The following is a 288,358-nucleotide window of genomic DNA, read 5'->3' as shown; positions in this document are numbered from 1 at the left end:
GTAAATCAACCCCATTGAGTTGTACTGCCAACAGCGATCTCATCACGCCCTTATAAACACACACACCTTCATACCATACAGCCCTGTCACCATGTGGAGGAGCCTAATGGTGGAGTTGCCCATTTAGCTGGCACAACTATAATATAAGAACGAATATTTAGATTTTATCATTAGCCCAGACGGTTTTCTTTTTAGCAAAAATGCTACTAAAAAAACTGATTCTCAAAAAAAGGCAGTGCTGCTCCTTTAGGAACTCCAGGTTTAACCTGTTCTGGACCGTCCCACGCAGATATACTGCGGCAGGGCGGCCCTCCTGCGTGACATGACGTACCTGTATGTCAGGGCTCAAAATTTCAAGTCATGAGCTACTAGCCAGGCCTTAAGAGTTACTCGCCACTTGTTGCCCCACCCAAACCCTACCCTGCTCCGCCCCTAAACACGCCCTCATAAAATATCTCATAAAATTACACTGTTAGATGTTTTATTCAGAATTAAGTTACAAAAAAATATTAACAACAACAACTTTAGAGTGCCAACAGCGTGCCCCCTTAAATGCAGAGTGACCACAGCATGCCCCCTTTCAATGCAGAGTGCCCACAGCGTGCCCCTTTAAATGCAGAGTGACCACAGCGTGACCCCCTTTCATTGCAGAGCGCTCACAGCGTGACCCCTTCCAATGCAGAGCGCCCACAGCGTGACCCCTTTCAATGCAGAACGCCCACAGCATGACCCCTTTTATTGCAGAGCGCCCACAGCGTGACCCCTTTCAATGCAGAGCGCTCACAGCGTGACCCCTTTCAGTGCAGAGCGCCCACAGTGTGACCCCTTTCAGTGCAGAGCGCCCACAGCGTGACCCCTTTCAGTGCAGAGCGCCCACAGCGTGACCCCTTTCAGCGCAGAGCGCCCACAGCGTGACCCCTTTCAGCGCAGAGCGCCCACAGCGTGACCCCTTTTATTGCAGAGCGCTCACACCGTGACCCCTTTCAGTGCAGAGCGCCCACAGCGTGACCCCTTTCAGTGCAGAGCGCCCACAGCGTGACCCCTTTCAGTGCAGAGCGCCCACAGCGTGACCCTTTTCAGTGCAGAGCGCCCACAGCGTGACCCTTTTCAGTGCAGAGCGCCCACAGCGTGACCCTTTTCAGTGCAGAGCGCCCACAGCATGACCCTTTTCAGTGCAGAGCGCCCACAGCGTGACCCCTTTCAGCGCAGAGCGCCCACAGCGTGACCCCTTTCATTGCAGAGCGCTCACACCGTGACCCCTTTCAGTGCAGAGCGCCCACAGCATGATCCCTTTCAGTGCAGAGCGCCCACAGCGTGACCCCTTTCAATGCAGAGCGCTCACAGCGTGACCCCATTTAATGCAGAGCGCCCACAGCGTGACCCCTTTCATTGCAGAGTGACCACAGCATGCCCCCTTTCAGTGCAGAGCGCCCACAGCGTGACCCCTTTCAGTGCAGAGCGCCCACAGCGTGACCCCTTTCAGTGCAGAGCGCCCACAGCGGGACCCCTTTCAGTGCAGAGCGCCCACAGCGGGACCCCTTTCAATGCAGAGCGCTCACAGCGTGCAGAGACCAGCGTGCACTTGCTTACCTGCAGCGGGCGGTTTCTCATCAATCCTGCGCGTCCTCCGTGTCTCCTGAGTCCTCCTCCTCGGCCAGTTGCAATTGTTCGCCTTTCGGCCAATCAGGAAACACCTGCCTCCTGATTGGCCAGTAGGAGGATCAGGAGGAGGATCCCTGTGACAATAGCGAATTTTCATTCGCTATTGTCACGCAATGGGTGGGCTCAGGGCGCAGTGCTCTGCTCCCTGAGTCCATCCGTTTCTGAAGATGAATGTAATCGCAGGCTGCCTGTGAACGGCGGTGGCGGCAGGCACAGCACAGGCACAGGCTCTACTACTCGTTATCCTCATAATTCCACTCGCAAAATGCCAGGAGGCGAGTGGAATTTTTGAGGGCTGCTGTATGTCATTTCGTGCAGTGGGTCTTGTGACCCAATCCCGCTTTGATTGGACTCAGCGGGAGCCAATCAGCGGGTCCTATGGACCCGATGTTCGCTGGCACCCGGCGATCGTTCCTGAGAGAGGCAGAACTGCGGTTTATCTATGTAAACAAGGCAGACTGCCGTTCTGCAAGAAGGGAAGATGGAGATCTTGTGTTAGAAAGCACTCCCTAGGAGCACATTTAACCCTTTGATCACCCCTGATGTTAACCCCTTCCCTGCCATTGTCATTAGTACAATGACAATGCTTTTTTTTTTTTTTTAGATCTGATCACTGTATTGGTGTCACTTGTCCCCAAAAAGTGTCACTTTGTGTCTGATTAGTCGGCCGCAATGTTACAGTCCTGCTAAAATCGCTGATTGCCACCATTACTAGTAAAAAAAATAAAGAAAAATTCCATAAATCTAACCCATGTATAGATTTGTAGACGCTATAACTTTTGCGCAAACCAATCAATTTACCAAAAATATGTAGCAGAATACATGTTGGCCTAAATTTATAAAGAAATTAGATTTTTTTAATTTTTTTTATTGGATGTGTTTTATAGCAGAAAGTAAAAAAACGGAATTTTTGTAAAATCTTACCTGTAAAATTCCTTTCTCTGAGTCCTCCGACAGTCGCCGCCCCTTCATATTCGTCACAATAGGGTTATTGACCTTTGCTCCGTAGGAGTGGCTAGACAACAGAACATGTTAATATCAAAGCTTTTAGCATACCCCACCCCCAGGGGGTGGTCCCCTCAGTCAATACCCTCCTGCTTCCTGCATTCCTACCTCAGTTTCAGTAGCATAGCAGTAGAGTACATAAACAAAACCCCAAAAGAGGGGCGGGGACTGTCGGAGGACTCCGAGAAAGGAATTTTACAGGTAAGATTTTACAAAAATTCAGTTTTCTCTTACGTCCTCCGACAGTCGCCGCCCCTTCATATTCGACACAATAGGGACGTCCCAAAGCAGTGTAGACATGAGGGGTGGGAAAAAAGCAGCCGCGCCCAAAGCAACGCAATACCCACATCAGAGAAAGGAACCTTACCAAAGGAAAGAAACCAACTGGGCAACATGAAAAAAAAAAAACTTGCTCAACAGGAGCAACAACCCAGGAAAGAACAAGTAACCCAGGGGTAAAAATACCCGAACAGCCAAGGACCCAAACCAGGGACCCTAAGGCACTGCCGCACTAAGAACTTTGCGGCCAAAGGAAGCATCTGCCAATGCCTGAACATCCACCTTGTAGAATTTTGAGAAGGTGTGAACGGACGACCAAGTCACCGCCTTACACACCTGGGCCACAGAAGCCCGATGATGACAGGCCCAAGACGCACTCAGAGATCTTGTAGAGTGCGCCTTCACAGGCATAGGGGGAACTTTCCCCTTCAAAGCATAGGCCTGCTCAATGGTCTGTCTGATCCATTTGGCGATGGTAGAAGCCGACGCCGCCATGCCCTTCCGAGGTCCCTCTGGAAGGACAAATAGAGAATCTGTCTTGCGAAAGGATTCAGTCGATGACAGGTAAACCCTGATCGCCCGAACAACATCCAAGGAATGCAAAGCCACTTCCTTTGGATGTTTAGGCTTTGCGCAATGTCCTCATTGAGGTGAAATTCCGAAATCCTTTTCGGAAGGAAAGACGGGTTAGGACGCAAGACCACCTTATCCAAATGAACCACCAAATACGGAGATCTGCAGGACAAGGCAGCCAGCTCCGACACCCTACGAGCCGAGGTGATCGCCACCAAAAAGGCGACCTTCTTGGACAACATAGACAACGAGATCTCCCTGATTTTTTCAAAGGGAGCATGTTGCAACACGGACAGAACAAGATTCAAGTCCCATGGAGGCAAAGGCTCCCTCCTAGGAGGGACCAGATGCCGCACCCCTTGAACAAAGGTGCCAACTAAAGAATTAGATGCCACAGGGCGCTGAAAGAGAACGGCCAGAGCAGAAATCTGACCCTTAATCGTGGCCAACGCCAAACGCTGGTCCACGCCCATTTGAAGAAAAGACAACACCCTTGATACCGAGTATGTACGAGGGGAATACCCCCTGGACTCACACCAGGCAAAATGGGCCTTCCAAGTACGGTAGTAAACCTTCCCCGAAGAGGACTTTCTAGCCTTAAAGCGGAGTTCCGGGCACAAAATTCAATTTCTAATAATTACTGCATTGTATTCCTTACTCTCCGCTGAGTCAGAATTGGATATTCCCATAGTTTTTTTTTTTTCACTTACCTGTTTACAGAGGTTTGTATACTCACCTTTCAAAGGACTTCCTCCCTCCTGTGCCTCGGCTCTCCTCGTCACTTCCTGCCGCAATGCGTCCTGGGAGCTCTTCCTCGGCCCTCCCATGATGCACTTTGCAGTCACATGGGCGGCCGACCACTGTTCTCATTTCTTGACTCACAGGCCTACGCCCACTGGAATCAGGAAGAAGGGAAGACATTTCCCCACAACGGACTCGGCAATCCACAACAAAGATGGCGCCGCACATCAGAAATTATATAAAGTAAGATTTTATTCTTGCAAACTCATTATTTCACCATTCTAACCAGGATTAGCGGATGTATCGATGTGTAAGGGTGATTGTTAGGGGGAGATTGAAAAAAAAAAAAACGATTCTGTGCCCGGAACTCCGCTTTAATCAAGGTGTGAATGACCTCAGGGGATAGACCCCCTATCCTTCAGGATCTGGGTTTCAACAGCCAGGCCGTCAAAGCCAGCGACTGTAAAGCAGGATGAAATATCGGCCCTTGAGACAGGAGATCGTCTCGAAGAGGCAGACGCCACGGAGCGTCGACCGCCAGATTCACGAGGTCTGCGTACCAAGACCGGCGAGGCCAGTCTGGAGCCACCAGAATCACCGTTTTCGGTTCCGAGGCCAACCTCCGAAGGAACCTGGACAGCAGCTGAATCGGTGGAAAGGCATACATCAGACGATACTGATACCAGGACGTCACCAACGCGTCTGTGGCATCTGCCCGAGGATCGCGCGTTCTTGCCACGAACCTTTCCACCTTGTTGTTCAGACGAGACGCGAACAGGTCCACATCTGGGGACCCCCACTTCTCGCACAACATCAGAAAGACATCCGGGTGAAGGGACCATTCTCCCTGGTCCAGGGTCTGGCGGCTCAGATAATCCGCCTGCCAGTTTTCCACCCCCGGAATGTGAACAGCAGATATCGCCGGGACGTGCGTCTCGGCCCAAGACAGAATGTCGGCCACTTCCCGAGCCGCTCGGGCACTCCTGGTGCCCCCTTGGTGGTTGATGTAGGCCACCGCTGTGGCATTGTCCGTCTGCACCCGAACCGGACGGCCCTGCAGCCTGTCCGACCAACGCCGAAGGCAGAGATTTATTGCTCGCAATTCCAGAATGTTGATCGGAAGGGAGGACTCCTCCTCCGACCAAGTTCCCTGGGCAGACAGAACGCCCAGAACACCACCCCAGCCCGACAGGCTGGCATCCGTGGTGATCACTGTCCATGAGCAAGGGCGAAAGGACTTGCCCCCCGACACCGCCGGGGACTGGAGCCACCACAGAAGGTCCCTTCTGGTGCGATGACTCAACGAAATCTGGAGATCCAGAGATTGCGGTCGTCCGTCCCACCTGGCCAGAATCTCCCTTTGGAGACCCCGCGTGTGAAACTGGGCAAAGGGTATCGCCTCGAAAGCCGAGACCATCAGTCCCAGACACCTCATGCACGTCCGGAGGGACGAGCACTGAACGTCCCTGAGGGACCCGACTTCCTCTTGAAGCTTCTGGAGCTTGTCTTCCGGCAGGAAGACCTTCGCCTGGACAGAGTCCAGGATCATTCCCAGGTAAGGAAGACGAACCGACGGACACAGCGTCGACTTTGGAAAATTTATCGTCCAACCGAACTCTTGCAGTCTGCATCGTGACGGACAGATCGTTCACCAGGCCCTGACTGGTCGCAGACCGAACCAGAATGTCGTCCAGATACCCCAGGATCGAGATGCCCTGGGCTCTCAACAAAGCCAGAACCGGCGCAAGCACCTTGGTGAAAACCCGCGGAGCCGAGGCGAGACCAAAGGGCAACGCCACGAATTGGTAGTGATCCTCCGCAATGGCGAATCGAAGGTACTGCTGGTGACCCTCGAAAATGGGGATGTGAAGGTACGCATCCTTCAAGTCGATGGAGGCCATGAATTCCCCCGGAACCAGAGCAGCCCCCACCGAGCGCAGGGATTCCATGCGGAACTTGCGAACCCGCACAAAGCGGTTCAGAGCTTTCAAGTCCAGAATCGGACGTACCTTGCCCTCCTTTCTGGGCACAGCGAACCGATTTGAATAGAATCCCCGAAATCTGTCCCGATGAGGCACCGGAACCACCACTCCCTGAGCCCGTAGGTCCCGCACCGCCAGGTGCAGATCCCGCAAGCGCTTCGGAGACAGCTGAAGATTTGAGGGAAAAAAATCTGCCCGTCGGCCGAGAGAGAAACTCGATCTTGTATCCAGAGCGAACGATTTCCTGAACCCACCTGTCCCGAACGCGGGCCAGCCAGGGTTGAAGAAAACCGAGCAAACGTCCCCCCACCCCAGAACTGGGTGAGGGCACCCCTTCAGGCCGCATTGTTATGGGCAGCGGACCCGGACTGGCCGGACTTCTGCTTACCTGCCCACGGCTTTTTCTGGGAACCTTGTCCCTTGAAGGGCTTACCCTTATAGTGCGACCAAAAGGCACGAAAGGACCCCTGAGAGGGTCTAAACAAAGCATTCTTCTTACCGCGAACAAACTTAGACTTGTGAGTCTGGGGCAAAAGAGTACTCTTACCCCCAGAAACACCCTTGATCAGAGTATCCAAGGATTCGCCAAAAAGGCGAGAACCCGCGTAGGGCAAATTAGCCAAAGTCTTGCGAGAAGATTGGTCAACAGACCAACATTTCAGCCAGATCAGGCGACGGTTCAACACCGCCACACTCTGCAGACGCGCAGCCAAAGGGACCATATCTAGGTCTGCATCACACAAATACATGACACCCTGATGAATCTGATCCACCATAGCCAACGTTGTTGGGGAAACAGAGTCAGCCACCAGAGTGCGCCTGAGCACCTGCGTCCAATCGGCAATAGCCTGGGCTGCCATAATGGAAACAAAAATAGGCTTCAGCATAGAGCCCGCAACCGTATAAGAGTGAAGGGCCAGAGACTCCAATCTCCTGTCCGTAGGGTCCCGGAACACCGGGGTATCCTCAGCAGGAATCGCAGTGGACTTATTCAAAATCGCCACCGCGTGATCCACCTGAGGCGTCACACACCACCGCTCATCAGTAGCTGGTGTAAAAGGATAACGCAGCTTGAATCTACTCGGCACAGCAAAAGGTTTCTTTATGTTGCGCCATTGCTCCTCAACAGCGCGCTGAAATTCCGTAGAGCAAGGAAAAACCTGCGACATTTTGCGTTTTCTCTGTGTCCCATAAGAGGACATCAAAGCAGGAGGACATGGTTCATCCTCCAAATGCAGCGTTTGTTTGACAGAAGCAACCAACTCATCCATGATTGCAAGCTCTTCAGACGAGCCAGGGGGAGAATCATCAACCCATTCCACCTCAGCCTCCCCTTCAGACCCCGCAAGGTCTAGAGAAGAATGAGACCCTGAGAAGGGCACACCAGCCATAGCATCCCCATCGCCCTCTGAATCAGAGGAAATGGACACCCTGGGCCTTTTTGTGGATCGATCAGCCACCAGCATCTGCACCTGAGCAGCAAGGTTAGCCACAATAGCAGCCAGATCAGCCCCCTCAGGGGAAGCAGCAGCAGCCCCCTACCAAGGAGGGAGGAAACTTGCTTTCCTGAGAATCCATGCCCCAGTAACTCAGAAAAAAAGAAGTATTGCCCCTTTAAGGCCGCGGCGATCGTTCACTGCACCCACAACACACACTGACCCACCGGGCTAGGAATACAAAGGCAAGGAATACAGGAATGGAAGGTAAAAACCTGGAGAGGTCACACAGGCTGCTGCTTCATCGATCGCTGTCCTCAGAGCAAAAGGAAGTGATGCGAGACTGACCGCCCCCATACAGCCTATGTAAGGCTACACAAACATGGCCGCCGGCCGAGACTATAGAGGCAGAAAACACTGACATGTGGCCCGCGCGATCGCCGCCAAAATGGCGGCGTTTGGCGCCAAAAACGGCGCTCTCACCACACAGGATCGGTCACCACAAAACTGTCACAAAAAAATGGCGGACCGCAGCAGGGGCCGCCGCACAGTATGCCCACAACATGTCTCACAAACACGTCCTTCACAGCACACAGCATGTCACACAGCCTGTTACACAGAGCAGAGCATGAGAGCCCCCCCCCTTGCAGCCCACAGAGAGCAGCTATACTGACAGGGAGCTCAGCATTATGCACAGACATGCAGGGTCCCACAATCCCAGACTGACACCCAAGACAGACAGGTCCCCACACAGAAATATACTTACCATCCGGATGGCGTGGGGAGCCTGCACAAGCGATCAAACCGCTGCACTGGGACAGGGAGAGTCGCAGCCAGGACGCAGTGGAATTGCGGTGCGAAACCGCATGGAGTCCAGTAAGGTAGCCACCTCACCGCAGCATCCCTGCAGCGGACAGGGATGGGTCGTTCATATATGCCAGGGAAACCTAGCTGAACGCTCGATGGCAGGCTGGGAAGCCACTGGCCCTGAAACCCCGGATAACCAGGGAGGCCAGCCCGAGACCCAGCACCGCATGATCATCTTCATCAGAAGACCTGACTAGAGCTGAAAAGAAACAGCTAAGTAAAGAAAGAGAAAAAAACTCCAAATAAAATCTAAAAGAGAGAAGAAGCTGAGGCTGAAAAGCCCCAGCACAGGAAACGTCTAACCTACTCCTGAGCTAGACAAATGAAACTGAGGTAGGAATGCAGGAAGCAGGAGGGTATTGACTGAGGGGACCACCCCCTGGGGGTGGGGTATGCTAAAAGCTTTGATATTAACATATTCTGTTGTCTAGCCACTCCTACGGAGCAAAGGTCAATAACCCTATTGTGACGAATATGAAGGGGCGGCGACTGTCGGAGGACGTAAGAGAAATATTGTTTTTTTTTTCCAGAATTGTCGCTCTTTTTTTGTTTATAGCGCAAAAAATAAAAACGCCACAGGTGAACAAATACCACCAAAGAAAGCTCTATTTGTGGTAAAAAAAAGGACATAAATTTTATTTGTGTACAGTGTCGCACAACTGCTAGGGTTGCCACCTCATCCCTTTAAACCAGGACACACATTAATTACACAGGTTCTGAGGCCGATATAGGTGCAAATTAAACTCACTTAGGCCCCTTTCACACAGGAGATCCGATCCGACGGTCAGTTTTCTGGTGGACCTGATCGGATGCTCCATGCCTCCCTATGGGGCAGCAGATGTCAGTGGTGACATGTCCGCTGACACCCGCTGCTCTCCGATCCAATCCTGTCCTTGAAATCCAGGAGGGATGGAAACCCTATTTTCCATCCGTCTGAAGGATCGGATCGGATGAGAACAAACAGGAGGTCCGTTCTCATCAGATCTCCCCATAGATCACATGTGTCAAACACAAGGCCCGCGGGCCGAATGCGGCCCTCCAGGCCATTTCACGTGGCCCTCGCACATCTCCTGCAGCTGCCCCCTCATCTCTGTTCCTACCTTGTCTCAGCAGTCGGCAGCAGAGAGGAGAACAGAACTCCTCATACAGATTCTGCACCTTTCTGTTCAGCTGCAGCACCACCTCATCTCTGCCTCCCCTGGTCTCAGCATTCATCAAACTCCAGCCCTCCTCTAGTTCTCCTCCAGACCCTGCACTTTCTGCTTCCCAGCTCCATTCCCAGCTTCTTCCAGGAAGCAGCACAATGTAAAGAGGGTGCACTGTGATGTAAGGGAGGGTGGGGGACTTTTCACTTCTGATAGTGGGGGGCTGTTGACATCTGATGTAAGGTGGGGTGCTCTGGACATCTAATCTTACAGATACAACCAGCCCTTTGAGGGCAACCATAATACTGATCTGGCCCTCGATGAAATTGGGTTTGACACCCCTGCCATAGATGATAGCGGGGACCTGACCGCTCCATCTCTGCACACAGAGCGGAGACGGAGCTGTCATCCACCTGCTCAGCGGGGATCGACGGATCGATCCCCCGCTGAGCAGAATGGACTCTGTCCCGTGTGAAAGGACCCTTAGGCCTTTCCGAAGAGGTCCGTCTGTCAGTTTTTCAGGCAGACCTGATCGGACGCTCCATGCACCTCTAAGGAGCAGCGGATGTCGGCGGTGACATGTCTGCTGACACCCACTGTTATCCAGTCCGATAAATCCGGACAGATGGAAACCCTATATTCCATCCATCTAGGGGATCGGATAGGATTAGATGAGAACGGACAGGCGGTCTGTTTTCATCCGATCTCCCATAGAGGAGAGTGGGGATCTGACAGGTCTGTCTCTGCAAAATAGGCGGAGACAGAGCTGTCATCTGCCTGCTCAGTGGGGATCGGCAGATCGATCCCCCGCTGGGCAAAATGGAGTCCGTCGGGTGGAAAGCCGTTGTGAAAGGACCCTTAGTGCCTTATGTGCATTATATTAGCCTGTATAATTCATACGTGTCCTGGTTTAAAGAGGAAGTAAAGCTTCCCCTGTAATGTGTACCTATAGGTAGGCCTATGATAAGGCTTACCTATAGGTGGTGTAAATATCTCCTAAACTTGCACCATGTAGGAGATATTTACTTTGCATGCAGACAGTGACATCACTGGCGCATGCGCTCTGAAGGAATGGCTGCCTGTGCCATTCCTTCCATAAACGGCGGGTCCCACACGCATGCGGGGGGAGTGACATCATCGCGGCTCTGGACAATCAGATGGCCGCATGCCGCAAACCCGGAAGGAAGACAGCTGAACATGTCGGCCGTGTCACCAGTGAGCGGGCGGCACTGCGGTGGCTTCATTCTAAGGTAAGTATTTCATAATGAGCCAGTATGCCATGCATTCTAGCTTATTATGCCTTTGTCTTTCAGGTTTTTTTTTTTTTTATGTTTACAACCTAAAGAGATGAGGTGAGAAACGACCGCACAATTGTCAGTTAACTACTTGCCGACCGCCAGCAGTACATATATTGTGGCAGATCGGCTCTGTCCCATGAAACAACATAACTGTACATCGATTCGTGGGAGGGCGTGCCCATTCACCGCAGGAGAAGCTGATCTGCAAGTCGGGTGGCCGCGATTGGCGCTGGGCACCTGCGATCGCTCCTCATGGAGACAGAACGGTGGTCTGTCATCGTAAACACAGCAGTTGTTCTGTCAGCAATGAGCACAGAGCTCCTGTGATCCACCTATTTAGGAACACAAGTCTCTGTGTTCATTCCATAAGCCCATCCCCCACACAGTTAGAAAGCACCCCCTTTGATCGCCCTGGGTTAACCCCTTCCCTGCCAGTGTCATTATTACAGTAAGAGTGCATATTTTTAGCACTGATTACTGTATTAATGTCACTGGTCCCCCCAAAAGTGTCAAATGCCAGTCAGGGGTCCGATCTGTCCACCGCAATGTCGCAGTCCCGCTAATTGGCACCATTACTAGTAAAATAAATAAAAATGACAAATCTTTCCCCTAGTTTGTAGACGCGATAACCATTGCGCAAACCAATCAATTTACACTTATTGGGATTTTTTTTACCAAAAATATATAGCAAAATACAAATTGGCCCTAAAATGATGAAAACATTTTATTTAATTTTTTCGGGAATGTTCTATAGCAGAATGTGAAAAAATATTGTTTTTTTATTTTTTCAGTATTGTCGGTTTTTTTGTTTATCCACTTACCGCAAAGTGACGTAGATCTACATCAGCAGACTTTGCGGGGGTATACCGAGATGATGCCTCTAGCTACAGGCATCATCCCGGTACCGTGGTTTACAGCCAACTGTCGGCTTTCCGTCCGTAACGACCGATGCGGCTCGGGAGCCGCTCGATCGTTACCTGGGTGAGCGGGAGGGGACGTCCCACCCCTCCCGTGACTTTGCTCGGGGCTCCCGTCCCATCGGGAGCCCCGAGCACCCAGCCGCCACGTCCGCCGGCTGGATGGAGTCCCGATCAATGCCGGAAACGGCTTCGATCGGGTCTCCGATGACGTAACACTGAGGCGGTGTCCATGACGTCACTTCCGGGTTACTGTGCTGCAAAAAGCGGCAAATTTAAAAAACGGCTGTATGCAAAAACGCAGTTTTTGGCGTTTTGCATACATGGAAGTGTAGTGGAGGGGTCTAGGGTCTTTTAGACCCCCGATCCCTCCATAAAGAGAACCTGTCACTACATATTGGTGTCACAAGGGATGTTTACATTGCTTGTGACAGCAATAAAAGTGATCAGATTTTTTTTTTTTAAAAAACCTGTAATAAAAGTTAAAAAATAAAATAAAAAGGAAAAAAAAAAAAAAATTTAGCTGCCCCCGTCACCGTTAGCTCGCGCACAAAAAAAAACGTGTACGGAAGTCGAGCCGCGAATGAAATCGCTGTTCAAACCACACATATGAGGTATCGCCGCGATCGCCAGATCGTGGGCAATAATTAAAAAAAAAGAGCTACACTCTAACTCTAAACTGGTAACGGTTAAATAAATTTAAAGCGTCGCCGATTGAGATCTCTATGGACCGTAGTTTGTCGCCATCCCACGGGGGGGGGGGGCGCAATTTTAAACCATAACATGTTGGGTATCTATTTACTCGGCGTGACATCATCTTTCCCAATATACAAAAAAATGGGCTAACTTTACTGTTTAGTATTTTTTAAATGCAGTGAAATGTGATTTTTCAAAATGTTTCCAAAAAAATGGCGTTTTAAAGACCGCTGCGCAAATACCGCGTGACAAAAAATATTGCAATGACCGACATTTTATTCTCCAGTCTTGGCTTAAAAAATATGTATAATGTTTGGGGGTTCTAAGTAGTTTTCTAGGAAAAAATACTGATTTTAACTTGTAAACAAAAAGTGTCCGAAATAGGGCTGGGGCTTAACCACTTAAGCCCCGGAAGATTTTACCCCCATTCCGACCAGGGGGTATTTTGCGATTCGGCACTGCGTGACTTTAACGGACAATTGCGCGGTCGTGCGACGCTGTACCTAAACGAATTTGGCGTCCTTTTTTTCCCACAAACAGAGCTTTCTTTTGGTGGTATTTGATCACCTGTGCGATTTTTTGATCACGCGCTATAAACAAAAAAAGCGTCAATTTTGCAAAAATAGCAATATTTTTCACATTTTTTTATATGAAATTCCCCCCAAAAAAAATATAAAAATCAAAATTTTTTAACATATTCGGCCAATTTGTTTTATGCTACATATGTTTGGTAAAAAAAAAAAAAAAAAAAAAAAAAAAAAAAAAAATCGCAAAAAGCGTATTTTGATTGGTTTGCGCAAAAGTTATCGCGTTTACTAACAAAGGGAAAGGTTTTTGTCATTTTTGTTGTTTTTTTTTTTTAACACGTAATGGCGGCGATCTGCGATTTTTTTTGCGGTACTGCGACATTGCGGCGGACAGATCGGACCCTTGACTGACATTTTTGACACTTTTGGGGTTACCAGTGACATTTCTACAGTAATCAGTGCTATATATATGCACTGTTACTGTAAAAATACACTGGTAGTGAAGGGGTTAACTTTATTTGGGAGGGAGGGGCTGTGTGTCCCTAGGGGCGTGCTTTCTACTGTGATTGACTGTGGCTTGAGCTGTAAGGACACTGATCAACGGATCTACATAGTAGATCCATGTGATCAGTGTCTTTACAGCGAGGAGAATGACAGGTGGCTTGTTTACACAAGCTGCCTGACATTCTCCCTCTCCCCCGCCGATCGCCGAGTGGCCGGCGGACATCGGGTCCGCTGGTCACACGCGCGGGGGGGGTCCGTGACCACGCGGGAGCGCGCCTCCAGGGGCGCGCGCTCGCTCCCTAGATCCTCACAAGCAAGCGACGTAGCCCTACGTTAGTTTGCCTGTGAGGGGCTGACCGCCGACGTAGATAGTCGTACGGCGGTCGGCAAGTGGTTAAAGTGGAGTTCCACCCTAAATTTATACTTACCTCCATCTTCTCGCTCCGGGTCACCTGAAAAACAAATGGATAATCGCAATTTTTTATTTTTACTTACCTCATAGAGAATATATACTTACCTTACTTCCTTCTTCCTCCCCTCGGAGGCCACGGCGATTCGTCACTTCCTGGCTTTTGCAATGATTCCTGGGAGCTGAACGTCATCGCTCCCAGGAATCAATGCGCCTGCACCGGCCCTGACGTTAGTTCCGGGGCGCGCGCGCGTCATTCCCTTCTAAACAGCTTCTGGGCATGCCCAGAAGCTGTGGAGGGATGGCACGCGCACACCGGAAGTGACGGCGGGGCCGGTGCAGTGCATCGTGGGACCGAAGAAGAAGAAGGAAGAGGACGCAGAAGAGGATCACGCTGGCTTCAAGCTGCCCACACCTGAGATGGCAGCGCTGGACAATACTTTTTCAAGGTAAGTATTTCTCCCAAAAGGTAAGTGCAACCCAGGACAGTTCAGAGGCTAGCCATTGTGGAATGCACTAGCTCTGACTGTCCCGGGGGTATTTTTATTAAAAAATGTATAAGGCCTCTTGCACACGATACTCCTGTTTGGGCATCTTGCGGCTTAAAAATGCTCAGTACAGCTTTTTGAGTTAAAATACAGCCCATTAATTGTAATGTGCCTATGCACACTGGCGCGTAAACAAGCGCTGTGTATTCTTCAGTAAGAACAAAATAGAAAAATCTGCATTTTTGGTCAGTAATTTAAGCCTCAATACTCGCGAATACACGCGAATACTCTCAAATACTCGCAAATACATACAAGAAAAAAGGTCTGGAAAAAAGTAGATGCTCAAACAGGAGTATCGTGTGCAAGAGGCCTAACCAGGGTGGAACTCCGATTTAAGTGGTTACAGTGCAAAAAAAAAAAAAAAAAATCGCACAGATGATCAATTACCACCAAAAGAAAGCTCTATTTGTAGGAAAAAAAGGACATCAATTTTATTTGGGCACAGCGCCGCACAACCGCGCAATTGTCAGTTAAAGTAGCGCAGTGCCATACCGCAAAAAATTGCCTTGTCATGAGGGGCGGGGGGTACACCTTCCCGAGCTGAAGTGGTTAGAGGAACTACAGGTCCCAGCACAGCCTCCCCCTCCCACCCAGCTGTGTCCAGTCAGACAATGACGAGAGGAAATAACACAGGTGACCCCAAAGGCCCGCCACACCGCTCAAGGTGCCCCCTGTGTCATAGCAACGTACCCTCCAGCATGTGACCCACCTCAAGCTCCGCCCACCCGCCGCTATTTCCCCCCCTCTGGGCAAAAACGGGCGAAGAACAGAACTCACGCAGAAAAATGAACCTTTTTCAGTACAGATACGTCATCGCCTCCGCCCCCTCAGTAACCCCACCCACCGCGTCCTCCGTCCAACACCATCGTGTGGAGATGTGACTGGGTCATGTGACAAGAAAGAGGGAATGTGGGCGGGGTTTTCCTTGCCTTCTATGGCTGGAGACTTCCTTCATGTTAGTCTGCAATAATAATAATAATACAAAAAAATGGACAAGCTTTATTTAAATGACACGTCCGTTTTTATTGAAGTCCACACTGCTTAGCCACTCCTTCCTTCTCTCATTGCTACTTCCTCTAAGTCAAAACCTTCAGTGCTAGCTGTGACCTTGTATACTCAAAGAGGGACTCACAATACAGACCCATTCAGGCCTACAGGGGCGTGCAGCACCGCACTGAAGATTTCAGTACCCCAACCATATCAATGGCACCCCAACACATCTCCACAACACTCCTGCAATTACACTGCGCTGCTTGGCACCTCATCCCTTTAAACCCAAACACGTAATAATTACACAGGTTCTGTGGCCGATTAACCACTTAAAGCGGAGTTCCAGCCATTTCACTCACCTGTCCAACGGTCCAGCGATGCGGCCGCCCGAAGCCTCAATCCTCTCCCTCGGCGCCGGCATCACTGCTGTGGGCACCCGGCTGTGACAGTTTGCGGCTTCACAGCCGGGTACCCACTGCGCATGCGCGAGTCGCGCTGCGCGTCTTGATTGGCCGGCAATCTTCTGGGACCTTTGACATGTCCCAGAAGATTGCAGGGAGGGAGGGGGAGAGGAGAACTTCCGTTCAGGGCGCCGCGGCGCTCCGAGTGGGAGCGGGTACCTGTCAAAACTAGGTACCCGCTCCCCCCCCAAACAAATGACATGCCAAATGTGGCATATCAGGGGGGTAGAATACCTAAAGCGGAAGTTCCACTTTTGGGTGGAACTCCGATTTAAGCCCCGGAAGGTTTTACCCCCTTCCTGACCAGGGCCTATTTTGCTATTCGGCACTGCGCGACTTTATCGGACAATTGCGCGGTCGTGCGACGCTGTACCTAAACGAATTTCACATCCTTTTTTTCCCACAAACAGAGCTTTCTTTTGGTGGTATTTGATCACCTGTGCGATTTTTTGATCATGCGCTATAAACAAAAAAAGAGCGACAATTTTGCAAAAATAACAATATTTTTCACATTTTTTTATATGAAAAATAAACATAAATAATAAAAAATAAATATGAAATTAACATTTTAGGCCAATTTGTTTTATGCTACATATGTTTAGTAAAAAAAATCGCAAAAAGCGTATTTTGATTGGTTTACGCAAAAGTTATTGCGTTTACTAACAAAGGGAAAGATTTTTGTCATTTTTTTTTTAACGAGTAATAGCGGCGATCTGCGATTTTTTTTGCGGGACTGCGACATTGCGGCGGACAGATCGGACCCTTGACTGACATTTTTGACACTTTTGGGGTTACCAGTGACATTACTACAGTAATCAGTGCTATACATATGCACTGTTACTGTAAAAATGACACTGGCAGGGAAGGAGTTAACTTTATAAGAGAGGGAGGGGTTAAGTGTGTCCCTAGGGGCGTGCTTCTAACTGTGATTGGATGTGGCTTGAGGTGTAAGAACAGAGATCAACGGTCCTACATAGCAGAACCGTGTGATCTCCATTCTTACACAGGGGAGAATGACAGGTGGCTGTGTTTACATTAGCCGCCTGCCTTTCTCCCACTGTAACGGACGATCGCGAGTGCCCGGCGGACATCGGGTCCGCCGGGCACACGCGCGGCGGGGGTCCGTGATCGAGCAGGAGCGCGCCTCCGGCGGCGCACGCTCGCTCCCCAGAGCCTCACAGGCTAGCGACGTAGACCTACGTCACTTTGCCTGTGAGGGGCTGACTGCCGCAGTAAATATACTGACGGCAGTCGGCAAGTGGTTAAGGTGGGTACTACTGGCTAGTACTGCTGTGGGTACTGCTGGCGCCGGCTGGTACTGCTGGTTGTTACTGTGCTGTGGGTACTGCTGGCTTGTACTGCTGTGGGTACTGCTGGCTGGTAGCTCTGGTTGGTACTGCTGGCGGTACATGCTGGCTAGAGACACATGTCACGATGACATCAAGTTCAACAGAGTGAGTGTGAGGACTCAGGAGCGGCACTGCGCTGGAGGAAAATGTTTCCTGTATTTTCCTGCATCTCCTCACAGGTGGAGTGCATTTGATATCACTCCACCTGTGACTCACTCAGACTGTCAGGATGGAGCAGGAACTATACAGGAAGCATCGGCTCCATTCTGACAGCTCAGCTGAGACAGACGCAGACTCAGGAGCACCGCGGCACTTGTGGGTGTCAGGGAGCCGCAGGTCGCATGCGGGCGACTCCCGCACCTCGCAGGAGACTTGGGATGTCTGATATAATCACATAACCCCCATGGGGGATGGTGACAACGCTTACTCACTGTTCTGTATTTATGAAGGAGCAGTGATCCCCCGCAGGTTCGCACGCCAGAACCACTACCGACAAAAGTTCACAAACTGGCTCCCCAACCCATCAAGATACACCCCAAAATTCAGTTTGCTCCCCAACCCATCAGGATACAACCCTCTCATACGTACACCCATTTAGCGCTTAAAGGAAGAGTCTGGCCTTTACGATTAAGCCCTAAACTGGTAAAGAACGTTAGAGGGGTATACCCTGAGGGCAGTGGCGGCCTGCCCATAGGGGGCGCAGGGGCGCCGCCCCCCCCCCACAAAAAAAGAGGAAGTAAAAAAAGATTAAATAAAAAAAAAAGTCTATTTTTCGCCCACTAGGGGCACCGGACTTAGTGCTGGGTATGGGGGGGTTTGACCCCACCCTCCGCTGGCAGAGGCGCCGATTGGCGCTCTTCTGGGGGTCATTGGGGCGCAGAGCAATGCGCCCCGACATACCCCACTTTAATGATGTCCGGGCTGTGATTGGTCCAGAGTCCAGCCTGGACCAATCACAGGAGGACATGGACCTGGTGATGTGACGCCTGGGGGCGGTGCACCGCCCCGGCGTCACGATCACCTTCCGCTCCCGCCCCCCGGCCCGGCGAAGAGAGAGGGAGAGGAGCGACGAGCGAGAGCCGCGTGACCAGAGCCAGCTGCTCGGCGGCGCGCTCGGCTGTGTAAGTTGTCGCTGCTGAGTCCCGGGAGCAGTGCTGTACACCGCGAAGAGGAGACTGAGGAGAGGAGAGGGCTACACCGGACACCTGGCTTCCACCCCCTGACCCCCGGACATGCAGCCGCCCCCGTCCAGGCTGAGGAGCAGCAGGAGGAGGAGATGAGGCTCCAACAATCCGCAGACAGTGTAGTCCCGCCGCCGCCCCGGGCCGACTCGCAGCACGCCACGCAGGTCGCCGTGACTAGTGATGTAAGTGACAGACAGTCACAGTGTTCAAGTGTTCTGACACCATCTGCTTTGAAGGGGGCACGCATGCTGATCTCTGCATTGGGGACATGTACACTGGTCACTGGCTGCATTGGAGGCACGCACGCTGATCTCTGCATTGGGGACATGTACACTGGTCACTGCATTGGAGGCACACACACTGATCTCTGCATTGGGGACATGTACACTGGTCACTGGCTGCATTGGAGGAACGCACACTGATCTCTGCATTGGGGACATGTACACTGGTCACTGGCTGCATTGGAGGCACACACGCTGATCTCTGCATTGGGGACATGTACACTGGTCACTGGCTGCATTGGAGGCACGCACGCTGATCTCTGCATTGGGGACATGTACACTGGTCACTGGCTGCATTGGAGGCACACACGCTGATCTCTGCATTGGGGACATGTACACTGGTCACTGGCTGCATTGGAGGCACGCACGCTGATCTCTGCATTGGGGACATGTACACTGGTCACTGGCTGCATTGGAGGCATGCACGCTGATCTCTGCATTGGAGACATGTACACTGGTCACTGCATTGGAGGCACGCACGCTGATCTCTGCATTGGGGACATGTATACTGGTCACTGCATTGGAGGCACGCACGCTGATCTCTGCATTAGGGACATGTACACTGGTCACTGCATTGGGGACATGTATGCTGGTCACTACATTGAAAGGGGCATGTATACTGGCCACTACATTGAAAAGGGCATGTATACTGGTCACTACATTGAAAGGGGGCATGTATACTGGTCACTGCATTGAAAGGGGGCATGTATACTGGTCAATACATTGAAGGGGGCATGTATACTGGTCACTACATTGAAAGGGAGCATGTACGCTGGTCACTACATTGAAAGGGGGCATGTACTGTGGGGTTTGTGCTAGGGGGCCTGTACTGTGGGATTAGTGCTAGGGGGTCTGTACTGTGGGGTTTGTGCTAGGGGGCCTGTACTGTGGGAATTAGTGCTATGGGGTCTGTACTGTGGGGTTTGCGCTAGGGGGCCTGTACTGTGGGATTAGTGCTAGGGGGCCTGTACTGTGGGGTTTGTGGTAGGAGGTCTGTACTGTGGGGTTTGTGCTAGGGGGCCTGTACTGTGGGGTTTGTGCTAGGGGGCCTGTACTGTGGGGCTTGTGCTAGGGGGTCTGTACTGTGGGATTAGTGCTAGGGGGCCTGTACTGTGGGGTTTGTGGTAGGAGGTCTGTACTGTGGGGTTTGTGCTAGGGGGTCTGTACTGTGGGATTAGTGCTAAGGGGCCTGTACTGTGGGGTTTGTGCTGGGGGCCTGTACTGTGGGGTTTGTGCTAGGGGGCCTGTACTGTGGGGTTTGTGCTAGGGGGCCTGTACTGTGGGGTTTGTGCTAGGGGGTCTGTACTGTGGGGTTTGTGCTAGGGGGCTTGTACTGTGGGGTTTGTGCTAGGGGGCCTGTACTGTGGGGTTTGTGCTAGGGGGTCTGTAATGTGGGGTTTGTGCTAGGGGGCCTGTACTGTGGGGTTTGTGCTAGGGGGCTTGTACTGTGGGGTTTGTGCTAGGGGGTCTGTACTGTGTGGTTTGTGCTAGGGGGTCTGTACTGTGGGATTAGTGCTAAGGGGCCTGTACTGTGTGGTTTATGCTAGGGGGCCTGTACTGTGGGGTTTGTGCTAGGGGGCCTGTACTGTGGGGTTTGTGCTAGGGGGTCTGTACTGTGGGGTTTATGCTAGGGGGCCTGTCCTGTGGGGTTTGTGCTAGGAGGTCTGTACTGTGGGATTAGTGCTAGGGGACCTGTACTGTGGGGTTTGTGCTTGAGGGGTTTGTGCGGGGTTTGTGCTAGGGGGCCTGTATTGTGGGGTTTGTGCTAGGGGGCCTGTACTGTGGGGTTTGTGCTTGAGTTGTTTGTGCGGGGTTTGTGCTTGAGGGGTTTGTGCTGGGGGGGTCTGTACTGTGGGGTTTGTGCCACTCTCAGTCAGTGTATCCCATGATAGAGTGTCTCTCACAGTATATCCCATAATAGGGCCCCTGTTCCCTATTATGGGATATACTAGTACTGATGGACCCCTTAATATGTGATATATTGGGAGAATTTGTTCACGCAAGCAAAATACAGGGGACAAAATGGATGGAGTCTATAAAGGGTGGGGCTGCTGGGAAATGGGAGGGGTCAAAATGGAAGGGCGGGGTCTTGCGCCCCACCATCTTAAAACTTCACCAGCCGCCACTGCCTGAGGGGTTGGGGAGCCAGCTGAAGCCGGTTTGTGAATTCTTGTTGGTAGTGGTTCATGTTGATGGCCCTCCTTCAAAGATACAGAACAGTGAGTAAGCATAGTCACCCTAGGACAGGAAGTTGTTATGGCAAGGTCAGCAGGTGAAAAGAAAAATAAAAAAAAGCCTGAAAAACAAAACTAATGCAGCTACCAAAGCTAACACCTGGTAAGCTGCAATATATAAACAGGTTGTGTTTGGGTTTAGGTATACTTTAACTACGGGCTTTTACATTTTTTGGATATGTGGGTGGAATTACCCATTATACAGTATATAGGCAGGGGTTGTAAAACTCTTTACGAAGACCTAAATAAAAAATTGTTACTATATTGAAACCCAAGAGTCTTGCGCTCCACTTCCACCACTGCTCACCCATGTATCCCTCTTCTATAACCGCTTACCACTGTACCCCTCTTCCATGACAGCTTATCCACGTACCCTTCTTCCATGACTGCTTATCTCTGTACCCCTCTTCCATGACTGCTCATCTATGTACCCCTCTTCCATGACTGCTCACCTCTGTACCCCTTTTCCATTAATGCTCATCTATGTACCCCTCTTCCATGACTGTTCGTATATGTACCCCTCTTCCATGACTGCTAGTCTCTGTACCCCTCTTCCATGACTGCTAGTCTCTGTACCCCTGAAATTCTTTTCCACCACAGCTCACCTCTGCACCCCTCCTCCACCACTGGTCATCTCTGTACCCCTCTTCCATGACTGCTCACCTCTGTACCACTCTTCCATGACTGCTCACCTCTGTACCCCTCTTCCATTAATGCTCATCTATGTACCCCTCTTCGATGACTGCTCACCTCTGTACCACTCTTCCATGACTGCTCACCTCTGTACCCCTTTTCCATTAATGCTCATCTATGTACCCCTCTTCCATGACTGCTCACCTCTGTACCCCTCTTCCATGACTGCTCACCTCTGTACCCCTCTTCCATTAATGCTCATCTATGTACCCCTCTTCCATGACTGCTCACCTCTGTACCACTCTTCCATGACTGCTCACCTCTGTACCCCTTTTCCATTAATGCTCATCTATGTACCCCTCTTCCATGACTGCTCGTATATGTACCCCTCTTCCATGACTGCTCGTATATGTACCCCTCTTCCATGACTGCTAGTCTCTGTACCCCTCTTCCATGACTGCTAGTCTCTGTACCCCTGGAATTCTTTTCCACCACAGCTCACCTCTGCACCCCTCCTCCACCACTGGTCATCTCTGTACCCCTCTTCCATGACTACTCCTCTCTGTACCCCTCTTCTATGACTACTCATCTCTGTACCCCTCTTCCATGACTGCTGGTCTCTGTACCCCTCTTCCATGACTGCTCATCTCTGTACCCCTCTTCCATGACTGCTTGTCTCTGGAACCCTCTTCCATGACTGCTGATCTCAGTATCCCTCTTCCATGACTGCTGATCTCTGTACCCCTATTCCATGACTGATCATCTATTTTCCCCTGGCATCCTTTTCCACCACAGCTCACCTCTGCACCCCTCCTCCACCACTGCTCAGTTCTGTACCCCTCTTTCACCACTGCTCACCTCTGTACCCCTCCTCCACCATTGCTCAGTTCTGTACCCCTCTTTCACCACTGCTCACCTCTGTACCCCTCCTCCACCATTGCTCACTTCTGTGCCCCTATTCCACCACTGCTCCTCTCTTCGTTCCTTATTCACCACTGCACACCTCCTTACCCCTCATCCAATACTTCTCATCTCTGTACCCCTGGCACCCCTTTTCCACCACTACTTAAAGAGGTTGTACACCCAAATTTTTTTTTTTCAACCTGAAAGAGAAACACATAATGAGCTAGTATGCATCGCATACTAGCTCATTATGAAAAACTTACCTTAGAACGAGCCCCCGCCGTGCTGCCCGCTTACCTCTATGACGGGGATCGCGGAATCCGGCCATCTGATCGGCCGGAGCCGCTGTGACATGACTCCCACGAACGCGAGTGGGAGCCGACGGATCACGGCACAGGGCTCTGAAGGAACGGCACCAGCGGCCGTTCCTTCAGAGCGCATGCGCCAGTGACGTCACTGGCTGCATGTAAGGTAAATATCTCCAAAACGGTACATGTTTAGGAGATATTTACAGTACCTATAGGTAAGCCTTATTCTAAGCTTACCTATAGGTAAAAGTTGCAGAGGAGGGTTTACTTCCTCTTTAACTCTGTACCCCTGGCACCCGTTTTCCACCACTACTCACCTCTGTACCCCTGGCACCCCTCTTCCACCACTACTCACCTCTGTACCCCTCTTCCACCACTACTCACCTCTGTACCCCTGGCACATTGCTTAGCTTTTTACCTCTTTTCTCCCACTGCTCACACCTGTATTCCTGGCACCTCTTCACCCCTTATCCAGCACTGCTAACCTCTGTACCCCTGCACCCCTCTTGCACATTGCTCAACTTTACACCCATCTTCCAACCCTGCTCACCTTTGTACCCCTGCTTCCCCCTTCCACTGCTTAGCTCTGTACCCCTGGCAGGCACCCCTCTTCCACCACTGCTCACCTCTGTATCCCTGCACCACTCTTCCACCACTGCTCACCTCTGTACCCCTGCACCACTCTTCCACCACTGCTCACCTCTGTACCCCTGCACCACTCTTCCACCACTGCTCCCCTCTGTACCCCTGCACCCCTCTTCCACCACTGCTCACCTCTGTACCCCTGCACCCTCTTCCACCACTGCTCACCTCTTTACCCCTGCACCACTCTTCCACCACTGCTCACCTCTTTACTCCTGCACCACTCTTCCACTACTGCTCACCTCTTTACCCCTGCACCACTCTTCCACTACTGCTCACCTCTGTACCCCTGCACCACTCTTCCACTACTGCTCACCTCTGTACCCCTGCACCACTCTTCCACCACCGCTCCCCTCTGTACCCCTGCACCCCTCTTCCTCCACTGCTCACCTCTGTACCCCTGCACCACTCTTCCACCACTGCTCACCTCTGTACCCCTGCAACCGTCTTCCACCACTACTCACCTCTTCACAACTCTTCCTCCACTTCTTACCTCTGTACCTCTGTCAACCTTCCTCACCACTGCTCACCTCTGTACTCCTGCACCCCTATTTAATTTTGCTCAACTTTGCACTGCTCCTCCACCACTGCTCAACTCTTCATCCAATCTCCTGATCTCCACAGCATAACGCATAGGCCGAATATCGAGAGATATTTGCTGTTTAAAAAAAATAAATAAAAAAACGGCCAGACGCGTCATGTGACAGCCGTGCGTATGTTGGTCTTTCAACTTCTGTCAATGTGCATGCTAGAAAATCTGCAGCCGACTGACTCCCGATCAATGGCAGAGAGCACTGATTGGAGTGTTCTGGCGGGGGGGTAAGAACACAATTGCTTAGCGGGGGAGATCGTATACTAACTTTGCATAGTTTTTTTTTTTTTTTTTTATCTGGAAAAAATGAAAACTTGTTCTGTAGTGTAAGACAAGAACTAGATAAAATCCTTGAGATAACACAGGAAGCATGTACAGTACAGCTCTGGATTTATGCACAATATATAGGGTAATTTATGCACTTAAAGATTTAAACCCTAACAATGAACTTTTCTAATTATTTGCGCTAATTTGGCCTGTTTAAGTTATCATTCAAAGTGTTTTGTTATATCTGTTTGATAGGAGATAAAAAAAAAAAAAAGGTTGATCTAATTAAAACCTATTCCATATCCTCTTCACACTTCCTTATTTTCTCAAAGAGTTCTTATCTTGGACTGCAGAATGATTAGCATTAACCACTTAAGCCCCGGAGGATTTGGCTGCTCAAAGACCAGGGCCTATTTTGCGATTCGGCACTGCGTGACTTTAACAGACAATTGCGCGGTCGTGCGATGATGTACCTAAATTAAATTGATGTCCTTTTTTTCCTACTAACAGAGCTTTCTTTTGGTGGTATTTGATCACCTGTGCGATTTTTACTTTTTGCGCTATAAACAAAAAAATGAGCGACAATTTTGAAAAAATAATAATATTTTTTTTATATGAAATTCCCCCCCAAAAAATGTAAAAATCAAAATGTTTTAACATTTTAGGCCAATTTGTTTTTTGCTACATATTTTTGGTTAAAAAAAATCACAATAAGCGTATTTTGATTGGTTTGCGCAAAAGTTATTGCGTTTACTAACTAAGGAAAAGATTTATGTCATTTTTATTGTTTTTTTTTTAACTAGTAATGGCGGCGATCTGCGATTTTTTTGCGGGACTGCGACATTGCGGTGGACAGATCGGACCCCTGACTAACATTTTTGACACTTTTGGGGGTACCAGTGACATTACTACAGTAATCAGTGCTATACATATGCACTGTTACTGTAAAAATAACACTGGCAGGGAAGGGGTTAACTTTATTAGTGATCAAGGGGTTAAGTGTGTCCCTAGGGGCATGGTTATTACTGTCAAGGGGCGTGGCTTGTGATGTAACCACAGAGACATACGATCCTACATAGCAGGATCGTATAGTCTCTGCAGTTACACCAGGGAGAATGACAGATGGCTGTGTTTACATCAGCCGCCTGCCTTTCTCCCTCTCCAGCGGGAGATCGCGAGTGACCGGCGGACATCGGAGCTGCTGGTCACTCGCACGGGGATGTCAGGGAACGAGGGGGGGGAGCGCGCCTCCGGCGGCGCGTTTGCCCCCCAAGACACTCGTGGGCGAGCGACGTACCGGTACGTCGCTTTGCCCAGGAGGGGCTGACTGCTGCCGTATATAGTCGTGCGGCGGTCGGCAAGTGGTTAAAGTAGAATTCCATAGTTAAACCTAAATAGTATTAAAAATGCTCTCTCCCCCTCTTCTAACACCTATGCTGACGTAAGTTGGCCATACATAATACAATTTTCTTATTCAATTTCCTTTAGGTTCACCAACAATTATGTAGTGCAAGGGTCTGCCTGATTGCATACACATTGACAGTGTTTAGGTTTGACCTCCTATTATTTGGTGTTTGTAAATCTAAAGAAAAATTGTACATGAAAAGTGTATAATGTATGTCCAGCCTATCATAGATAATGAGATATTCTTTTCTGCAACCACAGAGCTGTCCCAGCCAGGGAAAAACAGTGATTATTGTTAACAGCTATAGCCACTGGAATAATCGCATGCAAAAAATTTGACATGCTGGTTGTACCCATGTCAATCGATTAATCAACCTAGGTACAATCAGCCTGTGCATACAGTGGGTACGGAAAGTATTCAGACCCCCTTAAATTTTTCACTCTGTTATATTGCAGCCATTTGCTAAAATCATTTAGGTTCATTCTTCTTCCTCATGAATGTACACATAGCACCCCATACTGACAGAAAAACACAGAATTGTTGACATTGTTGCAGATTTATTAAAAAAGAAAAACTGAAATATCACATGGTCCTAAGTATTCAGACCCTTTGCTCAGTATTTAGTAGAAGCCCCCTTTTGATCTAATACAGCCAGGAGTCTTTTTGGGAAAGATGCAACAAGTCTTTCACACCTGGATTTGGGGATCCTCTGCCATTCCTCCTTGCAGATCCTCTCCAGTTCTGTCAGGTTGGATGGTAAATGTTGGTGGACAGCCATTTTTAGGTCTCTCCAGAGATGCTCAATTGGGTTTAAGTCAGGGCTCTGGCTGGGCCATTCAAGAACAGTCACGGAGTTGTTGTGAAGCCACTCCTTCGTTATTTTAGCTGTGTGCTTAGGGTCATTGTCTTGTTGGAAGGTAAACCTTCGGCCCAGTCTGAGGTCCAGAGCACTCTGGAGAAGGTTTTTGTCCAGGATATCCCTGTACTTGGCCGCATTCATCTTTCCCTCGATTGCAACCAGTCGTCCTGTCCCTGCAGCTGAAAAACACCCCCACAGCATGATGCTGCCACCACCATGCTTCACTGTTTGGACTGTATTGGACAGGTGATGAGCAGTGCCTGGTTTTCTCCACACATACCGCTTAGAATTAAGGCCAAAAAGTTCTATTTTGGTCTCATCAGACCAGAGAATCTTATTTCTCACCATCTTGGAGTCCTTCAGGTGTTTTTTTAGCAAACTCCATGCGGGCTTTCATGTGTCTTACACTGAGGAGAGGCTTCCGTCGGGCCACTCTGCCGGACGGCCAGCTCTAGGAAGGGTTCTGGTTGTCCCAAACGTCTTCCATTTGAGGATTATGGAGGCCACTGTACTCTTAGGAACCTTAAGTGCAGCAGAAATCTTTTTGTAACCTTGGCCAGATCTGTGCCTTGCCACAATTCTGTCTCTGAGCTCTTCAGGCAGTTCCTTTGACCTCATGATTCTCATTTGCTCTGACATGCATTGTGATCTGGAAGGTCTTATATAGACAGGTGTGTGGCTTTCCTAATCAAGTCCAATCAGTATAATCAAACACAGCTGGACTCAAATGAAGGTGTAGAACCATCTCAAGGATGATCAGAAGAAATGGAAAGCACCTGAGTGTCACAGCAAAGGGTCTGAATACTTAGGACCATGTGATATTTCAGTTTTTCTTTTTTAATAAATCTGCAACAATGTCAACAATTCTGTGTTTTTCTGTCAGTATGGGGTGCTATGTGTACATTCATGAGGAAGAAGAATGAACTTAAATGATTTTAGCAAATGGCTGCAATATAACAAAGAGTGAAAAATTTAAGGGGGTCTGAATACTTTCCGTACCCACTGTAGATGGTTCAAATCCTACAATCTAATCCATGGTCAGCTTTATCTGAATAAGAAAAATGTACTGTATATACTTACCTATTTTTAGTCTGCTCCAGTCCATTTACGTGATCTCCCCTCCATCACCCAGCGTAAGCTGCAGGGGAGAGGAGAGAGCGCTCTGCAACATCAATTGTCAGTGTTCCCTTCTCTCTTCTGCAGCTGCCGCAGGGGAACCAGATCACGTGACTAGACACTAACTATATTGTCAAAAGTATTGGGACACCTGCCTTTACACGCACATGAACTTTAATGGCATCCCAGTCTTATGCCTCGTACACACGCAACGATTATCGGCCGACCGATCGTCCGACTTTTGTCCAGAGTTGTGTTTTGTTGGTTGGAATGTGCCTGCACACAAATTTTCTCGGCCAACAAAAATCAACTTCAGAAGTGATGTCATGTGCTGGTTTACTTTCCGTGTGTTTTTTCTTCTCTGAGCATGCCCAGTCTTGCTCATCAGATTTTTGTCTGCCGAAATCTGTACTGACTGATGGAAAATCGGCCGTTGTGTTGACTGCCAACAAAAATTTTATAGCATGCACACCAGATTTTATTCGGCCGAAAAGTCGGAGTCGGTTGTCGAAAGCATCATACTAACAAGCCGAAAATTGGCCGATCGGACGTTGGCCGAAAATTCCCGGCCAATAATCGATGCGTGTGTACGAGGCATAAGTCTGTAGGGTTCAATATTGAGTTGGCCCACCCTTTGCAGCTATAACAGCTTCATCTCTTCTGGGAAGGCTGTCCACAAGGTTTAGGAGTGTGTCTATGGGAATGTTTGACTATTCTTCCAGAAGGGCATTTGTGAGGTCAGGCACTGATGTTGAACTAGAAGGCCTGGCTCGCGGTCTCCACTCTAATTCATCCCAAATGTTCTATCGGGTTAAGGTCAGGACTCTGTGCAGGTCAGTCAAGTTCCTCCACCCTAAACTCACTCATCCATGTCTTTATGGACCTTGCTTTGTGCACTGGTGTGCAGTCATGTTGAAACAGAAAGGGGCCATCCCCAAACTGTTCCCACAAAGTTTGGAGCATGAAATTGTCCAAAATGACTTGGTGTGCTGACGCCTTAAGAGTTCCCTTCACTGCAACTAATGGGCCAAGCCCAACCCCTGAAAAACAACCCCACACCATAATCACCCTTCCACCAAATGATTTGGACAAAAGCAGGGTCCATAAAGAAATGGATAAGGGAGTTTGGGGTGGAGTCCTGACCTCAACCCGATAGAACACCTTTGGGAGGAATTAGAGCGCAGACTGCGAGCCAGGCCTTCTCTTCCACATCAGTGCCTGACCTCACAATGCGATTCTGGAAGAATGGTCAAACATTCCCATAGACACACTCCTAAACCTTGTGGACAGCCTTCCCAGAAGAGTTGAAGCTGTTATAGCTGCAAAGGGTGGGCCAACTCCATATTGAACCCTACAGACAAATACTGGGATGCCAATAAAGTTTATGTGCGTGTAAAGGCAGACGTCCCAATACTTTTGGTAATATAGTGTAGGACTGCATATACAGAGGGGCTCTGATGAGACAGTGTGGCAGTTGCATATCTTTGCAAAGGTTGTGCAACTTAAACTTCTGTTTTCAATGCAAATTGTTTGTTGGTGGTGTTTGCTTTCTGCATTCTATGTTAATGCACTTACCCCTCCTGAAAACGTGTCCCCTAATTGCAAGCAATTTGGAACAACACAAGAATCCTTTGTATATACCTATTCCAAAGAAAGACTTGAAAGGTAAGATTGTTTTTCAATTATTTGTAGGTATGCTGTTCGAATGGGAACCCATAACAATCATAATGTAAGAGTTTCTAACGGCAAAAAAAAAAAAAAAAATGCTGCTTTATGCCTGGTATAAACAATGAGATTATCGGACGAATGATTGTCAGTTTTTTGTTTTTGTATGCTAATCTCATATAGAAAATAAAGAGTTTACTAAAGTGACGGAAATTCTCGTACGATAGAATAAAAATTCGGAAGTTAGGTAATGTGTTGTAGTGTATTTTCGGAGGACAACTGTACCTGTACTGATTGAACAAAAATTGTACAAAATTTTTTTTCGTGCTTACCCGAACGGATAATATCGGATGAACTGTCGTGATCGGCTCTCCAAAGCTCTGTACTAATGATCCAGTTATTGTACGATCGCTGTGAAAGCAGTATTTTTCATTCGATCGCCTGATCGTGTGTATGGGCCTTTAGGACTCATGGGCACAAAGGGCTCCACTGCGTTAAAAACGTTCGTATCTCTATGCAGTGGTGTATTCTGGTTTTGTGCTGCCCTAGGCAAGACTAAAATTGGGCGCCCCCCCCCCCCCCCTTCCGACACTCCTATGTAAATTTGCTCCACTCCTTCCTTTTTAACGGATGTGACTCCCTCCAAAATTGAAGGACTCCAAGTCCCAGCATGAACCCCTGAGATCTAACGAGAGGGGGGGGGGGGTAAGAGAAGGTGGGATAGAGAGAGAGGGGGTGGGTGAGGGAGGGAGAGAGAGGGGGGAATGAGAGAGAGAGAGAGGGGGGGGGTGAGGGAGGGAGAAAGAGGGGGGATGAGAGAGGGGGGAGAGAGAGTATGAGAGAGAGAGAGAAAGAGAGGGGGTGAGGAGGGGATGAGAGAGGGGGGTGTGAGAGACAGAGGGGGGGGGGGTGAGAGAGAGAGAGGGGGTGCGAGAGAGAGAGGGGGGTGTGAGAGAGAGAGGGGGTGTGAGAGAGGTGAGAGAAAGGAGGGTTGAGAGAGAAAGGAGGGGATAGAGAGAGAGAGAGAGAGAGAGAGGAGGGGGGTGAGAGAGAGGTGAGAGAGGTGGCTCTAGCAACCAGTGGCCAAAAGTGTCTCAGGTGGAGGGGGTGGCTTTTTTGCTGCCCCCCCTGTAAAGTGCCGCCCTAGGCCTGGGCCTTGTTGGCCTAGGCCAAAATACAGCACTGTGTCTATGCCTGGGAGTCACTGTTGTTGCATACAGCTGCCTGTACAAAGCAATTATGGGATGTGGCTGTAGGCAGGTAAATGCAGACCTGAGCATATACATGCTTATAAGAACAGATGTAAGCACCCCTTGGATGTAGGGTTGCCACCTCATCCCTTTAAACCAGGATACACATTAATTACACAGGCTCTGTGAATGACTAACCACTTCTGGACCAGAAGATTTTCCTTCCTAATGACCAGGCTATTTTTTACGATTCGGCACTGTGTTACTTTAATGGACAATTGCGCGGTTCGTGCAACGCTGTACTCTAATAACGTTGATGTTCTTTTTTCTCCTACAAATAGAGCTTTCTTTTGGTGGTATTTGATCACCTCTGCGATTTTTATTTTTTGCACTATAAACAAGAAAAAAGCGACAATTTTTTTAAAAAAAAAACGATATTTCTCTAGCGCTCATCGACAGACGTAGTCCTCGGTGATACACCACCTTCGGGTTATGTTACCTCCGCAGGAGCAGGACTAGACAGGAAATTAAAAAGCTCTGGCCACACCCTAGGGGCAGTCCCAGAGGGTATATCCTCTCTCTCTCTGCCTCAGCAAATCAGTTATTTTCTGTCTAGTTAGGAGTAAGGACCTAGATACCTTGCTGGGATCTTAGGTCCTGGCAAGAATTTTTTTCTAAAAGGATTTTTAGACAGCTTTTTTTCTCCAGTGTTCCTGTGAGATCTTCAAGCAAGAAAGCTGAACTGGGCGACGGGCTGGATGTTGAGATCCGGTGGTCACCCCAGTTCAGCCTACGAGCGCGTGCAGGCCATAGCTCCGCGCTGGGTCGGCCGCGACAAAGTCCCATTAAAAGGACTGAACCCGCGAGTTAAACGTCTCGCTGAAACGCCAAAGACCATGAGTCACGGCGTCCGTATCGGTCGACAGCCCTCCCGCCCCGGTGGAGAGGGGTACTGTCAGGAGTTGGTGCCCGCCTGGTTCCGGTATGGTGAGTAGTATGTTCCCCCTTTTTCCCTGACGGGTTTTGTGGTGAACACGGGCCCCTCTCTGTATGGTAAGAAAGAGTTCTTTCTATCCTATAACATGTCACAAATCCTCCTACTTTGAGTGTGATTTTATGTGTGCAAAAAGCCAGGAGGCTTGGTTTGGGAGCTAACAATCTATTGTATACATGTTTTAAAGATGTAATCTGTGGCATTCTGGGAATCTTATGGGTTAAGTATAAGCTACCTACCAGTCAGAAGCCACGGACATGTAGACTGCCTTCCAAATCAGATCTCCAGCTATTAGCAGGCCTCCCGAACGGCCATGCGGTCCGCCAGGGCCGGTACCGCCAACCACGCCATATCCCCATGCAGAGAGAGTGTTGTGTGCCCTGCAGCACACCGCTAGTCAGCACAGGCCGCCGCCATTTTTTTTGCTGGATCGCACGAGCCGCCATTTTGGCGTAGCCTCGTGTCTCCAGCATGGGGGCGGCCATGTTTGAGGTGATCCTACACCTCGTGGAGCTTGGGGGAGGCGCCGGAAGGCGTGCAGAGGGGCGGAGCCGCCTCCCTTCTTCCTGGGCAGCCAGCCAAAAGACTTCCTGTTTGTCAAGACAGCGCTGTAAGCTGTTGCAGTTTAACTCTGAGCATCAAGTGGTGAGCCTGGGGGTCTATCTCTCTCTCTCTCGATCGATAGGGATCCCTAGCAGGTAACACTAAGGGGCTTTTTGTGGCGCTGGGGGTCAGAAAAAAAAAAAAAAAAAAAAGTTTTTTTCTTTTGAATTATATTATCCAGGAAGTAACTGGAGTTATCATGGACCCTGCCACACATATTCCCCCACCTGTTTCCCTCGAGGGGGCCTCGGGACCCGCCGGTGCACAGAGTATAGAATCATTTACAGCAATTTTGGAGTCTATGGTGGCTCGGGTGGAGGCGGCCTGTCAGGGACGGGGGTCAAGGAAGCGACCCCCGCCTACCCCTATACCATCTGACACCTCTGACTCAGATTCAGAGATGGTCACGGCAGTTGCAGGTTCCTCTGCATGGGCTGTTATCCCAGGTAAAGCCCCCTCAGACAGTGAGGAGGACGCTTCTTCTCCTGCTATAATTCAGGAAGAAGCATTGGTGGACGCACTAGTTGTGGCAGTGCAAGAAACCTTAAAACTTGAGGCTTTACCGGCAGAGGCAACTGAAACAGAGAGGCCTTTCGGTACTAATAAGCCCATCAAGATGGCGAAGGCTTTTCCGGTACCTAAATGTTTTGGTAATCAGATTAAAGGAGAATGGGAGCATTCTAAACGTACCTTTACTATTTCCAAGCGTATTGCTAGACGCTATCCGTTTGAGGAATCCATCATTAAGAAATGGACGGTACCACCAGTCGTGGATCCGCCTATTTCCAGGCTGAATAAAGCCACGGTTATTCCAGTGGAGGACACTTCGTCCTTTAAGGATCCGGTGGATCGAAAGATAGAAGCAGAGTCCCGCACTATCTTTTCTCTGATAGGGTCAGCATTTAGACCAGTAATTGTTATTGGTCTAGTTTCCCAGACACTTACGGAATGGGCGAAAATGGTACGCCAAGATCTTAGGGGAAAAGATATTCCCCAGGAGACATCTGATTTGATGGAACAGATCATACAAGGGCTACGGTTTATCTGTGACGCAGCCTTGGACACAACTCCCTTATTAGGGCATGCATCTAAGTTAGCAGTGATCCTCAGACGTGTGCTGTGGTTAAAATGCTGGTCAGCTGACCTAGGTTCCAAAAAGACCTTGACCAATCTCCCCTTTCAGGGGAATCGTCTATTTGGGGCCAACCTAGATGAAATCATTAAGGATGCCACTGGGGGCAAGAGCACTTTCTTGCCACAGGCTGCAAAAGCTAAGGGACCTCGCAACAAGCGAGGACCTTTCTTTACAGCCCATAAAGGGCGCCCGGCTGGTACTAGCGGGAAAGGCAAGACTCCTCCAGGAGGATTCAAGAAGGGCTGGTCGGACAAGCAGAGGACCAACCCAGCCAGACCCGAAGCAAAGGAGTACACAGCCTGAAGGTGCGCCCCCACCCGGTTTCAGGGTGGGGGGACGTTTTCACCGGTATTCAGGACATCAGATCGAGCATCAACCACCACTACCGGTGCGATTCTTCCCTTCCAACATTTAAGTACCACAGGAAGCGGTAGTTACCGTTCCCTGAATAGATCTTTTCCTTTACCCTTTCCTAAGATTAGTCCCGATACCTCACAGGAATCGGATCTGGTTGACCAGATAGGCCAAGCAGCCTCTAGTCGGGTGACTTCGGTCCCTGAGGTTCAACCAGAAAAGATCACCCTTCCTGATAACTATCAGGTATCTGATAAATGTGTGGAAACAGAAAACGACCAGACTTTCTCGGATGGCCGGGGCCAGATAGCTCTAGGGACGCCTGGTTCAGATCCAATCAGCGCCAGTGGTCCTAGAAATTCTAGGCTGGCCGACTTGGACATGCTAGTCGCAGACGTTCCGTGGGAACTTCGTCTCAGGGAGTGTCTGTGGTCTCTAGGACCAAGTTACCTTCGTGCTTTACAGTCGCTGGTTTTAATGGCCTGGCCATTGAGACCCAAGTACTGAAGGACAGAGGTTTGTCTACTTCTGTCATTCCTACCCTTATTAAAGCAAGGAAAGCGACTTCCAGCAAAGTCTATTATCACACATGGAAGACTTATATTGCGTGGTGCGAATCTTTAGGATTTCCTCCACGTACCTATTCGGTGTCTCGAATATTGGCCTTTTTGCAACAAGGGGTTGAGCAGAAGCTAGCCTTGAGCACCATCAAGGGTCAAGTTTCAGCATTAGCAATCTTCTTTCAGAAGCCGTTAGCTACCAAATCCTTGGTGCGGAATTTCATCCAGGGGGTGCGGCACCTGGCTCCTCCAGTCCGCGCGCCCTTACCGCCCTGGGATCTTAATTTGGTTTTGTCGGTTCTACAGAAACCTCCTTTTGAAAACATCAGGGAGATTCCCTTGCTTACTTTATCCCAGAAGGTGGCCTTCTTGGTGGCTATTACTTCTGCTCGCAGGGTGTCAGAACTGGCTGCATTATCATGCCAGTCCCCATACCTAGTGATTCATAGGGATAAGGTAGTGCTTCATCCTAAGCCATCTTTTCTTCCTAAGGTGGTTTCAGATTTTCATCTGAATGAAGATATTGTACTACCTTCCTTGTGTCCTCAGCCCAAGCATCATCGGGAACATGCGTTGCATTCCTTAGATGTGGTTCGGGCAATCAGGGTATACCTGAAAGCTACGGAATCATTCCGTAAGACGGATTCACTTTTTGTGATCACGGATGGCCCCAGAAAGGGTTTGCCTGCATCTGCCGCAACCATTGCCAAATGGATTAGACAGACGGTGGTACAGGCTTATTCTATTAAGGGTCAGAGTCCTCCGTTCCCTGTTAGGGCGCACTCCACTCGAGCGCTCAGTACTTCCTGGGCCTTTCGCCATCAGGCGTCAGTGGTCCAGGTATGTAAGGCGGCCACTTGGTCGTCGGTACATACCTTTACAAAATTCTATAAAATTGATGTGACGGCATCGGCGGATGCCTCATTTGGCCGCAAGGTTTTGCAGGCCGCAATTTGAGGAGACCGGTGGTCTACCTCGAGGGTTTTTTTCTGTTTGAAAATTTTTTTGTTGAGTCTCATCATTAAGGATGAGCATTGTAAACTTCTAGTTGGCACCGGTTGGGCCTTCTAGATTGGGATTTGATTTCCATTTTCCCACCCCTCAGTTGTGATACTGCTCTGGGACGTCCCGAAGGTGGTGTATCACCGAGGACTACGTCTGTCGATGAGCGCTAGAGAAAAATGGATTTTTGTAAAATCTTACCGTAAAATCCTTTTCTCTTAGCTCATCGACAGACGTAGTCCCCGCCCCTCTGTTTTGGAGTTGGGTTGGGTTAAATTCTCTAAGCACTGCTTTTTCACATAACTGATTTGCTGAGGCAGAGAGAGAGAGGATATACCCTCTGGGACTGCCCCTAGGGTGTGGCCAGAGCTTTTTAATTTCCTGTCTAGTCCTGCTCCTGCGGAGGTAACATAACCCGAAGGTGGTGTATCACCGAGGACTACGTCTGTCGATGAGCTAAGAGAAAAGGATTTTACGGTAAGATTTTACAAAAATCCATTTTTCTTACTTTCTGCTATATAACATTCCCAATAAAAAAAAAAAATAAAAATAAACATTTTTCATAATTTTAGGGCCAATTTGTATTCTGCCACATATTTTTTGTAAAAAAAATCCCAATAAGCGTATATTGATTGGCACAAAAGTTATCACGTCTACAAACTAGTGGAAAGATTTATGTCATTTTTATTTATTTATTTTTACTAGCAATGGGGGCGATCTGCGATTTTTAGTGGGACTGCGACATTGCGGCGGACAGATCGGACCCCTAACTGACATTTTTGACACTTGTGGGGGGACCGGTGACATTACTACAGTAATCCGTGCTACAAATATGCACTGTTACTGTAGTAATGACACTGGCAGGGAAGGGGTCAGCCCAGGGGTGATGAAAGGGTTAAAGCGGAGTTCCGGGCACAAAATCGATCTTTTTTTTTTTGTGCCCGTCCGCTTGTTCACCTTCACCTGAAACAGAATTGGATAGTTAGGTTTTTTTTTTTTTTTTTGTACTCACCTTGTAATTGTAGATCGAATATACTCACCTTTTCTTCACTTCCTCCCTCTGCGCCGCGGCTCCGCCGTCACTTCCGGGCTTGCAATGATTCCTGGGAGCTGAATGTCATCGCTCCCAGGAATCAATGCGACGGCACCGGACCCGCTCGTCACTTCCGGGGCGACGCCGCATTCCCTGCTAAACAGCTTCTGGGCATGCCCAGAAGCTGTGGAGGAATGCGGCGCCGCACCAGAAGTGACGAGAGGGGCCGGTGCAGGCGCATTCTGGGAGAAGAGGACGCGGAAGAAGACGCGGAAGAGGATCGCGCCCGGCTTCAGCTGCCCACAAGAGAGATGGCAACACTGTGGAAGAAATTTTATAAGTAAGTATTTCTTCTTGCAGGTAAGTGCGAACCGGTACAGATCAGAGGCTAGCCATTGTGGAATGTGCTAGCCCTGACCCGGGGGTATGTTTATTGAAAAATGGTTTCTGTGCCCGGAACTCTGCTTTAAATATGAGCCTAGGTGGTGATTTCTAACTGTGAGGGGGTGGGCTTGTAGAATCAACCCAGGGACCTGTGTTTCTAAATAGGAGAAACACAGGAGCTCTGTGATGATTCCAGAGAGAACAACGGTCTGCTGTGTTTACATCGGCAGACCTCCGTTCTCTCACCACAGAGAGTGATCCCGGGTGCCCGGCAGCAATCGCGGCTGCCGGCCCAGTGCATCAGCTTCCCCTGTGGCGAATAGGGGTGGGCATGTACCTCGGGTGGCGCTTGCATGCACCCAGGAACGCTCCCGCCGTACAGGTACGGCGATTTGTGGGAACCTGCCGCCGTATTTTGACGGCGGCTGGTTGGCAAGTGGTTAAGGTTTGTAATTAATCTCCCTTGGTGTGCCCTATGTGCATTATATCTGCCTCAGAAACTCAGAACCTGTGTAATTAATATGTGTCCTGGATGAGGTGGCAACCCTACTTGGATGTAGACTGTCTGTATCTAGGGTACACATCCATAGCTGTATGTATATGCTTGGATTTGCATTTACAGCATATAGTCCCATCCTATCATTGCTCTGTACAAGCAGCTGTACACAACCCCTATGATTCCTAAGCACTGACATATGGCTGTTTGGTTATATAGTAATTCCCTCTGCTCCTGTGTGAATGGGCCCTTAAAGTGACTTTGTCACCTTTACAGGGTAAATTCAACTTTCAACAAAAAAATGAAAAAGTGAACCAACTCCAAATATCCTGGCCACCACTCCAAATCCCACTGCACATAGTGGCCATGCTCACCCGTGCTGCGGGGGCTTATGTAGTGGTCTGTACACCATACACTGGAGTAGGTATCCACCATAATGCTCATAAGGGCAAGAGCTTATTGGTCAGCAAAGCCATGTGACCACCCTGACCAACAAGAAGCACATCTAAGGCGTCTGCTTCCATTAAGGTTTTCCAGAAGTAGGAATCACTTCTAATTGGTCAGCGCAGTCATGTTGACAAAATGAAGGCTTCCCTCTGTGAACATTAGGATCCATTCACATTAGCACGTCTCCAAAGTCGCACAATTTCCAAAGTCGCACGATTTTGGAGCACAACTTTGATCCGATTTTACATTCTCCGGACCAAAGTCGCACCAAAGCAGGCATTTCAAAGTCGCTGCGACTTTAAGTTGGGGTGCCATTGAAAAGAAAATGGGCGGCGACTTGTCATGTGACTTTGATGTGTAAATAGAGCCTTACGGTGGATACTTACCCTGGGGCTGTGTTTTGTGTATAGACTGCTACGCCAACAGCACGGAGCATCACAGCTGCTATGTACAGAGGGGTCCAGAGGGACAGCCAGAATGTTGAGAGTTGGCTCACGTTTCCATTTTTTGAGACGACTTACCTAAAAAAAAAAAACTTTGCTCTCTTGCGGAGCAACCATTGACAGAATTTTCACATTGGACAGTTCTGGTGTTTGCTGCTAGCTCACCCCAGTGTTAATTTTGGCAGCAAATTTCAATTTAGTTTTAGTCTTAGGACTAAAATGGCATTTTAGTTTTAGTCCCATTTTAGTCTTCTGCAAGTGTTTTAGTTTTAGTCGTATTTAGTCGACTAAAACTCCAGTACATTTTAGTCGACTAAAACGTCCTACATTTTAGTCATCTATAATCGAATGGGTGTAGTTCAATTGTAATTTGTAATGCATTATTTAGGCATTTCTCTACAATTTCCAAACTCATTATATACTACTGCTGGTCCTGGAGTGAAAAATCTAATATGATATTATTAATGGTATTAAGCTTTGAGCATGCACCAGTGTTCATTTTGGCAGCAAATTTCGATTTAGTTTTAGTTATAGTCTTTTGACTAAAATGGCATTTTAGTTTTAGTCGTATTTTAGCCTTAAGACTAAAATGCCATTTTAGTTTTAGTCGTATTTTAGTCATCTGAATTGTTTTAGTTTTAGTCTTATTTTAGTCGACTAAAATTGTGTTAATTTAGTCAACGAAAAGGTTTTAGTCGGTTTTAGTCGACTAAATTAACACTGGCTCACCCTAAAAGCCAAGAAGTCGCCCTGTTTTCTGCCCCTCTCATCCTGCTTGAAGAAAAAATCCACAAATCTCCTTGGATTCCTGTCATCCAGCAGAGATCTGACTTGCCCTCTCTCCATTTTAGTTGCCTGCTTCTCCATATTTTTCAAGAGTCCTGAGAAATTCTGATGCATGAAATAAAGCAAGGTCTCTTTCACAGGGACCCAGCTGGTGATTTGCGATGGATTGTGTTGTCAGCAGTGTCTGGCCTACGGTTAGTGGGTGATTTGGAGGCTATATGTGGGTGTATATACATTTTACTTCTATGCGGCATGGGGGAAGGCATTGATTGCCCACTGAATATGACATCCCTATTTTTTCTTTCTACGTGGGCAAAACAATTAGACCCTTTGCCCGACGGGTTCATGACCATCTATATCAGTGATGGCGAACCTTGGCACCCCAGATGTTTTGGAACTACATTTCCCATGATGCTCCACTACACTGCAGAGAGCATGATCATCATAGGAAATGTAGTTCCAAAACATCTGGGGTGCCAAGGTTCGCCATCACTGATCTATATTATATAGATCCTGGTCTCATGTATACGCCTATATGTAAACATGTGGGTCTATGTCATAATTTTGACCCACATACAATACAATTCATAGTCTTGGAGGCAGTTAAACAGAATCCACGGGGGGGGGGGGGGTAATTTTGACAATGCCATTCTCAAAGCTGAAGTCAAATGGATTTATAAATTACAGGCTACTAAGCCCCCAGGATTAAATACAGCATTATCCTTTAAACCATTCTTGGAATAATACCATCATTTAGGACACCTTTCATATTATTCTGTTATTATTTAAACTGTATTTTTGTCCCCTTCTTTCCTTTCCGATTCCCCTCCTTTTCTTTTCTTTCTTTTTGTTGTTGTCATGTATTATCCTCATATTTTATTATTTTGGTAATTGTATATATATTGCTGTATTGTCTTTTCATTACCGATGAACTTACCTTCAACTTAGGCCCTTCGGAACATATGGCATACTCATAGGCTATTTGAAATTAACTAGAACACAAGTGTTGACATTTGTTAATATACACTGCCTGTATTTCAAAAATCATTCATTGACTATGACTATAATATTGTCAAATACTGAATCTTTTTCTTTATTATTTTCACAGTGGCGCGGTTATGATGTGTGCTTGAATCACTAGGCTAAATTATGATCCTCCATCAGTGACAGATGCTCGGGCGCCAAGCCGGGGTTGGTGAGTTGAGGCCGTTTCCATCCATACTGCCTCCTCCCATGTTGGTCCCCGAGTCCGCCCCCCTTTGGGTGGATGTATGGCGATCCTGTCCCGTCACCCCGCCTCTTCCCCTGGCGGGTGCGCGGGACGGGGTTGTAAAATGGCGCCCGCACCGGAAGTGATCGTTCGAGGTCAGTTAGGACCGCATCACTTCCGGTGGGACTGGATATTTAATGCGGGGCGTGGGACGGTACCAGCAGGTCACGACTACGGTGGCGTTGCCTGCTGGACCGCAACTACATATGCTTTGACACTGCGACATGTAAGTATTATTATTGGAAGCTTGCCACTGCAGCGGACATTTTGGATACTATCTCCTTCACCTGCTGTGGATTGCACTCAATGATTGGTACTATTCATTTCCGGGCATGCTGGTCTCTGTATTTTCATTCTTGAAACTATCTTACCACCCTGGAAACACTCAAATGGAGGTCTTTTTTCCTCTATACTCATGCACTTTAATCCTGCGATACTTGCACAATTCTATGTAGTCACAATGTTAATTCCTCTTCACATGTTGGTTTTTCCTTGCCATCCTTGCCGGGTAGTAACCTTAATGATATTCTCAAAGCACTTCTTATCCTACTATTTAGTGTTCCAATCTATGCCCGCTTCACTGTTTAGCAATTGTTACAAATACTTTTGGCCTGATGGATGGTGGCATATACCTCTTTGCCACCCCAAACTATATATAGTCACATATTACGTGCCAATTTGTTTTCTTTTCTTTTGATTTCAAGGAGGCAGCGATTTGGATTGCCCTTATTGCTGGCCATATTATCAAACTACCGCTGTCCGGCAATTTTCGGTCCAGCTTCTGCCACATTAGGAGGACATATTTAGCTGGATTAGTCCAGGAGTGTGAGCACTCCCTAGATGAACGCATACATCATGCCACTGTTTGTTGATTTACCTATCATGCCCTGGATTTTATAGTTGGTGAGTGTCTGGTTAGACATCTCTAAATTTATGACTATTGTCTAATAATCTTTTCTACATTGTATAAACAAATTCTTAATTGAATATATACATGAAATTTATAATATGTCATTTACATTTAGAACCTATTCGGAGGTCACCAGTTTCTATGGTCCCTGAGGAAGCCCACAAAATGGCGGCGAAACATGTCGGACCTGTGTGACCCTGCGACTATAGGATATGGTTCTCAAATCCATGTTTTTATCATATTAACTTGCATATCTGTATTGATGCTCTGCATCTTATTTGGATGAAAAATCCTTTTGTGTCATTTATGTATCAATAAAATTACTGTATTTTATTATTTATTGTCTTGTGTTATCACTATTTATCTTTTGCCAAGTGAACCTTACCTTGAAAGTCCCACTTTTGGTGTATCCTAAGCATATATACGGACATTATGGGGCAAATATAGAGTCCGCTATATTGGGAACACCTGTCTTTTCTATCCCTATTTTTTTTTTTACCAAGGAGCTCGCCGATGGCCATTACCTGGTTTTGAAAAGATAAAAAAACACGCCTCACCTTTCTGTGTTTGCCACCTGTCAGCGCCCATGTAAAAGGGGCCTTAGGGCTTGTACAAATATGCTATACGGTACACATGAGCAGTTTGACTGTCCTGCTTAAGCTGCAACTTTATTTTTTTTTTTTTGTCCCGTGGTGTAGTGAAAAACACTCGAAAACGTAACACCCAGTGCAAAAAAAAAAAGTGTGCAGACAAAAGTGAGTACACAGGGTGTACACATGGTCTCCCTTCGAAGAGCCGTGATCCCCTGGGGGGCAAGGCTCCTGACAGAGACTGGGGTACTCACTGACCCACCTTGCCAAAACCAGCCAAATTCCATTCTCTGGGAGGTCTGCCAAAACAGACCAACCAAGTACTAGGTGGGGCTTCCCCAAATGAGGACCCCATGGGAGGGGGAGAACCTGGCCAGAAAGTACAGTGACAAACACATATATAAGAATAGATAAGCGGAAGTGGACAAGTAATTGTGTTATAGTGAAATACAATGGCAGGCCCTTTGGCCAGAAGAAAAAAATTCCTCTGGTCCTAGCCAAAACGCCCAGCCCTAGAGGCAGGTGTAAAAAATGTGTGTACATGGTGCAGTGGCCATAGAGACAAAAATCCAAGGTGAGCTCCCCCACCGTGAGAATTAGGGCACCCAAATACTGCCACCCCAGGCCACATACACCTTGGGCTTCTTTCACAGCCCGGCCCTCAGCCAAACCAGTGCAGCTCCATCCCTACCAGGAAGGCATCAGAACTTAGAGAACTTAAGGCCCGTACACACTTGATGGAAATCGGACGAAATATCCTTCCGATTTTTCTCTCTCTTGCTCAGCGTTCGTAACCGTTTTTAGTTGACAGTGCATAAATGTTCACGAAATTTCTCATCCGATTTTTTTTTTTTGGGACATTTGTTCCTAGACTTCCGGGTTGTCAGCAACTTCAGATCACGCGCGTTCTTTCGTATCCGATTTTTCATGGACGTACTGCATACACATTAAACGAAAATTGGCCGTCTGGGGACGGACGAAAAAAATTTTTTGGTGTTTGTCCCTCCGTTTTTTTTTTCGTTGAAAATGGCGGCATCGGCTGCTGAAAGTTGTGTACACACTAGCCGAAAATCGTACGATTTTACCTCGGGCGGGAATTTTCGGCAGATTTTCTACTAGTGTGTACCCCACTTTAGGGAGAGCCTTGCCTACAACCAGGGACAAGCCTGGTACACCAGGCCAGAAAAGACTCTCCCACTGTCCCCACCGTTCCCAACTAAATACATCAGGAAAATACTAACTAACTCCCCAATTGGCAAAAGGGAGTCAGGGTTCTATCCTTAACAACTGGATAAGAACAGATACTGCACTTGATCTTAGCCAAAACTGCGGCCAGACAAGGTATTACACATGCCAAAATGTTGCTTCTGTTGGGCAGCACCCCCACCAAACACAACCCATTCAAGTAAGGGGCTGTACTGCAACTGTGCTGACAACATTTGTGTATGGGCATTACACGCAGTACAATGTTCTTTGTTAGAAACACACGATATTGGGCATCTTTTACAACACCTGTGTTGGTCCATGCAGTCCTAACGCATGGACAAATCAAAAAAGGTCTCGTCTTCACGTGTGTTGGTTAACCACTTTACCACCAGAGGATTTTGCTGTCTTACGTCTGGGCCACTTTTTGCGATTCGGCACTGACAATTGCGCGGTCATGCGACGCCCTACCCAAACGAAATTTACGTTCTTTTTTTTCCCACAAACAGAGCTTTCTTTTGGTGGTATTTGATCACCTGTGCGATTTTTACTTTTTGCGCTATAAACAAAAAAAGAGCGTAAATTTTGAAAAAATAACAATATTTTTCACATTTTTTTTATATGAAATTCCCCCCCCAAAAAAATGTAAAAATCGATTTTTTTTTAAATTTTTGGCCAACTTGTTTTCTGCTACCTATGTTTGGTAAAAAAAATCACAATAAGCGTATTTTGATTGGTTTGCGCAAAAGTTATCGCGTTTACTAACTAAGGGAAAGATTTCTGTCATTTTTGGTGTTTTTTTTTTTAACGAGTAATAGCGGCGATCTGCGTTTTTTTTTTGCGGGACTGCGACATTGCGGCGCACAGATTGGACCCTTGACTGACATTTTTGACACTTTTGGGGGGTACCAGTGTCATTACTGCAGTAATCAGTGCTATACATATGCACTGTTACTGTAAAAATTACACTGGCAGGGAAGGGGTTAATTTTATTGAAGAGGGAGGGGTTAATGTATGCCTGGTGCTTACTAACGTGTGTGGGGGGAGATGACTGAGTGACACAGGGACAGATCGCATGTTCAGCTATGCTGAACCCTGCAATCTGTCACTGCCTCCTTTGTGTAGACAAGTGGGCGGATCTCCACACTCGATTCCCCGACGATCGGGGAAGAGCAGCGGCGATCGCCGCCGCTCCTCCCCTGACCCGACTCCCGCTGTGAATGAATACAGCGGGAGCGAGCCTCCGGCGCCGCGCGCGCGCCGCCGAGAAAAGGAAATGTCTGGTGACGTAGTACTACGTCGCCAGACGTTATCGACCCACTTTGCCGCAGTAGTGCTCTAGTAAGCAGATGGCAAGTGGTTAAGACCATGGTTTACTGTAAACAAAAAAAAAAAAGACTGGTTGCATTTTTACATGGTGCTGCAGTAAATGCATTGAAGCTTTTTTTTTTTTTTTTTTTAAGAAAAAGGGAAAAACATGCACTGCAAAGCAAATCAAAACAGCTATGTAAAATTATGTCAAAGGGGTTGCATTACATGCAAGCTATGGTCTGAATGAGGCCCAATTCTCTGATTTCTTTATCAGTAGCAGCGTACTGCTTTTTAAGCCACACTGAACTTTTGCAGCGAAGAGCCATTTTCTTCTCACCCTATAATTTAATTCTTCCAGGTTGACATCTCTGGGTGTATCTGGGGCCCCCTGTTTTGCACTGTGGTTTTACCCACCTGACTATGGCTTCCTATAGTGGCTGGCGGGAGGAATCACATTGCACAGCAAGGGACATAGGTTTACCAAACGCATAGAAGTATGTCCAATGTGAAGGTTTTCTGAGAGAAGATTCCAGAATCGGTGGTGTGACAGGTAACTTTTAGGTCTTGCGCACACGGGTGCAGTAGAGGTGTACTATGTAATATTCTGGCTTTTTTTCTGAGCCCAGGTGTTGTGTACACCCACAGTGCTGTATCTTGGCCTAGGCCAACAAGGCCCAGGCCTAGGGCAGCACTTTGCAGGGGGGCAGCAAAAAAGCTGATGGGGCTGCACTGATATGCTGCCCTGATGGGCACTGATATGTTGCACTGATGGGCACTAATAGACTGCACTGATGGACACTAATATACTGCACTGATGGCCACTGATGAGGCAGGAATGATAAGCTGCACTGATAACGCAGCACTGATGGGCAATGATATGATGCACTGATAGGCTGCACTAATGGGCACTGAGAGGCTGCACTGGTGGCCACTGATGGGGCTGTACTGATGGTCACTGATGAGGATGCACTGATATGCTGCACTGATGGGCAGTAATGAGGTTGCATTGATGAGCACTGATGGGCACTGAGGAAGCTGAACTCATGGGAACTGCTGAGGCTGCACTGATGGGCACTGATAGACTGTGGTTGTGGTCTGTGGTTTACAGATTACAGGGCGGGTCATAAACAGGAAAGGTTGTGGCCTTTACAGGAAGGGGTGGGTCATATTTAAATTAGGGATGCCCAAGTTTAGTAAGTAGTTATCTCCTATCTCCGTAGACGACTTCTTGGCAGGAAACGCGTCAGAAAGGAGTGCCGCAACGTCATCACACATCGCCGCGGACCGCACTGCAGGCGGCCGCGGCTTCGTTCTCTCCATTACCGCACTACTTGCCCCGAATACAAGCCGTTTATGTAAGTGTAACCTTATTTAATATTAAAACAGTCTGTGAGGTATTACACCATTGTGAGGTTTTGTTATTTCTGGGGCACTGTGAGATAAGTCCGGACCTTGGAGGAGCCATATCCAGACCTAGGGATCATAGAAGGGACACCCACCACCCCTGTGAAGTGTATGTTTATGCCTACACCCAAGAATCATTCTGGTAAGAGGCACATCCTCTCATTTAGCGTGGTCTCGGTGATCCACTGTGGTTTTTCTATACCTGGATTTGTGCTATATTACGCCCTTACTTATTCATATTTCCGGTAAGGAGCCAATCCAGAGTTGGTGATGGGAACACCTGCACTTTGATTTGCTGTGGAGTTTTCACCAAGGAGTTTATTTTAATCACTATACCACTTGGACTATTTGGATTGGACTTTATATATTCTTTGCCAACCTTTTCTATAATTCTTTCTGCACTATTATATTGAAGAGTGTTTTATTCACTTTGATGTTCATTTGATATATTAGAGCACATGTAATATTTGTTGGTATAGTACTTACTTTGAATATCTTTTTATACCACTATATTTGTTAATCACATTTGTGATTTGTTTCCCTAATTCAGGGAACACTTTATATGAGTTTAGCGCACCTTATCTTTACAAATTTACCAAGTTTAGTAAGGCCTAGGGCAGCACAAAACCTAAATACACCACTGTACACCCACCTTTAGATATGAATGGCTCTGGCACTTACAGCCGGTAAAAAAGTATTGAACACGTCACCATTTTTCTAGGTGAATATAGTTTCTCACAAAAGTGAGTACACCCCTCACATTTTTGTAAATATTTTATTATGTCTTTTCATGTGACAACACTGAAGAAATGACACTTTGCTTCAATGTAAAGTAGTGAGTGTACAGCTTGTATAACAGTGTAAATTTGCTGTAACCTCAAAATAACTCAACACACAGCCATTAATGTCTAAACTGCTGGCAAGAAAAGTGAGAAAGTACACCCCTAAGTGAAAATGTCCAATTTGGGCCCAGAGTGTCAATATTTTGTGTGCCCACCATTATTTCCCAGCACTGCCTTAACCCTCCTGGGCATGGAGTTCACCAGAGCTTCACAGGTTACCACTGGAGTCCTCTTCCACTCCTCCATAATGACATCACGGAGCTGGTGGGTGATGGTGACCTTGCGCTCTTCCACCTTCCGTTTGAGGATGCCCCACAGATACTCAATAGAGTTTAGGTCTGAAGACATGCTTGGCCAGTCAATGATCTTTACCCTCGGCTTCTGTAGCAAGGTAGTGGTCATCTTGGAGGTGTGTTTGGGGTCATTATCATGTTGGAATACTGCCCTGCGGCCCAGTCTCCGAAGGCAGGCGATCATGCTCTGCTTCAGTATGTCACAGTACATGTTGGCATTCATGGTTCCCTCAATGAACTGTAGCTCCCCAGTGCCGGCAGCACACATGCAGCCCCAGACCATGACACTCCCACCACCATGCTTGACTGTAGGCAAGACACACTCGTCTTTGTACTCCTCACCTGGTTGTCGCCACACACGCTTGACACCATCTGAACCAAATAAGTTTATTTTGGTCTCATCAGACCACAGGACGTGGTTCCAGTAATCCATGTCCTTAGTCTGTTTGTCTTCAGCAAACTGTTTGGGGGCTTTCTTGTGCATTATCTTTAGAAGAGGCTTCCTTCTGGGACGACAGCCATGCAGACCAATTTGATGCAGTGAGCGGCGTATGGTCTGAGCACTGACAGCCTGATCCCCCTACCCTTTCAAACTCTGCAGCAATGCTGGCAGCACTCATATGTCTATTTTCCAAAGACAACCTCTGGATATGACGCTGAACATATGCACTCAACGTCTTTGGTCGACCATGGCGAGGCCTGTTCTGAGTGGAACCCTTCCTGTTAAACTACTGTATGGTCTTGGCCACCGTGCTTCAGCTTAATTTCAGGGTCTTGGCAATCATCTTATAGCCTAGGCCATCTTTATGTAGAGCAACAATTCTTTTTTTCAGATCCTCAGAGGGTTCTTTGCCATGAGATGCCATGTTGAACTTCCAGTGACCAGTATGAGAGAGTGAGAGCGAAAACACCGAATCTAACACCCCTGCTCCCCATTCACACCTGAGACCTTGTAACACTACCGAGTCACATGACATTGGGGAGGGAAAATGGCTAATTGGGCCCAATTTGGACATTTTCACTTAGGGGGTACTCACTTTTGTTGCCAGCTATTTTAACATTAATGGCTGTGTGTTGAGTTATTTTGAGGGGACAGCAAATTTACACTGTTATACAAGCTGTATACTTACTAATTAACATTGTAACGGGAAGTGTCATTTTTTCAGTGTTGTCACATGAAAAGATATAATAAAATATTTTCAAAATGTGGGGTTGTACTCACTTTTGTGAGATACTGTATATTTCTAAAGGTGCTATTGACATGAAATGTCCACCACATGTAGGTAACAACCCTTGCAATAATTCATACAAAGAAACTATAACTTTAAAAAGATGTCGCTTTACATAGGTGTCACACAGAAACATCTCATGAAGAGCTCTATCAAGACCTTTACAACCTTATTGTTGCAAAATGAACTGATGGCATTGGTAACAGAAGAATTTCCCAGTAAGCACTGTTGGGGCCATAATCTGGAAGTAGAAAGAACATAATTTCACCATAAACCAGCCACAACCTGGTGCTCCTCGCAAGATTTCTGACAGAGGAGTGAAAAGAATTATCAGAAGAGTTGTCCAAGAGCCAAGGACCACTTGTGGAGCGCTTCAGAAACACCTGGAATTAGCAGGTTGTTAAAGCGGAGTTCCGGGCACAAAATCTATGTTTTTTTTTTGTGCCCGTCCGCTAGTTCTGGATAACCTGAAAAGGAATTGGATAGTTAGGTTTTTTTTTTTTAAAACTCACCTTGTAATTGTAGATCGTAAATACTCACCTCAGGGTACTTCCTCCCTCGGAGCCGCGGCTCACCCCGTCACTTCCTGCCTCGCGATGATTCCTGGGAGCTGAACGTCATCGCTCCCAGGAATCAATGCGACGGCACCGGCCCGCACGTCATTTCGGGGCGACGCCGCATTCCCCTGCTAAACAGCTTCTGGGCATGCCCAGAAGCTGTTTAGGAATGCGGCGCCGCACCGGAAGTGACGAGAGGGGCCGGTGCGACGCATTCTGGGAGAAGAAGACGCGGAAGAAGACGCAGAAGAGGACCGCGCCGGCTTCAGCTGCCCACAAGAGAGATGGAAACGCTGTGGAAGAAATTTTATAAGTAAGTATTTCTTCTAAAAGGTAAGTGCGAACCGGGACAGATCAAAAGCTAGCCATTGTGGAATGTGCTAGCCCTGACTGTCCCGGGGGTATGCTTATTGAAAAATCACATCTGTGCCCGGAACTCCGCTTTAAAAAAAAAAACAATGAGTAATGCTCTCAACCGCCATGGTCTGTATGCACGCACACGACGCAAGACTCCATCGCTGAAGAAAAAGCATTTTGAAGCTTCTTTAACCACTTCAATACCGGGCACTTTCACTCTCTTCCTGCCCAGGCCAATTTTCAGCTTTTAGCGCTGTTGCATTTTGAATAACAATTGTGCGGTCATGCAACACTGTACCTAAACCAAATTTATGTCATTATATTTCCCACAAATAGAGTTTTCTTATGGTGGTATTTGATCACTGCAAGGTTTTTTCTTTTTTGCTACACAAATAAAAAAATACCGAAAAGTTTGAAAAAAAGAAAAAGTTTTTTTTGTTTATGTTATAACATTTTGAAAAATAGATCATTTTTTTTCCTGCACTGATGAGACTGCACTGATAGGCACTGATGAGGAGGCATTGATGGGGTGGCACTAATATGCAGCACTTATGGACACTTATAGGCAGCACTGATATGCAGCACTGATGGGCACTGATATGTGGCACTGATAGGTAGCACTGATATGCAGCATTGGTGGGCACTGATAGGCGGCACTGATGGGCAATAATGGGCACTGGTGGGCAGCACTGATAGATTGCAATGATGGGCACTGGTGGGTGGCACTGATAGATGGCACTCTCTGATGGGGAGGGCACTGAAAGGGTCCCTGAGCCCTGATTGCCATCCCTGGTGGCCATGGGTGGGCATCCCTGGTGGTCATGGGTGGGCATCCCTGGTGGCCATAGGTGGGCAGTTCCTAGTGGCTCTAGTGCCCCCCCAAGGGTCTGCACTGGCAATCAATGCTCTGATTACCAGCACAGAACCCCCCATCAGCAGAGCCGCCGATCGGCTCTCCTCTACTAGTGCCTGTCAGACACGAACTGAGGAAAGCCGATCAATGGCACTTCCTATTTACTATGTGACCAGCTGTGATTGGACACAGCTGGTCACATGGTAAAGAGCCTATGCCAAGATTGCCGTCTGACACCACACGATCGCTCCCCGCTGAGAGAGAAGGACGTCGGCTGTTGTAAACACAGCCGACCGTTCTTCTCCCTCAAATGATCACAGAGCTCCTGTATGGGGCAGTAGGCAGGACTGTTCCCCTTAAAACTTACTAACTATAAGAAAAGAGACCACCCATTTGTATAATTTTGGAATGAAAGAGGCCGCGGCCGTTTATTATTTAAATAATCATAAAATCAGAAACACTTTAAACTTTAATAACATCGTAAAAACCACAAAAAACAACCCGGTCAGCACGACCCAGGTTGTCATATCAGAATTCAATATTGAAATAAATCATCCAAACTCATAAACATAAACGTCCCCCTTCAGAAGAAGGGGACCCTAAAATAACAAACTGACCGCGACAATACCATGGGAGGGGGGGGGGGGAAGTTGAGAAGTCTTCTTTTCTTCTTCTGTAGGTGAAGTGTGAAGATCTGTTCCTGAGGAGATTCCTTAAATGACCTGGCTGGAGACCCACGGCCAATCGAAATCCTGGCCTCCCGGCGGGAAAAACCGGTTTAGGCAAGTAAAGGAGTTATTCTCCCCAGATACAGTGACCTATAATGTTATGATAACAGCCAATCATTTTAAATTCATCTTTATTATTGAAACTGCCTGACAACAAGCTCCAGCTAGGAGCCATGACTGTTTTAACACTACGCCTGCCACAGCCCCATAAACAAAATGGGCTATTGAGCCCATTTTATTTTTATGGGGCAGTAGGCAGGACTGTTCCCCTTAAAACTTACTAACTATAAGAAAAGAGACCACCCATTTGTATAATTTTGGAATGAAAGAGGCCGCGGCCGTTTATTATTTAAATAATCATAAAATCAGAAACACTTTAAACTTTAATAACATCGTAAAAACCACAAAAAACAACCCGGTCAGCACGACCCAGGTTGTCATATCAGAATTCAATATTGAAATAAATCATCCAAAAGGCAGGCGGCTCACGCCCGCCTGGCACAACCCCAACGCGCGGCCTCTTCCACACAGGTCCCCAGATTAACATTGAAAATGTCCAGACCAATGTCGGACAAATGGGTGTCATCAAAACGGTACAAACCGCTGGTACCACCTTCCAATTCTCTATGCCGAAAAGAGAGAACACCCGCCGATCGCAAGAGTTTCGCCAGAGCCCTGTTAACTCGTTTACGGATTCTTTCCAACGGTTTTAAAAAACAGTGCTTGAACCAGGCAAGCCTGGGAATTATTTCCGAAAAAAACACTATCATATTTGGATAGGATAACTTCAACAGCTGCAAATCGTCCCTAATCGCGAAAATGAGGTCGAGCGTTTTCGCCCTGCCCACATCGTTCCCCCCGAGATGGACGACTAGTACATCTGGGGGGGGAAGAAACTGCAACAACCTAAATACCTCTGGTCTGAACTCGGACCAGAGCATCCCTCTTTTGCTGAACCACTGGACACTAAAATGAGCAGGATTCAGGCCAACATGTTCACCATAAGGTCTTCTCCTGGCGCGTGCACGAGCCCAGTGCACGAAGGAATGCCCGATGATCCAAGTGTCCAGTTTTCGCCCTAAAAACATCAACAAACAAAATGAGGACGAATATAGGACTGGAAAGCCCCTGACTTCCACCTACCAATTCTTTTGAGCACCTGGTCATTCAATCCCAACCTCGCCGCTTCAGTAGCGGCGCCGATCCGAAATGAATGAGACGTAAACTTTTCATCAGCAAGGCCCAAACTAGACAGGCACTTTTTAAACACAGCAGTAAACTGATAGCCAGTCAATGGCCTACCATCGGTGTGAACAAACAAAAAATCGGAGCCAGCTGAGCGAATGGACAAGAAATCGTTCAACAGGCGAACTGGACAAACCGCCGAGCTCCGGAACCTGCATAAACGAAGACGCTTCCCTGCGCCCAACTGGTCCGTTTTAGAAAAACGAATCAGCACACTGCAGCTCTCAGCCGATAAAACGACGTCCGAAAAAAGTAAACCCGATGTCGACGATCTACTCGAGGGAACTAACTCGGAAATGCGCAACGCCGCAAAAAACATTAGCGAAAAAGCTGCTTGAAAAAGAACGGACTCGTAAACCGAAAAACAAACGGAAACTGTAATAGCACATAACCTGGTCAAAAGAGAAATCGTAATTGGTTTCCTTGAATCAGTGCGGAAGGTGGATTTTCGGTAGCCCTTCAAGGCTTGGCGTACCGCAAAAAATGACAGGCAGGAAGGGAAATTCTTTAATTTGACGAAAAAGGACACACCCGCCAGAATCTTATTTACGTGCGTCCAAGCATACCTCCTTTGAAATAAATAATTCAAAAAAGACAATACCAAATCTTCGGAAAAATTATCTGCAGGTTCGTTCAAAAATCGCAAGTGTGCTAACCAAAGCGACCATGCCGATTGGTATCCTGCCATGGTCGAAGGAGCTAAAGAATTAACGATATTTCTCGCGACTAAGTCTAAGCAATGGTCCACAGATGGGCCGGATACGGCCAGCTCGACTCGTCTGCCTCCGGGAACAACGCGAAAAAGCGCTCCATCTGCAAGCGAGACAAAGCATCGGCCAATACATTATCTCTGCCAAGGACGAAAGACGCCTTTATCCAAATGTTCAGTGACAAACACTTAGACACTAAGTATCTCAGCAAAGCGATAACAGGGGGGGACTTTGACGACAGACAATTTATCGCAAAAAGCACCCCTTTGTTATCCGTTCTAACCATTAAACGCTTGTTCCGGAAGCAGTCCCCCCAGATCTCCAGAGCCAGAACTACGGGAAACAGTTCCAGCAACACGCTATTGCGCGTGTAGCCCAACTCCACCCAACGCTGGCACCAACGATCAGCACACCAATGTGTGCGCCAGATAGCTGCGAAGCCGACTGAACCAGCCGAATCCGTAAAAAGACAGAAATCCTTGTCCAGGATGAACTCCTCCTGCCAAATACTTTTCCCATTGAAATCAAGTAAGAATTGGTACCACACCAACATATCCTCCCTGATTTCGGCATTCAAACGGACATGGGAAGAGGGAGACTTAAGGCCTGAAATCGCTGCATACAGTTTCCTGGAAAATAACTTTCCCAGAGGTATGACCCTGGAAGCAAATGCCAGCAAACCCAGCAGCGATTGCATCTCCCGCAAGGTAACCTTACGTTTACGGATCAAGTTCAGAAGACATACCTTGAGCTTGACAATCTTCTCCAAGGGGAGCCTGAACTCCATTGCTGCAGAGTCAATCGTGATACCTAAAAATTGGACGCAAGTTGACGGAAAAACCGTCTTTTCTTGAGCTAAAGGGATACCAAACTCTTTGCACATCGTGAGAAAACTTTCCAAAAGGCGCAAACAGTTTGGAGAATTGGCCGTCCCTAGGAATAAAAAGTCGTCCAAATAATGGACAACGTCATGAGAGGCACAAAAATCGGAGATGACCCATTCTAAAAAAGTGGCAAAGCACTCAAAATAAAAACATGACAGAGAGCAGCCCATAGGGAGGCATCTGTCAAAGTAAAACTTACCTGCGAATACAAACCCGAGGGAATTGAAGGCGTCCGGATGCACTGGCAACAAACGGAAAGCAGATTTAATGTCCGTCTTGGCCATCAGGGCTCCTCTCCCGAGCTTCCGCAACTTACCCAAAGCATCATCGAACGACGAATACTGTACGGTGGCCAAATCGTGACTTATATCGTCATTCAGCGACTCCCCAAAAGGGAATGACAAATGATGGATGAGTCTATAAGTATTAGGCTCCCTCTTTTGGACAATGCCCAAAGGAGAGATCCTAAAATCCCAAAAAGGTGGAAAATCAAAAGGGCCTGCAAACCTTCCCAATTCCAACTCCTTACTTACCTTATCCGCCCCAACCGATTCAAGGCCAGAAACCGATTTCAAATTATCAACCAATGTGCAACCCTGGCCGCCAAATCTAGGCAAGGGGAAGCCATCCCGAAAACCCTCAATTAGGAGGGTGGCCTTCCCCCTGTCTGGATAACGCTGGAGCCACGGGAGCATGGCGGTGAGCTTCACTGGGGTTACCGCTTTTTGGCACAGTACCCGCGGGCAAGTTCCCATGCCTTTTGAAGCATTTTGCAATGGGGTGAAACCCAGAGCAAAAGGCGCATTCGTGCCTGTACTTGCACGATCCAGGCCACCTACACACGGATTCGTTGTAGTTGAAACAGACGCCTTTGCGCAGTTGGAGGCCTGTGGCGGATGACTGTTGGGTCTGCTGATTTGTAAAGGGCTGTTTGGAGAATATCGACCTTTGAGGAAGAAAAAGATCCAACCAAAGGCCGACATCCTTTACTCCCCATTTTAACGCTGGCTGAACCGCCAGTTTCTGGCGGAAGGCCACGTCATATTGAAACCAAGCAGATCCCCCAAAGTTCTTATAAGCCTCCAGAATCATATCTGCATGTCTAAAAAGCCCGATGCTTCTCTCAGGGAATTTCTCACACAGCACAGAAGCAAAAATAAAGAATCCCTGAAGCCAATTGTTAATTGATCTGGAGATGGGGCGTTTCCTCTCATCCTCATCCTTTTTGTCTGACTTAGCCATAAAGTCTCTGGCAGATGGCAATAGCGACAATAGGTCAACAAAGTTGCCCTGCCAGATCATCTCCTTGACGGACTCAGACAAATGAAACCCCAAAGGGGAGACTTCACAAGCAATCGCCTCCCGCAGAGAAGTTTCAGGCAGATTCTGCGACTTCGCCAGCAGGTATGCATTGGACCCCTCAGAATGCAAGCTCTGAGGTCTAGTGGGGTTCTGAATTTCCAGAACATCTACAGAGGGGGCCCACACATCCCTTGGGGAAGGAGAAAGATGGATAGGAGTAGTGGGAACATCAGGAGGAGGAGCAGGCTGAGAGGAAACAGCATGTCTATCAAACAAGGATTTAAACTCATGAATGAAGCCATGGAGCAATCCAGCTAATGGCTGGAGTGCAGCCTCAGCGACAGCTGTAGCTAACATAGGGGGCTCAGTGGGTTGGGCAGTAAACAAAACATCCCCCCTTCGGGAGCTCCCAGCTGGCTGCCCACCCTCCAAATTTAAATCCCTGGCAAGAGGGGGGGCTCCCAGGGAGGGTACAGAGGGCTGAAGGACAATTGAAGGGGCCGGGACAGGGTGACATACATCTCTCTCACCTGTCCCCTGGTCCCTCTGGTCCAGGATCCTTCGGTCACTCCGCTCGGTCGCCGCCTGCGACCCGGATACTGCTGCAGATGCCGGCCTCCTGGCCGCACGATGTGTTGCGGGGGGAACCTGAGCACCCCCGGTGCGCCCGGTGTCAACCGGCGGGGAGTATCGATGGCGCGGAGTGCGCCTCCTCTTCGCCGGTCTCGCGTCCGTACCAGCTCTTCCGGGTATGGCGCGCGTGCGCACACCCCGTCCGCTGACGTTCTCCGGTCCCGCAGCCGATGACGTACTTCCTGCTGCAGCCGTTGCGTCACCCGATCCGCGTCCTCCGCTTCCGCCGGCTTCTTCGTACGAAGAGATCCCGGTCCGGTCTCCGCCCGACGATCCTCCGTCCTCTGCGGCGAGCGGCAGCTCGAGGCACCTCCGGAGCCACTCATCGCTTCCCGCTTCCCCGGCGCGCTCGATCAATCTCCTGAGGAGGCTCATCTTCGCAGGTAAGGACTGCAGTCTTCCCAAGAACTCCGAGGCTTGACCGATGCCGCAGATCCCCTGACTCCAGTTGCCGGACCGATGACCCGATTCCAAAGGAGGCTTGACCGACACCGCTGACCCGACTGTGGGGACTAGATGGCTTGACCGACACCGCTGAACAGGATGGCTTGACCGATATCGTAGCAGCTGCAGATCGGGGTCCCTCAGTCTTGACCGCACCGACGTCCTCTCTGGGGAAAGTTGAGAAGTCTTCTTTTCTTCTTCTGTAGGTGAAGTGTGAAGATCTGTTCCTGAGGAGATTCCTTAAATGACCTGGCTGGAGACCCACGGCCAATCGAAATCCTGGCCTCCCGGCGGGAAAAACCGGTTTAGGCAAGTAAAGGAGTTATTCTCCCCAGATACAGTGACCTATAATGTTATGATAACAGCCAATCATTTTAAATTCATCTTTATTATTGAAACTGCCTGACAACAAGCTCCAGCTAGGAGCCATGACTGTTTTAACACTACGCCTGCCACAGCCCCATAAACAAAATGGGCTATTGAGCCCATTTTATTTTTATTCCTTCTATATAGGATCACATGTCTCTATGGTCATTTCACAAGCCACACCCCTCCACAGTTAGAATCACTCCCCTAGGCTCACATTTAACCCATTGATCACCCATAGGGTTAACCCCTTCCCTGCCAGTGTCATTTTTAAAAGTAACAGTGCATATTTTTAGCACTGATTACTGTAGTAATGTCATTGGTACCCCCAAAAGTGTCAAAAATGTCAATTAGGGGTCCGATCGGTCTACCACAATGTTGCAGTCCCGCAAAAAAAATCACAGATCGCCGCCATTACTAGTAAAAAAAATAAATAAAAAAAAAAACCAATAAAAATGACATAAATCTTTCCCGTAGTTAGTAGATGCGATAATGTTTGCGCAAACCAATCAAAATACACTTATTGCGATTTTTTTTTTTTTTTTTACCAAAAATATGTAGCAGAAAACAAATTGGTCTAAAATGTTAAAAATTTTTGATTTTTAATTTTTTTTTTTTTGGGGAATGTCATATAGCAGAATGTGAAAACTATATATTTTTTTTTTTCCAAATTGTTGCTCTTTTTTTGTTTATAGTGCAAAAAATAAAAAGGTGATCAAATACCACCAAAAAGCTCTATTTGTGGGAAAAAAAGGACATAAATTTTATTTGGGTACAGCGTTGCACGACCACGCAATTTTCCGTTAAAGTAACGCAGTGCCGAATCGCAAAATTGGGCCGGGTCATTAAGGTGGCAAATCCTTCCAGTCTTAAAGTGGTTAATTTCTGAATTTATTTGTTTTGGTTTCTTTCTATGTATGGATTGCACGGGTTTTTACTGATGTGGTGAAAATTTAATGTCAATAGCATCTTTAGAGTCGGTTCACACTATGGCGACACAACTCTGTACTACTTCGGGGGCGACTTGTGAAGTCCAGTGCACCGTGACTTCGGCGCGACTTGCATGGACTTCATATAATGAATGTCTATGCAAGTCGCTCCGAGGTCGCCCCGAAGTAGTACAGGACCCTTTTTCTAAGTCGGAGCGACTTGTGTCGCTCTTATTAGAACGGGTCCTGTAGCGGTCAATGGACCACGACTTGTCAGGCTGACAAGTCGCCTGACAAGTCGCGGCAGTGTGAATCGAGTCTTAGAAATATATTTACCTAGAAAATGGTGATGTGTTCAATACTTATTTTACCCGCTGTATGTACACGTGCGTATTGTATACATATGCATTCCCTGAATGGCGACTTCCTGCATTTGGAGAATACAGCTGTGTGCTATAAGCAGGCGCATGACTCCGGCGTATATATGAGGACAGCCATTCATCTCTATGGCATACTTGCCAACTGTCCCTTTTTTCCAGGGACAGTCCCTGCAAATAGGAGCTTGTCCCAGGTAATTTATATTGTCCCTGGAAGCGCCTGTTAATCAGGCTGCCCATAGATGTTATGCAGAAGTAGTGCAGCTGAATGGGAGAATTATTCCAACTCTGCTACTGTGGCCTTAACTTTGAAATTCCCTTTTTAACCACTTTACCACCGGAGGATTTTGCTGTCTTACGTCCAGGCCACTTTTTGCGATTCGGCACTGTGCATATTTAACTGACAATTGCGCGGTCATGCAACGCCGTACCCAAACAAAATTTACGTCCTTTTTTTCCCAAAAACAGAGCTTTCTTTTGGTGGTATTTGATCATCTCTGCAATTTTTATTTTTTGCGATATTAATAAAAAAATGCAACAATTTTGAAAAAATAACAATATTTTTCTACTTTGACAGTTAAAAAATATCCAATATATTCAATTTTTGTCATATATTTAGGCCAAAATGTATTTAGCTACATGTCTTTGACAAAAAAATTCTCAATGAGCGTATTTTTAACCGCTTTAAGATCGGAAGATTTTACCCCATCCTTGACCAGGCCATATTTTGCGATTCGGCACTACGTTAATTTAACGGACAATTGCGCGGTCGTGCAACGCTGTACCCAAATTAAATTGACGTCCTTTTTTTCCCCACAAATAGAGCTTTCTTTTGGTGGTATTTGATCACCTGTGCGATTTTTACTTTTTGCGCTATAAACAAAAAAAGAGCGACAATTTTGAAAAAATAACAATATTTTTCCCATTTTTTTTATATGAAATTCCCCCCCAAAAAATATGTAAAAATCAACATTTTTTAACATTTTAGGCCAATTTGTTTTCTGCTACATATTTTTGGTAAAAAAAAATCGCAATAAGCGTATTTTGATTGGTTTTCGCAAAAGTTATTGCGTTTACTAACTAAGGGAAAGATTTCTGTCATTTTTGGTGGGTTATTTTTTAACGAGAAATGGCGGCGATCTGCGTTTTTTTTTTTGCGGGACTGCGACATTGCGGCGGACAGATCGGACCCTTGACTGACATTTTTTACACTTTTGGGGGTACCAGTGACATTTCTACAGTAATCAGTGCTATATATATGCACTGTTACTGTAAAAATTACACTGGCAGTGAAGGGGTTAATTTTTATTGGAGAGGGAGGGGTTAATGTATGCCTGGTGCTTGCTGACTTGTGTGGGGGGAGGTGACTGACTGAATCCTGCAATCTGACCCTGCCTGTCACTTAGGAGATCCGCCCGCTTTGTTTACAAACTAGATCCCCAACGATCGGGGAAGAGCAGCGGTGATCACCGCCGCTCCTCCCCTGGCCCGACTCCCGCTGTAACTGAATACAGTGGGAGCGAGCCTCCTGCGGCGCGCGCGCGCCGCTGAGAGAGGGGAATGTCTGGTGACGTAGGTCTAGGTCGCCAGACGATAACGAGCCACTCTGCCGCAGTAGCAGCACAGTGAGCCGACGTAAAGTGGTTAATTCCCTGTAATTCTCTCTTTATTGAGTAGACTCTATAATCTAATAAGTAGGTGGAGATTAATTATGCAGAGTGGGCGGAGTTTCAGGGAAGTGGGTGTGGTAAGTAATTGATAGCTGTGCTGCAAAGTGTCCCTTGAAATTTTTTTTAAATATGGCAACTATGCTATGGACGGTTATACAGAGCACCCAAAGAATGTCTCAGAAACAGAAAAGCCAGCTTTTTACATTGTACACCACCAATATGCCTGTGAGGCCAGCGTTTTCTTTTACAGCTTTTTGTTTTAAATGAAGTGACAATTTAGGAAACACATTTTCCTCAAATATCTTTTAATGTTTGTTTGGAAACACGATATAGCAACACTCTGCTTCCCTCAAAGACAAAAGAAAGGCTACAAACTCCATTTCATATCGCATGTTTGTACTGACTCTTTCATTATCAATAAAGTTTCCTGAAGCGCATCCCTTTTTCAAAATGGCGGCGCAAAGCTCCAGCACGGAAGGTATTCTTTCTATGTGGCACGTCGCACGTCAAGATGGAGGCCGCCCCGTCCATTGACGCTAGCGGGCGCCCGTTTTCAAAAGGGCGGCCGCGAAGTCTCGCGAGAAGGGCGGCCGCTGGTGAAAAAAGGTAAATTCCCGGCAGCCCACGCGCCGACGCTGGCATCTAAGGTTGCGCGCTGAGGTCGGGGGATGTTCGAGCAGCACGTCACGCAGGCCGGATGGAAGATGGCGGCTCCGGGGGAATATTTCAGTGTCGGTTCCCAGGTCTCATGCCGGACCTGCCAGGAAACTCGGCTACAAGGAGAGGTGGTGGCCTTCGACTACCAGAGCAAGATGCTGGCGCTTAGTATCCTTCTATGGAGTGAGAGGGAAGGGGAGAGGGGGTGGCTGGAGGCGAGGCCTGGGGCTGCTGGTTGGGCATGGGGGGTTAGGTGTGCCGGGGGCCTGGCAGGGAGGCTCTGTGTGCGGACCGGGCACGGCTGGGACATTCATCCGGGACCTCTATGGGGAGGGGACACTATGGCGACTGGCTAGAGGAGGGGATCGGATGCTACACTCAGCCTAGCACACATCTACTTCTATACACTCAGCCTAGCACACACATCTACTCCTATATACAGATCCTAGCACACACATCTACTTCAATACATCCCTATACACCCAGCCTAGCATACATCTACTCCTATATACAGATCCTAGCAGACACCTCTACTTCTATACATCTCTATACACATCCTAGCACACACATACATCCCTATACACAGATCCCAGCAGACACCTCTACTCCTATACATCCCTATATACAGATCATAGCAGACACATCTACTTCAATACATCCCTATACACTCAGCCTAGCATACATCTACTCCTATATACATATCCTAGCAGACATATGCACCTCTATACATCCCTATATACAAATCCTATCAGACACCTCTACTTCTATACATCTCTATACACACACCCAGCAGATATATACACCTCTCTACATCCCTATATACAGATCCTATCAGACACATCTACTCCTATACCCAGATCATAGCTGACACATCTACTTCTATACATCCCTATACACAGATCCTAGCAGACACATACACCCCTATACATCCCTATACACAGATCCTAGCAGACATATACACCTCTATACACAGATCCTAGCACACACATCTACTTCTATACATCCCTATACACAGATCCTATCAGACACATACACCTCTATACATCTCTATACACAGATCCTAGCAGACACATCTACTCCTATACTTAGATCATAGCAGACACATCTACTTCTATACATCCCTATACACAGATCCTATCAGACACATACACCCTATACATCCCTATACACACATCCTAGCAGACACATACACACCTATGCACCCCTCTATACAGATCCTAGCAGACACATACACCCTATAGACAGATCCTAGCAGACACATACACCCTATAGACAGATCCTAGCAGACACATACACCACTAAACATCAATATATACAGTTCTAGCAGACATACACCCCTAAACATCCCTGTATACAGTTTTAGCAGACATACACACCTCTACTCCTATACATCCTTATACACACATCCTAGCAGACACATCTACTTCAATACATCCCTATACACAGATCCTAGCAGATATATACACCACTATACACAGATCAGTGCATGCCCATACACCCCTACACACAGATCCTAGCAGACACATACACCCCTAAACATCCCTATATACAGATCCTAGCAGACACCTCTACTCCTATACATCTCTGTATACAGTTCTAGCAGACATACACACGTTTACATCCCTATATACAAATCCTATCAGACATTCTCCCCTATATACAGATCCTAGCACACATGCACCCCCTATACAGCTCTACAGATTCTATCAGGCACATGCACCCCCTAAACATTCCTATACATCCCTATATATAGATCCTAGCAGATACATGTACTCCGCTAAGCCCCAATTGCACAGATACATACACACCTATACAGGGATCATAGCATACACGCCTATACATCCTTATATACAGATCCTAGCAGACACATGCACTCCTATACAACCCTATACACCGATGCTAGCACACATACACTTCTATACATTCCTATATGCTGATTCTAGCAGACCCATACACCCCTATAAACATATCCTAGTATGCCTATACACGGATCCTAGCAGGCACACTCCTGTACAGGGATCCTAGCATGCACATACACCTCCTAGACAGGGATCCTATCAGACACATTTACCTCCTATATCCCTATACACTGTTCCTAGCTGACATACACCCCTATACATCCCTTTATACAAATCCTATCAGACATTCTCCCCTATATACAGATCCTAGCAGACACATGCACCCCTATACAGCTCTACAGATTCTTGCACACATGCACCCCTAAGCATTCCTATACATCCCTATACATTATTTGGAGCTGTGTGGTCCTTAGTGACCATAACAGATGGCACTGTGCAAAATCAGGGTCTTAAGGAGAAAGTCACCAGCACTCCAAAGAATAGGTTTTCACTTTCAACAATTTATTTCAAAACTATAAAATCTCATGGTTCAACATTCCAGGTGTATTGACCTGTATGACATGATGGCTTTGCAGTAAATTATTGAATGCTTGGCTTGTTGGGTGATGTTGCCTGATCTAGGGACGCTCAACGACTAAGCCCAAGCGGGGTGAAATGTCAGTTGGGGGGGCCCAAAATGTGTGGTCTGTAGTCTCTGTTGGTATACCAGCAGATGTGCTTTTGTTATCGTGATTGTTTCATGGAGTGATACTTGTTCTTGGCGGGGCTGGCACCAACTGTGGGAGGAGATCTGATGGGATGCGTTTTGAGTGGCTCTGTTTTTTACATGTTGCCTGACCTAAGATTATAATGGCTTCTGGTGATGGTTTGTTGGAGCTGTGATGGCTTTTTGGTGGTGGCTTTATGGTGTCTGGTCTGGTCATGGTTTCTGGTGTGATGGTGGGGCGATGGCACCTTACCCAGAGTGCTTATTGCTGCTGATGGATGGGGTGATGGTGCTTCACTTGGAACTAGCATTGCTTTTTTGTGTTGGGTGATTGTAGCCCTTAGTGCTTTATAGGAGCTCTACGGTCGTCCGTTTAGAATAATCCTGTAGACCAGCACCTTGGCACCCCAAATGTTCTGGAACTACTTTTCCCATGATGCGTAACTACACTGCAGAGTGCATAAGAATCATGGGAATTGTAGTTACAAAAACATCTGGGGTGCCAAGGTTCGCCATCACTGCTGTAGACCAAAACGCCACCTTTCAGCAGACAATGGAAGGTTTGTTCTATGGGACTATTGGGACTATGGGACTATGTATGAACTGTTACACTGGCTGAACATGCAGACTAAGGCTACGTTCACATGTGGGCATAGCAGATCACGGGCAGAATCGCTGCAAATCGCGGGACGCCTGTGCGATGCCCGGTGTTTTGCAATGGCACCCCAAACGCTGTGCGATGTTGCCGCGATTTCCGACTGCCGAATCGTGGTAACATCGCTCAAATAGAATTGCAGGATGCATGATGCACAAAAGAAGCTCTTGTACCTTTCTTGGGCGTCATCCGTCCCGCGATTCTGTTTGCACGATGTTACCGCAATTCGGCAGGCGGAAATCGCGACAACATCGCACAGCTTTGGGGTGCCATTGCAAAACACCGGGCATTCCACAGGCGTCCCGCGATTTGCAATGATTTGCGGATCGCGGGCAGAATCGCAGTGATTCTGCTGGTGATCTGCTGCGCCCACATGTGAACGTAGCCTTAGATTTTCTCAGAGGTGCACTTACAAAACTTCCCAGGAGATGATTTGTTTGGCCGGGGGGTGGTAACCCAGGTTGGCAGACTAAACACCTAATTTTTACATCAAATGAATATTGAACAGATTAGGCAATGATTATCGGAAGTCTGTGGACATCTTCCAATTCTATCAGCTTTTGAAGTGGTGATCTGGCCAGGCTGATATCCGAGCACCACGGACAGGTCAAGGCCAGGTGTAAAGGGGTGAGACGGTGACAACACGTACCGGCGTTATCCTGCCTGCAGCCTTTTATCTCTTCTCTTGGAAAATCATGGGAAAGAAGTCCTGCTGAGCTGGAAATGCTTGGAGAGCAGAAATAGATGGGGCTGTGCTAGAGCCAGATACATAGAAACTGAAGCTTGTCTCCTTTTGAGCCGATTGTATTTTTAGTGGATGTTCAATGACTGGCTTCTTATGACTCCCAATTTGTTACTGACTGGTTACTGAATTTGATACAAATGGATAGAGAATTGCTGTTGCTCGTGTATGCCTACCCCCAGAAGAATGGGGAATATTTGCTTTTTATTTATTTATTTTTTATTTTGTATTGTTGCATTGTGGTAACACCCAAATTGCTTTTGCGTTCCTTGTAACTTGTGAGTTGGCAAGGTATTTTCCTATGTTGAATGTCATGTAGATTAGAAGATGTCGTCTACAATTATTTGGATAAAGCAAAAGCTTTAGGCATTTGATAGGCTGTGTTTAGGCATTTGATAGGCTGTGTTTAGGCATTTGATAGGCTGTGTTTAGGCATTTGTAGTAGTGCCATATCTGGCTACTCCCCAGGTGTGGCAGACCCATACTTAAAGCTGAAGTTTATCTATGGTGCTTTTTGCATAGTTATGTTGGTCCAGCTTGGAGCAACGAAAGTGTGTATGGTGCCATACACATAGGAGCCTGGTGGAAGCTAGAAATCTCTGTAGTATGCACTGCTGCTCCAGTGTTCTCCATGAGCTTCCTGGGTCCTGCCCTGAGTGGCTGCCCTTCTGGTTTAACACAGGAGGTTGTCTGTATGGCACAGGCACCATTCAGAGAACATTTTGCAAATTCTCAATGATTGGTTGAGGTGGAGATGACTTCACCTCTCTATTTCTTTTTTTTTTTTTTTTTTTTTTTTTTTAGTAATTTTTATTGGAATTTTAAGTTAACAATTTCAACAATAACATTTACAATTATTTGTTACTTCTGACTCATTGCTTGGTACATGGAACAACAGTTAAGAATTTTCTTCACCTCTCTATTTCATCCAGTCAGAGATCCCTCTGCGTTCGTTGATAAAAATGCAAAATGAGCTCTGACTGGTCTGTGTGCCTTCCTGCATATGTTTCCGATGCAGGAAGGCAATTGCTTGGCACAAGACCCCAGGGATCACTGTAGGTAGTGGTGCATACAGCAATGATTTCCATCTTCTACAAGGATCCCACAGGCCATTCATAAATTTCAGTTTTAAAGGATATACGTTTCCGTTTTTTTTGCAGGTAAGGAGAGGTGCATTTTTATTTTTTGAAGCCTGTAAAGCATTGCACCAACGATTAGCAGATCACTGGTGATCTATCAATGTATCCGTGGCCCGTACACATCGCGTACAGGCAGGTGCAATCTGACGGGGAGAGTCCATGGACTACCTTGGTGCTCCACACCGCCTTGGTAGTTCATTGTGAACTACAAGCCGTCAGCCGCAAGGATGTGGGGACTTGTAGTCCATTCATACACACAGCTGTGTGAGCGATGTGGTCGTGGAGCCACACATGACCACGCTGATTTTAAAGTGACAGCTAGTACAGGGAACTTCTCCCTGTACTGCTCTCACATGGAGGTGGGGGGGGGGGGATCATCGCACTGCAGCATTGGGAACATGTTACGACCTAAAAACAGATGGAACATGTTCCCAAAGGTTAACTTATCCTTTAACCACTTGCCCACCGCTCACATTGAGCGTACTGCGGCAAAGTGTCTCGTTCCCGTCCAGCGACATAGACCTACGTCGCTGGACTCCTCCCCCTGTAGGCGGCGCTCGCGCGCCGCTGGAGGCGCGCTCCCGCTGTTTTCATTCACAGCGGGAGTCGGGCCAGGGGAGGAGCGGCGGCGATCGCTGCTGCTCTGCCCCGATCGCCGGGGAATCGAGTGAGGAGATCCGCCCGCCTGTGTAAACAGAGCGGGCGGATCTCCTAAGTGACAGGGACTGACACTGACACATCCGATCTGTCCTTCTGTCACTCAGTCACCCCCCCCACACATCAGTAAGCACCAGGCATACATCACCAGGTGAAAAAAATCACGATAAGCGTAAGCTAAAATTCAGCTTTAAAGGATATGTTCACCTTTTTTGTAGGGTGGAACATGTAGCCTGTTCCAATTCTACAGCAACTGCCGGATGCCTACCACAGCAATAGAGTGCCGTGGTAGATAAATGATCCTGTCAGATGGTATCTGCTTGCCCATATGGGATGTACAGGCACAGATATTGACAGATCTGCCGGAGACTTGCATGGCACCGGTGATCTGTTGATTTCTGGTGCAATGCTTTACAGGCTCCAAAAAATAAAAAAATGCACAAAAAATGTGAACTCATCCCTTAACTATGTTATCTTTGCTCTTGGACTGGTTTAATGGGTTAGTTCTGTATGGATCTGCTCACTCTCGATCTGAACATTAATACAGAATTGATCAGAAGCCTTATGGATAGGTAATCGGGCATGGGGATAATCCTTTTCATACTGATATCTCAACAGCCGTATTTGTAATAAGTGCAGGTTGGAAAGGCTTTTGGCGCTGCTGGATATTGTGACCCCCCCCCCCCCATGATGTGCTTCTCTTACTTGGCTGATGGTAGAGATAGACAAACTACAGCAGTCATGTGCCTGAAGATGATCATTCTGATACTGCCTTCCCCCTGGTTTGTAACTACTGCATTCAGTGTGTAGGGATGGTTGTAGTGGGGGATAAGGTGTATATATCTCCACATACAGACTGTATTTCTTGGTTGAGTTACAGGGCGTTTTTACTGTTGCTTTTAGCAGTGTCAGGCGTTTTTTTCTTTTTTTTTTTTTTGAACGCCTCTCCATGTTTTATGTCCATGCATACATAGACTAACCGTTTAGTGACCTAAGTGTTTAGAAGCTGTAAAATAAACCCAGGGCCGGTGCATTCCATTACCTAAGAACGTGCCCCCGCCGTGCCGCCCCCTCACCTGTATGACGGGCGACATGTCCAGTCGCCCGTCTTCCGGAATCGCGGCATCCGGCCATCTGATTGGCCGAAGCCGCAGTGACGTCACTCCCGCGCACGCGAGCCGACGGTCACGGCACGGGGCTCTGAAGAAACGGCACCAGCGGCCGTTCCTTCAGAGCGCATGCCCCAGTGATGTCACTGGCTGCATGTAAGGTAAATATCTCCTAAACGGTACATGTTTAGGAGATATTTACAGTACCTATAGGTAAGCCTATATTAAGGCTTACCTATAGGTAAAAGTGTCAGAGGAGGGTTTACTTTTTAAAGCTGGTAACCAGCGTTTAGCAAAGTTTATTTAATTCCTTTTGATGCGGAGGCCGCTAGCGTGATTAGCTGGTTAAGGTGAGGCCAGGAAGCCGTCCGCCATTTCCCTCAACTGATGAGTCCTCAGCTGTCAGCTGAGCCTGAAAGTAAAAAAAAAAAAAAACGTTGCCTGCAATACAATGTGTGAAAAAGAGTTTTCGGGGGGGGGGGGTCCCACCATCCATTCCAGGCCCTTTGGGTCTGGAATGGATTTTGGGGGAATCCCACACTAAAACCAGGGCTTGACAAATGTGCTTGAAATCTACAAGCTAGCTAAAAGTTAAGAGCCATTTTTTTCTTTTTTTGTGCATGCCGAATGGCCGGCTTCTGTCAGACTGGCAGCCATAGGAATCGGCCCAATGGCGGCCGGTTTTTAATGAATTGCTGTTGCCTGGCATATGACCCGTGTGCACTTCTTTTATTTCTTCTGAGAGATGTTAAAGGAACAATCTAGCTACCATGACCACTGATTTGAAGTAGTCATGGTGGTAGGAGTCAGAAACACTGCACATGCTGGGATGTATACAATTATGTGCTGGGGGCAAGTTGCACCCCTAGCACATGTGACTTACTGCTGGCAGAGTGTGAGGAGTGGCGCTGGAGGAAGCGTGCAGAGCTGATGCTTTCGGTATCTCTTCTCACAGGTAAAGTGCGTTTGATATCACTTGGCCTGTGACAGGACGGAGCCCCCCCCCCCAAAAAAAAAAATCCATACCAGACCCTTAACTGAGTGTGCAGCCTGGCAGGCCAGTAAAAGGGGTGTGGTGTAACATGTTCCCAAAGGTGAACTTATCCTTTAAAGCTGAATATTAGGTACAGCCATTTTTACAGCTTGGACCAATGCTAGTATATGTTCCATACCGGTTAGGTCCATGTGGAAGCTGGAAATCTCTGTGGTGGCAGTGATGTGAAGGAGGAAACTTTTTATTATTTTTTTTTTTTTCTCCATCACTTATCTCGGTCTGAATTTCTCCCTTGCCACCATTTCTGGTGAAATCTGTCACTAGGAGAGGAAGTGAGGGGAAATCTCAGCACAGGCACTTAAAGGGATTGCTTGAGCTAAGTCTAAAATCCTCCACTCAGAGCAAAATGAATACATTTTTATTAAAGCGGAGTTCCACCCAAAAGTGGAACTTCCGTTTTAGGTAGTAATAACCCCCTGACATGCCACATTTGGGGGGGGGGGGGAGCGGGTACCTAGTTTTGACAGGTACCCGGTCCCACTTCCGCTCAGACGGCCACGGTGCCCTGAACAGAAGTTCTCCTCTCCCCCTGCAATCTTCTGGGACATGTCATTCGAATTTACCATTCAGTATGAGTCCTTTCAGACGAACGATCCGATCAGATCCGCCTGTCAGTTTTTTCAGACGGCCCTGATCAGATGCTCCATGCATCCCTATGAGGCAGCGGATGTCAGCGGAGACATCTCCGCTGACATCCACTGCAATCCGCGAAATCCGGATGGGTGGAAACCCTATTTTCCATCCGTCCAGCGGATGGGATCAGATGAGAACACAGGCGGTCCGTTCTCATCCAATCTCCCCATAGAGGACAGAGGGGGTCTGACAGCCTCAGTCTCCGCACACAGAGTGGAGACGGAGCTGTCATCCCCCTGCTCATCGGCGATGTGCAGATCGATCCCCCGCTGAGCAGAACGGACTCATTCGGCGGATGCGGGCCATGTGAAAGGACCCTATGGCTCACTCTTTTGTAACCATTCATTCCAGGTTTTTTCAGCTCATGGCAGCATTTATGGCTGACTGCTCATCTCATTGCTGTGCAGAGTATCGCTTTTCTTCTATATGGTTAAGCTTGGAGCTTCAGACGGATGACTAAAACATACTATTTTTATTGTAAGAATGTGGTTATATAGAAATTGACGTTTCAGAGTTCACATTTTAGGGTTATTGCAACTTCACTTCCACAAAACCTACCATTACCAAAAAAAACAAAAATACCAGGGACATTACTTCAATGTGATGTGTTCCTTGTGCTGTCTTCTAGTTCAGTAGTGATCTTCCTTCACTGATGTCCCACCCCTGCCGCCGCAATCTTCCCATGTGACCTTACACTTTTTCCAGTAACTAGCAGAAAATATTACCCTAGCATTGGAAATTGTCACACCGACTCTGGGGATGTGTGCTGGGGTCATTTTAAGGAGGGAGTCAGTGCAGTAATTCCCTTTGTTCCAACCTGGCTTGATCATATGTATTTGCTAAAAGGAGCTCTCCTTCAATCAAACCTGTCCATAGATGGAGCGATTTTTACTTTGCAGGAAAGAAAATCTCTAGATTTCCCATCAACAGAGATGGTGGAATCCCTCCTGCGGAGCCATTGGTTTTATTGGAGCTGGAGAATGCAAAATCAGGTTCACTTCTGCATAGAAACCAATCAGCTTCTAACCTCAGCTTGTTCAATTAAGCTTTTTGACAAAAAAAAAAAACTGGAAGCGGATTGGTTTTCATGCAGAAATGAGCCTGAGTTTGCACACTTCAGGTTCAGTAAACCCCGTTTTGTTCTCGCGGGGGAGGGGGGGGTGGTTTGTAGGGAGCTTTCTTTGCTGGGAGAACACAGTAATTACTGCTAGCGCCTACAATAGCTGCTAGCAATATTCGCATGTAAAAATCAACAGGCTGGCTGCACCCTATCAACTTGGGGTACGTTCAGCCTGCCCATAAATGGTTTGAATCTCAGCCAGTCTCTGCTGAACCAGCTGGGATTCTATGGCTGGCTTAAGGTTTGGGTTTTTACACCTTTTGTGGGGTCCCCCTGGTAACTCAATGGAGTCTTTGGAGCACATTTCCCCACCTGATCCCCTCTTAGGCTGTGGGTCCCTATGGGTCCCAACCATCCAGCCATGCATTGACGGCGGTCCTGGTGTCCTTGGTGGAGGTGGCTTTCAGGCGACAGGCTAGCAAAAAGCGCCCCCCCCCCCGCCTTTCCCTGCGTCATCGGTCTCATCAGATTTTGATCTGGCCGCAGCGGATGTCGGTCACCCTGCTGGGTCTACAACCATGCGCCCGGAATCCTCTGATAGTGAGGATGATTCCTCCACATCTGCAACCGCATATGAAAAGGGGCTGGTGGATGCACTGATTATATCTGTGCGTGAAACTTTGAAGATGGGGGACGCAGTTTCCCTTTTGCATTTCACAAGCCATTCAGAGCAGCAAAGGTGTTTCTTCCCCCCCCCCCCCCTTTTTTGACAAAATTGTTGGGTGTTGAGTGGGGACTACCAAAGTGTTACCTTGGGGACCCTAAGAGATACAGGTTTAATGGAGGAAGAGTACCTTTCTTCCGCAGGCTACTAAGAACAAGGCTCATAGGAAGTGTTTGCGTCCCTCAGGGTCGACTGACAAGGGCTCAAAGCCTTTTATGGCTTCCCCCTGGAGGATCCAAATGAACCTGGTCTGCCACGCTGAGAGCGGGCTCCTTCAGCATGAAGGTGCGCCCTCACCTGTATCGGGTCCGGCTACAGGGTCGAGTTTCGCTCTTGTCCCCTGGCAGGGTTCTTTCCTTCCAACTTGGGCTTACAGGGTCTATTTGGGGCGGTACAAGACCTTTTACTTCAATGGGTGATTGTCCAGTTTCTTACTTCGGAATGTTTTCAGGGTTTGTACTCAAATCTGTTTAGATTTCCGACAAAGGAAGGCAAGGTGCCTCCAATCTTGGACCTCAAGGTGCTGCAATGCTTTGTGTGGGTGCAGAAGTTCAGAATGGAGTCTATTCACACGGTGGTGACATCCCTGCTTCAGGGGGATTTTCTTGCCTCTATTGACATCAAGGATGCTTGCCTTCACATTCTGATATATGCCGGTCACCAGCGCTTCCTCTGCTTTGCCATGGGAGAGGAGCATTATCAGGTTGTGGTGTTACCCTTTGATCTTGCCTGTGCTCATGAGGTCTTCACAAAAGTGTTAGCACCGGTGCTAGCTTTGTTACGCCAATGGGGATCGCTGTACTGGGCTACTTGGATGACCACCTGCGAGCAGTGTCTCCTACAGCTCTGATGGAAAACCTGGGGATCACCATACGAACTCTGCGGGAGTTCAGGTGGATTCTGAATTTTTAGAAATCTGGTTCCATCCACAAAGCTGGACTATATTTTGGTTCTGACTCTGCATTAGCCTGAGTGCTCCTTCCTCTGGACAAACTCCAGAAATTGCAGGCTGCAATTTGTCTCCTGCTGTCCAGCAGATGGTCATCCCTCCGGACTTGCATGCAGTTGCTGGGCCTGATGTCTACCTTTTTGAAGCAGTTCCGTTTGCACAGTTCCATATGAAGTCCATGCAAAGGGAGATTTTAGCCAAATTGGACAAGACTCCGCAGTCCCCGGACAATCGGATCCGGCTGAGTCTGGGAATGTAGGAGTCCCTGATGTGGTGGCTTCGTTCTCCAGCGCTTTGTCTGGGGAAAATCCTCCCCTTGTATTGGACAGTGGTCAACATGGATGCCAGCCTGTCTGGATGGGGAGGCGTCCTTGGCAAACATTCTGCTCAGGGGATCTGGACACTGGAGGGGTCCAGACTACCAATCAATGTCTTGGAACTCCGAGTGATCAGACTGTCTGAACCATTGTATGGGTTGTCTTCAGGGTTGTCCAGTGCGCATTCAATCGACAATGCAATGGCCATGGCTTATGTCACTCACCAGGAGGGCACAAGAAGTGTCCTGGTGGCTCTGGAGGTAGCCAGCATTCTAAGGTGGACAGAACAGTTTGTTCCAGCCGTACACATTCCTGGGGTGGAAAACTGGCAGGCGGGTAACCTCAGTCGGCAGGTGTTGGACCGAGGGGAGTGGTCCCTTCATCCAGAGGTTTCATCAGCTGTGTCTCTGATGGGGCATCCCCAAGGTGGCTCTCTTGGCGTCTCGGCTCAACCGAAGGGTGCAGAGGTTCGTGGCTTGGTCACGTGATCCTCTGGCGGATGCCGCAGACGCACTGGTGGCCCCGTGGGGTCAGTATCGTCGGATTGATGTCTTCCTTCTCAAGCTTCTGCCAAGACTTCTATGCAGGATCGAGGAAGTAGAGATTCCGGTCATCTTGGTGTCTCCGGACTGGCCTCGCCGGGCTTGGTACGCCGGTCTGGTGCGGCTAGTCCCTGACGTTCCTTGGAAGCTTCCTCTCAGGGAGGATCTGCTGTCCCAAGGACCGATCTTCCATCCTGCTTTAGTTGCTGGCTTTGATGGCTTGGCTGTTGAATGCCAGGTGCTGAAGGAGAGGTTTAGGAGAGGTTTATCGGAGTCAGTGATTCCTACCTTGTTAAAAGCTAGGAAATCTACTTTTAAAGAAGATGTATTATTGTACGTGGAAGACTTGTATTGCATGGTGTGCGTCTCTTGAGGTTCATCCTCGCTCTTGACCTTCCTTCAGCTGTTCCTTGAACAGAAATTGGCCTGAGTACCATCAAGGGCCAGGTGTCGGCTTTGGCTTTCTTCTTCCAATGAACCTTGGCCACACTCCCTGGTGCGTACCTTTCTTCAAGCTGTCCGACATTTGGTTCCTCCTGTGCTGTCTCTGTTGCCGCCTTGGGACCTCAATTTGGTGCTTTTCGATCCTCCAGAAGCCTCCCTTTGAGAATCTTTGGGAGGTTCCCTTGCTTACAGTCTCAGAAGGTGGCGCTTTTTGGTGGATATTATCTCTGCATGCAGGGGGTTGAAACCGCCTGCCGTTCACCTTACTTGGTGGTTCAGAGAAGGTGATACTTTGCCCCTGTCTGTCTTTCCTCCCAAAGGTTGTCTCTGATTTTCATTTAAATGAAGACATTGTGTTGCTTCCCTGTGTCCCAGGCCTAAACATCCAAAGAAAATTGCCTTGCATGCTTGGATGTGGTCCGGGCAATTAGGGTGTACCTGGCAGCTAGGGAGTCTTTCAGGAAGTCAGGCTCGCTACTTATTTGTGCTCACTCATGGGCATCGGAAAGGGTTGTCCGCTTCCCCTGCGACCATTTCCAGATGTGTCTGAGAGACGGTGATTCAGGCCTATTCCATCAACGGTCCGTTTCCTCCTTTCCCTGTCAGGGAGCACTCTACTCAGGCGCTTAGTGCAGATTTGCAAGGCGACCACCTGGTCGTTGTTGTTGGCATCTACGGATGCCGCTTTTGGCCGCAAGGTTTTGCAGACTGCTGTTTTTGGAGGACCTTATCCTCTTCGAGGGTGTATTTTTTTTTTTTCAGGTAGACTAAGACTGGGGTGTCCATAGAATTCCTGTGTAAAGGCAGGCTTCCCAAAACTTTTGGTAATAGTGTATATAAAACTAAACCTAAAATTGTATAATTGGAGATGTGGGATATGTTTATTGTAAATGATACCTAAACCTTTATTTTTTTTTTTTCCCCTGGTTTGAACAATTTTCCAATAGATAGTTGATACACGGGTACTAGCTTTGTTTTTTGCAGCCCATAGTAAAGAAGACTGCCATGTATGAGCTGGAGCAAGAGTAGAGCCTGTACCCATAGCAGCCAGAGGGGTTTATGATTTTGAGAAAAGGAACGTGGCTGACATTGGGTACAGCTGCTTTTGGCTTTGTCTTTGTCTAGGGTAGACCTTTTCTCCTTTTTTTTTTTTTTTAAAAAATGTAGTTTGAAGTTCTGAAAGAGCCTGCTCTTGGAGTGGAGGTTTGTCGGAGAGCGGTGTCGGTAGTAGGAGGTTGATTTCTGTTTTTGCTGATTATATCATTGTGATGTGAGGAGTAATGGGTGATTCTACGTAGTCATCTTTCCTCTGAAGTACGTTTAGTGTGACCTGAGTCACTTCCATGCTTTTGTTTTCAGTGCCTGATTTATCTCTGCTAAAAACGCGCCCCCCCCCCCCCCCCAAAAAAAAAATCGGAAGCCTTTTAGGGCAAAGTTGATGATTGAATGCCTCCCTTGAACAATCCTCCAGGGTCATCAGAGACTGATGTTCATTCTTGTACACCATTTTTGTCTGATGCATCTTTTTATATTGCTGTCATGTTGGTACAGGTATCGAAAATGTATTTGGTGTTAATAGTAATTTGTTAATGAAGGATTACATCTTGTGTATGCAGTTCTTTCCTTAACCACCTGATATACAGAATGTCCCTCAACTAGTGGAAAACCCAACCACGCTGACATCCTCCTGCTTAACCTGCAGTATGTATCAGATGTAGAAGTGCTGAATGATCGCACACAGACTCCTCCCCCTCTAGCCTCTCTCAACATTGGCAAGGTAGGTGGATTTTCATGTTGTATCTGTTATAAGAATTAGAGTGGGGGGGGGGGGGTCTCCACGCTTTCTAAAACAAGGGCAAGCTTGCTGTTTAGGCTTTGGGGGGGGGGGGGGGGGGGGGTTTCCACGCTTTCTAGACCAAGGGCAATCTTGCTGTTTAGGCTTTGGGGGGGGGGGGGGGGTCGGACTACGGCCAGTGGGAGTAGAACGTGCCTTATCATTGTTTTACCCTGAGGGATGGTGCCCCATTATTAGTGAGAATTGTACCCCATTTGATGTCAGTAAGTGGAATTCTCCAAGAGCCAGATAAAAAGGCAAGCAAAGGGCCACACCCGGTCCCCAGTTTGGAGACAACTGATAAGAGTATGGTTCTCCACAGCTTGGCATTTTCTAACATAAGGTGGGTCATTGCAGTTGTTAAAAGCACAATTAAACTAAAGGTTTTACCCTAGTCACAATCTGAAAAAATGCTGAACTGCGTGCAGGGACAATCCTATGTGCTCAGTTTTCCCTACTATGCCGGAGAGTTATCTAAACCCACCTTCTGGAGCCCAATGGAACTTTTAGTTTAAAATGACTGAATACATTCCACATCCATCAATGCAAAAGTTTTTTAAAAGCTTAGTTTTAGAAACCAGCCAAAGTAGAAAAAAAAAGCATGTCCGCATGCTGCAGAGAGGGATGCAAGAAGCAGCCCCTCTGCACAAGTTTGACGCCCCTTGCTAAGTCAGATTGATGATAGCTGGCCTAACAGGAAATCTTGGGACTTGTTGCTAAGTGGAGAAATTTGGCTTTGACTCAGCAGGGGTCATGTTGGGTCTCTGCACTGCAGAGTGATGACTGCTTCCTTACAGAGGGCCGTGGTCCTTCTCTGCAGCATGCTGACAGGCTTACTAAAGAAAATGGATCGTTTCACTCACCTACTGCTTACATGAGCCTGGAATGTAATTATTGGACTAGCAGAGAAGAGTAATTATGGCACAGTGTTCAGGAAGTGCACTCTTAGTGACACTGTGATGTGCTGTTTGAATTCCTATTGGGGGATTACTAAACACAGATTCAAGTAATTGAGTTAACACTTTGATTTAAAGTGACCCTGTTGCTGTTCAGCAGGTGTTAGTCTCAAGCCCACCTTAAGGAGGTACACTTGTCTGTCAGGGGGAGGTGTTGCATTTTTGCTCTTTTGCAGATGTACGGCTGCCACTACAGTCTGCATGTATTAAATAGTGTGTCCCCCACTATGGTTCCTAAACCGACCTTCACTACAGTGTGATTTAGTGGTCCACAGGAGGAACCCTAGTATAGGATGCGCCATTCAACACACCCAGAATTATCGGGTAGCAGCAACACTCTTAACACTGCCCACTGGAAAGCCTATTATTCCAATTTATTTATGAAATGTGCTTGGTCCTTCTGCCAGCTAGTGACGAGGCAGCTTAAAGCACTTTGACAAAGTTTGCTAGATGGTGTTACTGGCTTACTGATTGGTCTTGTTACCTGGTATTCTTTTGAATACACAGATCACTTTAGATTTTTACTTAAGACGGTAACCAAATTCCATTCACTACAATTCCCAGCACAGAATTATTACAACTGTTAGAAATTTCCCTTTCGTTCACCGATGGACGCAGCACTTCATAAATCATTACTTGGTTATATTGCCTCCTCCCAGGAGTAGGACAAGGCAGAAATATAAACACCTGGGTATGCCCATGGGCCATCCCCAGCTTGGTATATAACCCCCCTCTCTGCTGTAGGTAATCAGTTTTAATCTGTCTAGTCAGGAGTAAGGACCTAGGCTCCCAGCTGGGATCCCTGGTCCTAGCAATTTTTTTTTTTTTTTCTTTCATCATTTTTTTTTTTTTGGAGATCTACAGTCAACTGCTGGGCGACGGACTGGATAATCTAGATCCAGTGGTCCCCTCGCAGCCCAGCCAGCGCGTGCAGACTGCAGCTACGCGCTAGGTCGGCTGTGACATAGCCTCACTGACCGAGGCTGGCCCGTGAGTTAAACGTCTCGCATGGTCACACACGACCGGGCTTGGGTCTGAGTTGCAGCAGTCCCTTGGCCGACAGCTCCCCTACTTCGGTGGTGAGGATTCGGTCTGGAGAGTTACCCGCACCATGAAAGTTTAAGTACCCCCCTCCCCTTTTGGCTGTTTTTTGATGTTGACACAGGTAACCTTCAGGGGCAATCGGACTTGCCTGCAGGTTCCCTCCTCCCATGGTCCCTTGCAGAGGGTGCAGCGTTGTGGAGGGTGCAGAGAAGATCATGGCTGCATGCTTCAGTGTTTGTAGCTTATGGTGGCTATTTTTCCCTTAGTCTTGCTGGTCTCCGGTTGGCGGCCATGTTTGTGTAGCCCGATGTCATGGGGGCCATTTTCCCTTAGTCCGGGAGACGCTGGAGATGACGCCTTGTGGGCATGCTGAAGCTCCCCCCCGGGATGGTCCCAATGATGAAGCTGGGTTTCGAATTCTCAGCGCTTCTCTGGTAGGTAGGGGGAGTCCTTGGGGGGTCCCTGATATAGATGTATCTATCCCCCTCTCTCCCCCGATTGGTGCCTTGAGGGGGATCCTTTAGTGGTGCCAAAAGATCGTTACTGCAAGGTCTTTTCGTTATGGAGCCTCAGGGTCACATCTCCCCAACTGACCCACTCATGAAGGTGGCAGGTCCCTCAGAACTCCAGCTTCCTATGGTTGTACTGATGGCGATCCTGCAGTCCTTAGTGTCCTGGGTGGAAGTGGCATGTGGACAAAGGCCCAGGAGGAAGTGTCCCCCGCCTTCCGCCGCTCAGTCTTTCATCTGATTCTGAGCCTGATGCCACCCTGGACACGGCCCTTCCAGGGGGACTTGATATCACACCCCCAGATTCATCCGATAGTGAGGATTCTTCCATGGTCACAGCAGTACCCCAAAGGTGTTTCCTTAAGTGCCTTATTTTGACAGGTTTTTCTGTAAAGAATGGGAACAACCAAAATTACCTTTTGTGGTCCCCATGCATTTTGCTGTACGTTACCCTTTTGAGGAGTCGCGTTTAAAAAAAGTGGACTAGTTCACCGGTGGTGGACCCTCCTGTTTTAAGGTTGAATGAAGCAACCATGATCCGAGTAGAAGAATCACCATCCTTTAAGGACCCGGCTGACAGGAAAGCGAAGGCTGTGGCATACAGCATGTTTGCTATGGCTGGTTCGACATTGAAGCCAGTCTTTGCCTCAGCCCTGGTGTGTCAGACCCTAACTGAATGGGCCAAGCGTTTGGGCCAGGGCCTGGGGGGTGAACAGGTCCCCATTCCTTGTGTTGATTTAGCAGACCAGTTGGTCCATGAGCTGCAGTTTATTTGATGCAGCTTTGGATACAGCTCCTGTGCTTTCCAAACTGTTTCAGCGGTGGTGATTAGATGCGTGCTGTGGCTTAAGAACTGGTCCTAAGACCAAGCCTTCCTGCCACAATCCAGGAAGAGAAGGAGCCTCGTTGCAGATGGGGGCTCTCCTCCTCAGCCCATAGAAAATGTGTGAAATAGATCTTTCAAATCTTTCCCGGGAGGTTCCAAGCAACCTTGGTCTAAGTCTAAAGCTAGCTTCTCCAGACCCGCAGACAAGACCCCTTCAGCATGATGGTCTGCCCTGATGGTGGGGGGACATCTTTGCTGTTTTTGGGCCCTGTGGACTTTTTTTGTGAACGTCAAGCAGTTCCACAAAATGTTTCTTTTGGGGGGTACCGAGAAAGGGAGGTAAAGTTTATTTATTTATTTTCTTCCCCTGGGTTTTTTTAGGTCCCGAGTGTCCTTGTGAGGATTTTATTCCTGCAAAGGTTGTTAATGTCTGAAATACCTAAGGTTCCCCCCTATCCCTGTCCAGGGAATTGAATTACCTAGGTCTGGTTTTAATTCTGACCAGGGTGGTCCTTCCTCTGTACAAATTTCAGGAACCACAGGCCGTGATTCACCAGCTCCTGTCAGTTCCCTCTCCCTAGTAGCATACAGGTTCTGAGCCTGGTGCTATCCACCTTCAAGACAGTTCTGTTTGCACAAGCCTACATGCAGCTCCTTTTAGCAGGTTCGGCTCCCCAGGAGGATATTGAAGTTTGTGATCATGGGTTTCTGACAAATGGATGGCACAGGCGTCCAAGGGCCACGGTAAGGCCAGTATCATCCTCGGCTCAGGCTGCTTCCGCAGTTCCTGTGAGGAATAAAGAGCCAGAATCTTTCAATCATTCTGGTGGCCGTAAACGTCCCTTTGGGGCCTTCTCTCAGAGAAGACCAGTTGTCCCAAAGGCTAATCTACCATCCTGCTTTAGTCACTGGTTTTAATGGCTTGGCTTTTGAAAGCCAGGTACTGAGGTATGGGGTTTGTCTGGATTAGTGATCCCTACTATGGTGAAGGCGATGGTCGTCCTCCAGCAAGATGCCCTATCATACGTGGAAAGCATGCATTTCTTGGTGTGAGTCAATTAGCGCTCATCCTCAATCCTTTTCTGTGGCGCCGATCTTAACCTTTCTTCAATGAGGCATTGTTTAGAAGTTGGCTTTGAGTACCATCAAGGGCCTGGTGTCTGCCTTGGTAAACTTCTTTCAGCGACCCCTAACCATGTACTCCAGTTCGCACCTTCATTCAGGGTGTTCGACATGTGGCTCTTCCTGTACGGTCTCTTTTGCCGCCATGGGATTTCAATTTAGTGTTTTCGGTTCTCCAGAAACCTCCAGAATATTTGGGAGGTTCCCTTGCCTACGTTATCTCAGGTGACATTCTTGGTGGCTATTACCTCGGCCCCGCAGGGTATCTGACTTGGCAGCATTATCCTGTCGTACTGCCTATTTGGTGGTCCATATCGATAGTTTTTCTTCGTCCCTGTCCATCATTCCTGCCCAAAGTTGTCTTGGACTTCCATTTGAATGAGGACATTGTTTTCTTCCTTGTGTCCCAAGCCGGCTCATCCCAAGGAATTTGCTTTACATATCTGGCATATCTGGCAGCTACTTAGTCCTTTCGAAGGTCAGACTCTCTTTTTGTGGTTATGGACGGACTAAGGATAGGGATAACCGCATTCTTCGGCTAACATCTCCAGATGGATCAGACAGATGGTGTCTCGGGCCTATTCCATTAAAGGTCAGGTTCCACCTTTCCCTGTCATGGCACATTCTAATTGGACGCTGAGTGCTTCTTGGGCCTTCTGTCAGGCATCAATATGGCAAGTTTGCAAGGCAGCCACTTGGTGGTCGGGGCATACCTTCACAAAATTCTAGGTAGGTAGATACTTTGGCATCTGCGGATGCTTCTTTTGGCCGCAAAGTTGTGCATGCTGCTGTTTAGGAGGGGCTGTTACCTCTTGAGGGTTTTATTTCTTTTTCTTTACTTTAATTTTCAGACAGGGCTCCTGTGTCCTGGTTAAGGTACTCAAGTTTATCCTTGGGTTATTTTCCCCACCCCTCATTTTCCTTTTGGCACTGCTTTTGGACGTCCCAGTAGTTATGATTTATGGAGCGCTGTCTGTTGAACGAAAGAAAATGAGATTTTAGTACGTACCGAAAAATCCATTTCTCAGAGTTCGACAGACACTGCACCCACCCGTCTATGGAGTGCTGATACTGCTTGCTACTAAACTGATTACCTAGAGCAGAGAGGGGGTTATATAGCAAGCTTGAGGACAGCCCATGGGTCTAGCTAGGTGTTTTTTGTTCTGCTTAGTCCTACTCCTGGAGGAGGCAATATAACCCAGTAGTTATGATTTATGGAGCGTGGTGTCCACGTGGATTAACTCAAGAGAAATGGATTTTACGGTAAGTACAAAAATCCAATTTTTATTTTTAGAACGTCTGTCTTGTATATGAACCTGGTTCCATATGAGCTTTTAGGGCAGTACAGCAGGTGGTATCAAAGTGACCGTGCAGAGGTATGGACAGTCTACAAAGCTACTAGTCTAGGAGCAGTGTGGAAGGGTCAGGCTAGGCAAGAATACTGCAGAACAAAGGGGTCCACAAGAGAACATGAAGAGGTGGGATGTGATCAGCGCAAAAATACTCCCTGCTATGGCTGAGTTTGTTGGTGTAGGTCAAACATGCTGGTGAGGTGTAGAGCATTTTCCTTAAAAATGGTGATTTCTAAATTACAGCACATAAGTTCAGTACTATGATTACCTGTTTTGTCTGTCATGTTGTATAATGCTGGATTACTGATTTTGCCTTCTATAAATTGTTTGTTTTGTGGCAGTTGGCAAGCAGAGCTCGATTGGAGAAGGAAGAGAAAATGAGCCAGGCTTATGCCATCAGTGCTGGGGTTTCTGTGGATGGACAGCAGTTATTCCAGACCATTCATAAGACGTGAGTGCTACCATGTTTTACTATTTTTAGCACAAGAAGGTCATGATGGCTTTTGGTGTGGTTGCCAATATATCTCCATGCAGTTTTCTTACAAAAAAGACCAAAAGAACAATATAATATCAGAAGTCTAATAACGTTATTGACTGAAGAGTGGTATTCCCTGTAACTAGTTTTTAACTGCACAACCATGAGTTTGACAGCCAGCTTTTTCCATGGAATAGAATATCCAACTAATTTCCAAGTCCTGGTCAATGGAAAAAGCAGACGATCAAGAAACTCGGGTTACATGGTTAAAAATTAGTTACTGTGAGTACCACTCGTCTAATGTCATTCCACGGATTTCTTGATCTTTTGGTTGTAAAATTGTTTAAGACTTTTAAGTGGATTTTATGGATATGTAATAGTGTGTTCCACTTGGAACTTTTAAGATATAGAGGGCTGCTGCAGACACACACATTAGGGAAGTGTTTTGATATTTGTGCAGATACCACTTCACACCTTCCCTTTTGCAGCAATGCCACTAGGAAGATTGAGAGTGTATGAAACTGAATCTATACATGCCGTAGATTGTATGTGGACCTGTAGTTGTGGTTAGATCTATTTTTGGAACTGTGATTGCTAGCTAAGAACCCATAAGTACACGGCTAAGGCTATAGAACACAGGAGAAAGGGATGATAAAAGCAACTGACCCTTAGCCCTCGTTCACACAGAACACTGCTCTGAAATCGTGTGAGTTCAGGTTAAGTCTCACGATTTCATAGCAATGTTCAGTGTGAACGAGGGCTGAGGGTCAGTCTTTTTTTTTTTTTTAAAGCTGCATTCAAGTCTGGCACAGGGGGCAATTTGAAAGATCTGTGCGGGTTCACACACAGATGTCTATTGAAGCGCCCCCCCCCCCGATCTCCTCCCAAGCGCTTTGGTTTCCGCCCCCCCCCCCTTCAAAAAAAAAAAATCACCAAAAGTAGTGCAGGAACTACTTTTGGAAAGCGGTGCGGCATCTTGGATTGGGACGCTGCAATTTAACATGCTGTTTGACCTGTCAAATCGCGCTGGTGTGAACGAGGGCCTGATGTGTTAAATGTACAGAGAAAAAGGTCAGCCCAAAGTATTCTTGTCTTGGGAAATACACTTTACAGAAAAAATATGTGGATCCGAACCTTGGCAGCAGTTTGGAAAGGCCATTTTGTCTCTGTGCACAAAGCCGGCTCTTTAAAGACATTTAGTGTGTGGGGGGGAATGGCCTGGAGTGGTATGCGGTAGGGCGCTGGTGACCTGTCCTCCGCCAACACGTCCTCCGCCAACACGTCCTCCGTTCTACTAGATCCTGTGAGTCCGTGGCTTCTCTGATACCTCTTTCTGCTCCCCTGACTGTCGGGCACCACCCTGCGATGTCTCCCCTTAAAAAGGCTTTGGAAACGGCTGCAAAACATTATAAATTTCAGAACATCGTTTAGTGTGAAAAAAATGAGTGACCGAGCCCTGGCTTCCATCCTACTGTACTTTTTTGGGGTGAAATGAAATGCCAATTGTGAGCCAGGTCTTCTCAAACAGCATCAGTACCTGACCAAACAGATGCTCTTTTGGTTGAATTGGATGCAGATTTTCACACTCCAAGATCTTGTGGATAACCTCCAAAGTAGAGTGACGGGTCTTCAGGAAAGGGTAGAGGAGCAACTCCTTATTTATGTTCATGGCTTTGCAATGAGATGTCCAAGGAGCTTGTATAGGTTTGGTCAGATGTCACACTTTTGGTTAGATGACTTGACGGGCTTCCTTCTGAAATGTTCGCCTTGCTGTTTCTGCCTTCAGTACTTCTGAGTTGCTCACCTTCAACAAGCATACAGCCAAATTGGTTGGAGAAATATCAGAATTGTTTTATTGCTATACTTCTAGGTCAGTGACTTAAACCATCAGTTACTGCATCAGTGTGACAGCCAGGCAACTAGTATTTGTATAAGGAAAAGTCTGAAATGGCATGTTTCCTTAATGTAAGTCACTTCAAAGTGTTAGTGCTTCATAACTACTTTAAGTTACTGTAGGGGGCAGGGGTTATAGTTTGAGTTTAAAAGTACAGTAAAACCTTGTATTGCAAGCATAATTTGTTCCAGAAATGTGCTTGTAATCCAAAGTGTGTGTGTGTGTATATGATCTCTCAAAGTGAATTTCCCCATATGAATGGAAACTCAGATGATTTGTTCCTCAACCATTTATTCACAAGTCCTTCAGTCTAGTCCATATAAAAGATTATAGCAATGTGACTTAAGGGAATGCCTGGTTAATCTTTCTGTATTGTTGGATCCAACTTGCATCAATCAAAATGAGGATCATACTTGGGGCTCGAACACTGCAGCTCAAAGCTGCCTTTATTTCAGCTTGAAGCTTGTGCTTTTTTTGTGCTCTTTTGCATGTTTTTATTGAGCTTCAAGCTCCTTTGAGCCAAGTGTGTGCGTGTTGTTTTTTTTTTTTCCCAAAAAAATCGCATACAAGTCTCCTTAGGCCCCTTTCACACTTGTGGACCATTCAAATCTGCCTGTCCGTTTTTCAAGCGGATCTGAACTGCTGCCCCATGCATCTCTATGGGGCATTGGATGTCAGCGGAGACATGTCCGCTGACATCCGATTTGATCCTGTCCGTCCAATCCGACGGATGGAAACCCTATTTTCCATCCGTCTGGCGGAAAAGGCGGTCCGTTCTCATCCGATTCCCCCATAGAGGAGACCGGGGATCTGACACCTCGTCTCCGCACACAGAGCGGAGACTTGGCTGTCATCCGCCTGCTCAGCGGGGGATCTGCGAATCGATTCCCCGCCGAGCAGCACGGCTCCGTCGACGGAACGGAGCCGTGTGAAAGGGGCCTTAAAGTAGTAAGGAAACTTTTCTAAAGTCAAAACGACTTTAGTAGTGCTAATTAAGACCTCTCTCATTGACTAACATGAGACGTGACCCTACTAGTATTGCAAGACTTCAATTGTTTATATAAAGTTAAAATTTATAAAAAAAAATTTGCTAGCCTTGTAAAACCCTTGCAAAGTTACTCGCAATCTAAGGTTTCCGTACTTGATTTAAAATGTTAATTTGAAGTTTAACAGCCCAGCCTTTCCACTTTATTGCTTAGCAGCAATAAAGATGCCTATCAGGGGCACCCCCCCCCCCCCCCCAGGTGTTTTGTCTAAGAATTTGTATATTAAGTTAGGTTTGCAATCTGGAAGCCCCTGCTTTTCACGGTGACAGAATATCTTGAACAGCCTTTACGTATGCTACTGGTACTCAGTGTACATGTTTATTCTAATGTTTACTAATATAAGCACAATGGCTTTTTGTCTGCTTTCTCTACAGGATAAAGGACTGTAAATGGCAAGAAAAAAATATAATAGTTATGGAGGAGGTAGTTATCTCTCCCCCGTACCAGGTGGAAAATTGCAAAGGAAAAGAGGGTAGCGCGCTAAGTCATGTTCGCAAAATAGTAAGTACATGCTTTATACCTAATCTTTGGGTTTCTTTGCTTTGAAATGTACATGGTAGGTTACTGCTGCTAGGATGAATAATGTTCAATTGTGCTTGTAGTGTTTCTCTTCAGTTAGGACCAGGCCTCCTGAAAGGTTAGCAGTACTGGCGCACTGCTAAAATCTTGAATGATTAACTGCTAAGACTGCCAGTCAGTCTCCTAACAAAAATGTCTGTGTTCGTTGTAAGTACCATGTAGTAGTAGGAATTTTGCACCCAGTTGGGGAAATGGGCAATTAATAGATTACATACAAGTGGTTAACTGTTGTATACACCTAGTGAAGTGACTGGCCCCAGGTGATAGAGAGGAAACAAATCATCCTACAGAAGTTGTACCTGTTTTTTTTTTTTTTTTTTTCTGCAATCCTCCTATGTGAAATTGGCTAGATTGGCAAGGGAGGCAAAGGGGACGTTCATGTTACTGCATAGCAAGAGCTCAGAGGTATAAAAAAACAGTATAAAGTTTATTAGCTACAGTTTAAAATACAAAATTCCCCTAGTTAGAGACAAATGAGACAAACGGAACAGAAAGCAACACTAAACACAGAGCAGTATTTGAGGTTGTCCAAAAAACTATTTGTGCGTATGTAATACAAAACTACAAATTTAGATGCATAATTAAAGCCCTGATGCCAAGCTACTCCTCTGGCAGTCCAAAGATCACCCCTGGATGTATCTGGTGACATATGCCAGTAGAACCCAACATGTTTCACCATAAGAACTGCTGCTTCAGGGGTTGAAAGAGGGTTTATATGTAGAGTTCTGTAAATAAGCAGTCAGATATCAGACCATAAATATACATACAAACGTGTATATATACAATACCAAACATTTAAAGTTGCATTCATATGTCAAATCAAAAATACAATTACCATGTATAATAGTTGCTTATGTAGTAAGGATACTGATTGGCCCAAGGCATCCAAGGTGAGGTTCCCCCCAAAAAGGAAGCCACAGGGGCGGTAGATGGAATGCCTCACTGGCGTGTGTGGCACATCATAAGGTTAAACCAATGCACAACAGTGTAGGTGTGCATATGTATGTAAGGCCTAATGATTAAAAGTATAATAGAACTATGATGCATAGATATCTTTGCAAAGTGTATATATAACTAGTAGTCCAGCAACCCAAGATGTATGTATTCATTCAAACAAGAGCACGCACTGGTATCAAACCCTAACAGAGCATTCCAATTGGGAAAAAGCCTAAAATGGATTAATACAAATACATCTGAAATACTGCGTAATACTAAGATTTGCTAGAGTAGTATAAAAAGAAAAGCTAGACAGAGGCTGGGCATACTGTATGTATGTCATATAAAATCGACCAGTGTAGGAAGGCGGGGTAAGCCACTTAGATTATAAGTGGCTCTTCTCTACATCCTTTCAAAGTGCTAAATATTTAAAGCTTGTCTGACAGTTTAGAAAAGAGGGCAGAGCTGAAGTCGCTCTACAAAGCTGAGGGAAGAGACACCCCCCCCCCCCCTTGCACACAGGGAACAGAGCTGAGGCTGTCAATCATCTGGAGGCCCCTCCCCTGTCACCTTTTGTCTTGGTGTCAGGAAAACTCATGCTGATAGCAGAGGATCGAAGCTGCAGACAGAAATGACATTTAGTGCTCTTAATTGATTATTCATTATCAAGGGTTATGCTTTGTTCCTATTTCATGTGGGGTTTACAACCACTTTAAATTCATTATCTTAAATGTACAGGACAAGATCATGGAGTGGATTTGCCACTACCTTCAGGCGATTGGACACTTGCAATTACTTTTTACCACAACGAAAAACACCCTGAGCCTTTTACTAAAGCATCTCAAGTGAGTAACACCCCTCACATTTTTGTAAATATTTTATTATCTTTTCATGTGACAACACAAAGATGACACTTTGCTACAATGTAAAGTAGTGAGTGTACAGCTTGTATAACAGTGTACATTTGCTGCCCCCCTCAAAATAACACACAGCCATTAATGTTCAAACTGCTTGCAACAAAAGTGAGTACACCCATAAGTGAAAATGTCCAAATTGGGCCCAATTCACCATTTTCCCTCCCCCTGTGTTTCATGACCCGTTGACAAGTATTCAGGTGTGAATGAGGAGCAGGTGTGTGACATCTGGTGTTATCGCTCTCACTGTTACTGGTCACTGGAAGTTCAGTCTGAAAAAAAAAAAATTGTTGCTCTACATTAAGATGGCCTAGGCTATAAGAAGATTGCAAAGACCCTGAAACTGAGCTGCAGCACTGTGGCCAAGACCCTACAGCAGTTTAACGGGACTCAAAGGCCTCGCTATGGTAGACCAAAGAAGTTAAGTGCATGTGCTCAGCATCATATCCAGAGGTTTATTTATATATATATATATATATATATATATATATATATATATATATATATATATATATATATATATATATATATATATATATATATATATATATGTATATATGTATATGTATGTATGCGCTGCACTCTTCATCAAACTGGTCTGCATGGCTCAAAAAGCCTCCTCTAAAGATGATGCCCAAAGCCCACAAACAGTTTGCTGAAGACAAGCAGACGAAGGACATGGGTTACTGGAATCATGTCCTGTTGTCTGATGAGACAAACTTCTGGTTCAGATGTGTGTGGCAGCAACCAGGTGAGGAGTACAAAGACAAGTGTCTTGCCTACAGTCAAGCATGGTGGTGGGAGTGTCATGGTCTCGGGCTGCATGAGTGCTGCCGGTACTGGGGAGCTACAGTTCATTGATGGAACCATAAATGCCAACATGTACTGTGACATACTGAAGCAGAGCATGATCCCCTCCCTTGGGTGAATGGGCCGCAGGGCAGTATTCCAACATAACGACCCCAAACACATCTCCAAGACGACCACTGCCTTGCTAAAAAAGCTGAGGATAAAGGTGATGGACTGGCCAAGCATGTCTCCAGACCTAAACCCTAATGAGCATCTGTGGGGCAGCCTTAAATGGAAGGTGGAGGAGAGCAAGGTCTTTAACATCATCAGCTCTGTGATGTCGTCATTGAGGAGTGAAAGAGGACTCCAGTGGCAACCTGTGAAGCTCTGGTGAACTCCATGCGCAAGAGGGTTAAGGCAGTGCTGGTAAATGGTGGGCACACAAAATGACACTTTGGGCCCAATTTGGACATTTTCACTTAAGGGTGTACTCACTTTTGTTGCCAGTGGTTTAGACATTAATGGTTGTGAGATTTTTAGGGGACAGCAGATTTACACTGTTATACAAGATGTACACTCCCTACTTTTATTGTAGCAAAGTATAATTTCTTCAGTGTTGTCACATGTAAATATAATAAAATGTATACAAAAATGTGAGGGATATACTCTTGTGAGATACTGTATATCCTCTTCCTAATGGAAGGGGTCCTTTCACTCCCATCTAGGCTCGTTCTGCAAGTCAAATGTGGGCCCATTCTTTTCTCGCAAGCCTTAGACCCCAGAACCTTCGGTACCCATCTAGAAGTTGTCCTCTCAATGAAGTGAGGCCCTTACTCTCTGGAGTGGGGATGCATATTTTGGCAATCTGGCTCAGAAACATCCCGAACCTCTGGGTCCAGTCTGTCATTTCCAGGGTCTACAGAACTTCTTTCCCTGGCCCCTACCCAATTCCTACCCTTTAATTTGTCAGCTTCACCTTTTAGACGGACAGATTTGTGGGTCGCCCTGAGTGAAGTTCAGGTGTAAGGAGTAATAATTCCAGTTCCTGCAGAGATGTTCACGGGGTCTTGTGTTCCTGTATATGCAGTCTCAAAACTGAATGGAGGAATTTGCCCCTTTTTGGACCTAAAATCACTAAGCGTGTGTGTCCAAATGTGGTATGGAGTCCTAAGAGATCGTTTATCGCCTCTCTAAGATGAAGGGAATTTCTAGATGCCTAAGATGCTGACCTTTACATTCCTATCGATCCTCCACACTAACACTTTCTATCTTTTCTGTCGGAGACCAACCCTTTCAGTTTGTCCCCCTTCCATCCGAGCAGTGTTAATTTTGGCAGCAGATTTCGTTTTAGTCATAGGCTTTTGGCTAAAATGCCATTTTAGTTGTCTGAATTTTGTTTCAGTCAGATTTTAGTCGACTAAAATCTCATACATTTTTAGTCAACTACAAATTTGGGTTTAGGTAAATTGTAATGCATTATTTAAACATTTTATCTAGAATTTCCAAACTAATTATATACACCTGGAGTAAAAATCAAATGTTTATGGTATTAAGGTTTGAACATGCACTACAATCAGATGTATAGCCTTTGTGATATATAACGTCCTTTATAAGTAAAAACGTTTCATAAACAAAAATATTGTTTTTTGACAAACAGAAGTGCAACTTTAAAATACACAAAAAAAACTAAACTCTATTGGCTGTGATGTCATTGCACATATCAATATATAATACCAACATAAAATAAGAAATGCCTTTTTGCTTTCATTTTCAGCAGCTTAGTAGATGCCCCTTAACAAGGCTTATGCGGTGGTGCAATACATGTTTAAACTTTAATGTGCTGTTACAGGGTCTGGATGGAATTGTGTTGCTGATTTAGAAATGGCCAGCAGAGTATGGTTAATTTTTATGTCCATTCATTTTTTAGTTTTAGTCAGTCAGTCTTTTGTCTAAAATGTCATAGTTTTAGTTGTATTTTTAGTCATCTGATTGGTTTGTCTTATTTTAGTAGACAAAATATTAGTCGACAAATTAACACTTCACCCAAGCTCCCCTTTGCAGCCTTCTCAAAAGTTCTTGCGCTGCTTCTGTCCCTGCTCAGATCTTGTGTCCAGGTCATTTGATACATGGATGGCCTTTTGCTGAAGTATTCTTCAGCCACAGTCCTGTCTCCCTTCAGTGATCCAGTTCCTTCAAACTTTAATATATTTGATGCGCTTTCTGCCACCTGTAATACTTGGAGCTGATCTTGGACACAGTCCAGGCAAAAAATTGTCCTTCCAGGAAAATATTGCGGTCACACTCTCTGGTCAACCAATCATCCCTCAACTCACTTCTGTATGAGTTCTGTGCCTCATTGTAGCTTCCTCCTTGAGGCAGGTCCCTTTGCTCAGCTCCCCTTAAGATTCTTGCAGAAAAACCTAGGACAAGTGGATGCTGTCTCTGAATTTCCTATTGCGGTCCCCCTGGGAAAAAATCTCCTTAGCATGGGGTATATCCATCTCGGCCCCAGAACCCAGGGTATTTTACTACCCCTGGAAGGTAGTAACGACTGACGCAAGCCTGGTGAGCCGGGGCAAGATCTAAAATTTCCCTGATTGTACAAGGAACCTGGTCCCCACAGAAGTCGATGCTCCCCATCAGCATTCTGAAAACCAGAGACATAAGACTGACACTTCTGCAGTAGTGGACCCCTCTGCTACACCTTCACCCAGCCAAGTGTAGTCAAGCAACGTCAAGGCTGTGGCTTGCAGAACACGTTTATAGGGGTGCCAGAAGTTGGGACATCATGGCCTCTAAATTCATCAAAAAGATGGGCATGTTTGTGGCCACGACCAGGGGATCCTCTGGCCTTCACAGTGGATGCCCAAGTGATTCCTTGGTCCCTGTTCAGTGTTTTTTTTGCATTCCCTCTAGTGGTTTTTTTTTTTCTCTGCTAGTGTGTTCCTTGAGTTTTTTTTTTTTTTTTTGTCTTTTGCCTTTAACGTGGCATGGCTTGGTCCCCAGTCCTAAAGGATAGGGGTACTGCTTGATGGTCATTCCCAACTTGCTCAAGGTGGAAATCTACCATTGCACATTAAGGGCCTACCTTGGCTTATTTAAAAGCAAGTATCTCAACCCCTGTGGTTATTCTAATCCTGGATTAGACCATTTGGCTCTTAGTAGCTCTTTAAAAAATGTTTTATTTTTATAATTTCCATTTACCTTTTTTGGCTTGACTCTCTTGTCGAGACCTTTTTTTTGCACAAGGACTTGCTCATGTTAAATTCCAACTCAGCTCCTGTCTCCTTGAGATCTAAATCTGGTGCTTTTTGGTTCTTCGTAAACCTCCCTTTGACCTTATTTTTACTATTCCATTGGCAGATCTCACTGGTAAGGTGGCCTTTTTGGTGGTCCTTAACTCAGTCAGGAGTGTCCAAGCTGGCAGCTCTTTCTTGCAAGAGTTTTGCATAGTGACAAGGTGGTCCTGAGACCTTCCTTGCCAAGGTAGTCTTTTCGATCACTTCAATGAGGGTATGGTTTTTTTCCCTCCCCCCTACAAGGTCCCAAAGAGACCTCCTGCCGCCTTTTCTGGCTGCTCAATTCTAGGGCTTGCACGATGAAGGAACAAACTCTTTTCATATATATATATATATATATATATATATATATATATATATATATATATATATATATATATATATATATATATATATATATATATATATATATATATATATATATATATATATATATATATATATATATATATATCAGAAAAAAGGACTGAGCACCAAGAAAACCTGAACACTCAATCACCCAGCGCTTAGTATAAAAGACTAAAAGAGCAGCCACCTAAATAAATACACAAATGGAAAAAAAGGTGCATATAAATACGCACAAGCGGCGCTTAATGAGTTATCCACATAGGATGCAAAAGTGATCATAAGCAAATAAATTGCTACAAATGTATGAATTAAATATAAGTCCACAGTAATTAATGTAATAAAAATAGAAATAGAATAAAGTCCGTGCTGATAGAGAAGTCCAACACCACTTGGCCTCAGTGCGGGTATAACGCTCCACCTTGCCGTTAGTCAGTGTGCACCTCCACCTCACCACTCATGGGATATATGCATATATACGCTTACCAGAAGGCTCAAGCATACACGCCCAATAATGAAAACCAGTCTGGACTCTCTCCGCAAACGGATCCTTGGAACACCGGGTCATACACAGTAGAAAATCTCCCAAATGGTTGCGGTGCATAAGGAAGGAGCAAAGATACACATAGGGCAATATTGCTTAAAACACCATGTACCTTTATTGACAACTCCCCCCTTCACCCATTACACTCACATAAAAAGGAATAGAACAAGCATGTATAGATCGGTGTGGCAGTACGGTCACTGTCGGCCGCTTACCGGACTCCCGCTTGCTTCACAGCGTCCCGGAAGCTCCGGATTCCGAGGTCGTACAGCGTCCTGTTGCCGAGGTGACCGCGCAAGTCACCGCCCTAACGCGTTTCGTCATCAGACTTCAACGGAGAGCGTGCTTGCGCGGTCACGTCACTCCAATTTATTTCATACCTCTCCCGGACATTAACCCCATCTGCAGCCTATCAGCCGCGGCGGAGCGCCGGAGTCATTGGTATTCATTAATGACGGAGCCCATATTCAGAAGAACACCATCAACATACATATAGATAATGTGGTCATCTTGTATATATTGTTCATTATCGCACAACATGATATCAATGCTGACTGCGGCCACAATCTATATGTCATACTTATAACATTAGTCGGGCATATATGATACAATTACTTTGGTCCAAACACGCATAGTTTGGTATAGCCCTGTCAACCTAGGCTCCATTGTACATACGTTATCAAATTTCACAGACCCGAAGCATACATATCTAATATATGCTAATAAATGTTAATATTAAAAATAGAAATATTAGGTACATGTTATAAATATAAGAATTATTCTCTAAAGTCCTCATATAAAATATAAAATAGTAAAAGAATATTAAAAGAATATATATGAAAAAATATTAAAAAATATTTGAACGATTACATTCACATACCTAATACCAAAATATCCTGCATGGGTGTGCAGGTATTCAGCAAAACACTAAGCTCACTGGTTCCAGATATAGTTATAGGACCTGGCTATTGTGTTAGTCTGTTAGTGCCAGTCATGTTACCGATCCAATGGTAAAGCGCGCCTTGTACTAAAAAAAATTTTTCTAAAAAGACGGTTAAAGTGAAAACTACATGACTGTATTTCAACCCTTAGATTGGAGCTGGAGTGATCTTCCCCCATCAGTAATCACTGATGAAGCAATTCACATCCAGCTCTACATTAAGACCCCTAGGATGGAGTACATCCGTAAGGTATATCCAGTACGTCTCACGACGTGATAATTCCCTGACCATGTTTGATCCCCTCCAATTGGGGTGTATTCTGTCAATTCCCCAAAATTTTAAACCTGAGGGGTCTTGGTTGTGTTTTAGTTTAAAATGTAAGGATACGCTATGGTCTTTGTATCCCTTGATGATGTTTGTTATATGCTCGGATACACGTTTGGATAGAGTCCTTTTTGTGCGTCCAATGTACATTTTGCCACAAGGGCATTGCAGACAGTACACGACATGGGTGGTATGGCAGGAAATACACTCTTTAATATCGAATTGTCTCCCATTGGCACTAGAAGTAAAGGAACTCATACCTCTTGGATGTTCTCTTACTTGTCGACAGGAGATGCATCTCCGGCAGGCAAAGAAACCGGGTCTATCCCAGAACATTTTGGGTTTGTTAGGGGGGTCTATGATTTTTTTGACCACCTTGTCCCCAAAAGAAGGGCCTTTTCTGTAAATAAATACAGGAGCCTCTGGGATGACCTCTCCCAAGAACTTATCCATACAGAGGATTCCCCAATGTTGTTTAAAAATATTCTCGATTTCCTTGTATTGCTCGTTGAAATTAGTAATGAAGCCCCACTCATGTCTTTTGTTTTCCTCTTTCGTTTTGTCTTCAAGGCAGTTGTTCTGTGAAAGCTTTCCAACTTCTTGTATAATACTATCCAATCTCGAGGGACAATATCCTTTTTCGACAAAACGTTCTTTCAAAAGGCCAGATTGTGCCAGATAATCCGTGTCACTGGTACAATTCCTCCTAATGCGGAGGAACTGGCCCTTTGGGATGTTTTTCAGCCAGTTTGGATGGTGCCCACTGAACATGGGAAGATACCCATTCCTGTCAGTGGGCTTAAAGTAGGCCTTAGTGCCAACTTTACCATCTCGCTCTGGAAAGACGACAAAATGTAATTATTCGCCCAGCAGATAAAGGCGGAGGAGTGGTTATTATGAAGAAGGAATATTATCATAACCAGGTAACTGAAATGTTGGCAGATTCGGATACATATCAAATTTTGGATGGAGATCCAACGAAATTGTCACGCAACGAATTAAGTGAATTGGTTACTTATGGTTACGATATCAGGGTACTGACAAAAAAGGAGAAGAGGTACTTAGTTCCTAGCTTCAGCAGGGTGCCGACGATTTATACGCTCCCAAAAATCCATAAGGATGCAAATAACCCTCCTCCAAGACCGATAGTTAATAGCATCAATTCAGTCACATCAAGGGCTGGTGAATACCTTGACCATTTTTTACAAAACAGCGTGGTGAAGACCAAATCATACTTGAAGGATACAAAAGACTTCCTAAAATCTCTGGTATGTTTGGAAGGTTTAGATACAGGCGACGTGTTTTTGGTGACGGCCGATGTGGCGTCACTATACACGATAATCCAACATGACGATGCCCTACTAGCCCTCAATTGGGCTTTTAGTCAAAGGGAGGATATCCCTGACATCCAAAAAAGATTTCTGGCTCACCTGCTTATCTATTGTCTCTCCCACAATTATTTTTGGTTTGGGGGTAGTTTTTATACCCAAAAAAGAGGCGTGGCGATGGGGGCGAAGTATGCCCCCAGCCTAGCCAATCTTTTTATGGGAGAGTGGGAAGACAGATTCATCTATTGTTATCAGAAACCAGAACTGCTCCTTTACAAAAGATACATAGATGATATGTTCTTCATTTGGAGGGGAACTGAAGAGTCCTTATTGTTATTTATGCAACATCTAAATAACAACCAGAACAACATTCGCTTGGACTTCAGTTGGAGCAAAACCAACATCCATTACCTCGATGTGGAGGTCTTCCTGCGAGATGGTAAAGTTGGCACTAAGGCCTACTTTAAGCCCACTGACAGGAATGGGTATCTTCCCATGTTCAGTGGGCACCATCCAAACTGGCTGAAAAACATCCCAAAGGGCCAGTTCCTCCGCATTAGGAGGAATTGTACCAGTGACACGGATTATCTGGCACAATCTGGCCTTTTGAAAGAACGTTTTGTCGAAAAAGGATATTGTCCCTCGAGATTGGATAGTATTATACAAGAAGTTGGAAAGCTTTCACAGAACAACTGCCTTGAAGACAAAACGAAAGAGGAAAACAAAAGACATGAGTGGGGCTTCATTACTAATTTCAACGAGCAATACAAGGAAATCGAGAATATTTTTAAACAACATTGGGGAATCCTCTGTATGGATAAGTTCTTGGGAGAGGTCATCCCAGAGGCTCCTGTATTTATTTACAGAAAAGGCCCTTCTTTTGGGGACAAGGTGGTCAAAAAAATCATAGACCCCCCTAACAAACCCAAAATGTTCTGGGATAGACCCGGTTTCTTTGCCTGCCGGAGATGCATCTCCTGTCGACAAGTAAGAGAACATCCAAGAGGTATGAGTTCCTTTACTTCTAGTGCCAATGGGAGACAATTCGATATTAAAGAGTGTATTTCCTGCCATACCACCCATGTCGTGTACTGTCTGCAATGCCCTTGTGGCAAAATGTACATTGGACGCACAAAAAGGACTCTATCCAAACGTGTATCCGAGCATATAACCAACATCATCAAGGGATACAAAGACCATAGCGTATCCTTACATTTTAAACTAAAACACAACCAAGACCCCTCAGGTTTAAAATTTTGGGGAATTGACAGAATACACCCCAATTGGAGGGGATCAAACATGGTCAGGGAATTATCACGTCGTGAGACGTACTGGATATACCTTACGGATGTACTCCATCCTAGGGGTCTTAATGTAGAGCTGGATGTGAATTGCTTCATCAGTGATTACTGATGGGGGAAGATCACTCCAGCTCCAATCTAAGGGTTGAAATACAGTCATGTAGTTTTCACTTTAACCGTCTTTTTAGAAAAAATTTTTTTAGTACAAGGCGCGCTTTACCATTGGATCGGTAACATGACTGGCACTAACAGACTAACACAATAGCCAGGTCCTATAACTATATCTGGAACCAGTGAGCTTAGTGTTTTGCTGAATACCTGCACACCCATGCAGGATATTTTGGTATTAGGTATGTGAATGTAATCGTTCAAATATTTTTTAATATTTTTTCATATATATTCTTTTAATATTCTTTTACTATTTTATATTTTATATGAGGACTTTAGAGAATAATTCTTATATTTATAACATGTACCTAATATTTCTATTTTTAATATTAACATTTATTAGCATATATTAGATATGTATGCTTCGGGTCTGTGAAATTTGATAACGTATGTACAATGGAGCCTAGGTTGACAGGGCTATACCAAACTATGCGTGTTTGGACCAAAGTAATTGTATCATATATGCCCGACTAATGTTATAAGTATGACATATAGATTGTGGCCGCAGTCAGCATTGATATCATGTTGTGCGATAATGAACAATATATACAAGATGACCACATTATCTATATGTATGTTGATGGTGTTCTTCTGAATATGGGCTCCGTCATTAATGAATACCAATGACTCCGGCGCTCCGCCGCGGCTGATAGGCTGCAGATGGGGTTAATGTCCGGCAGAGGTATGAAATAAATTGGAGTGACGTGACCGCGCAAGCACGCTCTCCGTTGAAGTCTGATGACGAAACGCGTTAGGGCGGTGACTTGCGCGGTCACCTCGGCAACAGGACGCTGTACGACCTCGGAATCCGGAGCTTCCGGGACGCTGTGAAGCAAGCGGGAGTCCGGTAAGCGGCCGACAGTGACCGTACTGCCACACCGATCTATACATGCTTGTTCTATTCCTTTTTATGTGAGTGTAATGGGTGAAGGGGGGAGTTGTCAATAAAGGTACATGGTGTTTTAAGCAATATTGCCCTATGTGTATCTTTGCTCCTTCCTTATGCACCGCAACCATTTGGGAGATTTTCTACTGTGTATGACCCGGTGTTCCAAGGATCCGTTTGCGGAGAGAGTCCAGACTGGTTTTCATTATTGGGCGTGTATGCTTGAGCCTTCTGGTAAGCGTATATATGCATATATCCCACGAGTGGTGAGGTGGAGGTGCACACTGACTAACGGCAAGGTGGAGCGTTATACCCGCACTGAGGCCAAGTGGTGTTGGACTTCTCTATCAGCACGGACTTTATTCTATTTCTATTTTTATTACATTAATTACTGTGGACTTATATTTAATTCATACATTTGTAGCAATTTATTTGCTTATGATCACTTTTGCATCCTATGTGGATAACTCATTAAGCGCCGCTTGTGCGTATTTATATGCACCTTTTTTTCCATATATATATATATATATATATATATATATATATATATATATATATATATATATATATATATATATATATATATATATATATATATATATATATATATATATATATATATATATATATATATATATATATATATATATAATAAATCTCTCAATTCACCAAATCTGTGTTTCTTGGGCTGTTCCGCGTCGGATGTCTGTTTGGTAGCTTTGCAGGTCTGCCACCTAGTCTTTTTCAAAGTTTTGCTAGGTGGATGTTCAGGCCTCTATTGATGTGCGCTTCAGTTCACAAGGTACTTCAAGTTGTCTTTAGTGTTTAGCGTCTATTAGGGCTGCAACTAATGATTAATTTGTCTGTCGACTAATCTATCGATTATTTTTACGATTAGTCGACTAATCGAACGATTTTATTTTGCTTAATTGAGTTTTTTTGATTAGCTAATTAATCCTGTAATTAATACAGACCCCTCAGTAAGCCCCCCTCCCAGTACAGACCCCTCAGTAAGCCCTCCCACCTAGTACAGACCACTTAGTAAGCCCCCCTCCCAGTGCAGACCCCTCAGTAAGCCCTCCCACCTAGTACAGACCACTTAGTAAGCCCCCCCTCCCAGTGCAGACCCCTCAGTAAGCCCTCCCACCTAGTACAGTATGTACTAGGTGGGAGGGCTTACTGAGGGGTCTGTACTGGGAGGGGGGCTTACTAAGTGGTATGTACTAGGTGGGAGGGCTTACTGAGGGGTCTGTACTGGAAGGGGGGCTTACTAAGTGGTCTGTACTGTACAGACCACTTAGTAAGCCCCCCTCCCAGTACACTAGTACAGACCACTCAGTAAGCCCTCCAACCTAGTACAAACCCCTTAGTAAGCCCCCCCCTCCCAGTGCAGACCCCTCAGTAAGCCCTCCCACCTAGTACAGGCCATTACAAGCCGCCACAGTACAGTACAAGCCGGTGTAGTGCCGCACATGTGACATCTCTTAAGTAGCTGGGTGATCGGGGAGGATGGCGTTGCAGCAGAAGCTGTGGCGGAGTACAGGGGTGCTGGAGACGGTCAGCGCTCACCTCTTGTCTCCGGCATCAGTGTGGACGGTCTTGTCTCCGGCATCGGTGTGGACGGAGCCCGGCGGGGGAATTTCAAGCAGCGCGGCGGCCAGCCAGGGGGCGTGTGACGTCACGCGTCGATGCTTTTCACGCACGTCGACGATTTTTGTAGTCGACTACGTCGACGCGTCGTGACAGCCCTAGCGTCTATTCAACCTATTTGTGGGCCTGTGTACTGTGCTCTTGCCTACCACTCAGTTTATTTACTGGGGGTATTCCCACAGTCTGACTTCCTGTACTGCACTCAAAGATGGAGTTTATTGGTCAAAATTTCAGCTTTCTTTCTTTTTTTACCAGAACTCTGTAATGAGGGCCTACCAAAACCATTCATTCCGTCTTTAGTTTGGTTAATCCTCATGCTAGATCGTTGATCTAAAGAAGATTTTAGAATTGGGTAGAAATTTGCATGGCTAATTAGGATTTGGCAGATTACTTTGTACCCCAAGAGGTAATTTTGGCTTGCTAGTGTGGGTCCAAAATCCTTTTTCCACACACATCTTTGAACTTTGCCTTTTTCTAGAATAGGCTAATCTCATGGTGTTTAGATACTGATTGGGTTGGGATTTATCATGCAACAGGTAAATGGTAGGTTGGATGGTGTCTGAATACATTTTCCTTAGAGCATTCCCTTGTGGGCATCCAGTAGCTTTTGTCAGAACAGTCCTCTGTCCTAATGACTGTTTAACGAGACCACATATTCAGCCTTCAGTTTTTAATTAAAACCTTTTGCAGCAGTAGGTTTTAGTGGTTTATCTGCTTTTTACACATTTGAGACATTCTGGGGGAAGGTTTTGCAGAAATTTGACACTGACAGCAGGTGGCTGTAGTGGAGTTGGAGGTTGCACACAGAAATGAGAAGGTGCTAACTGAACTTCGTGTCCAAGAAATAAGAAGCTGCATGTCTAAAAGAAAACTAGAGGTGCCCTTTATGCACAGAACAGACCAGCTCTCCTTTTCATGGTACTCCTAAATTGCAAGGAGCTGGTGTAGTGACTGCAGTGCTACTGCTCTGGTATATGGGCTGCTCAAAATAGCTGTGTTTGGGGTAGCAATGTTTCTATTTGAGTGGAGACAGATTTGCATGCACATTCGCAGGGGCTCCGGGCAGCAGTTGAACCTCAGTGTGACAGGGATACTCCACAGGATGTCACCAGAGACGAGGATTTAGTTGGGGACAACCGGTTAACCGGGGGTAGCTAATAGATGGATCGTGACCCCCAGCTCTGCCTCCGCTGCTCTCGTGATAGTGCCCAGTGATTAATAGTGGTGATGGGCCCTCTCAGGGATTGGGCTGCTGTCTTTTCTACAGGTCGTTTTTAGACTTGGTTCAAAAAAGGAGCATCTAGAGAAATGTGACTTCCAAAATATGGTCCATGGACCCTTATTAAAAATTGGCAACATGTACATCAAGGCAATGGGTTTCGGGGGAACAGACTCCACACCCCCCTTCAGGGCTGTTGCTGCGTACTTTTTGGTGGGAACGATTATCACCAGTAGTTGTTCAAGGTTTCTGAATGGCAGAATGCCAACTTGTTGTATAGGCAGCAATCACTATTGCTGCCTGTTGAACCAAAGCTGGCATCCTGCCATTCAGAAACTTTGCTCCATATAGTGTGCAGCAACAGCCCTGAAGAAGGGGTAGTCTATTTCTCTGAAACACCTTGGCTTGATGTACATGTTTCTCTTACGTCCTCCGACAGTCGCCGCCCACTCGTACAGTCTTCACCAATGGGGTATTGACCTCTTATCCATAGGAGCAAGCTAGGCATAAGACTTTAACAAAGCATTTACATAGACACACCTATGGGGGCTGTCCCACTGGTCCAATACCCCCTGCTATCAGCCATCCCAACTCAGTTTGTCTTCTGACTAGTTAGGAGTGAGAGGCTCTCCCTGTGCTGGGGCTACAGTCTCAGCCTTCTTTTTTTTTTTTTTTTTTTTTTTTTTTTTTTCTTTAGGATTTTATTTCAGGGAATGTGTTTTCTTAACATTACTAGCTGTTTTTCTCAGCTTTTAGTTAGTCACTTCTTCAAGATGATGACGGTGTGCGGAGCTGGGAGTCGGACTGGTTGTCCTGGTTTTCCAGGACAGAGGGCCTTATGGAACCCCAGCCCGCCATCGAGCGTTAAGCAGGCTATGTTTTCGCCCTGGCCTCGCAAACGACCCATCCCTGTCCTCAGGGATGCAAGCCTGCGAGGTGGCTACCTCGCCTGGACGTCTCCCCGCGGTTCTCCGTGCACTGTTAGCATCCTGCGTTTTGTTGACGGTACCCCTGCCATCTGAGGGTGGGCGGTTTCCCGTCGTCGAGAGGCACCCCACGCCATCGAGTACAGGTAAGTACATTCTGTGTGGAGCCTCTGTCTGGGGCTGGCAGTCCTGTGTGTCTGTTATCCCCTCATGTCTGTGCGTTTTTAGGCTCCCTGATCCCGGTCCCTGCAGGGGTTTTTCTCACAGCCTGTGCGCTGTGGGTTTGTGGGGGTCCCTCTCCTGTGTCGCTTTAGGGTGCTTTGGGAGGTACAGGCACGTGTGGCGACCGCTGCAGGGTTAAAAACCGCCGTTCTGCCATTTTTGGTGTGGGCAGCATGTCTGGCTTCACTGTGGGCGCTTATACAGCATTGTATGTGGTGTTTTGGCGCCTTGCGAAGCCATCTTGTGTGTGGCAAAACGTTCGTTCCGAGCACATGTCGGCAGCCATTTTCCCGAAGCCTCCCATTACTTTCTATAGGCAACCATTTTTCCTTGGCCTGAAGTCTCTGTTCAGCCTCTTGCAGTGACATCACTTCCTCCTTCTGTTCAGAAGAGATCGGCTGCGGTGGTAACACTTTGTGGGGGTCTGTCTGCTGTCCTTTTTTTGTGCAAATACTTCTGGCTATCAGTTTATTCCTGCTTAGGGGTCTGTTTGTCACAGTCTTGTAGTGGTGTGCCGCGGGGGTCTGCGGCGCGCTTAAAGGGCCAGTACCACAAAAAAAACTTTGCTATGGAATCGCAGGACAGCAAATTTCCCCCAGCCTTAGTGGGGGATTCAGGGTCTTCTGAATCTTCTGCTCTGACTTTGTCTGCTGCAGTGGCGACTTTGGTGTCCAAAGTGCATATTCTGATGACTGAACGAGCTAATAGAAAAAGGCCTAGGGTTTCTTTTTCTTCTGAATCTGACATGGTTGCCGTAGGTAGCTTGCCCCTTGCAGGGTCTCACTCTTCTCAGTCTGAGGGGGAGGCGGAGGTTGCAGGGGTGGATGATTCTCCCCCTGGGACGGCCGAAGACTGCGCAGCTATGGATGCGCTTATTCTTGCCATTAAGGAAACACGACATTTAGAGGATGAGCCCAATCCTCCGGGAATTGTCCTCTTTTGGTACACACTGGACCCGCAAGGCGGCGCAGGTGTTCCCTTGCCCCGCTGAGTTTCACGCTACTGTGAATGATCAATGGCGTCATTTAAAACGCACCTTTTGTGGTGCCAAAAAAGTTTCAACTCTTTTATCCCTTTGCTTCTCCTACGGATTCACGCTGGTGTGTGGCTCCTCAGGTGGATCACTGTGGCCAGATTGAACAAGGCCACTCTGGTACCCACCGAGATTCTCCGGTGTTTAGGGATCCTACGGATAGGAGGATGGAATCCCTTGCCCGCCATTCCTACATGGTGGCGGGTTCCATGCTGAAACCTATTTTCGCCTGTCATGGTGGCTCAGGCTGTGGCGGATTGGACCAAGGTGATAAGACGCACCCTCGTGGCTGATTCTGCCTCCCCTACTACCGTGGAGATGGTGGACCAGATTTATCAAGGGGTCATGTATTTGTGCGATGCAGCCTTAAATGAGGCCCCAGTGTCGCATTGATTTAACCATCGCCTGATATGGTTAAAAAGCTGGTCGGCTGACCAGACTTCCAGGAAAACAGTGGCTGACATCCCCTATGCGGGTTCTCGCCTTTTTGGGGAATCCCTGGATGAATTGGTTAAAGGGGTCACTGGGGGCAAGAGCACGCTGCTGCCCCAGAATCCTAAGGGCGTTTTTCCGTAGTAAGCGGGGGCCCCTCCTTTAAACCAAATCAGGGGTCCTTTCGTGCCTTTAAGGCACAGAACAAGGGAAAACCCTTCAAGGGCCAGGGTGGCCAGAGAAAGCCCTGGGCGGGCAAACAAAAAACTGCCCAGGCTGATGCGGCGGCCCAGTCCTACTCTGCCTGAAGGGGGGGCCCTCACCCGTTTCAGGGGTAGGGGGGACGTTTGCACGGTTTTCTCCAACCTTGGCTGCTCCAAATTCCGGACAGGTGGGTTCAGGAAATCATTCGATCAGGATACAAGATCGAATTCCTTTCGCAGCCGGCGGACAGATTCTTTCCCTCAAATCTTCATTTGACACCAGGGCGGTTACAGGACCTTCATCAGGAGGCAGTTCAGGATCTCCTCGCCCAGGGGGTGATCGTCCCGGTGCCTCATCGGGACAGGTTTCGGGGGTTTTACTCAAATCTGTTCACTGTGCCAAGAAAGGAGGGTAAGGTGCGTCCGATTCTGGACTTACAAGCTCTGAACTGCTTTGTACGCGTTCGGAAGTTCCGCATGGAATCGCTCCGCTCGGTGGTAGCCTCCCTGAGTCCAGGCGAATTCCTGGCCTCTTATCGACCTGAAGCATGCGTATCTACACATCCCCATTTTCAAGGGTCATCAGAGGTACCTCCGATTCGATATCGCGGAGGAACATTATCAGTTTGTGGCGTTACCTTTCTGTCTCGCTTCGGCTCCAAGGGTGTTTACCAAAGTGCTGGCTCCCATTCTGGGCCTGATACGGGCACAGGGCATTGCGGTCTTGGGATATCTGGATGATCCCCTGTTAAGACCGAGTGCCAGTCAGAGCCTGCTGCGCGATCTGTCCACTACGGTTCAGACTGGTGCAGACGGACAATGCCACTGCGGTGGCTTACATCAATCACCAAGGGGGCACCAGGAGGGCCCGGGCGGCCCAGGAAGTGACCAGTATTCTGTCTTGGGCCAAGACTCGTGTCCCGGCGATATCGGCAGTTCACATTCCGGGTGTAGAGAATTGGCAGGCTGATTATCTGAGCCGCCAGACCCTGGACCAGGGGGAATGGTCCCTGCACCCGGAGGTATTTCAAATGCTGTGTGCGAAATGGGGATCCCCAGATGGGGATCTGTTCGCGTCTCGGCTAAACCACAAGGTGGAAAGGTTCGTGGCAAGAACGTGCGATCCTCTGGCAGACGCCTCTGATGCGCTGGTGGTGCCTTGGCATCAGTATCATCTGATCTATGCCTTTCCTCCGATTCAGTTGTCCAGGTTCCTTCGCAGGTTGGCCTCGGAACCAACATTGGTGATTCTGGTGGCGCCGGACTGGCCACGCCGGTCCTGGTACGCGGACATCGTTCACCTGGCCGTCGAGCCTCCATGGCGGCTGCCAATGCGAGAAGATCTACTGTCTCAGGGACCGATCTTCCATCCTGCTTTGCAGTCGTTGGCTTTAACGGCCTGGCTGTTGAAAGCCAGGTCCTGAGAGATGGGTCTCTCCTCAGAGGTCATTCCTACCTTAAGGCTAGAAAAGCCTCGTCTGGTAAGATTTATTACTGTACATGGAAAGCTTATTTTGCCTGGTGAGTCCAGGGGCTTCTATCCTCGTTCATACTTGGTGGCGAGAGTGTTGGCTTTCCTTCAGTCTGGTGTAGACCAGCGCCTTGCGTTGGCCACGATTAAGGGCCAGGTATCTGCACTGGCTGTCCTTTTCCAGCGCCCCTTGGCGTCTGATTCTTTGATTCGCACCTTCATTCAAGGTGTGCGTCACTTGGCCCCTCCTCGAAGGGCGTCCTTACCTCCATGGGACTTAAACTTGGTTCTGTCCATGTTAAAACGTTCCCCATTTGAAAACCTCAGGGAAATCTCGTTTAACTCTGCTGTCTAAAAAGGTTGCCTTTCTTGTGGCGATCACTTCTGTTCGGTGTGTCGGGAGTTAGCTGCCTTGTCTTGCCGCTCCCCTTACCTGGTGGTTCATAGGGATAAGGTGGTCTTGCGACCTAACCAGTCCTTTCTTCCAAAGTGGTCTCTGATTTTCACCTTAATGAGGACATTGTTTTGCCTTCGCTCTGTGCGAATCCTAAGGAGGTTGCTTTGCATTCCTTGGATGTTGTCAGGGCGATCAGGGTTTACCTGTCAACTGAATCCTTTCAGAAATCGGATTCTTTTTGTCCTTCCTGAGGGACCTCGAAGGGCATGGCTGCGTCTGCGGCGACCATTTCAAAATGGATCAGACAGACGATTGTACAGACCTATTCGTTGAAGGAACGGGTACCGCCCTTCCCTGTCAAGGCACACTCTACCACTCTTTTTGTTGTTCTTGGACTCTTAGCTTGCTACCAAACTGAGTTGGGATGGCTGATAGCAGGGGGGTATTGGACCAGTGGGACAGCCCCCATAGGTGTGTATGTAAATGCTTTGTTTTTAACAAGTCTTATGCCTAGCTTGCTCCTATAGATAAGAGGTCAATAACACTATGTGTGGGTGGCGACTGTCGGAGGACTCGGAGAAAGGATTTATGGTAAGATTTTACAAAAATTCAGTTTTTTTAATGAAGTCCATGAACCATGTTTTAGAAGTCACATTTTTCTGGACTCCGGGCGCTGTTTCTTTTTTCTATGCCAATTGTACAGCTCTCTGGAAACATTACACTAAGCATCCTGTTGCCCTGGCATCCAGCCACCCGGCTGGAGCTGCAAGTGAAAGTGAAGCCAATGTTGGGGATGAGGGTTGAAATCTAAATCTGCTGCAACAGCAATGGAACCCCAAGAGACCTCTTGCACAACTTTGAATGAAGAGAAAAAAAAAATTGTGTATGTTTAATGTGTACATCTGCTATACAACTTAACCTGTTTTTTTTCTTTTCTAGGTTGATAAACACTTTAGAGATTTGGAAAGTCAGAAGGGTGTTCAACGAAACCCAATCCAGCTGTCACAGAAAGAGACCAGTACGTCCTCCTGAGCCCTCAACTGCATCAGCCTTGCTGCCCCCGAGCTGCCTGCTCTTCACCCTGCTGTGTTCGGGGGGCCCTTGAGAAGAGCTGAAGATTGGAAGGGGTTGATAACATGGGGAGGGGGCAAGCAGGGGGCTGGCTTGGGGTGGGAATGGGTAGCTTTTATTTTTCGGACTAGTCTCTCTCAATCCTTTCTTACAGCAGCCATCGTGTGTAAATGGTTATGTATGGAATGGGTTGAGGGGATCCTGAGCGATAGAAGATTCCTTGGGTTCCAATGAATTTTTTTTTTTTTTTTTGCCTGTCCGGCTCCAATTCCAGATTTTTCCTGGCATTGCATTTCTTCCTCCAACAGAATTTTTCTCCCCTTTCCTTCCTTTCTTTGTCTTTATTTTTTTTTTTTTTTTTATTTGTGTAAGTTTTTTCTCTTCTCTCCTGTTGTTGGAGGAAATTGCCAACCCTTTCTCAGGCAGTGGGACAGGGTGGTGCGTGGCATGTCACCCTCTGACTGGGAATAGGTTATAAAATTGCCTGTAAAAAGGAACAAAAACAAACTTGAAAAGAAAAAAACAAAAAAACAAAAAAAAAAAAACCTAAAAAAAAAAACAAAACAAAAAAAATAAAACCGAAAAACAAAAGTAAATGTTTCTGTAAGGTCTCATTTTATTTTGAGTGTGATATGGACCTGTAATACTACGTTTTTTTTCTAATTTTACCATTTGACATGTGAAAGGGTATACAAAAGCAGTTTGATGCAACTTGGGAAACTAACCGCAAGTCAGATGCACCTGTGAAGAAATTCCAATGACAGTCCAAAGCATTTCAAACTGACCTCAAATGCTAGCTAAATGCCTCAAAGCACGCTGCATTACCACATCTATTCAAGAGCTAATCCTTGAGCTTTGCAGCTGACTCTCAAAGATTCCTCGATCCCTGTCTGCAGTACACATTGCTACAAGACCAATATTGGGCTGGGACCCTGACAAAGTTTACTACCTGTGGGATTGAGGCACATGTGCCAATTCCCCCATCCCCTTTTGCCAGGCCCTGGATGCTGCCTTATGGAAGCAGCATACAAAGACCTTTGCAAATACCGACTTTTAGGAAGATATTTGCTTTGGTTTTTCAGGGCCCTACAGTGGTGGAACAAAGCAATGAGGCAACATGCTAAAGGTAAGAATAGAGAAGTAGTCCTAATTTATCCACATCAACGTAACTTCAGAGGCAGGTGGCAAAATTTTATACATCAAATGCTTCCTGGTTTAAACTGCTACATTGGTCTTTCTCCACCAGGGTTCCTCCAGAGGTGTCTGGGGGGGGGTTCCTTGATCAGTAAAAAGTGTCAAATAACCTCCTGACTGCATTAGTTCTGGGACCAATGTCTCTTAGCAAGGCCATCAGAGTGGAACCAGTTTAATTTCCCCTGTCAACCATTCTTAAGTAATTTCTTACAGAATATCTTTGACCTTTCCACAGGATCGGATGCTAGGCAAACAAGAATTAGGCCAGCCCAGAATAACCCCTCTGCATCGTGTCCCATAATCTTTCTTTTTTTGGCATCCTACTAGGATGGGGATCTGCTCTTAGATGCAAAACAGTTTCTTATACAGTACAGGATATGAACGTGTATTCAAAGACCCTAGGTTTTATGCAGTCTACCCTCGGGTGGTTAGACATTAAACTCTGCTAGGGATGCCCCTGTTGTGTGCTCCTATAACCCCCACCCACTGCAGGAGACTGCCTAGCATATAGTTGGCTGCAGGGTGCTATACAGGTCCAGAGATTGTGGTCAATCTCTAAGGTTCCTAAACCCTAAATGTCCCTTCAGTGGAATGCCCACTGACAGAGGAAGCCTGGACTGCTCATGGCTCCAGTGATATTGAATAAGGGAATTGCAGGTTTCCCCATAATTTGGATTGTTCTGGCTATTCACAACTCGCAGTGCTTGTCATAGTAATAGGGAATTTTGTTACTCCTGATTATACTTGTCTCACACTCTGGCACAATAGGTACTTTAAAGTGGTTCTAAAGGCTCAGGTTTTTTTTTTTTTTTTTTCCAAGTCACAAACTAGATTTCGGCGCCCACCAATTGGTAATGGTAAAAAGTACAGTGCCTAACTGTTCCCAAGCTGCTGTGGAAAAAAAACTCCTTGAGGAGACATCAGAACAAATCCACACAGGGTTGAGAACATGCGCTGACAGGAGCAGGCTAACAAATGCAGGCTTCCACTAGAGGATCCTGACCAAAAAGCACTAGGAGAACCTTCTAAAAAAAAATAGCCAAGTTTATTGTGAATAAAAAACGAAAATGAAACAATACCAAGTCAGTTCAGATTGCAAGTTGCAATGATGCAGTATGCAGGGGGTTGAATACCTTTAGGAAAGAAGCCTCACTCTGTCCTCCGCGATGGAATCTGCACTGGGGCCATAGTGTGTGATTGAAGCAGGCAGGGGGAAGAGCTCTCTCCGATGGAGGGGGTCCACTTTCCCACTGAGTGAATGTTTACTCACCATACTGGGAACACAGGCGGGTGCCATCTCATGACAGGGCCCTACACCACCAGAGTAGGGCTGTCGGCCAAATGGGAACGCTGCGACATCAGCCTAGACCCTGTCATGTGCGTCCTGGCCGAGATGTTTAACTCACGGGGCCAGTCCCTGTCCAGTGTGACTGTCGCAGCCAACCCAGCGTGGAGCTAAGGCCTGCGCGCGCTCGATGGCCAGACTGGGGTGACCACTGGATATGGGGGTCCAGTCTGTCGCACAGCCCGCATAATTGCTAGAAGATCTAACAGGAAAAATGATCCGAAGAAAAAATGACTAGCTAAAAAAAAATCTACATTAAAAAATTACTTGTATTCCAGCACCAAAGATCCCAGCAAGGAACTAGGTCCTTACTCTGGACTAGGCAGAGTAAAACTAGCATCCTATGCAGGAAGAGAGGGTGTACCCTCAGACTGCCCATAGGCGTAGCCAGACCTTTTCTGCCTAGTGTCCTACTCCTGTAGGGGGCAGTATTACCCTACTGATATGAATCGGAGAACTGCGTCCGTCAATGAACGTAAGAAGTATTTTACGGTAAGTCAAAAATCCAGTTTTCTTGCGTCCTGACAGTTGCCGCCCACTCATACAATCTGCACGTCTGGGTATTGGCCTTCTCCACGGGAGTAAGCTAGGCAGAAGATTTTGTTAGAATATTTGTATAGACACACCTACAGGGGGCTGTCCCTATGGTCAATACCCCCAGCTAGCTTAATTTCCAATTCGGTTTGCTGCTGCCTAGGCTGGATTTTCCCTGGCTGGGGCTGCGGTCTCAGCCTTTTTCTTCTTTTTTTTTTTTTTCTCTAGAAAAGTATTTTTTTCTTTTAAAAGATAGCTTTTTATTTGTTCCTGCGCATAGTTGGACTTCGGAAGACTACAGTGTTTGGGGAGCTGGGAATAGCACTGTTTATTCTAGAGCAGGCATGTCCAACCTGCAGCCTGGAACCACAGGCAATGCTGCCCACTGCCCCCTGACAATTTTTTTTTTTTTCGCTGGGGAGGAAGGAAGGCGGGTTGGGGGCACGGCCACAGCGGCTTCCAGCTAACTGTAGGCAGAGGCTGCCTCGGAAGGGATCATCCTCTAGTTGTGTTAAATTAGTGCTGGGGGGGGGGGGGGGGCGCGGCAGTGAGGGAAGGGCGCGGCAGAGTTTTTATTACTTAAATACCTTAACTATAGTATATATTTTATATTTGGCCCGAGAAAATTTCTCTACACTCAATGTGGCCCAGAGAAGCCATAAGGTTGGACACCCATGTTCTAGATCTAGAGCCTTATGGAATCCCAGCCTGCCATCGAGCGTTAGCAGGTTATTGTATGCCCAGGCCTCGCAGCCCTGACTCCAGTGTTTCCTGGCCTGCATTCCTGCTGGCATTAATTTTTTTGCAGTTTCCTGTAGCACAGGACTTGCTCTCCATTTGCGGTGGGGACCGCGGGAATTGCCGATTTAAAGGGCCAGCGTCATTTAAATTGAGATTGCTATTATGAAGTCCCAGGATAGCAAATTCCCCCCAAATCTGGTGGAGGGTTCAGGTACTCCTGAATTCTCTGCTATAGTCTCACTGATGCTGCGTTTGCGACTTTAGCATCCAAAGTGGATTTGTTGATGTCTGACCGGGCTTCTAAGAAAAGGCCTATGCCCTCTGTCTTCTTATTCAGAGCCAGATTTGGTTGCCACATACAGCGTACCCCCTGAGGGGTCTCTGTCCTCAGTCGGATGTGGAGGAGGAGGCTTCCCCCTCCGGATCAGCACGGGACCGTGCTGCGGTGTCCGCGCTTATTAGCTCTGTTAAAGACACTTTAAATTTGGATGATGAGCCCCACCTTTCGGGTAAGCGGTCTTTCTTTGGGACCCGCAAAGCCCAACAATCGGGTCAGGTTTTTCCTTGTCCTGAATAATGGCGTCATTTTAAAAAGTAATTTTGTGGTGCCGGATTTCAGTACCGTTATCCCTTTGCGGATCCGGTGGATTCTCGCTGGACTGCGGCTCCCAAGGTGGACCACACTGTGTCCAGGTTAAATAAGGCCACTCTAATGCCTGCGGATAGGTGGGTGGAAACTCTTTCCTGCCACATCTATCTGGTAGCGGGTTCCTTGCTGAAACCCGTGTTTGCTTCGGTAATGGTCTCTCCGGCTGTTGTGGAGTGGGCCAACGCGCTTAAGCGCACTCTGATTGCTGACGCTGCCTCCCTGTGGCTCTGGAGATGGTGGATCAAATGGGTCAGGCTGTTTTATACCTGTGTGACGCGGCCTTAAATGAGGCCCCTTTAGTCGCACGACTTTCAGCAGTTGCGATTCGTCGCATCGTTTGATTAAAAAGCTGGTCGGCCGACCAATCTTCCAAGAAGACAGTGTATGACATCCCTTATGCAGGGAGTCGTCTTTTTGGGGACTCTCTGGATGAACTGGTCAAGGGGATCACGGGGGTCAAGAGCACTCGGTTGCCCCAGGTGTCCAGGGGAAAACCATTCCGCGGCAAGCGGGGTCCCTCCTTTAAGCCTAACCAGGGGTCCTTTCGTGCCTTCAAGGGTAAGTCCTTCAAGGCCTCTAGTGGCCAGAAGAAGCCTTGGGCGGGTAAGTCAAAAGCCGCCCATGCTGGCACAGCGGCACAGACTGCCTGGACCTGAAGGGGCGCCCTCACCCGTTTCAGTGGTGGGGGGACGTCTGCGTTATTTTTCCGAACCTTGGCTGGCCAAGATTCAGGACAGGTGGGTTCAAAAACTCATTCGGTCAGGGTACAAGATCGAGTTTCGATCGCGCCCAGCAGACAGATTCTTTCCCTCAAATTTTCATTTAACCCCCGATCGTTTCCGAGATCTCCATCAGGTGGTTCAGGATCTCCTCGCCCAAGGGGTGGTTGTCCCGGTTCCACAGCGGGACAGGTTTCGGGGTTTTTACTTGAATCTGTTCAGTGCCCAGAAAGGAGGGCAAGGTGCGTCTAATTCTGAATTTAAAGTTTCTAAACCGCTTTGTGCGGGTTCAGAAGTTCCGAATGGAGTCCCTCCGGTCGGTGGTGGCATCCCTGAGTCCAGGAGATTTCCTGGCGTCCATCGACCTCAAGGATGCGTATCTACACGTCCCTATTTACGAGGGTCAACAGAGGTACCTCCGATTCGCAATAGCAGAGGAGCTCTATCAGTTTGTGGCGTTTCCTTTCGGACTCGCTTCGGCTCCAAAGGTTTTTACCCAGGTTTTGGCTCCGGTTCTAGCCTTGTTGCGGGTACAGGGGATTGTCATCCTCGGTTACATGGACGATCTCCTATTAAGGTCATTCTCCAGTGCCACTCTGTTGCACGATCGGTCGATCACGGTTCAGGTGGACCATCAAATTTTCAGAAGTCGACTTTGTCCCCTTCTGTTCGCCTCCCTTACCTGGTAATGATTCTCCGAAGGTCTTTCTTCTGGGGGACAACCCCTGGATCCTGCAGGACAAGGTCAGGTCGCTCAGGGACAACGAGTTCTCCTCGCTTCGGACTTGCATGCGGTTCCTGGGTTTGATGGTGTTGGCTTTTGAGGTGATCCCATTTGCACAGTTTCACACGAGATCTCTTCAAGCTGAGATTCTGGTCCGGTGGGACAGACATCCTCAGTCTTTGGAAAGGAGGATTTCTTTGAGCCCCCAAGTCAGATCGGATCTCCTGTGTTGGCTCCAGTCTCCGGCTCTGAAGGAAGGCAAGTCCTTTCGTCCGTTGCTATGGACTGTGGTCACCACGGACGCCAGCCTGTCGGCTGGGGTGGAGTTCTGGGCAAGTTGTCTGCCCAGGGCACTTGGTCGGAGGGGGAATCCTCCCTGCCAATAAATGTCTTGGAACTGCGGACAATCAGGCTCTGTTTGCTGCGTTGGTCGGATCGTCTTCGGGGCTGCCCGGTACGTGTGCAGAAGGACCAGGCAACTGCAGTGGCTTACATCAATCACCAAGGGGGCACCAGGAGTGCCTGGGCGGCCAAGGAAGTGGCTGAGATTCTGTCCTGGGCCGAGATGCAGGTCCTTGCGATTTCGGCAGTTCACATTCCAGGTGTGGAGAACTGGCAGGCGGAGTGTCGCCAGACCCTGGACCAAGAGGAATGATCCCTCCACCCGGAGGGGTTTCAAATGCTGTGTGCGCAGTGGGGATCCCCGGACATGGATCTGTTGACGTCTCGTCTCAAAAACAAGGTGGGAAGGTTTGTGGCACGAACGCGCGACCCTCTGGCGGACACGTTGGTGGTGCCTTGGCATCGGTATTGGGCTGATTTATGCCTTTCCCCCGATTCAGTTGTCCAGATTCCTTCATAGGTTGGTCTCAGAACCGAGGTTGGTGATTCTGGTGACCCCAGACTGGCTGCGCCGGTCTTGGTACGCGGACATCATGCAACTGGTCGTTGAGCCTCCCTGGTGGCTCCTGCTAAGACTATCTTCTGTCTCAAGGGCCGATCTTCCATCCTGCTTTAGTCGCTGGCTTTGACGGCGGGGCTGTTGAAAGCCAGGTCTTGAGAGACGGGTCTCGTCGGCGGTCATTCCTACCTTGCTCAAGGCCAGGAAGGCCTCCTCAGGTAAGATTTATTATCGTACCTGTAAGGCTTATTTCGCATGGTGCGAGTCGCAGGGGGTTCTATCCACTCTCCTTTTTGGTGGAAAATGTTGACTTTCCTGCAAACTGGTGTGGAGCAGCATCTTGCGCTGACCACTATTAAGGGCCAGTTGTCTGCACTGGCCATTCTTTTTCAGCGCCCTTTGGCGTCTAATTCCTCGATCTGCACCTTCATTCAAGGGGTGCGTCATCTGGCTCCCCCCTAGGAGGGCACCCTAGCCTCCTTGGGACCTGAATTTGGTTCTGTCCCTTTTGCAACGTCCTCCCTTTGAGAACATCCGGGAGATTCCTCTGCCGATGCTGTCACGGAAAGTTGCTTTTCTGGTGGCGATCACATCTGTGCTCGCAGAGTGTCGGGAGTTGGCGGCCCTGTCTTGCCGCTCCCCCTATCTGGTTCATAAGGACAAGGTGGTCTTGCAACCTCATCAGTCCTTTCTTCCGAAGGTGGTTTAGGACTTCTATCTCAACGAGGACATTGTCTTGCCTTCGCTGTGTGCAATGCCTAAGCATCCTAAGGAGTTTGCCTTGCATTCGTTGGATGTGGTATGGGCAATCAGGGTTTTACCGGTCTACTGAATCCTTCAGAAAGTCGGATTGTCTTTTTGTCCTTCCCGAGGGACCTCGGAATGGTATGGCTGCGTCTGCGGCAACCATTTCAAAATGGATCAGACAGACGATTGTGCAGGCCTATTCAATTAGGGATCAGGTTCCACCTTTCCCTGTCACAGCGCACTCTACCAGAGCGATTAGTGCGTCTTGGGCCTTCCGCCATCAGGCGTGGGTGACTCAGGTGTGCAAAGCGGCTACTTCATCCGTCGTCCGTGCATACCTTTACAAGATTTTACAAACTTGATGTCTTGGCATCAGCGGATGCCTCTCTTGGCCGCAAAGTTTTGAGTGCGGCAGTGCCTTGGAGGAGACAGGATAGTTTTTTGGCCTCCTTCTGTTTGGGTTTTTCCCCTTTTTTACTTTATTTTCCTGGGTTTTCGCTGATGTTGAGCTTTCTTGTTGCCCAGTGTTTGCCTTTCTGGTTCAGAAAATTTATTTTCTCTGACCTGGGTGCTGTGTTGCCTTTCTTGACGGTTATGTTTTCCCACCCCTCACATCTACACTGCTTTTGGGACGTCCCAGACGTGCAGATTGTATGAGTGGGCGGCGACTGTCAGAGGACGTAAGAAAATAGAATTTTTGTAAGAACTTACCGTAAATTTCTTTTGAGTCCTCTGATAGTTGCCGCCCCCCCACCCCTCTTTTGGGGTTCGTGGATCTCTATACTACTTGCTACCAAACTGAATTGGGAATGAAGCTAGCTTAGGGTATTGACCATAGGGACAGCCCCCTGTAGGTGTTTCTATACAAAGTTTTGTGAATATTCTAACAATCTTCTGCCTAGTTTACTCCTATGGAAAAGGCCAATACCCAGATGTGCAGATTGTATGAGTGGGCGGCGACTGTTGGGACTCTATTCTATTTTTCCTAGCTGCACTTTCTCTGGATAGTTACAGCCCCTGTCCTGGCTGATGCACTTAGCCTGCGATATCGGCTGAAAACATGCACATCACTTTTGATGCACTTCTCGTTGACTTCTGCTACAAAAACACAGCTGGGAATGTTTTCAGCACTGGGGTTATAGTGGCTCCTACATTGTAGACATACAAAACCCCATTTTTCTTTTGTTCATTGACGGACAGTTTCAGAATTTTCTTAACCATTGGGTTATGATGCCCCCTACAGGAGTAGGACACTAAGCAGGAAAAAGCCTTACCCACGCCTATGGGGCAGTCCCAGGGGATATACTCTCACAATCTGCTATAGGTGTTTTTTTTCTTTTTTTCTTTTTGCTGCATAGTCAGGAGTAAGGACCCAGTTCTTTGCTGGGATCTCTGGTCCTAGCATTTTTTCCTTTTTTATATAGAATTTGCTTAATCCCATTTTTTTTTTTTTTGTTCCTGTAAGAACTACAGTCTAGACTGGATATTCTAGATCCTTAAGGTCGTCCTAGTCCGGCCAGCGCGCAGGCCTCAGCTTTGCGCTAGGGCGGCCACGACATGGCCCTCCTGGACGGAAGCTGGCCTGCGAGTTAAACGTCTTGCAAGGGCGCATACAACCTGATCCCTACCTGAGCTGCCGCATGCCTCTTAGCCTGCAGCACCCCCCATACCGATCCTGGTGGTTGGTGACCAGGGCAGGGATGTACTCGGGGCTCCCTGTGGCAGTTGTTGGGCTGGGGGAGTGGATGTTTTACCATTCGCAGGTCAGATCCAACCTAAAATTTGAAGGATAGCTGAAGCCACTGCCTCCTGTTTGTGCATCCGCCTTCCCCCTGCGCTGCCTTGGGTGGCCTGATCGGCTTGGGCTCACTTCCTGGCGGCGGGGCGCCCTCAAAATTAAGGCTGCGGCCTACAAGGCCATGCAGCCGAGTTGGGCACCGCCGTTGGAGGCCTCAGTCTGTTTAGCTGAAGCCCCCGACTTCCCTTGGGCATCTACTGGACCGAGGATCCGTGCGATTTGCAGCTGGACCCCTCTAAAATTTAGGCCGTGGCCTGCTGGGCCATATGGTCAGCTTGGCAACTCCCTTGAACTGGGTGGTGCTGTGGGGGCACTTCATTTTTAGTGGCAGTCTTGCTGCCATTGTGTGAGTGGGGGTACCCTGCCTGTGCACAGATGAGTCACGGCAGGTGGCCCATCTTTAGGGAAGGCTATGTTCTAGTATGTCTAGGGCGGGCTCTTAAGGTGACCCCGTTGTCTTTTGTGGGGTCTCATAGGTGGTCCATTTGTGGACCCTTGGCCGGGGTTCCCCCTATGGGATTGCAGTCGTAAGTCTCCTGATGTTTCGGGTGAGCTTAGTATGTAGCAACCCTAATGGGTCTGCATCCACGCATTTCAAGTTCTGTTAGTGAGGATGATTGCACTTCTATTGCAGCTGACACGGCGCTGGTGGATGCACGGAGTGTATTGGTGCGGGCAACTTTTAAAACTGGAGGATGCTGCTGCGTCGGAGGCGCCGGTCCCCTTTGGTACTCTCAGCCCCCCAAAAGCGGCAAAGGTATTCCCCTTTCCTGCCTATTTGACAAAATTGTCGCAAGTCAGTGACCTAAACGCAATAAATCAGTGCCAAGCGTTTCACTACACAGTATCCCTTTTGAAGAGTCTCTATTTACATAAAAAGGGACAGTCTCACCTGTGGTGCATTCTCAGGTTCCAGGCTGAAAAAATCCACTTGAATCCAGTGGAGGAGTCTCTGGCTTTTAAAGACCCCTTTGACAGGAGAGCTGAGACTTTGGTCTGCCACATGTTTACCATGGCCAGTTCATTCCTTAGGCTGATCACCAGAGCATTGGTGTCCCAAACAGAATGGGCAAGCTTTTGTGCCAGGATCTGGAGGAGGGGGGAACAGCTCCCTCCTGCCCTTGCGGAACTGGTGGACCAGTTGGTCCAGGGGTTGCAGTTTGTCTGTGATGCCTCTCTGGATAGGGCTCCCTTAGTTTCTAGGCTGTCCGTGACACGAGTGGTCATTCAGGACATATGCCTGATAGGATTATGGGTCTTACAGGGGGGAAGAGTACTCTTCTTCCACAGGCCTCCAGGGACAAGGAGTCTGGTCAGACATGGGCCCTTTTTTTTTTTTTCTCCCTCAGCTCATATGCAGCCTATTCGTCTCTCAGGATCTCAAGAGACAGGATCTAAGTCCTCCGGAGGTTCCAAGAGGGACCTGGTCTGGTAGCTGAGAGCGGGTTCTTCCAGACCTGCAGACAAGCCCCCTTCTGCCTGAAGTGGCGCCCTCACCTGTGTCTGAGGTGGGGCGATGTCTTCTTTCTGGACCCTTGGACCTCCCTGATTCAAGACGTGTCCACAAGCTGGTGCGGTCCGGCTACAAGATCGAGTTTCGGTCTTATCCTCCACTGAGGTTCTGTCCTTCCAATTGGTTTGTCCCCAGACCACCTGCGGGATCTCTTTGGGGTGGTGCAAGACTCTCTGCTACAAGGGGTGATTGTTGGGTTCCAAAATTGGAAGGTTTACAGTTCCCAGGAAGGAAGGCAAGGTACGTCCAATCCTGGACCAATATATCTTGGGCATCAGCGTTTCCTCAGCTTGCCGTGGGGGAGGAGCATTATCAATTCTTGGTATTCTCCTTCGGTCTCACCCTTAGCTCCTTGGGTATTTGCAAAAGTGTTGGCATTGTAGCAGTGTGGGGGGGTGGTATTGTATTGCGGTACTGGGTACCTGGACGTTCAGTCTCTGACTGCTCTAAAGGACAGCCTGAAAATTACTGTACAGACTCTGCAGGAGTTCCAGTTGGAAATTGAACTTCCAAAAATCTGCTCTGGTTCCCTCCAAGTTTGACTATCTGGGTCTGACTCTGGACTCTGCCTCAGCCTGGGGGTTTCTTCCAGGAGAAAACTTCAAAAGCTGCAGGAAGCAATTTGGCTCCTGTTGTCCAGCAGTTGGTCATTTTTCAGGACTTGCATGCGGAAGCTGTGGTGTCTACCTTCGAGGCAGTTCTGTTTGCACAGCCGCTTGACACCCCTGCAAAGAGATTCTTGCTGGGTGGGACAAGAATCCAGTCTCTAGACAATTTGATTCTGTTGAGCCAGTATATGAGAGGGTCCCTGATATGGTGGCTTCGCTCTCCGGTGCTTTGATAGGGCAAATCCTTCCTTCCCCTGTACTGGACGGTGGTCTCCATAGTTGCCAGCCTGTCTGGGTCAGGAGGTGTTTTGGGCATGGATGTTCTCAAAGGGTCTGGACTCTGGAGGAGTCAAGACTACCGATCAATATACTAGAACTTTGGGCAATAAGATTTGTCTGGCTCATTGGACAAATTGTCTTTAGGGGTGCTTGATAGGGTTTCAATGGGACAATGCCATGGCTGCGATGTATGTCAATCTCCAAGGGGGCACAAGTGTCCTGGCGGCTCAGGAGGTAGCTGGCATTCTAAGGTTCAGCTGTGTCTCTGGTGGAGCACTTCTGCGGTGGACCTGTTGGCCACTCGTCTCAACCGGAAGGTACATAGAATTGAGGAAAGGTCTCGGATCCTCTGGCCGATGCCACAGACTCACTGATGGCTCCTTGGGGCCAGTATCATCTGATATACGCCTTTCCCCCACTAAACCTCGGGCTGAGTCTTCTGCGAAGGATCAAGGCAGAAGAGATCTAGTCATCCTAGTGGCTCCATATTGGCCTCGCTGTTCTTGGTATGCCGATCTGATACAGCGGATACCCCTTGGAGGCTTCCTCTAAGAGAATATCGCAGGCTTTAATGGCTTGGCTGTTGAAAGCCATATGCTGAAGGATAAGGGGTCGTCTGAATCGATGATTCCCACGCTGTTAAAGGCTTGAAAATCTATCTCTAGGAAGATTTACCATTGCGCCTGGAAGATGTACATTGCATGGTATGAGTCTTGAGGATTATCCCTGTTCCCTTTCGGTGGCTTGGCTTTTGCCGTTCCTCCAGTGAGGTGTTGCGCAGCGCCTGGTCTTGGGTACCGTCAAGGGCCAGGTTTTTGGCCTTGGCCGTCTTTTACGTTTTTTGGCTACGCATTCTGTGGCTCGCACCTTTATTCAGGGGAGCCACTTGGCTCCCCCAGTTCGGTCTCTGTTGCCTCTGTGGGATCTCAGTTTGGTGCTGTTGGTTCTCCAGTAACAGCCTTTCAAAAATATTTGTGAGCTTCCTTTCCTTTACATTGTCCCAGACGGTAGCCTTCTTGGTGCACGCAGGGTGTCGGAGCTGGCAGCATTGTCTTGTTCACCTTACCTGGTGGCTCACAGAAATAAAGTGGTGCTTTTCCCTTTTCAGTCTTTCCTTCCTAAGGCTGTTTCTGGTTTCCATCTGAATGAAGACATTGTTGCTTTCCCTGTCTTCTAATGCCCCATACACATGTGCAGATTATCTGCAGACTTACCTTTTTCTATGTAGTGCAAGGGCCTGCCGGATTGCATACAAATTGAAAGTGTTTAGGTTTGACCTCATATTATATGGTTTTGGTAAGTCTGCAGATAATCTGCACGTGTGTATGGGGCATAAGTCTAAACATCCTAGGGCATGGGTGTCCAACCTTTTTGGCTTCTCTGGGCCACATTGGCCGCATATAAAACATATACTATAGTTAAGGTATATAAGTAAAAAAAATGCAGCCGCGCCTGTCCCACGCCACCGCGGCCCCCGCACTAATTTAACACAACTAGAGGATGATCAAATGGAATCAGTATACAGAGGTTTACTTCTTCTGAGCGATAATAAAGGAACACTCTAACCACCACCATGACCACCTCAGTGATTTGAAGTGGTCATGGTGGTAGGAGTCAGAAACACTGCACATGCTCCTCCCCCCCCCCCCCCCCCCCTCTGAGGCAGCCTCTGCCTACTGTTAGTTGGAAGCTGCTGTGGCCGTGCCCCCGACCTGACTTTCTTCCTCCCCAGCAAAAATTGTCAGGGGGCAGTGGGCCGCATTGCCTGAGGTTCTGGGCCGCAGGTTGGATATGCCTGTCCTAGGGGGATTGCCTTGCACTCTCTGGATGTGGGTCGGACGCTTAGGGTGTACCTTGCGGCAACCGAGTCGTTTAGGAAATCAGCCTTACTGTTTTTCCTTAGGGATGAACCGTGCAAGGGGTTGGTTGCTTCTGCTGCAACCATTTGCAGAAGGACAAGATGGCCTATTCCATCAAGGGTCAGGTTCCTCAGTTCCCTGTTAAAGAGCTTTCTATGAGGGTGTATAATGCCTCTTGGCTTTCCGCTATTAGGCAGCAGTGGTACAGGTTTGCAGGGTGGCCACCTGGTCGTCTGTGCACACTTTCACAAAATATTATAAAGTGGATGTACTGGCATCTGCGGATGCTGCTTTTGGCCACTAGGTTTTGCAGGGTGCTGTTTTGAAGGACCTGGTCCTCTGAGGGTGTATTGTTTTCAGGTGAGCTCCATGTTACCTGGTTGGCTAGGTTTAGCCTTTTGGGGCTTTTTGTCTGCTGCTGTTTGTTTTTTTTTTTTTTTTTTTACCCACCCCTCATGTTTCACACTGCTTTGTGATGTCCCAATGGTTAAGATTCTGGAGCTGTGTCCCTCAATGAATGAAAGAGAAAATAGTTTTTTTGTCTTACCGTAAAACCTTTTATCTCTGATGTTCATTGACAGACCCAGCACCCATCCCTCTATTGTGTTGGGTTATTTTTCTTCTGACACTGCTTGCAACAAAACTGAATGCCTATAGCAGAGTGTAAGAGTATATCTCCCTAGGATTGCCCCATAGGCGTAAACAAAGCTTTTTCCTGCCTAGTGTCTTACTCCTATAGGGGGCAACATAACCCAATGGTTAAGATTTTGGAGCTGTGTCCGTCAATGAACATCAGAGGATTTTACGGTAAGACAAAAATCCAATTTTTTTTCTTTCTGTTCATCAACGGACGCAGCCTCTTTATCCATAACGGGGTTTTATAGACCCACCTACAGGAGTAGTACACTAGGCAGAGACTCTGCACCACCTATGGGCAGTCCTCTCTGGGCATAAACCCCCTCCGGTTGATTGTGCAGGCATATGCTTGCAGAAGCGGGAATCTCCCTGCCCTTTTGCGGCACAATTCACCTGGGTGGTTAGCGTTTCCTGGGCATACCGATATCAACTGTTTGTGCGCAAACTGTGCCCTGGTTGTCTGTGCACTGTGCATACGATTACAAAATCCTATTAAGTTGTTGTTTGGTATCCTAGGATGCTAGTTTTGGCTGTTTTTTTTTTTTTTTCTTTCTTTAGGACTTTCAGGCAGCCCCTGGGGTGGTTTGGAGTCTTGGCATATTGCCCTGGGTTATTTCTCCATTAGTTGGTTTGCCATACCCATCTTTGTGGCACTGCTTGGGGACATCTCTGTTTTGATGGACAAAGCCTCTTTATGCATAACCAAACAAAAGAACAGGATTTTGTTACTGTAAAATACCTTTCTCTGAGTTCATTGGTGGACACAGCACCCACCCTTCCTATGGAGTTTTCTCCTTTTTGGATGCAGCTTGTGAGGCCTATAGCAGAGAGGGGGTTTATGTCCAGAGGGACTAACCATAGGAGGTGCTGAGTCTTTTTTGGTTCTGCCTACTGCCCTACTCCTTGTATTGAGGTTTATAAAACCATGTTTTTGGTTATTGTTAAAAAGGCTGTGTATGTCAATGAACTCAGAAGGGATTTTACAGTGAGTAACAAAATAATGCAGTTTTTTTTTCTTCCGCATCTGTTGGGAATGATGGATCAGTTTCCTTGTCTTAGAGCAATGTTCCTCCCCCTCCTCTGACTCCAGCTCCCTCTTCAGTGCATACTCTGTAGCCCTTCCTGACAAATACAGACTCTTCTGTCACCTATATCTGAATTCTTTGGAAAACTTTTGGTACTTCTTGAACCACTGCACTTCCTCTTTCTGACTGCAAGGGGAACCTTAGATGTAACCTTCAGACTTCTTTGCAGATGAAATGGAAAGTGATAAAGATACAAATACTGTAGAGGATGCTGCAGAAGATTTTTCAACCCCTGCATTTTTTGAACCACAAGCGGCATCTGATTCTCGACAGCCGAAACATACCCCTATGGGCACAAAGGCTGGCGAAATCAAAAAGCCTTTTTTATTTCGTTCATTGTTGGACACAGCCCCACATCTTCTTTGACCCTTGGGTTATGCTGCTCTCCATACCAGTAGGACACTTAAGGGGGGAAAAAAAAAAAAAATTATTTTCTAAACTACAATCAAATCTGTTCCAGTGAGAATTGCTGGACTGTGCGACACACTGGATATTCTAGATCCTAATGGTCTTCCCAGTCCTGCCAGCGAGTGCTACCTGACTGCAGCGTTGCGCTAGGTCGGCTGCTACCTCCAATATGTGACGGACGTGGGTATCAGATCCCTGCCCTTCTCACTAACTCCTGACAAAGGACCAGCCAATCTCACACCCTACCGTCACTTATGTAACAATGCCACTCTCAGCTGTAAAAAAAAAAACAAAGACTTCCAGTCACAACTTACCAACCAGCCAGCGACCAACCGAATTGAACTGTCTAACAGTATGCGTTAACAGAATTGAACTGTCGGTGACCACTTTTTGCACTCTCAGCTGCACCCTGCACAAAGATTTTCCAGCTTACGGGACCACAATCTAGGTGCCAGCAGGCTGAGAGCGATTGTCACCGGGATAATTGAGCAGTTAACTCTTTCAATGCTACCACCTCCGTTGTTTCCAGAGAGGGAGAAAGCTCTTAATATTAGAAATACCAATTATGATTTTTAGAATATTTGTCTGTAACACACAGTCACCACAGACAGGTATGCTTATAGGATTTATTCTATACAGTAGCACTCTTCAAGAGACATGTTTTGTTGGCTTGCATTAAGAGCTTGGAGACAAGGTTAACACTTTTCAAAATAAAGTTTTAATAATAAGGTCAAAGTTGGTGCAAAATAAAATATTTACAGAAGAAAGGTGGTTCAAAGAAATAGAGACACAATTCAACAATTTAAAAATATAAGGTAGAATTGAGAAGGAAGAATACTTGCATTCAATGTCCTGCGTGTTATCAGAGTTCAATCGATGAGCCAGGTGTGATTGGTTCTCAAACTTGATAATGTTCCTTCTTGATTTTACCATGAGAACTCTCACTGGTTAGGAGTCTGCCTTTTTTCTCTGGGGTAAAAGGGGTGTTGACAGATGCCCCTGACCAATTTAAACGGAGTTGCAATGGGCTGTCCTGGGGTTGTGACAATATCCGGACCTTCCTATTTGGACAGTTTTATGTCACTATTCAAATCTCGAAATACGTATTGGTTACATTCTTTAAATTGATAGTATATCATTCAGCATGTCATTTTGAATCCAGGGATACCAAACTCAGAATATGTCAGATAAACTTGTCGCCCAGGGACTATCTGACCGCTATCTTCTATTCTATATGTGATAGGGTGGTCATGCATGGTCTTAATCGATCAGTATGACATTTCTCATCCAAATATATACTTGTTAATGTGTCATGTTCCTGTCTGCATTCATGAATCGTGTGTGTATTTATGTTTTTAATGAACAGCTGGTTATCCTTAATGGATTTGTTCAAAGTTTTTTACGACAGGCCTGCCAGCGATCAATTAGTGGTTTTATGTCTCTTGAGTTGAGAACAGTTCTTTTGAAGAGTAAAACCTATGCATCCCGTGAGCTAATGGAGGGGAGGAGAATATCACTGGTGTAGAACTGTTCTGCCTGTCATGGCTGACTTGTAATCACTGAACAACATTGCTGCTTGCGGCAGCTTTTCGTATATCCAGTGTGGGATATGATTACACCTAGCCCCACTGGATGGGGGCTGGCTGGTGAGTTGAACGTCTTGCGAGGAAGTATAACTCTGGTTAGGACCTGAGTCGCGGCATACCTCTGTCCTGCCGCACCCCCTATTCAAAGATGGAGAGGTGGTCTGTCCAGAGTGGTGCCCACCTGGTTCCACGGTGTGCTGAGTAGTGTCCCCCCTTCCCTCTGGTGAATGCTTGGGTTGGTAGGCCCCCCATGTGTCCATCCTTCCAAAACTTCTTTCCTCTTCACTATTGGGGTCCCCCCCCCCCGCAGTGGCCATACCATTTACATGTATTGGGGTGTTCAGCGGTGATAGGGGGGGAGCGACACCTGCTGACCAGTCTGCAAAAAATCTGGTGTGATGGTCCTAGTGGGGGGGTCCCTGCCAGGGCCCCCCTTGCTGGCTGCATGTACCTGTTGGTGCTGTGGGGGTCTCGTGGGCGCTGCCATTTTGCCGTGGATGGTTCCTAATGGGTGGCCATTTTTCTTGTAGACTGTGGTGCGGTGATTTGGCAGTGGGCCTCTAATGGCAGTGCCTGCTCTTCCTTATCTTCTCTGATCGCCGCACGCCTTGCAGTTTGGCACTCTGTGTCCCTCCTGAGTCGGTGTTTGTGAGTCACTGTAGGTGTGCAATGCTCCCTCTTTCTCCTATAGCAGTGTTTTTGGTGTGCTGGGACCTGTGGTGGCACTGGTACAGCAGTTGGGGGTGATTTTCACAGCGATTTTTCCAGATTTTGTTGGCGGTCCCCAGATTAACTATGGAGTCCCTGGAACATGGGGGCGGAGTTCCGAATGCAATCCATTCGCACGGTGGTGGCGTCCCTACATCAGGGGGATTTTCTCGCCTCTGTCGACCTCAAGGACGCCTACCTTTACATCCCCATATGTGTCGCCCATCAGCATTTCCTCTGCTTTGCCATGGGTGAGGAGCATTATCAATATGTGGCGTTACCCTTTTGGTCTTCTGCTCTTCAGGTCTTCACAAAAATGTTGGGCCTGGCTCTAGCATTACTGCATTAGCAGGGAATCTCGATACTGGGGTCCCTGGACTATCTGCTTTTGCAAGCAGAGTCTTCAACTGCTCTGTTGACCAACCTGGAGGTTACTCTGCAAATGCTGAGGGAGTTTGGTTGGACTCCGAATCTTCAGAAGTCTGCTGTGGTCCCATCCACGAGCCTGGACTATCTAGGTATGACTCTGGACTCGGCCTCGGCCAGAGTGTTCCTTCCTCTGGAAAAACTTCACAAGTTGCATGTGGCAATTCGGCTTCTGCTGTCCAGCAGACGGTCATCTCTGCAGGCTTGAATGCAGGTGCTGGGCCTGATGGTGTCTACCTTCAAGGCGGTCCCATTTTCACAGTTCCATACGAGATCTCTGCAAAAGGAGATTCTGGTGAAGTGGAACAAGGATCCTTAGTCTCTGGACGATCTGGTCTTGTTGAGCTGGAACACGAGGGGGTCCCTGCTTTGGTGGCTTTGTTCTCCGGCACTTCTTCTGGGAAAGTCATTTCTTTCCCTGTACTGGATGGTTGTTACCACGGATGCCAGCTTATCAGGGTTGGCCGGTGTCCTCGGCACAGTGTGCTCAGGGGGTCTGGACTCTGATCAGTAGCCTGGACTTTTCCAATGCGCTGGAGCTCCGAGCGATCAGACTTTGTCTGGATCATTAGACAAGTCGTCTCCAGGGGTGTCTGATATGGATGCAATCAGACAATGCCATGGCTGTGGCCTATTTCAATCACCAAGGGGGTACAAGAAGTGTTCTGGTGGCTCGGGAAGTAGCCGACAATCAAAGGTGGGCAGAACAGTTTGTTCCAACCCTCTCTCCTGTGCAAATACCAGGAGTGGAAAATTGGCAGGCGGACTATCTCAGTCGACAGGCATTAGACTAAGGAGAGAATGGTCACTTCATCCAGAGGTGTTCCATCAGTTATGTCTCCGGTGGGGGACTCCTGAGGAGTACAGAGGTTTGTGGCACGGTCTCTGGATCCTCTAGCCGACGCCACAGACGCCTTAGTGGCTTCCTGGAGTCAGTCTCGTCTGATATACGTCTTTCCTCCTCTCAAGCTTCGGCCGAAACTCCTGCACAGGATCGAGGCGGAAGGGATTCCGGTTATCCAAGTGGCTTCAGACACCTTGCCGGTCTTGATACGCCTGTCTGGTCCCTGATGTTCCTTGGAGACTTCCTCTCAGGGAAGATCTGCTGTCCCAAGGACTGATCTTCTATCCTGCTTTAGTTATTGACTTTGACGGCTTGGCTGTTGAAATCCAGGTGCTGAAGGATAGAGGGTTGTCTGAATCGGTGATTCCTACACTTTTAAAAACTAGAAAATCTACTTTTAAGGAAGATTTACTATCCTACTTGAAAGACATACATTGCGTTGTGTGAATCCCTGCGGGTTCACCCTCGCTCCTTTTTCTGTGACTCGGATCTTGGCCTTCCTCCATTGAGGGGTTGAGCAGCATCTAGCCTTGAGTACCATCAAAGGCCAGGTTTTGGCCTTGGCAATTTTCTTTCCTCATCCATTGGCCACACACTCCTTTGTACCTTTCTCCAGCGAGTCAGACACTTGATTCCCCCGGTGCGGTCTCCATTGCCACTGTGGGACCTCAATTTGGTGTTGCCAGTTCTCCAGAAACCTACCTTTGAAAATATTACTGCTTACGTTGTCCCAGAAGGTGGCCTTTTTGGTGGCTATTACTTCTGTGCGCAGGGTGTCTGAGCTGGCAGTGCTGTCTTGTCGTTCACCTTACCTAGTGGTTCACAGGGATAAGGTGGTTCTTTGGCCATGTCCATTGTTCCTTCCAAAGGTCTTCTCCAATTTTCATCTGCATGAAGACATTGCGTTGCCCTCCCTGTGTCCCAAGCCTAAGCATCCTAAGAAAGTTGTCTTGCATTCCCTGGATGTGTTTCGGGCAATTAGGGTGTACCTACCAGCTACGGAGTTGTTTCGGAAGTCCCGACTCACTATTTGGCTTTACGGCTGGATCTCACAAGGGGCTGGCTGCTTGTGCTGTGACCATTTCCAGATGGATCAGACAGACTGTGGTTCGGGCTTATTCAGGTTCCTCCTTTTCACGGGGCACTCTAATCGGGCGCTTAGTGCCTCCTGGGCCTTCCGTCATCAGGCGTCAGTGACGCATGTTTGCAAGGTGGCCACCTGGTCGTCTGTACGCACATTCACAAAGTTTTATAAAGTGGATGTGTTGGCATCTGCGGATGCTATTAAAGGTTTTTCAGGTGAACTCCAAGTTACCTTGTTGGCTATGTTTAGCCATGGGGAAGTTTTTCTGCTGTTCCCACCCCTCATGTTTGACACTGCTTTGGGACATCCATACTGTCATGAAGATGAAGGGCTGTGTCCTTCAATGAACAAAAGAGAAAATTAGATTTTTGACTTACTGTAAAATTCATTTTTCTGACGTTCATTGATGGACACAGCACCCACCCCTCTTTTGGAAGTTGGATTTTTTCTTCTGACGTTGCTATTTACAAAACTGAATATCTGTAGCAGCAAGTGGTAGTATACCCCCAGAGACTGCCCTATAGGCATGCTCAAGCTTTTTTCTCTGCCTAGTGCCCTACTCCTTTAGAGGGCAGTATAACCCTACTGTCATGAAGAGGAAGAGCTGTGTCTGTCAATGAACATCAGAGAAATGGATTTTCCGGAAAGTCAAAAATCCCTTTTTTTTTTTTTTTTAAATCCATATACCTTGCTTGCAGTCCTTAAATAAGTATGGGAATCTTTATTTTTTCTTTTTATTTAACCACGGCGGTCAGCCCCGTACAGGCAAAGTACTACGCCGCTAGCTTTAGAGCTTCTAGGGGGAGAGCCCCCCCCCCCCCCCCCGGCTTGTTCCCTGACATGTCCGCGTGTGTGACCGGCGGACCCGATGTCCGCCGGTACCTCGCGATCTCCCGGTGGAGAGGGAGAAAGGCAGGCGGCTGATGTAAACAAAGCCGCCTGTTATTCTCCCTGATCTAACTGCAGAGATCATACGATCCTGCTATGTAGGATTGTATGTCTCTGTGGTTACATTGCTAGCCACACCCCTTTACAATTAAAAGCATGCCCCTAGGGACACATTTAACCCCTGCATCTCTAATAAAGTTAACCCCTTCCCTGCCAGTGTCATTTTTACAGTAACAGTGCATATGTATAGCCCTGACTACTGTAGCAATGTCACTGGTACTCCCAAAAGTGTCAAAAATCTCAGTCAAGGGTCTGATCTGTCCGCTGCAATGTCGCAGTCTCGCAAAAAAAAAAATTGCAGATCGCCGCCATTACTCGTTAAAAAAAAAAAAAAAAAAACAATAAAAATGACAAAAATCTTTCCCTTAGTAAACGCAATAACTTTTGCGCAAACCAAAATACGCTTATTGCGATTTTTTTTTTTACCAAACATATGTGGCAGAAAACAAATTTGCCTAAAATGTTAAAAAAAATTAGATTTTTATTTTTTTTTTTGGGGGGGGGGTTCATATAAAAAAAAAATGTGAAAAATTTTATTTTCTCAAAATTGTCGCTCTTTTTTTGTTTATAGTGCAAAAAGTAAAAATCTCACAGGTGATCAAATACCACCAAAAGAAAGCTCTGTTTGTGACGTCAATTTCATTTGGGTACAGCGCCGCACGACCGTGCAATTGTCCGTTAAAGTCACGCAGTGTCGAATCGCAAAATAGGGCCTGGTCAGGAAGGGGGTGCTTAAGTGGTTAATCATACGTACCTAGGTGAATGCAGCATCGGTCCCCCGCCGACTCTAACACTGAGAACCGATCAAACACCGCAGATCGTTCGGTTCTCAAGGCTCCCTGAGCAGGTGACTGTCAGTCAGCAGCTCTCTTCTTTGCGCCCCCCTGCCACACTCACTCGAGCACTAGGCTGTGGAGAGGGTGGCAGTGGCCGGTCCAGGCTCTCAGTGGTCCGCTGAGAAGCTGAGCCGGGTGCTGGTCCAGGCATGTGGGCGGACCCCGACCATAAGGTCCTGAGCTGGGACAGACTCTGTGATGCTTCAGCCCGCTGTTGGCTGAAAATGGATCACAGGAGTGTAGAACAAACTGCACTCCTGTGATCCATTTGGCTGTACTCCTTTAATTACTTTAAGATCGGAGGATTTTCCTGCTTAATGACCAGGCCACTTTTTTCAACTTGGCACTGCGTGATTTTAACTGACAATTGTGCGGTTGTGCGACGCTGTAGCCAAATTACATTTACATCCTTTTTTTTTCCCCCACAAATAGAGCTTTCTTTTGGTGGTATTTGAGACCAGTGACATTACTACAGTAACCAGTGCTAAAAATATGCACTGTTACTGTAATGACACTGGCAGGGAAGGGGTTAACACTGTTGGTGATCAAGGGGTTAAATGTGTGCCTCATGCTTACTGACGTGTGTGTGTGTGTGTTGTGTGACACAGATCGCAGGTTCAGCTATGCTGAATCCTGTGATCTGTCCCTGTCTGTCACAGAGAAGATCTGCCTGTTTTGTTCACACAAGCGGGCAGATTTTCTCACTCTTTCCATGACGATTGGGCAAGAGAGACAGTGATCGTCTTCTCTCTTCCTCCAGCCTGACTCCTGCTGTCTCTAAACACAGCGGGAGCGAGCCTGCGCTGCCGAGGCTTGGAGGAGTCCAGCGATGTAGGTCTGTGTCGCTAGACCCATGGCTGCCACCTTGCTGCAGTAGCAGCAACGTGAGGAGTCCTAAAGTGGTTAAGCATTACTTCTTCAGAGGGTTTCTCATGTAAATCCCCTAATTTAACATTCCGTATCACGTTGTGGATCTGTACCTAGTGTGCTCTGTGCTTCAGAGACCCCTCTTTCAGCTCATTTATAGAAATCAATTTGGGAGACCTCACATGTAGGTAGGGATGGGAAAAAAGCAGTTATAGGTGTAGCACCCTACAGGTAAATGATTGCTTTTTGGTTAGACTGTCGTGGCTTCCAGGTGTGCCTACTGAGAGGGGAGTCTCCCCACTGGCTCTGTGAGAGGCTTCTCATAGAGCAGTGGAGGAAACCCAATCAGGGACACATTCAGGCTTGTAACTACCCCAGAAGGCAGATTCTGCTGCAAAGGATTCTGGGAGTGGGTAGAAGTCTGATGGGCGTGCGTGACTTGTGGTCTTTGGCGGGAAGCAGAGTCCCAGGAGCGAGAGGATGGCTGTCTCTCCAGTCAGAGGAAGCAGATGTCTCGGGATGCTGCCTGAGAATCCAGAGAGTGCTGAGTTGAGCTGAAGGGGATCCGGTGTGCCGAGAACCAGCGGAGAGCAAGAGGGGTCCAGTCCCAGGAAAGCCTACACAGGTTGTGAGTACTGATTGCCCCTGGGGGTCTGCCTAGTGTTAGAGGGGACCACTCCAGAGAAGGTTCTAAGATCCAAGTATCAGCTAGCTGTAAAGGGGGTGCCTGGTCAGAGGATCCTGAACTGATACAGGGGGTACCCAGGTTGAGGACCCTGAAGTGATAAAGGGGGCTACCTGTAGTTCGGCCCTGAAGAGTCAGTGCACAGTGTGTAGTGCATCAGTTAGGAGTTGCAGCCACACAGGAATCCACAGCAAGCTACCTCAAGCCAGTGCAAGGCTGGAGGGAGTAGTCAGTGACTTTGCAGTGCAAGCAGTGTCAGATGTTCAATGTTCTACAGTCCTGGATCTTTTGGACTTAAGTCTGAGTTCCAGCACAGCTTTCAGAGATACTGGCGCTTTGAACACACTGTAAGTGTTGGCTAGCGTCGGCTGGCGTCAAGACAGCACCAACAGGCATTTTTGCTATAAAGTCCTGGAATTGTAAGTAGTCGAGCCAAAGGAGTATCCCACTCTTTCCTTTCTCCCATCCCCTAAAAATACAATAAAACAACTAAACAAAAATGCCGGTGTTGTCAATGTCTCAGTTCTCACACCCAGGGTCGCAGCTCACATGGGCTGGAGAGGTAACCGGTAACAATGGCAGACCCACAGGCCTGGAAATATTGCTACATAAGTAAACGGCATTACTTTTGTAAGTAATGAGTAATCAAATGAATTACTGTTTGCCCCTTAGTAACGCCCTTATCCTTACTGACAATAAAATGCGGCATTACTATAATTGATTGGTGGGCAAGCAGGGGGCGATCACAATGAGAGGGAGTTTGGAGTGTGTGGAGCTGTGAGCTGTCAAACTGATGTCGGGGTGGGCAGAGCGGATATGTAGGGCTTCGCCCCTTTGTCCCGTTTACTAGTAGCAAGCCAATGATTTTCCTCCTGGCCGGCATTAGATGTGCAGCCCTTCCTGCCCTCCCCTCCACTCCTCTCAACACCCTGTCCAACTACATGTGCAGCTCCGCGCGCTGCTACTTTCGGGTTTCCTCGGGGGAGCAGGGGCCGGAGGTGAGGGAGCTGCTGGCAGCTGTGCTGCGGGATTTGGCTGCCCTGGAGGGACACCCAAGGCCAAAGAACAGGAGGATGAGTCGTGACCCGTGAGGAGGCGGTAGGTGAGCTGTGCGAGGCAATCATGCATCTGCTGGGGGGAAGTTGAGGCTGGTGCATGTGCTGTGTATTACTGTATATGTTACTGGTCAGTGTGGACACTGCTCCTCCACCTGACACACTGCTCCCCCCTCTGACACACTGCTCCCCCCTCTGACACACTGCTCCCCCCTCTGACACACTGCTCCCCCCTCTGACACACTGCCCCCCCCCTCTGACACACTGCTCCTCCCCCTCTGACACACTGCTCCTCCCCCTCTGACACACTGCTCCCCCCCCTCTGACACACTGCCCCCCCCCCTCTGACACACTGCTCCCCCTCCCTGACACACTGCTCCCCTCATGTAACCAGTCCATTACCGGCTTGAACAAGCATCTGATCAAACCAATCCTGGTTTGATTGGATGCTTTGGAGGACAGAGGAGAGACATGGGGTCTAATAGAGCCCAGATCTCTCCATAAAGAGGACCTGTCATGGTCCATGCTATTGCAAGGGATGTTGTTCATCCCTTCTGATAGCAATAAAATAGTTAAAAAAGAAATGTAAAGCTACAGTGTGAAAAAAAAAAAATGTTTAATAAAATGTAAAGCTTAAAAAAAAAAAGCTTCCGTTCCCCCGTGCTCATGCGCAATTGCCAGAGGCAGAGTAGTGCAACAATAAAATAGTGTAGATTAGTGTACAATGTGTTTAAAAAAAATATTTTAAGTAACGCAATAGTTACTTTCCCTGGTAATTGGTTACTTTTTTACTGATTTAACTCAGTTACTAACTAATTACTTTTTTTAACCGCTTGCCGACTGCGCACAGTATATTTACTGCGGCAGTCGGCCCCGGCCAGGCAGAGTGACGTAGGTCTACGTCGCTCGCCTGTCACTCCTTCCAGAGCCAATAGCGGGCGGGCGCGCGCCCGCTGAGGCGCGCGCCCGCCTCGGCTCGTTCACGGAGGAGTGCGGGAGTGTGACTGGCGGACCCGATGTCCGCCGGTCACACTACGATCGCCGGTACAGCGGGAGAAAGACAGAGCGGCTTATGTAAACAAGCCGCCTGTCAGTTCTCCCTGTGTAAAAGTGAAGATCAAACAGTTCTACTATGTAGAACTGTTGATCTTTGTTTTTACACTAGTAGACCTGTCCCTGCACAGTTAGAAACACGCCCCTAGGACACACTTAACCCCTCCCTGTCCAATACTGTTAACCCCTTCCCTGCCAGTGTCATTTTTGCAGTAACAGTGCATATATATAGCACTGATTACTGCAGTAATGTCACTGGTACCCCCAAAAGTGTCAAAAATGTCAGTCAAGGGTCCGATCTGTCCGCCGCAATGTCGCAGTACCGCAAAAAAAATCGCAGATCGCCGCCATTACTCGTTAAAAAAAAAAACACCAAAAATGACAAAAATCTTTCCCTTTGTTAGTAAACGCGATAACTTTTGCGCAAACCAATCAAAATACGCTTTTTGCGATTTTTTTTACCAAACATAGGTAGCGTAAAACAAATTGGCCGAAAATTTTAAAAAATTTTGATTTTTACATTTTTTTTGGGGGGAATTTCATATAAAAAAAAGTGAAAAATATTGTTGTTTTTGCAAAAATTACGCTCTTTTTTTGTTTATAGCGCGTGATCAAAAAATCGCACAGGTGATCAAATACCACCAAAAGAAAGCTCTGTTTGTGGGAAAAAAAGGACGTGAAATTCGTTTAGGTACAGCGTCGCACGACCGCGCGATTGTCCGTTAAAGTCACGCAGTAAAAAATCGCAAAAAAACCCCTGGTCTTTTAGCAGGAAAATCCTCCGGTGGTAAAGTGGTTAAGTAACATGCCCAACACTGCATGTAGGGTTGCCTTCCTAGTGGCCAGTTATGTCTGTTAGGTGTGTTTCTGAGTTGTTGGCCCTTTTTTGTTAGGAGCTATTTCTTGTAGTGCACAGGAACAATGTGGGTTTGAGACCAAGACCTTTTCTATCTAAGGTTGTTTTCTTTCTACTTAAGTGAGTATAGTGTCCCACTCTAAAACATAGCAGGAAGATTTGAAAAACGGAGTCCCTTTTTGTTTTTCCTTATATGCTCTCGTAGAAAACATTCTGCTTCCAGCTCCACCATTGCCAAGGGAGTTAGACAACTTTTATTCCAGGGCTTACATACTTAGGAGCAGAGTTCCTCCTTAACATCTCAAAGCTCATTTCACCAGATCTGCTGGGGTTTTTTTTTCTGGGCTTTTTAGCATCAAGCATACGTATCACAGGATTGTGAGGCTGCCACCTGGACCTCTGTTCTCCAGATTTTATCAGGCGGCTGTTCAGGCCTCAGCTGCAAGGTGCTTCAAGCTCTCTGAGCATTTTTCTTTTCTTTTAACCTTTTTTATTGCACAGAACTATCCCATGTTTATTATTGTAGCATAAATATAATATACTATATTACCAAAATTGTTGTGACGCCTGCCTTTACAATCATATGAACTTTAATGGCATCCCAGTCTTAGTCCGTAGTGTTCAATATTGAGTTTACCCATCCTTTGCAGCTATAACAGCTTAAACTTTTTTGGGAAGGCTGTCCACAAGGTTTAGGAGTGCGTCTATGGGAATGTTTGACCATTCTTCCAGAAGTGCATTTGTGAGGTCAGGTACTGATGTGGAAGAGAAGGCCTGGCCCGCAGTCTCTGCTCAAATTCATCCCAAAGGTGTTCTATCGAGTTAAGGTGCAGGCCACTCAAGTTCCTCCACCCCAAGGTCGCTCATCTATATCTTTACGAACCTTGTTTTGTGCACTGGTGTATAAAGTCAGGCTTACTAATACTTTTGGTAATATAGTGTATGTGTGTATATATGAGTATGTATGTATGTGTATATATATATATATATATATATATATATATACACTGCTCAACAAAAGAACACTTTTTATCAGAGTACAGCATCAAGTCAATTAAACTCCTGGGATATTGATCTGGTCAGTTAAGTAGCAGAGGGGGTTGTTAATCAGTTTCAGCTGCTTTGGTGTTAATGAAATGAGCAGGTACACTAGATGGGCAACAATGGGACTAACTCCAAAACAGGAATGGTTTTACAGGTGGAGGCCATTGACCTTATAGTTCCCTACTCAGCTTTTCTGACTTTTTTTTTCGCTAGTTTTGCATTTGGCTAGGGTCAGTGTCACTACTGGTGGCATGAGGCGATACCTGGACCCTATAGAGGGTGTCGGGCTCCAGAGAGGGGACACAACAGGGAACGGCTCCAGACACCGGACACACTACGGGCTTGCAGGGTGAGGGGAGGAGCCAAGTAAAGAGGGGTGAAGCCCTGTCCAAAATACTGCATGTGGCTCTTCTGATTGATCCTCCGCTGTGGCCAATTGGGAGGGAATAGGAGTGGACAGAAAGCTTGTGCGAGCTGCTCTCTCTTCTCCCGCACTGCCGACATTAGAAGGGGGGGGGGGCGGCGAGCGAGGGAAACACTGACAGCCTGCAGCTCGCCTCTCCCTTGTGTCACAGCACCACTGCCTGAGATCTCTGATGGATCGAGCAAGGGAAAAGAGCCCACGGTACTGTCACCGCTTCACTCACGTGGGGTGGACGCCCCTGACTGATGTGCGCTCTAGGCCGGCGCCTACCTTGCCTATAGGTAGCGATGGCCCTGCCTCTAGGACATTATGTTGTGGTCCATCCAACGTCCCCAGGTTGCACCTCAGTCTGTTCAGGAGCTCAGTGATGCCCTGGTCCAGATCTGGGAGGAAAAACCCCAGGACACCACCCGTCATCTCATTAGGAGCATGCCCTGACATTGTCAGGCATGCGTACAAACACCTGGGGACCATAAAAACTATGGAGTAGCATTTTGAGTTGCTGCAATTAAATAAAATTTAATTTGGACTAGCCTGCTGTATCATTTTTCACTTTGATTTTCGGGGTGTCTTTGAATTCAGCCCTCTGTAGGGTGATAATTTTCATTTCCATCAAACGATGTGACATTCTTTCTTTCCTAAAACTTTACCCAAACCATATCAGTATTTTGTTTCCCCCCACAATTAAGCTCCGGGGAGTGGAGTGAAACGTGTTGGAGCCCGGGCTGAGGCTGTCGTACACCTCACAGGGTTTTACTGTAATGTGTGACTTATATGCCTTCCTCTCCCTACTGTATGTTTTGAGCTTGGACAAGTCATGTCCTTGTCGGCACGACATGCAAAAGGGCCCGGTGGAGCCTTGAGTGGCACCTGAAATTTTTGTTGTGGGTCCCACTACATTTTGTGTACTGAATCACATATACAATGTAAATGTGCTTTGAATACAAACTGGCTCCATCTTGCTCCTTCATACTTGCAACAAACAAACCTTAAAGTGGGTACTTGCTGATATGAGTTCTTATGTGTTACAGCTGACATCACAATCTCCACCTCATCCAATCAGAGAACACCTTTCATTCATTAAAAAAAATAAAAGGTGTTCTGTAAATGGCCCCTGTGCCAAACGAGTGCCCCTCTTTGGTCACTATGCAGCAGGGCAGCGTGGTCAATGTAGTAGCATTGACTACTACTGTGATTTCCAGATTCCACAGGTATGGCATATGCCTATTTTACATTGGTCCAAGCTGGTTCATTACAAGTCTTGTCCCTCCTCTAACCTATGACTGGACATTAAAAGGTTGATGAGTTCACCTCTCTGTTGTCTCCTCCTATAGCATACCTCTTGTTAGAAAATCAACGCTTCATTACACTTGATTGGCTGCTTGCGCTGATTCTTCCGCTTCCTGTCTGAGCTCTGCTATTCATGGCCTGATACCAAGCCAAATGCAGGTGCTTACACTGGTTGAATTATAAAATAAAAGGCCAGACCCCAGAATTGGGGAATTAACATGTGTTGCACTGCAAGAGTTAAATGCTTGTAGAGGGTAGACGCAGTAATGGCGAACCTTTGCACCCCAGATGTTTTGGAACTACATTTCCCATGATGCTCAACTACACTGCAGGGTGCATCAGCATCATGGGAAATGTAGTTTCAAAACATCTGGGGTGCCAAGGTTCACCATCACTGGTAGAGGATGAAGCTGTCCTACTTCCCCTATTCCCCACTCCAGCAGGCTCTTGCAGTCTCTGCTTCTCTCTATCTCATGTTGGCAGGAACCTCTGCGTCATCATGCATGCTGCAGGGCTATTCGTCCTTGATGTGACTGCCTGCTGCACCAACATACAGAAGAGTCTTTGGGGGTACCAGTTGCAAAGATGGGAGGGAGCCTGCCAGAGGGAGGAATAAGGTATTGCTCCTTATCCCATCCAACTCTAGACTTAACATGTGTTTGCAGCATTTGGGTCAAGACTTATAAAGATGAAGATAGGACCAATTTAAAAGGAACTTATACCCTTTTCTATACATTTTTTCTTTTTACAAAAATAATATATAGCAAACAGACAATTTATTTAAATTTAATCACTTTTCAAAAGAAATAAAGCATTGTTTCAATGAACCGTAAAGGTACCAATAAATTTGTCCATGACAATACACCAGAAATCGGGATTCACATGTATATTCTAACTAAATAAATACATTTGTAAATAAATGCCCCTGTACATGGCTCCATACTCCAGAAGGCACACCCCATCTGTCTTCAATGGGTTCACAGCTATAAAAATGAAACAAGTGCGCCATCTTGTGGTTAAATTGTTCATTGCTGTCCAAAAAAGCAGAAATAATCTTAGCTTGCTACACAAGCTATTCTAAGTAATATTTTTAAATGTTCACATCTGACAGAAGGTACAGTTTGTTGACAGTCTACAGCAGGGTTTCTCAACCAAGCTTTCATGGAACCCTATGGTTCCTCCAGAGGTTGCAACAGGTTCCTTAGGTTATGAGCCATTTTGGCTCTCAGATAAGTTCCCACTGACACCATTGGCCTTTTTTGCTATCTGTAAGGGGGTAATTCTTCCCAATGACCACAAGTGTAAGGAGCATTCTTTCCACTGACACACTAATGAATCATGAGTTATAGGTATGGTCATTTTAAGCAGGGGTTCCCTGGGACTAGAAAGTTATTTCAAGGGTTCCTCTGTGTTGAAAAGGGTTGTAAAGCCTAAACATATACAGTATATACTGGAAATGATGTGTGTGATACCTAAGTTTATTTTTGTATTAGCATGGTTATGCACCATCTGAACTTTTTAAAAAATTATGTTTTAGAAATAGAGAAAACAGTCAATTTGCCTGGAAGGAAAACACTTGTGATGGAAGCTTTATATGGCAAGGGTGCTAAATAGGAAGCCTTAAAAGAGAAGTACAGCCAAGGGGGTAGCAGAGCAGACAGCAGTGACTGACAGTCACCAGGTTTCTGCTCAAGGAGCCGAGCGATCGGTGGGGTTTGATCGCTCAGGTCTCAGTCTTAGAGCCAGTGGGGACAGATGCAGCATTGGACTGATCCTGCAACCACCTAGGTAAGTATGATTCCAAAATAAAAATGATTCCCGTACTTCTCTTTTAAAGTAGAACAAAAAGCCAAACTTTTTTTTTTTTTTTGGTTAGACTAAGGAAGGGTTATGCCCCTGTCAAGGTTTTTTATTTTTTTAACTTCTGCGTCTTATTGAGGAGCTTTCCCTTCAGGTCCTGTCCCATAGTCACAACAGTAAGTGAGAAGAAAGCCCTCCAAAGTGATGACGATCTTACAGTTCTTTGTGTCCATGCTGGGAAAATTTGCTATATTTTCTAGTGAGCCCGACAGACAGTAAGTCAGGAAACCTAAATTTTAGAGCTGCCATGAGAACAAAAGGTGAGTGGAAATATTTGAGAGGGTGAATGTTCTGGTGACCTCTTTCTAAGATGGAAATCCCCCTCACTTTTCCTTTCACTTATTGTTGCATCTCCAAGATAGAAAGTGAAGAGAAAACTTCCTAACCAGACACAGAATACAAAATATAATCTGATAGACATCTATAACACTTCCCTATTAAAGTTTGGCTATACATACACTTTAAAGACAAGTTCTACTTTTATTTCTGGATTTTAATTTGATATTAAAGTACAACTATAGGCAAAACTTGCTGCTGGAGTCTCATATTAAAATCCTGCAATTGAAAGTTTCTCGCTATAAATATCACTTTTTGGGCATTTAGGCCAAGACCAGAGCTCTCTGATACGAATTTCCCATTGAATGGACTTACTTGGTGGCTCATCATATCTCCCAAACACTGTAACAAAATGTTCCCTTCCTAAGTTCCCAACTCTTTTGTTTTTAGTTTTCTCGCTCCGTGAGGACGTTGAATGACGAAATGCGTAGGGTAGGGCAATGACTCTGACCTCATTGTGCATACCTGCATCAATCTCGCGGTCTGAGGGATACAGTTGGAGGCGACAGGCTAAACATTATACATCTGTACAGAAAAGCTTCTATCATTCTGCAATCTGTTTATATGCTAGTTACGGGTTAGTTGGCAACATTCACATACATACAGGGGCATGTCCATAGATCGCACCAGAATTACTCCAAACAACTACCTTTATATAAACATTATACAAGCGTTTTCTCCCTAGTGTCAGAGGACACATATTACATGTGAGTGGTTCTTTTAAGTTTTTAATAAAAGTTCAGTTTTAAACGGTGTAACGCAATGGAAGTCCTCCTGCCTTTACTTCTCCATATGTTGTTGAGATGAGCCTGAGTGGATTCTTATGCAGGAGATCTGGCTAAGCACATGTGGATCAACCCCTGTGCATCTATTGTGGAGAGCATCATTTGCCAATCTATAATTTGATCAGACATTTTTTCTGGTGAGTCGGTTTGGTGTGGATAGTAAAGGATACACACTAGGTGTTATTATTAGCGAGTTGCACAATCATTTTTAAAGAAGATTGACAAGTGGTTATTCTTTTGTTCTCCGGATCACAAATGGACTATGTTATTCAATAGTGGACATTTTTTCTTTGCACTTTTGCGCATATTTTCAGCACTTTATATTCTTTGCACATATTTTGCATTCACACTTTTTTTTTTGCACACTGATGAAAAGTATTGATATAATGATATAGTATATTTATGGTTATGTATATAAATTATTATATTTTGCGTACTATTGCACATATTCACTAGGTATCATTATTTTGTTTATGTATGCATATTTTTTGTTTATCACTGGTACTACCCAGACTGGTTAGCTTTAGGGATCAGAGACCAGCGCTGCACAAATTTTATTTTTTTAGCACTTGTTTTTTGGTAGATTACCAAAATTTGAGTGGCAGTGGTCTGTGATACCCACATCCCCTCTCCCTTTCCCCATCAATATCCTAGGCGCTATACATTTCCTTTTCCCTAGTTCTCCTGATACCTTGTCCATGATACATGAAAAGTAGGAAATGAGGGAATAAGGCCCACTTCTAGTGTCTGTGGTAAGTAGTTGGGGCTGGAAGTGTAGATACAGACGGTCCTTCCACAAATGGATGTCTGTTGGACCACTGGAGGACAGATTATTTATTCGAGAGAAAGTAAAAGCAATTTAAAGTGGAAATTTATGCATAAAAACTTGATAAAAGATAATGTTATTTAGCAAAAAACATACCTTCCACATTAATAATTATGCTACCTAAATTAGTGCATTCTGTAAATTGCCTCCAGCATTGTTCCTGTTTCTTCTTGCCAAAGGCTGTCTTTTTGCTGAAGCCCAGAGTCTAGAAGCCCCTGAACAGCAGTAAATCGTTAGGCTGTCAGCAGATCGGTCTCTACAAATTCGGCACAGTGCCTAAAAATAGAGGGCAACTGAGCATGTGCAGAGCGAGTTAGTGTATTACTGGATTTTAAACAATATAGACACTTATCTTTAATGTTTTACATAGCTATACCTGCAAAAGGGGCCAGCATGAAGTGATCTAGCAGGACTTCATTTTCTAAATAAAGTTCCACTTTAAAAAAAAAAAAAAAAATTACCAAGATGTTTATTGTTCGAGAAAATTGTTACTAAACCTGGAGCCAAAAATATACTTAATATGTCTCCAACAGTTGGTCCTGAAGAAGAGACACTGCAGATTACTAATAACAATAATGTCTGCTGTGGAACTTCTACTCTGAAATCTTCCACTGGGTTTTAAAACAAAAGTAAACTTTTTTTTTTTTTTTTTTTTTTGTAACGCATCCTTAAATTCCTAGTTGAAAAACACATTTTACATTGAAATGAGTGCAAGCAGTTCACTTGAAAGGAAACCTTTACTGGTAGAAATATAAAGGCTGCAATTGCTGAACCCCTTCTTGAAATGCTGGTTACTTGACTTTCTTTGGTTTTTAGACACGCTGATTTGGAACAAGCATGAGGGATGTGAAAGTCAGTAACTTCAGAGCTCCTGATTTCCATTTTTGTTTCAGGTCTATGACTCTGAAAGTACTGGTAACTGTATGATAGAAAACTAATATTTCCAGCAGGCCCGGACTTGCCATAGAGCACACCGGGCATTTTCCCGGTGGGCCAGGGCCACCGGGCTGCATGTCCTAACAAGAGCTGGATAATGCCGGATTCCCCAACCCACGGGCTGTGGACTGGTACCAGTCTGTGGCCTGTTGATGACCAGGCTGAACAGCGGGAGGTTAGTGGCAACTGCAGTCCAGACCCAGACTCCAGTCTCCTTTCACCTCCTACTATGCAGCCATGCCTGTGTTTTCTCTCTCTGCTGATAGGATGACATTGTTGGTGGGGTGGGAGACCTTGAAGAGGACACACAGGCTGATTCCTGCCTCTGCCCTCCTGAATGTTAGACTGTGCAGGGGAGGCAGAGAGTAAAAGAGGGAACTGTGATTAGAGAGAAAGTGGAGGGAGGAGTTGACTGCAAGGGGCACTGTGATGGGGGCTGTGATTGCTAGGGGCACTGTAATCATTACAGTGCCCCTTTACAGTGCAGTCCCCTTTATTTCACAGTGCCCACATTACAATATGGAGGACTAACTGAATTTCCCGTCACCAACTTCCCCTGCGAACACCCGCAAACCCCCCTTACCCTCCAGGCTGCTCACTCTAAAATGCCTGGGCCTATTTTTTGTCCCAGTTCGGGACTGATTTCCAGAAAGGGAGATCGGCAATAGTAGCCTCCACATGTCTTCAGTACAGGTTGCCCCTTTTTCTACTTGTCTCACTTGTCCTGTGTTTCAAATGGACCATCTGAGTCATTCCAGTTCTTATCTTGGTTTTTCTTGCGGTTCCTCTCAGCCATCACAATGGCAGCAATCACTGTTACCAGGACAGTGATGGTAATGACCAATACAGTGGCAGTCTCTGCTACACATAGTTGGTTGTCCACCGAGACCAGCGCTGCTCCAGAGAGCTGTGGTGGTCCCTCACAAGTCAGGTTATCATAGTCATCTATGTGAAGGTGCCTAACACTGTTTATCTTTCCAAACACTCTCTGCAAGTCACAGTCACACACCCAGGGGTTTCCAGAAACTTGAATGTGTGTACTAGGGGTCTGGAGGTTTAGGAAAGTCTTGAACTTAAGATGACTTAGTTGGTTTTCTGAAAGAGACAGCAGTCGTAATGAGTGCAAAGAAGTGAAGGACTCAACTGCTATGCTGCTGATATTATTATCCGAAAGGTCCAGAAGTTCTAGGTTCTGGAGCATAAAGAAATAGCCACCTCTTACCGAATCAAGAAGGTTGGATTGGAGGTGAAGGTGGCGAAGTCTTGAAAGACCACGAAAGGCCCCTTGCTCTATGGTACCCAGGTAGTTCCTGCTCAGATCCAACTTCTCCAAGCTCTCCAAATGTCTGAGACTCTCATAATTAAGGGCAGTCAATTTGTTAGAAGGGACTTTCAGTTCTCGTAAAGAACCCAGACCTCTAGAGAAGTCAAGAGGTAGGCTGTTGATAAGGTTACTTGAAAGATCTAATCGTTCCAGGAAGCCAAGAGAGCGGAAGGATCTTGGAGACACAACCTCAATGCAATTGTCAGACAACAGAAGGATGCGGAGTGACCACAAAGCTTGGAATGAGGCGGGATCAAGGTGGCTGAGGTTGTTGTGACGGAGGTCCAACATCCAGGTGCTGTGAGGAAGGTGGTGAGGAACCACGAGAAGTTCCAGTCCTCTGCACTCTACAAGGTTCGAAGAATCATAGCAGAGGCAAGACAGGGGGCATGTTTGGGGTGGATTCGAATGTAAAGAACAAGCCAGGTGAAATAGGGACAGCAGAGCTGCCATACTGAAGAACATGTTTGAGACTTCCTTTAGTAGTTACCTTCTCATACTTTGCAGACTTGTAGATGGTGATTCTCACTTGGATACCCTTTCACCCTAAAGAAATGAATTAAATAGAAATGCCATTTAAAAAAATAACTTTTCCTAACACTTATAATGACTTTTCTCTTCTATTAAAATTTAGATTATGTCCAATATTGGCTCCATCAGTGCACAGATTTCCGTGTTACATGTCAACATCATTATTGAGAAAAAAATAGATATTGCTACATGTCTACTTTAACCAAAAAAGTGTGATTGCATATTCTGAGCCTGTGAGGTTTTTTTTTTCAGCATTCCTAATCACAACTTTTGACTTATGCCTGAACTCTTGAGTGCTACCTTAACATAATGACTACCTTTCTAGAACCTTAAATGTGAGACCTTGAATATATGAAATTTAGTTAGGCCTGCCAGGACATAATTAGCAGGATATCTGTCAGAGGTTTACACTGCAGTATACCATAGTAAACAATTACCATTCATTAGTCTGCCCACTTTTAAAATCTGAATTTTGATGCATTCCCATGGGTTCATGCACTTTTAAAACTGTCTAGTCCTAGTAGGTTTTGGGCTTTGTCTCTTTGCCTGGAACCTCAACTTTTGAGGCCTACTTGAACAGGTTTATGCAGGTTATGAAACGCAATGGAGTTAATTTACTAAAGGCAAACTGTGCACTCTGCAAATGCAATTGCTCCAAAGCTTAGTAAATGAGCAGACTTCCATTATCCAATCACGTGCAAGCAAAAATGCAGTTTTTTTTAAATTTTCCTTGCATGTGATTGGTTATTCTTTGCAAAGTGAAGCTTTACCTCATTCACTAAGCTCTGGAGCAACTGCACTTGCAAAGTGCACAGTCTATTTGCCTTTAGAAATGTATCCCCTATGTGTTATTCCCAGGGCAGCCATCAGGGGGGGACAGCCCATACACATGTAGGGGGCCCAGGTGTTCTGAGAGGCCTGGCCACCCAGGCCAAAACCAACGAGACTGAGTTGTTGCTGCTGAAGTAACTAGCAATTGCTAAAGCAGGGTGGCTGCAGAGTAAGTTGATGCAGCTGAAGGGATGTGTCTTTGTTGGATTGCACTGTCTCTTTGCTGAAAATATGAGGCTGTCTCTTTACTGGATCGGGATGTGTCTTTGCTGAATATATAAGGCCGTCTCTTTACTGGATCGGGATGTGTCTTTGCTAAATATATAAGGCTGTCCCTTTGCTGGCTTGGATTAATTTTCATATACTAAGTTGTAAGAATGTTAAAATAGAAGTGGGTGCACTAAAGGACTCGGTGGGATGGCCAGTGGGCAGATTCGGTGGGACAGCGAGAGGGCCAGCCCTGTGAAATGTTGGTGGTCAGGCCAGGTGGGGCCCAGGCCTAAACCTGTGTAAGGGGCCCCAAAACTTCTGATGGCTGCCCTGGTTATTCCTACCTCAGATAGCAGATCCTAGGGGAAAAAAAGTAGGAAGTGAGGTGACAACTCCCATTATATACTTGTTTTGGTTCAGTGACATGAAAAAAGCATTGAGGATGGTCTCCTATACAGTAAACCCCCGCTCCATCGCGGTTCAGTTTTTGCGGTCCCTGTATAGTGCGGGTTTTTTTGTAATGTTATTTTACTATATAAATCATTAACAATGAAATATTTTTGTGTTTTCCATAGCTCTTGCTATGTCTCTCAGTATCTTTTATGTGTTTAAATGAGTTTCTATTGTTTTAAAAGTGTGTTTAAAGACCTTAAAATGCTTTTACACGTACAGTGACAGTAAAAAAAAAACATGTCTACAATGCATTTTAATAGGGTTTTTCTATTTCGTGGATTTTCACTTTTCGCGGCTGGGTCCGGAACGTAACCCCCGCAATGGGGAGGGGGGTTTACTGTATTTCCCTAATGACAGACTTCCTTTACATTGATGCCCAACTTTGCCTAAAACCAGTCTGCTTCCTCCTGTAACATAACATAGAGGGTAAGGTTGGACCTGTGGACCCTGGAGCTGCTACTGCAACTGCTTACCTCGTAGTTACTCTACTGCATTTCTCCTGAATATCTGTATATTCTCTAGTCTGTGCCTCTGCTTCTATCAGTATTACTGAATAAAGCCTGTATGTATATGATGTGTCTGTATGTATATATGTGCGCCTCCTCCTGCTGTCATGACATTTGAGTCGTGTCACATACCCGTGATGTCTGCTCCAGGAGTCCACCTTTATCTTGCAGATGTGGGTCAGATATGCGCCTTGTGACATAAGCTGTGCATGGAAATCAAATCCCTCGGAAGGATTAATAGGGCTGGATTATGACCATTTTATCCCTTTGGCATCAGGAATCGTACTGCATATCCTTTCCTCAATGCCTTTCCATGTGCAGAAGCAGTCTGGTCAACCAACTGCAGGCGAACTATAAACCTCAACATGCACAGGCAAGGCATGCTTGGGCTTGAAGTTCACCAATAGCCTTGGAGCTGCCTCTAACATACAGGTGATCAGTATTAGTAACATTACAAACATTTTCTGCCATTTCTAGGTGTAACAATAATATTAATTCAGGTGGCAGGTGCACTCAGCAGAACCTGTAAAATTTCAGCCAAATGTTTGTGAATCCGGGGAAATTGCTGACAACCCATGATAGCAGTGAACCCAAGTAAGTGCCCCAGGCAGAGCCAGGACAAGGTCAACCAGTAGGACTTGCCGCAGGAGGAATTTTAAGTGCCGTTTTATGCATGTTTCTGTTTCAGCAGGGTGCAGCCCACCTTTCTCAAGACTCACCAAAATGTCATTAAAAAAAATTAGCACTCCAGTCAATGCCGGGACAAGGTCGACCAGTGGAGCTTGCAACACGAGGAATGGTCAATATGTTTTTTTTTTATTGACGGCGTTTGGCGAGGCATCTTGAGAAAAGTGGGCTGCACTCCACTGAAGCATTAACGTGATTAAAACCATGCTGGAAACTCCTCCCGTTGCAAGTCCCACTGGTTGACCTTGTCCTGGCACTGCCTTGGGCACTTATTTGGATTCACTACTACTATGGGTTGGCAGCAAATTCTCCGGATTCTCAGAATTAAGGCCAAAAATGTTACAGGTCATGCTGTGTTGTGTGCACCTGCTGCCTGCTTCAAATTTGACATACTTTCCTCATGGATTGCATCCAGGCCAATATGTGTGGTGACCCACTTCTAAACTACCAATGTAGGCAAAAGGGACAGGTGCCTAGGGGACAAAGAAGAGAGGGAATAATGGCAGCAGAAGCAACATTCCTATACAAAAATAAGTATAGTAGCTCCATAAAAAATTCTTCAAAGACCATTGCCTGCCGCCAGGTCTTGACGATAGCCTTGTACTCACTTGATTTAGCGTCCTCATTACTGGCCCTCTTTTCCCACCTGGGCCCCGAGGTGGGTTCGAGGCTCTCTCCGGGCACCTGCCTATAGCCCCCCCCCCATGACCCTCTCCTACTTACCCTGATCTCCTCCCAGCCCCCCCCCCCCCCCACCTGGCCCCCGGCATAACTACTCTAGATATGTATCTTTGTTTCAGCTGAGACCCCTTCTTCAGGTCTGTTTGGGGGTCCATCCATGCATTGTGACCTAGGCCACACCTACATTTAGTGCGTACCCTCGATGCTTCTCAGACGGGGCGCCGGGATGACCCCCTATACATATCACATTGTTACCTGTTACTTGATTGTTATATGCTGCAGTACTGTATTTCAATGTGACTTGTTCTATCAAGGCATGTACCTAATCTTTCAACCGCATGTTACTGTACCGTATTTCTTTTGCCTTTAATAAAAACCGTTTAAAAATAAAAAAAAAATAACAATTCTTCAAAGTACAGTCCCCATTGGGTGGAATACCATAAATGTGACGGGTTCAATGAAAAGCTACCATGTCTTTGACCTGTTTGGCATCTTCACCCTAAGCACTGGTTGACCTTGTCTCTGCACTGCCTGGGATGCCTGCATGGGTTCACTACTACCATGGGTTGGTGGTGAATCCCCTGGATTCATAAACTTTAGGCTAAAATTGTTATAGGTTAAGGAAGAACCTATAAGCCAGTGGAAAGCCATTGCCCCTTGTCAGCTGAGTCACAAGAAGGAATGGTTCCCTAAATAGTGGGCTCACAGCAGCCATATTGTCAATGTTAGAACTGCTGGGAAGAGATGACAATTATGTGTAAGGAAAGAGAGGTTTTTTTTTTTTTTTTTAAGCATTGGCACGTGTCCCCCATGGCCATGCCAGGCTTCCAATTCCTTTTGTTTGACAATAGCTTGCTTACCAGAATTGCTGTTCAGAATTAAATAACAAGATCCCCCCACCCTCCTAACATTAATATGATTCACCATCAAGAGCGTGAACTTCAGCAAGATTCTTGACCTGAACCCAGGCAGAAGTGTTCATCCCTAGTGGCCAGCATTAGTTCTACTCAATATACACTGTTAGGAAGGACACTCAATTATGAATATTTAAGCATGGATCAGATTAATAAATTATAAGAATGCCTTGGTTGGCTTATATTCAAATGCACAAAAAAAAAACTTTTTATACCGACTGAGCACTTTCTAGGCAACCTTAAAGGATAAGTGCACTTTATAGTGAAGTACATTTTTCCTTTTTGCCCCCCCCCCCCTTACCCTGACCTAACTGGCCCACCCTCCTCCTCCACAGATGCATACTTACCTTATCCAACGGCAGCCCTTCCAGCACTGGCCTGGCTGTGCCGGCACATCACGGCCCCAGAGAGAACATCTCTGATTACCTCTGGCCTCGAGACAGAGACCCATAGAAGTCTATAGAGCACTAATGCACAAACCAGGCTGGGACAGCCAAGACTTGTGGTGGCACCGGATGTAAACAAACAACATAGCTGCGGCTGTCCGATAAAGGTAAGTATGCATCTATGGGTTAGGTTATGGGTTATACAGTGCCTTGCGAAAGTATTCGTCCCCTTTGAACTTTGCCACCTTTTGCCACATTTCAGGCTTCAAACATAAAGATATAAAACTGTAATTTTTTTGAAGAATCAACATCAAGTGGGACACAATCATGAAGTGGAACGAAATTTATTGGATATTTCAAACTTTTTTAACAAATAAAAAACTGAAAAATTGGGCGTGCAAAATTATTCAGCCCCCTTAAGTTAATACTTTGTAGCGCCACCTTTTGCTGCGATTACAGCTGTAAGTCGCTTGGGGTATGTCTCTATCAGTTTTGCACATCGAGAGACTGAAATTTTTGCCCATTCCTCCTTGCAAAACAGCTCGAGCTTAGTGAGGTTGGATGGAGAGCGTTTGTGAACAGCAGTTTTCAGTTCTTTCCACAGATTCTTGATTGGATTCAGGTCTGGACTTTGACTTGGTCATTCTAACACCTGGATATGTTTATTTGTGAACCATTCCATTGTAGATTTTGCTTTATGTTTTGGATCATTGTCTTGTTGGAAGACAAATCTCCGTCCCAGTCTCAGGTCTTTTGCAGACTCCCATCAGGTTTTCTTCCAGAATGGTCCTGTATTTGGCTCCATCCATCTTCCCATCAATTTTAACCATCTTCCCTGTCCCTGCTGAAGAAAAGCAGGCCCAAACCATGATGCTGCCACCACCATGTTTGACAGTGGGGATGGTGTGTTCAGGGTGATGAGCTGTGTTGCTTTTACGCCAAACATAACGTTTGTTGCCAAAAAGTTCGATTTTGATTTCATTTGACCAGAGCACCTTCTTCCACATGTTTGGTGTGTCTCCCAGGTGGCTTGTGGCAAACTTTAAACAACACTTTTTATGGATATCTTTAAGAAATTGCTTTCTTCTTGCCACTCTTCCATAAAGGCCAGATGTGTGCAGTATACGACTGATTGTTGTCCTATGGACAGAGTCTCCCACCTCAGCTGTAGATCTCTGCAGTTCATCCAGAGTGATCATGGGCCTCTTGGCTGCATCTCTGATCAGTCTTCTCCTTGTATGAGCTGAAAGTTTAGAGGGATGGCCAGGTCTTCGTAGATTTGCAGTGGTCTGATACTCCTTCCATTTCAATATTATCGCTTGCACAGTGCTCCATGGGATGTTTAAAGCTTGGGAAATCTTTTTGTATCCAAATCCGGCTTTAAACTTCTCCACAACAGTATCTCGGACCTGCCTGGTGTGTTCCTTGTTCTTCATGATGCTCTCTGCGCTTCAAGCGGACCTCAGTTTTCAGACCTCAGTTTTTTATTTGTTAACAAAGTTTGAAATATCCAATAAATTTCGTTCCACTTCATGATTGTGTCCCACTTGTTGTTTATTCTTCACAAAAAATTACAGTTTTATATCTTTATGTTTAAAGCCTGAAATGTGGCAAAAGGTTGCAAAGTTCAAGGGGGCCGAATACTTTCGCAAGGCACTGTATATGCACTATGTTTTATAAAGCACACATCCATTAGGGGTTGTTCATACCAGTCCGCATGCTAAAACGGGTGCAAACTTGTGCCCATTGGGTATGGTTGGTAAGGGGTGGTACTTTGCATTGTAACAACCTAAGACACGGTTTACATTTCTTTTTAACTTTATTGAAATTCCACAAAATTACATTTAATTAATTAATTAATTAATTATTATTTTTTTTTTTTTACTTTAGTGAAATGCCACAAAACAACATTTCGTTAACTTTGTGTTTTTTGAAATCTTTATTGAAATGTCACAAAATGACATTATCATCCACCTTTTTGCACCCCAAGTTTGGAGATGTGCAGGACAAGAGATGAGATGTAGTATGAAAAAATGCAGCATATCTGCCTTTTTTATTATTTTACGCAAAGCACTACAATTCCACCTCAAAGCTGCATTATGGGGCTAACAAGGCACATAAAAAACAACTATTTTCTATGCGCCCTGGCATTGAGCCTGCATTGTTTTGTGCAGTTGATGTGGTGTAAAATGAGCCCTAAAAGTGTATCTAAAGCCAAGACTGCCCAACAATCCAGAGCCTGTACATCGGTTATCTGCAGGGCTTTTTTTCAGCAGGAACGCAGTTCCAGCACTACTAGCAGTGAATGTATGTAGTGACCGGGATTGCTGGGGTATGTTGGAAGGGTCTATTGATGCTGGCTGCTGGGGGATCTATTTTAACCAGTGGGGATCTGTTTTTGTGTGGGGGGTCTATGGTTAATAGGTAAATCTATTGTTGCTGGTGGTGAGTCTTACTATATGTTTCTGGGAGGGATCTACTGTTGAGGGAGAGGTCTTATGTTGCTGGCTGCTGGAGGGTCTATTGATGCTGGCTGCTGGAGGGTCTATTGATGCTGGCTGCTGGAGGGTCTATTGATGCTGGCTGCTGGAGGGTCTATTGATGCTGGCTACTGGAGGGTCTATTAATGCTGGCTACTGGAGGGTCTATTGATGCTGGCTGCTGAGAGATCTGTTGTTGCTGCTGGGAGTCTATTGTTGCTGGGGTGTCATTTTGTTGTGGGGGGTCCATTGTTGCTGGGGGGGGAAGTCTATTGTTGTGTGAGGGATCTATTGCTGCTGGAGGGGGGTCTATTGTTGCTCACTTTTTTTTACTGTATTTCTTGTTATTAACACATTCCTCACAAATTACTAAGTAGCACAAAATTATATTTGGTTCTGTATTCTCTAAAAGGGGTGGTACTGGGAGGTGGAACCAAGGGATGGTGCTCAGAGGTAGGTAGGGGGCAGAGATAAGGGGTGACTCAGAAGGGGGGAGTTCCTGCACCTATTCTTTGAGAAAAAAAAGCCCTGGTTATCTGCATGGGTGGAGCTGTCAAGAGGCTTTTGACTCTTCTTGGCAAGGATCCTATCTCAGATGGCACTTTTTATTAAATAAGGCAATTATTTGCTGTATATATATATATATATATTTTTTTTACTGTATATAATTATTATATTAAACCCCTTCACACTGACGCAACTCAAATATGCGGCCTTGGCTTCTAGGGGTTGTACCGGGGTGATGCCTGCAGCTGCAGGTATTACCCCGGTACTGTTTTTTAGAGCCGACTGTCAGCTTTCTTGTAATGACAACTGATGCGGCTAAGCAGCAGCTCGGTTGATATTTCAAGGAGCGAGAGGGGGACGTCCTCTCCCTCCTGCCACCTTCCGCCACTTGCCCAGGTCTCCCGTCCCACCGGGAGACCTGAGCAACCAGCAGACACGTCGGCTGGCTGGCCGAAGTCCCGAAAAAGCCGGATTCAGCTTTGATTGGATCTCCGATGTCATGACATCACTTCCGGTTACTGGAGCCTTAAAGGTGCCAGATCTGAAAAGATTACAGTACTCAAAACAGCCAAACTTGGCGTTTGAGCAATTTTAGGTGCAGAGGAGGGGTTTGGGGTCTTTTAGACCCCAGATCCTTTCATAAAGAGTACCTGTCACTGCTTATTACTGTCACAAGGGATGTTTACATTCCTTGTGACAGCAATAAAAATGATCACATTTTTTTTTTTTTTACAGGACAGTGTAAAAAAAAAAATAACATAAACAACATGAACAAGAAAATTTTTAAAGCGCTCCGTCCTCCATGTTAGCGCGCTGAAGCAAAGGCATACGCAAGTCACGCCCGCATATGTAAACGGTGTTCAAAACCACACATGTAAGGTATCGTTCGAGCGAGAGCAATAATTCTAGCACAAGCCCTTCTCTGTAACTCTAAACAGGTAACTGTTAACATTTTTTAAAGAGTGGCCTATGAAGATTTTTAAGTACCGTAGTTTGTCGCCATTCCACAAGTATGCGCAATTTTGAAGCATGACATGTTAGGTATCTATTTACTCGGCGTAACATCATCTTTCATGGTATGCAAGAAAAATTGGGCTAACTTTACTTCTTTTTTTTTTTTTTCTTTTTTTTTTTTAATTCATGAAAGTGTAATTCTTTAAAAAAAAATTGCATTTGAAAGATCGCTGCGCAAAAATACCGTGAGACATAAAATATTGCAACAACCGCCATTTTATTCTCTAGGGTCTCTGATAAATAAATATATATATATATATATATATATATATATATATATATATAATGCTTGGGGGTTCTAAGTAATTTTCTAGCAAAAATACTGATTTTAATTGTAAGTAACCTATCTCAGAAAAAGGCTAAGGCATGAAGGGATTATTATAATATTTTATGTAATATATATATAAAACTATTTACATGAATATTATAATTAAAACAATTATTTCTCAACAGTTCTGGTCATGGCAAACCAAAATCTCATTGGTAGCTGTTGATTGCTGACTTGATATCATTATTGCTCTTGGAACGGCCTTATTGAACGCTATTAATGTTAAACGGCCCCTTTGTTTTGGCTTTGTTTGAGACAGATGTGGCTTTTGCAGGGGGAGAGAAAAGTCTTGCGTCATAGGAGAGATCTGCCTATCTTTGTAGCCGCTTTCCCCTTCAGGTAGACGCAGCCCTGCCCTATACACATAACCAATAAATAAAGCTGCAGATTGAACTCACACATACCTGTTACAGAGCTCAGCAAAGTTCACCGCCTCCCGTTCACTTCTGCTGGATCCCAGTAATGGTCTTGGTTGGTGGTAAGTAGGGGGAGACCTGTAACTTCTCCTGAGTCTTCCAGCCCCACAACACCGACTAGGCCATGAAATATGCATGGCGGCCATATATTATTAATACTTGTGTTCTTTCAGGCAGCCCAGGCTCTTTGCTCTACAGAGGTAGTGTAATCATTGATACATCTGACACGTAAGTTGACCTGTTCATTACCATGAGTTTCCTTAGCAGTGGCTCTTTTAAAATACGGACTTGAATTTTTCATCTTGCAAGAGAAAGTGCGTCCTCCCGAAGTTAAAAAATGCCACACTGTGCGTCATCTCTGCGTAGATGTTCGCTGTCCTACAATACACGTGTATTGTTTTTATAAAACATAGGCACAGTGTAGGATATCGTCAAAGGAGTTTTAACGTAAACTGAATTTGAGGGTCCCTGTTATCTCTCTCTCTGCTGATAGGTACCTTGAGCCTTGTGGGGATCCTTTAGTGGTGCCAAAAGATCGTTTTTGTACTGAAAAGGTCTTCCTTTCCTTATGGAGCCTCAGGGTCACATCTCCCCCACTGACCCCCTCGTGGAGGTGTCAGGTCCCTCGGAACCCCAGCTTCCCATGGTTGCACTGACGGTGGCCCTGCAGTCCTTAGTGTCCTGGGTGGAAGTGGTGTGTGGGCAAAGGCCCAGGAGGAAGCGTCCCCCGCCTTTCCCTGCTCAGTCTGTCTCATCTGATTCTGATCCTGATGCTGCCATCGACAGGACTCATCCAGGGGGGCTTAATATCATACCCCCAGATCCATCCGATAGTGAGGATGATTCCTCCATGGTCACAGCAGCGAATTAAAAAAACGCTGGTAGACGCACTTATCACTGCAATGCGTGAGACTTTAAAAATGGAGGATGCGGCTGATGTAGCCACTGACGTGGCTGTGTTGTTTGATATGCATAAGTCACCACGTGTTTCCTTATGTGCCTTATTTTGACAGGTTTTCCTGTAAGGAATGGGAACAACCAAAATTATTCTTTGTGGTCCCCAAACGTTTTGCTGTACGTTACCCTTTTGAGGAGTAATTTTTTAAAAAGTGGACAAATCCACCAGTGGTGGACCCTCCTGTTTCCAGGTTGAACAAAGCTACCATGATCCCAGTAGAGGAATCCCTGACCTTTAAGGACCCAGCTGGCAGGAAAGCGGAGGCTGTGGCACGCAGAATGTTTACTATTGCATGGTGTCTCAGACCCTAACTGAATGGGCAAAGCTTTTGCGCAAGGGCCTGGGGGATGAGCAGGTCCCTGCTGCCTATGTTTATTTAGCGGACCAGTTGGTCCATGGGCTGCAGTTTATTTGTGATGCAGCTTTGGATGCAGCTCTTGTGCTGTCCAAACCTTCTGTATCAGTGGTAGTGATTAGGAGCATGCTGTGGCTTAAGAATATATACGCAGACCAAGCCTCTAAGAAAATTCTCATTGGTCTGCCCTTTCAAGGCGATCGCCTGTTTGGGCAACCCTGGATGACATCATTAAGGGTATCACGAGGGGGAAGAGTACCTTCCTGCCATAGTCTAGGAAAGGGAAGGAGCCTCGTCACAGATGGGGGGGCCCTCCTTCTCAGAGAATAAGGGAACTAGACCTTCCAAATCTTCCCAGGGAGGTTCCAAGCATCCTTGGTACAGTAAGCCTAGAGCTAGCTTTCCTGGACCCGCAGACAAAACCCCTTCAGCACAAAGGTCTGCCCTCACCTATTATTGGGGTGGGGGGACATGTTCGCTGGTTTCCCACCTCGTGGACCTCCTTCATAAGCGTCAAGGGGATCCGCAAAATTGTTATTTTGGGGGTACCCAGAAAGGGGGACAAAGCTTGTCCTTTTCAGGTTTTTTAGGTCCTGAGTCTCCTTGTGCAGATTTAATTCCTACAAAAGTTCAGGTAATGTCCGAACTACCTAAGGTCCCCTATCCCTGCCCAGGGAATTGATTTACCTAGGTCTGATTCTAATTTTGACAAACTTCAGGAACCACAGGCTGTGATTCACCGGCTGCTGTCACAGATATTTCTCTCTCCCATTTTGCATACAGGTTCTGAGTCTGGTGGTATCCACCTTCAAGACAGTTCTGCTTGCACAGTCCTACATGCAGCTTCTTTAGCAGGTTTGAACTCCACAGGAGGATGAGGAGGAGGATACGGAGGAGGAGGATACGAAGGAGGAGGAGGATTCGAAGGAGGAGGAGGATACGGAGGAGGAGGAGGATACGGAGGAGGAAACGGAGGAGGAGGATACAGAGGAGGGTACAGAGGAGGAGGAGGGTACAGAGGAGGAGGAGGATACGGAGAAGGAGGAGGATACGGAGGAGGGTACAGAGGAGGAGGAGGATACGGAGAAGGAGGAGGATACGGAGGAGGAGGAGGATACGGAGGAGGGTACAGAGGAGGAGGAGGATACGGAGGAGGAAGATACAGAGGAGGAGGAGTCCTGGGCCCCTCTAGGCCTGACAGCCAACGTAAACCCCTTCCCTGCCAGTGTCATTAGTAGAGGAAACAGTGCATTTTCTTTTAGCACTGATCACTGTATTGGTGTCACTGGTCCCCAAAAAGTGTCACCTAGTGTCAGATTTGTCCGCAGCAATGTCTCAATCCCACTAAAAATCACTGATTGCTGCCATGACCAACAAAAAAAATATTCAGTAATTCTATCCCATAGTTTGTAAATGGTATAACTTTTGCGCAAAAAAATCAATATACGCTTATTGGGATTTTTTTTCCAAATATTTGTGGTAGAATACATATTGGCCTAAATTTATGAAGAAATTTGATTTTTTACATTTATTTTTTATTGGATATGTTTTATAGCAGAAAGTAAAAAAAAATTTTTTCTAGGGCAAAATATAAAAACCACCGAGGTGATCAAATATCACCAAAAAGAAAGCTCTATTTGTGGTGGAAAAAAAGGACATCAATTTTATTTGGGTACAGCGCCGCATGACTGCGCAATTGTCCGTTAAAGCGGAGTTCCGTCTCCTCCTCCAAAAGTTAAAAGTCAGCAGCTACACACGCTGTACACATACTGTAGCTGCTGACTTTTATTATTAGGACACTTACTTGTCCTGGAGTCCAGCGATGTCGGCACCGCAGCCGACGTATCCATTGGCTGTCAGGTGCTGCCGCCGCCATTCCCAGTAAGGGAACCCGGCAGTGAAGCCTTGTGGCTTCACGGGTGGGTCCCTACTGCGCATGCGCAAAGTGCGCTGTGCAATCCTAATGGGTCGGTGGCTGAACTTCCGAGGGACGGCACCGCGGCACCGTATCCCGGAAGTGGGGAAGGGTACCTGTCAAAAACAGGTACCCATTCCCCCCTCCCCCCTGAAAGGTGCCAAATGTGGCACAAGAGGAGGGGGAGGAAACAACTTTTGTGTGGAACTCTGCTTTAAAGTAACGCAGTGCCGTATTGCAAAAAATGGCCTGGTCGTGAAGGGGGATGAGCCTTCTGGGGCTGAAGAGGTTAAGCTGGTCATACGGTAATCAAATTTCATTTGGTTTCTGAAGAATTGGTTGCTTTCTGATGGTCCTTTTTGCCATCCTCTAAGGACCTGGACAGATAATACTTGGCTGAACGGCAATTTCAACCAACCAGCTACACTCACTGTTTGGCAGTGCCAACTACACAATGCCGGCTGTAAGAGTATAACAGCCCCAGCGGAAGATCCATCCATACCGTTTAGCGTGGATGGAGGAATCTGTTGGTTTTTGTATTTAGTAACCTTCCTGAGTTGTCTAGAACTCTGAAGACCGTGCTGCTGTCCCTTTGTTACACAGGGACCTTCCACCACCTGACAATGTTAGGATGTGCTGCCTGGGTGACACTGCAGAGTGGGTGTAAGGGGAGATGATCACATGCCCACCATACCTGGATGTACCCGTACCAGTGCTGGAAAGGTAGCAAAGAAGATAGGCTATAGTATACTTTTTCCTAAATGGGTGAAGTGACATGTTCACTTTACAACATTTTCATTATGAGTGTAATAAACCAGAAAAGGCTGTCCCTGCCTTCCCAGAAGCACCTATTAATATGGCTGTGCAGCAGGTGCTGCATTGCAAGGATCCACATGCTGCGCTGCTGCTTTATGACTAACCGTAATTACCAGCTCGCCTCTGGTTACTATTGTGTTGGTGCCTTTGATCTTCAACGAGACGTATGTGCACATGAAATATATATGTATGTTTCTGGAACAGATCCTGTTAATATTAAATTATTCTGAATACATACCCTGTGCATCCTGTGAACTCATAGCTATGAGGGTCAACTGGGAACCCAGATGTGGTTCTTTGTTTCTCTACCAGCAGCCCATGTGGCCTGCGCTTGTAAGACCTGCCCAAAATGATTTTGGAAGATGATCTCTGCTCACCATCATCTGTAATGGGGATGTGGACATGTGGTGCTGAATAACATTTTCCATCCCTGCTTTCATATTGTGATTTTTTTTTACTATTCCTCATAGGTTTTATTTTGATTATGACCGTATACATCTATCTAAGGCAAAATGTTTGCCATCCATTCAGTAGGTCGGATTTCGGCCGGATACAGCCGGTCCGTTTTCATCCGATCTCCCCATAGAGGAGAGCGGGACTCAGGCCATCTTACCGAATGGGCATGCTGGGCAGTTGCCCGGGGGCCCCACTTGCCCGAGGGGCCCCCTCTGCCCAGCGACCCAGCCCCAGCCAAGCATTAGTCCCAATTCTCGTGTGCAGCATCCCGCCGCCGAACTTAGCAGGTGGCAAGCGCCTGTCTGCCATGCGCTGCTGTCAGGCCACTTGGGCCGTGGAGGGGGAGCCCATAACTGCAGGAATGCCTGTCTGGGAACAGGCACACACAGGGCAGTCGATTCTGACTCCCGTCTGTGTGTGTGATCACCGGACCCAGCCGCTGAACTAGGAAACTGTCATTAGCCTGGCCCTGCTGTACCAATAAATATCGCCTTATTGATAATTTGTATTTTTATTCTCGTGGGTGATTGTGTAGGCGGGGCCCCAGTTCACTGCATTGCCCGGGGCCCTATAATGCTCTTAAGATGGCACTGGCGGGACTCTGACGGGTCTGTCTCTGCATAGTGAGAGAAGACCGACCTGTCATCCGCCTGCTGATCTGAGCAAGCAGAGCTGGTCAAAACTGATCCGCCCCGTGTGAAAGGTGCCTTAGGTGTAAGCATAAGCAAATATCTAAATATTTAGGCTCCGTTCACATCTAGGCGTTTTGGGGCGTTTTTGGGGAGTTTTTCTGCTCTAGGATCAGCTCTCAAAACGCCCAACAAGACAAATCCTATTCATTTCAATGGCCCCTGTTCACATCTGAGCGTTTTGACGCTGTAAGCAAAACGCCCTATGCTCAAAAAAGTACATGAGCTTCTTTTTGGGCAGATTACAGGCGTTTTCCATTGGTTTCTATTCAATCTAAAAACGCCTGCACAAAAAACACCTGTAAAAACGCCTGTAAATCGCGGTAAAAAACGCGCGAAAACGCTACGCTCAGGTGTGAATGTAGCCTTAACTTTAATGGCATCCCAGTCTTAGTCCATAGGGTTCAAAATTGAGTTGGCCCACCCTTTGCAGCTATAACAGCTTCAACTCTTCTGGGAAGGCTCTCCACAAGGTTTAGGAGTGTGTCTGTGGGAATGTTTGACCATTCTTCCAGAAGTGCATTTGTGAGGTCAGGCACTGATGTTGGACAAGAAAGCCTGGCTCGCAGTCTCCGCTGTAAATCATCCCAAAGGTGTTCTATTGGGTTGAGGTCAGGACTCTGTGCAGGCCAGTCATGTTCCTCCACCCCAAACTCACCTATCCATGTCTTTATAGACTTTGCTTTGTGCACTCGTGTGCAGTCATGTTGGAACAGGAAGGGACCATCCCCAAACTGTTCCCACAAAGTTGGGAGCATGAAATTGTCTAAAATGTCTTGGTATGCTGACACCTTAAGAGTTCCCTTCACTGGAACTAAGGGGCCAAGCCCAACCCCTGAAAAACAACCCCACACCATAATCGCCCTTCCACCAAATGATTTGGACCAGTGCACACAGCAAGGTCCATAGAGACATGGATGAGCGAGCTTGGGGTGAAGGAACTTGACTGGCCTGCACAGAGTCCTGTCCTCAACCTGATAGAACACCTTTGGGATGAATTAGAGCGAAGACTGCGAGCCAGACCTTCTTATCCAACATCAGTACCTGACCTCACAAATGTGCTTCTGGAAGAATGGTCAAACATTCCCATAGACACACTCCTAAACCTTGTGGACAGCATTCCCAGAAGAGTTGAAGCTGTTATAGCTGCAAAGGGTGGGCCAACTCAATATTGAACCCTACGAACTAAAGTTCACGTGCGTGTAAAGGCAGGCGTCCCAATACTTTTGACAAAATAGCGTAACTACTAAAAAAAAAAAAAAAAACCTTTAATTCTGCTTGGCAAGTTTTCTAGTCCAGACATCCCAGCCACACTACACAGCCAGGTCCCGATGATTTATTTTTCTCTGCAATACAGTTTTGTCAATAATATATGGAAAAGGATGGCGCAACGATGAATGAAATCTTATCATGTAGTGGCCAAAATCACGACACATAATTAACGTTCTAAAAAGTCCAACTGTGGCCAACGGGAATACTTTAGGCTGCTGTTCCTCTCAACCAAAGGAACTTGGGTAGTCCTGTAAATGTCCATGAGAAAAGAAAGAAAGAAAGAAGGGGCCACCTTCTAAGTGTAGGTTATTGGTAACTGAATAAAAGCACAAATATTATGCACTCACTTAAAGCCTTTGTTACCTGCAACACTTCGTATTCCCGATCTGTGCCTGCTGTACCATGTACTTATATGAGAAAGTATCCTGTTCTTTGTATTGCTTCCTTTGTGAAAAATCCATGGTCTTCCTGACACTTCCTTTTTTTTTCCTAATAAAAACTGACCACACTAAGCAGGAGAGCATAACCATGGTCAGTTCCCTGGTTATGCTGGGAACTCAGCCTGCTTTCCTCCAATGATCACGCGTATTCTGATACACCCCCTCTGCACAGCCATTCACTGGGCAGCTCAGTGTTCTGCTGCTTCTCCTCCCCCAGCTCTTAGGCAGCTGAGAACAGAGGGAATTTGATCACTTATGTAGCACCCTCCTAGATAGGTGCTAGGAGAGTAGTTTTGGCTCTGCCTGTCTATCAGGAGAGCAGCAGGCAAATACAGCTGCACTCTGCTTATCAGGGGAGCATGATAACTAGTTAGGCCTGTTCAGTATGTCTGATGTGTGATTTATCTGGGCTGTGTCCACTGTGTCCAATGGGGAGGCCTATTGGACAGTGGAGGAAACCCAGCCAGTGACACACAGACTTTTGTAGCTGTCTCAGTCTGTTGGCATAGACAAGTGGTGCATCCTGGGATAGGCTATAAAAGCCAAGGACACATGTGGCAGGGTGTCTTTGGGCCGGAAGCCAAGTCCCGGAAGGAGGGTGACGGCTGTCTCCTCTTCTGAAGCTGTGGAAGGTGGTCACAGGTAGTCGGCCTAGTAAACCAGAAAGTGTGGCTGAACCCAGAGATCCAGTGGAAGCTGACTAGTGGAGTTGGAGGCAATGGTTGGTGGTTAGAGTTGGTGGTTCTGGAAAAACAGTGTCCGTGAGTACAGAACAACTTGTCCAGGGGTCTGCCAGGAAGGGGACCACTCCCGAGGCTAGATTCAGCGGACGGGTCTCAGCACACCGGCATTGAGAATAAAGGGGATGCCAAGATAGAACCCTGAAGAGAATAACCAAGCAGGAACCTTTAAAGTATCTTCACTTCAGTGGCAAGGTGAAGCAGCGGCCTTGCCGCATTCTACAGGTAGCTGTCCTCAAGACTGTGAATGGTTAATAGTTGGAGTATCCCACTCATCCCTTCTCCTATCCAAGTTCCAAATAAAAACACAAATACAAAATCCCCTGGATTGATTATTGACTGAGCCAAGGGGTTTCATTGCTGTTTATCTGCTATCAGTTGCTTCGGGTAACCCAAGAGAATCCAGAAAGTGTAATTCTCAGCAGTCCTCTAGGGGGCAGTGCTACACTTATAGAAAAGGGAAAACATTTTTTTTTTTTATATAGCTATACAAAATTGTTTTGCCTTTTATTTCTATTTCAAGCCGAATGGGTTGTTTTACAAGATGATCATTTACAATCACTCTAATGATGGTAGATACTGGCATGTAGTCAGGCATCAGGCTGTGAATCCAATAACTGGAGCCTGATGATTGGAGGAGAGTTGAGCTCCTGCTTCTTCGTGATCCAATCATAGACTGGATGAAACTGTCCAAAAGAAAGAGAGAGGGCGCCACCTTCTAAGTGTAGTTTATTAGTAACTGAGTAAAAGCACAAAGATAATGAACTCACTTAATGATGGTAAATACTGGCATGTAGCAAAGATCTGGTCTGATCAGTCCACTCTGATCATCTTCTGGGGAAGGGGAAACCAATGGCTAACTGCAGAGATCAGCATTAAGGCAGCCAAATCAAGCAGAGTCTCAGCGGCTTCCATGCTACACTCTGGTTGGCATGGCCACCTTCCTGCTGAAATGTGCAGTTAAAGAAAACAACAAGAGAAGGGCGCACCGACCTTGTGCATTACCACTTAAAAGTTTATTAAAATCAAAGAAGGGTAGCGTACAATATACTCACAAACGTATCATATGAACAAGCATATAGGAAATGGGCACCGCTCGCTTCCAGGACACTTTTCTACTGCTGGATAGCATGGTGGCGTCCTCAAAACCTGATGTGTCTTACGCGTTTCGAGGGAGGACCCTCTTCCTCAGAGCCAAAATCGCCACTATTATCATTAAAGCGGAACTGCCCCATCCATCCATCCATGTCTCCAGGCTTTATTTTGTTGACAAATCACTTTGAAAAAACACCCCTTTCATTTCTGGCTGCAGCCATCTTGAGTAAGGGCAGAGGATTCATTTAGCAATTACCTCCTGGAATCCATCTGCCCTTAGCTCAGGCATGCAGAGAGGAGGGCTTGCTTAGCTGGGAAAACCCCTAGAAATGGAAACCAGAAAGTGACTAAAGAAATGTTAAAGAAATAGGAAATTATATTTACTTGTATATCTATTTACTAATGCTAGCAGAATAAGAATTAAAAATAGTCAATGTTAATTGAAAGAGTGATGTTCCACTTTTGGTTGAGTGCAATTATATTTGTCCTTTTTTTTTTATCAGTTACTGATACACTTAGAAGGTGGCGCCCTCTCTCTCTTGTGGACAGGTTCATCTGTGATTGGACCATGAAGAAGTAGGAGCTCTCCTCCAATCATAAAGCTCCATTTATTAGATTCACAGCCTGATCCCCGACTAGCTTACAGTAGTGCCCTTTCCTGTCTGGGGCTCTATTACACTTTATAAGTTTCAGGTGACCTCTTGACAAGTTCCATCATCCAACGAAGTCAGCCAATGAAAAGTTAAACCTGTCCAGGAAACAAATAATATTAATATGTGTCATCAAAGCAATGCCGACTCCTGGTGACCGTATGGATAGCGTTTCTTCAGAATGATCTGACTCGTGTTTGGGTCTTAGATCTTTGCAACATGTTCACAATTTCTTTGACTGTACCCATCCATGTTATTAAAGAAAAAGAATAAGCTAACGTGGCAAATCTATGTTATTGCTGCTAATCCTCATACTTTTTTCCTTCAATTTTTCAAGGTCGAATTGTTTTTTTTTTTTTTTTTTTCAGTTCTACTCGTATATTTCCAAAATAGGACAACTTCAGCCTCATTATCTGGCCAACAGTACAACTATGGGAAAGGTCCACTGGATACACCTTTATCTAGAAGTCCATTATGTCAGAATTCCTAATGGGCTTCCTTCATGGTTCATATCTGCCGGTCGGGAGGGTTAGGTGTTGCCAACCACTTGAATGACTATGCTGGAAGCTGAGAGGTGGACAGTGGCTGGACAGTAAATGTAACAGTTATAGTGAATAGGGATGAAATGGGAGAAGAGGTGGAACAATGAATGGTGTCCAGACAGTGATGGGACAAGGTCACCTAGAGCCCAGAGCCAGGGCAGTCTTTAACGCAGGGCAAAAGGGGCAACTGCCCCAGGCCCAGTCATTGTTGTGGGGCCTAAAGTAGCTGTCTCTTGAGCACACATTGCCTGCAGATAGTTGATAAGTGGATTTTAAGGGCACAAGAAAATATTTGCCCAGGGTCTAATTACTATTAAAGATTACCCTGCCCAGGGCAAACACCCCCCCCCCCACAATATGTATGAGCATTATGTGTCAGCAAAAATTCCCCCCCCCCCAAAGAAATTGGGCACTAATCTGCCTGATTACCCCCTAAGCATAAATTCCTCCTCCCAGTGCAAATGGCCCCCCTACTGAAATCCCTCCTACCAGTACAAATCTTTGCCCCCTCCATCCCCCATACCCCCCCCCCCCCAAATAATCACCTCTCCTAACACAAATCCTTCACCCTTCAAATTCCCCCTCCAAGTACACATTCTTCCCTCCCCCCTCAATCTCCTTGCAGTACCCCCCCCCCCACACCTCACATAATACCGCAGTGCCCAGAACAGCCACCCCTCCTGCAAACCCCTTGTCCCAGGCCTGTGTCCGGGTAAGAAAAGAGAGTTTTGGTTGATGACCTCACCAACATGATGATGCAGCCTGCCACACTCCACTAACTCAAGAGTTCACAGTGGGCAAAGTTGGGTGTATTCAGATTAAACATTTCTGAATTCTCAATGGGCTTCCTTTATGGTTCAAATCTACAAACCATTACACACTTGCATAGTTCAGAATCCGATGTTCCAATATTAACAGGGTACTTGAACAAGGGTGGGCTTGGCGGTGGGGTTGGCAAGTTGCATGGAGGCTGTGTTCTCTGTATGAATTCCAAACTATCACTTTGAGCTTTGATATCAGAATACCTTTCAAAACCTACAGACCCCTGGTGGGGTGTTCTCTCTTTTAGATCCAGTGACACCTCTCCCTCTGATGGGGTCACATTGGCTATATACCTCTTTTAAAAAATAAAGTATCCTTGGGAACTTATTGCATTCTTGTTGCTGGAACTTAGTCCAACAGGTTGTTCTTTGCTAGGAGGTAAAGGGAAGTAGGGACACCTCTGTGGCAGTAGGGCCAGTGCTGTATCTTGGCCTAGGCCAACAAGGCCCAGGTCTAGGGCAGCACTTTGCTGGGGGGCAGCAAAAAAGCTGATGGGGCTGCACTGATATGCTGCCCTGATGGGCACTAATAGACTGCACTGACGAGGCAGGACTGATAAGCTGCACTGATAGGGCTGCACTGAAAAGGCAGCACTGATATGATGCACTGGTGGCCACTGATAGGGCTGTACTGATGGCCACTAATGAGGCTGCACTGATATGCTGCACTGATGAGACTGCATTGATGAGCAGTAATGAGGCTGCGCTGATGAGCACTGATGAGGCTGCACTGATGGGCACTGATGTAGCTGAACTGATGAGGCTTCACTGATGGCATTGATAGACTGTGGTTGTGGTCTGTGGTTTACAGATGACAGGGTAGGTCATAAACAGGAAAGGGTGTGGCCTTTACAGGACGGGGTGGGTCATATTTAAATTAGGGGTGCCCAAGTTTAGTCCGGCCTAGGGCAGCACAAAACCTAAATACACCACTGAGTAGGGCCCCTAAACAAAGACAAATACATGTTTTGAAAGCCCTTGAAATGCCCTTGGATGGGCATAGGCAACTGAACTATACACTTTAAGAAGACACCATTGGAAAACACAAGTTCCAAACCTTCATGTAGCCAGGAATATTTTGTAGCAGTACATTCATCCACACATCACAAGTTTTACAAGACGCGACACTATTAGTTTGATCAGAGTCTGTTTAATGCCAAACTTTTCTTGGATTAATAATCCCCCAGAATGCTTTGCTTTTCATCGACCAGTTCTGTATCACTTTAAAAGGTCCTATTTACATCCATCCATTCTTTTTTTTTTTTTTTAATGTTCCCATAACATACCAATAAATAGACAGATAGTAATTTGGCACAGTATCATTCAACCTCCTTCTAATAATACCCATACACACCCCCTAGTGGCAGTCCCTCTCCCCCCCCCCCCCCATGCATCCCTTTGTTCAAAATATACAAATAAACCCCGCCCTCTTCTCTTAAAGGACAGTGCCAGATGTCTTGGTGTTACGTGACCACAGAAGCCTCTTCCTTCTGTCCTTCCTCTCGTTCTGTCACAAGAAGGGGTTGCCAGAAATTGACACGGCTGCCGGCAGCTTCCTTGCCAGAACCAGTGGCATTGTCATTGTTGTTAGGTGTACATCCACATTGCATGTGTTGCTTTAGATGCAAATGTTTCTAAAACGTTAGAAGTTGATTCACGGTTCGAAGCTATATACAGCGGGGATGAGGAAAGTTTGTTCTGTACATACATGTATTGAGCGTATTCAGTAACCCACACCACTTCAATTTCACTTAGGCCTACAGGTACAGGGGAGATTAGTAGCTCAATCAAGCTATCAAAATGACTAAGAACTCATTTCTAGGAGTAATGGTCGATCATGAAACAGATTAAAGAGATGGGTTCTTATGGTGTAAACAAGCACCGCATAGGAGTAGTAAAAAGTCTTTCATGCTCAAACAATGATCCACTCATGTGTGGTTGGCTCGCTACCAGATGCTACTGCATGCTGTAGCTGACGCCATTGAGAGCCATGTGTTCCATCAACTGCTCATCCTTGCAAATAATCTCTAATGATTTTGGTAGCATGGACTCCAAACCATACACTATATTACCAAAAGTATTGGAACGCCAGCCTTTACACGCACATGAACTTTAATGGCATCCCTTAGTTCATAGGGTTCCATATTGAGTTGGCCCACCCTTTGCAGCTATAACAGCTTCAACTCTTCTGGGAAGGCTGTCCACAAGGTTTAGGAGTGTGTCTATGGGAATGTTTGACCATTCTTCCAGAAGCACATTTGTGAGGTTACGCACTTATATTGAAGAGAAGGTCTGGCTCGTAATCTGCGCTCTTATTTATCCCAAAGGTGTTCTATCGGGTTGAGGTCAGGACTCTGTGCAGGCCAGTCAAGTTCCTCCACCTCAAACTTGCTCATCCATGTCTTTATGGACCTTGCTTTGTGCACTGGTCCAAATCATTTGGTGGAGGGGAGATTGTGGTGTGGGGTTGTTTTTCAGGGGTTGGGCTTGGCTGTTAGTTTCAGTAAAGGGAACTCCTAAGGCTTTAGCGTACCGAGACATTTTGGACAATTTCATGCTTCCAACTTTGTGGGAACAGTTTGGGAATGGCCCTTCTTGTTCCAACATGACTGTGCGCCAGTGCACAAAGCAAGGTCCATGACATGGGCTAGTGCATAGAGCAAGGTCTATAAAGACATGGGCTAGTGCATAGAGCAAGGTCTATAAAGACATGGATGAGGGAGTTTGGAGTGGAGGAACTTGGCTGGCCTGCACAAAATCCTGACCTCATCTTGATGAGAACACCTTTGGGATGAATTAGAGCGCAGACTGTGAGCCAGGCCTTCTCTCCAACATCAGTGCCTAACCTTACAAATTTGCTTCTGGAAGAATGGTCAAACATTCCCATAGACACACTCCTAAACCTTGTGGACAGCCTTCCCAAGAAGAGTTGAAGCTGTTATAGCTGCAAAGGGTGGGCCAACTCAATACTAAACCCTATGGACTAAGACTGGGATGCCATTAAAGTTCATGTGCGTGTAAAGGCAGGCGTCCCAATACTTTTGGTAATATAGTGTACTCAAAGAGGCACTGGGAACTTTTTAGACTTGCAAATGGAGTCAGATGAAGGAAAAATTCCAACAAGCTCAACAGTTATGAGTAGGAGGCAGGGCTTCCCTCAATGGGCACCCAGCAGTAGCTCAAACCATAGAAATACAGAAAGGAGCACCAGACCAAAACCAAATAAGAGTCCAAGATCATTTTAGTTGTTGGAAAAAAAGTCATATAAAAAATGTCCAATGTGTTTCAGGGGCAACACTGCTCCCCCTTCACAGGGCTCAACCCTGTCAAGTTGTTGCTCCATGTGGAGAGTTCAATGTTAATCTTAATACCTGTAGCTCTGTTAAGTCACTGTTTTCTCTGAGTCCTTTCAAGTTTTATAATGTATTGAGTCCTGACAAAGGGGAGTAAAAAAAAAAACAAAAAAGAGAATAGCGCAAGAAAATGGAATAGACAATAAAGGTTTAAAATGTCCTTAGTATAATCTAAATAAACTTTTATCATTGCATTAGCTTGTAAGATCCCCTTAAGATAAATGCTCTATGTTTAGAATACAATTCCCGGCCCCACCTCCGATCTACTCTCGAAATGATGGACATCAGTCACAGCCTATCAGGTCTGAAGAGGAAGTGGATGCTTTGAAACGCGTCACCTGACTATTCCAAGTTCTCCCATTGGACAATGCCTCCGGCTTGGCCCGCTGTGCATTCCGCGCTGGTTACTGGCGTGTTGGCTGACAGTTACAATCCGCACGGATGCTTGACAGCATTGTACCATCTGCCCTTTATTTCAGGGATGCTTCCATTTAGCTCAGACAACTTATCTAACTATATGTTACAGCACCACTTTTGTGAGAAGCTAGTACATACATCTTTTAAATTAAATTTGTGTTTTTAGGCTGCTACACCCAGGCTGGTGCTCCCCGTTTGTCCCCTCTGATAAAGGGGGGGCTGCCCTGAAACACGTTGGATGATTTTATATTACTTTTTTTTTCTACAAACACATAAAATGATCTTGGACTCTTTTATTTGGTTTTGGTCTTGTACTCCTTTCTGTATTTTTATCCTTTTAGTAGCATGACTGAGCAAATAAAACTCTCCTGTCTAGCTCTAACCTAAATGAGGTCAGATCAGTGAAAGAGGGATTGTTAAAGGCTTGCTGTACTTTTTTTTTTTTTTACTGAAGAAGCTTATTCTTTTGGATGTATGTCTATGATACATTTGAGTACACGCACACTCTCACACATACAAAAGCCACACTTTTCATTGTCACTGCGATGTACAATGTACAATCTGATCGTGCACACATGAATGGTGGCATTAGCATTTGTAAAAGTCTAGATGCAAGGACCACTTGGCCCACAGGACAGTACTGGGCCTGGATTGCAGCAAAACCCCACCTCAGTAGGGGCTTGAGGACCACAAACTGCTATAGAACTGCTAGGAAATATTTCTGATCTCTAAGTGGAAGGGCATTTTATTAAGGGACAGGAAAGGGCAATTGACGCAGGTCCACAGAGAGATGTGGAGGTAATGAAGGCTTACTTCCAGTGTTCTAAAAAAATACTTAACCACCACCTGTAGACCTAAAAAGAAAAGACTTAACAAACAAAAGCACTCTACCTCCCACATCCATATTCCACATATCAGCAGGGGATGCCAGTGCTAGCTCGGACTCCTGTTAGCCTCATAATCATCAAATAAAAAGAAAGTCGACATTCAGTTTCTGATCTTCTATATATCATTTATTTCATCCTTCGCTTAAAATCAAAGCATCCTCGACTTACAATGAAGGCATTAGTGCCTCTGTCATGCTTTGTAAACTGAGGATGAAATAAAAGACATAGAAGATCAGAAACCGAGTGCCGACTCTTTCGTTAAGAATATAAGACACCTCATCTGAAATAGGACAGCATTCCTGTGCTCAATGATAATGGCAAGACGTTGTTCAGTATTGTAAAAGCTCTCAAGCTTTACTGGACTTTGATTTTTTATTTTTTTTCCAAATCCAAGATCATTGCTACTTTATGTCAGAATATGCTTGACATCTTCTGCTATACAAAAATATAAAGGTGGACCTTGGTGTCTATGATCAGCCCTGGTGAGTGGTGTTTATCAGAAGCCTCTATGTTCAACATATTACAAATAATGGCTATCTTGTGCGGTGTATAGTGATTATGCCATCACTTGCAGTTTTTTTTTTAACCTCCCAATGCCCAGACAGTACCTGAGATTACATCCCAATTCCTGGCCCTATGTTCATTTGTTCTAATTAAGCTTTAGTTAGACATGCTCAAATGTGTCCCACCTTCAGGTAGAGCCCCACCTCAGTGGAATTCACTAATATCTCCGCCGATAAGCATGCAATTATTTTCAAGCCCTACAGACCTGTATGTGTAAGACTAAATATATTTTAAACTTAAGTCCGAGAATGTTGTACCATCCAACCGTCCTTTCCCCAGATGAACCCAAACCTTAGATTGTAAGCTCCTTGAGGGCAGGGACTGATGTGAATGTGCAATGTATATGTAAAGCGCTGCGTAAATTGACAGCGCTATATAAGTACCTGAAATAAAATAAATAAATAAACTCTACTGAAAAACAGCAAAGCCACTTTGATTATAAGACTAGGCCAGGCCTAATTTTGGGATCAGAAAAAAAGTAATAAAAAGTGTGGTTTAGTCTGTGATGGCCAGATTTAGTTGGATCCTAGCAGTTCCTAGATGTTGGGTTCCCCCAGATGAACCTAAACTATACTGAACAACAGCAAAAGCCACTTTGATTATAAGACTAGGCCAGGCCTCATTTTGGGAGCTCAACATAGGAAAGGGTAATAAAAAGCATGGCTTAGTCTATGAAGGCCAGATTTGGTTGGATCCTAGCAGTTCCTAGAAGTTGGGTTCCCCAAATGAATCAAAAATATGCTGAAAAACAGCAAAGCCACTTTGATTATAAGACTAGGCAAGGTCTAATTTTGGGAGCACAACATAGGAAAGGGTAATAAAAAGTGCGGTTTAGTATGTAATAGCCAGATTTGGTTGGATCCTAGCAGTTTCTATATGTTGAGTTCCCCAGTTGAACCCAAACTCTACTGAAAAACAGCAAAGCCACTTTGATTATTGGACAAGTGAGGCCTATTTTTGGCAGCGCAACATGGCCAGATTTGGTTGGATCCTAGCAGTTCCTAGATGTTTAGTAGGTCCTAGTAGGTGAACTTGGCTAATGCAGTCATTCATACAATCAGATTCATACACGTTACCTGTCAATTTCTCAGTTACTCAGCTATCCACTATGTATTTCAATACAGTGTACTTAGTACTTGTACACTTTGGAGGCAGCCATCTTATGGGCTGCAGCAGAATATTTGAAAATTCATGAGATGTTAGAATAACAGGTTAGTCCATCAAAAACTGCCATTTGCAGTAGATTACTTGGTAGATTCTTCTTTTTTTTATCTTGGGGTTTTATTACAAAGATCTTTACAGCCCAGTTACCAGGTCTGCTTTTACAGCCCAGTTACCAGGTCTGCTTACCTTTGATTCCTGCAATGGGATCCATGGGTAAAAAGGGTGGTATAAGAGCATACTCCAGAAGGTAGATACAGCCAATGGAATACCGAGTCACCAGCAGCATCCACTTGTAACGTAAAAGCCAAGTGTGGCTGGCCTTATTCACACCAAAGAGGACCTAATTTATCAAGGCATCTAATATAAAATATTTGTGGTATTCAGAACTACCAAATCCATCCAGCCTTTAGGGTTGCCCCTTGAAATTGAAAATAAGGAAAAGGCTGACTGGTTGCCACAGACAGCACAAGTAATTTGTATTCCGAACACCTTGATAAATGAGGTCCAGTGATGAATTTAGTTCCTAAAAAATAAAAAAAAAAAGGTTGATAACCAACAAGATGGCAGCTCCATCACAACCTTGATTCTGCTGTATGCAACCAGAAAGGGAAGGGAGTCACTACTGTTAAAAGAAAGCTTGGAACAGAGGAAGAGTGAATGGTACATACTTTCCTTGAGATGCCAAGGGCAGGTATTAGACAGAGACCACCAGCACAAACACAGCACAGGTACACGCAAAATCCAGGAGAAGAGGCCACAGTCATTGTCTAGGCCACCAGGGGGGCAAAGGATCCCAGTCATTTCAAACTCCTTATAAGATATAGCCAGTGGGGTCACTGAATACAATATCTTGCCATGTGGCACATTCCAAGGTCCACCAGGAATACATGAGCCTAAGGCCCACACAAATACATAGACACAGGCTACAGAGCTGCAGTCACGACACAACCAGCTGGAATCCCACCGTTGTCCGGTTAGATGTTAACAGAGAACCACAATCACACGTCCAGATGCGAGTAAGACTTCACCCCCGTTGAATCACTGGAGTATTAAGTAAGATAGGGGGGGAGGCAGACCTCACTGGTGACACAGATCCTGTACTGGTGGGCAACCAGAAGCCACCATGGGCCCAACATTCCCTATTTTCTGTAATATATACTCTAAGGAGGAGTAGGGCACTGAAGGGTCACAAGTTTCTTCTCTAATTCAGTGACCTGTGATAAGGACAGAAAAAAATAGAAACCAGTATTAGGAATGGTTAATTGAGATGCACTAAGAATGCTACCTGAATTGCCCCCATTACATTAGTCTCTGATTATCAGATTTAGTGTAGCCTATGCTATAGGAAACTGCAGGTTTTAGATTTTTGAGTTTAATGGCTACTTGTAGCAAGTGGCACTACTAAAAGCCGCCATAGGCTGACTCAGTCTAAGGTTATACACTAATAGCTCATAGCAGCCAGTCCAGTCTAATACTATCTAAGCTTAAACCTGCTCCCACCCCCATTCTAAGCCCTATACCAGGGATCCTCAAACTACGGCCCTCCAGCTATTGCAGAACTACACATCCCATGAGGCATTATAAAACAATGACATTCACAGACATGACTAGGCATGATGAGAAGTGTAGTTCCTGAACAACTGGAGGGCCATAGTTTGCAGACCCCTTTTTGTTGAAAATGTATACTTTATTTGCATAAGAATATACAAAAAACAATACTTTGTCGGGGTACATTCTACCCTGCACTGCGACGCAGCGCATAAATACACTACATGACAATACATTTCTAATCATACAAATAAATACATTCATTCTGCGGTATGATGCCTAATGTGTTGTGCGGAGTAAGGATACCCCGAGCCATCGCATCATGCATAACGCCACATTACCCCGAAAGCATATAACTAGAAGACAATTATTATGCGATTACTTGGCATGCTTCATTCAGACAAAAATGCAGTTCAATAAGCGACAGGTGTGATGGGGGGATGGGAGAGAGGGGTTGGGGGAGGGGAATGAGATCACAACCCCAAAGCTTTATTGAATGGACAAAGACACACAAGGGAGAGGGGGGAAGGAGAAATCTTCAGACCTCCTCTTCCTCCATGAGATCCATCGAGTTATAGTCTCTGAGCAGACTGTGGACCAGTCTGTGACAGTCCTCAATGGACATCCTCTCCCGCTGGAGGATAAGGCACTTTATGTCGCACCATCAAGCGACCTTAAAGCAACACAACACCCACCAGGTGTTGTCAATGTCCTCCTGGGAAAAAGTTCCGCAAAATAGTCCAGGTTCAGGTTCCAAGGCCCTCAACAGGCTCTGTGCAAAGGGGCACTCCCAGAAAACGTGCAGAGCAGTTTCCTTATGGATGATGCAAAATGGGCAGTGCCTGTATCTGCACAGGTTTCTGGCATGCATAAATGTCCTCAGCGGCAATCCCCCTTTGATTGCCATCCATGCCAGATCTTTGTGCCTGTTGGTGGGTCCCTTTGAAGAGATATTCCTCCAGACCACTTTGCAAGTGGCTGCCCTATACTAACTAGCCTGTAGAGTAGGGGTGGGGAACCTCCCTCCCGCGGGCCGCATGCGGCTCGCACGATCGTTCTGTCTGCCCCCCCCCCCGTGCCGCTGTGTCAGAAGGAGCCGATGGCTCCGTTCTGACACTGTGAATCTCCGAAAAGGGTGGACCCGAGGCGCAGAGCAGTGCGCCTTGAGCCCGCCCATTTGTGTGACAATAGCGAATGAAAATTCGCTACTGTCTCATGGATCCTCCTCCTACTCCTCCTTGGCCAATGCCATTGGCCGAGGAGGAGGCGGGACGCAGGAGGACTCGAAGAGACGCGGGGAATGAAGAGAGGAATCCGCCGCTACAACAGGTAAGTCAAGTGCACTGGGGCTTGGCACACTGTTCACTCTGGTCAATGAGTCTGCATTGAAATTGGGCACGCTGTGGTCACTCCGCATTGAAATTGGGCACGCTGTGGTCACTCCGCATTGAAAGGGGGCACGCTGTGGTCACTCCGCATTGAAAGGGGGCACGCTGTGGTCACTTCGCATCGAAAGGGGGCACGCTGTGGTCACTCCGCATTGAAAGGGGGCACGCTGTGGTCACTCTGCATTAAAAGGGGGCACACTATACCTTGATTACTGAAGGCCCCTTTCACACTTTTGTGACCTCAAAGTCACGCAATTTTTTTACAGCGTTTTTTGCCGCAAAGCAATGCCTATTACATTTATGCATACATTTTGTACGGCCCCCGAATGATGTTAAAAAAATCCAAATGGCCCTTGGCAGAAAAAAGGTTCCCCACCCCTGCTGTAGAGGAAAGATGTCTTACTTATTCCCTGGACGCTCTGGTCCACTCACATGATCGGCTCCTAGCGCCGGCTTTAGGGTAGAGGAAGGACAGCCGATGCCCCATAGTAAGTATGAGTGATGTGCAACCCTTGTTGGCAATCTCTCCTCTTCATTAAAGTTGGCTGCTTGGGAGATCATGTGTCTGGACCAGAGTCTCCAGGGAATAGGTAAGTATAAGCATGTGGTTTTTGGGAGTTATGCAAATATCAACATGCCTTGATGGGTGGATGTCAGTCTGGAGAAGTGGGCATTCCAGACAGGATGTATTTGCATGCAGACCACCTTAGGAAACACCCACGTGTGATGCTAAACCTCTATGAAAGAAAGAACTGAAATCCAATCAGAGATGGGGTGGGGCTAGGGACTGCTAGTGAGAAAAAAGCTAGATGATGCCGAATGTCCTCCAGCCAAGAAAATGAGACGAGCTCTACCTGACTAGCTAGGTGTGCAGTGAAATCAGAATAAGCAATTTTAGTACAGGAGAAGAACCTATACAACTGTGAAAGACGGAAGGGAAGGCTTTAGCTCAGCTTTTTGTTTACTTACAGCTCATTTCTCATGGGTCGGTCTAGAGTAATGCATTTTTCATCATTAACCACTTAAGGACCGCCCGCCGCAGTTATACTGTGGCAGGCAGCCCCTCCTGCGCGAACTGACGTAGGTATACATCGGTCGCGCACCTGCAGCTAGGGGGCGAGCACGCGCCGCCGACGGGGTGCTCCTGCCTCCACCCGGCAGCGGGGACTCGGATCCACGGGGCAGGCAGCTCTGATTGCCTCCTGACACCCGCGATCGCTCCCCACTAAGAGAGAAGAATGGTTAGCTGTTGTAAACACAGCTGACCGTTCTTCTCTCTAGAATGATCACAGAGTGCCTGTGATCCTTCTATGTAGGATCACAGGTCTCTGTGATCATTTCACAAGCCCCGCCCCCATACAGTTAGAATCACTCCCCTAGGCTCACATTTAACCCCTTGATAATCCACAGTTTTGGTCCCCCCAAAAGTGTCAAAAATGTCAGCTAGGCGTCCGATCTGCCCGCCACAATGTTGCAGTACAGCTAAAAATCGCAGATCGCTGCCATTACTAGTAAAAAAAAAAAATAAAAATGACATCAATCTTTCCCGCAGTTAGTAGACGCGATAACTTTTGTGCAAACCAATCAAAATACGCTTATTGCGATTTTTTTTTTTTTACCAAAAATATGTAGCAGAAAACAAATTGGCCTAAAATGTTAAAAATGTCGATTTTTACATTTTTTTGGGGGGAATGTTATATAGCAGAAAGTGAAACTATTGGTTTTTTTTTTTTCAGAATTGTTGCTTTTTTTTTTGTTTATAGTGCAAAAAATAAAAATCGCACAAGTAGTCAAATACCACCAAAAGAAACCTCTATTTGTGGGGAAAAAAAAGAAATTCAATTGTATTTGGGTACAGCATAGCACGACCGCGCAATTTTCCGTTAAAATAATGCAGTGCCAAATCGCAAAAAATGGCCTGGTCATTAAGGGGGCAAATCCTTCCGGTTCAGAAGTGGTTAAAGTGCTTGTAAAGGTCTTTTTTTTTTTTTTAAATGAACAACCATCTCTATATATATCTTCTCTGCTTAATGTAATTGTACAGAGCGGCCTCCTCTTCTCAGAGCCGCCGCTTCTGGCTCCTCCTCTATGACCAGTGCCCCCACAGGAAAACGCTTCCCATAGGGGCACTTATGCGTGCTCACTCCCGACACAGGCAGCGGGACTCAGCCTGCCCCTCCGGCTCCCTCGTCACTGGCTTTGATTCACAGCAGCAGGAGCCAATGACTTTAAGTGCCTCAGCAAAGCCAGTGATACCCGGACGTGCACAGCGCTGGATCGAATGAAGGGCTTAGGTAAGTAATAGGTGGGTGAGGGGGGATACTGATTCCAAAACATTTTTTTACCTTAATGCGAGGATTCGGAATGCTTTAAGGTAAAAAAAAATGTAGGCTTTAGAACCACTTTAATGTATTCAGTGTATTCAATGTATCAAGCACTACTACAATCACTAGTACAGGCAAATGAGTGGCATGTCAGCTACTACAATGACATAGGCTACACGAGCTGTACTGTATTTAATGATACCTTTTCCTGAAGTCTCTGGATCTCCGCAGCGTGTGAAGTCTCTATCTCTTCCAGTGCCTGCTTTTGTATTTCTTCTTTCTTCATAAAGTCCAGCTCCCTGCAAACAAGAGGGTCATTGATTAAATTGATTGATTCAATTATTATTCTGTTTCTGTATAGCAGCAATAGAACCCGTCAACAGGATCTTAAAATCCAAAAGCTTTTTTTCTTCAGATTTATCCAATTTCTCATTTAACCTCATATTCTGAGGCCTGACTAAACTCGTGCACCCCCTAATTTAAACCCACCCCTTCCTGCCAATTAATTACCACTAATTTATGACCCACCCCTTCCTGCTAAGGCCACACCCCTTCCTGTTTAAGACCCCTTTGTCATCTGCACACCGCACCCCTTCCTCTTTAGGCTTCACTAACGCAAAGGCTGGTGTGAATAGACCCCAAGCTGTGTTGAGAGGCTTCTGCTTGCTTCAAGTAGGTTTTCCATACCTATGCAAGTCTATTGGAATGCAAAATCTGCATTAAGCACAGGTAAATGCAGGCCAGAAGGAGGTCAAGTGCACCTGTCAATGAATTCTGAACAAAGGCCAGTGCTAAGTGATAACAAAAGCACTTCCAGTGGTAGAAGGGCTCATAGTCACCTGCTAAAATACCCCTAAATGACATCACATTGGGCCAGCTAGGATTGGGCTAAATCCTTATTTGTGGATTATTGGACATACAATGCTGATCTGACCACACAGGTACCGTTCTTGGCTGTCAGTGCCACTTATCCCGGGAGGAACACTGGGGATGGGGACCTGCCCAACTACAGTTCCATTTGAAGGTGGTCATGTGACATTCACAAACCAGTTTATTAGTCAAAAATGACCCCAAAATATGTCAACACACGGACTGAAAGATCTTTTACTTGTATGTTTAATTACAATACATTTTGCTAAATAAAACAGGATTAGCTGGCATTAAGATGTTCCTACAGAGAAAAACCTGAGAAAAATCGGCAGGTTGCAAAAACCATGAGAAATATATGTTCCAGCTTTACTTCTCATCCAGTAGACTACAAAAGCCAGGTATACCACAGAGGAGGGTTGGCGGAGCATTAGGCTGCTAAGACCTGCTGCCAGTGCCACACTTACTAGTATTGGCGGCTGCCAGTTGTATTAAATGCGGCCGCCGGTCTGTCCAAACGTCAGGCCAGTCATCGGCAGCCAGCCAGTATTATCATATTGGCAGGAGTCCAGCTGCTTTATGGGGGCGCCAGATTGTGTTTCCTCCTAGGCCCTGCCACCCGGCTCAGTCAGGCCCATAAGACTGGCGCTACACTAACAGTGTAGCGCAAGCGGTGGGGGCTCTTTGTGGAGGAGCCGGGAGGAGGCTGTTTTTTTCATGCGGGGGCGGCTTTTTTGTCGCCCCCCCCCCCCTGCAAAGTGCTGCCCTAGTCCTGGGCCTTGTTGGCCTAGGTCAAGATACAGCTATGTAAATCTGAAGGTAGAAAATGCTATGTTGTCCAAAGCAAAAAAAGCAGCAATTAGTAGGTACTCACTAATGGGTTGTACCTTTTCTGAATTGGAGTTGGGTGGTCTTGTACCCCTATGGAAAGCAACACCTTTTTTTATTTCTTGATCTAGCTGTGTACTGTCTTGAGGTTGAGGCACTGTGTTGAATTTTTGTAATTTTTTTAATCTGCCGAGGCCAACTGCAGCATCAAATTTATCATTAAATATATATACACTATATTACCAAAAGTATTGGGATGCCTGCCTTTACACACTCATGAACTTTAATGTCATCCCAGTCTTGATCCGCAGGGTTCAATATTGAGTTGGCCCACCCTTTGCAGCTTTAACAGCTTCAACTCTTCTGGGAAGGCTGTCCACAAGTTTTAGGAGTGTGTCTATGGGAATGTTTGACCATTCTTCCAGAAGCCCATTTGTGAGGTCAGGCACTGATGTTGGAGAGAAGGGCTGGCTCAGAGTCTCCGCTCTGTTTCATCCCAAAGGTGTTCTATCGGGTTGAGGTGCAAGTTCCTACACCCTAAACTTGCTCATCCATGTCTTTAAGGACCTTGCTTTGTGCACTGTGCACAGTCATGTTGGAACAGGAAGGGGCCATCCCCAAACTGTTCCCACAAAGTTGGGAGCATGAAATTGTCCAAAATGTCTTGGTATGCTGACACCTTAAGAATTCCCTTCACTGGAACTAAGGGGCCAAGCTCAACCCCTGAAAAACAACCCCACACCATAATCCCCCCTCCACCAAATGATTCGGACCAGTGCACCAAGCAAGGTCCATAAAAGCATGGATGAGTGAGTTTGGGGTGGAGGAACTTGACTGTCCTGCACAATGTCCTGACCTCAACCTGATAGAAACCTTTGGGATGGATTAGAGCAGAGACTGTGAGCCAGGCATTCTCGTCTACATCGGTGCCTGACCTCACAAATGCACTTCTGGAAGAAGGGTCAGACATTCCCATATACACACTCCTAAACAAGGGAGGACTGGGCCAGGGGGCAGGGGGGCAATTCCCCCCCCCCCCGGGGCGCTTCGATGCCCCGTAAAAAGGCTGCAACCCTTCTGCCACAGACACGCCTAAAGAATTTCTGGTGAAGAGAAGTAAAAAGTCCCCACTGCTGATCTAGTCCCGACCGCTGAGTGCTGGTTGAAAACAAGGACAGAGTGCAGGCCCCTCAACATGGATGGTGTGAACTGTGTCTGAGCAGAGGCCGGTTCCATGTCCCACCGGAAACCCTCCTCCCCGGTCCAGCCCCGACTAAGCTGTCCCAGTTCCCCACAACTGCCCCCTGCTGGCCATGTCGGGAATTGGCAGGTGAGTAGAGAGTACCTGGAGCCGAGCTTCAGCCTGGAATGGGGGTCAGGAGGAGGCAAGAAGAGGGAGAGTGGGAAGGGGGCCGAGTCGCTGCACCATGGGCCTCTGGTTTGTACTTGCCCCCTGGGCCGAAAGTTGCCAGTCCGCCCCTGCTCCTAAACCTTGTGGACAGCTTTCCCAGAAGAGTTGAAGCTGTTATAATCTTCTATGGGGTCACGGCTAGGATTTATACCGTGATATAAATATATCCCCAACAGGGACACAGACAGCATTAACCTCCCTGGCGGTATGATTATGTTAGGAATTACATACCAAAAGCGGTACAATTGTTTTCATGGAAATTTGGCGTTATGTATTATAGGCCTACAATTCTTAGTAATTACTGACTTAAACCTGACCAAAACAAGACTCTAGTAGACATCCCAGATGTGATAAATTTGAAACACAAACACGTGAATTATAATCGAATCAATAATATTATTTTATTATTTAATATATAATATATATAATAAAATTATATTATTGATTAGATTATAATTCATGCATTATATATCATAGATATATGTGTGTATATATATATATATATATATATATATATATATATATATATATATATATATATATATATATAATATATAACGCATGAATTATAATTGAATCAATAATATAATTATATATATATATATGTGTGTGTGTGCATATATATATATATATATATATATATATATATGCATATATATATATATATATATATATATATATATATACATATATATATATATATATATGCATGTATATATATATATATATATATATATACATATATGTATATGCATATATATGTATATATATATATATATATATGCATATATATGCATATATATATGCATATATATATATATATAATACAAAATGTGTTTTGTGTTTTGTGCAACGTTTTTTTTTTTTTTTTTTGAATTTCCTTCCCTAGTTCCGCTCCCATGCAGCATTGCTGCTGCAGGGAACGGAACTAGGAAGTGATCAGACCGACGGAGGGACGGAGGAGCGGCGGGACTCTCGGCTGGCGATCACAGCAATGAGAGATCATCGCTGGATCGCCAGGATAAGGTAAGAGAACACCGCTGCGCTCTCTGCAATCCACCCCGAGCGTGACTCGGGGTTACCGCTCCTGATATGAAAAACCAACCCCAAGTCACGCTCGGGATTACCGCCTAGGAGGTTGAAGTTCAGGCAAAACCTCACACTAAACCTGCTCTCTGCCACATTCTAAATCTAATCTATTTAACCCTGTAAAACAAAAATCGCTATACAGACTTATTTTGCAGCCCGTCTGGTCTGGTCCCAGCATCAGCTGTCAGCGGCAGCTTCAGTGCATATAGGTGGGCAGGAGAGGCAGCTGACAACAGAAGCCCCATAGTAACTCTATGGGTGACGTCACTTCCCAGCCTTTTCATAGCCGTTGTTGGTCCTCTCCTGCACAGAGCTTCCGCCTGCCGGAGACTGGACCGGACCGGGTGCAAAATAGGTAAGTGCAGTGATTTTTGCTTTATAGGGTTAGATAGATTAGGTTTAAAATGTGGCAAAATCCTGGAATGCTACTTTAACAATGCAATACAAGGTGTAACTCATCCCCACTCTATCCTAAATTAAAGTTGTGCTTCAATAATCATATATTAGCAACATGCTCAATTTCCTTGGTTAAAAAATAAATAGTTATCATTAATAAAGGAAAAGCAATGTTTTTTTTTTCTCAAGAGACCAGCTCACTTACTTTTGCTGGTACTCCTTAATGAGCCTCTTGGCCTTGCTGTACTTGCGCTCCAGTCCCTGGTGCTGGGCTTGGGTCTCCTTGAGATGCTCATCCACTGCCTGGCAAAGGCTTTGAGCTTCCATCCAGTAGCCCTGCAGCTTCTCCACACGCTCCCTGTTCTCCTGAACACTCTGCTGCAGCTGCACCTTCTCCACTCTCCAGCGAGATCGCTCTTGCTCCAGGCCAGCCAGCTACAGAGACAGAGAAGACATTGAGATAAAAGGGAATCTAGCATCTTTCATCTGAATGTAATCATTCTTTTAGTATAAGTGTTTAAAGCGGAACTACATTGCATCTGAGCACCACAAATGCTATTTAATTTTTTTTTAATATTCAAAGCAAACTTCCCCATCCAGCCACGTCTCCATACTTTATTTTGCTAAGAAATGACTATGAAAAACACCCCCTAGTATTTCTGATTGCCGCCATCTTGAGTAAGGGCAGATGCTTAATGTAGCATTTACTTCCTGGAATCCATCTGCCCTTAGTTCAGGCATGCAGGCAGGAAGGTATGCTTAGCTGAGAAACCCCTTTCTCCCCTCCTGAAGACTCCTGGGATGTATGGCATCATTTGCCTAGGCCTGGAAACCAGAAAGTAACTGAATAAATGTAAAAAAAAAAAAAGTTTAAAACAAGCAGGGCGTTTTTTCAGCTGGAACTTGGTGGAACTTAGTTTCATTACCTCTGGCTCAGGTCCCTCTTCTCCATGCTCACCAGTATCACTTGTAAACACAGAAGTCCATCTTCTGTACAGTATTTACAAGTGACAGCTTGTCTCCCAACAGCTCCCACGGGTCTGATCTCCTGAGTGGCTTCCACTGAGTTCAGGATGGGGACAACGGAGATGCAGGAGCCCAGGGTAGAAGGCCAACACCCCTGATGGATGAACTCCCTGCAAGTGAGAGAGAGGCACAGCCACCTACAGTGTGCATGGAGGTACTAGAGCCAACTCGGTGCTTCAGCTTAATACAGCAAAAAAAGTAAGACATGGAAAATGATAAAGCTTTTAAAGAGGGGGGGGGGCAATGAAGGGGAGGTTGCATGCAGAGGTCAGACCTGAAGAGAGGGGAAAGTGAGATGTGGATGGGGGATGCAGAAGTAGGCAGCTGTGGAAAAAGGCTGAAGGTGTGCAGGGCATCCCGAAACTCTGCACTCTGTGTGCAGGGCATCCCGAAACTCTGCACTCTGTGTGCAGGGCATCCCAAAACTCTGCACTCTGTGTGCAGGGCATCCCAAAACTCTGCACTCTGTGTGCAGGGCATCCCGAAACTCTGCACTCTGTGTGCAGGGCAATGAAGGGGAGGTTGCATGCAGAGGTCAGACCTGAAGAGAGGGGAAAGTGAGATGTGGATGGGGGATGCAGAAGTAGGCAGCTGTGGAAAAAGGCTGAAGGTGTGCAGGGCATCCCGAAACTCTGCACTCTGTGTGCAGGGCATCCCAAAACTCTGCACTCTGTGTGCAGGGCATCCCGAAACTCTGCACTCTGTGTGCAGGGCATCCCGAAACTCTGCACTCTGTGTGCAGGGCATCCCAAAACTCTGCACTCTGTGTGCAGGGCATCCCGAAACTCTGCACTCTGTGTGCAGGGCATCCCAAAACTCGGCACTCTGTGTGCAGGGCATCCCGAAACTCTGCACTCTGTGCGCAGGGCATCCCGAAACTCTGCACTCTGTGCGCAGGGCATCCCAAAACTCTGCACTCTGTGCGCAGGGCATCCCGAAACTCTGCACTCTGTGTGCAGGGCATCCCAAAACTCTGCACTCTGTGTGCAGGGCATCAGAAACTCTGCACTCTGTGTGCAGGGCATCCCAAAACTCTGCACTCTGTGTGTAATGCATTCCTGCCATTTAATGCCCCTTTAGGACCCACTCGCCGTTAGTGATATTTAACCACACCCACTATTTGGTGCAGTTTGGAGGGCGTGTGTGTGTTGAAGGGGAAAATGTTCAGGTTCAGAAGTGGTTAAATAGACAGATTTGTAGAGTAGCCACTAGAGGGAGCTTTGTACTTAGTTTAGCCTAATTCAACCTGCCTGCTTAACATTGTGTTGAAATAAGATGTAAGCCATCTAGTCCAGGTGCTTTATCCACATTTATAGTGTCTAAATATTGTATATAACTACAAGGTACAACGTAAACTAAAGAAGGTTTTAAAAAGCATTCTCACAGGCTCCATGCACAACAGACGGTCAAAAAACGCAAAAAAAAAAAAAACGCTGGATAAAAAATGCTAATATTTAGAGGGTTTTTTTTGTAGCATTTTAGCAGTGTTTAGGACCGTTTACATGTGTTTAGGAATAGTAGCGTACAATTTTGTTAAGGAGCAGGCCAGGAAGCCGGCCACTACGTCCTTAACAACAGATGAACCCCATTGACAGCTGAATGTAAACTCAACCATTGCCGGCAATAAGAATTTTTTTAAATGGCTTGGGGTCCCCCTTCCAAAATCCATACCCAATGCCTATCCTAGCATGCAGCCTGGCAGGCCAGGAACGGGGGGGGGGGGGCGAGCGAGCACCCCCACCTCCTCCAGAACCATACCAAGCCACACGCCCTCAACATGGGCAGATCCTGCCCCCCCTATGTGAATGAGTAGGGGGTACAGTTTTTGACAATTCCTTTATTAAAAAATCAAAAGCAATGTCCCCGGGTGTAGATCCATCTTCAATAACGATGTTCGCCACCACCACTGACCCAGGAAAAAGAAAACAAAAAAAAAGGTCCACTCACTTTGAAGGCTCCCAGTTCTCGAATAGCTAAGGGGCGGTGCCACCCAGCAACCTCACCTGGAAGAAGGGTCAGACATGGGTGCATGCTGGGTCAGTGACATTGCTCGGTCACCCCCCCCCCCCCCCTCACACACATTTTTCTGGCCTACCAGGCTGCATTCTTGGATAAGGGTCTGGTATGGAAAAAAATGTAAAAATACAGCGTTCCCCCCCCCCCCCCCAATCCATACCAGGTCCTTTCTGGTCTGTAATGATTTTTTAAGCTAGAGGCAGCCAGAGGTACAGTATCACCCTGGTACAGTTATTTAGAGCCGATGGTCGGCTTTCTTGTAATAACAACTGATGCGGCTAAGCAGCCGATCAGCTGTTATTACAAGCAGTGGGAGGGGACGTTCCACCCCTCCCACCTCAATCTGCGGCTCGCCCGGGTTTTCTGTCACACCAGGAGTCCCGAGCAACCAGCTGCCACTTATGCCGGCTGGCCGAAAACCCGAACAAAGCCGGAATCACCTTTGATCGGTTTTCGGGTTCCAGTAACCCGGAAGCAATGTCATGACATCACTTACGGTTACTGGAGTCTTAAACATGCCAGATTTTTAAAAAATGACAGTATTCAAAACAGCCAAACTTGGCGTTTTGATTTTGAATACTTTTAAGTGCAGTGGAGGGGTTTGGGGTCTTTTAGACCCCAGATTACTCCATAAAGAGTACCCGTCACTGCCTATTACTGTCACAAGGGATGTTTACATTCCATGTTAAAGCAATAAAAGTGATAAAAAATGTTTTTTCAAAAGGGACAGTGTAAAAATAAGGAAAAAAAAAATTAAAGCACCCTGTCCCTCCATGCTCACGTGCAGAATCGAACACACACGTAAGTCACACCCGCATATGTAAATGGTTCAAACCACACATGTGAGGTATTTCCGTGATCGTTAGAGTAAGACCAATAATTCTAGCACAAGACCTCCTCTGTAACTACAAACCGTCAAAATTTTCTAAAGTGTTGCCAATGGAGATTTTTAAGTACCGAAGTTTGTCACCATTCCGCAAGTGTGTGCAATTTTAAAGCATGACATGTAAGGTATCTATTTACTCGGTGTAACAATATCTTTCACATTATACAAAAAAAAAAAAAAAAAATGGGCTATCTTTTTTCCATTCATGGAAGTGTCTTTCTTCCAAAAAATTTGCCTTTGAAGGAGCGCTGCGAAATACCGTGTGACATAAAATTTTGCAACGATTTTGTTCTCTAGGGTCTCTGCTAAAATAAATGTATATCTATTTATAAATATATATATATATAATGTTTGGGGGTGTCAAGTAATTTTCTAGCAAAACATACTGATTTTTACTTGTAAGCAACAAATGTCAGAAAAAGGCTTAGGCATAAAAGGGTTAAAACGCTAGTGTGCATGGAGCCTTAACCACTTAAGCCCCAGGCCTATTTCGGACACTTTTTGTTCACAAGTAAAAATCAGTATTTTTTCCTAGAAAACTACTTAAAACCCCCAAACATTATATATATATTTTTTTAAGCAAAGACTCTGGAGAATAAAATGTCGGTCATTGCAATATTTTTTATCACGCGGTATTTGCGCAGCGGTCTTTAAAACGCCATTTTTTTGGAAACATTTTGAAAAATCACATTTCACTGCATTTAAAAAATACTAAACAGTAAAGTTAGCCCATTTTTTTTGTATATTGTGAAATATGATGTCACGCCGATTAAATAGATACCCAACATGTTACGGTTTAAAATTGCGCCCCCCCCCCCCCGTGGGATGGCGACAAACTACGGTCAATAGAGATCTCAATAGGCGACGCTTTAAATTTATTTAACGGTTACCAGTTTAGAGTTAGAGTGTAGCTCTTTTTTTTAAATTATCTAGCGATCGCGGCGATACCTCACATGTGTGGTTTGAACAGCGATTTCATTTGTGGCTCGACTTCCATATACCTTTTTTTTCTGTGCGCGAGCTAACGGTGACGGGGGTGGCTAAAATTTTTTTTTTTTCCTATTTTTTTTTTTTACTTTATTATAGTTTTTAAAAAAAAAAATAAATCTGATCACTTTTATTGCTTTCAGAAGCAATGTAAACATCCCTTGTGACAGCAATATGTAGTGACAGGTACACTTTATGGAGGGATCGAGGGTCTAAAAGACCCTAGACCCCTCCACTACACTTCCATGTATGCAAAACACCGAAAACTGCGTTTTTGCATACAGCCGTTTTTTAAATTTGCCGCTTTTTGCAGCACAGTAACCCAGAAGTGACGTCATGGACGCCGCCTCCGTGTTACGTCATCGGAGACCCGATCGAAGCCGTTTCCGGCATTGATCGGGACTCCATCCAGCCGGCGGACGGTGGGACGGGAGCCCCGAGCAAAGTCACGGAAGGCGGTGGGAGGGGGGGGGGGGACGTCCCCTCCCGCTCACCCGGGTAACGATCGAGCGGCTCCTGAGCCGCATCGGTCATCACCGACGGAAAGCCGACCGTTGGCTGTTAACCACGGTACCGGGATGATGCCTCTAGCTAGAGGCATCATCCCGGTATACCCCCGCAAAGTCTGCCGACGTAAATATACATCGATATGCGGTAAGTGGTTAAGATGATTTAAATCAAAATTTTTATGCGGAAAACCTAGAAAAAACGATCTATTCCCTTTATTAAGATGCGGCATTAGGGCAGCCATATTTGCTTATTATATATAAAAAATGTTATATTATAATATATATATATATATATATATACACTGTATATATATATATATATATATATATATATATTTAAATATATAATTTATATTTAAGTGTTAATAAAATACATTACTGAATTAGTAGAAAATAGTAGGTGCTTTCCGAAACGACTGCTCAATTTCCTCTTTCAGTGTTACATCATACACCAAGAGATTGAAAGGAAAATAACATATTTTAGAGCAGAAAAACAATATCAGACATTACTACCCCCAGGCAGATTGACATTTGAGGCCAGCAGTCTCATGTTCTAATAAATATGCCTTCTACAAATCTGAATATTATATAATTTCATGGAAATACTTTCAAGATAAACTGGTGGGTAGAAAATATCTGTAAGACCACGGGAGTGACAATGCAGCTCCTCCAGAGTTACAGTACAGTAAGTGAGCGTTGTCACCTTAGGACAGAAAGTGTGTTACTATTAGGGTCACCAAAATAAAGGAAAAAAAGCCTGAAGAAAGTAAGCGAATGCAGCCACGGCATCTAAAGACTGGTTAGCTGCAATACAATATATTTTTGTTTATAGGTTTAGATATGCTTTAAAGCTGTATGTGTAGCGTAGTTTCTCCTCACCTTCCTTTTCAGTTGTTGGATTTCTGCCTCGGTCACGGCATGCTTTATCTGAAGCTGCATGAGAAGACAACAGTGAGATCCATCATACCGGTAGTATAAACAGATGTTAATAGCAGTAGTACATTCCCACTGAACCACAGAAGGAACAGTGGGACATGGGGATTTGTATGTGCCAAAGCAATGGCGAAGGAAAAAATGACTAAAATACAATTTTATTATCACAATAAAATCAACACACTGTAAAAACCATATATTATTAGCTACCATTCAATGAAAGGGGTATATATATATATATTTATATATATATATATATATATATATATATATATATATATATATAAAAACTTAATTTGTGGAAAAAGACAGGTGGATTGACGCGTTTCGCTTGAAAAGACGTGGTTTTGTTGACCATCTACTGTAACGTGACTGCAGTCTCTGACCATTTCTTCTAACATAGTCTATAAACATTACATGTTGCAAGAGATTTCTGTAGGATTACATTTACTGAATATTATGTGTTGCTCTTTGGTGATATCAGGGGCTGCAACCGGGGTCCACTATATCAAGTGGGTTGACTACCACTTTACTAGAGACCTATCTGTAGATATCCTAAAGTCTAAGCTAGATTATTCTTACCAGTAGACTACTGTTCCCCTATAATAACACAGCCAATAGAAAAGGTTTCTGCTTTGTACAGGGCTATAAAATGGAACACAAGGGGACGCCAGAGTACATGTAGCAGGTTTGAGAAAGAAGCTGATGCTTGGAAACATGTCACCTCCCCACCTGCGGCATCTCTGGGTTCCCGCTGATGTCACTTCTGGCCTGGCTCCTTTTGTGGCTCCTTCCATGATCCATGCTGGCTACTGCTGCTCCCAGCTGGGAATACTCGGTCCTATCACAGGCACGCAAGGCTCAGGAGCCTTGAGCCTTTTGAGACCACTTCCAGATGACCTTGGGACACCTCTATACATCTGCCACAGATATAACGATATGCCTATTGCTTAATACCCATGTAAGTTGACAATTGGCTTTTCAAAAAACCCATTTGTTTTTAACCTGCTACACTTAATCTGGCGCCCCTTGTCTTCAATTTTCTTTTCTACAGAGTTATTGCTTCACTCTATGGGGAGCTGTCGCTGATGTTGTTTAGTTTTTATACATAGTAACTATACATATGGTATAGACTTACCATATATGGACTCCTATTCACTGACTTTTAGTTAGCCATTAGGGTATATTCACCTTTCCAGTGCCATTCAATTTACTGTTTTAGTACAGGGCTATGTCCTCCATACAACAAAAGCATGCATGTCAATATGCGCTTGTTGTTCAGGTTAGACAATTTGGGGATCAGATAACTTCTCAAAATAAAAATGTATTGTATCATTTAACATTTTAATGTAACCCTTACCTCCTTAAACTTGTGCACGAGTTTTTCGGGGTCCATCTCCACAGGGGACAAGGAATCTTCTCCTTCAGGTAATTCAAATACTTCAATAGCCAGTTCTCCGCCTGGAAACATGGGGCTCATCTCTTCGTCCTCCTCATCTGTGGCATACTCCCCTGTCTGTGACACCAAACACAACTTTGGTTATACAGCTTATAGCAGAATCAATAGAATATCCGAGCTCAGTAATTAGGTAGAATATAAGATAAGATAAGAGATAGATAGACAGACAGATAGATAGATACAATAGATAGATATATACAATAGATAGATAGATACAATAGATAGATAGATACATACAATAGATAGATAGATACAATAGATAGATAGATAGATACAATAGATACAATAGATAGATAGATAGATACGATAGATAGATAGATACGATAGATAGATACGATAGATAGATACGATAGATAGATACGATAGATAGATACGATAGATAGATACGATAGATAGATACGATAGATAGATACGATAGATAGATTAGATAGATAGATAGATAGATAGATACGATAGATAGATACGATAGATAGATACGATAGATAGATACGATAGATAGATACGATAGATAGATACGATAGATAGATAGATAGATAGATAGATAGATACTACAGACTCACTTCCTCATCATCCTCATTACACTGGTTGTAGCGCTGTTCCATGTTCTCCCGCTGCCATCTTTCTTGCTCCAGTGTCTGTTGGATCAGCTGGGCCACCTCACTCTGCTCTCCAGGCTTCTCTCGCCCAATCAGGAACCTTACACACAAAACCCAATAGCATCACGCACATATCTTATTGCGTCAACACACCTAAATCCCTAAATGGTAAAATAACTGGTGAGCTAGGGGGTAGTACTGTAGATACCAGAGTCACTCCACCCCAAAGTGACAGTTCACTTACAGATGAAGTATGGCGGGCAATGCCTTCCCCTTGTTTCTTATAATTTAGGGGAACTCCTGCTCCTTGCTGTTTTTTTTTTTTTTAATATTTCTTTATTATTTTCCAAATTTATAATTTAACATCTTCATCTACCAAAATTACGCAAAAGGGAATAATCAATCTTAAAAAAACATAACATAACATAATAAATGCAAACAATCTTCCTAATCCCTTTATCTATTCTTCCTCCCATCCCCCATCGCTCCTTGCACCGCAACCCCCCCACTTCCCTCATCCCTCTATACCCCTAATTTCCCTCCTCTTCTCTCCCAGTATTGTATTCCCTTGTTTTTTTTTTTAAACTCACTCCAACTTTCCCAGGTATCTACCCGCGTTCCTATCTCGTCCTCCCCACTACACCTTAATTATTCCAGATTTCTCATTGTTTCTACCCTCTTAATCCATTCACCTCTTGACGGGGCGTCTTCTTTTTGCCAATTTAAAGTGATTAAACCCTTTTAAATTGGCCTGTGCCTTTAAGGCTTGGATCGAACCATCGGTGTTGCCAGGTATTGGGGAACCGTAGTGGGATGCGGGCGGCTCCTCTTGATTTCCTCTTCCTTCTTTGCCCTCCTTGCTCCTTCCTATACCCCTCTTTTGACGTGCCACTGACGCCATAAGGCAATTCCCCTTTTTTGCCCATTTGTTCTTTTTAGGCGCCTCTCAGCAGGAGGCCTAGATTTTAACACTGCCTTCCGCATTACACACCACCTTCTAATGCAACGCTGACTACGGCGATGTCTCTACCAATGTTGTTCTTTGTTTATCCTTTCTTTTGATTATGTTGATACATGTTGCCGTTTGTTACGCTATGATGCCATCGGGATCCACTGGACCTGGAAAAATACCTTTTATATAGGCACTTATTGTTACTGCTTGTTGTATGCATTTACTCCTAATGGGCACTATGTGTCCTGCTTGAAAAAAAATTTTCTCTCTGTATGTTTCTTACTACCCCGCTTTTACCCAAACTTTGTAGAATCCTTTTTCTTTCAATAAAATAAGATTGAACTAAATTGGCCTGCTGGAGGTCATTTTGTGGGGCTCTGGCAGTGCTCATCCTGTCCCTCCTTGCACAAAGGAGCAGATACCGGTCCTGCTGATGAGTTAAAGCGGAGTTCCGGGCACAGAAACATTTTTTTAATAAACATACCCCCGGGACAGTCAGGGCTAGCACATTCCACAATGGCTAGCCTCTGATCTGTCCCAGTTCGCACTTACCTGCAAGAAGAAATACTCACTTATAAAATTTCTTCTCCAGCGTTGCCATCTCTCTTGTGGGCAGCTGAAGCCGGCGCGATCCTCTTCGGCGTCCTCTTCCGTGTCTTCTTCTCCCAGAATGCGCCTGCACCGGCCCCTCTCGACACTTCCGGTGCGGCGCCGCATTCCTCCACAGCTTCTGGGCATGCCCAGAAGCTGTTTAGCAGGGACTGCGGCGTCGCCCCGGAAGTGACGAGAGGGGCCGGTGCCGTCGCATGGATTCCTGGGAGCGATGACGTTCAGCTCCCAGGAATCATCGCAAGACAGGAAGTGACGGCGGAGCCGCGGCGCAGAGGGAGGAAGTGAAGAATAGGTGAGTATATTCTACATTCTTACATATATCTAAAATTACAAGGTGAGTGTAAAAAAAAAAAAACCTAACTATCCAATTCCTTTTTAGGTTAAGAAGACCAAGCGGACGGGCACAAAAAAAAAAGGTCGTTTTTGTGCCCGGAACTTCGCTTTAAGGACCTTCTACGGCCCTGTCCAGCTCTCCTCGAGTAACTGCCTTTCTCCTGGAATCTCCTCCATGCTCTTGAGACTGTGCTGGGAGACACAGCAAACCTTCTGTCAATGGCACATATTGATGTGCCATCCTGGAGGAGTTGGACTGCCTGTGTAACCTCTATAGGGTTCAGGTATCGCCTCATGCTACCAGTAGTGACACTGACCCTAGCCAAATGCAAAACGAGTGAAGAACAGTCAGAAAATATGATCCTGTTTTGGAGGCTGTCTCATTGTTGCCCATCTAGTGCACCTGTTGTTAATTTCATTACCACCAAAGCAGCTGAAACTGATTAACAACCCCCTCTGCTACTTAACTGACAGATCAATATCCCAGGAGTGTACTTGACTAGATGCTATACTCTGATTGAAAAGTGTTCCTTTTTTTTTTTTGAGCAGTGTATATATAAATATATAGAAAAAGAAGCATTTGATGGTATAGGGATCAGGTCAGAGAAAAATATACAGTGCTGAAATGTATCTCACCTTACGCGTCCCTTTGTATTCCTCAGAACAGAAGCGGCGAAGGACTGTGTGACACCAACCAGGCTGGTTCCATCAACTTCTACCAGCAGATCGTTCACCTGAATCCTGAATAATATATCAATTATTGTCAGGGTATGTCTGTGTATGAGAAAGTTATGTAATCCATTCCACAAAACTCATGAAATCTAATCTAAATTTAGAAAAAACCTCTAGGGCCTAGGGCTTATCATAAACTGGTGCAACATCTTATTTCAAAGGATTAAGTGAAGAACCCAAACACTTTTGCATTAAACAGACTTTAAAGGCATCCATACACTCATATATAAAACCAGCTCTTTTTATTGATGTGCGCATTCAAACCATTTTTCATGCTAAAGTCAGGAACATATATTCTAATATTACATGTAGGCAGGTGCAGTTTGTTTCCTTCACTGCAGGTGGAGCTAAACCACAGCCAGCTGCAGTCAGGAGTAACCTGGTTCCTCTATGGTTTCCTGGGTCACTGGGGAAGCAATCCGGTTGGATGCTGTTGCCCCATGTGACTTTGGCAGCCATCTTAGGTCAGGCAGAGCCTGTTTTAGGCACTGACTCTTAGGATTGGAGTGCTTTGTGCATAGATACCCCATCTGTTAGGGACAGTACTAGTGGTAGGGAGAGGTTTCTATAAAGGAGGGAAAGCATAGGGTCACATCTCTTCTGAAAATCTTCCTAAATGGACATGAAACGACCAGGCTGCATTCTGCCCCTCTCTACAGACATAGTCATTCTGGCTGGCACCTGCTCTGTTTACATTGCTGTAACTGTAAGTGAACTTGGTTGGTTAGTCTTCCCACCTGGAATTGTTGTGAACCATTGCTGCATTGCTTCAGTACAAGTTTATTACAGTATATACAGATAGATCAACCTCATCCTGAAAGGTTATGTCGCACCCCCAGCTTTTGCATAGAAAATATATACATATAATTATAATAATAATCAGCTCGTATGAAATTACAAATAAGATGTTTTATTCAACACATATTGGCTGGGGGTGGGACTAACCCAAATACAGTATCAATATTTTGCCAAGAACAAATTCTGCTTCTTTACCATCTATAAAGCATCAATACTTAAAATAAGGGTTGGCTGTCTTAATCTAAATGCAGATATCCTACTGCAAAGCTTATAGTATGCCAATAAAGGTATTGTAAATTGATCCACTTGGTCAGATAACTATTCATCCACAGAGAAATCACCTCTGAGACCCTTTAAATAAGGTCACCTATCTCTGTACCTATAGGCAAATACAGTACTCTAACCAACACCAGTAATGGGGCACTATTCCTCCCACTGACACCAACGATAGGGCACTATTCCTCCCACTAATAGGCAAATACAGTATTCTAAGTGCCAATGAGAATATTTAAAATGTATCCACTCCACCGTGTCACTGTGCACCCACTAAGGCAGTGGTGCCCAAACTGCGGCCTGAGGGCCGAATGTGGCCCTTTGCTTGCCTTTTTCCGACCCTCCCACTGACACCAACAATAAGGCAATATTTCATGCACTGACACCAAATATAGGCCACTATTCCTCCCACTGACACCAACGATGGGGCACTATTACTGACACCAACGATAGGGCACTTTTCCTCCCACTGACACCAAAGATGGGGTGCTATTTCTCCCAATGACACCAATAATGGGGCATTATTCCTGCCAATGACACCAACGATGGGGCACTATTACTCCCACTGACACCAACGATAGGGCACTATTACTCCCACTGACACCAACGATAGGGCACTATTACTCCCACTGACACCAACGATAGGGCACTTTTCCTCCCACTGACACCAAAGATGGGGTGCTATTTCTCCCAATGACACCAATAATGGGGCATTATTCCTGCCAATGACACCAATGATAGGGTGCTATATCTCCCAACAACACAAATGATGGGACACTATTTTTTCCACTGACACCAATGATGGGGCACTATTCCACCCACTGAAAGTAAGGATGGGGCACTAATAATTTCCTTAATACCAAAGATAGGACATTGTTTATTCCCACTAATGCCAGGATATTCCCTACTCCTACTGGCCATGGTCCAGCCTCCCTAAATAGTGAAGGACAGTAAATTGTTTAGAAAGTTTGCAGACTCCTGCCCTAAGGGATTACTTCCATATAGCATGCACTGATGACTGCCTCCTATGCCTTCTACATTAGTAGTAACAGTAGAATGTCACAACTAATAGCATTTTCTTCCATATAAGAGGAAACTTCAAAACCAAATGTTTATGGACATCTGACTGTCACATCTATGAGTTTGTTGGGAATTCACTCCAAAACCATGGAATTGAATATGGAATTGGCTCCCCTTTGCTCTGGGAAAGCATTCCACAAGATTTTGAAGTGGGTTTGTAAGAACTTTTTCCTATTTGTGAGGTTAGGTGATGTAAGAAGACCTGGCATCGCATGTAGCATTCCAATTTATCACATCCCAATAGTGTTCAGTAGGGCTGAGGTCAGGGTTCTGTGCAGGTGACTAGAGGTCCATCAAATCAAACTGTGAGGTCAGGTAATGATGTTCTATAAGAGCCGGTTCACATAGAGGCGACACGACTCCTTACTACTTCGGGGGCGACTTGTGCATTACCGTGCACCACGACTTCGGAGCAACTTGCAGGGACTTCACATAATGGAAGTCTATGCAAGTCGCTCCGAGGTCACCCGAAGTAGTACAGGACCCTTTTTCTAAGTCGGAGTAACTTGTGTCGCTCCTATTAGAACGGGTCCTGTAGCGGTCAATGGACCGCGAGGGAGGGCGACTTGTCAGGCTGACAAGTCGCCTGACACGTCGCGCTAGTGGGAATGGGCTCTAAGAAGACCTGGCTCACATGTAGCATTCCAATTCATCCCAACGGTGTTCAGTAGAGTTGAAGTCATGGCTCTGTGCAGACCACTTGAGTTCCTACACATCAAATTCATCAAATCACGTCTTTATGGAGCTGGCTTTGTACACAGGGCACAGTCATATTGGAACAGAAAGGGACCTTCCTCAAAATTATGCTAAAGGGTTACAAGCACACAATAATCTAAAATCTTCGTATGCTGCAGCATTAATCATACTCTAAACTGGAAATGCATGGGCTCAATATTTTGGAAGGGTATTTACATATTTATGGCCATATACAGTGGCCTGTAATCGCAATGCTCAAATCTGGGACTAAATTAAAAAAGCTGAAACAACGAACACTGGATAGTTAGTCATAATAACCAGTCAGATTTTTGGTTTCTTTCGAAAGATGATACCTCATTTATTGCTATAGGCAGCTGTTCTGGTTACTGTAAACCACCCCAGGGTAATATATTGGATCAGCTGTGGAATGTCGCTGTCATTGGGTTTCAAGCACAGAGTGTTCTAGAGCTGCTGATTGGTCTATGAAAAGCACAGTTAATTGCTGACAGAAGGTGAACAGACCATATCAGCCTACTCCTTTCCCATTGACAAATGCCCATATTGACGGATTGCCAGTCCAGGACTGATGGATGCAAACTCATGGTCTGCTGCTTAAATCACATTTGGAGGTCTTTATTAGAATACAATATAATTCGATAAAATAGAGAAATTCTATCAAAATCTGAATAATAAACTGAAGTTATTTTTTGTGGTAAGCATATCTAGCAAATTTCCATGTTACCCGCCCATAGACTCTTTACAATATGGCAGCCCCTTTTACTACTGGGTGTCATACGAAGGATTCCCCCAGTACTACCTCCACAATCCAAAACAAGTACCTTAACGGGCTTTCTTACAGATCTGGTCTATGGTTGGGACATTGCATAATAATTTTTTGGGCAGGCTCAATTTAGGACTCTCTTCATGTTGTAAGTGGTGATATGATCCTTACAACTTCAGGATTATTAATATTTTTGGGCAGCTACTCAGGGCTAAGAGGGTACTTCACCACTGACCACCAATGTATAGGGGTACTTCACTACTGAACACCAATACAAAGGGTCAGTCTACAGCTGGCTACCAATGTAGGGGTTACTGCACCACTGACCAGCAATGTAAGGGGGGAACTTCAACATTGACCATCAATGTAAGGGGGTACCCCACCACTGACCACCCTTGTAAGAAGGCACTCCATAACTGGCTACCATTGGAGGGGTCACTTCACTACTGACGACCAATGTAAGGAAACTCTTCGCTGACTACCAATGTAGGAGGGCACTTCAACACTGACCATCAATGTAAGGGGGTACTTCACCACTGACCACCACTACAAGGGGGCACGCGATAACTGGCTATCAATGTAGAGGTAATTTCACTGCTGACTACAATGTATGGGGTCTCTTTGCTGACCATCAATATAAAAGGGCATTTCAACCCCTACCACTATTGTAAGAAGGCCCTCCACAACAGCTACCAATGTAGGGGTCACTTCACTACTGACTAGTCTACCAATGTAAGGGGTCTCTTCACTGACTACCAACGTAAGAGGGCACTTCAGCACTGACCATCAATGTAAAGGGGGTACTTCTCCACTGACCACCACTACAAGGGGGCACGCGATAACTGGCTATCAATGAAGAGGTCACTTCACTGCTGACTACAATGTATGGGGTCTCTTCGCTGACCATCAATATAAGAGGGCATTTCATCACTGACCACTATTGTAAGAAGGCACTCCACAACTAGCTACCAATGTAGGGGTCACTTCACTACTGACTAGTCTACCAATGTAAGGGGTCTCTTCACTGACTACCAACGTAAGAGGGCACTTCAGCACTGACCATCAATGTAAGGGGTACTTCACCACTGACCACCAATACAAGGGGGCACATGACAAGTGGCTACACATGTAGGGGTCACTTCACTACTGACTACCATTGTATGAGGTCTCTTCACTGACCACCAATATATGAGGGCATTACAACACTGACCACCAATGTAAGGAGGCACTTCACTAATGACTATCCATCTAAGGGGGGCACTTCATCACTGACCAACCATTTAAGTGGGCACTTCACCAATGGCCAACACCCTTGTAAGGAGGCACTTCACCAAAAACCACCAATGTAAGAAGGCACTTCACCAAAAACCACCAATGTAAGAAGGCACTTCACTGCCGACCACCAATGTAAGGGTGCACTCACCATGGACTACCAATGTAAGGAGACACTTCAACACTGTAAAGGGCTACCTATCCTTTAATTACCAATACAAGGGGCAATGAACCACTGACCACCAATGTAAGAAGGAATTTTTCAGCTGACCACCAATGTAAGGGGACACTTTCCCCACTAACCATCAGTGTAAGAGGACTATTTGATTAATAGTTATAGGGCACGTCACCAGTGGTCACCAGCTGACAATCAGTTCATACATTAGAAGCCCCAATAATTTTGTAATGTGAAGATCTGCCTGATTGGAAAAAAAATGTAATTATTTTTTAAGGGAGACCCCCATACTACATAGATTTTGGTAAGTCTAAAGGAGATTGTATGGAGACTGTCCTACTATGTAATGCACAATCCCCTTTGGATTGTGATTGGAATGTTTTTATGAATTACAAATAATAATCAAGGCCTCAAATCGGTAGAGTATTTACTATAGGACGGTATATGAAAAACTGGTTGACATTACCTTCCATCTCGGTGGGCTGCTCCCCCTTCAGTCACAGTCTTAACAAAGATTCCCAGTTTCTCCAGGCCCATGTCGGCACCAGCTCCCATCCCAATAATACTGATTCCAAGACCTTCAGAGTCTGCAAGAAAAAAAATAAAACATATGGTATCATAATGAGCAGTTGAGGGCTTGTGTATGTGGGTGGTTGTTACACACATTTAAAGGATCTGGAATGCACCTCAGTTTGCATCATATGGAGCAGTTCTATAATTTATTGGTGTTTGATAAGTGGTAGTACTTCTGCATATATTCCTCTATACAAGTTATGAATATATAATATGTAGTAAGTGAATGGTTGCATTGAAAACACATCCTAAAGGAAATATACAGCCAAAGCTTGTTTGGCTGTACTTCCCCTGTGGACCACAGGAGTGCAGTTCATTCTGCACTCCTGTGACCAGTTTTCAGCTGACAATGGGCTAAAGCCCACTGTTGGCTGACATCACAGAGCTGCTGAGAGCCTGAGACAGCGTCTCCCGCCCCTCCACAGCCCAGCGCTCCAGTGAGTGCTGGAGGGGAGAGCAGAGAGCCAATGAATGATAGTCACCAGCTCTTTGCCTACAGAGCACTGAGAACCAAGGGATCAGCAGTGTTTGATTGCTCAGTTCTCAGTCTTAGAGCCGGCGGAGGACAGATGCAGCATCAGATCAATGCTGCATTCACCTAGGTAAGTATGTTTTTTTTTTTTTTAAGAAATATCTAGTCGCAACTGTAAATCGCCTTCTGTACAACCATTCTCCCCATACATGGATCAAAATTTGTCCAAATTTTGACCAAATTTTGATCCATATATGACTGGCTTTATTTAAAGGAGCAATCCAAACCAAAACAGTCTTTTCAATTTTTTGGCAGATGCTGGAGAGTTAAACCACCTGACAGTCTCTTTTATCTCTTGAGGACTCTATTGGTGAAATCTATGAGTTCCTGGATCTTCACACCCACTGTGACCATTATGAGGGGTTCCCACCATCCCAGCTGGATTCTCTCTTTTTTTTTTTATAACATGAAGAATGGAAGTGGAGGAACTGGAACACACAAAGGTAGGCAGGAATGTCCAAAACTCCCAGTTGGGAATTATGGAAATGATATCACTTTTGGGTGGATTAACCCTTTAGCAGGGCATTGGAATGAGCAATCAAACCTAGTAATCTCTATCAAGCTTTCCTTCTGTTAGCCTACAACAGAAGAGAACCACTGATGGCTGTTTAAAAAAAAAGTCCATATGGTTTTTTTGCCTTATAAAATACAATCCTAAAGTATTGGGGAATAAACAAACAGGCAAATGAACAAGCTAATCTCTTTTTGATAAAAAGTGAACAGTTGCAGGCATGCAAACCGCGCAGCTTTTCAGGTCCCGGCATGGCACCTTTCCCTTGTCTGCGGTGGTAGATGACCTCTATGGTTGCCGGGCAACAGCCTTGAGCATCGTGACGGCATCCAGCAGTAGTGGGAGGCTTGACGCAGCCAGGCCTTTAAAAGGTCAATCCTGAACCTCCTTACAGGCTTTTGCAGCATGTACATGGTGGTCTCCTGCAGCTGCTTATAGTACAATCTGAGGGGGGGGGGGAGCCTAGTGGCCCTCTTGGGGGCTTCCTAGGTGTACTATGGCAGTCTTTGACTGCCACATGTACTCTTTGCTCCAGATGATCTTTAACAAATTGTACTGAGACATTCCTGACTCCCCTATGAAACCTGGCTTCCAATGTCTTCAGTACTTTCGTACCCACTAACCCCACACAAAAAGTGAGAATGATCTACATGCTTTTCCGGGTCTTTGGCTTAGAAAGCACTGACATTTTTGATTCAGCGTAACAACCAGGCCATTTGCAGGGAGAGAAATCAGAGATGGCAACCTACATATATCCTATAGATCAGGGGCCTTCAAACTATGGCCCTCCAATTGTTCTGGAACTACAATTCCCATCATGCCTAGTCATGTCTGTGAATATCAGAGTTTTACAATGCTTCATGGGATGTGTCGTTCTGCAACAGATGGAGGGCCCTAGTTTGAGGATTCCTGCTATAGACCTTGGATTTCCAGTTTCCCCCACTTCTCACATTATAGGTATCATCCTACAGGACTTAAGGTGGACATATATGGATCGAAATTCAGCCAGTTCAGCAGGGACCAGACATATTTTGATCAATGTATGGTTGTGTGTTTCCCAAAAGATCAGTGCCGCTGGCTAAAGTTGGCTCTGAAGGTAGGAAAGGCTCCTCGCCATCAGAACACAATAGCACAGCAGGAGTGATTCTCTCATCTTCCTCAAAAGTGTGGATGGAGGAGTCGGATCATTTTTTGTTTGAAGGAGCGTGTTGAAAAAAAAAAAAAGATTTATGTATGGCCAGCTTTACAGTGTACAGTAAGCATGGTCTTCCTTCCTCCAAGACATCTTACTGCAGGTGAGAGGTAAAGGAGCCAGGTGAAATATTATTTTTACATAGACTTATCTAAAGCCTATGGCAGTATACACAAGTACCAAAATCCAGTTACTATGTGATGCATAAGCCTCAAAAAGAAAACAACAAATGTATTTTCCTTCCCAGACTGAGCCCTGTCTTCCTCCACTTATATCTTATGCACTTCCCCTCCATGACCCTGATGACGTCAGTTATGCGCTGACGAAACACGTAGGGACGTTGGATCGCAATCACGCTACCATGCCACTTCCGGCTCCTGGTGGAACGCAGGTGGAACGTGGAAGCGGCGTTCTTACCCGGAATCCATGGTTTTACATTTCTTATGCCAGATTGAAGCAGCCTTTATGTAGGTGCACCTGATTTATTTATTAAACAACTTCCTATACGTACTTCACCATGAGAGTCCTGATTGTTTTTCCACATCACGGCATTGGAGAGATCTATTCCCTGTGATTAAGGATACTTATAGGTGGATGCTTGAAGGTGTATTGGAGCTGTATATTGAAAACTGAACATACTGGTCGTTACTGACAAAGTACCCTGTCTTTTACCACTTGTGAATCTCTAATCAAACTGACCCCCTGTAATAAGGGGTCTGTTTAATCTGGTAAGCATTTTTGTGCACACCGGGTGATCTTGTGTTTGGTGGAGGTGCTGGAGCTCACTAATAAGAAGTGCTGCATTTGTTACTACTGGAGACTATTAATCCCCTATATTATTGGACTATATATATTGGATTGTCAGTATACATTGGACTTTCACCAATTTGTTCCTTGATCACATGTTTGCATATTATATCCATTGCATTTTGAAATTTGGTTCTGACTTATAATTGTTTTTGTATTTTGCATTTGCACTTTATAATTTATATTATTTATATTTTGGTCGAGCGCGACTTTTTATATAGCATTATATAAGTTTACTCACTTCCCCTCCAGACACTGCAGCTCACTCTTGGGGAGGGGGGGTTCTGGATTGGAGATAGTGTTTTCACAGGGGCTGACTGACAATCATAAACCTGTCATAACAGAAATATAGAGGGCTACCAATACTAGTCTCTCTACCAAAAAAATGTTGACTGAAATAAGTGCTATTAAAAGGTGTGATACGGACCTTCACCAGCAGGTGATGCAGCAGAGAATTTTTAATTGCAGCTTTAGATCCAGGTAGGTGTCCACCTACTTATGGCGCTTTTCCACTGCATGGAACCGAACGGTGGTACGGCTCTCTAAAACAGTACCACCTCGATAGTGGTTCCAACGGTTCGGCTCGCTTTTGTGCTTTTCCACTGCTACGGTGTAGGAACGGTTCGGTACGGTACGGTACGGCGACGCTTTTCCACTGCATAGAACCGAACGGTACTGCTCTCTAAAACAGTACCACCTCGATTGTGGAGGTATCATACCGGTACCATATCCCACAATCACACAATCCTTTGCATGCAGTCACTACTAGCCACTGATTGGTCAGAGAATCGTTGTTATCTCACCCACTTAACTTTAGTACTACTTTAGTGGAAAAGCAAACCATACCAAACCGTACCGAACCGTTCCAACACTGTACCATGCGGTACCAGCTGTGGAAAAGCAAACCGGGCCAAGCAGGGCTGAGTAGAGCCGAGCCGGTACTTGCAGTGAAAAAGTGCCAATGAGGGGTCAAAAATTGTAAAATAGTGTTTTTTTTTTTTTTTCTATAGACATGCCCTTTAATAAATGGCCTTTACTGTGCAGCTTTTTTCATGCACAGTTATGTCTACAGAGAAGCTTTTTGCTATACCCAAGGGCAACAAAAACAGTACTCCTTGAACTGAATGCAGACAAATAAACAAAGGCATTTCATGAAATTCACTTAAGGGCATGTACAAACCAATAAATTCATGTTGTGGAAACTCCTTCGAAGATCCTTTGTTGGGCTTAAAAGCTTCTCTTTAAATATGCGGTAAAACACTTTAGAGGGAATAATAGATGTATGCTATCTGTTTATGATGACTATGATAAAAGAGTGCTGGGAGATGTGTCCTTAGAAAGAGTTTTAATGGGATTGAATACATCTTTTCATGTGAAACAGAAAGTGTTGGAAGTCTCCAAAATGCAAGGTTCTTGTGGTATTCTAAAGATACTGCAGTGTAAATGGTAGGATGATATCACTTGAAGAGCCAACACCTTCAAAACTTATAAAGAGTTGGGTAGATTCTGGCATATTAATAACCTACCAGGATCTTTTATTTCCTGGGGATACTGGATCCTGGAAGATTCCCAGCCAGGATAGTTCAGGATGTGCCTATAATTAAGGTGTCTATCACAGATCTTAAAGTGTCACTAAACCCACATCATAAAAAAACTATCAATAAATGGTGTATTACATGCTGTGCATACACACTCAGTCACTATGAGATTCATTTTCTGTATTCTGCAGAATACCTGGCTGATCTTGCTGTTCTCTATCTCCAACTTCTGTCCATGTCCCCAATTTAGCTAGGGATTTTTGCAGAGCTGTGTTGGCAGCTCTACACACGCTCAGTTTTCAGTGAGTTTCTATGCCAAGCATTTCCTCCCCATCACATCCGAGCAGCCCATGTGACTAAAGAGTCACACATGTTGGCATATACACAGTGGTAAATGATAGCTCACTCTCTTCTCTCCTCCTCCATGTCCACGAATCAGCTAAACACAATGGGGATGGGATATTAAATGTAGATTGATGGAGGCTTCACCTCCCTCTTATTCGTAGGTCGGCCATACACGGAGCAAATTTATTTCCTACATTCACGGGTTTCAGGAAAGAAATTTGCGTGATTCCCCCATTAGCACAGACAGTGTTGATGCAGAAATCCCTCCTGCCGGGTCGTTGACATCTGCTCCCATCAGGGGCGGCTTCCTCCGGCCTTTCCCGCCCCCTGCCAGGAGAAGACAGTGCTTATTGCTAATGTTTCTGATCATGCGTAGTCCTTTGTTTCTGATTTTTCTCGTACGAAAACAGTACACCGTACAAGAAAAATGGTGGAGCTTGTCCGTTCGGAAATGTTCATTCAGAAGGGACAATGACACAAATATTAGATTTCACAAAGTGAAAACAAGAATGTTATGAAGAGTAATAAGATGGATTGCAATTAATTGCAAAGTCTCACGTTGCCATGAAAATGAACTTAATCCCATGAAAAGCCTTTCCACTGCATTTGTGAAGAAGGCTTTAGGACGCCCAAGAAAGTCCAGCAAGCGCCAGGACCGTCTCCTACAGTTCATTCAGCTGCGGGATTTAGGCACCACCAGTGCAGAGCCTCCTCAGGAATGGCAGCAGGCAGGTATGAGTGCATGGTGAAGACTATTGGAGGATGGCCTGGTGTCAAGAAAGGCAGCAAAGAAGCCACTTCTCTCCAGGAAAAACATCAGAGACAGACTTAAAGCGGAGTTCCACCCTAAAATTAAACTTACCTCCATCTTCTCGCTCCGGGTCACCTGAAAAACAAATGGATAATCGCAATTTTTTTTTTTTTTACTTACCTCGTTTAGAAGAAAATATACTTACCTTACTTCCTCTTCCTCCCTCTGCGGCCACGGCGATTCATCACTTCCGCTTTGCAATGATTCCTGGGAGCTGAACGTCATCGCTCCCAGGAATCAATGCCCCGGCCCGGACGTCAGTTCCGGTGCAGGCGCCGTCATACCTTGCTAAACAGCTTCTGGGCATGCCCAGAAGCTGTGCAGGGAAGACGCTGCCGCACCGGAAGTGACGGCGGGGCCAGTGCAGTGCATCGTGGGACCGAAGAAGACAGAAGAGGACACAGAAGAGGATTGCGCTGGCTTCAAGCTGCCCACACCTGAGATGGCAGCGCTGGACAATACATTTTCAAGGTAAGTATTTCTTCTTGCAGGTAAGTGCAACCCGGGACAGATCAGAGGCTAGCCATTGTGGAATGCACTAGCCCTGACTGTCCCGGGGGTATTTTTATTTTAAAAAAAATGTCCCAGGGTGGAACTCCGCTTTAAATTCTGCAAAAGGTACAGGGATTGGACTGCTGAAGACTGGGGTAAAGTAATTTACTCTGATGAATCCTCTTTCCGATTGTTTGGGGAATCCAGAAAAAACCTTGTCCGGAGAAGAAAAGGTGAGCACTACCATCATTCCTGTGTCATGCCAACAGTAGAGCATCCTGAGACCATTCATGTGTGGGGTTGCTTCTCCCCCAAGGGAGTGGGCTCACTCACAATTTTGCCTAAGAACACAGCCATGAATAAAGAATGTTACAAAACCATCCTCCAAAAGCAACTTCTCCCAACCATCCAAGAACAGTTTGGTGACGAACAATGCCTTTACCAGCATGATGGAGCATCTTGCCATAAGGCAAAGTGATAAAGAAGTGGCTTGGGCAACAAAACATTGGAAGTTTGGGTCCATGGCCAGGAAACTCCCCAAACCTTAATCCCATTGAGAACTTGTAGTCAATCCTCAAAAGCAGGTGAACAAAAAAACCCCACAAATTCTGACAAACTCCAAGCATTGATTATGCAAGAATGGGCTGCCATCCGTCAGGATGTGGCCCAGAAGTTGATTGACAGCATGCCAGGGTAAATTGCAGAGGTCTTGAAAAAGAAGGGTCAACTGCAAATATTGACTAATTTAATTGTCAAGGGAGGGGGGACTTCCTCTCTGGGTGCTTGAAACAGCAATCAAGCGGCTATTTAGCTACAAGGGACCCAACTGCTGGCTCTAAAATATGGTACCAGGATGATGCCTGTCATCCTGGTACAACCATTTGAAGTCAAGCGACGTACTAGCGGCAAACGGATATTTGGCCTGTGTGTATGGTTCTTTACAGAGAGATGAGTTAAAATTAGGGTCAGTCTCAATGAGCTTTTGTTCCCTTCAAGCAGGTTTTGCAATCCTATACAAGTCTATTGGATCTCAGATACACTATATGTTAAAGTATTGGGACGCCTGCCTTTACATGAGCATGAACTTTGATCATTCTTCCAGAAGCGCATTTGTAAGGTCAGGCACTGATGTTGGACATTGGCCTGGCTCGCAGTCTCCGCTCTAATTCATCCCAAAGGTGTTCTATTAGGCCAGTCATGTTCCCCCACCCCAAACTTGTTCATCCATGTCTTTATGGACCTTGCTTTTGTGCACTGATCCAAATCATTTGGTGGAGGGGATTATGATGTGGGGTTGTTTTTCAGGGGTTAGACTTGGCCACTTATTTCCAGTGAAGACAACACTTAAGGCGTCAGCATACCAAGACATTTTGGACAATTTCATGCTACCAGCTTTGTGGGAACAGTTTGGGGATGGCCCCTTCCTGTTTCAACATGAATGTGCACCACTGCACAAAGCAAGGTCCATAAAGACATGGATGAGTGAGTTTGGGGTGGAGGAACTTGACTGGCCTGCACAGAGTCCTGTCCTTAGTCCTGACCTCAACCTGATATAACACCTTTAGGATGAATTAGACTGCGTGACAGGCCTTCTCGTCCAACAACAGTGCCTGACCTCACAAATGCGCTTCTGGAAGAACAGTCAAACATTCCCATAGACACACTCCTAAACCTTGTGGACAGCCTTCCCAGAAGAGATGAAGCTGATATAGCTGCAAAAGTGTGGGCCAACTCAATATTGACTAAGACTGGGATGCCATTAAAGTTCATGTGCGTGTAAAGGCAGGTGTCCCAATACTTTTGACAATATCGTGTATGTCTCAAGCTGATATAAATCTGACTCCACTGACGCTAGCACAAAGCCCATTGAGTCTCCTGCTCTTCCTTTTGCTGTCCTGTACTAGGATGGAGGAGGGACAGGACTTGTAAATGTTAATTAGAAACTAAACTTCCAAATATACTCACCCCCACCTTCCAGTGATGTGGCGGTTATATCCCTTTACCAACTGCTGTCATCCTCTCCCCAGGTGCCGGGTTTTAAGCCTCTTGATAGACCAGTGGGGGATGACGTCATCCTGCGCATGCGCACAGGAGGCCTTCATTCCAGCACAGCTGGAGCATACAAGGAATACGCGCTGAGCTATGCATGCACGACTTAGTGTACATTCAATAGAAAACTGTGAGCAGGCATAGGCGTGCGTACAGGGTGTGCCAAGTGTGCCTGGGCACACCCTAATCACCTAGGGCACATTAGCATTATTGCTCTGTTTGCCAGTGAGGAGATGGGAAAGATCTCTCTCTGACTTGCTCTGCCATAAGAGAAGTGCCTATGCACTTCTATTTCACTGTGCCAGCAGGAAGAGTAATGTACCGGGGCCTTATACATGTAGGCACACTCATGCATGTGTATTTAAACTTTGGGGTGCACACCCTAATGCAATAGGATGTGCACAACCATGTGAGCAGGTAGAGATGTAGCATGTGTCTTCTACAATAATGAACTGTTTTTGACTAGCTAGGATTAGTTCAACTTTAACTGCAACATAGAAAAATCAGGTCTCCTGCCATTCCAGACAGGTATGCACTGCGTAGCAGAGCTGTGTACATCTCAGGACTGGATGGACAGAAATACAAATCCTTTGGCAGGAAAAACGTCTCTCCTATATGTTATTTATCTTTAAATTTAGCTGTTCAGCTTTAACATGTACACAAGGAACACAGGAGCAGATCTGCAATTCAGCAAGACTAAGTCACAATGTCTGTGAGTGCCATTTGTTTTGGATAATGGATTGCAGTGAGAGATGAGGGGGCTGGAGCTGGAGCACACAGCGCTTCTCTGAAATAAGCTGATTTCTTTCTCTTTTCTTGTTGGAGTCCAAGTCAAGGAAGATAACGTTTGCAGATTGGAGGGGGCATGACATCAAACGCATTATCATTTCGCCTCAAACCCTAGATTGGGTTCCTCAGGGGAAAACGCTAATTCGTTTTTTTCCTGAAGGCAAATTATACCCTATATAGTGTAATTGCTGACAGATACGGAATCTAGTAGCAGTAGGGAAAAGAAAGGCTTCGTCAAAATGGGCGGGGCTTGGTTATGAATGGGTGGAGCTGCAGAGTTGAATAGTTTCAAGGTCGATCTGGTGAGGCCTAGTTTGCACATCTGGGTGGTGGTAAAAACAGGCAGCTGAGCTTCGGTTTTGATGCCCATCCCCAGCCGCCAACCCAAATTCTAACATTATAGCCACAACAGCTGTACGCATGCCGCGTCTGTAGAAGTTTTTATTTTAGGCTGCAAAGTTTGACAGTTGGCACTGAGTCAACCTTGCCCATAGAGATCAATGGGGCCGCAAATGCTTGGCTTGCAGTAACGGCGGGGTCCTGCAATGTAAAATTTCTGTTTGCCAATAAAATATATATTTTTTAAATTAAAAAATTGTAAAAAAACTTAAACAAAAAAAAAGGTTAAAAAACTGGCATCAGGAGATCTCAGTCTTGCCTACTGAACGCCCATCAGATGCTAATTTACTGCCTTCTGAAAAACGATCCACCGTGAATTGCATTTCAGAGATCGGTAAGCATTACCCCAAGTATGAAAGAACTCTAAGGGAGATATGGGAGCTGCCAACACAGGGCCCCTTTGCAAATGCTAGTTGCCTATCTATCATGCTAATCCCCTGGGATCAATATTACCTGAGTCACCAGTATGCTGGTAAGAGAAGTCCCTATGGGTGGCCCTCAATAATTTAATATATTTTTTTCTTTTTTTTTTTAGCATCGCATAGAAAAAAAACTTTTCTTATTGCTGTCCGTGAACCCACTTTCTGTCCCTGTGACAACAGGATAAGAAATAAAAGAAGTGGTTGTCACTGGGACAGATAGACACAAACCCTAATAATAACCAGTCCCAGATGAGATCTCTTCAATCGGGGTCACAGACTTCAAAATCTGCTTGAGATTTTTTATCCCTTCTTCCACACTAAAAACACAAAAAATGGTTTAGATGGGGCTAGGTATTAGTTCAGGGAATGCTGGAAAATAAATAATACCATTAACATATTTAAAACAAAACCCCATACCAAAAAAAAAAAAAAACAACCACTCCACTACTCCATATTCATCAATATTTACCTGTTTTTTTTTTAATGTATTTATTTAATGTTCTAAAAGCCAAAAATACCCCCTTAACCACTTAAGCCCCGGAAGATTTTACCCCCTTCCTGACCAGGGCCTATTTTGCGATTCGGCACTGCGTGACTTTAACGGACAATTGCGTGGTCATGCGACGCTGTACCTAAACGGATTTCATGTCCTTTTTTTCCCCACAAACAGAGCTTTCTTTTGGTGGTATTTGATCACCTGTGCGATTTTTTGATCATGCGCTATAAACAAAAAAAGAGCGTCAATTTTGCAAAAATAATATTTTTCACATTTTCACATTTTTTATATGAAATTCTCCAAAAAAATGTAAAAATCAACATTTTTTAACATTTTAGGCCAATTTGTTTTATGCTACATATGTTTGGTAAAAAAAATCGCAAAAAGCGTATTTTGATTGGTTTGCGAAAAAGGTATTGCGTTTACTAGGGGAAAGATTTTTGTCATTTTTGTTGTTTCTTTTTTTAACGAGTAATGGCGGCGATCTGCGATTTTTTTTGTGGGACTGCGACATTGCGGCGGACAGATCGGACCCTTGACTGACATTTTTGACACTTTTGGGGTTACCAGTGACATTACTGCAGTAATCAGTGCTATAAATATGCACTGTTACTGTAAAAATGACACTGGCAGTGAAGGAGTTAACTTTATTGGAGAGGGAGGGGTTAAGTGTGTCCCTAGGGGCGTGTTTCTAACTGTGATTGGCTGTGGCTACTAGTGTAAGAACAGAGGTCAACGGTCCTACATAGCAGAACCGTTTGATCTCCATTCTTACACAGGGAAGAATGACAGGCGGCTTTGTTTACATTAGCCGCCTGCCTTTCTTCCGGTGTAACGGAAGATCGCGAGTGCCTGGCGGACATCGGGTCCGCCGGGCACAAGCGCGGGGGGTCCCTGACCCCGCGGGAGCAGGAGCGCGCCTCCAGCGGCGCGCGCTCGCTCCCTAGACCCTCACAGGCTAGCGACGTAGCCCTACATCGCTTTGCCTGTGAGGGGCTGACTGCCGACGTAAATCGCCGTGCGGCGGTCGGTAAGCGGTTAATAAGCCGTCCCATGATCTTCCCCAGTTCCTGCTGTGCAATCAGCCTGCTGAAGCCACTCTATGCCCCGCCTTGTCACCGCCCCTCTCGTGCCTGTCCTGTAACTAGGATTGGACGTAGGCACTGGTAGAAGTACCCACCCACATCCCACCCCTGAAGAGCAGAAGACAGACACTGACTGGTGCTGAACCATGAGTGTTAGAATATTTATTTTTAATGTCCAGCTAGATGCGAATTAGAATTTGGCTGGGGAAGGGAAGGGGACAGGGGTGGTCAGTATGTTTTATGGCTGGAATATTGCTTTTTGCTATTTTTTGTTTTTTTTATCTGCCAGGCTGGGTGCGTCAGACAGTGTTGGCAACCAGTGAGTTCTTGGCAGCTATTGTGTAGGTCTCTAGAAATCCAGTCCTTTAGCATTCTATGGTTGTCAGGTACTGCAAAATAAACCCTTGTGCTTATTCCAACCACCCCTCTGTTTGAAATAATGGGAGCAGTTACCATGCTGTTTCTGGAAGGTTTTTAAGGGTTTAAAAAGTGCTTCACTACAATCACCTTATTATTTCCTGCTTTTTGAGCATTTTCCCAGCATTTGGGAAAAAGGAAAGGAAAACACAATAAATGTTTAATAAGGGTATACACAGAAAAAAAAATGGTTTATATATATATACTGTATATATATATATATATATATATATATATGTGTGTATATATATATTTGTATATATATATATATATATATATATATATATATATATATATATATATATATACATACACACACAGTATCTCACAAAAGTGAGTACACCCCTCATATTTTTGTAAATATTTTATTATATCTTTTCACGTGACAACACTGAAGAAATGACACTTTGCTACAATGTAAAGTAGTGAGTGTACAGCTTGTATAACAGTGTAAATTTGCTGTCCCCTCAAAATAACTCAACACACAGCTATTAATGTCTAAACTGCTGGCAACAAAAGTGTGTACACCCCTAAGTGAAAATGTCCAAATTGGGCCCAATTAGCCATTTTCCCTCCCCGGTGTCATGTGACTTGTTAGTGTTACAAGGCCTCAGGTGTGAATGGGGAGCAGGTGTGTTAAATTTGGTGTTATCACTCTCACTCTCTCATACTGGTCACTGGAAGTTCAACATGGCACCTCATGGCAAAGAACTCTCTGAGGATCTGAAAAAAAGAATTGTTTCTCTACATAAAGATGGCCTAGGCTATAAGAAGTTTGCCAAAACCCTGAAACTGAGCTGCAGCACGGTGGCCAAGACCATACAGTGGTTTACCAGGACAGGTTCCACTCAGAACAGACCTCACCATGGTCGACCAAAAAAGTTGAATGTACAGTACGTGCTCAGCGTCATAGCCAGAGGTTGTCTTTGGTAAATAGACGTATGAGAGTTGCCAGCATTGCTGCAGAGGTTGAAGGGGTGGGGGGGTCAGCCTGTCAGTGCTCAGACCATACGCCGCACACTGCATCAAATTGGTCTGCATGGCTGTCGTCCCAGAAGGAAGCCTCTTCTAAAGATGGTGCACAAGAAAGCCAGCAAACAGTATGCTGAAGTCAAGAAGACTAAGGACATTGATTTCTGGAACCATGTCCTGTGGTCTGATGAGACAAAGATAAATGTATTTGGTTCAAATGGTGTTGTGTATGTGGCGGCAACCAGCTGAGGAGTACAAAGACAAGTGTGTCTTGCCAACAATCAAGCATGGTGGTGGGAATGTAATGGTCGGGGGCTGTATGAGTGCTGCGGGCACTGGGGAGCTACATTTCACTGAGGGAACCATGAATGCCAACATGTACGGTGTTATACTGAAGCAGAGCATGATCCTCTCTCTTCGGAGACTGGGCCGCAGGGCAGTATTCCAACATGATAAAATGACCCCAAACACACCTCCAAGACGACCACTGACTTGCTAAAGAAGCTGAGGGTAAAGGTGATGGACTGGCCAAGCATGTCTCCAGACCAAAACCCTATTCAGCATCTGTGGGGCATCCTCAAATGGAAGGTGTAGGAGCGCAAGGTCTCTAACATCCACCAGCTCCATGATGTCGTCATGGAGGAGGGGAAGAGGACTCCAGTGCCAACCTGTGAAGCTCTAGTGAACTCCATGCCCAAGAGAGTTAAGGCAGTGCTGGAAAATAATGGTTGCCACACAAAATATTGACACTTTGGGCCCAATTTGTACATTTTCACTTAGGGGTGTACTCACTTTTGTTGCCAGAGGTTTAGACATTAATGCCTGTGTGTTGAGATATTTTGAAGGGACAGCAAATTTACACTGTTATACAAGCTGTACACTCACTACTTTACATTGTAGCAAAGTGTCATTTCTTCAGTGTTGGCACATGAAAAGATATAATAAAATATTTTCAAATATGTGAGGGGTGTACTCACTTTTGTGAGATACTGTGTGTATGTATATATATATATATATATATTGTAACAGGAAGTCAGCTAAATCTGGGAATGTAGTCACAGGAAGGAGATACATTTCTACCTGATTTAGAAAGTCCATTAATTAATTTAGGGTGTTGGCTACAGAGCTAGCCAGCAGGAAGTTGAAAGCCCTTCACCTGTTCAGAATGAGGGAGTTAAGGCTCTATAATTTGTTCAGAGAAAGTCCTATTCCTTGCTGCCTCCAGAAGCTGTGTCCTGAAGCCATGTGGGCTGGGAGCAGGAGGACAGTCAGCGTGTGCCTCCCGACAGGATGTGTGGGCCTGGGAGAAGACCCCCCGGAGTGATGTGTGCCCGGGACGGTAACCAAGGGTGAATACGTCTCAAAGGTGAGAAGACGAACTGTTGATGTGAAAGAAACAAAGGACTGTGTTGCCCTGTGAAGCTATTATAAAAGGACTATTGAGTGTCCGCTGTAGGACAAGGAAGTCTGCCCGACGGTAGGTTGGAGACAGACACTTAGGCAGGTTCCAGTTGTGAGAAGGTAGCCGCCCACAGAGGCAAGGATTTATTTTCTGTTTTATTTTATTTTGGATGTTTTGCTGCATACAGCCTGGTGAAGAAAACACCATTTAATAAACCACACTGTTTGTTTGCAAGCACTTGTCGGCTACCTCTCTGGGAAAACGCACCCCCCAAGGGGTCATCCACACCCGCCACCGAGCTAATCCCTCACATATGGTGGAGGTATGCAGTGGGCATAAGCAGAGATCCCTGCAAGGAAGTGCAAATGTTTGATGAACTTTATCTGGTGCATGAGATTGCACAATCTATGTGTGCAGGAGAGAAGATCCTGACAGAAAAAAAAAAAAGTGTTTTAAAGAGACAGCGGTCTCAAAATTATTTGATGAACTTTGTTGTGTCTGGTGCAAGTGACTGCACAAACTGTGTGTGCAGGAAAAGAGATCCTGCAAGAGAGAGAAAAACTACATGTGTTGAAGAGACAGTGGTCTGAAAATTGTTTGCTGGACTGTGAAAAATTTGTTTGTGGAGTTATTGAAGATGGGGCGGTCCAAACGCCTGAAAAATGCAAAGATAGATGAAATGAGAGACCGGATTCTATGGATGGAGGGGATGTTGCCGTCTGAACCAGCCCCATCCATGCCTAAAGAGAGTCTACTAAAGAGGAAGGTTGTTGTCCCTAGCAACACTGATGAAACCGCTATGGAGACGCAGTGTGCTCAGATGAAAAGTAAACTCAAAATGGAGGAGATGTTGAAACATCTGATTATATCAAATGCAGCTCAACAGCAAGCAAATGCAGCTCAACAGCAGGCAAATGCGGATTTTCAGCAGAGCTTTGCAGCTCAACAAAAGGCTCATCAAGAGAGCATGGCAGGCTGGAAACAGAGACGCCAGCAGCCAATGGAGGCCATCGGTTTGGAGGAAACCGAGTATGTGTGCAGGGCTGAGTTGGATGCCTTGCAACGGAAAATGGAAGAAAAGGAACAAGCCTTGGAATTGCTTAAAATGGAGCATAGAAACTTGCAGGAAATGAATGAACTACTCAAGTCTCATGTGTTACAGTGGGAAGAATCCACTGCTCTTCTTTTGGTCGAGTTGCAAAAACGCAGAGAGACTATAATGGAGAAAGATACCATCCTCATGGAAAAGGAAAGTGAAATTCAGACTTTGCAGAAGCAAAGCATGTGTGAAATGTTGGAGTTGCGTAATCAGCTGGAAAAAAGTCTTCAGTGTTTGGAAGTTACAAAAATAGACCTGCAGGAGTCGCAGGAACAGAATGTTGCTCTGAAAGCGACATTGTCTCTCAGCGACAAAGAGAAAAGTGAAAGAGAGGCTAAATTACTGAGTACTGTGTATGAGCTCACTACTTTGAGCAATGTGGTAGATGAATGGCGTGCGGACTGTGAAAGTTGGAAAGGGGAAGCCCAACGTGTCCAGCAGCAGTTAAAGGAGAAAGAAGCCTGTGTGGCAGAATTACAATCTCATTCCCAGAAACTAGCCAATGAGGTGAAGGCTCTTATGCAGGGAAAAGGAGATTGTGAACATAAGAGGGAAAAAGTAGAGGCACAGCTTCTGGAATCGCAAGTCAAGGTGTCAGAAGGTGACCGAGTGTGTGCTAAGCTGTCAGAGAAGGCAACCCGATTGCAGGTTGAGTTGGACAATGTTACAAATCAGCTTTCTCAAGCAGACAGCAAATCTAGAGAAATTGCGGAAGATTTTTCTATCTTGGAATCGCAGCTGCAAGACACGCAGGAACTCTTACAGGAAGAGAGGTGTCAAAGGCTGAGTTTTAGCACAAAGCTCAAACAAATGGAAGATGAGAAAAATGGCTTCCTGGAACAATTAAAAGAGGAGGCGGAAGCAAAGAAAAACCTATCAGAGCAAGTCGCAACATTGCAAGCTCAGATAGCGGATATGAAAAAACGCATGGAAGAAAGCGTTGGTTCATTACAGTGTGTTGAAGATGTGAAAAAGAAGTTTGATCAGATGCTTGGTGAAGAGAAGACTGTGTCTGCAAAATATGCAGAAGAACGCGCACGTGCAGAAACGGAGGTGCGTGATAACGAGAGCAAAGCCCTGTTCTTGGCTCGCTCTTTGGAGGAAGCTCTAGAGTGTAAGGCTGAACTAGAAAGTGTTAAACAGCTGCGTACAGAAATGGAAGAATTGGTCAGCTCCAAGGATGATGTTGTGAAAAGCGTTCAGGAGCTAGAAAAGTCTAAGCGAGCCTTAGAACAGCAAGTAGAAGAGATGAAGATTCCGTTGCAGGAACTGGAAGAGGAATTCCAGGCAACAGAGGATCTGTCCCAAAGAGGGGATAGTGTGCCTGATGCAGTTTTTAAAAGGATCAGTGTTTTGGGGTCTGTCCTGAGTGAGCCTCAGAAATGTGACGACATGTGGCTTGAATCACCCCTTTGGAATAAACCGTTCCTTCAAAAACTTCAAGCATTGGAAAATGTATCATTAGAACTTCAGCAAACAAAGGAGCTGAGTAAGAAATGTGGTGATTTCTCAGTTCAGGCTGAAAACCTAGTGGAGAAAATTAAGGCTGTTGGTGAAAACGTGAAGCAAATGAATAAGTGCCTTTCAGGGAGTGTTTCCAAAATGGAACTGGTGAAAGACGGGTGGCAGAAGTTTGATCGTGATCTTGAGATGCATTCCATGTGGAATTCAGATAGAGAAAAAGAACTAGGTGACCTTGAGCGGTCAAATAGTTCAGCAGAAAGTGCATTGAAGAAACCTGTAAAAGAATGTGTTGCAGTTCCATGCTTCTTCACTGATGCAGAGAGGAGGTCTATAATGGATACCACCCAGATCGCTGGGTTCAACTGTGTTGTTGCCTTTGACCCCTATGTTGGTGGAAGGAAAGTTGATGATGTTCTGGTTGGCTACTTCTGTGAAGAGTTTGGCAAGAAATATAAACTGAATATCAAATCAAATAGTAGGCCTTTACTGCGACTCGCTCAGGAGGGCGAAAAGTTTAAGAAGTTGATGAGTGCAAATGCTTCAGATCTGCCTATGAATATGAAATGTTTGAATGATATTGATATCTCTGGGAAAAGGAACAGGGGTCACTTTGAAGAAATGTGTGACAGCCTGTTGTCTCAATTGGAAAATCCTCTGCACAGCATCTTAGAGCAAGCAAAGCTCAAGAAGGAAGATCATTCCCTTTTACAACAAAAAGTCAATGATTGTGTACAGCTGTATGGAGAGGCAACTCAAGTCACAGAGGGATGTCAAGAGTCCCTACTTGGAACAAAGCTTAGTGAAGCAAAGGTTCTCAAAGTTTTGTGGAAAACATTTATGGATTGCAGAGAGAGGCGTCTTAAGAATGTTGAAGACATTAAGACTAGCCCAATTGAGTTGCCTATGGATCACGGTCCTCCATGGTGGATTGGACAGACGGTTATGAGGGACAAGCTGTCTGACATTTATGAGAAAGCTGTCAATGAAGATGACAGAAATGAGAAGGAGCGAAATGATGCCAAAAATGCAGTTGAAGAATGTGTATATGAGATGAGAGACAAACTGTGTGGCATTTATGAGAAATCCGTCAATGAAGATGACAAAACAGTTTCATCCGGAAGCTTGAGGATAATAGGAGGCTTATCAGTGAGTCAGCAGTGCTTGACACATGCGTGCCTGGAAATCTGTGTCCCAACCCTAGGGTTGAAACAAGAGGGGGGGGTATGTAACAGGAAGTCAGCTAAATCTGGGAATGTAGTCACAGGAAGGAGATACATTTCTACCTGATTTAGAAAGTCCATTAATTAATTTAGGGTGTTGGCTACAGAGCTAGCCAGCAGGAAGTTGAAAGCCCTTCACCTGTTCAGAATGAGGGAGTTAAGGCTCTATAATTTGTTCAGAGAAAGTCCTATTCCTTGCTGCCTCCAGAAGCTGTGTCCTGAAGCCATGTGGGCTGGGAGCAGGAGGACAGTCAGCGTGTGCCTCCCGACAGGATGTGTGGGCCTGGGAGAAGACCCCCCGGAGTGATGTGTGCCCGGGACGGTAACCAAGGGTGAATACGTCTCAAAGGTGAGAAGACGAACTGTTGATGTGAAAGAAACAAAGGACTGTGTTGCCCTGTGAAGCTATTATAAAAGGACTATTGAGTGTCCGCTGTAGGACAAGGAAGTCTGCCCGACGGTAGGTTGGAGACAGACACTTAGGCAGGTTCCAGTTGTGAGAAGGTAGCCGCCCACAGAGGCAAGGATTTATTTTCTGTTTTATTTTATTTTGGATGTTTTGCTGCATACAGCCTGGTGAAGAAAACACCATTTAATAAACCACACTGTTTGTTTGCAAGCACTTGTCGGCTACCTCTCTGGGAAAACGCACCCCCCAAGGGGTCATCCACACCCGCCACCGAGCTAATCCCTCACAATATATATATATAAAAAAAAAATATATATATATATATATATATATATATATATACACTCCTCACCGGCCACTTTATTAGACCTCGCTAATTCCAGGCCTGACCCGCTTTTGCCTTCAGAACTGTCTTAATTCTTAGTGGCATAGATTCAACAAGGTGTTGGAAACATTCCTCAGAGATTTTGGTCCATTGACATCACGCAGTTGCTGCAGGTTTGTCCGATGCACATCCATGATGTGAGTCTCCCATTCCACCACATCCCAAAGGTGCTCTATTGGATTGAGATCTGGTGGCTGTGGGGGCCATTTTAGTACAGTGACCTCCTTGTCATGTTCAAGAAGAGATGATTTGAGCTTTGTGACATGGTGCATTATCCTGCTGGAAAGAACTATCAGAAGATGGATACACTGTTGTCATAAAGGGATGGACATGGTCGGTCAGGAACAATACTCAGGTAGGCCGTGGCACTTAAACGATGCTCAATTGGTACTAAGGGGCCCAAAGTGTTGCCAAGAAAATACCCCCTACACCATTACACCACCAGCCTGAAATATTGATACAGGGCAGGATGGATCCATGCTTTCATGTTGTTTATGCCAAATTCTGACCCTCTAATTTGAATGTTGCAGCTGAAATCAAGACTCATCAGTCCAGGCAACGTTTTTCCAGTCTTTTGTTGTCCAATTTTGTTGAGCCTGTGCGAGTTGTAGCCTCAGTTTCCTGTTCTTAGCTGGCAGGAGTGGCACCTGTCGTCAGGGGTGGACTGACCATTCGGGGATTAGGGCACTGCCCGAGGGCCCACGGTCAGTAGGGGGCCCCATGAGAGGCTACACACTACAGAAAGAAGCCAGGAACTTCCATGCAGGCTATGCTGTGGTAGATATTTTAAATGCCCACTCTATGTGGCTGAGCTGCAATTTGTAGGTGGGGCTTTGTGTGGCTTGAGTGTGGACACAGGGGGCCCCATGATCTCTGATTGCCCGGGGGCCCCATGAGTTGTCAGTCCACCCCTGCCTGTCGTGGTCTTTTGCTGTTGTAGCCCATCTGCTTTAAGATTTGATGTGTTGTTCATTCAGAGATGGTATTCTGCAAACCTTGGTTGTAACGAGTGGTTATTTGAGTTACTGTTGCCTTTTTATAATCTCAAACCAGTTTGCACATTCTCCTTTGACCTCTGACATCAACAATGCATTTTTGTCCACACAACTGCCGCTCACTGGATATTTACTCTTTTTGGACCATTCTCTGTAAACCCTAGAGGTGCGTGAAAATTCCACGTTCAAAGTGACTTCAATGCTCTTTCTTCCCCATTCTGATGCTCAGTTTGAACTTCAGCAAGTTGTCTTCATCATGTCTAGATGCCTAAATATATTGAGTTTCTGCCATGTGATTGGCTGATTAGCAATTTGTGTTACCAAGCAATTGAACAGGTTTACCTAATAAAGTGGCCGGTGAGTGTATACAGTATATACCCTGTATTATAAATGTATACAGGTGCATCTCATAAAATTAGAATATCATCAAAAAGGTCATTTATTTCAGTAATTCAATTCGAAAAGTGAAACTCATATATTTTTTATAGATGCATTACATACAGAGTGAAATATTTAAAGCATTTCTTTCTTTTGATGATGATGTTAAAGGCTTACTGCTAGTGAAAACCCAAGATTCAGTATTTTAGAAAATTTGAATATTACATAAGACCAATAAAAAAAAGGATTTTTAATACAGAAATGTTGGGCAAACATACAGATTATAAAATAAGGCAAACAGACTCAAATAGATGTACAAATTCCATCATTCATAATATAATATATGATATTCAGGTGACAAAATTAGAATACATCACATATTAAAAAAAATTCATGAGATGGCTGTAAAGGAAAATATACAACCGTCTCTGAAATCCGTTTATACAGTGTTGATGAACAGACGATGAGTTAATCCGAGTTGCCCTACATGTTTCGCTTATCACTGTAAGCTTCCTCTGGAGCAAGTGGTATATGAAACATCTGTGTAATAACATAAAGGAATAAGTATACCAATGCACACATATATGTACAGGTCTAAACATTTCTCCATATATATCACAGTGTATTCAAACCATAGGTATGACAGTAAACACACAGAAAATAATACATAATCATATGAGGCTAAATGGGTGCCCTTCTCCGAGCAGGGGGACCCCTTTAGCCTCATATGATTATGTATTATTTTCTGTGTGTTTACTGTCATACCTATGGTTTGAATACACTGTGATATATATGGAGAAATGTTTAGACCTGTACATATATGTGTGCATTGGTATACTTATTCCTTTATGTTATTACACAGATGTTTCATATACCACTTGCTCCAGAGGAAGCTTACAGTGATAAGCGAAACATGTAGGGCAACTCGGATTAACTCATCGTCTTTTCATCAACACTGTATAAACGGATTTCAGAGACGGTTGTATATTTTCCTTTACAGCCATCTCATGAATTTATTTAATATGTGATGTATTCTAATTTTGTCACCTGAATATCATATACTGTATTATATTATGAATGATGGAATTTGTACATCTATTTGAGGCTGTTTGCCTTATTTTATAATCTGTATGTTTGTCTTTTTTCTTTGATTTTTTGTCCAACTATTTTATACTATCTTTCAATAAAAATATATAATTTTTAATACTGGTGCCAGTAAAGTCCAATTTTTCTTCTTCTATTTCTATTCCTATTCTGAGGGATGTGGCACCAATACTAATTTTGCACCTAGGCTTCCTGCGGCTTGGCAGCGCATTATACAAATCATTTGAAATACAGAAATGTTGGCTTACTGAAAAGTATATCCATGTACAGTATAGTATGCACTCAATACTTGGTTGGGGCTCCTTTTGCATGAATTACTGCATCAATGTGGCGTGGCATTGGGGCGATCAGCCTCCTGGCAAAGCTGAGGTGTTATGGAAGCCCAGGTTTCTTTGATAACGGCCTTCAGCTCATCTGCATTGTTGGGTCTGGTGTTTCTCATCTTCCTCTTGACAATACCCCACAGATTCTCTATGGGGTTTAGGGCAGTCGAGTTTGCCAATCAAGCACTATGCTCAATAAACCAGGTATTGGTCGTTTTGGCAGTGTGGGCAGGTGCCACGTCCTGCTGAGAAAATTAAATCAGCATCTCCATAAAGCTGATCGGAAGAGGGAAGCATGAAGTGCTCTAGAATTTCCTGGTAGAGGGCTGCGCTGACTTTGGACTTGATAAAAACACAGTGGACCAACACCGGCAGATGACATGGGTCCCCAAATCATCACTGACTGTGGGAAATTCTGCATTTCATTTGGATATCAAGGTTCCAGAGTCTGGAGGAAGAGTGGAGAGGCACAGAATCCAAGTTGCATGAGGTTCAGTGTGAAGTTTCCCCAGTCAGTGATGATTTGGGGGAGCCATGTCATCTGCTGGTGTTGATCCACTGCGTTTTATAAAAGTCCAAAGTCAGAACAGCCCTCTACCAGGAAATTCTAGAGCACTTCATGCTTCCCTCTGCAGTGCTGACCAACTTTATGGAGATGCTGATCTCATTTTCCAGCAGGACACAGTAGCTGCCCACACTGCCAAAACTACCAATACCTGGTTTAATGATCATGGTTTCAACGTGCTTAATTGCCCAGTAAACTCACCTGACCTAAACCCCATAGAGAATCTGTGGGGTATTGTCAAGAGGAAGATGAGAGACACCAGACCCAACAATGCAGACAAGCTGAAGGGTGCTATCAAAGCAACCTGAGGTTCCATAACACCTCAGCAGTGCCACAGGCTGATCGCATTAATGCAGTAATTCATGCAAAAGGAGCTCTGACCAAGTATAGAGTGCATGCTATACTGTACATGGACATACTTTTCAGTAAGCCAACATTTCTGTAATAAAAATCCTTTTTTTTTTGGTCTTATGTAATATTCTAATTTTCTGAGATACTGAATTTGGGGTTTTCACTAGCTGAAAGCCAAAAGAAAGCTTGAAATATATCACTTTGTGTGTAATGCATCTATATAAAATATGAGTTTCACTTTTTAAATTGAAATACTGAAATAAATACAATTTTTGATGTTATTCTAATTTTATGAGATACACCTGTAAATACACTGCTAAAAAAATTAAAGGAATGCTTTTTAATCAGAGTAAGCTGGAAAATTGATCTGGTATGTTAAGTAGCAGAGGGAGTTGTTAATCAGTTTCAGCTGCTTTGGTGTTAATGAAATTAACAACAGGTGCACTAGATGGGCAACAATGAGATGACCTCCATAACAGGAATGGTTTTAAGTCGAGGCCACTGACATTTTTTTTCCTACTAATCTTTTCTGACTGTTTTTCACTAGTTTTTTGGACCCTATAGAGGTTTCACAGGCAGTCCAACTCCTCCAGGATGGCACATCAATACTTTACATTGCTAGACAGTTTGCTGTGTCTCCCAGCAGTCTCAAGAGCATGGAGGAGATTCCAGGAGACAGGCAGTTACTCTAGGAGAGCTGGACTGGGCCATAGAAGGTCCTTAAGCCATCAGCAAGACCGATATCTGCTACTTTGAGTGAGAAACAGGATGAGCACTGCCAGAGCCCCACAAAATAACCTCCAGCAGTCCACTGGTATGAATGTCTTTAACCAAACATTTATAAATAGACTTCATGAGGGCGGCCTGAGGGCCCGATGTCCTTTAGTGGGCTCTGTGCGCACTGCCCGGCAACATGGAGCTTGTTTGGCATTTGTCATTGAACACCAGAATTGTCAGGTCCGCCACTGGGGCCCTTTGCTTTTCACAGATGAGAGCAGGTTCACCCTGAGCACATGTGACAGATGTGAAAGGGTCTAGAGAAGCCGTGGAGAATGCTATGCTGCCTGTAACCTCGTTCAGCGTGATGGGTTTGGTGGTGGGTCAGTGTTGGTCATATCCATGGAAGGACACACAGACCTCTACAGGCTAGACAATGGCACCCTGACTGCCATTAGGTAGCAGGATGAAATCCTTGGATCCATTGTCAGACCCTACGCTGGTGCAGTGGGTCCTGGGTTCCTCCTTGTGCATGACAATGCCCGGTTTCATGTGGTGAGAGTATGCAGCCAGTTCCTGGAGGATGAAGAAATTGATACCATTGAATGTCCCCCACGCTCGTCCGACCTAAATCCAATAGAACATCTCGGGACATTATGTTTTGGACCATAGCACGCCACCAGGTTACACCTCAGTCTGTTCAGGAGCTCAGTGATGCCCTATTCCAGATCTGGGATGAAATACCCCAGGACACCATCCATTGTCTCATTAGGAGCATGCCCTGATGTTGTCATGCATACATGCACTTGGGGCCATACAAACTACTGAGTACTATTTTGAGTTTCTGCAATGAAATTTAAGCAAAATGGACTAGCCTGCTGCATAATTTTTTCACTTTGATTTTTGGGGTGTCTTTGAATTCAGCCCTCTGTAGGTTGATCATTTTTATTTCCATCAAATGATGTAGCATGCTTTTGTTCCTAACACATTACCCAGTCCATATCAGTATAGATATCCAGCATGATATTTTTCCCCATTGAGATCTGATGTGTTTTCAAAGTGTTCCTTTAATGTTTTTGAGCAATGTATATATACTGTATATATATAAATTATTTTTGTAGTTATTTATAAGCAAATATGTAAATAATGTAAAAGAAATAGCTATCACTTTTAACCAGCACTCCATCTAGTGGTTACAATATCATGAAAAATAGGACACATGGTTAAGACAAAGGCAACACATGGGCAAAACACTGGAAATCCTGAAAATACACGAGCAGCAAACTCTCAATAAAAATACATGGGAAAAGAGCTAGCAAAACAGGAGCATACTTGGACAATCCTAAGAATACATGAGCACCAAATGGGCAATTGCAACAATATATGGGTTATAAACAAGGGCAATACACCAATAATCATGAGCAACAAATGAGAGTAACACACTGACTACACACGGCAAAAAAATGTAAATCCTGGCCATACATAGGTATAAAACAGGCAATCAAGACAATGCATGGACATAAAAGGAATGGTTAGGGTAATACAAGAGCGGTAAACAGGGTCATTAAAAAAAACATGGGCAACAATGCATGCCACAGCACCCTCCTCCCGACTCTCTGCTCTGCAGCATCATCCCGCTGCTCTGGCCCCTATGTGGGAAGAGTAGCAACATCATTACTTCAGTCAGCCAACTGGCCTACCAACAAAGCAAACATAGCTCCAGGTCGGTCCACCACTCTAGTGGTCCAGTGACAGCCTGGGTGCAGGTTTGTCTCTTAACAATGACAAGCAAAATTAGCAAGGGTGGATAACCACACAACATGAAATGATGGATCATTTAAAATCCTTGGACAACAGCACAGATAAACAGAGAAACTGGGCTGATGCATTTCATGTCCACGGGCGCCTAATCATAAACACATTATTAAGCGTCTATGGACATGAAATGCATCAACCTGGTTTGTCTGTGTAGCTGTACGGTTGTCCAAGGGTTTTAATCGATTCAAAAAAGAAGTTAGAGTTTTATCTTTTCATGGTGTACAGTTATCCACCCTTTAAGGATAAGTTCACCTTTGGGAACATGTTACACGTTCCACCCATTTTTGGAATGGAACATGTAAAATGTTCTCACTCCTGCAGCTGTTCGGGGGTCTGCTGCCTCTGTGTAACAGCAGTACAGGGAGGGGTTCCCCATACCAGCTGTCACACTGCCACATCATTCATTTTCAGATCTCTGTGAATGAATGAATTACATGTACCAACATCCTTTGCGGCTGTTGGCTTGTAGTTCTTTATGAACTACCACGGCACTGTTGAGTGCTGTGGTAGATCATTGAGTCTTCCTGTCAGTGTGAAACTGTACGATGTACGAGCAGACAGCTTATACTGACAGTCTGCAGGAGTTCTGCATGGCACCAGCGATCCGTTGATTGCGGGTGCAATGCTTTCCAAGCTCCTAAAAAAAAAAAATAGTAAATGCACATTTTTTTACCTGCAAACAATGTGCATTTATTTATTTTTTTAAAGGTGAACTTATCCTTTAATACTTTTACCAACCAACTGGCCTAGTTAGAACTTGGCAGGACACAAATATAGGGATCTGCTCCAATATGTTCCAATATTAATTTAGCATTAGCAAGGCTAGGGTCACCCTAGACTACTTTACATTCTGAAGTTAACTTCATATGAGATAATCATGACCTATAAAAACACTGCAGGTATGATTGTGAATGAACATAAGAGAAGGCATGGAAGTATAATGTGTCATTTACCTTTTTCCAGTTCTACAGGGAAGAGTTCCAGCCTCTCGACCCGTTTTTCAAGCTCATACTCTGCAGAGGCAGCCATGGGGTCCACATCGTCATTGCGGCGGTCATATTCCTCATTGGAGTATGTGCTGAAGACCTGTTTGGATGAGCACAGTTAGTTTTATGCAAGCTTAAATAAATTCATTATCACTTCCCATTGGAGGCACCTAAATCTAATTATCTTGAAAATGTCAACATCTGGACGATTCAAGGCAAGTTCTGTAATTTCAAAGCCATTGTTTCTCATTTTTAGGGACTCGCTAAGAACTGGAATAGTACCACTGGATTGGCGTAAGGCCAATGTGGTGCCTATATTTAAAAAGGGATCAAAGTCTTTACCAAGTAACTATAGACCTGTTAGTTTAACTTCTATAGTCGGGAAGATACTGGAGAGTTTAATAAAAGACCACATAGATGAGTTCTTGCTGAAAAAAATATTTTAAGAAACAGACAGCATGGATTCATGAAGGGCAGAAGTTGTCAAACAAACCTGATTTTTTATTTTAAGAAGAGGTAAGTAAAACCTTGGACAGAGGGGGGGCTGTGGATGTAGTATACTTGGATTTTGCAAAAGCGTTTGACACAGTTCCCCACACACGGCTAATGTGTAAGGTAAAGTCTACAGGCTTGGAAAGATCATTTTGTAAATGGATAGAAAATTGGCTAAAAGATAGAATTCAGAGAGTAGTGGTTAATGGTTCTTACTGGGAATGGTCTAACGTTATCAGTGGTGTACCCCAAGGTTCAGTGTTGGGACCCTTACTTTTTAATATCTATATAAATGATATAGGGTCTGGGATTAAAAGTACAATTTGCAGATGACACCAGGCTATGCAGTGGAATTACTTCTTTACAGGATATCTCCAACTTACAGGCCAACCTCAATGCATTGTTTAATTGGGCAACCATGTGGCAAATGAGGTTTAATGTGGATAGATGTAAAGTTATGCAGTTTGGGGCTAAGAATATGCATACATCATACATACTATGGGGGGTACAACTGGGGGACTCAATGGTGAAGTAGGAGTTGGGTTTTCTGGTAGATAATAAGCTTAATAATAACATGCAATGCCAAGCTGCTGTTTTCAAAGCGAGCAAAGTCCTTTTTTGTATTAACAGAGGCATGGAGTCCAGAGAGAGAGATATAATTTTGCCCCTGTACAAATCATTAGTAAGAACTCATCTGGAATATGCAGTTCAGCTTTGGGCACCAGTTCTCAAAAAGGATATTTGGGAACTGGAGAAAGTGCAGAGAAGGGCAACCAAACTGATAAGAGGCATGGAGGAGCTCAGCTATGAGGAAAGATTAGAGGAACTGAATTTCTTCTCTCTTGAGAAGAGGAGATTAAGGGGGGATATGATCAACATGTACAAACAAATAAGGGGTCCATATAGTGAACTCTGTGTTAAGTTATTCACTTTAAGGTCATCACAGTGGACAAGGGGTCACTCTTTACGTCTAAAGGAAAAGAGATTTCATCTCCAAATACGGAAAGGCTTCTTCACAGTAAGAGCTGTAAAAATGTGGAATAGACTCCCTCCAGAGGTGGTTCTGGCCAGCTCACTAGATTGCTTTAAAAAAGGCCTGGATTCTTTCCTAAATGTACATAATATAACTGGGTACTAACATTTATAGATAAAGTTGATCCAGGGAACATCCAATTTCCTCTCAGGGGATCAGGAAGGATGTTTTCCCCTTGCTGTAGCAAATTGGATCATGCTTTGCTGGGGTTTTTTGCCTTCCTCTGGATCAACTGTGGGTATAGGATTGTGTATATAGGATTGTATTGTTGTTTTTTTGTTTTTTTGTTTAATTGGTTGAACTTGATGGACTTGTGTCTTTTTTTTCAACCTGACTAACTATGTAACTATTTAAATATGTAACGAATCAACAAGTGTGAACCTAGCCAATCAGCCAAATGTTGTTCAAGGAAGGTTTTTAAGCTAGTCAGAAAAATATGACCTAGACTTCTGTCCTTGCACAGCCTTAAGTTTACATATCAGTTTTCACTTAGTTTTAGAAAATGTACATAATGTACATAATAATAAAGGTGTGTGGGAGCGTACATATGGCCCAATGCATTTATAAAATTTGGATGAGGCTGTAGGAAACATCAATTGAATTACCGTAGTTTAAACAATAATAGATTAAAGATAGTCACGCGCTTTCAACCATATTATACAATCTCAAGAAAATTCACCAACAATATAGGGTGAAGGTGTTTAGATTTAAAGTGTATTCATGGTAAAAATGCAAAATCATTTATTCATTTCCACATTGTAGTTCAATTATTTCTAGCCTGCTCCTATTACTCTGAACAATGCTGAAGTTTGTAAACTTACTTGGTGAAGATTCCTATACATTATTTAGTAAACACTTGCCTACTAGGCACTTTCATCCCCTTCCTGCCCAGGCCAATTTTCACCTTTCAGAGCTGTCGTACTTTGAAGGAAAAATGCGCCGTCATGCAACACTGCACCCGTATGAAAGTTTTATAATTTTTTTCACACAAATAGAGCTTTCTTTTGGTGGTATTTAATCACCTCTGTTTTTTTAATGCTAAATAAATGAAAAAAGACGGAAAAAAAAACTAAAACATTTTTCATAGTTTTTTATAAGATTTTGCAAACAGGTAATTTTTCTCCATCACTGATGTGCGCTGATGAGGCTGCACTGATGGGCTGCACTGATGGGCACTGATAGGTGGCACTAATCGGCACTGATAGGCTGAACTGATGAGCACTGATGAGGCAGCACTGGTGGGCACTGATGAGGAGACACGGATGAGGCTGCACTGATAGATGGCGCTGATGGGCACTGATAGGCAGCACTGATGGACACTGATAGGCTGCACTGATGGACACTGATAGGCTGCACTGATGGGCACTGATAGATGGCACTAATGGGCACTAATAGGCTGAACTGATGAGGCAGCACTGGTGGGCAATGATGAGGAGGCATGGCTGGGGCGGCACTGATAGATGGCGCTGATGGGCACTGATAGACGGCACTGATAAGCTGCAGTAATGGGCACTGGTAGGCGGCACTGATGGGCAGCACTGGTGGGCACATTGACAGCACTGGTGGGCAGTAATAGGCAGCAATGGTGGGCACTGTTGGGACTGCACTAATAATCAGTGCCCTGATTATCAGTTTCGATGTCCCTTTCACACAAGCCAGTTATCAGCTCTCCTCATGCTGCCAGTGTGGCGAAAGGAATGCCGATAACCGGCTTGTGTTTAAATCGTAATCAGCTGTGGTTGAACACAGCTGATCACAAGGTAAAGGGCTGCTGTGATTGGCTCTTTACCCCTATGTGTGATCAGCTGTGTCCTAGTGACACAGCGATCACAGAGTGCGCCACCCGCACACTGCAGCAGTACAGGAGGACTTCATATAACGCCCTCTCAGAACTGGCTGGCCAGGAAATAGCCATTGTTCGGCAATAGCACGGTCAGCAAGTATCTAAATTCTGTGACACTGTTTACTATGGCCTGTGCATACACACTGCTTTGTCACACATTTCACAGAGCCTGCCTAGTGAAATACAGAGGTGCTGAAAGAATGAGTTTCAGGAGGGGGAGTCAGTATAGCAATCACTGCTTGCAGGCAGCAAGTCACCTTGGGATATGTAGTCCATAGAAATGGAAAATAAACAACAGAGGAGAAGCTGCAAACCATGCAGGGGATTCAGGAAGTTGTGGAAAGGGATGACCAGGAGACAAGCAGTACTCACAAGATGAAATGAAAAAAGCTTCTATTGAATTGTCGGTATTAACTACTGCTTGTGTACCTTTTACAATGCTGACAGAATGAAAGAGTAGCCCAAACCAAAAAAGAAATAGAAAAATAGGGTAGGGCTAACATGACTGGGAAAACAGGAGAATCAGGGAGAGAGAGGGTTCATTTAAATTAGAAAAATACAGAAGAGGCACTTACAGAGATGGGTTTACAGTGGGAGGAGGGGCTGCAGGGGGTCTTCAAGGCGGGATCATAAATTTACAGACATTCGGAGAAGAGCCTATAAAGAAGAAAGTTCCTGCCCTCCCACCCCTGCGTTGGATCAATTCTCCTGGGATGGTCATAGTGGTATGGTGGTTGGGGGTCTTTGGAGGCATTTTAAAAAATCTGCTGTGATTATCATAACAGGGACCCATCTAAGGTATGGAGTCCCCTGTAGAATACCAGTTAATGGTGGTTTAACTAGTAAATTGAACTGGGAGATATCTACAGAGAGTTGGGGTTGTTTCCCAACCAGGGACCGTGTAAGTAGTTACGCAGCTACAATGTGGATGTTTCATACTTTGCGCCTCCAAAGATTGACAACCTTATGTTTATTGTTATTATTATTGTTTCTGTTTTACAGCCGGTTCACATTGCAGCGACGCTACTTCGCACCGCGACCTCCGAGGTCCGCAGCTTCCCTATGGAAGGCGACCTACGGCGACCTGTGAGGCGACCAGGTCGCCTCACAGGTCGCCTTAGTGTGAACGGGGGGCTTAGGGAATGTTTTGTTATATTTGGTTATTTGTTATTAAATGGCTGCTCTGTCCAATTTTACTCCAAAATGGTGTTGTTGTGTTTATTGTAGTTAGGTTTAGCATAGTGGTCAATTATCACGTTGGGTTGATGACTTCTGTTGTGCCTTAAGCCCTGTACACACGTTCAGATAATCGGACGACTTATTGTTCGCATTTTGTTGCATGATACTAACATCGAATTCAACAATGCGTACAAACCGTATGATTTTTGACGTACGATTCGGGAAAAGCTTCCTGGTTGCTTAGCTACGTATCAGATGGTGCAAAACAAAAACAATGGAAACCAGGCCTTTTCTGTGCTATTTTAGTGTTTCTGATCATGCCCGGTCTTTGTCGATCGATTTTTAGCGGACGCATAGTGTACTGATGAAACGATTGTCGTTCGCCGGGCTATCGTACGACAGAAGTTTTCCTGTTTGTTCCTTTCGGATTTTGTTGGACCAACTGTCGTGATCGGCTGTCGAAAGCTGTGTACAATCTCTAATGGGGATTTATACATAACTCCTCATCATCACAACACGGTAAGGGAGATTACGCCTAAACTCATAAGGCAACACTAACGATCAGATTATCGCGCGATCAGGTCGAAAGCGAGTTTTATCGTATGATTATCGGAACATGTGTACGGGGCATTAGTCAAGTGTATGCTGTGACCATAGATTTCCTTTAAATATATTGCGTTGCCTAGGTAGGACCTTACACAGTGTACATCACATTGTAATATGTCTGGACAGATTATTATTGGACGAATATTTCACACTTGGTTCTTTCAAGCAATTTTCTTACCGTGTTTGGATCATTTAACCTAACCTGTGTAGGTTGTATAATCAGATTATAAAAGGTGTGTGAAGGGGCAAACAGTAATAAAGAGGCATGAGACATTCCATGTATTAGAGTGGAATTAGGCCATGCACATAGTAGTGAGGCATGAGTCACTGTATATAATAGAAATTGATGAGACACTGTGTTTAAATAGCGAGAAATGAGACACTGCTTGTAATAAAAAGGGCTGAGACAATGCATGTAGTAAAGAGAGCTGAGATATTGCATGTAGTAAAGAGGGATGAGACACTGTCTGCATGTAGTAAAGGGAGCTCAAGCACTGCATGTAATAGAGAGGGCTGAGACTCTGCTTGTAGTGAAGAGGGCTGAGACATTGCATGTAATAAAGAAAGCTAAGACATTGCATGTAATAAAAAAGGGCTGAGACACTGCATATAATAAAGAGGGCTGAGCCACTGTAAGTATTAAAGAGGGATGAGACACTGCATGTAGTAAAGGGAGCTCAAACACTGCATGTAATAGAGAGGGCTGAGAGAATGCATATAGTAAAGAGGGATGAGACTCTGCATATAGTAAAGAGGGCTGAGACACTGCGTGTAGTAATGAGGGATGAGGTTCTGAATGTAATAAAGAGGGCTGAGACACTGCGTGTAGTAATGAGGGATGAGGTTCTGCATGTAATAAAGAGGGATAAGACTCTGCATGTAGTAAAGAGGGCTGAGACTCTGCATGTAATAAAGAGGGCTGAGACACTGCATGCAGTAAAGAGGGATGAGACTCTGCATGTAGTAAAGAGGGCTGAGACTCTGCATGTAGTAAATAGGGCTGAGAATCTGCATGTAATAAAAAGGGATGAGACTTTACATGTAGTAAAGAGGGCTGAGACACTGCATATAGTAAAGAGGGCTGAGAAACTGCATGTAGTAATGAGGGATGAGGTTCTGCATGTAATAAAGAGGGATGAGACTCTGCATGTAGTAAAGAGGGCTGAGACTCTGCATGTAGTAATGAGGGATGAGACTCTGCATGTAGAAAAGAGGTCTGAGACTCTGCATGTAGTAAAGAGGGCTGAGTCTCTGCATGTAGTAATGAGGGATGAGACTCTGCATGTAGAAAAGAGGTCTGAGACTCTGCATGTAGTAAAGAGGGCTGAGACTCTGCATGTAGTAAAGAGGGATGAGGCTCTGCATGTAATTAAGAGGGATGAGACTCTGCATGTAGTAAAGAGGGATGAGAGTCTGCATGTAGTAAAGAGGGATGAGAGTCTGCATGTAGTAAAGAGGGATGAGACTCTGCATGTAATAAAGAGGGATGAGACTCTGCATGTAGTAAAGAGGGATGAGAGTCTGCATGTAGTAAAGAGGGATGAGAGTCTGCATGTAGTAAAGAGCTATGAGACTCTGCATGTAATAAGGAGGGATGAGACACTGCATGTAGTAAAGAGGGATGAGACACTGCATGTAGTAAAGAGGGATGAGACACTGCATGTAGTAAAGAGGGATGAGACACTGCATGTAGTAAAGAGGGATGAGAGTCTGCATGTAGTAAAGAGGGATGAGACACTGCATGTAGTAAAGAGGGATGAGACTCTGCATGTAATAAAGAGGGATGAGGCCCTGCATGTAATTAATAGGGATGAGACTCTGCATGTAATAAAGAGCTATGAGACTCTGCATGTAATAAAGAGGGATGAGACACTGTATGTAGAAAAGAGGGATGAGAGTCTGCATGTAATAAAGAGGGATGAGAGTCTGCATGTAGTAAAGAGGGATGAGACACTGCATGTAGTAAAGAGGGATGAGACACTGCATGTAGTAAAGAGGGATGAGACTCTGCATGTAGTAAAGAGGGATGAGAGTCTGCATGTAGTAAAGAGGGATGAGACTCTGCATGTAGTAAAGAGGGATGAGAGTCTGCATGTAGTAAAGAGCGATGAGACACTGCATGTAGTAAAGAGGGATGAGACTCTGCATGTAATAAAGAGGGATGAGACACTGCATGTAATAAAGAGCTATGAGACTCTGCATGTAATAAAGAGGGATGAGACACTGCATGTAGAAAAGAGGGATGGGAGTCTGCATGTAATAAAGAGAGATGAGAGTCTGCATGTAGTAAAGAGGGATGAGACACTGCATGTAGTAAAGAGGGATGAGACTCTGCATGTAATAAAGAGGGATGAGGCCCTGCATGTAATTAATAGGGATGAGACTCTGCATGTAATAAAGAGCTATGAGACTCTGCATGTAATAAAGAGGGATGAGACACTGTATGTAGAAAAGAGGGATGAGAGTCTGCATGTAATAAAGAGGGATGAGAGTCTGCATGTAGTAAAGAGGGATGAGACACTGCATGTAGTAAAGAGGGATGAGACACTGCATGTAGTAAAGAGGGATGAGACTCTGCATGTAGTAAAGAGGGATGAGAGTCTGCATGTAGTAAAGAGGGATGAGACTCTGCATGTAGTAAAGAGGGATGAGAGTCTGCATGTAGTAAAGAGCGATGAGACACTGCATGTAGTAAAGAGGGATGAGACTCTGCATGTAATAAAGAGGGATGAGACACTGCATGTAATAAAGAGCTATGAGACTCTGCATGTAATAAAGAGGGATGAGACACTGCATGTAGAAAAGAGGGATGGGAGTCTGCATGTAATAAAGAGAGATGAGAGTCTGCATGTAGTAAAGAGGGATGAGACACTGCATGTAATAAAGAGGGATGAGACATGACTGTGGTATTGCCGACGCTGCGGCTGCTCCTTGCCCCATACAACCCAAACCTACCCACAGACTCCCCTTTTACTTGTCTAAAGAAAGAAGGACACTACAATCATTTGTTTGGGTTTAAAAAGGCCATAGCAGCCAACTTTATTAGAACTAACTAGTAAAACACTAGCTAGCAAAGAATTACCATTATTCAACAAAAACAATCCAATACCAAAATTTAAAAGCGAATAACCATTTAGGATCTTGGAAGGCAACTTGACTTCCCCCCTGGCTGTATCCCTGACCCCAATAGACCTCCAGGCCCTCAGCCGCCACTGCACCAGCTCAAGGACTATGAACCTTTGGGATCCCTTGATACCGCCTACTGACGTTGCCAGGGGTAGGTCCACCCATACCTAAGATGGGCCCTACCCCTCCATATTCCCTTTCCAAGTAGTCACAGCCCTCCAAGACCCTAAAACCCCAGCCACAGCACATGGGCATGACCCCTTATGGCCGTGTAGCCCTCCAAACCCACAGTGCCCTCTGAATACCTTCCTGCAGACCTAAAGTCCACAGGTCGATGCCCACCGCGTTCAAATGAACCCCGTCACCTCTAAGATAAAGGGCCGGGTCCTGCTCCAGCTCAAGATGCCGGACCGCCAGTCCCCCGTTACGCACAACAAACTTGGCCACCGCCTTATTCACCTTAATCCTGGCTTTGTTCAGGCTAGTCACCGAACGAGCCAGGCGCCAAGAAGTGCGGGCGACAATGTCCGACCACACCACCACAGTCCGCGGAAAAAGCGTCCGCAGCCTCAGGAAGTCCAGTTTGACATCCCTAATCAGCTCCCTGGAGGAACGGAGGCCCAGATCATTGCCGCCCGCATGCAACAAAAGTATGTCGGGCGGCCGCTCAAGACGGGCGCAACGATGGACTTCAGGGAGGACATGGGACCACAGCATGCCTGAGACCCCAATCCATCTAACCTTTACCTCCTCCCTGCTGAAACCCAATTGGCGCCCCTCTGGCCTAACCGCTGCCCTCCGAGCACCCCAGACCACATGAGAATGTCCTAATATCCAGACCAAGACTTCCGTGGCTCCTGTAAAACATAAGGAGGGGTACATACCAACATACGTCCTGAGTACACACACAAAAACCCACAGAGAAAAACAAAGAGAAAACACCAGCATACACGTAACGAACATTCACTAAATTACCGCCCCTGGGCCCCGACCAGAACAGAACAGATCCCCTCTGCCGCATCACAACAGATGCGGACGGACATACGAGCGAAATCGCCTGGACTCCCAACGCCCAATTTTCCGAAGGGCCTGATCCCCAAGGCCCCACCGAGCCGCTTCCGTGGCGGCTCCAATGCGGAAAGAGTGAGAGGAGAAATCCGTCCCCTGAAAACCGGCTGCCCCCAAGCACTTCCGGAAGACAGCCGTAAATTGAAAATGTGAGAGGGCCGTGCCATCAGCCCGTAAAAACAGAGGACCCTGTTGAGCGGAGCGCACCTGTAACCAATGCCGCACCGCAGCCACGGGGCAAAGCGAGGACCCAGGAACCACCCCTAGCTCAACACAAGCCCCTCGGCCCAGCTGGTCCGTTTTTGACCTTTGTATCCGGATTAGAAGCTTGTCCGGATGCAAACAAACATCCCCCAACTGCAATCCCCCATTCCCCCGCCTGGAAATACTCACCAATTCGCTAATCCGAAAAGCTCCAAAGAACGCCAAGATAAACGCCGTCCTGAAGAGTTCCACCTCCTGGTCCGCAGAACACACTCCCGGCAAGCAGTCCACCAACCGGGACAACACATCAAAGGAAACCGGGCGCCTGGAATCAATCGAACGAGTACCCCTCGCATAACCCTTCAAGGCCTTTTGAACAAGGAAATGTTTGGTTACATCGGCAACCCCCCACAACTGAAAGTAGAAGGCCAAGGCCGCCATTTTGCGGCGTAACGTAGAAATAGACACACGCTGTTCAAAATTCAGGCTCACAAAATATAGGAGCAGGAACAACCGTTCCCGATCACCAGAAAGACCCCCCACCTCACTCACCATCTGATGCCACGTCGCCCACACCCTTTCGTAGGCCGTCCAAGTGGAAGGACAAACCGACGCTCGAACCAAATCCATTACTGCGGCGAGACGATGTTCCACAGCTCCCCGGGACACATCAGGCCTTGCTGCTCCGCATCCGGTGCCAACCTCCGAAACCTGTCCCACTGGAAGCGAGAAAGAGCATCAGCCACCGAATTGTCAACACCCGGAACATGCACAGCATAGAAAAAAGAATTCAGGAGCAAACATTTGAGCACCAGGTGGCGAAGCAACCTAATAACCGGTGGAGAAGAAGCAGTAATGCTGTTTATCGACTGAACTACCCCCAGGTTATCACAATGAAAACGGACCCTCTTATTTGTGAAATCCTGACCCCATAACTCCACGGCCAACACAATGGGAAATAATTCTAACAGAACCAAGTTACGAATGAAGTCAGAATCCCGCCAGGAGGCCGGCCATTCCCCCGCACACCATTGCCCCTGGAAATAGGCCGCAAAACCCCCCGAGCCTGCCGCGTCAGTAAACAGCTCCAGGTCAAAGTTCGACACCGGAGCTTCCAACCAAACCGAACGGCCGTTAAAGGAGCTCAAGAACAAATCCCAAACCCGCAAGTCATCACGATGCTCTTTAGATAGGCGAATGTAATGATGCGGCGCCCTGACTCCCGCCGTGGCAGCCGCCAACCTCCGGCAAAACACCCGCCCCATGGGCATGATGCGGCAGGCAAAATTCAATTTTCCCAGCAGAGACTGCAGGGCACGCAGCTGAATTTTTCGTGTGTCCAAGGTCCCTGCAATAACTCCGCGTAGGTCCAATAGCTTGTCAACCGGAAGCCTGCATTCCATTGCCATCGTATCAATGACAATACCCAGAAATCGCAGTTCCGTGCACGGCCCCTCAGTCTTGTCAGGGGCCAATGGGACTCCAAAATAATCAAACAGCTGCTGGACCGTAGCCAAAAGCGTCGCACACATCACCTCCCCCGGAGGACCTATCACCAGAAAATCGTCTAAATAATGAATTATGGAAGACAACCCAGAAACATCCCTAACAACCCATTCCAAAAAAGAACTGAATGTTTCAAACAGCGAACAAGAAATGGCGCAGCCCATAGGCAAACATTGGTCAACGAAAATTCCACCCTGCCATTCACAACCCAAAAGATGCAGGCTGTCCGCGTGCACCGGTAACAACCTAAACGCAGCTTCAATGTCAGTTTTCGCCATAAGGGCCCCCCGCCCAAAACGACGCACCCAGGCCACCGCTTTATCGAACGAAACGTATGAAACCGAGCATAAGTCTTCCGCTATAGCGTCATTCACCGAACCCCCAGGGGGATAAGACAGGTGGTGAATGAGTCGAAACTTATTAGGTTCCTTTTTTGGAACCACACCCAGAGGGGAGAGCACCAGATTCGGCAAAGGCGGAGACGAGAAAGGGCCCGCCATCCTGCCCAACCTCACTTCCTTCAGAAGCTTCGCCGAGACCACCGACGAATGCGCCCTAGCGGAACTTAAATTGCCCCCGGGAGGAGGAACCACCGACAAAGAACAAGGAATGCGAAAGCCTTGCGAAAACCCCCCCAGCAAAAGAGCGGCTGCTTCCCGATCAGGGTACCTACTTAGGAACCTGGCCAACCTTTCCACTTTCACCGGCGTCCGCCCTCTTACCAGCGTCGGCATGTTTTGCTCCCCCATGCTTAAAGCATCGTGCCGACGAGTGATTTCCGCCGCAATTGGAACACTCATGCTTGAAGCGACAGGAGGTTCCAAACTTGCAAGTGGCCTCGTTAAACTGCCAACATAAGCCTTTACGTTTTGCGGCCGGAGAAGGCGAGGAAGCCGCCCCCCCGACCCCGCCCTGAAAGGGGTGCCCGGTAGATCTAGCCTGGGTCATGAGGCGCATCCAAAGACTGATATCCTTATGATCCCAGCGCAAAGATGGTCTGACGGCCTTGCGTTGACGAAAATGTTCGTCGTATCGTAACCAGGCCGTACCACCGTAGACCCGATAAGCTTCCCCAATGGAATCCAAATAACAAAATAGGGGGGAACACTGATCTGAATGTTTTTCCCCAATTACACTGGCCAGAATTGTGAAAGCCTGCAACCAGTTGGTAAACGACCGCGGAATCAAACGATACCGGCGCTTTTCTTCCTCCTCTTTTTTTGATTCATCAGGCTTGACCCTGTCTAAGTTGAATTTTTCTAACGGTAGTAGAGAAAAAATCTCAACATACTCACCACGCCAAATTTTTTCCCTCACTTCCGTTTTCAAATGAGCACCCAGAGGTCCCTCGAAGCAGACATAAACTTCGCACTTCGCAGAGTCCGCCAAGCGCACAAGCTCCTTGTCCCCATCTGCTGAACCCGACCCTTTTGTCACCGGCGTCACCCCAGGAGAAGACGACGGCACCCCAGAACTTACCTCCACTGCATCAGCCGACCCACCTGTGGCCTGGACCGAAGGAGCTGGTACCGGCGTCACCGAACTCACCTCTTTTGATCCAGTGGATTCCGCCAGCGGCCGTGAAACAGAAGAACATCCCGCTGCCGACCCCACTGATTCTGTAACCCCCCCTGTTGCAGCAGCCCACGCATGTATCGGCGCCCCCGCGGGTGCAGCCGCTAAAGCCGGCTCGCACCTGGACAACAAATCCTTAAACCCGGACAAAAGAGTATGCAGCAAAGACACTCCCCCTATGCCGTCCGGGACTGCCTGTGCACCCAGACCCCCTGAAACATGCGTCCCCCCACCGCTACCTAGGACCCCCGCGCCAATAACAGGCGAAGAGGGCCCCCTTGCTGGAAGAGAAGACGAACCAAGCAGTGCAGACAGCGTAGATGGAGCCTGGACAGCAGGCAGAGCAGACACACCAGAGGAATATACCACAGAAGACCCAACAGGAGGAGAGGCAGGCACAGAAGGAGCAGTAAACAGAAGGGAAGGAGAGGCAAAGGACACTGACTTACCTGGCTGACCCGGTGAAAGCCTCCGCTCAGCCGTCCGTCCGTGTCCCGAATGAGGAGCCGCCCCGACGTCCAGAGTATCTTCTTCCTCCAATGCCGACAGTTCCCCTTCAGAGCGCTCTTCCACCTCCGCCGAGTGGGACACCTGGCCAGTCCCTGAAGAGCCACCGATGCAGCCGGACAGGCTGAAGACTCCATCGCTGGGAGCTGCCACTCTGCAGGGAACAGAGCGGCCTCCGTAGGTCTGGCGCTGGGCGGTGACGTCACTGCCCTGCGACGCTGTAGCACTTGTCCTCAGCAGGCTTCCATCCGAAAGGTCGCATGCCCGTGACGTCACAGACCGGCGCCTCCGGCCGAGCACCGCCACTCGTTCCCGCCTCCTCTTCTTCCCGCCGAACGCCCCGCCGCAATGGGACAGCGGCGGGCGCCGAGATCCGGTCCGGAACCACCGATGGGACGCAGGGGACCCTCCTGGAGCCTCGGCTTCGTCCACGAGAGGCCACGGCCGTACCCGGAAGAAGGCCCGCACCCGGACCCCGCACATCACTCCCACGCCGGACCGCGCTACCACCGGAGGGACCCGGGGAGCCAGTCGGATGCTCCAGAGCTGCAGGTGAGGGGGCAACGGAGCTGGAGGGGGCTGCGCTCACTTTGCCAGGGCCCCGTCTTTGTCGAGGATTCCTCCCGACCCCCGCTGTACCTGTAGGAGGCTTCCCACTGACAGCCGAGGTCGAAGGGTCCCTAGGGGGGCTCCCTAAGCGACGGCGGACCCTAGGGGTCGTTTCTGGGCTGAGGCGCTCAGGAGGCCTTGACCTCCTAGGCCGTGATAAAGTTGGGGCAGGCGAAGCTGGTACCTGCCCCGACCCCTGTAGTAAGCCATCCATATTGGCCTGAAGCCATTGCGGACCATTCGCCATGGCCGCACTGCGTAACTGGGCCAGCATAGAGTCCAAATCTGCCATACCGATAGACAAGGGGGGGGTACAGAAGTTCTCCTATTGCTGTCTGGTCTCCAACTGACCGGACCCCTGGTCCCACCCTAAACTAGCCCCTGCTAACCCCACCTTGCCCCACCCTGCCCCACCTTCCCAAAAACCAATCACCTGCTTTAATTCTTCCTTAAAAAGTTAACCCCCACTGGGTAGCAACCTTCCCTGCAAACCCCAGTCATGTCCAGCCTTCCGCTTACTGCTGTGCATCCATCTGCAGGCTTCCCCCCTTTGCATGTAGTAAAGAGGGATGAGACTCTGCATGTAATAAAGAAGGATGAGAGTCTGCATGTAGTAAAGAGGGATGAGACACTGCATGTAGTAAAGAGGGATGAGGCTCTGCATGTAATAAAGAGGGATGAGGCATTGCATGTAGTAAAGAGGGATACGATGCAATAGAAGAGGATAAAGAACTGCATGTATAATGAGTGATAAGGCGCTGTATGTAATTGAAAAAGATAAGGCACTACATGCACAGGCAGTGCATGTAGTAGGGAGGAAGAAGGGGCTGTGTATAGTAGTATGGGATGGGGCACTGTGTGTAATAGAGAAGGATGAGACACTGCATGTAAGAAAGAATGACGAGGCACTGCATACCATAGGGATGAAGAACTACATGTAATTTGTAATTTTGAAAAATGAGGCACTGCATATAATAGCAAAGAATTAGTGGCTGGGTATAAAAGAATGGAATGGGGCATTATGCATAATATAAAGGGATGAGGCACTATGTTTATTAAAGAGGGATGAGGCACTGTGTGTAAGGCTTTTTTCACACAAGGTGCGGTGCGGAAACACATGCGAAATCACAACCTTTCTTGCACTGCACAAAAACGCGCTGCCCTTTTGCAGAGCCGCACTGGTGCCATTAATTCTTAATGGCAACTCCACGCATCTTACAAATTCGTGCACACCAAAATGCAGGGTACCATAGTATGCGCTATGGTGCAGGGCAAATTTAAACCATTGAAACAAATAAATTTGCCCAAAAAAGTGACGTGGCGACCCTCCTAGTGTGAACGAGCTCCAATAGAGAGGGATGAGGTGTTATGGAGAGGAATGAGGCACTGCGTATGATAGAGAGAGACAAGGCACTGTTGGTCATAAAGAGGTATAAAGCACTGTATGACAAAGTGACAATTTAAGTACAATGCTGGGGTGCCAAAATGGACAAGGATTTCAGATGAGCTCTGGTGTGTTGCGCAAAAATGCAGTATGCCTGCATTTTACCACAACATACTGCAACCCTCCTGATTTATAAAGTCCTTCAAATGACTGTAAGCTCTTGTGCACAACTTACTGTCTCCCTATAGCCTTGATGACCAGTTGAGCAGAAATTATATAGAATATTACTATGAGGCGAGCATTTCCGCATGACATAATGCAATACTAGTTTGCATAAGACGTTCACACAGCTCTGCCGGCTGTGTGTTTACGGGTGACATGCTCTATCGTATATATCACAGCTTGTTAACCACAGCCTATCACATGATGGTAGATAAACTTCCTTTCTGTTGTTAGCTTAGACTACAACTTTACAGGCTCTCCCTTTTTTAAGGTTACCGGCCTATTGTGCACAGTGCAGCAATGCATATCAATCAGTCAAGTCTGACTGAAATCAGCTTGGTTGCTATGAGCAACTGCACTTTTTACGTCTACATTTCTCTTTCTGCTTTGACAGAGCGAACCAGTTAGTATCGGGTTGATGGAAGAAAGATATAATAGGAAGACTTTGTGTTGACCAGAGTCCTTATTTTATCATCAAACATGGACTCTAGTTAGAAACTTAGGCCCCTTTTACACATAGGAGTCCGTCGGCGGACTCCGTTTTTCTCAGCGGGGGATCGATCCGCCGATCCCCCGCTGAGCAGGCGGATGACAGCTCTGTCTCCACGCTGTGAGCGGAGACAGAGCTGTCAGGTCCCTGCTGTTCTCTATAGGGGAATCGGATGAGAACGGACTGTCTGTCCGTTCTCATCCGATCTGATCCGCTGGATGGATGGAAAAACTGAATTTTTGTAAAATCTTACCGTAAAATTCCTTTCTCTGAGTCCTCCGACAGTCGCCGCCACTTCATAATCTTCACTAATGGGGTAATTGACCTTTGCTCCGCAGGAGTAGCTAAGCAACAAGATTTGTTAATATCAAAGCTTTTAGCATATCACACCCCTAGGGGGTGGTCCCCTCAGTCAATACCTCCCTGCTTCCAGCATTCTCAACTCAGTTTCAGTAGCATAGCAGTAGAGTACATAAACAAACCCCAAAAGAGGGGCGGGGGCGGCGACTGTCGGAGGACTCAGAGAAAGGAATTTTACGGTAAGATTTTACAAAAATTCCGTTTTCTCTTACGTCCTCCGACAGTCGCCGCCACTTCATAATCTTCACTAACGGGGACGTCCCAAAGCAGTGTAGACATGAGGGGTGGGAAAAAAACGCAGCCGCGCAAAAAGCAACGCAGTACCCACATCAGAGAAAGGAACCTTACCAAAGTAAGAGAACCAACCTGGCAACAGGAAAACATGCTCAACAGGAGCAACAACCCAGGAAGAACAAGTAACCCAGGGGTAAAAACACCCCAACAGCCAAGGGCCCAAACAAGGGACCCTAAGGCACTGCCGCACTAAGTACTTTACGGCCAAAGGAAGCATCTGCCGATGCCTGAACATCCACTTTGTAAAATTTTGAGAAGGTGTGAACGGACGACCAAGTGGCCGCCTTACACACCTGGGCCACAGAAGCCTGATGACGATAAGCCCAAGACGTACTCAGAGATCTGGTAGAGTGCGCCTTCACAGGGAAAGGAGGAACCTTCCCCCTCAAAGCATAGGCTTGCACAATCGTCTGTCTGATCCATTTGGCGATGGTAGCAGCCGACGCCGCCATGCCCTTCCGAGGTCCCTCTGGAAGGACGAATAGGGAATCCGACTTGCGAAAGGACTTAGTCGATGACAGGTAAACCCTGATCGCCCGAACAACATCCAAGGCATGCAAAGCCACCTCTTTCGGATGCTTAGGCTTCGCGCAAAGCGAAGGCAAGACAATGTCCTCATTCAGGTGAAACTCCGAGATCCTTTTCGGAAGAAAAGATGGGTTAGGTCGCAAGACCACCTTATCCAAGTGAATCACCAAGTAGGGAGAGCTGCAGGACAAAGCCGCCAGCTCCGACACCCTGCGAGCCGAAGTGATCGCCACCAAAAAGGCAACCTTTTTGGACAACAGAGACAACGAGATCTCCCTGATCTTTTCAAAGGGAGCCTGTTGTAACACGGACAGAACCAAGTTCAAGTCCCATGGAGGCAAAGGTTCCCTCCTAGGAGGGGCCAAATGTCGCACCCCCTGAACAAAGGTGCTAACCAATGAATCAGACGCCACAGGGCGTTGAAAAAGAACGGCCAGCGCAGAAATCTGACCCTTAATTGTGGCCAGCGCCAAACGCTGGTCCACTCCAGTTTGGAGGAAAGCCAACACTCTCGACACCGAGTATGAGCGAGGGGAATACCCCCTGGACTCACACCAGGCAAAGTACGCTTTCCAAGTACGGTAGTAAATTTTTCCCGAAGAGTCTTTTCTAGCCTTGATCAAAGTGGGAATGACCTCAGGGGAGAGACCCCTATCCTTCAGGACCTGGTGTTCAACAGCCAGGCCGTTAAAGCCAGCGACTGTAAAGCAGGATGGAATATCGGCCCTTGAGACAGAAGGTCTTCCCGAAGCGGCAGGCGCCACGGAGCGTCGACTGCCAGATTTACGAGGTCTGCGTACCAAGACCGGCGAGGCCAGTCCGGTGCCACCAGAATCACCGCGTGTGCGGTTCCGAGGCCAATCTGCGAAGCAGCCTGGACAGCAGCTGAATCGGTGGAAAGGCATACATCAGACGATACTGATGCCAGGGCGCCACTACCGCGTCTGAGGCGTCTGCCTGAGGATCGCGCGTCCTTGCCACGAACCTTTCCACCTTGTTGTTCAGACGAGACGCGAACAGGTCCACATCCGGAAGAGCCCACTTCGCGCACAACATCTGGAAGACATCCGGGTGAAGGGACCATTCTCCCTGGTCCAGGGTCTGGCGACTCAGATAGTCCGCCTGCCAGTTCTCCACCCCCGGGATGTGCACAGCCGCTATCGCCAGGACGTGTGTCTCGGCCCACGACAGAATGCCGTTTACTTCCCGAGCAGCATGGGCACTCCTGGTGCCCCCTTGATGGTTGATGTAGGCCACCGCTGTGGCATTGTCCGTCTGAACCCGAACCGGACGGCCCTGAAGCCGTTCCGACCAATGCAGAAGACAAAGTTTTATTGCTCGCAATTCCAGAATGTTGATCGGAAGGGAGGATTCCTCCTCCGACCAAGTTCCCTGGGCGGACAGAACGCCCAGAACACCACCCCAGCCCGACAGGCTGGCATCCGTGATGATCACCGTCCACGACAAAGGACGAAAGGACTTGCCCACCGACACCGCTGGGGACTGGAGCCACCACAAAAGACCCCTTCGGGTGTGGCGGCTCAATGAAAGCTGCCGATCCAGAGATTACGGACGCCCGTCCCACCTGGCCAGGATCTCCGCCTGAAGACCCCGTGTGTGAAACTGGGTGAAGGGAATCGCCTCGAAAGCCGAGACCATTAGACCTAGACATCGCATACATGTCCGGAGGGACGAACACTGAGTGTCCCTGAGGGACCTGACCTCGTCCTGAAGTGTCCGGAGCTTGTCTTCCGGCAGGAAGACCTTCGCTTGAGCAGAGACCAGGATCATCCCCAGGTAGGGAAGACGACCGACGGGCACAACGTTGATTTTGGAAAATTTATCGTCCAACCAAACTCCTGCAGAGTCTGCATCGTGGTGGACAGGTCGTTCACCAGGCCCTGACTGGTCGCAGACCGAAGCAAGATATCGTCCAGATACCCCAAGACAGAGACGCCCTGGGCTCTCAATAAAGCCAGGACCGGCGCAAGCACCTTGGTGAAAACCCGCGGAGCCGAAGCGAGACCGAAGGGTAACGCCACAAATTGGTAATGATCCTCCGCAATGGCGAATCAAAGGTACCTCTGGTGACCCTCGAAAATGGGGATGTGAAGGTACGCGTCCTTCAGATCGATGGAGGCCATGAATTCCCCCGGACTTAGGGCAGCCACCACTGAGCGCAGGGATTCCATGCGGAACTTGCGAACCCGCACAAAGTGGTTCAGAGCTTTCAAGTCCAGAATCGGACGCACTTTGCCCTCCTTTCTGGGCACAGTGAACAGATTGGAGTAGAACCCCCGAAATCTGTCCCGATGAGACACCGGAACCACCACTCCCTGGGCCCGCAGATCCCGCACCGCTAGGTGCAGATCCTGCAAATGCTCCGGAGACAGCTGAAGATTTGAGGGAAAAAATCTGCTCGCCGGCCGAGAGAGAAACTCGATCTTGTATCCAGATCGAACGATTTCCTGAACCCACCTGTCCCAAATGCGGGCCAGCCAGGGTTGAAGAAAACCGAGCAAACGTCCCCCCACCCCAGAACCGGGTGAGGGCGCCCCTTCAGGCCGAATTGGTATGGGCAGCGGACCCGGACTGACCGGACTTCTGCTTACCTGCCCACGGCTTCTTCTGGGAGCCTTGGCCCTTGAAGGGCTTGCCCTTGTATTGCGACCGAAAGGCACGAAAGGACCCCTGAGAGGGCCTAAACGAGGAATTCTTCTTACCGCGAACAAACTTATTCTTGTGAGTTTGGGGTAAGAGAGTGCTCTTACCCCCGGAAATTCCCTTTATCAGAGAATCCAAAGACTCGCCAAAAAGGCGAGATCCCGCGTAGGGAAGATTAGCTAGAGTCTTGCGAGAAGATTGGTCAACCGACCAACATTTCAGCCATATCAGGCGACGGTTCAACACCGCTACACTGGAGAGGCGTGCAGCCAAAGGGACTAAATCCAAGTCCGCATCGCACAAATACATGACACCCTGATGAATTTGATCTACCATAGCCAACGTTGTCGGCGGAGCAGAGTCAGCCACCAGGGTGCGCCTGAGCACCTGCGTCCAATCCGCAATAGATTGGGCTGCCATAATGGAAGCAAAAATAGGCTTCAGCATAGAACCAGCAACCGTATAAGTATGACGGGCCAGAGACTCCAATCTCCTGTCCGTAGGGTCCCGGAACACCGGGGTATCCTCAGCAGGAATCGCAGTAGATTTATTCAAAACTGCCACCGCGTGATCCACCTGAGGCGGCACACACCAACGCTCATCAGTGGTGGGTGTAAACGGATAACGCAGCTTGAACTTACTTGGCACAGTAAAAGGCTTCTTTAAATTGCGCCATTGCTCATCAACAGCGCGCTGAAATTCCGCAGGACAGGGAAAAACCTGCGCGGATTTGCATTTCCTTTTCGTCCCATAAAAGGACATCAAAGCAGGAGGACATGGTTCATCCTGCAGATGCAGTGTTTCCTTGATAGAAGTAATCAGCTCATCCATGAGTGCAAGCTCTTCAGGCGAGCCAGGGGGAGAAGTATCAACCCCTTCTACCTCAGCCTCCCCCTCTGACCCCACAAGGTCCAGAGATGAACGAGACCCTGAGAAGGGCACTCCAGCCATAGCAGCCCCATCGCCCTCTGAATCACAGGAAATAGATAATCTGGGCCGTTTTGCGGATCGATCAGCCATTAGCATCTGCACCTGAGAAGCCAAGGTTGCTACAACAGCAGCCAGATCAGCCCCTTCGGGGGATGCAGCAGCCCCTTGGCCCCCCACCAGGGTGGGAGGAAACTTGCAATCCTGAGAATCCATGCCCCAGTATCAACTGAAATAAAGGACTGCCCCTTTAAGACCGCGGCGAGCGCAGCCCACCGCACACTACTGTATGTACCGACCCCCGCAGGGATGAGGAGCACTGAGCAAGGAAATACAGGATAAGGAAGGTAAAAACCTGGAGAGACCACACAGGCTGCTGCCACCGATCGCTGTTCCAGAGCAAAAGGAAATGATGCAATGACTGATCGCCCTATATAGCCTATGAGGCTTCACAAACATGGCCGCTCGGCTGAGGGAATCAAGGCAACAAGAAAATGGCGCCGACATGCGCTCGCAGGAGCGATCGCCGCCAAAATGGCGGCGTTTGGCGCCAAAACACCGCGCTGTACCACACAGGGCCGGTCACCACAGTTTACCGAGAAAAAATGGCGGACCGCATCAGCAGTCACCGCACAGCATGTCTGAGCCCAGTCTGCCCCATACATCACACACAGCAGAGCGGGAGAGCCCCCCCCCCCCGCAGCCCACAGAAAGGCAGCTATTCCACACAGGAATCTGACAGGAAGCTCAGCATTTACACAGACATGCAGGGTCACACAGTCACAGACTGACACCCAAACAGACAGGTCCCCACATAGAAATTTACTTACCAGTCCAGGTGGCGTGGGGAGCCCTCTCTAGCGACCAAACCGCTGTACTGAGGACAGGGAGTGTCGCAGCCAGGACGCAGTGGACTGCGGTGCGAAACCGCAAATGGCGTCCGGTGAGGTAGCCACCTCACAGGCAGCATCCCTGCAGCGAACAGGGATGGGTCGTTCAATGTGCCAGGAAAACCTGAGCTGAACGCTCGATGGCAGGCTGGGGAAACCCCTGGCTTCCAGCCCTGGGATCCAGGGTGGCCAGACCGAGACCCAGCTCCGCATGATCATCTTCATCCGAAGAAGACTAAACTAATGCTGAGAAAAAAACAGCTAAGTAAAAGAAAGAGAAAAATACTTGAAATAAAATCAAAAAAAGGATAGAAGGCTGAGACTGAAAGCCCCAGCACAGGAACAGCCAGCTACTCCTAAGCTAGGCAATTGAAAACTGAGTTGAGAATGCTGGAAGCAGGGAGGTATTGACTGAGGGGACCACCCCCTAGGGGTGTGATATGCTAAAAGCTTTGATATTAACAAATCTTGTTGCCTAGCTACTTCTGCGGAGCAAAGGTCCGATGCCCCATAGAGATGCATGGAGCATCCATTCAGATCCGCCAAAAACACGGACAGGCGGATCTGAAAAGTCCGCCTGTGTAAAAGGGGCCTAATGAGTTTAATAATTTTATGGTTGCAGAAGCTCCTGTGTGTGTTTCTGAGAAACAAAAAAGTTCTCAAGAGATATCTGATCACTGGGATACCTAAAAATTCATTTTTGGATGCCACGGCACTGACGGCAGTACTCTTGGGTAGGGTTGCCACCTCATCCCTTTAATCCAGGACACATACTAATTACACAGGTTCTGAGGCTAAAAAAATGCACTTAAAGCGGAGTTCCACCCTGAGAAATTTTTTTTTTTATAAAATTACCCCCGGGACAGTCATGGCTAGTACATTCCACAATGGCTAGCCTCTGATCTGTCCCGGGTTGCACTTACCTTTAAATACTTACCTACTACTGAGAAATACTTACCTTGAAAATGTATTGTCCAGCGCTGCCATCTCAGGTGTGGGCAGCTTGAAGCCAGCGCGATCCTCTTCTGTGTCCTCTTCCATCCCACGATGCACTGCACCGGCCCCGCCGTCACTTTCGGGGCCTCAGCGTCATCCCTGCACAGCTTCTGGGCATGCCCAGAAGCTGTTTAGCAAGGTATGACGGCGCCTGCACCGGAACTGACGTCGGGGCCGGTGCAGGCACATTGATTCCTGGGAGCGATGACATTCAGCTCCCAGGAATCATTGCAAAGCCAGGAAGTGACGACTCGCCGTGGCTGCTGAGGGGAGGAAGAGGAAGTAAGGTAAGTATATTTTCTTCTAATCCAGGTAAGTAAAAAAAAAAAAAAATTTGCGATTATCCATTTGTTTTTCAGGTGACCCGGAGCGAGAAGATGGAGGTAAGTATTATTTTAGGGTGGAACTCCGCTTTAAGGCACTAAGTGAGTTTAATTACCACCTTAATCAGCCACAGAAGCTGTGTCCTGGTTTAAAGAGATGAGGGGGTAACCCTACTCTTGGGGTACCCGTGCTATTCCCCTTGATTCTGTTCAGGCTTTGTTGAGGTGTAGGCCGCATCCTAGCACATGGATTTCCGTAGCAACGCTAAAGGAGGCTTTTGAGTAAGGAGCATGCTGACAGGAAAACTTCTTGTTGTCCTCAGCATAAAGGGGGGAAGCCTGGAGATGGATGCACAGCAGTAAGCGGAAGGCTGGACATGACTGGGGTTTGCAGGGAAGGATGCTACCCAGTGGGGGTTAAGTTTTTTAAGGAAGAATTAAAGCAGGTGATTGGTTTTTGGGAAGGTGGGGCAGGGTGGGGCAGGGTGGGGCAAGGTGGGGTTAGCAGGGGCTAGTTTAGGGTGGGACCAGGGGTCCGGTCAGTTGGAGACCAGACAGCAGTAGAAGAGCTTCTGTACCCCCCTTGTCTGCATAGTAATGGCGGATTTGGACTCTATGCTGGCCCAGATACGCAGCGCGGCCATGGCGAATGGTCCGCAATGGCTTCAGGCCAATATGGCTGAATTGCTACAGGGGTCAGGGCAGGTACCAGCTTCGCCTGCCCCAACTTTATCACGGCCTAGGAGGTCAAGGTCTCCTGAGCGCCTCAGCCCAGAAACGACCCCTAGGGTCCGCCGTCGCTTAGGGAGCCCCCCTAGGGACCCTTCGACCTCGGCTGTCAGTGGGAAGCCTCCTACAGGTACAGCGGGGGTCGGGAGGAATCCTCGACAAAGACGGGGCCCTGGCAAACTGAGCGCAGCCCCCTCCAGCTCCGTTGCCCCCTCACCTGCAGCTCTGGACCTTCCGACTGGCTCCCCGGGTCCCTCCGGTGGTAGCGCGGTCCGGCGTGGGAGTGAAGTGCGGGGTCCAGGTGCGGGCCTTCTTCTGGGTACGGCCGTAGCCTCTCGTGGACGAAGCCGAGGTTCCAGGAGGGTCCCCTGCGTCCCATCGGTGGTTCCGGACCAGATCTCGGTGCCCGCCGCTGTCCCATTGCGGCGGGGCGTTCGGCGGGAAGAAGAGGAGGCGGGACCGAGTGGCGGTGCTCGGTCGGAGGCGCCCGTCTATGACGTCACGGGCATGCGACCTTCGGATGGAAGCCTGCTGAGGACAAGCGGAACAGCGTCGCCAGGTAGTGACGTCACCGCCCAGCGCCAGGACTACGGAGGCCGCTCTGTTCCCAGCAGAGTGGCAGCTCCCAGCGAGGAAGTCTTCAGCCTGTCCGGCTGCAGCGGTGGCTCTTCAAGAACGGGCCAGGTGTCCCACTCGGCGGCGGTGGAAGAGCGCTCTGAAGGGGAACTGTCGGCATCGGATGAAGAGGATACTCTGGTCGTCGGGGCGGCTCCTCATTCGGGACACGGACGAACGGCTGAGCGGAGGCTTTCACCGGGTCAGCCAGGTAAGTCAGTGTCCTTTGCCTCTCCTTCCCTTCTGTTTACTTCTCCTTCTGTGCCTGGCTCTTCTCCTGTTGCTGTAAGTGGGTCTTCTATGGTATATTCCTCTGGTGTGTCTGCTCTGCCTGCTGTCCAGGCTCCATCTACGCTGTCTGCACTGCTTAGTTCATCTTCTCTTCCGGCAGGGGGGCCCTCTTCGCCTGTTACTGGGGCGGGGGTCCTAGGTAGCGGTGGGGGGACGCATGTTTCCGGGGGCCTGGGTGTACAGGCAGTCCCGGACGGGATAGGGGGAGTGTCTTTGTTGCATACTCTGTTGTCCGGGTTTAAGGATTTGTTGTCCAGGTGCGAGCCGGCTTTAGCGGCTGCACCCGCGGGGGCGCCGATACATGCGTGGGCTGCTGCAACTGGGGGGGTTACAGCATCAGAGGGGTCGCCAGCGGGATGTTCTTCTGTTTCCCGGCCGCTGGCGGAATCAGCCGGATCAAAAGAGGTGAGTTTGGTGACGCCGGTCCCAGCGCCTTCGGCCCGGGCCGCGGGTGGGTCGGCTGGTGCAGTGGAGGTAAGTTCTGTGGTGCCGACGTCTTCTCCTGAGGTAACGCCGGCGACAAAAGGGACGTCGGGATCGGCTGATGGGGACAAGGAGCTTGTATGCCTGGCAGACTCTGCGAAGTGCGAAGTTTATGCCTGCTTCGAGGGACCTTTGGGTGCTCATTTGAAAAAGGAAGTGAGGGAAAAAATTTGGCGTGGTGAGTATGTTGAGATTTTTTCTCTACTACCGTTAGAAAAATTCAACTTGGATAGGGTCAAGCCTGATGAATCCAAAAAAGAGGAGGAAGAAAAGCGCCGGTATCGTTTGATTCCGCGGTCGTTTACCAACTGGTTGCAGGCGTTCACCATTCTGGCCAGTGTCATTGGGGAAAAACATTCAGATCAGTGTTCCCCCCTATTTTGTTATTTGGATTCGATTGGGGAAGCTTATCGGGTCTAGGGAGGTACGGCCTGGTTATGATACGACGAACATTTTCGTCAACGCAAGGCCGTCAGACCAACTTTGCGCTGGGATCATAAGGACATCAGTCTTTGGATGCGCCTCATGACCCAGGCAAGATCTACTGGTCACCCCTTTCAGGGCGGGGTCGGGGGGGCGGCCTCCTCGCCTTCTCCGGCCGCAAAACGAAAAGGCTTATGTTGGCAGTTTAACGAGGCCACTTGCAAGTTTGGAACCTCCTGCCGCTTCAAGCATGAGTGTTCCAACTGCGGCGGAAATCACCCGTCGGCATGATGCTTTAAGCATGGGGGAGATAAGCATGCCGACGCTGGTAAGAGGGCGGACGCCGGTGAAAGTGGAAAGGTTGGCCAGGTTCCTAAGTAGGTACCCTGATCGGGAAGCCGCCGCTCTTTTGCTGGGGGGGTTTTCGCAAGGCTTTCGCATTCCTTGTTCTTTGTCGGTGGTTCCCCCTCCCGGGGGGCAATTTAAGTTCCGCTAGGGCGCATTCGTCGGTGGTCTCGGCGAAGCTTATGAAGGAAGTGAGGTTGGGCAGGATGGCGGGCCCTTTTTCGTCTCCGCCTTTGCCGAATCTGGTGCTTTCCCCTCTGGGCGTGGTTCCTAAAAAAGGAACCTAATCAGTTTCGACTCATTCACCACCTGTCCTATCCCCCTGGGGGTTCGGTGAATGACGCTATAGCGGAAGACTTATGCTCGGTTTCGTACGTTTCGTTCGATAAAGCGGTGGCCTGGCTGCGTCGTTTTGGGCGGGGGGCCCTTATGGCAAAAACTGACATTGAAGCTGCGTTTAGATTGTTACCGGTGCACGCGGACAGCCTGCATCTTTTGGGTTGTGAATGGCAGGGTGGAATTTTCGTTGACCAATGTTTGCCTATGGGCTGCGCCATTTCTTGTTCGCTGTTTGAAACATTCAGTTCCTTTTTAGAATGGGTTGTTAGGGATGTTTCTGGGTTGTCTTCCATAATTCATTATTTGGACGATTTCTTGGTGATAGGTCCTCCAGGGGAGGTGATGTGTGCAACGCTTTTGGCTACGATCCAACAGCTGTTTGATTATTTTGGAGTCCCACTAGCTCCTGACAAGACTGAGGGGCCGTGCACGGAACTGTGATTTCTGGATATTGTCATTGATACGATGGCAATGGAATGCAGGCTTCCGGTTGACAAGCTGTTGGATCTACGCGGAGTTATTGCAGGGACTTTGGACACACGAAAAATTCAGTTGCGTGCCCTGCAGTCTCTGCTGGGAAAATTGAATTTTGCCTGCCGCATCATGCCCATGGGGCGGGTGTTTTGCAGGAGGTTGGCGGCTGCCACGGCGTGTGTCAGGGCGCCGCATCATTACATTCGCTTATCCAAAGAGCATCGTGATGACTTGCGGGTTTGGGATTTGTTCTTGAGCTCCTTCAACGGCCGCTCGGTTTGGTTGGAAGCTCCGGTGTCGAGCTTTGACCTGGAGCTGTATACTGACGCGGCAGGCTCTGGGGGTATTGCGGCCTATTTCCAGGGGCAATGGTGTGCTGGCGAGTGGCCGGCCTCCTGGCGGGAGTCTGACTTCATTCGTAACTTGGTTCTGTTGGAATTATTTCCCATTGTGTTGGCCGTAGAGCTATGGGGTCAGGATTTCAAAAATAAGAGGGTCCGTTTTCATTGTGATAACCTAGGTGTGGTTCAGTCGATAAACTGCATTACTGCTTCTTCACCGCCGGTTATTAGGTTGCTTCGCCACCTGGTGCTAAAATGTTTGCTTCTGAATTCTTTTTTCTATGCTGTGCATGTTCCGGGTGTTGACAATTCTGTGGCTGATGCTCTTTCTCGCTTCCAGTGGGACAGGTTTCGGAGGTTGGCACCAGATGCGGAGCAGCAAGGCCTGACGTGTCCCGGGGAGCTGTGGAACATCGTCTTGCCGCAGTAATGGATTTGGTTCGAGCATCTGTTTGTCCTTCCACTTGGACGGCCTACGAAAGGGTGTGGGCGACATGGCATCAGATGGTGAGTGAGGTGGGGGGTCTTTCAGATGATCGGGATCGGTTGTTCCTGCTCCTATATTTTGTGAGCCTGAATTTTGAACAGCGAGTGTCTATTTCTACGTTAAGCCGCAAGATGGCGGCCTTGGCCTTCTACTTTCAGTTGTCGGGGGTTGCGGATGTGACGAAACATTTCCTTGTTCAAAAGGCGTTAAAGGGTTATGGGAAGGGTACTCGTTCGGTCAATTCCAGGCGCCCGGTTTCCTTTCATGTGTTGTCCTGGCTGGTGGACTGCTTACCGGGTGTGTGTTCTGCGGACCAGGAGGTGGAACTCTTCAGGACGGCGTTTATCTTGGCGTTCTTTGGAGCTTTTAGGATTAGCTAATTGGTGAGTATCTCAAGACGGGGGAATGGTGGATTGCAGTTGGGGGATGTTTGTTTGCATCCGGACAAGGTTCTAATCTGGATACGCAGGTCGAAAACGGACCAGCTGGGCCGAGGGGCTTGTGTGGAGCTGGGGGTGGTTCCTGGGTCCTCGCTTTGCCCCGTAGCTGCGGTGCGGCATTGGTTGCAGGTGCGCTCCGCTCAACAGGGTCCTCTGTTTTTACGGGCTGACGGCACGGCCCTCTCCCGTTTTCAATTTACGGCTGTCTTCCGTAAATGCTTGGGAGCAGCCGGCTTGCAGGGGACGGATTTCTCCTCTCACTCTTTCCGCATTGGAGCCGCCACGGAAGTGGCTCGGTGGGGCCTTGGGGATCAGGCCCTTCGGAAAATTGGGCGTTGGGAGTCCAGGCGATTTCGCCCGTATGTCCGTCCGCATCTGTTGTAATGCGGTGGATGGGGTCTGTTCTGTTCTGGTCGGGCCCCGGGGGAGGTCATTTAGTGAATGTTCGTTACGTGTATGCTGGTGTTTTCCTTTGTTTTTCTCTGTTGGCTTTTTGTGTATGTACACAGGATGTATGTTGGTATGTACCCCTCCTTATGTTTTACAGGAGCCACGGAAGTCTTGGTCTGGATTCTAGGACATTCTTATGTGGTCTGGGGTGCTCAGAGGGCGGCTGTTAGGCCAGAGGGGCGCCAGTTGGGTTTGAGCAGGGGGGTGGTAAATTTAGATGGATTGGGGTGTCAGGCATGCTGTGGTCCCGTGTCCTCCCTGAAGTCCATCGTTGCGCCCGTCTTGAGAGGCCGCCCGACATACTTCTGTTGCATGCGGGCGGCAATGATCTGGGCCTCCGTTCCTCCAGGGAATTGATTAGGGATGTCAAACTGGACTTCCTGAGGCTGCGGACACTTTTTCCGCGGACTGTGGTTGTGTGGTCGGACATTGTCGCCGTACTTCTTGGCGCCTGGCTCGTTCTGTGGCTAGCCTGAACAAAGCCAGGATTAAGGTGAATAAGGCGGTGGCCAAGTTTTTTGTACGCAACGGGGGCCTGGCGATCCGTCATCTTGAGCTGGAGCAGGACCCGGCCCTTTATCTTAGAGGTGACGGTGTTCATTTGAATGCGGTGGGCATCGACCTGTGGACCTTAGGTCTGCAGGAAGGTATTCAGAGGGTGCTGTGGGTTTGGAGGGCTACACGGCCATAATGGGTCATGCCCGTGTGCTGTGGCTGGGGTTTTAGGGTCTTGGAGGGCTGTGACTACTTGGAAAGGAAATATGGAGGGGTAGGGCCCATCTTAGGTATGGGTGGACCTACCCCTGGCAATGTCAGTAGGCGGTATCAAGGGATCCCAATGGTTCATAGTCCTTGAGCTGGTGCAGTGGCGGCTGAGGGCCTGGAGGTCTATTGGGGTCAGGGATACAGCCAGGGGGGAAGTCAAGTTGCCTTCCAAGATCCTAAATGGTCATTCGTTTTAAATTTTTGGTATTGGATTGTTTTGTTGAATAATGGTAATTCTTTGCTAGCTAGTGTTTTACTAGTTAGTTGTAATAAAGTTGGCTGCTATGGCCTTTTAAAACCCAAAATGGTTGTAGTGTCCTTTTTTCTTTAGATAAGCAAAGGGGGGGTCTGTTGGTAAGTTTGGGTTGTATGGGGCAAAAGCAGCCGCAGCGTCGGCAATACCACAGTCAAGGCCTGTACACACGATAAGAAAATCGAAAGTAAAATTTCGTTTGACAAACGATCTGCTGATTTTCGGATCGTTAGTACAGTGCTTTCGACAGCCGATTACAAATTTTTGTACGACAAAAACTGGGTGTGCCGGCTATAAAATTTTTATTGTACGTGAACAAGACGTCTGATTTTCGTTTAGTTAGTACAGTTTTCGCCTGACTAAAATCATAAGAGCAAGACTAGGCATGCTCAGAACCTAAAGAATACATACAAAACAATTCAACACATGACATCACTTCTAAAGTTGAATTCTGTTGTACGGGAATTTTCGTATGAAAGTAACCTCTTCACTTTCCATACAGGACTAGCATGAAACAAAAACCTAAAGAAAATTAGTCCGATAATCTGATCATGTGTACGAGGCTTTAGTATCTGTCAGGAAATACACAAACTGATTTCTTCAGGATATTCTAGGACAGAAAAAATAATTTATCCAGAGGTTTAACTGAACAAGACCAATCTCCGCTAATCTGGTATAAGAAACAATAACAATGTATCTGTCAGCGCTAACCTTGAGTATAAATGACTCACTCCTGGTTCACACTTCTGCGATGCGGGAACCCTGCGAATCTACTGCAGGTTCCTGCATCGCATTCCCAGCACAGGCAGTTCACACTGCCATATGCGAATCGCTGGGGGTGTCAATTCAAAGGTAACGACACCCCCCAGATCAGTTCACATGTTGCAGTGCAAACTGACATTCGGACATGAATCGGATTGCATAAGTGTGAACCACCATGCAATCCGATTCTGGTGCGGACCCAAAAAAAAGGGTCCTGTGCGTGTTTGTGCCGAATCAGATGCGAATTCAGCCATACTATCTGAGCAGTGCGCTCCAAATCACATGCAATGTCTGCCATCGCACTAATGTGAACTGAGCCTCAACCCTGCAATAGTGGCAGAAATACAGCATAAATTTGCTCAGCTTTCACACAGGTGGCCCAATCAGATCTGCTTTCAGTTTTTTCAGGTGGATCTGAGTCAAAGCTCCATGTTTGTTATGGGTAGGTGGCTTTAAACAGACATTAAGAGCCGGTTCACACTGAGGCGATCCGACTTCGAGGGGCGACGCTGTGCACCGCGACTTCGGCGCGACTTGCAGGGACTTCACATAATGGAAGCTCCCAGGTCGCCCCAAGTCGCTCCCAGGTCGCCCCAAAGTAGTACAGGACCCTTTTTCTAAGTCGGAGCGACTTGTGTCGCTCCTATTAGAACGGGTCCTGTGCTAATCAATGGAGAGCGACCGAGCGCGACTTGTCAGGCTGACAAGTCGCCTGACAAGTCGCGCTAGTCTGAATGGGGTCTTAGGCCCCTTTCACACATATGGTCCGTTCAGTTCATCAGTTCAGTCACGTCAAAATGTATCAGTTTTTCATCCGTTTTTTTTTACATCCACTGTTTGTCCGTTTACATCCGTCTTTCGTCCGATCCGTTTTTTTGACGGATGGAAAAATAGGGCATTCATTCGTTCCAAAAAACGGACATTGACAGAAGCGGATGAAAACGGATGTTAATGGATGATCATCCGTTGTCATCCATTTTTACATAGAGATGCATTGATGTCCGTTTTTCATCCGTCAACAGATGGATGAAAAACGGACAAACGGACCGTATGTGTGAAAGGGGCCTAACCTTCAAGTCCGCCTAGGTCCAATAAAAAGAAAAGCTTTTTATAGGGCCTAAGGCCTCATGCACACTGGACATTATCAAATCAGTAGAAAGCTGTAGCTGTAGAAGGCATTTTTCAGCTTTTTTGCAGTAGGGGTTTTCAGTGTTTTTTAGCTTTTTTCAGCTGTAGCATTTTTTAGCTTTTTTTTTTAGCTAAACTATACTCCCACAAAAGCTTATGGCTCAAAAACGTTAATAAACGCTGAATAGCCACGTTTTTCAGCGTTTCTTTTGCTTTTATCAGAGTTAGAGCATTTTTACAGCTGAAAAACGCCTCCTAAAACCCACTAGTTCTGTTTTTTTTTTTTACAGCCAGAAAACGCCCCTGCCAAAAACTGCTGATAACAGAGTTTGTGTGCATGGACACATAGGAGAATGTGCTGGGGAGTTTACTGGCTACAGAAAAAAACGACTGACGCCAAAAACAGCAGCTGTAAAAACGTCCATTGTGCATGAGGCCTAAAAGTGACACACCTGAGGTAAAAGGATGCACATTCGCTATATCCACCGGCCTGTGCTTCTATCATGGGTCTGGTTTCAGGCTGGAGGAAAAAACCTGGGCGGACATGGATGATACAAGAGTGACATCCATTCTGTTCTCCTCCGGTACGGCAGGAGATCTGTTCATGGATCCCCTGCTGACCTAAAAGAACACTGCTTGCATGAAAGGGCCCTTACTCATATTGGTTATGCACATTGGCGCATTGAGCCATACGAGCCATCTTTCTGTGCCTGACAATCACAGGTGTTGCATACAGCACCCTGTAAAAATCAATGATATGATGTCGCTGGTAAACTCAGATCTGAGCATATACATGAACAGGTACAGAATTACTCCCCTGGACTCAGACTGTCTGCATCCAGGGACATACATCCATACTTGTACGCATTCATACGCTCACATCTGCATTTTACAGTTTACAGCTGCATCCTGTCATTGATTTGTACAGGCGTAACACCTATGGGCGGATCGGATGCTGTATGGCCCTATACGCCCATGTGCATGACCCAGTATGAAAGGGGCCTTTTCCCACAAGTGCCATCGGTTCTGTTCAGCAGGGAATGCATGATCCATCTGGGCACAGAAAGATAGCCATTTTTAATGCTGTACAGCCCTACGTGCATCAGCCCTGATCAAGATAATATCTGTGCAGCTCAAAGATTCAGCTGAATATTTGAGAATTACAGATTTTTGTCACGATTATGCATAAATAGAGCTATTATAGGTTGTATCTTTGCTACTACTGGACTAAGGATTGAGCTATTTATACGCAAGGTTAGAGCTGACTGATACATTGTTATTGTTCCATTGCCATCTGCGTTTCCAATTTACAAATGGGCAGTGGAAAAGATGATAGCTGAAATGGATTGGTTGCTAAGTGCGAACACAAACTCTTCCTATTACTACACCCATTATACACAGGCCTCAGTTTGTATTCTTGTAATTGTAATGTACACATTATGACATTTCCCTGAACGTAATACTTCCCATGACTTGCACGTGTTTACATGCATGCTGTAACATATTTTTGAAATTCGTTCTTTATAAAGTTATGGCTACTTCCCATGTACACAAAGGGGTGAATTTACTAAAGGCCAATATACTGTACACTTTGAAAGGGCAGTTACTCCAAAGCTTAGTAAATGAGACGAAGCTTTACTCTGCAAATAATACCCAATCACGTGCAAGGAAAATAACAAAAACTGTATTTTTGATTTGATGTGCTTGGATGATGAAAGTCAGCAGATCTTATTTACTAAGCTCTGGCGCAAATGCACTTGTAAAGTACACAGTCTATTTGCCTTTTGTAAATCTACCCATCGTGTAGCGGGCATCACTAAATGGCAAACGCACCATGCAGTTTTCACGCAGCTGCATTTTTATAAAGGAGTCAGGGCTTTCTTCCAGCAGAAAACGCAGACGGCACAGCAGCCCATTCAAATGAATGAGCTGTCGTGCCTGCACACCTGGGCTATGATGTAAGGCAGGGGTGTCAAACTCAATTTAATCGCGGGCCGCATCAGCATTATGATTGCCCTGAAAAGGGCCGGATGTATCTGTTAGACTAGATATCCAGAGCATTCCCTACCCTTACATAAGGCGTCAGGAGCCTCTCCACCATCAGAATTGGAGTCCCCCACCCTCCCTTACATCACAGTGCACCCCCATTGCCTTGTGCTGCTGCTGGGAAGAAGCTGGAGGCAATGCTGGAAAGCAGAAGGTACAGGATCTAGAGGAGGACCAGAGGAGGGCTGGAGCTCTTCTGCAGCTGCAGGAGAGGTGTGAGGGCCACATTAAATGGCCTGGAGGGCCGGATTTGGCCCACGTGCCTTGTGTATGACACATGTGATGTAAGGAATCCGAGAAATCGCACAAAAAGGAAATTTGGACCTATTTACCTAATCGGACCTCCATGAATTTGAATTCAATACCCTTGGTGTACAGTATATTTAAACATGATATGTATATAACAGCTCTGGACCTATAGAAGGGAAAATTAGTTCTGATGGATCCACTGTAAGGTGGTTTTCCGTGATTAGAATATGGTATAGCGGACCCTGTTCTGGTCCTAGGTTGCTACCTCTCTGATAGCGACAAAGGGAGTGTTCAACAAAGGGTAAGTTCTTAGATGTGTATTGTGAAGCACCTGGTACAAAGGTTTATTTCACTTAAGGCCCCTTTCACACAGGCGGACCGTTCAGATCCGCCTGTCCATTTTTTTGGAGGATCTGAACGGTCCCCCCATGCATCTCTATGGGGCATCGGATGTCAGCGGAGACATGTCTGCTGACACCCGATCCGATCCGTCAATTCTGGACGGATGGAAACCCTATTTTCCATCCGTCCAGCGGATCGGATCGGATGGGATCGGATGAGAATGGACCGACGGTCCGTTCCCATTGGATTCCCCCATAGAGATCTATGGGGCTGTGACAGCTGTGTCTCCGCACGGCAGATCGATCCGTTTGACAGACTTACTGTGTGAAAGGAGCCTAAAGGTTTTTTTTTCAAACGTTTAGCCACTTCAGCTCCGGAAGATTTACTCTCCTTCATGACCAGGCCAATTTTGTTGCGATATGGCACTGCTTTACTTTAACCGACAGTTGTGTAGACGTGCTACACTCTACAACACACATTAAAGCGCCTACCACTTCAACATGCTTTTTTCATTTATTTGTTGGTGCTTTGTGGTGCTTTGATGATGCTTCAGTGGTGCTTCGTGGTGCTTGGGTGATGCTTCCATGACGCTTCAAGCAAGCTTTGTCATAGACTTCCTTGAAGATGCTTTGAAGCACCACTAAAGTGACATGGGGTATAATTTTTGAAGCAAAGCCAAAGCAAACAAAGCAAAAGCAAGGTGTAAACAGGACTGTAAGCTAACCATTTTTTTAGTAACGGGCTTTGACTGGCGTTCAGATAGCTTTAACAAAGCGTGTCCAAAGCCTTGTTTTGAAACAAGTGTAAACTAACCCTTAGGGTCCTTTCACACGGCCGCTCCGTGTGTCCGCAAATCATCCCATCCGTTTGCGGATGATTTGTGGACATAATGTAAGTGAATGGCACTGCGGGTGTAAGCGGAATACCATCCGCTGACACCCGATTTTCCTCCTTTCAGTTCTGTTCCGTTTTTACGAATGGAACAGAACCCCATTTTTCCTTCCGTGTAAAAAACGGAAAGGAAGGAAAATCGGATGTCAGCGGTGTCATCCGCTGACATCCGCAATGCCATATACTTACATTATGTCCGCATATCATCCGCAAACGGATGGGATGATATGCGGGCACACGGAGCGGATGACAGAAATGTCATCCGCTCCGTGGAAAAAAAAAAAAAAAAGTCCCGCAGCGGACCTTTCACACGGGCGTTCCGAATGTCCGTTTTTCATCCCATCCGTTTGCGGATGAAAAACGGACATAATGTATCTCTATGTAAATACGGATGTCATCGGATGATCATCCTCTGACATCCGTTTTTTGTCAGTTCAGTTCAGTTCAGTTTTTTTGAACGGAGGAGAACCCTATTTTTTCTTCCTTTCAAAAAACGGAACTGAAGCAAAAACGGATGTCAGTGGTGTCATCCGCAGACATCCGTATTTACATAGACATGCATTATGTCAGTTTTTCATCCGCAAACGGATGGGATGAAAAACGGACATACGGACCGGATGACACAAGTGTCATCCATGTCCGTTACAAAAAAAAAAAAAGGACCTGATCGGGCAAAAAAAAAGGAACGCCCGTGTGAAAGAGCCCTTAGGTTTTGATGAAGACTAGCATCTCTTGATGGCACTAAAAGTGCTGATTCTCTACATATCGACTGCTCGAGACCTGCTCAAGGAGGAGGCTTTTTTCCCCTGAGTGCCGGTTCACACTGATGCGGCTGCGGCGATCGCATGTAATATCGGAGCGCACTGCTCCTTCATTACATGCGATCGGCTGTGAGGTGCGAGTTTAGCCATACACTTTGTATGGCTAATTTCGCACACGAACCCGCAGCAAAGACGCACAGGACCCTTTTTTGCAGCCGCAACAGGATCGGATCGCACAGCGGTTCACACTTGTGCGATCCGATCCTGTACGAACTGCAAGATCGCACTGCGATATGCGATCAAACTGGGAGTGTCGTTAAGATTACATTGACACCCCCAGCGTATCGCATATGGCAGTGTGAACTGCCAGGGGTGCGTTTGCGATGCGGGAACAGGCTGCGAATTCGCAGCCTTCCCGCATCGCATAAGTGTGAACCGAGCCTGAAACACATTGGCTTCATTTGATGCTCTGACCCATTAAATGTTTTAAAAAGACCTCTAAATGAGATAAACTTTTGTACCAGGTGCTCCTCCATACACATCCAAGAACAGAGATTTAAAGGTAATTTTAGTTGGCTGCCCATTCTAAAAATGGCCGCCCTTTCAAAATGCTAATTGTTTTGCTGTCTCTGAACCAGAAAACAGTGAAGCTACTGGATCGGTTTAACAGCCAGGCAACCGGCCTTTTTATAAAAGGAGATCAGTATGGGTAGTAAGCCTATTTCATCTGTACAGGTACAAATATAAGTTAAAGGGAATTGATTATGTTCGGGGGCAAATAAAAATATAAAGTTATTTTTTACTTTTGTTCAGGTAAACATTACATTTCAAAAAAATGAATGATTTATATTTATTTTTAGTGTATCACATCCACATAAAAAAAAACGGTATACTTTTTACATGGCATGCAGGGAGTTGCAGTCCCACAGATGAAAACCCATTAGCATTGTTAAAGGAAAAAAAAAATAAGGAAAATGATAGATACGGAGACAATTATTTTGCCCTCAATGACTGCTTTTTGTCTTCTAAAGATATGCTAATCAGATTCAAAAATGTTTAGAAAGAGATTTGTTTAAATGGTCATTCCATCGTAGCGATTGTAAGTGGAGCCTGGTGGGCTGGCTTACCCGCTAACTTCCAGTACAGATTTCAGCTTTGTTTTCGCCCACCTTGGAGTCTAGCACAAGGGGTGTTTAGGTGTTCCTCCCCATAGTACAAAATGAACAATCCAGCAGTGAGAGTGGGCCTGCTCGTAATTGCAGTAGATGGCGTGCAGCCTCCAGAGCTTACTGCCAGATGGAAGGAGAAGGTAGGTGGTTTAAAAGAAAGCTGTCAGCTCTACAAGGTACAGGCTGTGGGATCTTGATTGTCACTTCACTATCTGGTGAGTCACTGACCTGGAATAATTAAGCATGCATCACGGTTCAGACCTTTCAGACCTCACTGAGTGCTTACTTGGTCCACATCAGCAATGGAGTTAGGGCCACACCAGATAAGTAATCCTTACCACTTATCTTTTCCTGTAGAGTTGCTCCAGTTGGCCTGACCAGCAAGATGCCTCTACGTTGCTTACAAGTACAAACAAAAGTACCGTGTAAGTAGGCCCTTACCCCTGATATGAATACAAAAAAATGAAAAAGAGAAAGATGGGGCTTTGCGGGCCAGTGGGAGTAGAAGGATCACACACAAAACCAACTTGTATAAAATAATTTACATTTTATTGGATTAAAGATAAAAAAACATGGGCAAACATGCACATGTTCACAAGGACAAATCACATAAGAAAATTACTATAAAATCAATCAATTAGAGTCATTTGAACATAGAAATACATCCCGTAAGGGAGAAAGAACCAAGAGCCTGTGTAGGATGGAAGATAGGTCTCAGAGTGGAATACGGTCAATGTAGGTCCCCAGCAAGCCGACGCATTTCTGGCGTGAACCTCACAAAGCAAGTTGAATATTATTACAGGACTTGTGGTGGTCCAGGACATATTGTCCTTTCTACCTTCCTGAAATAGGATGATGTGACGTTGTCCTTCCCTGCCTGAAGCCATCCGTGTACTATAAATAGGCTGTACCGACTGTATATCTTTAAAGCGTAGTTCCACCCTGGATTTTTTTTTTTTTTTTAATACCCCCGGGACAGTCAGGGCTAGTACATTCCACAATGGCTAGCCTCTGATCTGTCCCGGGTTGCACTTACCTGTTAGGACAAATACTTACCTTGCAAACATCTTGTCCAGCGCTGCCATCTCAGATGTGGGCAGCTTGAAGCCAGCGAGATCCCCTTCGCGTCTTCTTCCGCCTTCTTTGGTCCCACGATGCTCTGCGCCGGCCCCGACGTCACTTCCGGGTCGCGCGCGTCATCCCTCTACAGCTTCTGGGCATGCCCAGAAGCTGTTTAGAAGGGGATGACGCGCGCGACCCGGAACTGACGTCGGGGCCGGTGCAGGCTCAATGATTCCTGGGAGCTATGACGTTCAGCTCCCAGGAATCATTGCAGAGCCAGGAAGTGACGACGGGCCGCGGCCGAGGAAGGAGGAAGAAGGAAGTAAGGTAAGTATTTTTTCTTCGCTACGAGGTAAGTAAAAAAAAAAAATATGCGATTATCCATTTCTTTTTCAGGTGACCCGGAGCGAGAAGATGGAGGTAAGTATAAAAATAGGGTGGAACTCCACTTTAAGTGTATACCAAACCACTACCCCACTGGGCTCGCTCTTTAGAGAAGAGGAAACTATAGGTGAATATATGAAGCACAGCTACTAGTGCTGGTAACCACCGTATTCCCAAAATATCTGGATATGTTGGAGAACTCTGGCTACCAACCTTAATAAATTGCCGTCTAGTACAAAAAGCGTTGCTCGTGCGATGATTGAAGGGCTGGACACTTAAGCTTAGACAAATATATGAATATATGTACAATATGGAGACTGTATGTGAATATTGAAGGAGTGATATTTATTGTTCTATGTGTCGCTACAACTTGCCACCTCCTGAGTCATTAAAACGGAAATACCGATCTGTCATGGTCTCTCAGGCCCTGAGGAAGCCTTGAGCGAAACGCGTCGGCTGTCTGGGGACCTACATTGACCGTATTCCACTCTGAGACCTATCTTCCATCCTACACAGGCTCTTGGTTCTTTCTCCCTTACGGGATGTATTTCTATGTTCAAATGACAAATTAGGGCAACAAGATTGTGGAATTCTCTACCACAAGAGGTGGTTTCTGCGGGTAGTATGGTGGCTTTCAAAAGACTCTTAGACTTACATCTCAAGGATCAGAACATTCAGGGGTATGGGAGATGATTACAGCCACACATACCTACACAGGTTGAACTAGATGGACTATTGTCTTTATTCAACCTCACCTACTATGTAACTATGTAACTATGTAACTCTAATTGATTGATTTTATAGTAATTTTCTTATGTGATTTGTCCTTGTGAACATGTGCATGTTTGCCCATGTTTTTTTATCTTTAATCCAATAAAATGTAAATTATTTTATACAAGTTGGCTTTGTGTGTGATCCTTCTACTCCCACTGGCCCGCAAAGCCCCATCTTTCTCTATTTCATTTTTTTGTTGCTTACAAGTGTGATTTTGCAGTGTTCAGGACCAACAAGTAACACCTGTTAAGGAAATTGTATGCTTAACCTTTGTGTCACCAAGAATAGAATTACCAATCTTATACCAGTTTAAGGACCTTGTCATACAACCAATCCTGTTGGTGGTGACACTTGCCAATGACAGCGTCACTTATGCCTTGTTTCCACTGAGCCGAACAGTTCGGGTTGGTACAGTTTGGAAGGGTTATAATGGTCCGGGCCTATTCAGGTGAGCGTTTCCACTGCAAATCTGGACTATTATCTGGACTGAGCTTTTTGTTTGACGTGAGCATTGACGTTTTCCTGTCCGCCAATCAGTGGAATGTATCGTATGACGCCAGTAGCTCCGCCCTAACCGTACCGTACCATTTCCTATGGCCCTACATCTGAAGGAGGACCAGGAATGGTGCGGTTTGGTTCGGTTGTATGGGCCACTTTCATAATGGAAACACTCAAAATAGCATACGGTACTGAACCGACCCAAACCGATCCACTCAGTGGAAACGAGGCATAAGAGACCACCTACCTGTGTCTGTGGGTTTGCTACCTCACTAGCTGGCCAGCAAAATGTTACTGCCCCACTGCTTCTTCACTAATCATGAGTAAACCAAGCAAAGTTGGGTTCGTTAGACATTTGTCGAACACTTTTGCAAACCCTGAACATCATGCCTGAAATCCAACAAAGTCTACGGGAGTTGTTGGGTGGGAGGGGGGGAATCCCGATTGACGTCAATGACCAACTATGACCATAGTTAGTCAATGATGTCAGCCAGGTTCCCCAGAACTGTTATTTGCAATGGGGGACAGGCAGGAGAAGATTACCGTGCACGTGTCATTGTGTTTGCGATGTTGGGGCATTGGATCTATATCACTGGTGATTGATGTTGGAATTATATTATGGGACATGTTTTTTTTTTTTTTGAGGATTATTTTAAAGGTGACTATTTTTATTTACTATCTAACTTTTTTTAGTAGATGAACTTCGTACTGCAAACATCTTGGGTTTGGGTCAAAGCCATAATTGACCTGCACACAAAGCTCATCCTTACTCTCTACTAGCAAGGAAGGTTTGGCAGTGTTCTGGGCCAGCAACGAAAACATAGGTGGTAGGTTTTTCTTGGTGATATGTGTCCAATAGCAGAATTCCTTGTGTGACATTGCCCTAAGGACCATGGTGACCCTTTCAGAGCTTGCAGCTTTACAAAAGCATCATGAAGGGCAGCCCTCCATACTTCAGTCCTCCCAGAATCACTTTTAAGTGGTTGTAAACCCTTACATATACCCAATGAAGTGACTGGCCTTAGGTGATACACAGAGATTAAACAAATCCTCCTACATAAGTTGTACCTGTTTATCCGCTGTCTTCTCTTCTCTACATCCATTCAAAGTCCAGAATTATTAAGCTTGTCTGAGATGTCAGAAAAAATGTACGAAGAGCTGAAGTTGCACTCTGCAGAGCTCAGAGAGGGTAGCACTGAGAGCTGATAGGAGGGAAGGGACATACCCCCCTCCACACAACACACAGGAACAAAACTAAGGTTGCCAATCAGCTGGAGCTCCCTCTCCTGTCACCATTTTCCTCTTGGTGACAGGAAAATTTGTCAGAAATGATTCATGCTGATAGCAAAGGAAGGAAGCAGCAGATAGAAATTACACTTAGTGCTCTGGATTGAGACAAGTACACACTATAAAGAGATATGCTTTGTTCATTTGAGGTTTACAACCAAATCTAGTATACAGTAATAGTTTTTTTTCCTTCAACCCAGCGGGCTGAACGAAAAAAAAACTGACAGTTCAGGTCGGAGCCGCTGTACTAACAATCCAACTTTAGTACAGTGATCTCCCCTGCTGTGCGATTGTGTTCTGACAGGGGGACGGCCCCACTACCAGAACACTCCAGTCAGCACTCTCAGCCATTGCCTGAGAGCGATGATTGGGAGCTGGTCGGCAGACCTTTTTCGGTCATGCCAAATGGCTGGCTTCTGTCCGACCAGGGGCAGTACACATGGGCCGAATGTTGGCCAGTTTCTATTGAGCAGGCTGATGTTGCCAAACATTTGGCCCATGTGTACTAGACTTAGGACCCATACACTGGTTATTTTGCCACTGGTGATACCTCACCAAGGTGCAACTGCCAGTTTACCTACTGGACATTACTCCCCTGCTGACACACTATAGAACCTTGTCCGCTAGCAAGAGTGTCAGAGTGACACCTAGATAGTTTGTCCAGCAAAGGAGCCACATCGCAGGAAAAGGTGTGTGGACCGTTAACAATTCTGCCACTAATGAAAGAAACTCTAGTGTGACTTTGGCCTGATGGCATTGACCAGACTCAGGATTCAGAATTTCAATTTTGTATGGACAGACCAATGTATTGAGTGTAAGTGTCATTGCTCAGGGATCCTTTCAGCTACGGGTAGTTTTGAAAACCAAAACACAGTCTTGGTTCACAGTCCAGTTACAGCTTTCGAAGACCCCTTGTGATTGTTGGATATGTTCCTTTTGGGTGATAATATGCTTCGGAGGCATCCAGAAATGCTCATAATTGTACATGGAGACGTATCATCTTGTTAGAACATCTCCCTGTGGACAGGCCCAAACCGTCAAAGAACCGCATGCCCACTATTGGCAGTGTCAAGCAAAGATTACGGTGGGTCCACAAAGATGGGCCAGTAGTCAGCCTTGCCTCTGTTTTAAAATAATTTCTTTACAAAATAGCTGTTTCTCATAATAACCAATCTAATTTAATCTTTTACTGATCTAATAAGTACCATTGATTGCTTTGGGATGCCTCTTTTGAGTACATACCAAAAGGCCAAGTAAGGCTATGTTGCCTTTTTTTGTGGTCACCTAGTCACCAAGGAACACTATTTAACCACTTGCCGACCAGTCACGTTGACTGTACTGCGGCAAAGTGGTTCGTTATCATCTGGCGACGTAGACCTACGTCACCAGACATTCCCCTCACCCGGCGGCGCGCGCGACGCCGGAGGCTCGCTCCAGCTGTATTCAGTTACAGCGGGAGTCGGGTCAGGGGAGGAGCGGCAGTGATCACAGCCGCTCCTCCCTGATCGTCGGGGAATCGAGTGTGGAGATCCGCCCGCTTGTGTAAACACAAGCAGGCGGATCTCCTAAGTGACAGACAGGGTCAGATTGCAGGGCTCAGCATAGCTGAACCTGCGATCTGTCCCTGTGTCACTCAGTCACCTCCCCCCACACACGTTAGTAAGCACCAGGCATACATTAACCCCTCCCTCTCCAATAAAAATTAACCCCTTCCCTGCCAGTGTCATTTTTACACTAACAGTGCATATTTATAGCACTGATTACTGTAGTAATGTCACTGGTACCCCCAAAAGTGTCAAAAATGTCAGTCAAGGGTCCGATCTGTCCGCCGCAATGTCGCAGTCCCGCTAAAAAAAATCGCAGATCGCCGCCATTACTCGTTAAAAAAAAACACCAAAAATGACAGAAATCTTTCCCTTAGTTAGTAAACGCAATAACTTTTGCGCAAACCAATCAAAATACGCTTATTGCGATTTTTTTTACCAAAAATATGTAGCAGAAAACAAATTGGCCTAAAACGATAAAAAATTTAGATTTTTAAATTTTTTGGGGGGGAATTTCATATAAAAAAATTTGAAAAATATTATTTTTTCAAAATTGTCGCTCTTTTTTTGTTTATAGCGCAAAAAGTAAAAATCGCACAGGTGATCAAATACCACCAAAAGAAAGCTCTGTTTGTGGGGAAAAAAGGACGTAAATTTAGTTTGGGTACGGTGTTGCATGACCACGCAATTGTCCGTTAAAGTCGCACAGTGCCGAATCGCAAAAAGTGGCCCAGACGTAAGACAGCAAAATCCTCCGGTGGTAAAGTGGTTAAAACCTATGAATTTTTTTTTTTATCATGGAGGGTCATCTCTGGGTGCCAGTGGCCATAGACAACTATTTTATGCTGGCTGTATTTTTCATTTCATTGTTGCATGCCTTATGAAGTAAACCCAATGAAATGTAATATATAATAAGCTCTACATTCATCTTTGCAGCTGTGTCATTGTACAGGAATCTCTATATCATTGATAGCCCCAATAACAGGAAGCGTGGGGGTAGGGGGGGGGGCGGGGGAGACTCTCCCCCCACACCCTGCCAGCCTGCCACTGTCCCCGCAGCAGGAAGTGTCAAACAGACACACACTTCCTACACTCAAACAGCTCAGTGTGTTGTACAGTAATGAATCCGAGAAAAACACCAGCTCTGCTGGAAGGCTTGATCTATACATAGACACCCAGACAGAAGGACAAGCAGGTGGACAGAAGCCACTACTGCTTCCCCTTCTAATTCCAAAGAATCCCTATTTAAGGTTTAGGTGAGGTCAGTGTATTAAACATCGGTGCTATCATGATAGCGAGCTTGTTTGTGTCAACAATGCCGGCCCAGATAGATCTCCATTTCTTGCTGTCATGGAGACTCAGCAAGGCTAGATGCCTTGACATACATCGAGTCTTGGTCTCATTGCAGAGGACTCTGGGAATTTATGGCCTATATTCCAAATCGGAAACGCGCTCTTGAGCCTCTCACATTAATTGCTGACATGACAAACATAATGATGTTGGAATTTAGTGCTTGTCTATACAGACAGAGGGATTTTGGTTAAACTGCACAGTTACTAAGCATGATAGAACAGTGACAGGTCGTTGTAAAAGGGCTGATTTGGTGCCTTGTTGGCCAACAAGAATTTAGGTTACCTTTTGGTTGATCCATGTAATGCGTCCAGGAGAAGAAAAGAATTGACTTGCCTTGTAACGTCTTAAAATCACAATATACTGCAGACTTAATTTAGGTTTACGCAAATACTGTATTTTCTGGCGTATAAGACTACTTTTGAACCTCAAAAAAATCCCCCAAAAATGGGAGGTCGTCTTATACGCCGAGTATAATATCTCCAAGGTAACCTAAGTATTATGAGAGATTACATGTATTACGGTACTTGGGGTACCTTGGAGATCTATGAGAAATCTGATGTTTTTCAATGGTGTTGCCTTGCTTCGGAAGGGGGGTAGTCTTATATGGCGAGTATAGCCCAAAACCTATGTTTTAACTTGAAAATTAGGGGGGTCGTCTTATACGCCCAGTCGTCTTATACGCCCAGTCGTCTTATACGCCCAGTCGTCTTATACGCCGAAAAATACGGTAATTGCATACATTTTTTTAAATTTTCAACCTTATAACTGGAGTAAGCAGAGAACATATCGTGTCACTTGGGCTCTATTGTCTAGTACCTGAAATAGTCTAAGAAGTCTAGTTGCAGATGGCTTACCTTAATAGGGGATGTGCTGAACCGTATTTTCCGTGCAGGAGCAGGTTCCTCCTCTTCGGAGAGGCCCTCAATCTCCTGGCAACTGTTGACAGGTTCATAAAAACCATCCTCATCTTCATCCAAACCACTGCCCCCTGAATCTTCCCCTAGTCCACTGTAGGCACTCAGTTCTATTACTTCAACCTCGGACCAGTCTTCTCGCTTGTAGTCTTCATCTGCGGCTTCTGTCTCCACTTCTTCCTCCAGCTCTGTTTCCCGTGCCGTTACCCCCTTAGCTTCTGTACCACCATTCTCAGTTGCGTTGTTGACAGGTCCTTCATCTTTTGCTGTTTCTGCCTCCTTAACCACGTCGGTTTCCGACTCGCCACTTTCTTCCACTTCCACTGGCTTGATTTTACAAATCTCCTGGACTGAGGTTGGCCTGTGAGGACCATCTACGGTTTTAGCTGTGGGTTTCTTCTCTTCGGTGGCCTTGGTTGCTTCCTGCTGAAAAACTCTTGTCCTGCGGCTAGTTGGGCCTTTGAGCGGAACTTTGTGAATGTTATTGCGGAGGTCAGCGTTCTCGAAAACTGCGCTCAGCTGGCTGACCGTGGGTGAGACGGCATCAGTGTCCAATTTGTCAAGGGACTCCGTACTCCCACCGAACCTCACCACGACATCTAGTTTGCGGTCTTGGAAGCCACCTCTCTCTTTACGCAAGAAGATCCTGTTGGTGGTCTCCTTCTCTTGTAGGTTCCTCTCAAACACCCGGCGTGCCTCTTGCAATCTGGAACCCGGTCTGTCTGCCGATGCATCGAAATGGCTTACCCTTTCGGAAACGCTGGTTCCTAGCTTCAGTAGGGCGCTATGGTTGACGTTTTCATTCAGACTGCCGGCCCGCGGCAATGTCAGTCGGGATGGCTTTTCTTTTGGTTTCCCAGCTTCGTTTTCATTACCTGTTGGGCCTGTCCCCATCTGCATGAACATGTTCTTGATGCGGTGCACATTGGAACCGTATTTACACCTGGATTTGCGCGCTTCTTCGGATTCCGCCTCTGGCGCCCCGTCTTTGCTTGTGCGCAGCTTTTGGACTCCAACCTCATAAGCATTTCTGTGCGGTGAGGAACTCCTGGTTCCCCCACTTGGGGTCTTACCCTCCGTCTTCATCATTTTTGGGATGTAGGACGTGGGTACCCAGATCTCATAGTCCTCTTCTCTCCTCCTCCTCCTCCTCTCCCTCCAGCCTCCTCCTGTTTTTGTGTCTGTCACATCAAGACTGGAGCATCCTTTCCGGCGTGTCACAAAGCTGTGAGATGATGTAGCCCGGCTATGGAGAACCGTTATCAAACACAGTCCCCCACCATGTCACTGGAGCTGATGCATCCTGGCCTAAACTAGCATCAGGAAAAGCAACATCCTCCTTCCTCCTTTCTCTGTGTGACCCCCCCCCCCCTCCTCTCTGTATCACTCCCCCTCTCTCGAGCTCTCCCTTTTTTTCCTGCCTTCTGCAATCTGAAAAGGTTCCTGCAGGGTCCTATAGAGAGATGAATTGCTGGAACGAAACAAAAACAGAGAGGGAGGAAGGGATTAGAGAAAAAAAGAGTGATCCATCTGTCAAAATGTATTAGAGGGCTGGCAGAGGAGAGTGAATAATCGTTTAAAGTGACAAGACAAACTGGAAGTGCAGATATGCACACACACAAATGCACACACAATATATATATATATATATATATATATATATATATATATATATATATATATATATATATATATATATATATATATATATATATATATATATATCATTATTTAGCACGTCATATTATTATGCACTTTAATACATTCTTTATTTGACACTTGAATCCAATGATGGGGTTGCTATTGGTTATTTGCTGCTATTGGTTACTGTACATTTTTACTAACATATTAAGCCATATATTTTTGGTTCCAGGGAAGGTAACCAGAAAAGGAGAGAGCATACAAACTCCATGTAGTGTGCCTAGTAGGCGTCAAACTCAAGATCCCCGTTCAACAAGGTCGTAGCGCCATCCATTGACTGAACAATGCTAAAAAATTTGCAAAATGATCAAAAATGTTTTACCGACTGTTTACTTTTTTATTTTTTTATAGTCAGTACCCATTAGAATGTGTGTATATAGAAAACACTGGCTTGCATTTTAGGATCATTTTGAGTTGCTTCTGAGCTGCTTCACAACACATTAAAGCGGAGTTCCGGCCTATTTTGCAACTTTAGTGATTCCTGGAGTGCTCGCTATGCTGATCAACAATTGGGCATTTTCATTTTTTTTTCGGGGGTTACCTTATTTTCAGGGCATTTTTGATTGTACTTCCTCCTTCTCCCCCCTCTGTGGCCACGGCCACTGACATCACTTCCGCCTTTGCATTACATCCCGGGAGCTGTTTGTCATCACTCCCAAGAGGCTGGAATCAGGAAGAAATGCCAGAACACTCCCTGGAATCTGGAAGAAGGACACAGCTGATTACACTGCGGCTTCAGATGCCCACATCCAAGATGGCCACGCTCAGACAGCGTTTTACGATTTTGACAAAAATCAAACACTGTACACCTTGTAAGTATGAAAATAGCGGTTCTGTAAAGGGCAATGGATTTGTATTATAGGGGTATTTTTAGTTAAAAAAGGTATTTGAGGCCGGAACTCCGCTTTAAGGCCTAATTCACACTTGCATTGAAAGCAGGCGTTTGAGGGGCGTTTTAATGCTTCTCAAACGCCTATGCAAATGATAACATGGACAGCGCACAGTGCTGTTCACATTATCAAAACATGAAGGGTTAGCATCACTTCACTTCAAAATTGACGGTTCATGTTGAGTTTGAAAGGAGTTGAAACATTTTAACTCCTTCCCTTCAAGTCTAAGGTAACGCATCGCCAACATGCTGGCACGTGTCGCAAACATGCATAGGGCATTTGGGGGAGCGATTTTAATGTTCATTAAACACTTATCAAACGCACCTGTTAATTCCTATTTACTCTATAGGCACGTTTGATAAGCGTCAGTATTTTGAGCAAGCCGAAACAATGATTTGTATGAGGCTTCTCCTATACACAAACCCTTAGTGGGGTTATTTAGTAGAAAAGAACAGCAACCCATAGCAACTATTCAGATATAATTTTGTAAATGAGTGAAATGAGGATTGTAATTTTCAATTTTGGTTGTATATATATATATATATATATATATATATATATATGTGTGTGTCTGTGTGTGTGTGTGTGTGTATATAAATATATATATATGTGTGTATCTATATATATATATATATATATATATATATATATATATATATATATATACATATATAGCACTTTCACCTGGCAGCAAGAGGGTCGCTGGTTCGAATCCCAACCACGACACTACCTGCCTGGAGTTTGCATGCTGTGCCTGCGTGGGTTTCCTCCAGGTACTCCGGTTTCCTCCCACACTCCAAAGACATGCTGGTAGGTTAATTGGATCCTGTATATAAAAAAAAAAAAATTGGCCCTACTGTGTATTTATGTGAGTTAGGGACCTTAGATTGCAAGCTCCTTGAGGGCAGGGACTGATGTGAATGTGCAATGTATATGTAAAGCGCTGCGTAAATTGACAGCGCTATATAAGTACCTGAAATAAATAAAATAAATAAATAAATATATATATATACATATATGTGTGTGTGTGGTGTGTGTGTGTGTATATATATATATATATATAGATATATATATGGATATATGTATGTAAATATATAGTGCATTGCGAAAGTATTCGGCCCCCTTGAACTTTTTGACCTTTTGCCACATTTCAGGCTTCAAACATAAAGATATAAAGCTGTAATTTTTTGTGAAGAATCAACAACAAGTGGGACACAATCATGAAGTCGAACGAAATTTATTGGATATTTCAAACTTTGCTAACAAATAAAAATCTGAAAAATTGGGCGTGCAAAATTATTCAGCCCCTTTACTTTCAGTGCAGCAAACTCTCTCCAGAAGTTCAGTGAGGATCTCTGAATGATCCAATGTTGACCTAAATGACTAATGATGATAAATAGAATCCACCTGTGTGTAATCAAGTCTCCGTATAAATGCACCTGCACTGTGATAGTCTCAGAGGTCCGTTTAAAGCGCAGAGAGCATCATGAAGAACAAGGAACACACCAGGCAGGTCCGAGATACTGTTGTGGAGAAGTTTAAAGCCGGATTTGGATACAAAAAGATTTCCCAAGCTTTAAACATCCCAAGGAGCACTGTGCAAGCGATAATATTGAAATGGAAGGAGTATCAGACCACTGCAAATCTACGAAGACCTGGCCATCCCTCTAAACTTTCAGCTCATACAAGGAGAAGACTGATCAGAGATGCAGCCAAGAGGCCCATGATCACTCTGGATTAACTGCAGAGATCTACAGCTGAGGTGAGAGACTCTGTCCATAGGACAACAATCAGTCGTATACTGTACAAATCTGACCTTTATGGAAGAGTGGCAAGAAGAAAGCCATTTCTTAAAGATATCCATAAAAAGTGTCATTTAAAGTTTGCCACAAGCCACCTGGGAGACACACCAAACATGTGGAAGAAGGGGCTCTGGTCAGATGAAACCAAAATCAAACTTTTTGGCAACAATGCAAAACATTATGTTTGGTGTAAAAGCAACATAGCTCATCACCCTGAACACACCATCCCCACTGTCAAACATGGTGGTGGCAGCATCATGGTTTGGGCCTGCTTTTCTTCAGCAGGGACAGGGAAGATGGTTAAAATTGATGGGAAGATGGATGGAGCCAAATACAGGACCATTCTGGAAGAAAACCTGATGGAGTCTGCAAAAGACCTGAGACTGGGACAGAGATTTGTCTTCCAACAAGACAATGATCCAAAACATAAAGCGAAATCTACAATGGAATGGTTCACAAATAAACATATCCAGGTGTTAGAATGGCCAAGTCAAAGTCCAGACCTGAATCCAATCGAGAATCTGTGGAAATAACTGAAAACTGCTGTTCACAAACGCTCTCCATCCAACCTCACTGAGCTTGAGCTGTTTTGCAAGGAGGAATGGGCAAAAATTTCAGTCCCTCGATGTGCAAAACTGATAGAGACATACCCCAAGCGACTTAGAGCTGTAATCGCAGCAAAAGGTGGCGCTACAAAGTATTAACTTAGGGGGGGGCTGAATAATTTTGCACGCCCAATTTTTCAGTTTTATATTTGTTAAAAAAGTTTGAAATATCCAATAAATTTCGTTCCACTTCATGATTGTGTCCCACTTGTTGTTGATTCTTCACAAAAAATTACAGTTTATATCTTTATATTTGAAGCCTAAAATGTGGCAAAAGGTTGAAAAGTTCAAGGGGGGCCGAATACTGTCGCAATGCACTGTGTATATGTATATATATATATATATATATATATATATATATATATATATATATACATATACAGTATACATAATTTTTGCAGTTATTTACAAGCAAAGTAAAGTAAAAAATAACTACCTTTAAAGCAGAACTGAACCCTCCTATATTTTACAGTCAAGGAAGCTGCCATCTTAGCCTCTGTTTGATCTGCAGTTGTCATGGTGCTGCACATGTGATCAGTTATGACACCAGCCATTTCTGGCTTGATAAGTTTGGTTGACAGCACAGTCAGTTTTGACAGTTCTCATTCACGGCATGCCATTTACAGCATATTCTGGGAAACTGTTAGTTCCACTTTAACCAGCTCCCCATGTAGTCCCCATTACAGTATCGTAAACAATATGGGGAAGAAAAAAAAAACTACATGTATATGTGTGTGTATATATATATATATATATATATATATATATATATATATATATATATATATATATATATATATTTTTTGCTGCTGTGATTCAACTTTTTGTTAGAGGGTGGCTACAATCGCTCTCCATGATCCCACTGCATGTAGGAAAGTAGCCACCCTCTCTTGCTTGCTCCCGAAATAAACTGAGGACCATGGGATTTGTAGTACACATGGAGTAACGCACATAACTGCAGCTAATGTCCACTGCTTGTTCAGTAAAAACAGAAATGAGGTGGGAGAGAAGGAGAGGTGTGGGAGCCATCGGAAAATGTTACAAGGGGCAGAAAAACACAGTAAGGAACAATTTAGTGTAAAAGAGATTACAGGGCTATCAAGTAGTGGAAGTGTAGGGATTATTTTGGGGAATCAGATATCATTGAATTGTCACTTTCATTATTGATGATAAATGTATGAATATATGTAAAATACACAGTAATAGGTCCTGTTATCACGTCCCAGTGAGGTTTACAGGTTTTTGGCTGGAAGTTCTGCAGGGGTATGGGAGCCGCCATACAGTATAAGCGTTAGGTTACCATGGTAACAGGAAGGGAACATTGCCATTACCAAGGGGATACGTCAAGAGGTCAAAGCTCATAGTTTTTCTGGGGATATTGTGGTGAGATGCTGACCTAGAAAATAATAGGGCAGATTAATCAAGTCGCTTGTGTCAAGACAGAAATACAAATCTTGAGGAAAGAAATTGGTGAAATATGAATTTTTACTGCTCATGCCTCTGCTGCGACTTAAAGCAGCTACAGGTAAGAGCGGTGCTAGTCCTTAGTCTGCTGATCCTTAGCCCTGAACTCCAGGCAAACAGATATATATGCAGTTCAAATACATACATGGGAATGCGTAATTCTGCCCAGGCAGTTTTGTGATCCAGATGCTGCTAGACAGCACAGCCTCCTCCTTGACCTTCACTACAGCAGCAGAGCGGGTTGGTCTAATTGGTCAGCGGGGTAGCAGTGAAGCAATAGGGTCATCCCTTCACTCTTTTTTCCTACCGTTAGCACTTTTATTCTCACCAGATGTGCGCTGCGGAAGAGGTGGATTGGCTGCTAGTGCTGCCCCACCCTCTCCCAGCTTAAGTTCTGCTGTGCAGGAGATGACAGGAGACTGATATGAAGACAGATTCAAAGATTTAAAGCGTAACTCCACTTTTGCTGAGTAAAAAACATCTAGGTACATTGCAATATGATTTTAACAACCTTTGTTGCAGATTCCTACCTTTTGCAATTCTGAAGAAACCATTGTTTGTTTCTCTGTGCCCCCTGTGCTGAGTGGGTCTAATGGGAGTGGTTTCATAATGATCAATCAGCTGTGGCAGCTGCAGAGCACTCATGAGGAAAGCTGCTGGGTCTGCATCCCTTTAGACGTGTTCCTATTGGGAGTATCTCACCAAAAATGACATTTTTATTGCAGGGGATGCCAGAAATCTGACTTGTATCTTAGGCAGACTTCTGGGAAAATTGTTGAGCCAATCACACAAGCAGGAAATGAGGATTCTGGGGTGTGGTCAGTATACATTCTGTATACAGAACAGCTCCAGGTGGCCATTATGCATTGCTTTTTCAGAAAATTGCAACGGCTGCAGATTGAAAAGGAAAGGTCATTTTTATTAACATTCATTTACAATATGATTTGTGTCAAAATTGTATAAGATTTATTGTGTTTTCTTTATTTGCTTTTTTTTTTTGTACCCACGAAATTGGAGTTACCCTTTAATTTAAAGACTTTTAGTAAATGTGTAGCTGCAGTAAGTGCTTCTCCTAAAATAAAGAGTAGCTGTCCCATTGGTTAAATTATCTCTTCAAAAGTCAAAACTTTATTTTAGTTTCGGCCTGAAAATAGCAGATTTTCTTAACTAGGGTCCCACAAGGGCTCCTTGATTGAGGGTCTTTGTGATTGGGAGGCTCTTTGATGGGGAGGCTTTATTATGGGGAGGCTCTGTATTGGGGGGGGGGGCTTTGTGATGTGCTGAGGCTCTGTGATGGGAAGGCTCTGTGATGGGAAGGCTCTGTGATAGGGAGGCTCTGTGATGGGGAGACGCTATGATGGGAAGGCTCTGTGATAGGGAGGCTCTGTGATGGGGAGACTCTGTGATGGGAAGGCTCTGTGATAGGGAGGCTCTGTGATGGGGAGACTCTGTGATGGGAAGGCTCTGTGATAGGGAGACTCTGTGATGGGGAGACTCTGTGATGGGGAGGCTCTGGTGGGGAGACTCTGTGATGGGGAAGGCTCTGTGGTGGGGAGGCTCTGTGATGGGAAGGCTCTGTGATGGGGAAGGCTCTGTGGTGGGGAGGCTCTGTGATGGGAAGGCTCTGTGGTGCTGAGACTCTGTGATGGGAAGGCTCTGTGATGGGAAGGCTCTGTAGTGCAGAGGCTCTGTGATGGGGAGGCTCTGTGGTGCTGAGGCTCTGTGATGGGGAGGCTCTGTGGTGCTGAGGCTCTGTGATGGGAAGGCTCTGTGGTGCTGAGGCTCTGTGATGGGGAGGCTCTGTGGTGCTGAGGCTCTGTGATGGGAAGGCTCTGTGGTGCTGAGGCTCTGTGGTGCTGAGGCTCTGTGATGGGGAGGCTCTGTGATGGGAAGGCTTTGTGATGGGAAGGCTCTGTGATGGGAAGGCTCTGTAGTGCAGAGGCTCTGTGATGGGGAGGCTCTGTGGTGCAGAGGCTCTGTGATGGGGAGGCTCTGTGGTGCTGAGGCTCTGTGATGGGGAGGCTCTGTGGTGCTGAGGCTCTGTGATGGGAAGGCTCTGTGGTGCTGAGACTCTGTGATGGGAAGGCTCTGTGGTGCTGAGGCTCTGTGATGGGGAGGCTCTGTGATGGGGAGGCTCTGTGATGGTAAGGCTCTGTGGTGCTGAGGCTCTGTGATGGGGAGGCTCTGTGATGGGGAGGCTCTGTGATGGGAAGGCTCTGTGATGGGAAGGCTCTGTGGTGCTGAGGCTCTGTGATGGAAAGGCTCTTTGATGGGGAGGCTCTGTGGTGGGGAGGCTCTGTGATGGGAAGGCTCAGTGATGGGGAAACTCTGTGATGGGGAGACTCTGTGATTTGGAGGCTCTTTGATGGAGGGGGAGCTCTAATGTGATAGGGGGAGCTCTGATGTGATGGGGATACTCTGCTGTCATGGGGAGATTCTGATATGATAGGTGGACTTATCTCTAGGGGGCTTCTAATATATAAGGATGATTTTGATGCGATGGGGAATATAGGGATATGCTGATGTATAGGGGAGACACTGATATGATGAGGGACCTATGATGAGAAAGTGGAGCCCCTGATGTGATGAGGTGCTGCTATTGTTAAAAGGGGACTCTAATATAAAGTGATGTTCTAGTGTGATGGGAGGGGGGACCTTTTGTCACCAAGGGAGGACCCCTGATGTGATAGGGGCCTCTGATGTGATGGGTTGGACTCTAAAATAAATTGAGGCTTAGATGTGATGGGGGACCTTTGATGTGATGGGGGGACCTCTGATGTGATGGGGGTCTCTGATGTGAACAGGGGACTCTGATGTGATGGGGGCCTCTAATGTGAAGGGGGACTTTGATGTGTTGGGGGCCTCTGATGTAAAGGGATGGTTATGATGTAATTGGGGGGCCTCTGATGTAAAAGGGAGACATTTGATATGAAGGGTGGACACTGATGTGAAGAGGGGGGTTTGATGTAATGGGGGGAACTCTGATAAGATGTGGGACCTCTGATGTGATGGGGGCCTCTGATGTGAAAGGGAGACATTTGATGTGAAGTGGGGACACTGATGTGAAGAGGGGGTTTCATGTAATGGGGGGAACTCTGATGGGATTTGGGACCTCTGATGTGATGGGGGCCTCTGATATGAACGTGTGAACTCTGATGTAATGGCAGGGACCTCTGATGTGATGGGGGGACCTCTGATGTGAAGTAACATTTCCACTGTAGCCTGGGGTGCCTCAAGATGTGCATATTTTTAAAGGGTGCCGCGACTGAATAGAGATTCAGAAATGCTGGAGTAAGGCATAATGTCAAGTTTTCATGCCCTTGGAAAGATTTTCTTTTCTTCCCATCTTTGAGCCACAGCAAGAAGTTAAGACTCCATTCACACTAGGTCGCCTGACAAGTCGCGGTCAGTCGCCCGCCATGGAATAGCACAGGACCTGTTCTAATAGGAGCGACACAAGTCGCTCCGACTTAGAAAAAGAGTCCTGTACTACTTTGGGGCGACCTGGAGGCGACTTGCATTGACTTCAATTATATAAAGTCCATGCAAGTCGCGCCAAGGTTGCGGTGCGAGCTGTGCACCGCGACTTCACAGGTCGCCCCAGCAAGTCGGTTCGCCCCTGTCTGAACGGGGTCTTAAGGAAATGTGTCTCCATTGGAAGATTTCTCTTCTATTCCCTTTTTGTCAGACTGCACTAAATACATGTCAGAAGCTTTGCACCCCTCAGCACCCTATTTACAAACTAAAAACAGATTTTCATGGGAATTCTAATTGAAAACATAAATTTATTAAAAAATAAAAATATGAGTATATTGACTAATATGTTTTTTTTTTTGCATACACAATAAATTTAATATGTTGGTAAATTGTGACATGATGGTGTCATTGTTTCTATTCAATATTTATGTTTTGGCTTGATGCAGTGACTAACCCAATGGACTGAAAATTTGCTCCATTTCTGTCACTGACAAATTCTCTTCCTACAAAAAGCAGGTTACATAGTAAAGCCTAGTACACACTAGTAGTTTTTTTCCGCTCATCTCAGCTGGTTGAAGGGAAAAAAAACTGACAGCTCATGGCGGAGCCGCTGTACTAACATTCCGATGTTAGTACAGGGATCTCCCCTGCTGAGTTATTGTGTTCTGACAGGGGGGGCCGTCCCCCCTTCCACAACACTCCAGTCAGTGCGCTCAGCCATTGGCTTACAGCGCCAATCGGGAGGCGGTTGGCTGCTGGTTTTCCAGCATACTCGTCCGACAGAAGCCGGGCAGCTGCCATACTCACAAGCCGAATGTCAGCCAGTTTTTATTGAACCGGCCGATGTTGCCCGACATTCAGTCAGTGTGTACTAGGCTTTAGTCTGGTTGAAAAAAGACACCAGTCGATCTAGTTCAACCAATTAAAGGAAAAAAGAAACAATCCTATATACGCAATCCTATACCCACAGCTGAACCAGAGGAAGGAAAAATCCCCAGCAAAGCATGATCCAATTTGCTTCAGCAGGGGAAAAAGTAGAGAAAGAATTCGGACCTTATTTAAAGCAATCTATTGGCGCTTTTCCACTGCATGGAACCGAACTGTTCGGCTCGCTTTTGTGCTTTTCCACTGCTGGTACTTTCTCAATCCCACCCACCCCGTTGTTATCCCACCCACTTTAGTACTACTTTAGTGGAAAAGCAAACCATACTGTACCGTACCGAACTGTTCCAACACTGTACCGTGCGGTACCAGCAGTGGAAAAGCAAACCGGGCCAAGCAGGGCCGAGTAGAGCCGAGCCGGTACTTGCAGTGGAAAAGTGCCATAGAGCTAGACAGAACCAGTCTTTTGCACATTTTCAGAGCTGTGAAGAAACCTTTCCATATTTGGAGATTAAATCTCTTTTCCTCCAGACATAAAGAGTGCCCCCTTGCCCTCTGTGATGACCTTAAAGTGAATAACTCAACACCAAGTTCACTACATGGACCCCTTATGTATTCATACATGTTGATCATATCCCCCCTTAATCTCCTCCTTTCAAGAGAGAATAAATTCAGTTCCTCTAAATGGTTCCTCATAGCTGAGCTCCTCCATGCTTCTTATCACTTTGGTTGCCCTTCTCTGCACTTTCTCAAGTTCCCCTTTTTGAGAACTGGTGTCCAAAACTGAACTGCATATTCCAGATGAGGTCTTACTAATGATTTGTACAGGGGCAAAATTATATCTCTTTCTCTGGAGTCAGTGCCTCTGTTAATACAAGAAAGGATTTTGCCCTGCCCCAGTGACAGCCTTCCCCTCTATTGGCTTAATTCACTAAGCTATAACACATGAGTCATTTGTCATAAAGGTCCTTATTTGAAGCCAGGTGGTTGTTGTTTTCAACTCTTGTCTGTCATTGCTGTAAAAAAATTGTGTTATGGCAAATAAAGATCTTTACAGCTTAGTGAATGGAGCTTTTTGTATATTGTGACAGAGAATTCTTAACGGCCAAAACATTGTAGGTAAAATGGCAGAGTTAGCAGAATGGGGGCAGGTGTTGGTATCAATTTTCAGTTATTTCCCATTTTTATGTAATACCAACATGCACTATATGGCTTAAAGTTTGTGGAAACCTGACCACCTACAACCATATGACCAATAGTATATTCTATAGCACGTATGTCAATCGCAAGGCCCATAGGCCGAATCAGGCCCACCAGGCTTTGTCATGTTGCCCTCCCTCTCATTTTTTGCAGCTGGAACTCCATTCCGCCACCTCCGACTCTCAGAGCCTTCTGTGTTTACAAGGGACAGCTTTGCTGTGCTTTCACGGTGGGGACAGCTCTCCAAAACGTGAGAGTGAAAATGATCTCCCTGCAAGGCTGCACCGCCTACAACAGAGCCAAATACACGGGTAGTAGAGAGAGCTGCCTACACAGGGTGGTACATCGGGAGTTACTAGAGCTGGGCAAGGTAGGAGGGGGGAGGTTGGTGTTGCACAATGTGCAAAGCGCACCCCTAAACCCTGGACTCTGTACACAACGCTCCCCTAAACCCTTCTCTCTGTACACAGCGCACCCTTGAACCCTGCACTCTGTACACAGCGCACCCTTGAACCCTGCACTCTGTACATAGCCAACCCCCCCTCTGTATGTTGCGCACCCCTGACTCTGCACTCTTTGTGCAGTGCACCCCTGAACTCTGCACTCTGTAAGTAGTGCACTCCTGAACTCTGCATTCTGTATGTAGTGCACTCCTGAACTCTGCACTCTGTACATAGTGCTCTCCTGAAATCTGCACTGTATACATAGTGCTCCCCTGAACTCTGCACTCTATACGAAGCGCACTCCTGAACTCTGCACTCTGTACATAGCACACTCCTGAACTCTGCATTTTGTACATAGTGCTCTCCTGAACTCTGCACTCTGTACGTAGCGCACTCCAGAACTCTGCTTTCTGTACATAATTGTCTCCTGAACTCTGCACCCTGTATGTAGCTTAATCCTGAACTCTGCACTCTGTACATATCGCACCACTGAACTCTGCACTCTGTACGTAGTTCTCTCCGGAGTTCTGCACTCTGTATGTAGTGCACCCCTGAACTCTACACTCTGTATGTAGCGCAATCCTGGACTCTGCACTCTACATGTACGTAGCATAATCCTGAACTCTGCACTCTGTACGTAGCATAATCCTGAACTCTGCACTCTGTACGTAGCATAATTCTGAACTCTGCACTCTCTACGTAGCATAAACCTGAACTCTGCACTCTGTATGCAGCTCAATACTGAACTTTGCACACTGTACATAGTGCAATCCTGAACTCTCTGCGTAGCGCACTTCAGATACAGCTGGCCCTTTGAGAGTAACCATACTAATGATGCGGCCCACCATTAAATTGATTTTGACACCTCTGTTCTACATACAAAGACAATGGTGCATTTCCAGCCTTGTGGCAACAATTTTGAGAAGGCCCTTTTGTGATGTGCATGGGATAGGGAGTTTATGTATCTTGTAACAACAAAAAATATATCACTTGAAAATGACTGCATTACAATTATCCCTATTCACATAGTTGTCTCAGAGGAGTGAGCACTACCTCCTCCACGCTCCATCTTGGTTTGCTTGCTGATTATACTAAAAACACTTTTTTTTGCATTTTAAATGCTGCTCTTCAATAAATCTTACTTTAAAAGCCCAAGAGAAAATGATTTCATGAAAAGAATTGATTCTTGCTTGCAGAAGAGATGGGATTTCTGTGCAGTGGCCTTAAAGTGAGGCAAACAAACAAAATAATACACATACTGTAGGTACCTTCAATATACAGAAATATACAGTGGACAAACACAATAGTGAACTACACAAACAAAACAGTTAAACAGAAATGCAGACATTTTCCTAATAATGAAATACATGTGCAGTGTCACACAGATCAGTATATTGAAACACAAAAATCACACACATTGTCAAGTTTCGGGTGCCAAAGTCTAACCAACACTAACCTCATAGGTAATATAATGCTCTCGCCCACCACTACGTCAAAGTACCCCATTATCAGTGGGCATTTTCCTACACTATCCATGAAAAAGAGATGAATCCAGCCTTTCTAACCCTTGGAGATAATACTCCTTGCTGGGAAAGATGTGCAAATGCACTACAGGGGACTCCTCCTATATCCACTTGATAGTGGACACTGATCGAGTACAGGTGTGTGTGGGGGGTGGGATGGGTTGCTCAACCTCGGTAGTCTGGTCAGACCAAATACATAATAAACAAGCAAAAAATTTGGGGGAGCATACCCATGTATTTCTAAAGCTGGTGCAGCTATGAACCAAAAGACATGTATATTAAAAAAGAATAGCGCACACACGAAAAAGAAATTACTACCAAATTTGAAGACAATCCATAAATAAAAATGGGGATTTGGTCCCACCATATGGCCATATCGTGCTCAAGCCCACCACTGCGTCAAAGTACCCCATTATCAGTGGGAGAATAATCACTGATAATGAGGTACTTTGACAGAGTGGTGGGCTTGAGCACTATATGGCCATATGGTGGGACCAAATGCCCATTTTTATTTATGGATTGTCTTCAAATTTGGTAGTAATTTCTTTTGCATGTGTGCGCTATTCTTTTTTAATATACATGTCTTTTGGTTCATAGCTGCACCAGCTTTAGAAATACATGGGTATGCTCCCCCAAATTTTTTGCTTGTTTAATATAATGCTCCCGCTATGTATTTTTTGTATTTTTGTCATCCTCTTGAGATCGTGCAGAATGACCTCTTAGAGTGGAGTTTCACTCGTTTTTAAGTTTATTAAAATTCAGCAGCTACAAAAAGTGTAGCTGCGGACTTTTAATGAACACACACTCACCTTTCCCACAATCCTGTGATGCGGCCGCCCAAAGCCTTGCACCTCTCCTCCTGCGTACCCCTAAGGAGATTCTAATCTGCGCCTCCTTTGTGGCCGAGCAATCTTCTGGGACCTGTGACGTGTCCCAGAAGATTGCAGGGAGGGAGGGGGAAAGGAGAACTTCCGCTTGAGTCACCTAGGCAACCCGAGCAGAAGTGGGAGCTGGGTACCTGTCAAAACTATGTACCCACTCCCTCCCAGAAAACATGACATGCCAAATGTGGCATGTAAAGGGGTGAGGAGTGCTTAAAGCAGAAATTCCACTTTTGGGTGGAACTCCGCTTTAAGTATTGTGACAGGCTAACATTTCCATCTTAGGTTCTGGTTCTTGGTACCAGTCAATGAAGTCCGTTTACCTTTTATTGTGGAACTTAATTCTAGGAGTCAGGGTTTTGGGTTGCAAGATACCAAAAAAGGTAATACAAATAGGACAGGTATTCTGGTAGCAGTAAGAGCAGCCTTTCTAGTAGTTAGGGAAAGTGAAAAAATAGTATTGGGCGCGTAAGGTTATATTATTGGTATTGCTATCCTAAAGTATTCTATTGATGTTAATGTAAATAACGGCTCCCCGAGCAGGCGGCTTCTACACCTCAGAGAATCTCCATGAGCTCCTTGGCTTGTAGTGTAATGTAACAAAAATGGAAATTGAATCTCCACACCACTGCTAAGGGGTCCAGACTCCAGATACAACTTTATTCCACTAAAAATCAGGGAAAGAAATCTAAAAAGTATCCAACATGTTTAGGGGATCCACAAATGTCCCCTTGGTCCCATGGCAGCTGAACCAGCTGTCTGTGCTTGTAATCCCACTGAAAGAAATAAAATTAAAGGACCAGTTCATTTATAGTTCATTTACATTGTTTTCAATCAAGGCCTGATGAAGGGGCCGTTTTTGGGCCTTTGAAATGTGTTGGATACTTTTTGGATTGTCTCGCTGACTTATATTGGAATAAAGTTGTATCTGGAAACAAATAAGGTACCGTGTAATGAGGCCCATACCCCTAAATTGTATACAAAAATAGAGGGATAGAAAAAAGTGGGGCTTTGCGGGCCGGTGGGAGGAGAAGGATCACATCAAAACCAACATATTAAAAAATTTACATTTTATTAGTTTGTTCAAGTTAAAAAACATGGGCTATCATGCACATGTAAATATGAATACAATACATATAAGGTGAATTAATAAATAATAAATGTCATCAGAGTCATTAGGTAGAAATACAACCCATGAAGGGAAAACCAAAGCCTGTATAGGATGGATGGTAGGTCTCAGGTGGAGGGCGGTCAATGTAGGTCCCCGGCAAGCCGACGTGTTTCGCTCATGGCTTCCTCAGGGCCAGAGAGACCATGACAGACCGGTATTTCCTTTTCAATGACTTAGAGGATAAGAAGACTATGGCAGGACACAAAATCCAAGGCCCATCTGTGGTTCAGAGATCGTGTAGTGACAATCAGGGTTCTTGTTTGCTCATATATATGTATATAGGGATATGTATCCAACATCCTACATGTTATCGGGAGGTCGCTTTTCGTGTTATACAGGGTAACAGCCCGTTGAAGCCAGATGGCGAGGGGGTACGCAGCCTTATCCTAAATGTCCAGGAGATCCCATGGTAAATGTACTAATGGCGGCAACTTCCTCCTCTCTTAGCGTGATTCTAAGGGGACAATTAATTTAAAGAATATGTGCCAGATAGGGATTCCAAACGTAATAGCCTATATATAGTAAGGCTTCGGCTTCAGGCAGGTAGCGACACGCCAATAGGGTCTCCTATCTCAGGGGGACGGGGGTACTACAGTGTACCTGGCCGTTAGTAGACCTTCATGATGACTCCCATTGGTAAGCCTGCCTCTTAGTTGTATCTGGACATCTTAGTATTTTCTGGCCCTGTGAGAGTAGCCAAGCAGATCTATGATCCTTTAAGAGCAGGCAAAGCATGGATCTTGACCCTCTGATAGTCAAAGATAATTTGATCTATGGGTGATGGATCCGTCCTACAATTTCCTTCAAGATATCCACTCCAGCAGGGAGCTAAAGACCTGGGCCTACAACACATTGCTCTAGCATGAGGCCCAAGTAAAAATCAGTCTATGCAGACATCCTCTGAAGGCAGAAGCCTAGAAAGAACACTATGGAAAGGTGCTCCAAATATGTTTCATTTCTAAAACCATACCTCTGAACAAGGACTTCAGGATTTGCAGAGGGAACGGACAGTGTAGAGGAGAAGAAGCAAAGTTGCATAGATCAGGAAGTAGTCTGGGAGAGAAGAGTGGGAAGCCCAGCTACATAAAAGCCCCCTAAACTTCACTGGGACAAGATAACAGGCAGCTATGGAACCGGTGTAACAGTAAATTCTTCACCCCATGGGAATGCAGCTGATCAGCTGTGACTGTGTCAGGAAGACAGAGCAATGGGGAGAGAGATGAAAAAAATATACAGGCTGGGACAAGGAGTATAGGAAGAACTGCAGGGAGAGAAACAAAGTTACAGAGATTACAAACTCAGGAGCAGAGCTAACATTAGATCCAATGTTGGGAGGGCAGGGGGCCCACACGGGGAGGGGGATTAATGAGGGACAACTGCCTTTTTTCCAGCAGATAAAAGCTGGCAACAGGGAGAGTGAGAGAAATCCATTTTCAGCTGCTGGAGGAAGATTTCTGTAAATGTCATTCATCACGAATCCCTCTCCCTGTGTGGGCCCACCTGTGTGCTCGGGCCCCCTACAAGAGGACCGGTGGTCCCCCCCTATCAGCGGCCCTGAGAGGAGCCATGTTGTAAAAGGTGGCATTCTAGGATCCTATTGTCAGTGACTTGCTACCAGTGTCAGGAGTGTCAAGATCAATAGTCCTTCATGGGCCTAAGCTTTAAAACCATAAAGAGTCAATTATAACCTTTAGCTCTCTTCTGCTCTGACCAATTGGGTTGTGCTCATATTTTTCTTGGCAGTTTTTGCATCCTCTAGCTCTTCATGCACAGTGAAGAACGATGGCGAATTGGGCAAAAATATAGGATATCATAGCTTTTAGCAATCACTATGTTAAGTTCTTTGAAGGCTATGGGTGGTTGTGGGGCACATTCTGGGTCTTCTGATGGAGAAACCTTCTTGTGTCTTGGTTGGGGTTTAGGACTCTCCAATTGTTGTCCTACTTCAATGTGCTCTGCACACTTGCGTCACTTTATTTTTCTCTTTTTTATTTGAGAAAGACATTCGTCAAAACATGCCTAGAAGTAACAATTTCCTCATCTGTGAAGCCAGTTTGTACTAGTCAGTTGTGTCTTCTAATGTGCAGGCAGAATTTTACTTATTGATCCCCTTCTGCAGTGAGAGAAAGGAGATTGATCTATCTGTGAGAGCCAGAAACAATGCACACCCTTCTGCCCATTTAACTGCAGCCCAGCCATGTCTGAGTTTTAGTGTAAAGGGATACTCCACCTTTTTACCAAGCATAAGAAAATCAACTGCTCCTGCATTTTATCTTTCCATTTTTTTTTTTTACAATATTGTTATCTCATTCTTAACCACTTAAGCCCCGGAAGATTTTCCCCCTTCCTGAGGGGGTATTTTGCGATTCGGCACTGCGTGAATTTAACAGACAATTGCGCGGTCGTGCGACGCTGTACCCAAATGAAATTGACATCCTTTTTTTTCCCACAAACAGAGCTTTCTTTTGGTGGTATTTGATTACCTGTGCGATTTTTTGATCATGCGCTATAAAAAAAAAAAGAGCGACAATTTTGCAAAAATAAAAATATTTTTCACATTTTTTTATATGAAATCCCCCCCCCCCCCCAAAAATGTAAAAATCAAAATGTTTTAACATTTTAGGCCAATTTGTTTTGTGCTACATATGTTTGGTAAAAAAAATCGCAATAAGCGTATTTTGATTGGTTTGCGCAAAAGTTATTGCGTTTACTAACTAAGGGAAAGATTTTTGTCATTTTTATTGTTTTTTTTTTTTTAACGAGTAATGGCGGCTATCTGCGATTTTTTTTGCGGGACTGCGACATTGCGGCGGACAGATCGGACCCTTGACTGACATTTTTGACACTTTTGGGGGTACCAGTGACATTACTACAGTAATCAGTGCTATACATATGCACTGTTACTGTAAAAATGACACTGGCAGGGAAGGGGTTAACTTTATTGAAGAAGGAGGAGTTAAGTGTGTCCTTAGGGGCGTGCTTTTAACTGTGATTGGATGTGGCTTTTCATGTAACAGCAGAGATCTACGGTCCTACATAGCAGGACCGTATGATCTCTGCTGTTACACAGGGGAGAAAGACAGGCGGCTTTGTTTACATTAGCCGCCTGCCTTTCTCCCGGTGTAACCGACGATCGCGAGTGAGCTGCGGACATCGGGTCCGCCGCTCACAAGCGCGGGGGGGGGGTCCATGAGCGAGCGGGAGTGGGAGCACGCTCCCTAGAGCCTCACAGGCTAGTGACGTACCCCTACGTCACTTTGCCTGTGATGGGCTGACTGCAGTGGTATATAGTCGTGCGGCAGTCATGTGCTGGACAGTGCAGGACAATTACAAGCAGGCTAGTGAGTCATGTTTTGATATGTGAACCATAATGATAGATAAATAAGGAAGCGGCAAAGTGGAAAAAGCCAAGAAGCCTCAATAAAGTGAAATGTGGTCAGGTGCTGGGGAGGGGTGGTTATACATGAGTCTGAAAGCATAAAAAAATATGAAGCAGATACAGTATGTTTCACACAGAAAATGCAAAATTCCCTTTCCTGACAGACTCAATGGCAGCATACTTATTGACTAACCCCGCCTCCACTACTCCCCCTATAGGACCCCACTACCATAAATCTTTCCTCTGAGCCAGAGGCCACGTTCCTTTTTTGTCCTCCTCCTAAGGACCAGAATGGTTAAAGTCTTATCTTGGATGAAGTGTTCACGATCAAGTCCTGATTGTTTAGCAAGCAAGGTGTGCGCCGAAAAAAGTGTGGAGTCTCCAGCAATCCCCAGCTATTAGTGGGGTGGAGGAGGGCGATGTATTCGGTGCCATGTGCAGTCCCCAGCTATTAGTGGGGTGGAGAAGGGCAATGGATTTGGTGCCATGTGGAGTCTCCAGCTATTAGGGGGGTAGAGAAGGGCGATGGATGCGGTGCCATGAAGAGGTTATTCTTGGCCGTTGGCATGCAAAGCGGCAGTATGGCCTAAGAGCCTTGCTATTAGCAGGTGGCCATAAATGCCCTGGGCCCGTGCAGCAGCATCTTCTGGATCCAGGCATTGTCGTGGGGGATGCCGTGTGCAGTGATGATGTATACTTTTATTTTGCATATTCCATGGCACTGGCAGCAGATATGTGTGTTTGTCTGTTTGTCTTTCCTGGCTCTAGTGTCTTCCAGCCAATGGCGGCTGGAGTGCATTTGCATTCCAAGCCGCCGCACTGGCGTCCCTGGGTTACTCATGCCCAAGGACTCAGCACATGCGCAATGTGGGCGGCGGTGGTGTCATTACAGTGGAGAAATTCAATCAGCGGTCAGTACTGTTAATATTGGGATTTCTCTGTGGGCAGCTGGCAGCAGTTTCCCTAAATGCTGTGTGCAATCATCACAGGTATATACTCTGCAATAACACCCTTGTGTGCTGCCTGTGTGTGTGTGTGATCCTGATGGTTCTATCACCTGTGCAGGTTAGCTGTCTGTGCAGTTTCCACATTACGGATGTACAACTGCCCCCCCTCACCCTTTTGGCCAGCCCTTGTGGCCAGCCCTTGTGTAGCAGGGATAAGAGGGTGTGTTTAACCCTTTCCTCGCTTCCCTGGGCACCCCTTTTGGGTTTTTAACCCGTTCCTTCCTACCCAATTTTGTTACCTTTTAGGGTTTTAAGTCCTTCTAGGTCAGATTGACAATACACGGCACATGATGATAAAGACCTCATTAGGTCACAACATCAACATTCTTCTTCCAGATTTAGTCGTCATTGGTCACCGTCAAGATCCAGCCTTCAAAGCAGAAACTCTGAATTCTCCTTTAGGCACCACATCCACCGCCATGTCAGCCGCTCCAAGGAAGGAGCTTGCTGAGGATGCAGGACTTTAGGTCCCAGAGGGCAAGTCTCTGTGTGAGCCATACTAAGCCCAGGCAATTGGAAAAGGGGATGATGGTTTCCAGCAAATAGAATCTCTGGTGAGGCGAGTAGTGCAGAAAACCCTTTAAAGAGTGGGGTACAAGCCACACGCATAGTCCAACAGCCGTTACAACGGGATCTCCTACTAGGGACAGCCAGAAAGAAATGGAACAGTCCTAACCAAGCCATCCTTCTATGAAGACCTCAGAAAGTGAGGCAGAGCGAGATGAGTCCCTTTGCCCTTTTGACGCCCTTGGTCAAGGCAATGAACGGGAAATTTACACAAGTAAGGAACCTGTAGAGTCTCCTGCAAAGCAAGAGGAAGTTCTTTAAGCACCTCTAATGAGAGCGTTCTAATTTCCCATTTCTAACAGAAATAAGGGACTTCATTTTGGATGAGTGGAGCAAGGTCGCGAGATATACCTCTCTTCTGAGCAAGATGGTCAAGCTCTATCCATTCAGAGATAAGGATGTGAAGCATCTAAAAGCTGCCTCTCTAGTTGTTGAGGCCTTGATGAGGCAAGCAAGCATGTCGTTCTTCCTTTGAAGATGCAGTGAATGACCTGAAAGTCGGCCTGGGCTCTTGTGGCCATGTTTAAAGTGATAGAAACGTGGAAGGAGAATTTGGATGCAAGAGCATTTTCAGAAATTCGGTAGTTCAGGAGCCGGAGCTGGTGTCGGTTTCCATGATGAGGCTCCGGTGCCTGCTAGGCCGTAAGATGACACAATCTAGAGGATAAAATTCAGAGCATGTGAGGGTCACACGTTTTTACAGACTAGGTCTGAATTTTAGGAAAAGCTGGTGAAGAGGCCAGTTATCCCCTCAGAAAATATGCTAAAAGCTTGACCTCGGTTATCCTCAGGAAGCTACTGAATTTGAGCCTCAGATTATTGGAACGTCAAAGCAGTCTTTTCAGGACACACATGGTCCATCAGAAGTCCTCCTCATCTCGGATTAGTTTCCACTAATTTTGCCTCACTCTGAGGTAAAATGAAGCATATACTGGTGTCACAAAGTGCTGCTGTGCCAATCCCAGGATGCGAGAGATTTCAGGGCATGTACTCGCCCCTCTTTGTGGTCATGGAGAGGAGCAACTTGGGAAAGGACAATTTTGGACCTTGCGCACCCAAACCAATTTTCATCAAAAGGAGAAGTTCAAGATGGAAAGATTGTCCCTGATTCATAGGGGGTCCAGCCAGGTGACTGGCTCATTTCCACTAGACCTAAAGATGCCTACTTTCATGTACCCATTGTAGAAGACTTTCGCAAGTTCCTTTGGTTCGCTGTAGGTCAAGACCATCTCCAACTTGCTTGTCTACTATTCATCTTTCAACATCACCCTGTGTGTTTTAAGGATCTTATTGGTTGTTAAGGTCTATATCAATGCAAGGAGCATATGCCTGCATAGTTACTTGGATGTTCTTCTCCTACTGTCCCAGGACAGAGAGCAGCTGCTCCTCAAAATTCGGCTAGCAGCTGATTCTGGAAAAGAGACACCTGGAGCCCACTCAGTCTCTTGTGTCCCTTGGGGCTCAGTTCGATATAATCAAGCGGACCATTGCTTTGTCTCTGGATCCTGATGTTCTGGAACAGAACAGAATATTCCTGGCCCTGTCTTCTTCCCACCTGCGTGCCTTTCAGTGTCTAAAATGATCGACACTATGGTGTCTACGGATCCGATGGTCAAGTGGATGCTCCTGAGAAGATGGCCCTTCCAGAAGGGGTTTCTCCAGCAGTGGGAGCCAGGAAACAGAATTCAGGTCATCTACATAACCTCAGTCATGAAACTGAGTCCCCTGGTGGCTGCAATGGAGAAACTGGCTCATTTGCTATTCCATTGCTCCATTTCCTGGTTCACAATCACATCCGATACCACCAATATGGGATGGAGGGGCTTGCTGCCTGTCGGGGATAGCTCAAGGCAGGTGGGGCTGTCAATTTCACAAGATTCGGTTGAACAATCTGAAACTATGGGCAGCCTTCTGCACCCTACAGGCCTTTCACCATATAACGAAGGATGTGTCAGTGCTCTTAGGCTAGTCAACACTAAGGCGGTCAAAAGGTTAAAAAGACAAGGGGGGACTCACAAGTATGTGGGTGGCAACTTGATGCTAAAACCCAGTGATGTGCTGCCACATATATGCGTACAGCCAGTGACATCAGGTTAAAAAAAATATTTGTTTTGATCTTTTTTTATCATTCATTGTTGCATTTCAGTGCTGCTGATCTCCTGCATCCTCTTTCTTTCCACAAATACTCCAACAATGGCGGCACAGTAGTTTTCAGAGTGACAAGAAATGATGGTGACAACAAAGGACCATGCCTGCATAATGTGTTCTTAAAGGATCACTAGTAGTCTTCATTGGAACCCCATGTAACAGGGTGACACTGCAGGAGCACAGCTGGCATCCAAGGACAAAGCGTTGTCACCATACAACAGGAAGTGCCTAAAGAAGGATCAACACTACAGCAGGATCAACACTTATTATTAATGCAGAGAAAGAATTTGGCTCAAACAACATCCGAAATATACAATACACAAAGATATGGGACCAGGAATGCCGGAACCCGCTTAACTAACCGGACTTTAAGGCTCGGTTCACACTACGTCGCTCCGACTTGGGGGGCGACCTGTGAAGTCGCGTGCAGCGCGACTTCGGCGCGACTTGCACGGACTTCCTAAAATTAATGTCTATGCAAGTCGCCTCCAGGTCGCCCCGAAGTAGTACAGGACCCTTTTTCTAAGTCGGAGCGACTTGTGTCCCTCCTATTAGAACGGCTCCTGTACTGCACAATGGGAGTGTGACGGACCGTGACTTGTCAGGCTGACAAGTCGCGGTCCAAGTCGGACTAGTGTGAATGCGGTCTAAAGGCTCAACATGGTAGGCCACAAATTGATAAAATGTAACTTTTTATTCTACAAAATTCATAAAAACAGAGGCATAAAAGCCTAAAATAGATCCACAAATAAATGTTACAGATAGTCTCTTCTAAGGTACCAGAACACCATAAGTATAGGTATCAAAGAGCATAAGATTGTAGAATTGTGTCCTTCTGGAAGCATACAGTTCTACAAGTGGTGTTATGCTTTTTAAATGTTATCAATTTGTGGTCTCCCATGTTGAGCCTTTATAGTCCGGTTAGTTAGGCGGGTTCTGGCATACCTGGTCCAGAATCTTTGTGTATTATTGTAATGAAAACTGCAGATTTAAAAATGTTGAAAATTATTTTTGAAACAACATTACCATGGTAAATTTTTAAAAACAAAATTAATATGGTAAAAACTTTAAAATGACATCAGTGTAATATCATGGGGGCATTCTGATAGCACTTAGCAACGTTCTACTGTATGTCCTCTGCTAATGAGCTTATTCAGAATTAGTTGTCGATACAGATGCTTCATAGTTTATGGCTGCCAGCATTTTTTTTTTTTTTAAAGCAAAATTCCTGGCAACAAGTTACTGAATATCAATTGACCTTGTTGTCCTAGAATTATCTACAGGCATAGCCTGT

At 46.1% G+C, this 288,358-nt stretch overlaps 4 protein-coding genes across 4 annotated transcripts; 1 reads left to right on the top strand and 3 right to left on the bottom strand.

Moving 5' to 3' along the window:
* Positions 1-59,625: 59,625 nt before the first annotated feature.
* On the top strand, positions 59,626-104,866 carry LSM12 (LSM12 homolog). The gene is made up of 5 exons (XM_082272972.1): positions 59,626-59,837; positions 73,903-74,036; positions 80,244-80,353; positions 83,692-83,818; positions 104,164-104,866. The coding sequence occupies exons 1-5, from the start codon at positions 59,681-59,683 to the stop codon at positions 104,254-104,256; spliced, it is 621 nt and encodes a 206-aa protein (XP_082129098.1). The 5' UTR covers positions 59,626-59,680; the 3' UTR covers positions 104,257-104,866.
* A 34,181-nt stretch (positions 104,867-139,047) lies between these two features.
* On the bottom strand, positions 139,048-142,519 carry LOC309567332 (uncharacterized protein). The gene is made up of 2 exons (XM_082272748.1): positions 142,472-142,519; positions 139,048-140,354 (listed from the first exon to the last, which is right to left on the bottom strand). Exon 2 carries the CDS (start codon positions 140,271-140,273, stop codon positions 139,200-139,202), a length of 1,074 nt encoding a protein of 357 aa, XP_082128874.1. The 5' UTR covers positions 140,274-140,354; positions 142,472-142,519; the 3' UTR covers positions 139,048-139,199.
* A 24,546-nt stretch (positions 142,520-167,065) lies between these two features.
* On the bottom strand, positions 167,066-265,312 carry PPP1R9B (protein phosphatase 1 regulatory subunit 9B). Its single transcript, XM_082272730.1, has 10 exons — positions 263,865-265,312; positions 219,467-219,599; positions 193,320-193,440; positions 187,683-187,787; positions 185,114-185,249; positions 184,455-184,610; positions 183,041-183,094; positions 176,943-177,172; positions 172,349-172,445; positions 167,066-168,100 (listed from the first exon to the last, which is right to left on the bottom strand). Exons 1-10 carry the CDS (start codon positions 265,011-265,013, stop codon positions 168,047-168,049), a joined length of 2,235 nt encoding a protein of 744 aa, XP_082128856.1. The 5' UTR covers positions 265,014-265,312; the 3' UTR covers positions 167,066-168,046.
* On the bottom strand, positions 229,680-230,453 carry LOC309566936 (uncharacterized protein; the record flags this gene model as incomplete). Its single annotated transcript, XM_082272263.1, has 1 exon — positions 229,680-230,453. The coding sequence occupies one exon, from the start codon at positions 230,451-230,453 to the stop codon at positions 229,680-229,682; it is 774 nt and encodes a 257-aa protein (XP_082128389.1).
* Positions 265,313-288,358: the final 23,046 nt, after the last annotated feature.

This window comes from Pelophylax lessonae (genome assembly GCF_965119305.1).
Source record: "Pelophylax lessonae genome assembly, chromosome: 11".
NCBI classification, from domain to species: Eukaryota; Metazoa; Chordata; class Amphibia; order Anura; family Ranidae; genus Pelophylax; species Pelophylax lessonae.
The sequence above is the reverse complement of the archived record's forward strand: the minus strand, read 5'-3'. Positions and strand labels throughout refer to the sequence as shown.

Bases quoted from the DNA above. Each gene is read 5' to 3' on its own strand.
- LSM12 (XM_082272972.1), top strand. From the start codon at position 59,681: ATGTTCGAGCAGCACGTCACGCAGGCCGGATGGAAGATGGCGGCTCCG. The intron at 59,838-73,902 runs GTATCCTTCTAT...CCTGATATACAG, and splicing joins GAGCAAGATGCTGGCGCTTA to AATGTCCCTCAACTAGTGGA. The intron at 74,037-80,243 runs GTAGGTGGATTT...GTTTTGTGGCAG, and splicing joins CCTCTCTCAACATTGGCAAG to TTGGCAAGCAGAGCTCGATT.
- LOC309567332 (XM_082272748.1), bottom strand. From the start codon at position 140,273: ATGTTCTTCAGTATGGCAGCTCTGCTGTCCCTATTTCACCTGGCTTGT.
- PPP1R9B (XM_082272730.1), bottom strand. From the start codon at position 265,013: ATGATGAAGACGGAGGGTAAGACCCCAAGTGGGGGAACCAGGAGTTCC. The intron at 187,788-193,319 runs GTAATGTCAACC...TATATTATTCAG, and splicing joins GCAGCCCACCGAGATGGAAG to GATTCAGGTGAACGATCTGC. The intron at 168,101-172,348 runs GTATCATTAAAT...TCCTTATCACAG, and splicing joins TCCAGAGACTTCAGGAAAAG to GTCACTGAATTAGAGAAGAA.